Source organism: Argopecten irradians, chromosome 11, assembly GCF_041381155.1.
Source record: "Argopecten irradians isolate NY chromosome 11, Ai_NY, whole genome shotgun sequence".
NCBI lineage: Eukaryota > Metazoa > Mollusca > Bivalvia > Pectinida > Pectinidae > Argopecten > Argopecten irradians.
The window spans coordinates 31,565,633-31,816,335 of NC_091144.1; the positions used below are offsets into that span (position 1 = coordinate 31,565,633).

The 250,703-nt window shown below is 34.9% G+C and overlaps 10 protein-coding genes and 1 long non-coding RNA gene across 18 annotated transcripts; 4 read left to right on the forward strand and 7 right to left on the reverse strand.

Annotated features, from left to right (window-relative positions):
- Window positions 1–7,661: 7,661 nt before the first annotated feature.
- Window positions 7,662–15,121, reverse strand: LOC138335634 (monocarboxylate transporter 12-like). The gene is made up of 6 exons (XM_069284799.1): window positions 15,067–15,121; window positions 11,691–11,942; window positions 11,078–11,221; window positions 9,821–10,603; window positions 8,455–8,505; window positions 7,662–8,293 (listed from the first exon to the last, which is right to left on the reverse strand). The coding sequence occupies exons 1-6, from the start codon at window positions 15,119–15,121 to the stop codon at window positions 8,100–8,102; spliced, it is 1,479 nt and encodes a 492-aa protein (XP_069140900.1). The 3' UTR covers window positions 7,662–8,099.
- A 16,294-nt stretch (window positions 15,122–31,415) lies between these two features.
- LOC138335307 (uncharacterized) lies at window positions 31,416–47,853 on the forward strand. Of its 4 annotated transcripts, none has more exons than XM_069284330.1 (3): window positions 31,416–31,533; window positions 45,778–46,531; window positions 47,240–47,853. In XM_069284330.1, the coding sequence occupies exons 2-3, from the start codon at window positions 45,982–45,984 to the stop codon at window positions 47,554–47,556; spliced, it is 867 nt and encodes a 288-aa protein (XP_069140431.1). In that variant the 5' UTR covers window positions 31,416–31,533; window positions 45,778–45,981; the 3' UTR covers window positions 47,557–47,853. The 4 variants fall into 4 exon arrangements, with proteins under 4 accessions (XP_069140431.1, XP_069140433.1, XP_069140432.1 ...); XM_069284332.1 differs by having other exon boundaries at window positions 31,520–31,647; XM_069284331.1 differs by lacking the exon at window positions 31,416–31,533 and adding an exon at window positions 31,583–31,722.
- A 2,190-nt stretch (window positions 47,854–50,043) lies between these two features.
- Window positions 50,044–58,936, reverse strand: LOC138335308 (synaptobrevin homolog YKT6-like). The gene is made up of 8 exons (XM_069284333.1): window positions 58,715–58,936; window positions 58,136–58,218; window positions 57,133–57,233; window positions 56,217–56,278; window positions 55,238–55,280; window positions 54,857–54,922; window positions 53,780–53,881; window positions 50,044–53,537 (listed from the first exon to the last, which is right to left on the reverse strand). Exons 1-8 carry the CDS (start codon window positions 58,819–58,821, stop codon window positions 53,502–53,504), a joined length of 600 nt encoding a protein of 199 aa, XP_069140434.1. The 5' UTR covers window positions 58,822–58,936; the 3' UTR covers window positions 50,044–53,501.
- Window positions 58,937–60,109: 1,173 nt separating this feature from the next.
- Window positions 60,110–61,571, reverse strand: LOC138335309 (uncharacterized). Its single transcript, XR_011210258.1, has 3 exons — window positions 61,413–61,571; window positions 60,756–60,948; window positions 60,110–60,252 (listed from the first exon to the last, which is right to left on the reverse strand). It is a non-coding gene; the product is annotated as an uncharacterized lncRNA (long non-coding RNA).
- A 2,222-nt stretch (window positions 61,572–63,793) lies between these two features.
- LOC138334567 (B-cell linker protein-like) lies at window positions 63,794–124,243 on the forward strand. Its single transcript, XM_069283219.1, has 29 exons — window positions 63,794–63,952; window positions 67,699–67,761; window positions 68,043–68,095; window positions 68,445–68,492; window positions 75,017–75,111; window positions 78,197–78,249; window positions 79,172–79,196; window positions 82,667–82,761; window positions 89,260–89,446; window positions 90,911–90,976; window positions 92,357–92,430; window positions 93,776–93,805; window positions 96,868–96,924; window positions 97,945–98,013; window positions 102,829–102,960; window positions 105,055–105,111; window positions 106,109–106,259; window positions 110,037–110,077; window positions 110,342–110,444; window positions 110,789–110,814; window positions 111,248–111,284; window positions 111,964–111,993; window positions 114,047–114,085; window positions 115,377–115,511; window positions 116,246–116,286; window positions 116,706–116,735; window positions 119,494–119,574; window positions 120,205–120,369; window positions 121,019–124,243. Exons 1-29 carry the CDS (start codon window positions 63,878–63,880, stop codon window positions 121,115–121,117), a joined length of 2,157 nt encoding a protein of 718 aa, XP_069139320.1. The 5' UTR covers window positions 63,794–63,877; the 3' UTR covers window positions 121,118–124,243.
- Window positions 124,176–159,063, reverse strand: LOC138335313 (protein RRP5 homolog). 3 transcript variants are annotated; one of them, XM_069284339.1, is made up of 44 exons: window positions 158,992–159,025; window positions 157,862–157,929; window positions 157,490–157,616; window positions 156,811–156,948; window positions 156,214–156,393; window positions 155,579–155,737; window positions 155,019–155,130; window positions 154,343–154,473; window positions 153,348–153,419; window positions 151,738–151,839; window positions 151,174–151,386; window positions 150,913–150,980; window positions 150,440–150,496; window positions 149,982–150,039; window positions 149,436–149,582; window positions 148,705–148,884; window positions 147,225–147,359; window positions 146,917–146,991; window positions 146,374–146,565; window positions 145,864–145,932; window positions 145,029–145,124; window positions 144,337–144,556; window positions 143,831–143,965; window positions 142,291–142,424; window positions 141,681–141,794; window positions 141,165–141,232; window positions 139,863–140,000; window positions 138,599–138,692; window positions 137,960–138,042; window positions 137,497–137,559; window positions 136,298–136,385; window positions 135,666–135,749; window positions 133,818–133,917; window positions 132,754–133,000; window positions 132,005–132,124; window positions 131,245–131,358; window positions 130,607–130,904; window positions 129,711–129,860; window positions 128,987–129,055; window positions 128,285–128,469; window positions 127,021–127,189; window positions 126,159–126,312; window positions 125,282–125,447; window positions 124,176–124,911 (listed from the first exon to the last, which is right to left on the reverse strand). In XM_069284339.1, exons 3-44 carry the CDS (start codon window positions 157,571–157,573, stop codon window positions 124,743–124,745), a joined length of 5,430 nt encoding a protein of 1,809 aa, XP_069140440.1. In that variant the 5' UTR covers window positions 157,574–157,616; window positions 157,862–157,929; window positions 158,992–159,025; the 3' UTR covers window positions 124,176–124,742. The 3 variants fall into 3 exon arrangements, with proteins under 3 accessions (XP_069140440.1, XP_069140442.1, XP_069140439.1); XM_069284341.1 differs by lacking the exon at window positions 157,862–157,929 and having other exon boundaries at window positions 129,711–129,857; window positions 158,992–159,063; XM_069284338.1 differs by lacking the exon at window positions 157,862–157,929 and having other exon boundaries at window positions 158,992–159,063.
- Window positions 159,064–159,180: 117 nt separating this feature from the next.
- On the forward strand, window positions 159,181–169,454 carry LOC138335314 (short/branched chain specific acyl-CoA dehydrogenase, mitochondrial-like). Its single transcript, XM_069284342.1, has 11 exons — window positions 159,181–159,314; window positions 161,819–162,008; window positions 162,423–162,523; window positions 162,649–162,855; window positions 163,188–163,358; window positions 164,295–164,420; window positions 164,828–164,920; window positions 165,248–165,337; window positions 166,002–166,139; window positions 166,671–166,770; window positions 167,765–169,454. Exons 1-11 carry the CDS (start codon window positions 159,300–159,302, stop codon window positions 167,842–167,844), a joined length of 1,311 nt encoding a protein of 436 aa, XP_069140443.1. The 5' UTR covers window positions 159,181–159,299; the 3' UTR covers window positions 167,845–169,454.
- Window positions 169,455–169,607: 153 nt separating this feature from the next.
- LOC138335315 (small integral membrane protein 8-like) lies at window positions 169,608–170,969 on the reverse strand. The gene is made up of 2 exons (XM_069284343.1): window positions 170,681–170,969; window positions 169,608–170,141 (listed from the first exon to the last, which is right to left on the reverse strand). The coding sequence occupies exons 1-2, from the start codon at window positions 170,843–170,845 to the stop codon at window positions 169,980–169,982; spliced, it is 327 nt and encodes a 108-aa protein (XP_069140444.1). The 5' UTR covers window positions 170,846–170,969; the 3' UTR covers window positions 169,608–169,979.
- A 5,319-nt stretch (window positions 170,970–176,288) lies between these two features.
- On the forward strand, window positions 176,289–194,438 carry LOC138335310 (uncharacterized). Of its 3 annotated transcripts, XM_069284334.1 has the most exons (10): window positions 176,289–176,405; window positions 177,443–177,663; window positions 177,992–178,148; window positions 186,311–186,404; window positions 187,141–187,288; window positions 190,240–190,396; window positions 190,923–191,093; window positions 192,374–192,496; window positions 192,693–192,806; window positions 193,132–194,438. In XM_069284334.1, exons 2-10 carry the CDS (start codon window positions 177,517–177,519, stop codon window positions 193,434–193,436), a joined length of 1,416 nt encoding a protein of 471 aa, XP_069140435.1. In that variant the 5' UTR covers window positions 176,289–176,405; window positions 177,443–177,516; the 3' UTR covers window positions 193,437–194,438. The 3 variants fall into 3 exon arrangements, with proteins under 3 accessions (XP_069140435.1, XP_069140436.1, XP_069140437.1); XM_069284335.1 differs by lacking the exons at window positions 176,289–176,405; window positions 177,443–177,663; window positions 177,992–178,148 and adding an exon at window positions 182,735–182,895; XM_069284336.1 differs by lacking the exons at window positions 176,289–176,405; window positions 177,443–177,663; window positions 177,992–178,148 and adding an exon at window positions 184,574–185,151.
- An 887-nt stretch (window positions 194,439–195,325) lies between these two features.
- LOC138335312 (uncharacterized) lies at window positions 195,326–207,435 on the reverse strand. Its single transcript, XM_069284337.1, has 6 exons — window positions 207,310–207,435; window positions 203,856–203,956; window positions 202,814–202,919; window positions 201,762–201,935; window positions 196,293–196,453; window positions 195,326–195,598 (listed from the first exon to the last, which is right to left on the reverse strand). The coding sequence occupies exons 1-6, from the start codon at window positions 207,368–207,370 to the stop codon at window positions 195,503–195,505; spliced, it is 699 nt and encodes a 232-aa protein (XP_069140438.1). The 5' UTR covers window positions 207,371–207,435; the 3' UTR covers window positions 195,326–195,502.
- Window positions 207,436–230,448: 23,013 nt separating this feature from the next.
- On the reverse strand, window positions 230,449–238,458 carry LOC138335316 (uncharacterized). The gene is made up of 8 exons (XM_069284344.1): window positions 238,339–238,458; window positions 236,363–236,386; window positions 235,805–235,909; window positions 234,830–234,927; window positions 233,742–233,847; window positions 233,208–233,381; window positions 231,633–231,793; window positions 230,449–231,245 (listed from the first exon to the last, which is right to left on the reverse strand). The coding sequence occupies exons 1-8, from the start codon at window positions 238,403–238,405 to the stop codon at window positions 231,147–231,149; spliced, it is 834 nt and encodes a 277-aa protein (XP_069140445.1). The 5' UTR covers window positions 238,406–238,458; the 3' UTR covers window positions 230,449–231,146.
- Between the last annotated feature and the right edge of the window lie 12,245 nt (window positions 238,459–250,703).

Consider the following 250,703-nt stretch of genomic DNA (forward strand, 5'->3'; position numbering starts at 1 on the left):
CGATTATGCATATTTTCTAGCCCTAAACCGGAAGTGACGTTATGTTATAATAGTCCTTGGCTTACAACTGTACAATACCTGATGTGCTATCACTGATATCGACGGTCACGGGAAAAGATAATACATTGTATATTATTTTTCTATAATTACTTTTGAGGGAAGTTAATCTTACAATAACTTTGGCTCGAATGTAAATAACTAAAAGTGAGGAATACGATGTTTCAAATACCTTAATTTGGTCTCTCATTTGAGATGTTTTCGTGTAATACTGAACGAAAATCCATCAAAAGTTTAGGATTTTTGTCGAGGATATGCCAGACTTCAGTAACAAAAAAGATATTGATATTTTCCTGTGGCCTGTATCTGATATTTTTATTTTTGGAATTGTCAAGTTTGTGATTGTAAAATGAAATATAGCGTAACAATTAAATAAATCCTGGATTACAGTATCAAGGACGTATACATTGTATATTATGCTTGATGTACGTACACACCAAGGATTTATTGGTGATTTTATAAATCATTGATATACACCGATGATTGATCATCACAAACATTGTATTGTGTGTTGCTAACCGCGATATATTAATTACCGTTAAGCGTTTCAATATGTGGCGGAAAGAATTTATTTTTGATATTATAAAAGATCCTAATATTGAGAAAAGCAAAAAAAAAAAAAAAAAAACTAGAAACATGTCTGTTAGACATTAAGTGCTCGCTAACTACTTTCTAAAACCTTAATTACCAGTACAATATGCATCTATAAAGCATTGCCCGGAGATATTTTGCACTTACAAAAAATGTAACATATTTAATGATTAACCCGTACATATATACCAACAAGCCTATATGAAATATCCTCGGCAACAGGTGTACGTAGCACTATCGATCGCTCATGACCCTTGGGATTATTGCAAGGAGATGATTTACGTACCTAATGTATTGTAATAGATACTTCTATTTACTTCATCAGGGACGTAAATGTGAAATTACTTTGAACTTTGTTAATTGTTTTATTTGATACATAGAAGATTGTTTATAATTTTATTGATATTGATATATACGGTTTGACTGGTTGGACCAAGTTGTTCGTTTATGAATTAAAGACGGACCTGGTGATTTTATATTGTTTTCAGACGAGCCTTGACAAAGCCCTCACAGGCCTGTATCAAAAACTGCAGATCCATCAGGATTTATACATGAAATAATGACTTAACAAACGGTCGAACCGGTTGTTCCGAATAAACAAAAACGGCATTGTTTCGCTGTTCAAAATAGTCGTCCGCTACAGCACTGTTCAGTCTCTGTGCACGTGGTTACTAACCTGTGTCATGCTTGAATGCCTTTCTTGGTTCATCAGATCTAGAGCTCATGCATCCAGACTGATATTGTATAATGTGTTTTATTTTTGGTTTTTATACGCAAGGCTGGGTAATTGTATAAATAACTGCAGCAAATGCGGTCTATGATCACGGGTTAGTAAGCAATAGTGCAAAGTACACCAATGACCTAGGTTGATGTGAAATAAATTGAATCTGCTAAATAACGTTGTAAATGTCTTTGGCCGGTACTAAAAAGTTATCCGTTTCGTCACTTTTTATTAACTTTATAAACCTGATTTGCATTGTATTGTTCCGGAAGTTTTCAAAGTCGATCGGATGCTTAGAATATCGTGACAGATGCAATAGTTTGTATGATACGCCGCTTGAAGTTTACACAAAACGAATGTTGTTAATTTATTTACTAGAAATATATATGAGACGGTATAAGATATTGACTTCCGGTATCGCGTGCGCAGTTGGAATCTGCGCATAGCGGATGAACACAGACTCTACACCCGACAAGGAAAACAATAGTGCGAGAGTACGCTCGCAGTAAAAATTGTGCAAGAGTACGCTCACACTAAAAATACGAGTCATAGATATATAATTAGCCATGCCTTTGGTTTGATGGTTACGTAATACCTGGACCAGGATGTTATTTACCTGTACGCAAACTTATTCATCGAACTCACCTGTAATTACCTAGCCGGGGGCAATTTGCTATTTGGTTGACTATTCAGGTAATTGCTATTGTTTTACTGTCAAGCAAGTAAGCTAGGTTTTTTATTGACACCTCCATTTAAAATGTAGATGTGAAAGCAAAAGGAAATAAAATATCCCTATCATACATGTGTACCCCTAGGAATATGTATTATGTCGTACGCATGTAAAAACATTTAAACAAGTTTACTTATTCAGAAACAAAAAATGGTTCAAGAAATATTTCAACTAAAGCTTAAATCTTGAAAATTATTCCAGTTAAGTTCTGTAATTACGGATCTTGGCATGTATATGTAGCAATCTTTCGTAATTTCAAATGAATGTATTCACCGTGTAACACCGTGTATAATTTGAAGTAATACACGAAGAGTTATATTGCAGCATTATAAAAGTAAATATACTTATTTAAATATCACTGAGTATATTTTTAAATAAGTACAAAATATTATAGATTATTCACAATACCTGTATATGTGTAGTTTCATCCCAATTACAATGCTTCGATATATATAAGAAACTTTTCACCTCGGCTTTTGTATGAAGTACCACTTGATGTGGTTACCTTTTGCAATCATATGATAAATGGACATATATTATACCAAAAACATCTATAATAGTATATATATATATGTTTCTGATTATATTTGTTTGTTTGTTTGGTTGTTTGATTAATTAACGTTCTATTAACAGCTATGGTCCTGTAAGGACGGTCTCTCATGTGCATGTATGCTGTGTATAGCGTGTATGTTGTGCGAGGTGCGTGTTTTTGGAGACTGCGGTATATTCCTGTTGTGTCTTCTTGTATAGTGGAACTGTTGTCCTTTTTATAGTGCAATATCACTGAAGCAAGCCGCCGAAGACACCAGGCACCAAACCCCACCCGGTCACATTATACTGACAACGGGCGAACCAGTCGTCCCACTCCCTCTATGCTGAGCGCTAAGCAGGAGCAGAAACTACCACTTTTATGGACTTTGGTGTGTCTCGGCCAGGGGACAGAACCCAGAGCCTTCCTCTTGGGATTCTGATTGTACTATTTTAATTTCGGTATGATCTACAAAACGATCAACAATACAAAAAGATCGACAATGAAGCTATATATTTTCTGGATTTAGTATAAATTTAAAATAATGAATTTAAATCTGCACTTATACTGCAATTTAAAAACATATATCAGTAATATCATTGATGTATTTCTGCTTTAAATAATCCAGTTAAGGTTGTAGATGATAAAGTTTCAAAAGCAACATTATTGATATATTACTTTTCTATTCAGTTTGATACCGTTACCCCAATATAAACAGAACTGCCAACCGTCCACATTTCATCTTTTACTCAAAAACTGTCCCGTGTTTGCATCGTTATTGCAGAAGATTGAAATTACTATAGACTTTGCTTATTTTTTGTGATTTTATTTGTAACAAAATAATATTACATTTTACTGATTTCAAATACACAGAAATTTATATACTTGTGGTATCTAAAACTCTTAAATAAACAATGACTCATAGTCAGCTACGTCCTTTTCAGACTGATCAGAACATCATTTTGATATCGTCATTAAATTGGTCTAATTATTTAACTAAAAGTTGAATTTGCTTGTTTGAAATGCTCTTAAAGGACTGTTTTGAAACTGAAAATATCTATAGTATAAAGCTAGAATATACATTTATTCAAAAAACTCAAATTGAAGACCTAACGTATACATATAGTATATACTGTATACATGTATAATAGGCCCACCTTGTGAAGCCGCGGATTATTGTGAGCTCATTATCTCTCGACTGTAGTCGACACTACCCGTAAATTACGACCGAAACCAAACGATAGCGCTAAAAGCTAGGAGATTCGTTGTGTACGACTTGATTTTTCATTAATCTAAAGCAATATCCTGAATTATTATCAAAAAGAAAAAAATGACTGCACAAATCCTTTAAGCCTTCACAAGAAATAGTCATAGACAATTTGGCAGGCTTTTCACTGCATTTAGTTTACGATGTCACCATTGCCAGTTAAGTTAACAACTGAAAATATTGTATGGAATCAAGATTTCATTTTATAGGCAATTAATATTCGCCGAAAACGACAATTGTATTATGGATCCATGATCAACCGGCAGTTGGACATTTAAGAGGAAAGTATACCATTACAAACTTTCTCCATTTACTATTCTACATATTATAGAAAAATAAATTTGCTGCTTAGTGATTAACGAACTTTGACTCTAAAGATGAAACCAGAAGTGACTTCATAACGGCCAAATTTGAATTTTAATCGACGCCATATTAGCATGATTGTATAGTGGTTAAACTATATTTGACGAAATAGTCAAAAACTCCTTGGTTAAATATTAATTACGTCCAAAAAAATTTAGTGAGCCGATCTTAAATCTGAAGACAACAAAAATCACCAGGAGGACATACTACATCGAATGAATGCAAAACTCTGGAGAAAAATAAATAAAAAAAATAGCAACAATTGGTAAACGTTGACCTCAAGCAAGCTTTTTAATGAGACATGTGTTGTATAAGCATGTATAAAGAACATTAAATATGGAAATTCCCTAAAACAATATATCTTCAGATTTTAAATAAGTTTTCCACTTTTTGAGCTATAGCTATTTTCGTGTTTTTAACTTTTACGTCATGGTGGCCACATTGGATTTTGTTTTTATTCACTGGACATCGTTAGATTCATGGCATTTATATTCTGAAATAGTGTTTATCTTATGTCTTTCCATTTTACTTGTAGAGTGTAAACAAAAACACAATACTATGTTAAATATTTTGGCGGGAATTTAGCAAAGATCAATGTCTTTTTCAAAATGCCATAAAACCTGAATCGGAAGTGCAACAAAGACATCAAGTTCATCAGAATGACATTTTGTATTGATCTGTAAAAATATTTTGCAAAATTAAAAAAAAAATACAATTTGTGAACTTTGACCCCATAGCGAACTTTTTTATTTGACCTTTGACCTAATTACGATATTTTAGAAGAAAAAAAGTTAGTCTTAATTACGGTTTACATAAAACATCAAAAATATTTGCTGTATCTTAAATGGCTTTTGATTAACAGCTGTTTTAAACTTTTGAGGTATGACGTCATGGCGGCCATATTGGGTTTCCGACCATCATGAAAATGTTGCGGTCACCGCTTCAGCTCGCGCTATATAACAGGACTTTAAGTTCATTAGCATATCTCTTACCATTTTGTAGATTTTTTGCACACAATTTTAAATGCAGAATAATAATTACTTTACCTAATATATGCTAATAATAATAACAAAATACTGTTAGAGGTATCTTTATAATTCCAACTGTTCCGAAATCAGAATGTTCAGAGTGTTCCAGCAAAATTGATATATTGTAACTAACTTACTTTTGAAGAATATCAACTTTTTATGTCCCTGTTATTCCGATGCAAATATTCACTGTTGTCATCCTTGGAAGGTTTCTATCACTACGGTGTTTATACAAGCGTTCTGACGCCGTTCGAATTTGCGAATGTAAACTCATCAAAAGGAGCGGAACAATATCAAGAAAAAAATCAACACTATTATCGAGATAGTCGGGCATAGAACTCGATACCAGATAATAAAAAAATTCCTCTAACAGTTGCGATAGGAAAATGCTAACATGTGAGTAAATAAATAATTTATTTCTTTATTTTGATTCCCAATCCAAAATTTTAATGCTTTGATCCCGAGTATTCCAGTGACGTCACCTTTAGAAGGAGTGTCAATCCCGCCAAACAGTGACGTCCCAATCCCTGGAATGACGTCGCCTACATATGTCCCACGGTAGTAAAAAGGAGCACACACTCATTCCGTTAGTTGAATGCATATTTTCTTGATCACCAAAGAAGCGTCTCGCTTTGATAGAAATCATGTAAATAAACCGGCAGTTTGCTAACGTTGTGAATGACATCTACATATATAATGAATTGGTTGCAGGATAAACAGAATACACTGTCAGTATCTTACAATACAAGTTTTATTTTGGTTTCTACACAGAAAGACGAGATGACTCAGCAAAACCTCGTCATCCCATCTCATCGCACAAACGATACTAGCATCGAAATTGCTTACAGCAAAAAAATGTCTAACGTTAGAAATTTGGGTTTGTACATTCATTATTTACATAAACCAGTAATTAAAACAAATAATTTATTTCATCTAGACAAACAATAATTTGCAAATCCCAAACTCCGCATGCAGGGAGACGTCCTAGGCATATCGCTTCCCACTCTGCACTCCATCATGGTCTTATATTATCTAACTTTTATCGATTAGGCCTATTTGATCCAGATATATTTGTCTTCGGCAGCTATATTTCTTTGAATATGTGGAAGGAACATGTGTACAATGTACAAGATAAAAATAACCAATCTCAACTGTAACATACTAACTGTGTACATATTATCGACTAGTTCAGCCTGCTCAACTACATGTACAAAAAGCGTGAAATACATGTGTGTACCAGAGCCTCGCTCTGAGTTAGTGTAGAGCACATGGCGAATAAAGGATGCCGCTCACAGACAGCTCTTCGGTTGTTTCTTTAAAAACACGACATCAACTGCTATTCCGGTCCCGTAATATGTAATCTTGGTCAACTAAGCCCAAGCACAGGGGCACGCAAATTATTCATCATCTAAAAACGTTGCTATGTACGTCATGTCCACATTATCAAAAAATGAATAAAATATTATGTTAATATCGATAAGCTTGTGAAAATAATAATAATGACAAAACAAAAGATTTTTTCACCGAAAGCTGAAAAGCCCTATCACCTGGATATAGAAAATAACAGAAAAAACAAGGGATGAAAGGGGAGCACCCTGTGGAATAAACGCAGTCACACTATATAGAGTAATTCATTGTTTTAAAGGGACATGAACCTAAATAAAAGGCGTTTCGGGTACCTTACTACGGATAATATATCATTTATGGTGCAAACAAGTATAAGGGAGATTCCATCTTTCTGTATTTTGAACCGGCCCAGTTTGTTGACTGAAGGCGACACAAATTGTAGCATTGAACTTAGTGACCTCCCACAATGCACTGCACAAATGTAGTGATTGTAAACAACATATCAGATCGAAACGTGGGTGACATTCCGATAGAAAACGGATACGACAAGGGTCAGTAATGTTCGCGAATTGGTAGAAGGTATATAATATGAATTTAAGGCAAAGCCTCAGAAGAGCGCAGCTACAGTGCATTTAAGAAATGTTAATATAGCTATATATTAGGATTATAACCTCAGATCGAGATTAAAACTGTTTAAACTTGTAGTCCGATCATTGATTTTTTTTTAAATGCTATTCTTCAACACTATTGATGGATGTTTTGTGTCTAGAAATATATTGACACTCGTCACATACAGGTCAGAAAGAAATATTCAATTTGAATAGTTCAACCTTTCGATCTTGTTTCTCTCAAAGGCGGAAAACTTGGCAACATGCCATGTATCAAAAATGCGCGGGAATATGTGCCGTCATCTTTGGCACCAGAGACGTCCTGACGTCACGGCTGACGGTGCTGAGCGCTTGACACAGAGTATATCATTTTGACCAGTACATTTACTGTGCCGTTCTTGTCTTTGTGTAGTTATCTAAAACTACTTACAGTAATTACAAAGTGTATCCTGATGAAACGTTTTGTCTATAGAGAAAATTTCAAATCTCGTCGTGCTGATAACGAGAATTAAAACATGGCAGCCTGCATGGAGGCGCGAGACTTTTCCCGCGGGACACGATTTCAAAGTCCAAGGGGTACTGGAATGTATTGGATTCTAATATGCTCATACACGTGTTATCGTTAGTAGAGCTTCGCTCTACGCGGCCTTCGGCCGCGCAGAGAGCTGCGCTCTTATAAAAGGGTCGCTGCAATGACGGGAACAACTTCTCACTTTATACTTGCGTGATGTACATTTGCTATTAAATTAAGAGCATCCCTTTAAACTGTGTTCGATTATAATTGCTATAATAAACGCTAGATACCTAAACACTACTTGTAATATGTAGACCTACATTGTATGCTGATTTTATCTTATATCAGTATTGTCCATTTAGAATTGTTTTAGTTGAAGCAGTCGATTGTGTTGATACACGCCGTTTTTGTCCTTCCCTTGCAATAGATCTGGTTACACTAGGAATTTCTATATCTTCTGTGGTAAAAACTTGTTCCTTTGTTTTCTTGAAATAAACGATTGTTAGTCCTAAAACAGCTGCCATAGTGATACAAGCACCTGAAAAAGAGAGAATATATTAATAAACACTCATCATTTACTTCAGAAAAATCTAAATAGAAAATCAGAAACCAAAGTAGTGTGCAAGACATTATTTAAAGATACTAAAAGTTTTTTCTTCAGAAACAAGACCTATTTTATATGAGACAAATAATCCTTACCTGCAAGTAGGAAAGAATTTTCATAGGATCCAGTATGATCAATCACTGCACCTTAAGAAAGGAAGACGAAATAGTAAAAGATATTTATCAACAGCGTTTCAAAAATTAAGTCCCGACTTTAATCATTTATAACTTTTTTTGTAAACTCGCATTTCAGAGAAAATGGCTCACTAAACATTTTACTTTTTTGCGGTCACTCAAAAACAGTTCATGGCACGCATAACTGATATTTTAGTGTAAAAGCCATAACCGGTGGCGACACATTAGGATTACTTCAATGACAAAACCAAGATGGTTGATAAGAAATTAACATGAACGTTTCTTACCATTGGCATAAGTTATTCTATTTCATATGTCATATTCTATAAGTTTATAAAAGCGGTACGTATTGCTTCTCTTTTGCGTTCGGCGTATGAAGAGAGTTTTGTTAGTTTGATTCAATTTACGTACTATTTCCGAAAACATCAAGCAGCAAATCCAAACAGTATAAGCAGGAGTAGAAAATATCAATTGTATATACTTTGGTGTGTCTCGATCAGGGGACAGAACACACAGAGCCTATCCCACAGGAGCGAACGCTCAACAGAAGGCCAAAAGTGCGGCGAAATCAAGGGATACGTTAGGAAGAATAATGTCTGTTAGAAGAATAAAAACGATAAGATTCTAAATTTAGTCGCCTTTTACGGTCATGCTCCTACCTGCAGAGCAGATAAAGGGAGTGGGATGGCTGGTTCACCCGTTGTCGGTATAACAAGGGTGCCAATTTACATCATCATTCCATTAGTAGTACAAATGTATAATACAAATGACAGCCATTTTGATTCGCCAAATTATCGCCATTTTGATTCGCCAAATTATCTTGCTGTATTTAAAAAGACATTGTCAGTAAAAGATATACAATTTACCTGAAGATAACTTTAGTCAGTGTCACCTATTCATCAGTAATACGGGCTTACGTGTAACAGGTAAGGACGCAACCCAAAAATTTAGAGGAGTCTGGGATATTGAAGACTTTATCGAGGTTGTTTGTTTAAATTCGGCATAAAATTTGGCCAATTATAAAACTTAAACAATTTCTTGTATTCTCAAACAATGAAGCTCCTTTAGAATGCGGTTGGGATCGTCGAGTGCCGTTGACAGTATTAATCAGAGAGATAGCGAAACAGGTAAGATTTATCACACTTCAAGGCGAAACAACATTTACATACCACAGTCTGCCAAACTCAAATTCAAGGAACAAATGCAAACATTGCATTCATGGGGAGTTTTGCCATCATGCAGTTATTCAAACGTACCCTACAGAGCGCCATAATGTACTCTGAAGAAACTTCTATTTTACCAATACAAAAAGAACATAATGTGTTACCTGCGATTGGCGGTCCGATGAGTGAACCAACTCCACAGAAGAACAGGTATATCCCAACACCATTGGCCAGTTCAGACACACCGACAAGGTCTATAATGATTGTGTTCATTACGGAATAACAGCACCCGGAGTACATTCCAAACAAAACTGCATACACGAGTTGTCCTGTATATGTCGTAGCGTATAATGGGACAAGAAGAGTTGATAAACCGAGCAGGCCAAAAGTTCCAAAATATATCACAATTTCATCTATATCTTCATCCTGAGCTGCCATTCCGGTTAAAATTCGCGATACACAGTCACATACCCCACTAACTGAGATAAGGAAAGCTGCACTTAAAGAGGACGCTCCCATCTCTATGGCATATCTGGGTAAATGTACATAGACAAGATAAACCCCGGCACAAGCCAAAAACATACTCACACATAAACATAGATATGGAATATTCTTCAGGAGGCCGAATGAAGGTAATGCACTTTTTAAAATGTCACATTTTTGTTCTTGATTTGACTTGGTGTACTTCATCTGCTGGTGCTCAGATTCTAATTCCGAAGGGAAAAACAAACAACCAAAGACAACTCCTTGTAACGCGATTGCAGCTACTATAAAAAAGAATCCGTTGTTGCCGTATTCTTCCCGGGCGGCCTCTATAGCCGGAGCAAGGACGAATGTACCAACTCCACAACCGGATACTGCAATACCAGTCGCTATATTTCTTTTCCGATGAAAGTTGAATCCCAGGACCACCACAGAAGCTGAATAAACCAGCCCTGTCCCAACACCTGGAAGACGTGAAAAAATGTGACTGTTCGTTAGCTATCAACATCTCGAGGAAAGTGCATGATTTTTTTCTAATTGATTAAGAAACGGGTAATTAAAATTGCATGCCATTACGCCCTACTGGTTGGTTGATTATAACATCCTATTAACATCTGTGTGTGTATACGTCTACACACTGTTATGGTCAGTCAGGGAATCTAAAACCAACCAGTCTTGGTGAAAAGCAACTGGTTCTTACACTATAATCGTTTACTGACTTACAGCATAATTTCATACTGGACACAAAGCATTTAATTTAAGTATCACATACGAAACATCATGATATGACGTTACTAATAACGTCAATATTATAAATAATGCTGTATGAGAAAGCGAAATAACAATACTTTCTTCAGAAGCTTGTTAGTGGTTGTGAAACCCGTCTTCAGACAAGCGTTTGATTTATTAGAAGTAGACTTTTGATTTTATTATCTCACCTGCGAACACTCCATAAAAGACAATGACCAGATTTAGGGAGGGAAGGTAAGCACATGTGATGAATGAGGCTACCATCATTACTGCTCCGACAATCGTGGTCACACGACAACTGAACCTGTTGATCAGGACACTGGCTAGTACCCCTGTGTATATAGAAACAATTTTGACACTGTGAGTTATAATTTTGATAATTTGTAAACACATTTCTCACAATACTGCACGCAAACAATAACAGCTTGTGTAGGTAGAATTCGTTGAGTCTGAATGCCTACAAAGAAAGCATGTATGCGGTATGTTGCGTGTATGGAGACATGGTGCGTGTTTGGGAGACTCAAGTATATTCGTGTCGTGTCTTCTTGTATAGTGGAAGTATTGCCCTTTGTATAGTGCTATATCACTGAAGCATGCCGCCGAAGACACCAATCAACACACCCCAGCAGTTCACATTATACTGGCGAGTCAGTCGTCCAATGCCCCTTGTGATGAGCGTTAAGTAGTCTGTTTTTCAAGTTGTTCTTATTACGTATCTATAAAAGTCATTTTGACCATCTGGGGATTTCTGCTTCTTATCAAACCTCAAAATTTAATGTAGCTTTAATGCAAACACACTACCTGTTATTGACAGCATGCCTAGGTACAAACTTGAAGCCCACGACGTCTTCTCTACATCCTCATCAAACCGCTCCAACAGGGCGTTGTGGATGACACCGACAGCACACTGGAAACATCCTGTTATCATACTGGAACCAAACGACGCGGCCATCACAGCCCAGGACCATCCTTTATCTGCCACGCTTAGACGACTCAGACGACGGTCTGGCATTCTCCTGACTGTAAAAATGTGCTGTTTAAACTCAAATAACACTGAAATTAAAATTAACGATTTCAATTGTATGACAAGAAAACACTTGGTCAGGATGACCTATAGTCATCGTGATTCGTCCGTCATGGTCCGCCGTCCGCCATGCACGGTCCGTCGTGCGTAAACTTTTTCCTTTAAAACGCTACTCCTCCTTTATCCTTGGGTTGATTTCATCCATATGTGGTGTGAAACATCATTGGGGAAGGACAATCATATTTTATATAAATGAGCTTGGTCTGACCCCTAGGGGCTGAGGGATGGGGCCCCAAATGGGCAAATTTTCTTATTTTAAGCTTTAAAATCCTACTCCTCCTTCATCTTTAGATGGATTTCATCCATATTCGGTATGAAACATCATTGGGGAAAGACAATCATTTTTGTATTTAAATGAGTCTGGTCCGACCCCTAGGGGCAGAGGGATGGGGTCACAAAAGTAGAAAAGTTTCTAATTTTAGTTTAAAATTCCTACTCCTCCTTAACCCTTGAGTGGATTTCATACATATTTGGTGTATTTCATCCATATTTGGTGTAAAATATTATTGACAAAGGGCAATCATATTTTACATAAATGAGCTTGCTCCAACCCCTAGGGACTGAGGAGTTGGGTCCCAAAAGGGGAAATTTACTTAATGTTAGTCTTAAAATCCTACTGCTCCTCAACTCCTGAGTGGATTTCATCCATATTTAGTGTGAAACATCATTAGGGAAGGACAATCAGGTCCAGGTAACAACAGCAGCAAATACATGTGTGGCACATGTTATCCCTGCAGGTAGGGCGTTAGAATTGTACCTGCTGCCCCTATTGCATGATCGTAAAAGGCGACTTAATTTAGGATCTTATCTTTTCTATTCTTCCTAACTGACTTTATCTTTCCTAATGCCTCCCTTGGCACCGCCTCACTTTTGACCTTGATTGTTCGTCGCTGTGAGGAAGGCTCTGCTCCTGCTTAGCGCTCAGCATACAGGGAGTGGGACGACTGGTTCGCCCGTTGTCAGTATAATGTGACCGGATGGGGGGTGTTGCTCGGTGTCTTCGGCGGCATGCTTCAGTAATATAGCACTATAAAAAGGGCACTATACAAGAAGACACAACATGAATATACCGCAGCCTCCCAAAACACGCACCTCGCACAAAATACATGCAACACGCCGCATACATGGGAGGCCGTCCTAACATGACCATAGCTGTTAATAGGACGTTAAATAATCAAACAAACAAACAAAAAAGAGATAACACCGTAAACTGGGACCATAGGGGTATAATGTGTGGAACCTGTAACCAGTGGTACCACATCAACTGCCAAAATGTCCATACTGAAACATATGAGGAACTAAATGTTAGTGACATCAGCTGGCACTGTATTATATGTAATAATCCAAACTATAGCCACTTTCTGTTCGATCTTCATGGCATTAGTACTTCCAACCATTTTCATACACTGTCTAGTCTTGGTGACATGGGCCCATCTGTTGTCAACCTAAGCACTGGTGTTCTCGACCATAAACCACTTCATTCCTCTACACCAGTTCGAACTGAAAGAGAAACCCACAAAAAGCAAAAAAGAAAACCTCTACGGGTGCTAAACATCAACTATCAGTCAATACCTAACAAACAACACATGCTTTGCAACATCTTAGACAGCTCCATACCAGATATTGTAATTGGTACCGTGACTTGGTTGAAACCAATCATAAAAATGGTGAATATTTTCCAGCAGATTTCAAAATTTTTCGAAAAGATCGTACTCAGTGTGACTCCAACAAAGATGGCGGAGGTGTACTCATTGCTATAAAGGAAGATCACGCCAAGTGACTCATGTGAAATGGTATGGGCAAAGGTATCAATAGTAGGGAGTAAAACTTTATACATCAGCTCCTTCTATCACCCGAAAACCTCTGATGAAGAGAGCATGAAATCATTTACAAAATCAATACATGAGGTCTCTAAATTAAAAAACGCTACAATTGTCATAGGAGGAGACTTCAACCTTCCAGGTTGGGACTTGAAGAACAAAGTCCTTAAACCTAAGACAAGTTACACCAAAATTCATTATGACTTTGCAAACTTATTAGACGACACCGGCCTAACCCAAATTATCAAAGAGCCCACCCGAAATGAAAATGTCTTGGACTTGATTGTAACAAATAGCCCAAATCAAGTTACTCGCACAGAGATAATCCCAGGCATATCTGACCACAACATCGTATTTATAGAACTCAATATCACACCGTCAAAACTTGTGCAACAACCTAGAAAAGTACCCCTATATAATAAAGCTGAGTGGAACACCATTAAACACCAGCTAGGTAATATCTATAAACACATGCTAGACATGATCGATTGGGATGTAAACTCATTGTGGGAGTACTTTAAAACTGAACTCACCAAACTTATTAACGATCACATTCCTCAAAAAACAATAAAGCAAAAAACAAACCTACCATGGGTCACACCAGAAATTAAAAAAACTAATCAAGAAACGCGATAGACTTTACTTAAAGTCGAAAAAAAACTGGGGACTTAAAATTAAAATCAAAATTCAAAGATATAAAACATCTAGTACAGAAAAAACTACGAAATTCTTATTGGGAACACATTGAAGAAATAATAAACCCTAAAGCTCCTTGCCCAAATAATACATCATCTAGTACAAAAAGATTCTGGTCATACATCAAGGCTAAAAGGACTGGCCACTGTAGAATATCCCCATTAAAGCAAGATGGTAAACTTATACACAACCCTGCTGGCAAAGCACAAGTACTTAACACACAGTTCCAATCCGTATTTACAACACCTGAAACATTCACAGCCCAACAGTTTAATACTAGATGTGCTATGCCTCTTGACCACCCTTTTCCACCTATGCCTGATATAGTCATACATGAAAATGGCATTTTAAAACTACTAATAGGACTAGACCCCCAGAAAGCTGCAGGGCCCGATGACCTAAGACCTAGGGTATTGAAAGAACTGGCAGATGAAGTAGCCCCAATACTATCCTTGATTTTCAACAAATCCATTAAAACAGGCCTAGTCCCCAATGATTGGAAACTGGCTAACATATCATCAATCTACAAAAAAGGACAGAAATCCAACCCTGAAAATTATCGGCCCATATCACTTACCTGCATCTGTAGTAAAATAATGGAACACATTGTAGTCTCTAACATCATGACACATGCTGACACAAATAATATCCTTTACCCGCTTCAACATGGCTTTCGCAAATCTCGTTCATGCGAAAGTCAGTTGATAGAATTTATCAATGATGTATCAAGAAACCTTGATGAGGGAAGTCAGACTGATATCCTCATTATGGACTTCGCCAAGGCTTTTGACAAGGTCAGTCACTCCTCATCCATAAATTAAAACACTATGGGATAAGAGGAAACGTTGTCACCTGGTAGAGAATTTCCTTCTTGGTAGAAAGCAGCTGGTTATGGTTGAGGGGGAGGTGTCTGATTATGTCAAAGTCCACTCCGGTGTGCCCCAGGGATCGGTCCTCGGACCTAGTTTATTTCTTTACTACATAAACGACATCCCTGTCGGCCCAAACTCCACCATCCGTCTGTTTGCAGACGATACTATTGTCTACGTAGTTGTCAAGTCTGACAGTGATGCTGAAACTTTACAGCAAGACTTGGACAAACTCTCGCTTTGGGAAAAAACATGGAAGATGTCCTTTCACCCAAGCAAGTGCAACGTTTTGTCTGTACACAGAGGGAAAACTCCAATCAAACATAATTACATTCTCCATGGACACACATTAGAACACGTAGATCAAGCCACGTACCTGGGCATAACAATACAATCAAACCTTAAATGGGACTCACACATAAAAAACATTACTACAAAAGCCAATTCCCACACTGGGCTTCTTACGAAGAAACATCAAAATAGGTTCAGCATCAGTTAAGTCCCTGGCATACAAATCACTAGTCCGTCCATCCCTAGAATATGCCTGTACAGTATGGGACCCTTACACCCAGGAAAACACAAAAAAATTGAAATAGTACAACGTAGGGCTGCACGTTATGTATTAAACAAGAACATCTACACACATAGAACATCTAGTGTAACTGATATGCTGAAAGATCTTAAATGGCGTCCTCTTGCTGAAAGACGCAGAGAGTCCAGGCTCATCATGATGTACAAAATAGCTAATAATCAAATCGCCATCTGTAAACAAAATAGACTAATTCCAGCAAACAGGCAATCCAGGCAAGCTCACCAACAATCATTCCAACTTGCACACTGTCAAACCCAGGTCAGAAAACAACCATTCTTCCCTAGGACAATATCTGAATGGAATAAGATCCAAGCACATATGATATCGTCCTGCTCCACTCCTGAACAATTCAAGTCATTATCTACTGACTTTACCGGAATCAATTCAAATCCCATATCTATCTCTCTCATGACATTATCTTCAATTTGTTGAAGTTGGTCATTACCAATTAGAAGTAGAATCATACTTTATATAAAGATTGTAGTATTCCAAGATGGCCGCTGACCTACTTCCTGTCTTCAGTCTCTGATCTCAATGAAAATTGGTCTACATGGGTTTTAAGGGATGGCGAACAACATGCAAACATTTTCATAAAGATTTTGGTATTCCAAGATGGCCGCTGGCCCACTTCCTGTTTTCAGGTTTCGGTCCCCGATCTCAAATGAAAATTAGTCTAGAAAGTTTTAAGGGATGGCGAACAACATGCAAATATTTTCATAAAGATTTTAGTATTCCAAGATGGCTGCGAGCCCACGTCCTGTTTTCAGGTTTCGGTCTCTGATTTCAATGAAATTAAGTATAAAGGGGTGCTTATCAGTATGATAAAAAATTTGAAAGATTTTTGCTGGGCAAACCTCCTGTTTTCAAATTTTCGTCTGCAATTCATTGAATGTAAAAGTACCTCAAAATTTCTTTCAAAATGTTCATACACTGTGCAACTGCATTCTTAATTTGTTGCAGGTGGAGATGGGGAGGGAGAGGGTCATTTGGGGGATTATGAATTAGTGTCCATTAGAATGAGCACATGTACTTGTTTTAGCTTTAAAATCCTACTCCTCCTTAACCCTTGAGTGGATTTCATCCATATTTTGTCAAAAAGATCGTAGAGGAAGGACTGTCATATTTTATATAAACAAGTTAGGTCCGACCCCTGGGGACAGAGGGGCGGGCACAGAATGGGGAATTCTGATTAAATTTTGCTTTAAAAGCCTACTCCTTCTCAACCCTTGAGTGGATTAATGCATCCATATTTTGTGTGAAACATCACTGGGGAAGAACAATCATATTTAATATAAACAAGTTAGGTCAGACCCTAGGGGACAGAGGGGCGGGCTAAGAAGGAGGAACATATTTTATAAAGAACGAGGTAAGACCCATGGGGATAGAACGTCAGGGGTCCAAAATAGGAGCTTTGCTGAAATTTGGCTTTAAAATCTGACTCCTCCTTCATCCTTGAATGGGTTAAAACCATATATTGATGAAGGGCTACCAAGTTTGTTCAACAAATTACCTTTACCTATTTCAGAAACTTACATATTCAAAAAAGGAGTTCCTTGTATTGGTTATATGAATTGTTAACCACACCATTATACTGTGACTGTTGTTTTGTGCCATGAGTCAGATGACCATTAAGGCCCTTGGCCTCTTGTTCTTCTTTCCTGCCCAATTCTCCATTGTCTACACTTAATTTTTGGCCTTTATAGTAATCGATCATTGCTATGGCGGTATCGCTTAAGAGGTTGAGAAACGATGTAGGCTCTGCTGCAGTTTGGGAGTAAGACCTTGTATATAGATGCATGCATTTGCTCTTTTACCTAAATTGTGATCACCGTGGTTACCGTATAACTCCTCGTAACATATGGATATATACATTTTGACGCATCGTCTGCTTCGCTTAAACCACGGTTATCATGGAAACGGTGTGTTTGGTTGGCATGGTTTCAAATAAGGAGTATTGGAGTTTTGTTTAGCCATGAGCTTACATTTCTGCTTATTTTTTTTTGTATCGTAAACAAGAGCAGACGGTTTAGTAATTTTCTTCTTTTACAAAAGATACTTACTTTACACCATTACCACCACTGAAAAGTTTGCGCTTTTTATTTTAAAAATATTTAAAAATAATCAATTGCGTCCCGTAAAAATTCAGGGGACTATGCCCTATATGGAATAAGGTGCTGCTTGGGTATGCACCAAAAGCAAATGAATTATTTTATATGTGCTTTGGTATTAAGTAGACGCATAAATACACAATTAAATATCAATTGTTGTTCAAATTATGAGTATTGTTATGCTCTGTCGGAGGTGGAGCATCTTTAAAGAACAAATCTTAGCAGACGGATAGACGAGCTAAGCAGAAATGTGAAGCGATGCCAAATGATACTTACACTAGATGAAATTACTTTGCACCTTTTAAAGGCATACTACGTTTTCCGAGACGGCATTTAATTTTTTTAATGGGAATGTGAAACGAGGTTGATAATTTAATACTACACTTATCCTCACCTTCTGAGTAATTAAAGTAAAATAAATTAACTGTTTATATTCATAACGCAGGTTGTCGTCGTCCTAATTACCGCGCTCTAGTTGACTCATTGTACAAGATGGCCAAAAATTCACTGTTAACACAGATGACACTGGCATTTTCTGTATTTGTTTGGTAAGTAACATCATCTTAGGCCATCGATATTAATTTTCCTAACAGATAATAGGGCGTTAATCTAATCAACAGTCTGTAGGCTGTTGAATTTCATATCATTTTCTGATTATAAAAACCAAGAAATGCACAGCAAAATTGCATTTTATAATATCCAGCTTTCACCAAAAGTGTGAATTCATTCCGTCTGTCTGTCTGTCTGTCTGTCTGTAACGCTTGGTTACCGTAAAATAACTGCCAAAAATCTTAAGCGATTTTCTTGTAACCTGTAACTCAGATGAGTTCGCTCGGCACCTTTATCGGACACTATTTGGCGGAGTTATGGCCCTTTGATTAACAAAAACACCATTTTCGTCTGTTTCAGTTCAATAACTCGCAAATATTATTAAATTTTCTCGAAACTGTGTAACATGGTTAAATGTCTCGGAGCCTTGGCCAAGATTGATAGGCACCTTCATTGAACCCTATTTGGCTGAGTTATGGCCCTTTGATTAACGAAAAACGCTTTTTTCGTCTGTTTTTATTCGATAACCCTCGCAAACATCACCGGATTTTCTCGAAACTTGGTACCATGGCTAAATGTCTCGTAGCTTTAGCCAGAGTCGATCGGCACTTTCATTGATCCCAATTTGGCTGATTTATTGCCCTTTGTTTACGAAAAACGCTAATTTCGTCTGTTTTTTTCAATAACTCTTGCAAATATTACCGGATTTTCTCGAAACTTGGAACATGATTTAATGTCTCCGAGCCTTGGCCAAGTTCGACAGGCACCTTCAGTGGACCCTATTTAGCGAAGTTATGGGGCCATTGATGAACGAAAGCGGGGATATAAGTTCCATGAATTTGCTTGTTATTTTATGTTTTGTATGTGGTTGGCTGGGACGTCCCATTAACAGTTAAAACTCTCCTTTATGTAATGCGATCCGTGTATGAATACCTGTATGACTTTGGAGGTAGGTAAGTTCCAGTTTGTGCCTTGTTATGCATATAACATATTGTGACCATTCGGAAAACAAAATGGCCGACAGGTAGCCATATTGCAATTTGACAATTTAACTTTATTATCGCTATTTCTGACCTTGACTGTTAATAGAAGAACATTTTTTGAATCATACGAACAAACAATCTCAGAATATACTGCAGCTATCTTTCATATTTCAAGGTTCCCTTTGGTGCCTACAATTTGTTATGAATATTGGATTTTAATTCCGATTAGAGTACGAGATGGCCATCGTGGATTTTGACAGCTAATGATATGCTCTCGTGAAAAAAATTCTGATGACTTTTTTTCCTGATATAGATTTTTGGAAATGGGAATGCATACCAAAGTTCCAAATGTAATGAAAATAATTGTTTTCTTTTTATTAGTATAACGTCCTATTAACAGCCAGGGTCATGTAAGGACGTCCCAGGTTAGTTGGTAGAGAGTACCCGGTACCTGGCGAATTCCCCACATGGGATTCGAACCCGAATCCCAGAGGTGAAGGACTTCTGGTAATATGTCGGGACATCTTAACCACTTATTAACGTATTTGACGTAAATTGTGATTTTACAATTTCACTGTTTTGACCATACACACGACAAACTAAAGCAATTTTTTGCAAACTGGTCATATTTATTTTTCATAAAAAATTTCGTAATATTATGCAAATTAGTGGTTTGATAAGTATGAATATTCGCAAAATTAACAAAACCAGTGTTTTCTTTAAGACAATAATAATATCACACAGTCAGCCCATCGTTTTTGCTAATTCTGGTGACTAACCTTGTCCTTGAATTTGGCAGGGTTTTTTTATAGAAAAAGCAGTTAAAAGTTTGCAGTTCAAAAGAAGAAAAAAAAGGTGACTGTTTCTAAAACTATCGTAAAAATTGATTTTTCCCAGATACAAAATTAGTTAATTTTGAGCAAATTTTGCAAACAATTCAAATCATTTTATTTTCACTTAAATATAAACATTTATAAACCAATACGTCATGGTTCACCATTTTCATCTTAGTAAACCTATATGTATGATATAGCTAAAAATGTTGAAGCATCGGCGAGTTAAGCGAAAACGTTGATGTAAAAAGTGTGAAGTTTCACTTCTCTACAAAGTGTTAGTAATGCACCTTTTTAAAATTGCCGTCAAATAGGTTATTTCTTAAAATTTGGGTATAACAGATTCTACAAACAATAGAGGTACAATTTAGCGACATATTTCCATATGACAACTTGCTACAAATTGAAAAGATTAGTTTTCGAAAACCACAAATCTCTTTGATTAATGTTGAAACGAAACTGAAACCTCACTAGAGCAGCTCCTTAAGGGAGAGAAGGAAGCCCCACCCCCCTTTTCTTTATCCAACAAAGATTATTCAATCATGGGCGCCAACATCCTTCTGAGTGCTCACAAAAGTTAGGCGATGTTAAGGGAGAATGAAATTCGAAAAGAGCTTTAATTTAAACGGCCATCCGGGATTTCAAAATGGCGGTTATTTGAAACTAAAATAAGAATCAAAATATTCATGAAACAAGCACTACAAAAGTATAATTACTCTCATTATTTTTGTAGGTTTATTTGCTTAAAGTCCGCTTGGTAAATTATATGTATTATATACAGATATAGCTCGCAAAGTTGGCGGCCATCTTGAAATACAAAATGGCGGTCCTTCTACATGAAGTTTAACACTACCAAAATGTTCCTAAGTATCAATAATATGGGTCTAGCTGGTATAGAAAATTAGATATGACTCACAGAAGTGGTTTGTGGCAGCCATTTTTAAAACCAATATATCGGCCTCTAGAGGCCGTGATTTTTTTGGGTCCATTTTTTCCCCTGAAACCTTATGTCTTAAAGAAGCGATATGCAAAGTTTCATGCTTTCTTCAAACTTTGAATGATTGTTATGCTTAGCTGCTCCAATAGAAGAAAACATACAATTGGAGCCGCAGGACAAAGAAAAAAAAGTATTTATATATACGATCCGCGGGCTCCCGTGGAACAGATAGAGAGTTCGGCTGGAGAAGCCTAGACCAAGCCAATAAATTCCTACAACAGTTATTGTAAAATGTACACTGTATATCATCTGTCTGTAAATCGTATTTTCGACCTTTTGGTTAGCGCTCAGCGCAACGGGAGTGGGACGACTGGTTTGCCCGTTGTCAGTATAATGTGACCGGGTGGATTGTGTTGCTTGGTGTCTTCGGCAACATGCTTCAGTGATATAGCACTATAAAAAGGGCAACAGTTCCACTATACAAGAAGACACAACATGAATATACTGCAGTCTCCCAAAACATGCACCTCGCACAACATACACGCAACACACAGCATACATGGGAGGCCGTCCTTACATGACCATAGCTGTTAATAGGACGTTAATTAATCAAACAAACAAACAAATCGACCTTTTGGCTGCATATTGGAACGAAAACATTTACATTATCCCAATGAAAACAAAAAAGTACCGCATATCGATAATGATTATTAAATAATCTTAGATATGCATGAAATTGTATCTTTTGCTTGCGTCCATATTTTACTTATTACGTATTACATTTATAAAACTAACTGTCATACCGAACATGTTTCTAAGTATATAATTACCTGCCTTATCTTTGAAAATACGGACAAACAAGTGACCTGGATCCTTAATCGTCGAACACTATATTAGATGTTTGAAGACGTAAATTGTATCTTCTCAACGAATTCATCAGCGAAACGTTCCAAAACTAAAACCTTTAATTTCACCAATCAACGTGAACACACCGTTATATTTGCTATTTTTAAACTTTGCGTTAATTTATGCGTATTCTAAATAGGATTACAAACATATAATATACTGATTTTAAAGTGATGCTCCAAAAAATAGTCATTCTCGTCATGCATGAGTTTCCATATTAATCTATTCGGCAAAAACATGATAAACAAGTTGTCTGTGAAATTATTGCACAGTCGTAGAAGGATAATTAGGACCTATAGTCATCATGCTTCGTCCGTCGTCGTGCGCCGTGCGCCGTCCGTAAACTTTTCACATTTCAATCTTCTTCTCAAGTTTGACCAGTGGGATTGAGCTGAAACTTACATGAAATGATCCTGACATGGTCCCGACAAAGTGTTGTTATTTTTCGGGTCGATCCGAAATCCAAGATGGCCGCCACAGCCGCCATCTTGAAAACACATTTTGAACTTCTTCTCAAGTTCTACTAGTGCGATTTGGCTGAGACTTGCATGAAATGATCCTGACATGGTCCCGACAAAGTGTTGTTATTTTTTGGGTCGATCCGAAATCCAAGATGACCGCCACAGCCGCCATCTTGAAAACACATTTTGAACTTCTTCTCAAGTTCTACAAGTGCGATTTGGCTGAAACTTGCATAAAAATGATCCTGACATGGTCCCGACAAAGTGTTGTTATTTTTCGGGGCGATCCGAAATCCAAGATGGCCGCCACAGCCGCCATCTTGAAAACACATTTTGAACTTCTTCTCAAGTTCTACCGGTGCGATTTGGCTGAAACTTGCATGAAATGATCCTGACATAGTCCCGACAAAGTGTTGTTATTTTTCGGGTCGATCCGAAATCCAAGATGGCCGCCACAGCCGCCATCTTGAAAACACATTTTGAACTTCTTCTCAAGTTCTACTAGTGCGATTTGGCTGAAACTTGCATGAAATGATCCTGACATGGTTCCGACAAAGTGTTGTTATTTTTCGGGTCGATCCGAAATCCAAGATGGCCGCCACAGCCGCCATCTTGAAAACACATTTTGAACTTCTTCTCAAGTTCTACTAGTGCGATTTGGCTGAAACTTGCATGAAATGATCCTGACATGGTTCCGACAAAGTGTTGTTATTTTTCGGGTCGATCCGAAATCCAAGATGGCCGCCACAGCCGCCATCTTGAAAACACATTTTGAACTTCTTCTCAAGTTCTGCTAGTGCGATTTGGCTGAAACTTGCATGAAATGATCCTGATATGTTTCCGACAAAGTGTTGTTATTTTTCGGGTTGATCCGAAATCAAAGATGGCCGCCACAGCCGCCATCTTGAAAACACATTTTGAACTTCTTCTCAAGTTCTACCGGTGCGATTTGGCTGAGACTTGCATGAAATGATCCTGACATGGTCCCGACAAAGTGTTCTTATTTTTCGGGTCGATCCAAAATCCAAGATGGCCGCCACAGCCACCATCTTGTTTCCATAGTTCTCTTGAATAAAAAGTCAAATTTAAATTAAATACAAGGCCGCTTTCCTTTTTTATTATTTGCTTTATCCTTCAATTCAATATTCGTGGAATCTCTAGAGCACGACAATATCATCAAAGTAAAAAACAATTTGCGAGCAAAACATGAATGCATTTTGTTGTATGTTCACTTTTCATCGAAACAAGTGTTTTGTACACAGAAGGATTTTTCTTCGAGACCTTTCATCATCATCAAATACATGTCTTTGATCTTAGAGAAAATGTGTACTTTACAGCTCTTTCGTTATTTTTAGTGATTCAGCAAATTTTGCGAAATAATAACATTGCGAATAATAGCACCTGTATAGTACTAACAATTCTAAATACTGTCTTATTTGATCACTGTGATCTAAAAAAAAGTAGGTTAAGGTCATTCATTTTAACGAAAATGGATGTAATAGGAAGAAAGCGAATATGATTACCTTGACTATTATAAGACGATGAATATTCAAAAATTAAAAAAACGTATTGTTGAAGATTGATTAACATGTATAATCATTAACATGTATGTAGAGATTTTAATTTAACCGAATTTCAGGGGTTTTGTATTTATTAAAACCCTCGTTCAATCAAGGCAAATATTTGCTTTTGTTTTAGTTTTTTCTTTTTAGGTCACCTGAGACTAAGTCTCAAGTGACCTATTCTAATCGCCTTTTGTCCGTCGTCGTGCGTCGTCCGTCGTATGTCCGTAAACAATTTACAATTTCGACTTCTTCTCCAAAACTGCTGAAGCAATTCCGATGAAATTTTGCAAAAACCTTAAAAGGCAAATCAAAATTGTGAATTATATGGTCCCCATCCCCAGGGGGCTGTGGGAGGGGCCAAAAGGGTAAAATTGATTAAAATTTCAAAAATCTTCTTCTCCACTCACAGATTTGGTGGAATCAAATACTCTTCATAGATAGAAAGGTCTTAAGGCCTGTTATAATAATTGTGAATTATATGACCCTGGGGTCTCTCGTTTGCCCCTGGGGAGGTTTAAGTTTACTATTTTTTTAATAGGAAAAAACACATTTTTGAGCATTATTTGGTCATTTGAAATAGGAATAGAGTCAAATGTTGCCAGAATTATCAGTATGAGATAGCCATTACATTATATTAACAAATATTCTATGAATGACCCCCAGGGGCCTTAGAGGCGAGTTCAAAAGGGGTCAAATAGGCTTTCTGAAATTCTTGAAATGGTAGAATCAAATCCTTTTCATAGATAGAAAACTCCACCGCTGACAAACGGTATTATTTCTCTATCAAATACAGGAGCAGGCGATTTAGTATTTTTCTTCGGTTACACATGTTACTTACTTTCCACCATTATGACCATTGAAAAGTTTGGGCTTCTCATTTCACTTCAAGATATCTATCAAAAATATTTTTTTTGCGTTCCGAAAAAATTCCGTGGCACTATATCCTATATGGAATAAAATACTGATTGTGCATGCACCAAACGCAAAATAAATAATTTCGTATTTCGTATTATTTTTTGTGTTAATTAGACATACATATACACGATTAAACACCAATAATAGTTCAAATGATGAGTATCGTTTATGGTCCGTCGTCGGTGGAGCATCTTTAAGGTCCTTTAAAAAAGATGTGAATTATATGAGCCTGGAGTCTCACGCGTCCCCCTGGGGAGGGGGTAAAGTTTACTAGAGTTTATATAGAGAAAACAAATTTATGAGTATTTTTTTGCTCAATTTTCATAGGACATGAGTCAAACTTGGTTAGAATTATAATCCTGAGATAACATTTTAACATCATATCCATGTTGGTCCTGGTCGACCCCCTAGGGGTAGAGGGACGGTGCCAAAAAAGGTCAAATAGGCTAAAACTTCAAAAATCTTCTTCTAAAATGCTGGAAATGGTAGCACCAAATACCCTTTATACATGTAGATAAAAAGTCTTAAGGTACTGTTTTATAAAAATTGTGAATTAAATTACCCTGGGGTCTCATGTGCTATAGTTTATATAGGAAAAACACATTTATGAGCATGTTTTGCTCAATTTTCACATGAAATGAGTCAAACTTAGTTAGAATTATAAGCCTGAGATAGCATTTTAATATTGATATCATATCTATATTGGTCCTGGCCGACACCCTTTGGGCAGAGGGGCGGGGCTAAAAGGATCAAAAAGGCTAAAACTTCAAAAATCTTTTAAAATTTTTGAAATGGTAGAATCAAATAGATATAGATGGAAAGGTCATAAGGTGTTTTATAAAAAATTGTGAATTATATGACTCTGGGGTCTCCCGTTACCCCCTGGGGAGGGGGTCAAGTTTACTCTAGTTTATTTAGGAAAAACCATTTATGAACATTATTTGCTCAATTTGCATAGGAAATGAGTCAAGTTTAATTAGAACTATTAGCCTGAGATATAGCATTTTAACATCCATATCGGTCCTCGACGACCCCCTGGGGGACCAGAAGGGCGGGACCAAACACGGTCAAAATGGCTAAAATTTCAAAAACTTTTTCTAAGTTCACAGGTTTGATGGAAGCAAATACTATTCATAGACTAAAAAGTCAAATTTATAAATCCCTGACCATCCACAAGGCCTAGTATATAGTGTTTATTTGTCTGTTTCATTTTATCTGTTTCATTATATATTCAAACTCAGGTGACCGTTAAGACCCATGGCCCTCTTGGTTTATTTTTCTTTCAATGATCAAACAAATATGAAATTTTAAAAACACCGTTCAACGTGACATTTTTTAGATATTGTTACATCTTTTTGAAATTAAATTAACCGTATTTGTATATACCAGTAATAAAAAAGTATCCCCATGTCTATAGACGAGAAGAACAATACACCTTTTACATTAAACTATCGTTGTTTTTCGAGTTAATATTTTTACTGTGATTGTCTCTTTTTATTTAACGTCACGTTATTACTCATGGTCGGGCCTATCTTGTGTGCAATTTGTTATAGTGTGGATGTCTGTATCTTTTCGGAGATACTGCCGTATATTCATGTTGTCGCCTTGTTTGTTTGATTGCTTTATTAACGTTCTATTAACAGTCAGGAACGCCTCCAATGTACGCAGTGTGTAGCGTGTATGTATTGCATGATGCGTGTTTTGGGAGACTTCGGTATGTTCGTGTTTTGTCTTGTATAATGGAACTGTTGCCTTGTGATAAGAAGAACACCTTCCTAACTTACTGAAGCATGCAGCCGATGACATTTAACAAGCACATCCCACCCGGTCACATTATACTGAAAACAGACAAACAAATCATATTTAATGATCTTCAGCTTATATTTTTTGTCCCTATTGCATGATATATGTGAACGGCGAGTTTAGGGATCTGATCTTTTCTGTTCTTCTTGAGTAACCTTCTTCCTAACGACCTTCCTAACCACTCCCTTGACAACGCCTCAGTTTTGGCCTTCGGTTGAGCGCTCGCACCTGTGAGGAAGGCTTTCAGTTCGTAGTGTAGAATAGTTGTAGTGTCTGCTCCTGCTTAGCTCTCAGCACTAAGGGATTAGGACGATTGGTTCGCCCGTCGTTTGTATAATGTGACCAAGTGAAGTGTGTTTCTTGATGACTTCGGTGGCTTGTCTCGGTGTTATAGCATTATAAATAGGGCAAGAGTTCCAGTATGCCAGAAGACGCAACACAAATATACCTGTCCCCAATGCTGAGCACTAAGCAAGAGCAGAAACTACTACTATTATAGTAGTGTCACGGCCAGGGGACAGAACCTAGAGCCTACATCACAGGGGCGAACACTCAAATAAGGCGTCAGTATAATGTGACCGGGTGGGGTGTGTTGCTTGGTGTCTTCGGCGGCATGCTTCAGTGATATAGCACTATAAAAAGGGCAACAGTTCCACTATACAAGAAGACACAACATGAATATACCACAGTCTCCTACAACACGCACCTCGCACAACATACACGCAACACATCGCATACATGGGAGGCCGTCCTTACATGACCATAGCTGTTAATAGGACGTTAATTAATCAAACAAAAACCAAAAGTGAGGTGGCGTCAATGGAATCGTTGGGAAGAAGAAAGTTAATAAGGAAGAAGAGAAAAGATAATATCCTAAAATTAGTCGCCTTATACGATATTCCAGCGTTCTACGTATTCGGTAGCATTGCTTTGAAATAGATTTTATCACGAGACAAGAAAAAAAGTTCTTTTTTTTAGATTAAAATGGACTAAAAGTGGCTTAGAGAATGTCTGACGTCTTAGGATGCTGTGGGATATTATTATAGTCTTCTTCTAATAGAGGATCTCTTGTCCTTTTTATAGTGCTATCTCACTGAAGCATGCCGCCGAACAAGTACGCCCTACCCGGTCACGTTAAACTGATAATGGGCAATCCAGTCGTCTTACTCCCTTTATGCTCAGCGCTAAGCAGGAGCAGACATTACCATTTTTATAGAATATGGTGTGTCTAACGAGGGGACAGAACCCATAGCTTAGCCTACCTAAAAGGCATAAGCAGGACCCACCTCAAAGGGGCGAACGCTCCACCGACGGACAAAAGTGAGGTTATGTAAAAGGAGAAGGAAAAGTAAGGTAGGAAGAAAGAAAGAAAAGCTAAGACCATCAATCGCCTCATGCGACATGATCATGTAATTTGGGGGAGGAGGGCAGCAGTCACAATTCTAACGCCCTACTTGCGGAACATGTATACTAAAGCCATGCTTGGTGTTTATAGCTTGGAATATTGACATAACTTTTTTCCATCAGTTAGCGGTACTGTAACCCTATCTATTAATAACACATTAAAGTCTCGTCATTAAACCAGCGTTATATCGTCTATCTGTCGTGTCAGGGTTTCTACCTGTGTGGATAGGCTATAGTTTTATCATTCATCTGTTCCGCATAATGGGTATTTATGTCCCATTTTTCTTATAACAAGTGTAAAGTGAAAATGTAGAAGTAGCTGAAACCGCAATGAATACAAATAGATCATTGCCATGAGTTGGCTACAATTTACTCATCATGTCTGCCGTTGTCAGTGTCCATTTACTCGACGTATTCGGTAAGACGTTATTTAAAAATTTTTTTTGTTTTTACCATGTTTCTGGTAGCACCCTGTTATATAAATAGAGGTTACACAACGAGTGGCTGTTGGATATGGAATTAATTCCACACGAGCGAGTTATTTTTTAAAAGTTACAAAAGACATGAGCTTTAGCGAGTGTCTTTTGTAACTTTTAAAAATAACTTACGAGTCTAGAATAAATTCCATATCCAACAACCACGAGTCGTGTGACCTGTTTCTACCACAACTATATCCACTTTTAGCCGATAGAAATAAGACGAGGATAAGTACGCTATCCAACAGCAGTTTTAATTTGGCGTCAAGCGGCGATCACAGCATAGCATGACGTCACTCAATTATTGATGACGTTGACAAACGATGACACGACACTCAGAAAGACGTAGTTCGGTTTAAGTTCACCGTGTCAGCCAATCAGAATGCGTACAGAGTTTATACCACGTGTGGTATAAACAAATTGTTAATCAACAGCAGCATCGTTTATTTGATACCCTGAGAGTTGAATAACACTGACGACTATTGTGGTAGAAATGTATATAAAATGCACTTATTTTGTTGACACTGATGGCGAACGATCGACGCTCAGGAAATGTAATTAGGCTCAAGGTTCTCAATATCTAATGGGATCATTTGTGCTTAAGGCGTAAACAAGTCCAGGGGTCTCAATTTCACTGTGTTTTTCTGTGTGTTTTTAAAAAAAATCTTGATCGAACTTTTTCTTATTTACTAAGGAAAAGCTTTTAGAATTGACTGATACTTTGATTACGCTTTTGATGTTGTTAATGTCATCCGCGCCAACGAAAGTGATTTATATAGATGTTATACGACCTACGATACACGATATCGTAATCCATGTAATATCAATAAATTTAAAGTCAAAGTTCTTTCATGTGAATACAGTCGCAGACTGCCTTAATGAATTACTGATAAAATTAACGAAATATGCGGCATTCAGACGCTTCACCCGACGAAACCACCGGCAAACACATGGAAGTTACAGTTAAGTTGTTATCTTGTTGAAACACGCATGCAAGTTAGGAATAATAGTACATTTCATTCCTTCGAGGACAAGTCAGGGAACATTCAATAAAAAGTTGTAAGATGTTAAGTTGTTAAACATCTTACGATTCCTTCCCCGAGGGGTTCCCCTTCACTATCGAAGGGACGAGTGATTATTTGTTTCTCCTCTCATGTTCATTTTCTGATTATTTACTGCAGACAAATACATCGCATTGTTGACGTGTCGCATAAGAATGGTATTAGCATGGAATTTTGGTAGTGCTGTATGTTTATTATGACAGATCTATCAAAATATCAAAACGCGATGAAAAAAATGCCCTAGCACCGATCTTCAAATAGTCCTGTGTGTTCGCCAAGGTCAAGTTGTCCATAATGTTCAATCGCTATTTTCTACTGAAATTTAAAACTGAGTTAGACTAATGTCCTAAAGAAGGAATAACAAATAATTCACAATAGGCCCAGACGGCTCCACCCCTCTGGCCCTCAAAGACCAATTGGCTTTTCAGCTATTGCGATAGTCTTTTGTCCGTCGTCGTGCGCCGTCCGTTAGTATTTCCTTGTGAACGCGATAACTTAGATAAATATAAACCGAGCTTAATGAAACTTTATATGTAGACTAACATTGAAAAGATCTCGGGCGAGTTCGAAAATCAGCATGGTTCGACAATCATTTACGGAGTTATTGCCCTTTGCACTAATAATTATTATTGGACATTGTAAACGCGAGAACTTGAGTAAATATAAACTTATCTTAATGAAACTTTTTATGTAGGGTAACATTGGAAAGTCTCGAACGAATTTGAATCAAAGGTAATTTACGGAGTTATTGCCCTTTGCACTAATAACTATTATTGGACATTGTGAACGTGATAACTTGAGTAAATATAAACCGAGCTTGATGAAACTTTGTATATAGACTAACACTGGAATATCGCTGACAATTTCGAAAATCAACTTGATGCGATTGTAATTTACAGAGTTATTGCCCTTTGCACTGATTATTATTATTGGACACTGTGAACGTGACAACATGAGTAAATATAAACCGAGCTTAATGAGACTTTGGATATAGACTAACATTGGAAAGATCTCAGACAAGTGCGAAAATCAGCTTGATTCGATTGTAGCATACAGAGTTATTTCCCTTTGCAATAATAATTATTGGACCTTGTGAACACTATAACTTGAGTAAATATGAATCGAGCGTAATGAAACTTTTATGTAGACTAACATTGGAGATATCTCGGACAAGTTCGAAAATAAGCTTGATTCAACATTATTTTTCGTGAGTTATTGCCCTTTGCACTTATAATTTTAATTGAATACGATAACTTGTGTAAGTATGCACCTGTATGCACCTAGCTTAATTTAAATCTTGTATGTGGCGTCCTAATTTCCTATATTTAATCAAATAAGTTAATGCAATTATTTTCACTAGTACATTGTTCTAATGTGGCAGGAGGTGTGGAAATGTGTGTGCGTTATGAAATCAGCATGATGTATATTGTATTCTACAGTGACACTCAATGGACTTGTGCACAAACTAAATAAGCGGCATGTGTGTACACATGTTAGCGGTAGCTGAAATCATCCGCCTGTGAGAAGCTCTAGCTCAGCACTGCTTCCTGCTTTACTTATTTGCAGCGATCCACCGCCTCAGGTAATTATGTATTGATTGAAATCGGACTATGGCTGACTGTGTACGTATACGTGTATCTTCATATGCTGAACTATTATCGGGTGGATCATGATCACACCAGATCTATGTCACTGTGTACATTTGTTTACAAGAAGGATTTATAAATATTACCTATACAGCCTTAGTTTACACTATAACTACGTACAAAAGGTAAGGACGAGACAACATATACAGGTAGTTGATATGTACATGCATATTGCATTGTTTTGAGCTCCACATGTACATGTAAAATATGATATATAATTTTCCTACAATTTCTGGGCCTGAAGCCACTCGTAACACAGACCAGTCTCCTGTGCTACGACTGTTTTATGTTCAATATATGTTCTTTTATGTTTATATATCATGATGTTTACCCGTAATGGTCACGTGGGTATGTTTTAAGGTTAAAGGTCATAATGTTGTCCTTAAGACGTGTTGCTGTGTTGATAAACGTTCCTTTATTCATACAGGTATCTTTATTCCTCCGTAAACAAAGAGTTATACATGTATGAACAAATTAAAAAAATAAAATAGGTGAAAGGTACGACAAAAAGCGTGATAACATAATGATAAAAACAAAAAAGAGATAGACGAAAACGTTCCAGAAATACTGCCATTAATTTAATTATATATGAATGCAAAGGAAAGCATAAGCTTAACAACTGTTCACATATGTTGAATTGCATCTACTGTGTAAGGACTACGTAAGCATAAACTATATGTTAAGTATATGTTACTGTGAGTACAACAAAAGATATGTTACTCTAAGAAATCACCCATAGAATATTGGCAGCTAGATTCTAGTGGGGTTTCAACAAGAATTAATATGTTACACAACCCATTATGTATTTTTTGTCAGCAGAGGGAGGAAACCGTCTTACATATAGTCGATAGATTATGGAGCAGAATTGAAAAAAGGGTATTCTTAAAAACGTCTCTGTATATCAACTTTTCAGAACGTGAAATCTTATTTGGCAAACGCGGTAAACAATACCAAGCACAAAACACTGTAAAGCTGATCTTCAAGTACTATATTTATAAACAGCGTGTAAAAGGCAATATGTTGTATATTGAAAGTGTTAAAAAATATATTAAAAATTATTATAAATCTGAAAGGTTCTTTTCCTAATGCAATGGCAAAAATAAATGTGTTTAATGTTAAGTGGGGTTTATCATCAAATCTGGCTGAAGATTAATAATATGAAATAATTATATAAATTATCAATATTGAAACCAATGCATTCACAATATAGAAGATAATATTAGAGTGTAAGTAAGTGTTAAAGAGATGTTTCTTTTGTTTTGTGTTTGTATGCTGTGAAAAAAAAAGGTTTTTTTCATGTGATTTTGTCCGTCGTCGTGCCTCTTCCGTCGTCGTGCGTCTTCCGTCGTGCGACGTCCGTTAACATTTCTTGTGAACGCGATAACTTCAGTAAATATAAATCGAGTTTAATGAAACTTTGTATGCAGAGTAACATTGGAAAGATCTCGGACGAGATAGAAAATCAGCATGATTTGAGAGCTAACGGAGTTATTGCAATTTGCACTAATAATTATTATTGTACATTGTGAACTCGATAACTTTGATGTATAACCAAGCTTATTGAAACTATGCATGTAGACTAACATTGGGGGGATCTCGGACGAATTTGAAAATCAGCGTGATTCGACAGGAATTTACGTAGTCATTGCCCTTTGCACTTATAATTATTATTGGACCTTGTGAACGCGATAACTTTAGTAAATATGAACCTAGCTTAAGGAAATTTTGTATGTAGACTAAACATTAGAAATATCCCGAATGAGTTCGAAAATCAACTTGATCCGACGATAATTTACTGAGTTAATGCTCTTTGCACTAATTATCATTATTGTACCTCGTGAATACGATTAGATAACCTGAATAAATATGCACTCGGCTTCATGAAACTTTGTATTTAGACTAAAATTGGTAAGATCGAAGTTTGAAAATCGACCTGATTAGATCGTAACTTACAGAGTTATTGCCCTTTGCAATTATACTTATTGAATCTTGTGAACATGATAACTTGAGTAAATTTGCACCGAGCTTGATGAAACTTTCTATGTAGACTAACATTGGAAAAATCTCAAACAAGTTTGAAAATAAGATTGATTCACTCTAACTTATTTTCGGAGTCATTGCCCTTTGCAATAATAATAATTGAACCTTGTGAAAACAGTAATGTGAGTAAATATGCACAAAGCTTAATGAAACTTTGTGTATAGACCTATTGAATGCATGTTCCTGTTTCATGAACAAAGGCATCAGGAAATTACATAACTAATTTGTTTCAAATATCAGGTTGCCGTTAAGGCCCATGGGCCTCTTGTTTCTTCAACGGCTTTTAGTTTTCAAAATATGAAAATAAAACGATTTTAATAATTTTGTAGAGTCTTAAGAATTATTAGTTTATCGATAAGTTTACCTCAGTTCCTAAAAATATAAGTTAACTGTAAATTTACAAAACGTACGTATAGTTGACTACAGTAAAACCCCTTTAACTCGAACTGCAGCGGACCAGGTTCATAGTTCGAGGAATACGGGGTATTCGACTCATCCGAGGTTTGCCAAAATAGGCATAATTATGTACTGGCCACAGTCTGTGACGAACCTTGCATGTCAATAACGTTTGAAGTATTGTTTTCCAGCATTTAAAATATTTATATATATATATAAGGGCGATATTCAATCGTTCAACGTTGTGAATTGCTGAAAATTGCTATTCTGTGACAAACCTTGCATGTCGATAACGTAGTAAGTATTGTTTTCTCCCATCTAAATTATTCATAACGGTGATTTTCAATCGTAATGTTAATAAAATGTGAATTTTATAAAAATTCATGTTGTGAAATGCTGAAAATTGCCACAGTCTGTGACAAACCTTGCATGTCGATAACGTAGTAAGTATTGTTTTCCAGCATTTAAAATATTTATAACGGTGATTTTCGATCGTAATGTTAATAAGATGTGTATTTTATAAAAATGCACGTTGTGAAATGCTGAAGAGAATTTGAAGGTGAATTAGGCAGAGCAAATGTCTAGTTAGCTATCTACATGGAGGTCAAGAGGTACAGTGCAGTATATTGATTAAAATTCGCCCATTCGCAGATGATTTTAAATGATTTAAAAATAATGCATAAGCGCTGTAGAAATTGCTAATCAAAATATTACCGTATTTGAAAGGCACTAATGTAAGAGGAAACGCTGTTTACAGAAACCGGGAACGTTAAATGACCCAATTCGTAAAAAAAACAATATACGGAACGCATTGATTAAAAAAAAAACCATTGATTTGCTGCATATGGATGAGCTTTGTCCTTTCAGCCTTAACTTAAACTAAAACATTAAATAGACTTGCAACCGTAGGATGGAAATTGAATACCGATAACATAATGAAATACGGAGCCGTGACTCGTTAGGACAATCCTCATTTCTGTTAAATAATCCAATTGACAACTTCCGCATCCATACGATAGAAGCACTGTTCGACGAATAGATGGTTTCTTTACTATGCATTTGACGGGAACGGGATATATTTCTGTTCGAGGAATGAGGGGTATTCGACGAATAGCAGTTCGAGCTATCCGGGGTTTTATTACATAAATTATATAAGGGCACGGTCGGGACCATGCGATCAGTTCGAGGAATGGGGGTATTCGAGGAATGCGATTTCGAATTAGAGGGGTTATACTGTATATCATTGTGTTACGTAGCAAAACAGTAAAATGGTCCTTCTTTATAAGATTTACACTAACACTGCAACACTAACACTGCACTGTATTGATAGTTTAAATCTGTCCTCGGACATATAGTCTTAATTTTGTAGCAATTATTATGACGCCAGTTTCCTCGCATGTCAAAAAGTGTTTATACCCTCTTGAGGCAGTTGTCACTGTGATAGGCTTCAGTAGATATCTTCTATATCAAAGTAGAAAGCCCACGCTCCGAATTTAGGTACATAACTATACTTTATGTGTGTTTTTTTACCTATTGTGAATTTTTCAAAAAGGCATAAAGGGCCTAAAACGATGTTTTCTAACAAAACTTTGGGTATGCGCCAAGGGGATCCCTTGTGTCCATCTTTTGAACATATTATTTATTTTTTTTATTATTTTTGTTAATAAAAAATACGTCATTCTTTATTCTATACCCATTTATAATGATATGTATTAATCATTTTCATTACGAATTGATTTTCAAGCAAAAAAAATCAAATTTTGGATTTGGTCGAAATATTTGGCATGTTATCGACTTTGTCCACTCTTTTTAAACCGTTTTAAAAACATGCTATAGGTATAATCTTATAACAGATACCTTTTCAAAAAAAATCAAAATCCGGGAAAATAGCATTTCATAAGCTGAAATGTAGCCAGGAGATTTTTTTAAAAGATCAATATTTGCCCTAGATGACTGTAAATTCAAATTTGATCATAGACAACAGTTTGTTATAGAATTTTATAAACTAACATATATACTGTGCTTAATGCTCTTTATTTGCAAGCGTTCAAGTGATAGGCAATCTTCCAATATAATCAGCTGATCAAAAATGGAATATATGGAAAAAATAAACAGAAAATTCGGCTCCATTATTTCGATAAATTGAACTTTTTAACTGCATAATTAATGGTTACTGAAACATCTGACTGCGCCCTTTAAGGCATTGCCTTCAGTCATATTATGTGATGTATTTATATGCGTTTAGAGTACGTTGCATACCGTATTTATATTTTTCCGGAAAATGATATCGGCATGCGCAGGTCTTCAGAGTGTAGTGGACATAACGCACAATGTTCGGTCACTTTTACGTCAAGCCGGAATTTCATTGGAAAAAGCGTTGAACAGTAAAATAATATTAGCGCAATACTATTTTTTTTTTTAAATTGAAAAACAGAAAGGATATATTTATTCAATTACGGGAGGATTTTTATCAAAATGTCTGCAATATTGTTTCTTCTATTGATGCGTTTTTGTTGAGAAAATGACGTTTTTTGGCGCGACAGATGTAACACGCATCTGTATGCGGTTTCAGTTAAAGAGTCACTGTGGTCATACTGAACACCACATGGCGGTAAAATTTGACCCAGAGATTCCCCGAAAACGTACTATCATGACGTCATTTCGTTATAATGAATTGTGACGTCATACTTCAAAATGGTGGAGTTTGTTTGTAGACTTGCCGATCGAAAGATCCGAAGAGAAAAGACAAAAAAAGTGAAAAACCACAAATACACACAGTACACACAGTACAAAAAGGTACTAATTCATGACATAGAGACATGAATTGTTAAAATAAAAATACATTTTTCTTCTATTTTAAGAACATGTCAGAAAATATAGACTGCAACGTCGTTCTACTTTTTTATCGAACAAAACCTTTGTCTTGCAGAAATGACACAAAATGAAATTTTTAGATTGACTGTTCTGTCACGCAAATTCACGACGTTGAAAAATGACTTTATATTAGGAATTATGTTTTCTATTCAGAAGAAAATACGTTTTTGCTCAAATATACGTGTGCGAAATCTCTACTGAAAATTCAAAACAGTATTCGAAAAATTCCGTTGTTTCTTTGTCTTGCAGGTTTGCCGAATGTCGGAAATGACGTCAATTGCGCTCGTCATGTTATAAAATAATGGCGTCTTTTACATTCAATGACGTTACATGAAAGTGACCGAACATTGTGCGCGACGTCAGTGTTGATTGTTTACTTAATGTTACGGTTTTCGCTGTGTCTGGTGGTCGCTACTACATTGTTGTTGACCTATGTTTATGTCATTTAAATACTATCTTGTTCTCTATTTTCTTCTCTTGCCTTTCTACCTATTCACATTCTTTCAATATCACAGAGAAATAACTCGTCGCTGTCAGGTAAGCAGTTATCACTATACAAATAATGCATGGAAGAAGTTAAAATTCTGAGTGCTAACTGTCTGGGTGATGAAAATAAAAGAAAAGACGTGCTCCATTATTTAAGAAGTATGAATTTTAATATCTATTGCTTACAAGATACGCATTTTACTACAGTAATGGAAACTATGATAAGGTCGGAATGGGGACATACCTGTTATTTCAGCTCGTTTAGCTCAAACTCCAGAGGGGTGGCAGTTTTATTCAATAACAATTTTGAGGTCAAGATTTTAAAAGAGAAAAGGGACTTGCATGGAAATATGATTGTTTCAGATGTGTAGACAAATGAAAAACATTTTACACTAATAAGTTTGTATGGTCCAAATTCAGATACCCCATCATATTATAGTAAATTACTAGAGGTTGCACAAGATTTTGGAAATGATCCTTTTATAATTTGTGTGGATTTTAACTTAGTCTTAGATCCTAGTTTAGATTAATCCAATTATATGCATGTAAATAACCCTAGGGCAAGAGAAATGTTGTTTTTTTTTAATAATAAATGAGCTTGGTTTGATTGACATTTATAGAAATAAACATCAAGATTGTAAAAGGTTTGCTTGGAGAAGAACAAGGCCAGTAAAACAGGCTAGACTAGACTATTTTTTTAATTTCAGAGAATCTTATTTCTAGTTTAAGAAAATATCGATCCGATCATTCTATGTCATACATAACTTTAAGTTTTAATGAATTTAGATAAGGCATAGGATTATGGAAGTTTAATAACTCCCTATTACATGATTTAGAATATCTTAACTTAATAAATATTATTAACACATAACAGATATTAAAACTCAGTATGCTTTACCTATTTATAATCTGGAGAATTTGACTCAAATTTTAGATGATAATATTCAATTTTCAATAGATGATCAACTTTTTTTAGAAACCCTTTTATTTGAGATCAGAAGGAAAACTTTTTCATACTCATCGTTTAAGAAAAAGCAAAGAACAAACCAAGAATTGTCATAAAGGAAACTCATTAAAGAATTGGAAAATCAGGAAAATGTTAAGAAGAATTAGCAAAAGCACAGAAAAAACTAGAGTCCCTCAGAAAACATAATCTTAAAGGAAGTATACTAAGGTCAAAAGTGAAATGGGTCGAAGAGGGGGAAAAATCAAATTTTTTTTTAGTTTGAAAAACAGGAATTTTGTCACTAAAATTATACCAGTAATTGAAAAAGATGATGGAGAGATTAAAACAGATCAAGATGAAATTTTAACTGAAGTTAAGCAGTTCTATGAAAATCTATTTTCAGAAGAATTAGAATTACATGATACTAACTTAAATGAATATCTTGACATGATAGTATACCAAAACTGAATCCAACAGTTTAGAGGGTAATATAAAGGGGCAGGTGTTACTTTAAAAAAATATATGAAAAATAATGAAAGTCCTGGATCAGATGGCTTCACTGTAGAATTTTTAACATGTTTTTTGAAACAGCTTGGTCATTTTGTAGTCAGTTCGATTCAACATGGGTTTAATACTAACAAACTTTCAGTAACACAAAGGCATGGAATCATAACTTGTTTACCTCAGGGAGATAAGCCAAGACAGTATATTAAAACTTGGAGACCAATTTCACTCTTGAATACAATATATAAAATTACATCAGGCACTATTGCTAATAGAATTAGAAAAGTTTTAGACACTATTATAAACACAGATCAGTCTGGATTTATATCAGGAAGATATATTGGTGAGAACACAAGAATTATATATGATATTATGCATTATGTAGATGAAAATGATATTCCGGGTATGTTGTTAAATGTGGATTTTGAAAAAGCGTTTGATTCGGTCAGTTGGAATTTTATTGATAATGTACTTAACTTCTTTAACTTCGGAAATGACATACGAAAATGGGTGAATGTTTTTCAAAATGGTTCTAATTCAACTGTTAACCAGGGGGGAATTTGTCTCCATTTTTCTTATCAATAGAGGATGTCGACAAGGTGATCCTATCTCCCCATATTTGTTTATTCTCTGTGCTGAAGTTTTAGGAATTAGAATTAGCAATAATGTAAACATTAAGGGTATTAACATTGATGACACTCCTATATTACTATCCAAATATGCTGATGATACATCTGTTATATTAGATGGGTCAAGACAATCATTAAGGGAAACATTGAAAGAATTGAAAAAATATGCAGAAATATCTGGCTTAGAAGTAAACAAGGGTAAGACTGAAGTAATTTGGATAGGGAATAAGAAATATAGTGATGAACAATATTGTCCAGAAAGGAACTTGCATTGGGGAAAAAGGAGTTTTACAGTTTTGGGTATTGATTTTAATGTAGAATACATAGAATGGTAAAAATGAATTATGACAAGAAACTTATTTAACTTAAACCAATTCTGAATATATGGAATAAACGAATTCTTACACCTATCGGCAAAGTGCAAGTTATTAATTCGCTACTAATTTCACAGCTTAATCACCTCTTCATAGCACTGCCAAATTCTGATATATATTTCATAAAAGCTCTTAACTCAGAAATATTTAAATTCCTTTTGAACAGTAAAGAAGATAAGGTGAAGAGAGATATTATTATAAAGGAATACAGTGAAGGCGGTCTTAGAATGATAGAAATATACTCTTTTATCAGGGCTCTCAAGTTAACATGGATCAGAAGATTATACACAAGGTCAAGTAAATGGCGGTTCTGCCCTGCAGGTAGGGCGTTAGAATTGTACCTGCTGCCCCTATTGCATGATCGTAAAAGGCGACTAAATTTAGGATCTTATATTTTCTCTTCTTCCTAACTGACTTTATCTTTCCTAATGCCTGTCTTGGCACCGCCTCACTTTTGGCCTTGAGGTGAGCGTTCGCCCCTGTGAGGAAGGCTCTGGGTTCTGTCCCCTAGTCGAGACACACCAAAGTCTATAAAAGTGGTAGTTTCTGCTCCTGCTTAGCGCTCAGCATACAGGGAGTGGGACGACTGGTTCGCCCGTTGTCAGTATAATGTGACCGGGTGGGGTGTGTTGCTTGGTGTCTTCGGCGGCATGCTTCAGTGATATAGCACTATAAAAAGGGCAACAGTTCCACTATACAAGAAGACATAACATGAATATATCGCAGTCTCCCAAAACACGCACCTCGCACAACATACACGCAACACACCGCATACATGGGAGGCCGTCCTTACATGACCATAGCTGTTAATAGGACGTTAATTAATCAAACAAACAAACAAACAAAGTAAATGGCAAGTGATTCTAAAAACCAATATTAACACAAACATTATGGCTAATTGTGGAGAAGGATATATTGAAGAATGTGAATCTAAATGTAATAATCAATTTTGGAAAGATGTTTTTAATTCTTGGAATTGTCTTATTAAGAAACAAACAGTTAAATGATCATGATATATCAGGCATTTCGAAAACACCTATTTCGTACAATAGGGATATAATAATAAATAGGAATATGGTATTTTATAAAAACTGGTACAAGAACAATGTTATTTTTCTTAGTGACCTTTTGAAATGTCCATACTCGTTAAGTGGTTACAATTTTCATGAATTTACAAAAAAAAAAATGTTAATACTAATTTTTAACTTACCAGGGAATTATAAATTCATGTAGAGAGTACTTATCTCACAAACAGTTTGATAATTTCAATCTGTCATATCCATTTATACCCCATAATTTAGAAATTTTTATTAAACATAAAAAGGGATCAAAAGATTTCTACCACATACTTTGTCAAAATAACACTAGGTCTTCTGGTAAAGGAAAATGGAACAATTTATTTGAAATTAATGAGGAAACTTGGAAGAAATATACTTGACTCCTTTCTCTGTTACTTCAAGCTCAAAACCTTAATGGCTACAATACAGTATAAATCAACATATCCTCACAAAAAACTCATATGTATTTAAAATTGGCTTATCTGAAAATCCACATTGCTTTTTTCTGTAACACAGAAATAGAAACAATAACACAAATATTTTGGGAATGCAGAGAAGTACAATTATTTTTTGAAAATTTTTAATTGTTGCTAGATTTATTATTAGGGATTTCCATTTACGGATGGAAATCCCTATTGTTATTGTTATGTTTTTTCTTAATTTTTTTCTTTTTTTTCTTATTTCCACAAATCTTGTTAGCAGGATATCTCACTAACGGACTAATGTACGACGCTCAACTTTGGACACGTTATGAACGTACATAAGATCTTGAAATGTGCGTTCGATTTTTTTACAATAATGTTCAAGGTCAAGGTCACAGACGTAAAAAACAACTTTTTTCGACCAAACTTTAAACGTTCAAAGCTTCATAACCGTACGCTATTCAACGTGTGCATTTCGTTATTTATGTAGATCGCGATATCGAACGTTTTTTTCTTATTATTTGTTATCAGAGATTATGTCTAGGTCAAGAGTTCGCTAGAGGGTCAAATGAGGTCAAACAAAGATCAAAAATGAGCTTTACCATAGAAATGTTTTGAAAGGCGCATATGAAAGAATATGCTCTCAAGCACATAAAATGACCAATTTCAAGGTCATATGATTTAAAATGGCGGAGATATTGGACATTAAAAATCGAAATTTTTATTTTTACTTGGCGCAGACTTTGAAATTTCAAAGAGAAATGTTTTGAATTGGATGTTAAAAAACATGCTCTCAGACACATATAATGACTAATTCCATTGTTATATTATTCAAAATGGCGGAGATATAGGACATCAAAAATCGAAATTTCTATTTTTTTTTGTCCTTGCGACAGTTGTTTCAGCGGCTTTAAACCTGTATATACAGAGTTAATTTTTCGTACCTATGTTGCATGAACTTTTGTCTTCAAACATTATGAATTCCAATGGGTTATATAGAAAAATGGCGGAAATATAGCTCTCCAAATATGGCAATTTGTTCCATTTCCTCCTTTTATTCCGTAATCTCTGGCCTCGTAGCGCCTTTATTATTTAATGTAGGGTGTTGATTTTTTGTAAATTGAGACTCTGGCCTATTGTCTCTACAGGGTTATAATTTCGAAATCATGAATTCGAAAATGGCGGAAATATAGCCCTCCAAATATTGCAATTCAAATCCCATTAAAATTGGGAATTTTTTTTTCTCACCAGAGTCCCGCTGATTGGCTCAGCACTGTTCGTTCGTCCTTGTGTGCAAATTGAAATCGTATATCGTGCGTGTCTGCCTGTCCATCCCTCCATCCATCATTCAGTCCGTCTGTCTGTCCATTCGTTTGTTCGTGGGTTTGTTTTGTTTGTCTATCTGACTTAATGAAATATATCTCAAAGTATGTGTGTGCTGTACGCAGTGTGTGTCCTGTCATTTCGTACGAACATACAGATTAATAGACTGTCTATTGAGACAAAACAAAATACCAACCACTTAGATTTGTTATAGTGGAATCACGGTCGACATACACGACATGTTGTCAAGCATTTAAATTGAACACGGCGGCGGTACCGCATCTACATGTAGCTCACTACAGGCCTACACCATCCTCGATACTCCAGGGCTTCCGATCACTTACGATCTCTACACCCCTGGACTATCTCATAGTGAAATTGAAGGCAGCTCAGCTGAAAACATTTGACCAATCACAGGCTAGCAAATATTTCATTTGAAGACTACAGAGAGAGCAACGCCTAACATCAAAGCCACAGAGTTAACCGCAGTGTACAGTTATACGGCTCTTTTGATGTACATCAAGTGACTAAGTTACCTGTTCTATTCTGTTGCCTCCAGTTTTACTATGAGATAGTCCAGGGGTGTAGAGATCGTTAGTGATCGGAACCCCTGGAATATCGAGGATGGGCCTACACATGGCTGGCATTTTGTTTACCCCTCAACGACACGTGGCTTTTTAAATATAAAACCGGAAACGATGGTGATTTGCTGCCGTTTACTCAACTAAATGTGTAGTCGGCGGCCATAACAAATGTGTGAAATAGAAGGGTCTCAGAAGTATTTCATTGTGCAGAGTTGTTTAATTTCACAAATGAGATATACCATGGGGGCAGCGGGGTATGGACGATGCATTAGAAATATGCCGCTGACGTAGCGTAGGCCAAATCTTTCCTCCGATTTCACGTTTTAAGAGGTATCGCGAGCTAACTATATATTAGGCAAAAACACATTTTAAAAGCCTAATAATATAGGCAGGTTTAGCGAACTGACACCCGCGCAGTGTTGCGTGTTAATAATCACATAAAATTGGTTGTTAAAATATGGCGGCTTCCTTTCACATATATCACACAAAATTAGATTTCATTTAAAAATATAGTATAAATTTTAATATCCCATCATAGGCAGTGATTCGTTCAATACACATGTATGTTTCACACGACAGGCAGTGATCCATTCAGTTGATTTTATTGCGTGAGTCCCATAAAATTGTAATTTGAAAACAAAATTTCAGAACTTAAAAACTTTTTAAGACCTTAACATGAGCCCTGCAGGTAGGGCGTTAGAATTGTACCTGCTGCCCCTATTGCATGATCGTAAAAGGCGACTAAATTTAGGATCTTATCTTTTCTTTTCTTCCTAACAGACTTTATCTTTCCTAATGCCTTCCTTGGCACCGCCTCACTTTTGGCCTTGCGTTGAGCGTTCGCCCCTGTGAGGAAGGCTCTGGGTTCTGTCCCCTGGCCGAGACACACCAAAGTCTATAAAAGTGGTAGTTTCTGCTCCTGCTTAGCGCTCAGCAAACGGGGAGTGGGACGACTGGTTCGCCCGTTGTCAGTATAATGTGACCGGGTGGGGTGTGTTGCTTGGTGTCTTCGGCGGCATGCTTCAGTGATATAGCACTATAAAAAGGGCAATAGTTCCACTATACAAGAAGACATAACATGAATTTACCGCAGTCTCCCAAAACACGCACCTCGCACAACATACACGCAACACACCGCATACATGGGAGGCCGTCCTTACATGACCATAGCTGTTAATAGGACGTTAATTAATCAAACAAACAAACAAAGTGATAACATCAACTAACAACAACTTGGTGCATTGTCTAGACAGTTTATGCGTCGAAGTCTAGATGAAGAACTTTTTAAGGTAGTCCCTTCATCTTCGACTAATTGAGATTTTACTGTGTATCTTTACAGCAGGCAAAAAATATGCCACTTCATGTATGTGTTATTTATGTGTATATTTATTTCATCGTAATGCGTTCTAACTTTCAACTTTTTCAGCGCTGTTTGTTCGTCCATGTGTGCAAATTGTGATCACCGTATCGTGATTGTCCAATCTGTCTGTCCATTAATTCATGTGTTCGTGTGTTTGTTTGTCTGAGTTAATAAAATCAAATATGGAAGTATGTTCGTGGCATATGTCTGTAACCGGAAGTGTACACAGTCCGATTAAAAGACGGATGGAATGAAGGACACGTTGATACCCGTGTTCAACCAGATACATTGTGTATGTAATTATTATATTCGTTCTTTCTTTCTTTTTTTGTTCGTTTGTTATTTTCGTTCGATAGTTATTGTTTTCTTTCTTTCACTCGGGTGTGCGTTTGTTCGTTCTTTCGACCGTTTGTTCGCTCATTAAAGATAGTTCGATTTTATGCAAAGAGAAAATTATCAAAATGATCATCTGATCGATAACATGATTATTTGCTGGATGGAAATCCCGTGTTTTGATCGCGATCAAATCTAGTTTATTCCTTTTTCATTCAATAAAAAGACTATCATTTTTGGTATACCCAACAATAGAAACATATATTACAAAACTGATAACCTCATTTTACTCATTTTGAAACAATACGTTTACAGATCTAGATGTCTACAACAAAACCTATCAATAACATCATTAAAAACTATTATAAAGGAAAACTATGATATTCAGAAATACATTAGTATTGGCAAAGAAAATAAATGTAAAGAAGAATTCAATTAAGATTGGAAAAATGGATTAAGCTTATATAAATTACACCCAATCTCTGACAGCACGTCTTGAAATACAATGAAATTATATATCTGATTATTTTAAAGTAGTAACCTATAACTTTGTGGAACTGCAAACCTCCAGCGAATATATTCCATACTATACTCTCTCTCTCTTCTCTCTCTCTCTCTCTCTCTCTCTCTCTCTCTCTCTCTCTCTCTCTCTCTCTCTCTCTCTCTCTCTATTTCTCCCATCTCTTTCTTCCCCTATTGTACATGTAATAATGCAGATGATTATTTATAGCTATGAAAATTCATATTGAAATGTATTTGTTTACTAAGTAAGGATGAGGAAATGTATTACTGTTGTATGAAATATGAACACCACGAATTTAAAGCGTTTTACTTGTCTTTTTTCATTTCAGGAAGCGTCCCACTGGTGAAAATGCATCCCTAGACCGAAGAGTAACTGACAAACGACAACTGCTTTAGTTATCGTCAATGAGAATAAGAATCGGTTCATACAAAGGCCCATACCAACAACAGGTACGATGAGTACAACTAAGGACAACGTGCTGTGCGGAATCACATTTAAGTAGATGTGAACTGCAACATCACAAAATACCAATATGGAGGCTTGGTTACTGATGAACGTGTTTCATGTTGTCTTTGTTTCAGCCACACTGTGTGTTATTAATATATCAACGTATATATCTTGGAAACGCCCGTGCAAAAATGGGACGCTGGTGGCCCTCATACTATTTTCTGGTACATCTTTGATCCTCTATTCGGTTTGTGTTTTGTTTCTCAAAACAAGCGTCGCCACCAAAGATTGTATTGACTTCTACCCAGCAGTGCTGATCACCGTGAATGGCGCCCTTACAGCTGTACTTTGTTGTTTACTGAGGAATAACTTAAAACCAAGGCCCTCCAGCTGGATAATGAAAGCAGTGTTCTGTTACGCCGTTACCGCAGTGATATCCCTGATCTATCTGAACTCGGACACCGAGGGGATTGGACAGGAAATCCAACTGGAAAGTGTCCTAATTCTCACGTCATTCTGCTATTACGAGGCCAATAAAATCCTGGTGTGTCTCCTACTGGAAACTTTTAGCTTATATGTTCCTGTTTGTGGAGTATTTTATTACATCTTCTGGAAACAACAGAAAAGTGACCCCGGTAAGTTTAGGAATAATGTCTTATTTTGTTGATATGCTAACCCGGTAAAAATGTATCAAAACTCAAGATACAACTGTATGTTCTGGCATCCTTTTCAAATTAAAAACGTTTGATAATTAGATAATTTTAATCAATTTATATTCAATTTATATGTTAAAAACTAAATCTGCATAATTATACTGCATTGGGCTAATCCATTTGATGTAGATAATGTCAATAAAGTAGGTTACCCTGTTTATGCCAATTCTGAATTTCTGTTATTAACATAGTTTGATAAGATGTACATTGTCGTGCAAACCTTGTATGATCTAATGTTAAAGATGCTCCACCGCTGACAAATGGTATTTTTTCACTATCAAAAACAGGAGCAAACGATTTAGTATTTTTCTTCAGTTACAAAAGTTACTTACTTTACACCATTACCACCATTGAAAAGTTTAAGCTTCTAATTTTACTTCAAGTTAAAAATATGAAAAATAATTAATTGCATCCCGAAAAAATTCCGTGTCACTATATCCTATACGGAATAAAGTACTGATTGCGCATGCACCAAAGGCAAAATAAATTATTTCATATTATTGTTTGTGTTAATTAGACATATATATACACGAGTAAACACCAATTATTGTTCAAATGATGAATATCATTTATGCTATGTTGGCGGTGAAGGATCTTTAAAAGTTATTTTTAATTTCATTTTTTTTCCAGAAATTAAAGTTACAGACGTCAAAATCATCTCTTCATGTGCTATCTCCCATGAGAACGCAACTTATTGCGAGATGTGCGCCAAGATCAACAAGGAAGTTGTGCTGATGCTACACGTATACGGTGTTGTATTTTTGTTGCTCAGGCCTGCACTTTTTTTATATTCCTATGGTTTTGGTAGTCGGACTACGGACGGCTTGCCAATAATCCTACATATGGGTGGATGTATGTTTTTATCGGCCATAAATTTGTACATTTGTCTTAAGAATACTAGCGTCAACGGCAATAATGACAACAAAGGACCGAATTTGTATATTTGAGCAACCTCTTTGATGCCAAGAATCGACTCTGGAGGTCTAAACATTGCCAATTGTACATACTATTTAACTTGTTTTATCAGGAAAATAATCCTAATAGGGGGATATATTCCATGTGGCTCATTGCATTAAATGTAGCGTTACATATACGTGTTGTGTGTACTATAACATCTGTGATTGGGAAGGATGCTTGCAAAAAGACGTGGGGACCATATTGTTATGTTTTAAACACATCTTGTTGCAATTAAAAATTAAACACGTGTTTTAATCTTTCATATATTAAAGTAGATCTAAACCTTATATGTGTTCATGCTATTGTTTCTGTTCTGTTGTTTATATTGCCGTTGAATTACTGTAAAATGTTAAATAGCAATAAAGAATTGGATTGAAATAAAATATATCGAAAATTATTTTTTTTTTCGGTATGTATTTTACCTGAGCATAAAGGGATGGTAGACTCTATAAATACTTGGATTTGTAAAAAGACAAAAAACACGTGGTCTGACATGAACAGCCAATAACACGACAGGATAATTAGGACTAGAACGTAAAAGTTTCTTTTTTTTAAATTTATGTTCTAATTTTGTTGTTTTAACGGTTTATACCGTAGCTGAAATGGCTTTTATTTTTAATGTGAATCGGCTTCGATAATTTTGTAGAGTCGCAAAAGTTATGAGTATCATGAACATAAAATTTTATGTTAATTTCCATAACGCGGGTCATGATCATCTTATAATTATTCATATTTCTGGGCGTTGTCCAAATTACCGTGCAATAGTTGACTTTCACTGTGCAACGCACAAAAACAGCGAAAATAGCCTATATATAGCTGTAATAGTGTAGCTCAAAAGACTTTTTGACAGAAAATGGTGTCGTCTTTAGAGCTACAATTGGTGCCTATTACTGCTAATGGAGCAAAGTAATGATTATGCAAACCATTATAAAACGTCTGTTTGCATTTTTATCGTTCATGTACTTGTTTGATATCGCTTACCTTCTAGGCAATAAAACTAAACCACATAAAATATCAAATTCTCACCGAGGCATTATTTTTTTTACATAATACATATGAAGGTCTTTCTGAAGGGAATTTATACGGCAAGTCCACAAATTGTGAATTTGACGTCTTGTGAGCGGTACGGCAGATATTAAGAATGGTAGTTATGTTTGTTTTGGACAAAAATAATATGTAAACGCATGTATACGCATAAAATAATTGGAAACCTACAAAAAAGTAAAGAAAACTATGCCCGAGTGATTTTCGGAGGCAGTGCTCCACTACGACACATAGGGACCAATTCGTACATGGCCGTATATTCGTTCTAGCCTACATAGTGTTCACATAGATTTCCACAAAGGAAATTCTCATGTGACACATGAAATTCACATGTGACACTTGAAATTCACATGAATTTCATGTGAATTTTTAAGGTGAAATTCATAATTGAAATTCACATGAAGAAATATTGCCTGTTAATTATCTGTATAATCATCATGCCAAATATCTTGAAAGTTTTAAAATTTACTCAAGTTATTGTTTTCATATGGAAAAGTTGATGGATATTACACAAAAGATATATTGCATCATCACTAGGAGTCTTAATTAATTTACATTAAAGACAACAAATGTAATTTGTATTTTTGTATTTATTTTTACTTGCTGTTACAACACAACACGATAAATCTTCTCTTTCATTCACACAGCATCCACATGCTATTACTTAACATACGCACTATCATCGCACCACCATCGCCATGTCTCTACCTCTAATCTCATTGTAAAACACTTGCTTCATATAGAAAAATAAAGCTGTATTAATGAACTGATGCTTTCATTAAAGTTTTCCTGTCCCATTACATTGGTCAGTAAAGTTGAAACAAAATAAATTTCCATCTATCCTTCTGCTTATTTCTAAATAATTATTTTTTCTTTGTTTTCAAACTTAATTTTTCTTACCTCTATGGTAAAAATCTGAGAATGGCGTGAAAAACTATTTTTTTCATTATTTATAGAAAGCCATAAAGTATTATAAGCATTATAAAATACATGATCAGGACTGTTACCTCAATTATCAATAGAAGGATGGGTACATTACAACATAAAAATCAACATAACAAACAAAATTAAATCTTCTCAATATGTGCTGGATCTTATTATATATGAGGATTTAATATCTTTTGATAAATAAACAGTGCTACAAACTGTATATGGTGATCAAATGTTTATCAAAAACAACCATGAATGCAGACACAACTAAACCAATATTCAAGGTAATGATTATCGAAATATTGAATGTATCGAATATGAATGAAGTGAAGAACCAAAACTAAGTCTTTCCTAATTGACTCTGGTGTAGAAATCTAGAAACCAAGAGTAAAATGGGACTAATTAACATACCATGTGATACCATGTGATACCAAATAATGTTTGTACAGGACTATTATTTCTATCGTCGATGGAATAACAGTAAAAGATGCCCTAGCTTGCCCTAGCTCATATATATATCATTTCAGCTGATAGATTACAGTCAAGTTCCATCACCACTAGAGGTACTAGTCCCGCCCAAACGCTATTGGGTACCATGTTGTACATGGATTAGTCTCATTCTTCATCTCTTTTTCCATAGCTTAAATCCTCTCAACAAATGAGAACACCCATCAATTCATTTCTAATACCAACTAGAATACAGGAAGAGGCATAACTCTACCAATAAAAACGATCTCAAAATTTTATAAAACAAAAATGTATTCCTTCCGTACTTATCCGATATACATATTGTAATTGACACAATAATTCAAACAGCAGACAGTGAGATAGGTTATTTCAGAGTAAAGCGGTTTAAGCCCGCCTCTCACATTTCATAACAGAAGTACATGTATACATTTTACATGTAATAGCACATATACACGTATTTGTATTGATGAAATAAGACTTGAACCAACTCACCAGTTTAAAGAAATGTAAACATTTTAAAGCTAAAGAAACAGATGACGCATAAAAATAATTTAATTGTTAGCTTAATGGACTCAATTACAACAAAATAATTTTCTACGTACATGTAGCACCGTTCACAAAACTTGCATACTGAGTTATCCTAGCCAATCTATCAAAAATTCACATAATCCTAACCACTTCATCAATTCCTCGTACATAACAGTACACACTAATATCTACGCTGATGGCAACTGTTAGGAAATTACCTTCCAAGTGTTAGAACATGAAAATATCGGCATATACCGGTAACACACAGACGTTCACCACACCCAACATGCCATATACAAGGGAGATCACCCTTAAATGACCCTAGATGTCAATTATAATAGACATTGATTCAACAAATACTCTCTTCAGCTGAAAGAAAATTTATGTTATAATAGTTTTCAGAAACAAACAACAATCTTACTATATCCACTTTATAGATGATAGGATGATCAATATGTGTTACTGAAAACATCATTTATCTGGAGACAGATTTTCTAATAGATGAAATATACATGGAGCTCCCAATGGTAGTAATACTATCATCAGTATAGAAGTTAATACTGGGTAATAATATGTTTGTACACAGATTTATGGCATACAGGTTACTTTATAAGAATTGTAAATATCAATATTCCCTTTATTAGGGCTGGGTATTGGAACAGCCGAACCGATACATATTGGCAATGCACTGAAATGATACACGATATGTATTGTCGATACAATGAAAACATTTTTCAACTTAAATTGTTACTGATATTGTGAAATATTCTGAACAAAATAGTTGTTTGCGAGTCCTGCCAAATGCTGGCCATCATGTGCTCTGCTACATTGTATTCATGGTTACGCAAACACATTTCTGGTGTATCTAAGTGACTCGAATGCATCACCCTTCCTATCAATAGAATATGCTACAGAAACCCTTTGCATGAATGGTATATTAAAAGAGCTTTAACAGATATTTTCTGTCAAATGGAGAGAAAAACAGTAGTTTTTAATATCTGAACGATACAGCAATACAACATGCTGTCGTATCGGGAACCGATATGTTGTTGAATACCGGTAGAAACCAGTATATTGATATACCGATCCAGTCCTACCCTTTATACAGTATAGTGGGTTTTTTTTCATAAGGGATTAAGTTTTGCTACTTCTGTAGTTAAGTTCAGTTTCCGCAAATATTAAATATTTAGTAAGACGATCTCTACTGCTTATTAGTGTTAGAAAATGACCAATAAGTAAACACACAAAAATGTATATCCTCGAGAATTAGTATCAATTAAAAGGGGAGACCGCAAAATCTTCTCCATGAAATTAAACAACACTTTTATTCAACCATAATAACAAAACATCAAATATTATAATACATTAAATGTATTGTAAAAACAGGATGGATCAGATGTTTAAACATAATAAATTACTTTGAAGTTAAATAAAAATATTTTTCCATGCATATATAACATGTGATTGTCACCTTATGAACTACTATATATACCTATTAGGTATTAATATAACTAATTTACTAGACACTTGCAATTTTGGCTCTATTGAAAATCTGAACAGAAAAGACATACATATTACTTTCTTTTTATATTTCAACTGAACAAATCTTCAAAATTAATCAATGTTATTAAACATTTTTATTATTTCTTCATTAGACTTTGAACAACCAAAATACATTTGAAAGCTAATTAGAGATTATAAAAGCTCCTTAATATCATCTTAACAGTGTACTGAACTGTTGTTTTTACGGGTACCCTTACAAAATAGTATGAAAGCAAAAATATGCAAAAATATATACAGTACTTAATAATATTCAGAAAGCATAGAAATATATATCTGAAATAAAAATTCTAAAAACTCACTCAGTCATGTTTTATTGGCATTCACATCAAGAGCAATCACAAGCATGTCAGTCAATTGGTATATTTTGTGACAAAAATTCTGGGAAGAAATAACACAAGTGAAAACCAAATTTATGTACCAGTTAATCAATGTTTTTAAAAACATTTTTTATCCATAATAAAATGTTGTTCTGTATCAAGTGAAATTTCCTTTCTTTAGCATTTACAAGCTATAAAACCCTCTCTTCCAGTAATGTTTGAAAATACAGAAAGTGAAATGTACAATTGCATGCTCAAAGCATGCTGACACTGAACACATCATTTGTTACATTGCACTTAAGAAATAGAGGGACGGGAATCAAGGTCACAAAGTTCTGAAAATTTTTTGTCACATCAAAAGACTTCATCCTTCAAACTTTACAAAAACCACTCTTATTCTGCATACATGATAATTATTAGGAAAGCCATCACCTTGTATCTGTGTCTTTAATGAGTAGTATTGACAACAACTTGTGTTTAGATACGATATATCTAAAGATACAATACGATAGATCTGTAGATACGATTTATCTATAGATATTATAGGATATATCTAAAGATACAATATATCTATACATAGGATATATCTATAGATATTATATAGTATATCTATAGATATGAAATATTTATAGATATGATACAGTATATCAATAGATACGATACGATATATCTATAGATATGATGCAATATATCTATATCATTTAAGCGTTATTTGGAATCCTTAATGATTCCAGATGATTAATGAGGCAATTCAATGTACAATGTTTAGATATCATGGATCACAGACACAAAGAGAGAAACACAATGTAAACAGATACAGGTGAATGGGTATTATATATATATACTTAGGTAGTTCATGGGTGACTGACTTCATAGCTATCGCATACATAACATGTACATGTACCTTCATGGTGTTTTTCATTCACGGCCAAAAATCTCTATCTCCAGGTCTGTTTATCACAACATGGCATGTTGATGGCATCATGTGATCCACATGCCATATTAGGTAATGCACATATGATATCACACGCTCCAAACCAACCACATGTCTTGGTCCATCATAATAATTAGAAGGTAACTTCTCTTCATAATATCACACAACAAGAATTAGTTTTTCTAGCCTGAAAAATTAAAAGTACATTCTATTAATTGAATTACAGATAAATCAATGTAATGTGAATAAATCAATAACTTCAGTATAAAACAGTATTCTATAGATACAATATTGGTATTTTACATTGCTTTTTAATAACAAACATTAAAGATTGAAATTTTCAAATTAGTCATAATATAAAAATGTCAATTTTCTAGAAAAAATATTGGAGCTACAAATAAAGGGGAGATAACTAAAGACAAAACTTACAGTTTTATAAAAGGCTTTAGACTGGACGCTAAGATCTGCTGACCGGTCCACTAAAGCGTCCAACTTCTCATCACGCTCCAGCAGTGCTTCAATAGTATTATGCTGAAGAGAACAACAATAATATATTGATAGGTTTCTCAATCTTTTAAAACTAGTGAATAAAGTTTTTGTTGTGTTAACATATATGTGACATAGGATTACAGAACAACACAAAGAATATTATAGGACAGAAGGTGGTGGTAAAATATAAAATGAGACACAAAAATGAAGATAATATATAAAATTGTTTAATTAGACAGGAAGTGATTATAAAATATAAAATTATTTGATTAGACAGAAGGTGATGATAAAATATAAAATTATTTAATTAGACAGAAAGGGATGATAAAATATAAAATTATTTACTGAAACAGAAAGTGATGATAAAATGTGAAATTATATAATGAGATAGAAAGTGATGATAAAATATGAAATTATTTAATTAGACAGAAAGTGATGATAAAATATGAAATTATTTAATTAGACAAAAAGTGATGATAAAATATAAATTTATTTAATTAGACAGAACTTGATGATAAAATATAAAATTATTAACTGAAACAGAAAGTGATGATAAAATATAAAATTATATAATGAGACAGAAAGTGATGATAAAATATGAAATTATTTGATTAGACAGAAAGTGATGATAAAATATGAAATTATTTAATTAGACAAAAAGTGATGATAAAATATGAAATTATTTAATGAGACAGAAATTGATGATAAAATATAAAATTAGAAATTATTTACTGAGACAGAAAGTGATGATAAAATATGAAATTATATAATGAGACAGAAAGTGATGATAAAATATAATATAAAATTATTTTATTAGTTAGAAAGTGATGATAATATATGAAATAATTTACCGAGACAGAAAGTGATGATAAAATATATAATTATTTAAAACACTGGGTAATATAAACATAAAGACTTTTTTTCACTGGTAGTATTAATAGGCAGTTGAAGAAGTCTTTTCTCAAGGTAAGAAATTAATATATCACTAAAGACATGGATAGATCTTAAAGTACTTACCAGAATAATTTTTGTCTCGTCCAATTCACTCTGTATCTTTGTCATGGCATCGGCTTGTTTTGGATCCTTCAAAGTAAAATATTCAATTCATTATAAAAAGTTGTGTGAGAGCTCAAGGTTGAGATATACATCTCTCCTTGATTCTTTTATTGTTTAATTTGCTATGTATGTTCATATCTTGACATTTGTTATTCTTAAACAAATACATCAAACAATGCTGTATAACTGCACCTTTTTCATGATCGCAAAAACATCAACAAGTAGCAGGAACCTAGTGAATTTTCACTGAATTTTCAAGGATTAATGAGTCTCCCTATTTAGTTCCTCATCATCACAGCATCATTATTGTTTGCTAATTACATACACAAAAACAATACATACCTGATATTTAGCTAAATGTTCACTAAGGTAAGGAAGTTTTAACCTGAAAATACAAACAAATTAATATTAGTAATATTCTATTTCCTGGAAGGTGCTTATAAAGTTTGCTTGGCCATTAGATATGTATGCAGGGATTTCATTATCTTTCAGGGGAGGCAGTATCACTGTAATTCCAGGGGGTACTTTACTATACTAATTTGTATCCTATCAAATGTGATTTAGCCTGAATCAGGCAGTTCTACTGCCAGCTTTAACCGTCAAACAGTAGCGGGAACCATGGCAACTGCCTGATATTGAAACCCCGGTATATGAACAGAAAGCTTAAGATGAACTTCAGGAAACGATGCTATACAAAAATCAAAATCCGATCCTGTCAATCATTTTATTGTCACACCACTCACGAAATGGCAGAAGCACATCTTAAGACTTCTTTTTAGATACATCTACTATTTGAAAAAATGGCCTGTATAACTTCCTGACATATGTCGATATTAATCGATGTCTTTCTCAACATTGAAAATGTCTGAATTATTTAGATGTTTCAGTTATCAATGTTAAGAAAAATATTGATTAATATTGACACAGAATTAATATGTCTGACAGCTGATATGGCCTCCCCCCCAAGTTTCCAAGTTGGTCTCAATTGGAAATATATATAAAATTAAGAAAATTGGAGAACATCAAATTAAAACTGGAGAAATAATCAGACAGTATTCTCTGTCAGAGAAACTAAAGTAACAAACTAACAAACTTAATTTGTTGAAATCCAAGATGGCAACCTTGTAGTCATGTTGTTTTGTGACTTGTACAAACAGAACATGCACATATAACGACCAATTTAAAGTGACTCATATGAGATTTGAGAAAGGATTTCAGTACCGTATGAGAAAAAAGGGATAGCAAGATTCACTAACAACAGATCGACATGCATGGAAGAAAGGACAGACATCTGATGATGGTGGGCTGAAAATGTACTTACCCAGAATTTGGTTTACTCCATTCTGATTTATTAGGTACTTGAGTTTCAAATGTATCCAATATCTGTTTAAACATCCAGAATCCATATTTTAATCAAACACCTATTTTGAACAGTAAAATATCCTTAATTTCAAAGTCCAATGAGCAGAATGAGTTAATAACTTCTTAATTCTTTATGTACTTTCACATGAGCAAATACTAAATTTGCACAGTTTAGTGAATTGGAGATCATAACAGTTAAATACCAAGGAAAATAAAATTAATATGGACATATAGTATTACAGTACAACCACAACCTGATAAAAAAAAATCCACCAGTATATCATAATAATGCACACTTGTGAAAACAGAGAAGAAAGGCAAAACAACCAGACTCAATTGTTGTATTTATGTAAACCAACTTATATTTAAGCAAATGATCTGGAAATGTGAAAAGTAATCTCAGCAAAAATACACTCTTCATAGACACAATAGAAATATACGAGTTGAAAATCACGAAATTAAATCGTGAAAATAGGTTATATTGTACGGTACAGGATCTAGCAGATCGCTCTGAAAACTGGTCATTTATAGTCAGTCAACACTTTTGGTTTGGTTTGGTTTGTTTATTTTTACGTCCTATTAACAGCCAGGGTCATGTAAGGACGTGCCAGGTTTGTTGGTGGAGGAAAGCCGGAGTACCCGGAGAAAAACCACCGACCAGCGGTCAGTACCTGGCAACTGCCCCACATGGGATTCGAACCCGCATCCCAGAGGTGGAGGGCTTGTGGTAATATGTCGGGACATTTTAACCACTCGGCCACCGCGGCCCTATCAGTCAACACAAGTCTGCTACATGTATGTTACTTAATGGTGAATATTTTTTTTATTTTTTTTTTTTTTATTTTTTAAAACAGTTTAGGGTACATCCGCTTTACCTTATTAAGAAGGGTGTGAGCTACCCTCTTTGGATATTCATGGTCACCAATGACCACTCCGGACAGTCCATCTGACCGCACATAGACGTGACATATGTAATCTGAAAATGGAAATACATGTACTATGTCTGTATGAGGACTGATTCACAAGAGTGATTTGAACTTTTATCATGTTAATAAGAAAAGGATGAACAGCACATTAAAGGACCACTACCTTTCCAAAACGGCTTTTAATTTTTAAAATGGGAATGTTTAATAAGATTGATAATTTTATAGAGTCACAAAAGTTAATAACTTACAGTTAATACTATGTGTAACACTACAATTACTATCACATTCTGAACAATTCAATTTCAATAAATTAAATGATGATTTTCATAGCACAGGTCGTTTTATCTTTCCCGTTGCATTCCTAATTACTGCGTATTGGTTGATTATCACTGCGCCAGAAGGCAAAACAGCAATATGAATCTTCACTGTTCATAGTTTACGCAGGATATCCTGCATTTGATTTTTAATTTTGGTTTCACACACGTAGTGGGCCTTTAATCATAACATATTTGATCTGAACATAGAAGAAAGTGATGTCTGTGTTATTTTACTTAATTATCTATATAGCTAACAGATATGTAACTATAGCGATATCAATATATATTTTGATGTGATTTTCATGCTGTTTATCATTATGTGATATAGTATATTAAATGATGACTAGAATTGACTACAAACTATATATGGAAAGGACTAGCGTAGTTTGATCTAGATCTACGGTATTTGTTGTTGATTACCATTTTATACTGTGTAATGTTTATATTGAAAGTATATTATTTTAAAAGGAAATATTGACCATAAATTATCATTGAATATAGTATGAATTATTTAATGAAAACAAAATGAAAAGTTTGAAACTCTTAAATGTCATGCATCAATATTCAAAATTGATCAACTTGAAATGTTGAGTTGTGTATTGTATGTTAAGACAATTAAAATCCAATCGTCTCACCTTGTTCTTTAACTGAGGCCCGACTTGCAATCATCGTTCTCTCTGTGATGATTTTACTAGTAAAGTCCATGAATTCTTGAACACTATATATCGTGAAAGACAAGTCTGATTTATTAACATATATACAGCGGGACATCTGGTTGATAGACATAAAATTAAAAACAATATTTTCAAATGTAGGCAAACAGCACATAAGTTTAGTATCTCTGCATGCATGAACAATGTATTACATCATGACACCAAATTTGTTTGTTACGCTTGACAATTATTTTTGAAATTGTGGAAGAATATCACATGTTTTAATTAACTCATATGTGTAACATTAGTTAAATCACACAACCAAAATGTTCTATGAATTCAATAAAACCTAACTGTCTTTACGCAAAGCAACCGAAAAAACCATTTATACATGTTCTTAGAGACCAAAAAAAAGTAAAATTAAAACTTTTTGGATTAGACTACAAAGATTTGTACAGGTATACAATTTTTCTTTTTCCATTGAGTGGCAGGTCTACAGGTAGTTAGGTTTTTGACATTACAATTAAAATGAAAAGTATAAAGGACTGATATATATCATACCTTGATCGTTGGAAATAACCAAAAGACGAGAGCTCATGACTAGCACTGAGGGGATTAACTTTTCCATCTCCATTTTTATACAGGACTTGCAGGCAGTAGAGTTTCATATCTACAGTCTTTGTTTTTCACCTTGGTAAATATGTTTACTCTTAAGAGTAAATATAACCATTCAACTGAGATTGAGAAATATAAACTGTAACAAAATAATCAAATAGCAAGATCGTTAATGTATGATAGCACATGTAATTTGTAAACACACATCTATTGGTAAATGTCATAAATTTGTGTCATTTGCTACAATTTTATCTGATCCTGGTTTCCTGGATGTTTGTTGTTTTAATTTACAATAAATCTACAATACAGTGCGGTCACACTTAATAACGACAACAAACGACAACAAACGACAAGAAGCGACAACAAACGACAACACGTTAAATACAAGGAAAAGTTAGTGACAACACAGGATATGTTATTCAGTACATTAAAATGAATATTTCTACCAAGTTTTATGAAGATTGGAGCAAAAATGAAGGAATTATGAGCGATTTGAATATTCTGATTTGAAAATTAATAAGAAAAGGGAACCGCTGGTCAACTACCTTAGATCAAAACGGCTTTGAATTTTTAAAATGGGAATGTTTAATAAAATTGATAATTTTATAGAGTCGGTTAATAACTTACAGTTAATACTATGTGTAACACTACAATTACACCTTCTGAAAATCAATTTTGAAAACCTAAAACGACAACAGATGATATCGTTTTATCTTTCCCGTTGCCAGTCCTAATTACTGCGTATTGGTTGATTATCACTGCGCCAGAAGGCAAAACAGCAATATGAATCTTCACTGTTCATAGTTTATGCAGGATAATCTGCATTTGGTTGGTGTTATGACATCCTCTTAAGCCATTAATATATATTTTTGTATATGATGATTGTTTTCAAGAAACTTTTAATTTTCGTTTCGCAAAGGTAGTGGGCCTTTAATCATAACATATTTGATCTGAACATATAGAAGAAAGTGATGTCTGTGTTATTTTTTACTTAATTATCTATATAGCTAACAGATATGTAACTATAGCGATATCAATATATATTTTTGATGTGATTTTCATGCTGTTTATCATTATGATTATGTGATATAATATATTAAATGATGACTAGAATTGACTACAAACTATATATGGAAAGGACTAGTGTAGTCTGATCTAGATCTACGGTATTTGTTTTTGATTACCATTTTATACTGTGTAATGTTTATATTGAAAGTATATTATTTTAAAAGGAAATATTGACCATAAATTATCATTGAATATAGTATATGAATTATTTAATGAAAACAAAATGAAAAGTTTGAAACTCTTAAATGTCATGCATCAATATTCAAAATTGACCAACTTGAAATGTTGAGTTGTGTATTGTATGTTAAGACAATTAAAATCCAATCGTCTCACCTTGTTCTTTAACTGAGGCCCGACTTGCAATCATCGTTCTCTCTGTGATGATTTTACTAGTAAAGTCCATGAATTCTTGAACACTATATATCGTGAAAGACAAGAAGTCTGATTTATTAACATATATACAGCGGGACATCTGGTTTATAGGACATAGAATTAAAAAAAATATTTTCAAATGTAGGCAAACAGCACATAAGTTTAGTATCTCTGCATGCATGAACAATGTATTACATCATGACACCAAATTTGTTTGTTACGCTTGACAATTATTTTTGAAATTGTGGAAGAATATCACATGTTTTAATTAACTCATATGTGTAACATTAGTTAAATCACACAACCAAAATGTTCTATGAATTCAATAAAACCTAACTGTCTTTACGCAAAGCAACCGAAAAAAACCATTTATACATGTTCTTAGAGACCCAAAAAAAGTAAAATTAAAACTTTTTGGATTAGACTACAAAGATTTGTACAGGTATATACAATTTTTCTTTTTCCATTGAGTGGCAGGTCTACAGGTAGCTAGGTTTTTGACATTACAATTAAAATGAAAAGTATAAAGGACTGATATATATCATACCTTGATCGTTGGAAATAACCAAAAGACGAGAGCTCATGACTAGCACTGAGGGGATTAACTTTTCCATCTCCATTTTTATACAGGACTTGCAGGCAGTAGAGTTTCATATCTACAGTCTTTGTTTTTCACCTTGGTAAATATGTTTACTCTTAAGAGTAAATATAACCATTCAACTGAGATTGAGAAATATAAACTGTAACAAAATAATCAAATAGCAAGATCGTTAATGTATGATAGCACATGTAATTAGTACATGTAATTTGTAAACACACATCTATTGGTAAATGTCATAAATTTGTGTCATTTGCTACAATTTTATCTGATCCTGGTTTCCTGAATGTTTGTTGTTTTAATTTACAATAAATCTACAATACAGTGCAGCTGCAGTGTTGTACATACAAAATGTGACTTATTTCACAATGTTGAAATAATCTAACATTCACCTATTGGTTGAAGTTAAATTCAATATGAGAATTGTTAAGGACTGCTAACAACGATTTACACATAAACGAACGCTATTAAGAAAAATCACGGCCGTATAATGTGCGATAACGCAGGTCGAAAACGAAAATAGGGAGCCTGAAAGGCTTTCACGGTCAGACAATATGGCAATAGAAAGATGTATCATCTTCAATCAAACGATGCCTGTTTACTTACCTTAAACGTTTAAATAAAAGTCTGCTTTTCACAAATTAAATAGAAAAGAAAATTTATACTGATGAATTATCCCGTGGAAATCACCATAAAACAAACAAACCACACGTTATTTTAGAACTGATTCAACAGGAAGTGACAAGTTGCAAATGACAGAAACCGGAAAAAGAATTATATAGTTACCTCCCCTAAAACATTTAAGGTAGCACTACACTAAACTTCTAGACCCGCTAGAATTTACAAACATTTTGGTTATTCTGGAAACAGTAATGTTGAAATCACAAAAGCAAATGCTTTTGTTTGAAAAGTACATTTTAATCACAATAAAATCAGATATATTTTTTTCGCTGCCATATCTTGTTTTTATTCAAAACTACAAGCGGGTAATTTTTTCACAAACAATGGAAATACACTGTATGCCAACAACCAATATATTAAAAATAGCAACATTATATCCAACCTTTGAAATAACGGTTTTAAAAATCAAGTCCTTGCGTACTTGCGTTTTAGCCAAATTAAATATGCTCACAAAAGGTGTATGGCAGGATTTCTTTTTTTTTTTCAACAAAAACTATATAAAATATCTAGATCTATTTGATGTCGCCAAATTATTTTATCTTATCAAGGGTATAAACACCTTCAAATTTTAATAATTGATTTGCAGGAAAAAATATAACAAATAATAAATTTGCAGCTGCAAATGTCGAAATTTTAAGTTTCTGGTATCAGTGCACCATAATGGTTTTAGTTTGCTGACTTTTCAAACAAACAGTTGAATCCTCATACTGTGTACATGTAATTCCATCAAGGTGGAATCTCTCCATTCAGAGGGAGTAATTTAACTTAATTTGAACCATATGACCTGATCAAGGATGAGTTGAGTGTACAGCAAGTTGGAACTACCGGTAATATGCCAATCAGAGGGTGTTTACACATCCATCGGTTAAAGGTACATCATAGTGGAAGCCCAGCTAGACCATGAGGTCTAAAACTACCAAACACGAATCTAAGTGAAGAGATTCTGAGAGAATGTAAGACCCCTACTCCACAAGGCTAAAACCAAGTATTCCCGGCCTGAAAATGGCGTGGGTGAAATATGGCTGCAATATTGTAGATCAAAAGACTTTTTAAAAGGTAATGGTGTCGTCTTTAGATCTACAACTGATGCCTATTACTGCTAATGGAGCAAAGTAATTATTATGGAAATCATTACTAAAACGTTTGTATGCATTTTATCGTACTTGATTTGTATCAATTACCTACCAGACAACAAAACTGAACCATATAAAATTAACTTTTTTTTCTTCATATGTTTATCAATTTAAAGGTCTTTTCGAAAGAAAACTAAATACGGCAAGTCTACAAATTGTAAACTTGACGTCTTGTGACTCGTACGGTAGATATTGAATGATGGTCGTTACTGTTTGTTTTAGACAAAAATAGTACTAATATAAAAATGTATGTATACGCATAAAATTATTGAAAACCGACAAAAAAGTATAGAAAATTGTGCCCGAGTGATTTGCTGAGGCAGTGCTCCACTAAGACACATAGGCGTGCACCATTTCGTACACGGCCGACAGGTGTATAGATATAGGTGAAATATAAAGGAGAGCGATGCGAAGGAGAGAGCTGTACTAAGAACGAGCGAGGAGAAAAATTGGCCAGCGTTCAGGACACATAATTTGCTACTGGACTCTCGTAGATGAAATAAAGATCAACTTGAAAAACTGGACTGTATGACTGGATAGTTTATCATAGATTTGTGAATTAAATTAATCGGCTCACGTCGCGACTTTAAGTGATCTATAACACATACTTAGTTAATGTTCATGGATAAATAGTGAAAGAAACACCTTTACTGATCGCCATATTTCATTTCTAGACTCATATAGCTGCAGCACTAGACGGTTTTTAATGGCCCAAACAGCACTGAATTTTTCCCGCCAAAAACTAATAAAGCACGTGGTTTATGAAGAACGCCACAGCAAGGATTTATAAGTGATATAAAAAAAACTTGGGTGCATATATCTTATTCCATTTTATAGTATTATTTATTATGCAAACTGAATTATCAATTTATAAATATTTGTGTTTGAAAACTGAATTATCAATTTATAAATATTTGTGTTTGAAAATTGTTACTTTAATCAAAGTAATTTCTTACCCACGAGCATGCCTTATTGGACAGCGGACTTATTGGTTTAATTATAAACAATCATTTGTTTCTGGTTTATTTAACTGTAAAAGTCTTGCGTCAAAGCCAAAGAAAAAATCGGGTTAAATGTACTTGTACATACATACCCGGTCGACCCGATTTATAACGATAAAGGCAGAATCGTTCCGTATTAAGTATAGAGAAGTACCGGGGATTTAAACACGGAAGCTCAAACTAGGAAGTAATATACATACATCCTGTAAGACAGTTTGAATGGTGGAAAAGAAGCTCAGCTGACAACGATCTGGCCATGGCAGGGACCCTCCCAGAATATTCGGGCCTTGTCCGATGGACGATCAACGATGTCCAACAATGGCTCTCCTCGGTATTTATTTGTTCAATTATCGTCTGCTAACGTAGGCTTGTAAACCACCTGCCTGCAGTGCTATTCCTTGTTTGTTTATCATCTACGAACTATTGATATATGAGGTCAAGATCGGAGTTATTGTGACCCTAGCTTGTGTAGATTAAGAAATTTATCACCCTTTCCTTAGAAATGTTTATATATCACAATGTATTACGAAATGCGATAACTGACCCGTCCGCCGAGTCTGGTTTTAGACCTACAGGTAAACGGGGATACACTGCTGCATTGAGGCAACATACACAGGTAACTTCATTACAGTAGTGTTAGCATAACATTTAGAAATTTTTTGTGTGTTTATTGTTTTTTATTCATGTTTTCAGAGATGTTTGTCTCATATTTATAAAATAACCGCCTGTTAGTGTTTTAGACCACTATAACCTAAATATAGGTAACCACCCCCAAAACCCATTTACTTGTACATTTAATAAGTCAGATTTATCTGAATGGGTCATATGTAGATATTTGTATACAGGTACCTTGATTCTACCTGATTTTGAGTCTAGTATATTTAGTTTGACCTACATGTATAAAAGTGTATAGTCTGACTGTCTATGGTAGGTCTATATATAGATTGGAACTTTATGATATTTATTTATAACAAAAATCTGTAAGAAAAACCCAGACTTTATTGACAACCATTCCAATGTACTTAATTGCATCTATAATGGGTTTGGAAAAGGCAAACAACTTCATCGCTAGTATACACAAAATATGTATACAGGTATCCTAAGATACAATTGATAAGTCTGGTATTTTCATTTTCAAATATCTGATTTAACAAACTATATTATCCATGTACATGTATCAGGAATGGTGTTGAATGACTTTTCCATTCCTTTTGATATATCAACTTTGCATGCATCAATCACTGACTGGTGAACACCCAGCTAGTGTTAATCCTCTATATACTCAGGGGTTACTATCAGTAGTTCAGGAGAAAAACACTGACCAATCACAGACGTGCAGAGTCTTCTTTTGGAGATTACAGAGAGTGTGACACCCATCTTTAATTTCTCTATGCATTTATTATGAAAAAGAGCAATAAGATTTATTTGAAAAGCAACAAAGTCAACCACAGTGCACCGTTATTCAACTCTTTTGATGTACATGAAATGATCAAATTATCTAAATCTTCTTTTGCCTCCTGGATAAGTTTTACTATGAAATATTCTAGGGGTGGATTAAATATCAGTGATAGTAACCCAGCTGGTTACTGCCAGCTGGTAGGCTGGTTAAGTAAGCTCAATCAGTATATTGTCCAGCTGTTGTGCACAGGGATATGGTGTGAATTTCCAATCAACTGTTATATATATATAATAATAAATGTATTATAGATACAATAATACATATAGCATTAATTGGAAACTTGTGCCAGGCCCCTGTGCTACAGAAGGTTTGAATCCTGGTCTGTCAAGTTCTTAAATGTGTTAAAATCATAAAATCCATTCAACCTTGTGTTTTCCTAATGAACTGTTCCAGTACTTAGATGAGTACAAAGTGTTTTCAGGTGTTTTCAGGTGTGAATAAGTAAATTAATCTAAAAAGTCTTTCATAATATTATGGTCTGTCATGTCATCATCACACCTTAAAGAGTTCGACTTCATTGGTAACTGAGGATTATATTAGTGGACCGTATCCCAGAAGGGATTGTACCATTGATGAAGAGGAAGTATACAATTTATTATGTAGATGACATCTTTGTTCTTGACCTTAAATACATCAACAACTTCCTGGTCAAATATACTCATAGATACTTTTATGTCTAGAATATTCATGAGGGACATTAGGTTGAAGAATTAGAACAATTACTGGAATTAATGAATAACAAAAAATTGATTGATGATTCTAAGGTTGCCAATCTAGGTATGGAGATGCAAAGTAGGAGAAAACTCCCACCAGCATATATATATGGGAGAGGGACAAATCCATGCACCCACAGACATGGGGGAAGGGGCAAACTCCACCCACAGATATGGAGAGGGAGAACTCCCACCCACAGATAGTGGGAGAGGGAGAACCCCCACCCATATATATTGGGGAGAGGGAGAACTCCCACCCACAAATATGGAGAGGGAGAACCGCCACCCACAGATATGGGGCAGAAGGAGAATCCCCATCCACAGAGATGGGGGAGAGAAACAAGTGCCACCCACAGATATGGGGGGGTGGAAACACCCACCACAGATATGAGGGAGGGGATGAACTCCCACCACAGATATAGGGGAGGGTGAGAACTCCCACCACAGATATGGGGAGGGGGACAACACCCACCACAGATATAGGGGAGGGTGAGAACACCCACTACAAATATTGGGGAGGGTGACAACTCGCACCACAGATATGGGGGAGGGTGAGAACTCGCACCACAGATTTGAGGGAGGGGGTGAACTCCCACCACAGATATAGGGGAGGGGAACACCCACCACAGATATGAGGGAGGGTGAGAACTCCCACCACAGATATGAGGGAGGGGGTGAACTCCCACCACAGATATAGGGGAGGGTGAGAACTCCCACCACAGATATGGGGGAGGATGAGAACACCCACCACAGATATGGGGGAGGGTGAGAACACCCACCACAGATATGTGAGGGAGGGGGTGAACTCCCACCACAGATATAGGGGAGGGTGAGAACTCCCACCACAGATATGGGGGAGGATGAGAACACCCACCACAGATATGGGGGAGGATGAGAACACCCACCACAGATATGGGGGAGGGTGAGAACACCCACCACAGATATGGGGGAGGGTGAGAACACCCACCACAGATATGGGGGAGGGTGAGAACACCCACCACAGATATAGGGTGAGAACACCCACCACAGATATAGGGGAGGGTGAGAACACCCACCACAGATATGAGGGAGGGGGAGAACTCCCACCACAGATATAGGGGAGGGTGAGAACTCCCACCACAGATATGGGGGAGGGTGAGAACACCCACCACAGATATGGGGGAGGGTGAGAACACACACCACAGATATAGGGGAGGGTGAGAACTCCCACCACAGATATGGGGGAGGGTGAGAACTCCCACCAACATATATGGGGGAGGGGGAGAACTCCCACCACAGATATGGGGTAGGGGGAGAACACCCACCAGAAATATGGAGGAGGGGAAGATCTCCCACCAGAAATATGGGGGAGGGGGAGAGCTCCCACCCACAGATATGGGGAGGGTGAGAACACCCACCACAGATATGGGGGAGGGTGAGAACACCCACCACAGATATAGGGTGAGAACACCCACCACAGATATAGGGGAGGGTGAGAACACCCACCACAGATTTGAGGGAGGGGGAGAACTCCCACCACAGATATAGGGGAGGGGGAGGGTGAGAACACCCACCACAGATATGGGGGAGGGTGAGAACACACACCACAGATATAGGGGAGGGTGAGAACTCCCACCACAGATGGAGGGTGAGAACTCCCACCAACATATATGGGGGAGGGGGAGAACTCCCACCACAGATATGGGGTAGGGGGAGAACACCCACCAGAAATATGGAGGAGGGGAAGATCTCCCACCAGAAATATGGGGGAGGGGGAGAGCTCCCACCCACAGATATGGGGAGGGGAAGAACTACCACCCACAGATATGGGTAAGGGATGCACCCTGTTACATGTAAATTCTAATGAAAGGTATAAGAATTCAGAATATTAATATCTGTTTAAAACATTTTCTTTCTTTTATGCAGAACGCATTTTCCGAGTTTTGCCGAAGTTTCCGAGAGAATGGAATAGATGGAGTGAAGTTTGTGGTGTGTATTTTTATTAAATTACCAATAGGGAATCTCATATAATATAATAATGTAAAAGGACCTGGCTGATGTAGATTTTATATAGTGTTAAATACAGCTCTCTCACGTAACTCTCAGAGAAATGTTTCTTTAACTGGCTCAGTCGATAGACCTTTTGTTTTATCATGCTGGAGACCCAAGTTTGATTCCTGGTACGAGTACTCGACAGGAACGATTATTTTTCCCTGTTGTTTTTCTTTTGAACCCATGTTGTATAATCTTTATAATATTTCACATTTTAGGACTTGGATGAAATAGAGCTGAATCGAATGAGAACACCAATGAATAAAAGAAGGTGAGATGATATTTGAGTCTATTTCAGCTGTCGGGGCTTTACAGCCTGTAACACTGAAATTTATTATAAAACTAAAATAATGGTATGTGTTCATCTGTATGAGAGGGGGTGTCATGTACCATAACTAAGTCACTGTGACCTATATTTTTACCTTTAACCTCAATTAAAAACAATCTTCCACAAGTCCTCTCTCCATAATTATAAGGCACTAAAACTATAGGTGTTCATCTAGTAGAGGGGAATTCAAACTTATGGCTCATACAGTGGGTGAGAGGTTCAAATTTTGACTGGATGTAAGCTTTCCATGTTTCTGTATCATTTTAATCAGAAAATATTTTTCTCTCAACAGCAAATTGATGACCATTATAAAAAGTATAAAGAAACCAGACCTTTCTGGGTAAGTGTTTTTCTCTCAAACAAAACATTCAATAAAAGGTTCAGATTTATATTAGTTTGACCTAATAAACCTTAAGTATCAGTCCACCTTTTATAAAGGAAAATAAAAAGTGATTGCAGCATTCAAGGGAAAAAGTCCATGTCATGTGAAATGAGATTAGACACTTAGCTTACTAAATCTCATGACCCTTAGCATGGTATCTCATGAACAAATGTTGATAAAAAAAAATGCAAAAAAAACCCACTTAAATTAATGTAATTATGGCAGGCTTTCAAGCATATGAATACATAGAACGAATATACCTATTATACCTTTCGGCCGGGTACGAATTGGTCCCTATGTGTTGTAGTGGAGCACTGCCTCCGAAAATCACTCGGGCATAGTTATCTATACTTTTTTGTAGGTTTCCAATTATTTTATGGGTATACATGCATTTACATATTATTTTTGTCCAAAACTAATATAACTACCATTCCTAATATCTACCGTACCGCTCACAGGACGTCAAATTCACAATTTATGGACTTGCCGTATAAATTCCCTTCAGAAAGACCTTCATATATATTATGTAAAAATAATGTCTCGATGAGAATTTGATATTTCATGTGGTTCAATTTTATTGCCTAGTAGGTAAGCGATATCAAACAAGTACGATAAAAATGCAAACAAACGTTTTATAATGGTTTGCATAATCATTACTTTGCTCCATTTGCAGTAATAGGCACCAATTGTAGCTCTAAAGACGACACCATTTTCTGTCAAAAAGTCTTTTGAGCTACAATATTGCAGCTAATGAATACACTTTTGAATATGAAAATAACCAAACTGATTTTAACAATACTATTGTTATTTTATTGATATAGGCCTAGGTAAGTAGTCCAGAGCAATCATAATAAATAATACATGCTTTATATAGCATAACACATGTACATGTATACCCCAGTTTGTACAAAGGAGAGAAACAAGTTTATATACTTATATAAGTTCACATTATAACTTGAAGACAACTGCAGGTATTATTGATTATATGAAATGCAGAAAATGTTTGCACTATACTATCCGCTTTTGACGCAATATGGCTATGTCAGTACAACTACAAGCTTGAAGCTTCGTCATTCCCACATTTTAATGCCCCTCTCCCTTCCCACACCTTTCTTCAGCCCCTCCTCCTCCTGCCCCTCTTCTTCAGCCCCTCCTCCTCCTGCCCCTCTTCTTCAGTCCCTCCTCCTCCTGCCCCTCTTCTTCAGCCCCTCCTCCTCCTGCCCCTCTTCTTCAGCCCCTCCTCCTCCTGCCCCTCTTCTTCAGCCCCTCCTCCTCCTGCCCCTCTTCTTCAGCTCCTCCTCGTCCTGTTCCTCTTCTTCAGCCCCTCAACTCCCACCCCCTTCTTTACCTCTCCCCATCCAACCCACTCCTTTCCCACCACTTTCTTTACTCATCCCTATTTCCATCCCCTTCCCCCTCCCATCCCAACCCTGTTCTTTCTTGTCCCTTCTTGGTTCCTTCTCTTCACCCTCCGCCCACTTCCCTTCTTCACTACCACCTCCACCCAAACATCTACCTAATCCCTTCCTTCCCACTTCCCCTTCTAATCGGTTTACTTTACATGTTAGATGAGACCTAGCAGCCTGTGAAATCTATAAGATTTACAGTAATATTCAGCATGGCAAATTATATGGTGCATATATACAGTATTAACAATAATATCAAAAGTTAAAAATGTAATGTTTATATGATGTAATTACAATAAAGATAATTTTCATTGGTGCCAATTGCTTTATGTTTATAAATATTATACAGTAATGCAGCTTAATTTATTTATAAAGCACCTGTTACTCTGTCCATGGGTAGCAATACTAATTTTGATATATAACTGTTTATGTCGACATAAATGTGATTTTTTTCACAGAATCCAATTTATATGTACAATAGGAGTGATTTTCTTATGTATTTTTACTTTAAATTTATACACTATAGTTCTGTCCAAATCAAAATGCGAACATTCATATTATTTATCATTTCATAAAGGTCAAGGTCACTGTTTTAAATACAAAGCTAGAGAAGTTTTTCCTGTTGTTGATAACCTAAGTAATGTTTGTCTTGTTGCTATTTTAAGTATAACTTTCCTGATTAAGAAGGGATTAATTTTAGCAGTAAAGAGGAAGTCTCCAGTTATACACAAATTTAATTCAAATTCCCCACAAATTACAAATTGTGGTGTTTAAAAATGACTTAACCTTTAGGTCCTGTATTTTTCTGGCTATCAGCTTTGTCTAATTGACTTAAATTAACTAATTAAGTTTATAAAAGTCTACTACTGCTTAGTGCTCAATGTTTAAGGAGTGGGACGACTGGTTCACCTATTGTCAGTATAATGTGACCAGCTCTGGTATGTTGTGTGGTGTCTTCGGCGGCACGCTTCAGTGATATAGCACTACAAAAAGAACAACAGTTCCACTATAACAGAAAACACAACTCGAATATACTGCAGTCTCCTACAACACACACTCACACACAACCACATACATGGGAGGCTGTCCTTACATGACCCTGGTTGTTAATAGGACGTTAATTAATCAAACAAACAAACAAATATTGTGGTATTAGGGAATTATATTGAATAGAATGAAATAGACTTGATTGACCACTAAACACACCAGGTGGTATACAAATGTACTCCAGAACTACATCACACAGATATCACTATGTAATCAGAGCATAACACATTAAAGATGGAAGGGGTAGGAGTGGGGGTAAGTGTAACAGTTTGGGCTACAACTTCTTTTGCTCATTTTTGCAATTTCTATTGTCTGGGTTCTGATGTTGGATAATGGTCATAAGAAATGTTAATCATGAAATTGATATGGTATTCAGTCAAAAATTGTAGAAATATATACTTTTGAGTTATATCGTTTTATGAAATTGAACAATAATTTGATATAGTTTTGGACAAAAAAGGGAACCCTGGTGTACACCTTTGGAGGGTAACATTAAATCATCCCTAGCACAGGCCCCTGGGGCCTTTTGAATTTTTCAAAGGTATCTTACAAGTTCTCTGTTCATAGTACTACAAAATGCACATATAGGTGGCTATTGTAGTAGTAGCCACGAAAGAAAGTTGACTTACACTAGTAGTACATGTACAATACTTTGTGAAGTCTCTTGCATTCATACCTAATATACTTGACATATTATACAAAGTAAAGTTTAAGATTAGACTTCTATTGATCTGATCATCATACACCCTAAGCATGGCTGTACATATCATTATACTTACACATGTGATAATGATGCCTGGTTCCTTCCTCTGCTGATGACTTCTCCATATAGCTTTGTGTGATAATACAGATGATAATGCAGGTTTTTGATCCCCTGATTTCCTTAGGATTTTGTGTGTTTATAAATACCTATGTGCTATAATGGTGGTCTGCCATGGGTTGTCTGTAGGATGTAAACATGGGGACAGTATTGAACAGGTAGGTCATAGGATTCTGAGGAATAATATATTATTTAGCTGTCTTGTTAGCAGGTAGATTTTAGGAAAGATAGATGGTTAAGGTTTTAAGGTTTAAATAGAAAAAATGGCTATTAGAATAAGAGTTAATTTTCTTTTGAAAATTGTTGAAATGTTAATTATTATACCACTCCCCTCCCCCCACCTCGAAACAAAGTAACAGGGTAAATAGGGGGGGGGGGGGAGGTAACAGTCTATCTGCCTCATTTTTCAAAATGATAAAACAGCTGCTCCTTCTAAACTACAATTTACTATAATTATATATAGCATATGTGGCATTCTCTACTTTAGATCTGATAGGATGAAACGTCGCATCAGACATAAGTCAGTCAGAGTTGCAGATTTTGTTTCCCAAAAATCGTTAAAAATCTCTGGGTTTGTGTCGGAGTCTGTTACAAGGTAGTTTTAATATTTCATTTCCCTGTTATTCGATGGATTGGGTTTTTCGTTGTTTTTGGAGTTTAACATTTATTCATTGGAGGTTTCAGGTAAAGGTTTTGAGTTATGGAGTTATACGCTGTTGCATGGCATGCATTGTGATGGTTAGATTTTACTTCTTTATCAAGTTTGTTTAAGGTTTTTAGGTCATCTGACCCGAAGGGTCAGGATGACCTATAGTCATCATGTTTCGTCCGTCGTCGTGCGCCGTCCGCCGTGCGCCGTGCGCCGTCCGCCGTGCGCCGTCCGCCGTGCGTTAACTTTTCACATTTTGAACTTCTTCTCAAGTTTGACCAGTGGGATTGAGCTGAAACTTACCTGAAATGATCCTGAGATGGTCCCGACAAAGTGTTGTTATTTTTCGGGTCGATCCGAAATCCAAGATGGCCGCCACAGCCGCCATCTTGAAAACACATTTTAAACTTCTTCTCAAGTTCTACCGGTGCGATTTGGCTGAAACTTGCATGAAATGATCCTGACATGGTCCCGACAAAGTGTTGTTATTTTTCGGGTCGATCCGAAATCCAAGATGGCCGCCACAGGCGCCATCTTGAAAACACATTTTGAACTTCTTCTCAAGTTCTACCGGTGCGATTTGGCTGAAACTTGCATGAAATGATCCTGACATGGTCCCGACAAAGTGTTGTTATTTTTCGGGTCGATCCGAAATCCAAGATGGCCGCCACAGCCGCCATCTTGAAAACACATTTTAAACTTCTTCTCAAGTTCTACCGGTGCGATTTGGCTGAAACTTGCATGAAATGATCCTGACATGGTCCCGACAAAGTGTTGTTATTTTTCGGGTCGATCCGAAATCCAAGATGGCCGCCACAGGCGCCATCTTGAAAACACATTTTGAACTTCTTCTCAAGTTCTACCGGTGCGATTTGGCTGAAACTTGCATGAAATGATCCTGACATGGTCCCGACAAAGTGTTGTTATTTTTCGGGTCGATCCGAAATCCAAGATGGCCGCCACAGCCGCCATCTTGAAAACACATTTTAAACTTCTTCTCAAGTTCTACCGGTGCGATTTGGCTGAAACTTGCATGAAATGATCCTGACATGGTCCCGACAAAGTGTTGTTATTATTCGGGTCGATCCGAAATCCAAGATGGCCGCCACAGGCGCCATCTTGAAAACACATTTTGAACTTTCTCAAGTTCTACCAGTGCGATTTCGCTGAAACTTGCATGAAATGATCCTGACATGGTCCCGACAAAGTCTTGTTATTTTTCGGGTCGATCCGAAATTCAAGATGGCCGCCACAGCCGCCATCTTGAAAACACATTTTGAACTTCTTCTCAAGTTCTACCAGTGCGATTTGGCTGAAACTTGCATGAAATGATCCTGACATGGTCCCGACAAAGTGTTGTTATTTTTCGGGTCGATCTGAAATCCAAGATGGCCGCCACAGTCTCCATCTTGAAAACACATTTTGAACTTCTTCTCAAGTTCTACGGTGCAATTTCGCTGAAACTTGCATGAAATGATCCTGACATGGTCCAGACAAAGTGTTGTTATTTTTCGGGTCAATCCGAAATCCAAGATGGCCGTCACAGCCGCCATCTTGAAAACACATTTTGAACTTATTCTCAAGTTCTACCGAAGGGATTTGGCTGAAACTTGCATGAAATGATCCTGACATGGTCCAGACAAAGTATTGTTACATCTCTGGTTGATCCCAAATCGAAGATGACAACCATGACACTATGTATAGTTAAGTTCCTATATTTAAAGGCCCTTGGGCCTCTTGTTTGAAATAAAATTTGTTGAAAGAAATTGAAAATGATCCTGACATGATCCTGACAAAGTGACACCATATATAATTAATTTTACTATTGTCAAGGTAGTCAGATGACCGTTAAGGCCCTTTGGGCCTCTTGTTTTTTATAGAATCTTGGAAAAGTGTTCATTTCATATTAAATTGTATGAAATTAATATAAGTTTTTATTTTTGCATGCCTTGTAGACCAGTTTCATAAAATCTTTAAAAAAACCAAAACTTAAAAAATATCAAATGGGTCAAAAAAGTTTTAATTTTTGTATGCCTTGGAAACCAGTTTCATAAAATCTTATAAAAAAAATTAACGCAATTTTAAGAAAAAAATATCAAATGAATCAAAAAAGTTTTAATTTTTGCATGCCTTGATGACAAGGTTAATAAAATCTTATAAAAAATAAACTCAATTTTGTTACACTTTTTCTCGAATATCTACATTTACATTCTCTTTAAAGAATATCAGCGTCATAATGTAAGTTTGTGTATGTTTCAAAATATCAAGCATTTTCACATATGTCCTTAGATCCTGACGTCACGTAATTGTTCAATTAAGTCATTTGTTTTCTGCTTTCTCTGGCTGCTTCTTGTTACAAAATCAAGAATGAATGGCATTAACTATCAATTGTTATCAATTTTGTAATGTTGTTTGTTGTTCAGTGTACTAGCATATTAATTAAAAAAGATTGTCAGCAATATAATTACATGCCAACATTTAACATTTATGTTTTACACCTTACATGATTACTGATAGAAAGCAAAACTCTTGATAATAACTTTTTTGTATTCCTTTACAGGGTACAGAACCTCATCAGCAATAGAGCTGCAGCTAGTCCACATGTCCCTCAACGGGACTACAACCAGAAGGCCCCACCTCCTCCTATAGACAGCGGTATGGGTAATATATACATACACATGTCCCTCAGTGGGACTACAACCAGAAGGCCCCACCTCCTCCTATAGACAGTGGTATGGGTAATATATACATACACATGTCCCCCAGTGGGACTACAACCAGAAGGCCCCACCCCCTCCTATAGACAGTGGTATGGGTATATATACATACACATTACACATGTCCCTCAATGGGACTACAACCAGAAGGCCCCACCTCCTCCTATAGACAGTGGTATGGGTAATATATACATACACATGTCCCCCAGTGGGACTACAACCAGAAGGCCCCACCTCCTCCTATAGACAGTGGTATGGGTATATGTATATACATGTCCCCCAGTGGGACTACAACCAGAAGGCCCCACCCACTCCTATAGACAGTGGTATGGGTATATATACATACACATGTCCCTCAACGGGACTACAACCAGAAGGCCCTACCTCCTCCTATAGACAGTGGTATGGGTATATATACATACACATGTCCCTCAATGGGACTACAACCAGAAGGCCCCACCTCCTCCTATAGACAGTGGTATGGGTATTTATATATACATACACATGTCCCCCAGGAGGACTACAACCAGAAGGCCCCACTCCCTCCTATAGACAGTGGTATGGGTATATATACATACACATGTCCCCCAGTGGGACTACAACTAGAAGGCCCCACCCCCTCCTGTAGACAGTGGTATGGGTATATATACATACACATGTCCCCCAGTAGGACTACAACTAGAGGGCCCCACCCCCTCCTGTAGACAGTGGTATGGGTATATATACATACACATGTCCCCCAGTGGGACTACAACCAGAAGGCCCCACCTCCTCCTATAGACAGTGGTATGGGTATATATACATACACATGTCCCCCAGTGGGACTACAACCAGAAGGCCCCACCTCCTCCTATAGACAGTGGTATGGGTAATATATACATACACATGTCCCCCAGTGGGACTACAACCAGAAGGCCCCACCTCCTCCTATAGACAGTGGTATGGGTATATATACATACACATGTCCCTCAACGGGACTACAACCAGAAGGCCCCACCTCCTCCTATAGACAGCGGTATGGGTAATATATACATACACATGTCCCTCAACGGGACTACAACCAGAAGGCCCCACCTCCTCCTATAGACAGCGGTATGGGTATATATACATACACATGTCCCTCAACGGGACTACAACCAGAAGGCCCCACCCCCTCCTATAGATAGTGGTACGGGTTTATATACATACACATGTCCCCCAGTGGGACTACAACCAGAAGGCTCCAACCCTCCTATAGACAGTGGTATGGGTATTTATATATACATACACATGTCCCCCAGCGGGGCTACAACCAGAAGGCCCCACCTCCTCCTATAGACAGTGGTATGGGTATATATACATACACATATGCCCATGCGGGACTACAACCAGAAGGCCCCACCTCCTCCTATAGACAGTGGTATGGGTATATATACATACACATATGCCCATGCGGGACTACAACCAGAAGGCCCCCCCCCCTATAGATAGTGGTACGGGTTTATATACATACACATGTCCCCCAGTGGGACTACAACCAGAAGGCTCCAACCCTCCTATAGACAGTGGTATGGGTATTTATATATACATACACATGTCCCCCAGTAGGACTACAACCAGAAGGCCCCACTCCCTCCTATAGACAGTGGTATGGGTATATATACATACACATGTCCCCCAGTGGGACTACAACCAGAAGGCCCCACCCCCTCCTGTAGACAGTGGTATGGGTATATATACATACACATGTCCCCCAGTAGGACTACAACTAGAAGGCCCCACCCCCTCCTGTAGACAGTGGTATGGGTATATATACATACACATGTCCCCCAGTGGGACTACAACCAGAAGGCCCCACCCCCTCCTGTAGACAGTGGTATGGGTAATATATACATACACATGTCCCCCAGTGGGACTACAACCAGAAGGCCCCACCTCCTCCAATAGACAGCGGTATGGGTATATATATACATACACATGTCCCCCAGTGGGATTACAACCAGAAGGCCCCACCTCCTCCTATAGACAGTGGTATGGGTATATATACATACACATGTCCCCCAGTGGGACTACAACCAGAAGGCCCCACCCCCTCCTATAGACAGTGGTATGGGTATATATACATACACATGTCCCCCAGTGGGACTACAACCAGAAGGCCCCACCTCCTCCTATAGACAGTGGTATGGGTATATATACATACACATATCCCCCAGTGGGACTACAACTAGAAGGCCCCACCCCCTCCTGTAGACAGTGGTATGGGTATATATACATACACATGTCCCCTAGTGGGACTACAACCAGAAGGCCCCACCCCCTCCTGTAGACAGTGGTATGGGTATATATACATACACATATCCCCTAGTGGGACTACAACCGGAAGGCCCCACCCCCTCCTGTAGACAGTGGTATGGGTATATATACATACACATATCCCCCAGTGGGACTACAACCAGAAGGCCCCACCCCCTCCTATAGACAGTGGTATGGGTATATATACATACACATGTCCCCCAGTGGGACTACAACTAGAAGGCCCCACCCCCTCCTATAGACAGTGGTATGGGTATATATACATACACATGTCCCTCAACGGGACTACAACTAGAAGGCCCCACCCCCTCCTATAGACAGTGGTATGGGTATATATACATACACATGTCCCCCAGAGGGACTACAACTAGAAGGCCCCACCCCTCCTATAGACAGTGGTATGGGTATATATACATACACACTTCCCCCATTGGGACTTTAACTAGAAGGCCCCACCCCCTCCTGTAGACAGTGGTATGTATATAAACATGCATAATGTCCTCTCTCTCACATTGCCTCTAGAGTTATGGCCCTTTTATAATATTTACACAGTGGATACAGAGGTATGTTTTATTTGAATATTTTATATTCAATATTTAAGTTTGGTCTCATTTGAATATTCAAAAATTAAATTTTAATAATTCTAATTCTGATAAATGTATTCAGTGATTGAGATTAGTGTAATCTAAACTAATTAATGTTCTTCACGTAATCTCCCTATTCAACAGATTCTGGATCAGGAACAGATGATGACTATGAATGGGCAGACAGTGATTTTGAGGTAGGAAAGAAAGTTGTAATGTAAATACATGTTTGGTAGTTACATGATCTCCCCCATTGTCAGTACAAAGTACATTTTGTATCTTCATATAGATAATTTTCACAGATCAAAACTCTTTTGCATTTTTATCTAAAAACGAGAAATTCAAATGTTAGGGAATTCAGGTTTTGCGATATGGATTATAAAGGTGGATATCATTCAACCTTTTGTCAATATTTCATGGATCAAATTTTCTAATCATAGGAATGTGCTGCGAAATCGCGAAAATATCATTCCCTCGAAAATACCTGGCTATATGGTATATAATTGGTCATTAAGAATCAAATAGCACTATTAATAGGCTACAGTTTCTTTTAAAAGACCTAAAGATGAACTCACTACACTTTGAAAAGATTTTATTTCCTGAATTACATTTTAATAGGCTTTATCTATCTGATGCAGAAACAAACTTAAAACGGAAATTTTGATGAAATTTTTTTGTCATTGCATTAAATTAAATGTCCGACATTTATCTTTGTTAATCAGTTGTTTAAAATGTTACACATGTAATAACTTTTTACACGCAGATGTGCATTAATTAAGATAATGTTTACTGGGAAATTCAAGATGGCCACCAGATGAAATTAAATTACTACTCCTCCTTAACTTCTTGAGAGAATTCAATGAGACTTGATGGTAATAAAAGGGAAGGGGTCGATGGTATTTTAGTTGGCCTACTGATTGACAGCTGTACTTAGTTTCATAATGATTATGGAGCGATTGTTAAAAACAAATAAATTATTTGGTCTAGTACATGTTCTACAATGTACTAATGGTCAACTTGATGGGGTCAGTTTTAAATTTACAATACCCAATCTTAATGCAAATACAACACAATTGTGTGAATTCAATTTTTCCACTTATGTAAGTCTTTCTGTTATAGGATGACCATGATGCGGGAGGCCATGGTAAGTCAGAACTCACACCAATATTTAGCTATTGAATTTAGTATGTAGAACGACTGAGATCCCAGTCGTATCCGAAGGCATTGATTCCAATAGGATCAGATGTATGCAACTTGTTATCCAGTAGTATTCCCTGCCTCTTCGAATTTATGTGGAGGAGAGAGAGCCAAGATTTAATAACCTTGATGATCTGACATTGAAATTAACATATGTCTTTACCAGGCAGGTGTTTACCTCCTCCTTCCATAAACTTTCTGTAAGGTCTACACATTTCCTTATATGACCTGACAAGAGAAAAAAAGAAGGATATCCAAGCATTATACACAGGTACATACAATTCAAGCCTTTCGGTGTACTGATGCAGGCTATCAAAATAGGCCGCAGATGTCAATGTATTAGGGATTTTTAAAATCATATACTGTATTCAACCCAATAAGTGCCATTGTCCCTATAAGCGCCCCTCCCCCTTCTGGGGTCTAAATTTCTATTGCATAAATAAACACCAAACTGTATACGGTAGGTTTGCAATAATTTAGTCTTATTAAGCATGTTTTCATTTTTTTCAAATTTTAAATACCCAAGTTATTGGGTAGAATACGGTAATCCAACCACTCTTGACCACGGCACACAATTTTTTTTAAAGTTACAGTTTCATTAAGTATAATAAAACAGTTTTGCATGAATGCATGTATTTGGTGCTGGGAATTTAAGCTTTCGAGTGAATCAAAAATATATTCTGATATAACAAATAGTCTGCACTTTTCAGAATTATAGTTAATCAATACACTATAATGAACAATGTGGTATAGATGTAGTGATACAACTTTGATAAGATAGACTTAGAAAATATGGTATTTTTGAGCTGATATAATAGGTCATGTTTTAGGATAATATTTACTATTTATTTAAATAAAACCATTACTCATAAGAAAGGCCTTGAGACCCCATGCTGGACCTGTGCCATGCTGCAACAAAGGGCCACCAAGTTTGTTCGAATGAATGACCATGACCTTCACCCATTGTAACAAGTTAAGGGTTCAAGTAGGCTTTATAGTAGGCCATCTTCTCAATAAATAGGTTACAAATATAATTGATATTGGGCTTGTGGCTTGCTGGGAGGAAGGGCTGCAAAAGAAACTAGACAATTAAGTTCATTCAAGGTCCAGAGGGGTTAAATAGTCTAAAACCCTTAAGCTAATTCTTTCCTAAGTAAGGTCAAGATTTTAACTTGTTTCATGCTATCAAATTGGATACCAAGTTTGTTCACATGGATGATCTTTGCCTTCATTCAAGGTATTGGGTTCAATTTAATATGCAAAATCTGCAAATGGCTTCTTTTATTCTCTTTAAGTAAGAGTCCCAGAGGCCTGATATTAGATCAGTAACATGGATGACCTCAGCCTTTGATAAACTTACTGGGCTGTGGTTTCCTGATGCTAAGTCTGAACATGAGACACTTTGGTGTATACTGGCCACTTTGGTCGAACTTTGTTTACATGCACATATTGACAACAAGACAGTGACGGGTTGAAAGTTGGGATAAAAATACCCTGTTTATGCATTTTTTCTTTGATATTATAGAACACATGTGGCCATTAAGGCCTGTATAGACCTCTTGTTGGTAGTTCTATAATATGTCATCAGAAAATGATAAATGTTTTAAAACAGGTCACAGTTCACACACCAGAAATGGCCACCGTGGAGATAAGTATTTAATCAGTGGAATGATCTAGCATTAGTAGTAATTCTATGTGTACACTTTAGATATATCCCTGCAGCTTCTGTAATTCATCTATAAAACTAACAAACAATTTCTATATATTGTATATATACTCGAGTCAACCCAGCTGGCCTGCAAAGATTATAATGTTTGATGGTTTAGCAGTAAGCTGTAATAGCACAGGTCCCAGTTTCATGAACATTCCTCAACATAAAGAAATTTCTTAGCTTACTATCAATAAAATTCTCCATAATAAGAAAGCATTAAAGATGATTCCTCACCTTAAGAATTTTTCCTTAGCTTATGTAATGCTTTCCTATAGGGTATCTTAAGTGAATAAATTCCTTAAAGTTAAGAAATGTTCATGGAACTGGGTCCAGGTCTTGTAATAGGCTTTGTTGATTACCCCTGTATACAGTGCCTTATTGATAAAGCCTTTGTCTTGTAATAAGCTTTATTAAATAAGCCCTTTAATGCAAGATTTATTGATTCAACACATATAGCTGGTCATCAATTACCAATTAAATTGCATGATACTTTCCCACATTATTTACCTAGTATATCTTTTTAATTTTTTTTATTGCATGTACAGTGATTTTTTTCCTCCTGACCAAGACTCAATATCTAATGTCTTGATTCAATCAAAAAAGAAGGAAACTTTTATTTATGATATTGACAATATTTTCTAATTACTAATATCAAACAAATATCATATGAAATCATGAATGAGATTCCTGAAGGTAAAAACCATAATTGGAGCTGTATCTTTTGTTTAAGGTCAAGGTCACATACAAATTTTGGTATTGATTTACCATGGTTTCTGTTGCAATATGACAATATATAATGTGACTTTTCAACGCTTCTATTGGTAGTTTAAAGGAATTCTTCTTTATATCAAAGTCAATCACTGTGTATCACTATTCCATTATTTTGATGAACATCAAAGGACATAATCACCTGTGCTTTCTGTTGCCTCCTGTTTTACTATGAGAGAGTCTAGGGGTAGATATAATGTAAGTGATAGTAACCCTTTGAGTTTCGAGGATGGCATGACGTATAACCATTATCAAGTGTTTTGGATTAACAGAGTCTTTTGAATGATTTCCAGGTGCTTGCGTAGTTTCTCACTATTTTGGAGTTTTCTGGAAATAAACATAATTTTGATGTTTTATAGCTATAATGAATAGTTCAGTAGTTATTTCCCCTTATCGGAACATTATAGCTATAATTAATAATTCAGTAGTTATCTCACCTTATCAGACCTATAATTAATAGTTCAGTAGTTATCTCCCCTTATTTGAATATTGTAGCTATAATGAATAGTTCAGTAGTTATTTCCCCTTATCGGAACATTATAGCTATAATTAATAATTCAGTAGTTATCTCACCTTATCAGACCTATAATTAATAGTTCAGTAGTTATCTCCCCTTATTTGAATATTGTAGCTTTAACTAATAGTTCAGTAGTTATATCCCCTTATCAGAACTATAATTAATAGTTCAGTAGTTATCTCCCCTTATCAGAACTATAGCTTTTATTAATAGTTCAGTAGTTATATCCCCTTATCAGAACTATAGCTATAATTAATATGTGAGTAGTTATCTCCCCTTATCGAAACATTATAGCTATAATTAATAGTTCAGTAGTTATCTCCCCTTAACGGGGCCAAACATTACCTTTATTTACCTTGGTGGCTAGGGAGTCTTGGCTGTTGAGTAATGATGTCTAAAATAGCTCTGATGCTGTCTGCAGGACATGTAAATCAACATGAGGAAAGGTATTTGCAATTATCAAACAAGGCACAAAAAACAGTCAGTTATCAGTCACTGATAAGGCAGAGTAGGACGGTGAGTAACCTTCTTTTTTATCCACGCAAAACTAAAAGACATGATCAAAAGCCAAAATAGCAAAGTACAATTTTCTACCTCCTTTGTACAAAATTATCTATCCATGAGTGTCATTTTAGGGGTGACTGAATGATTAAAGCGTTTTGACACATTACTCTTTTAAGCCCTCCACCGTAGGATTTTGAATCCCGCAGAGGGCAATTGCCAGGTACTGATAGTAGGTCAGTGGTTTTCTCCAAGGACGTATATGAGAAGGATAAGTCACACTGGGTTTTGGGGGAGTACAACGTAGGAGCTTTTGTGTTTGTGCACTGACCGTGACGTTGGGCGACGACCGTTTTCCTTTGATATCTGCCGGCGCAGCCTTTGATGTAATTTGCGGGTGCGAGGGTTACCGTCTTACTTTCTAAAGCGGGACCGTCATTTCATGAGCTGTCGTACTTTTTAACGAAAATTTAAGACATATCTTCTAAATCTTCCGTCCTTTAAGCAAGTGATAAACGTTGTAAAATTTAATAAACTTTACATTGGTGTTTCGTTTGACTTGATAAGACAAGTATTTGTTGAGAAAAATGGTTTTTATTCCCGGTTCATAGGCGTCTCGTGTGGTGTTTAGTAGTGTAAAGAGACAGTCACGAATCCTTCTCACTTATAAATTCTTGTTTTCTCCAAGAACTCTGATTTTCCTTCACTTTCTAAATATACTGGCATGTCCTAAATTGGCACTAGTTATCACAATATAGAAGTTAAAAAAAAAAAAAAAAACACAATTTTTTTTAAGTATTATAATTATTTGTTGCATATTGTACAAAAAACATCAAACACACTTTTTTTACACAAATTAACTACCACTCACATGTATAACACAAAAGCAAACACTGCTCTATATGAATATTTCACCCTCTTTTTATCTCACATTGACACCAAATGTAAAAACAACATACCTGTACACTTCACATCCTCCCACACTCAATAAAAAAGCCTGCACATGATTTACAAATGGGATATGAAATGATGATATTCGCTATTCTGCAACAGATTTTAAAAATAATTATCATTTTTAAATGTTCAGGTATCAAGAAACTTTTTACTTTTTAGCAATGTGTCTTTTCTTTAAGAAATGTTGAAGAGGAGAAAGCAATTTCTGCTGTATTCTGATCATTATTTGATAATCTTGGTCAAATGTCAGACTCTTTTTACTTGAAATGCAGAAATTTGAATATGCTGACAATTTGAGCTTGTGTATATATATAGACTTTAATGCAATGACATGTAAAAAGGGATAGGGGAGACATATGACTGAATGTCTACTTCGAGAACCGCAGATTAAGTTGAGGTTTTAGAGCCATATATCACGCTGTACCTACAGAACTTTATGTATTTACCTATAGCACCTGAATGTTTCCATCCCTAAAATTAACCAGGATTACTGAACCCTCGTCATTGAATCCTTTTATCAGAGAAATCTGAACATGACTTTGTTAAGGCACTTCTGATATCATGGGATGTTGCTCAAGTTTTTATGTGAAATTATTGAGATTTCGTCATGTGAAATTCCATAGAAGGAGACAAAGTAGAAAGCTGCCAGCTCTGGGTAGGTAGTTATATAATACATGTATGTTCTTTTGCTCGAGTTACGATCTGTATTTACAGTATTTATCAAAATTTTAAAAAAATATATATATATAAAACTTGCAAAAATGTGTAATAAGTATAAGATCTTTAAGAACTATAAAGTCATATGAATGAAATTTGAAGAAGAAAAATAAAAAATATTATAAAAAGTGTATTAATGAATTATCTATTCTACTGCAAAGAATTAAGAATGATTGGCTCAAACTCATTCTTAAGATTGTTTTTTTTTTTCATTCAACAGCAAAGATGAGTTTTTTGTATTATCTAATTATCCATAGATTTTAATTTTTTTCATTGGGCCTTTTTCTACATTATGAAATTTTATAAGCTAATTTAAATTCGAAAACTATCATTTTTTTAGTTCCTGACCTCTGTTACTAATAATACAACATTAAAATTAATTATTAGGTTCGGTAGTTTATATGTGTTATGCATAGTTATCAAGCAAGCTTCACTTTATACACCAATTACATCGTGTGGATTTGAACCCTAGCTTGGGTATAGCTGAGGCCTTTAGCAAGTTTTGAGTTATAATACACAGTAATATTATTGAGAATTGAATCTCCTCTAAGCTGCCAGTTTTTAGTACTTAGAGCCAAAGTCCAGAGCTAGGTCTGCTTAGAGCCCACTAATACATGTAATTTGTGGTACATGGCCATATCAGTTGTTATATAACTACCAGGTACGTAAACATCACGATATTTATACATGGCAAGTGTCACATCAAGGATGGTATCCATCCAGGCAAGGATACGGCAATTAATATGTAAAATAATTTACGATAAAGATTCTTAATTAATTGTAATGTAACTTTTAATTAATTAATTGTAGTGTAATGTACATTACTCACAATCTTGTGCAATTACCTGTGTATAAAGACCACCCAGCTAGGGGACCAGGGAAAATGGTCTTTGTAGTCAAGTGGTCTTATATACACAGGTCAAATTGTGGTGAAATTGACCATTTAGGAGACACTGAGGAAGTGGTCTTATTCAGCTGATTGTCCTTATACAGACAGGTTTTACTGTGGTGAATGGTGAATTCTTACCCCAGAAAACATCTGTACTGCACAAAGCTATTGCTTTAGTTTTGGATTTCAGAATTGTCTTCTTTTCTCCCATTCTCTCATATGTCTTCGTATTGAAAAAAATTCAAGTATAGTAAATTAAGAGACATTTCTAAAACAATAGATTCAAATAATGTTTTTCTTTTTTTTCTCGAAAACTTATGTGTCATAAAAGATTTTCACTATACATTTAACCATAAAGTATTGTTTTACAGTCAGTATCTTGATGCCTATTTATATCTTGCCTCAGCATCATACAATACAAGGATTATCTCCCCTTAAACAATTATAATCCTACTTAATGATGTCACATTGGGCATTAGACTGGACAGGTCAGTGTACAGACTCTAGTGACTAACAAGGCATGACCTAAAACCATCCGTCATCACTCAATCATGAGATTTATATCCCTCGAGCCCCGAGTGTCTATAACACCCTGAGGTCATACACACAGTAGTCAGCCCAGGTAGTATGTAGTAGTAAGTCTATATACTGAGTCACTCATCATAAGTCTAATATGTAAAGCTACACGATTTTTAGTGTAAAAACATCTATCGTGGATATGTTGACATCCTGACCACAATGTGATACAGATTTCTATCAGTGATTTTGTCTTTGATGGATTATAATTCTCTGGTATAATTCTCTGGTTTAATTTGGAGCTTAATTATACAATCATCTTCAACGCTTTGTTTCCGAGGAATATGTGATCTCTGTGCTTTGATTTACAATATTGTGTTTGGATTAAATTTCATCTTAACGATATAAACTGCAAAAATGGCTGCTAGACAAAATCTATAAAGTACATCGGAGTGGTGATTGGTGTATTAATATCTTAAGTTGTATTCCGTTTATCTTTTATGTTGATCGACAATTGAGTTACAGAAATTGAAAAAGAACCATGCAGCATTCAATAAGTTTCTCATTATCTCAAGTGAAATAAAAACATGGCTGTAATTAACTGAAAATTGGACATGTTTTATGCAGTTCTACTGGATGATTAATTTAATAATTTTGAAAGTGATTGGATCTTCATCGTCAAATGTGGATAGGTGTTTGAAGAAATATTTTGAGAATCTTCAAATGATACAATTTTATTGATCTTTGCATGTTTTGCGGTGTAGGACTGATTTGTAATTTGTGACATCAAGTTGTTGTTGCGATATTTATATTGTGGATTTGATCAATTTAAAATCCGAAGTTGCATCCTGAATTTTTGACATCCCTGATTCTAAAAGACATCTTGATGACCTTGGGATGGATATAAAAAAATTTGAGGGTTCGTCCTCTCGACCTACTACTTCATCCTCTGATACAACAACCATGAGTGCTCTCGGGAAGTTTTTAGAGAAAAAAGGATTTGGAAAACGTATGAGAAAAAGAAGTTCTAGTCTTCCACCAGAAAATAGACTGAAAACACTGTTCAAGGAAGGTTCAGCAGTTATCGCATCTCGGCATATATTTCGAAATAATTCGTCAGGTCATGTGAATAATGTGGATCGAAAGCCAACACGAGTTTACAAAAAACCGGATAAGATTTCACGACAAGGTACAGTGGATATAAGTATTATTGTTTATGTACATGCAATAAGGAATAGATTCTCTTGCGGCTGTTAATATACAAAATCAAGGCCTATTCATCCAGCTTTCAAATATCTAAAGTATATGAAAAAGTCTAACCTGTCTTTAAAGACCAATCAAGGGACAAAATCAAACTTTTTTTATAGCCTAAAGGTCTTTACACTAGTGTTGAAATTAGCCATTTGGAATTCTTAGAAAATTAATTACTAGTTAGTATTTATGTGGGGTATGTGGTTGCTAATGTAGGTTTCATGGTCTGTGTGTCAATTAAGGCTTCCACAAAGTGGTGTTATAAAGCAGGTGGTCGTTATTCAGAGGTTGCTGCTAAGGCAGGTGTTACTGTACTGTGAAAATAGCTGCCATGAAAATATTGATTCATGCATACTCTTGCTCATCATATGTAAATGAGTCATGAGTCAGGATTGGCCTTGAATTAACACTGACTGGTCAAGCCTCCATCACATTTTCTTGACCACTGAAGACATAAGCATGAATTCTTCTATTTCATCAGGTATTTGTACATTTGTCCTTGTGATGGCTAGTGCCCTATTGTCATACACAGTAATTGTTTATCAAATTGTAATTTATTTCATGGCTCTTTTCTTTTTCAAATTAGTAAAACTTGATCGGCATTGCTTCCAAATTTGGAAATTTTCTTGCCATATGTTCACGTATTTGTAAATTTCATCAGGGAATTTAAATGAATGTCGTAATTTTGTTATCGGATAGGTTATTTACTTTCAACTCCAGAAACCGTGATTAAAAAAACTATGTTGTTATTGCATGTGCACAGTGCGATGATTTTGTTCGAGAAATATCAGCTGACTTTTAGTTATGGCTGTGAGATTCAAATTTATTCAACTCTAACAATATTGATTCTGTCTTTGATAATCTACTCTAAGACTGTCTGGTTTTGTCTTTTGATGTTTGTATTGAAGGTACCAGGTAGACTCATATATCTATGTCCTTGATTTTATACATATTTTTCCGTAAAATTGCATGTTTACATTATTTTATAGTACCCTGCTTTTATTAACACTACCCAACTGTATTACTATCCTTACCTGCATGACCTAATTATCTACACATTTTACCAGTATATACCGTAATTACTAACCTGCCTCATGCAAATGCTTAAACATGTTGCCAATTATATATTTACACTTTTGACCGCACTTTAACCTTCATATTTTTATGAGTGTTAAAATTGTCTTATAAAATTTCAAATTTGAACATTTTATGATTTTCTGTAAAAGATGGAAACAATTAACATTAATTTAATTATAATGGAATTTTCTAGTGAATTAATTATGCAACTATGACTAATTAAAATATTATTTTTTCCTGTTTTTCTGAATTTAAAATAATGGCAGAATAATTTTAGTCAATTTTTATCATAGATCCTTTATTGCCTATACCGTTATGTTTTAACATTGAAAATTTATGTGTGTTAAGAATAATTAGACATCAAATTAAGATCACAGATTAATTACTTTAAGACAAAAATATCTTACTGTTCAGTCAACCTTTGTTATCAAACATCATTATTTCAAGTACATGTACCAACCTATTGGTGTTGCTACTAAATTTTGCATTTCTTTGCCTTCAAATAATTGAAATTTCATTTTGTGACCTAGATTTTTTATTCATTTTTTCAACGTTTGATTTTCCTGTATTAATTCAAAATTTACTCGCACATGAAAATACGTTGGTTTATAGTGTTACATTTTGTAAAAAATTTGAAATATTGGTCTTAATTTCTATCATGAAATAAGATGGTTTCAAGATCTCAAAACGATGTGGAAAAAGTACTATTTACCATCAATTAGTCCCACTCTCTGGTGATTGTGACATCGTCATTTGAAGTGATTTTTGTGACGTCATAATCCCTGGAAAATGGGACTAAATCGATGGTAAATAGTACTTTACCTACATCGTTTTGGGATTTCAAAACCCCCGAATTCTAGATGACAAAGTTTGACCATAACAAATTCGGTCTTTGCATATTACAAAGTTTTCTTCCCTTGGAGTAAGGTATTGACTATGATGTCCTGTATCAACCAAAAGAGTGTAACATCATACTTTTTGAAGAAAATGATTTGAGTTTCGCTCGTAAAATAATGACATCATAATTGATACCTTCCCACAAAGAAGACTTTTCAATATGTAATAGCGAAGCAGGTTGATGATTGTCCAGTTTTATTCCCATACGTCAGACACAAGAACAAGATTCAGACATGAGTCCAGACGAAGATTACGAGAACACAAAACAAAAAATCCACCCACCTCGTGTTCCTGGACGTGATGCTCCCAAGAACAAATTTTCTGTTGATAGCTTGAAAACGGCACTGAGTGACTTTAAACAAAATTCTATGAGGCAGAAAGAACGGGAATTTATTGAAGGTACACACCTTGACCCAAACGTCTCTTAATTAGGACACACACATCTCTATATAGTAATCAGATTGTTTGTCTGTCTGTCTGTCACACTTTGTTTCTGTACAATAACTGTAACAAATGTAAACCGATTTTCTTCAAACTTGGTGACAAGATTAAATGCCTTTAGGGCTGGGCCGACTTCGATCGGGACTGTCGATGGACCTTATTTAGCGGAGTTATGGCCCTTTTAATTACTGAAAACGTAGTTTTTTGACATTTCCATGCTATAAGTGTAACAAATGTAAATGGTCACCTGTTCATATACATTTCTATTCTGTTTTTGCATATTACAGAGTTAGCTCCCTTGTGGGTAGGTATTTATTGTGACGTCATTATTTTGTGTGAAAAATTCATATCATTTTTCGAAATGTATGTTGTTATGTTCGTAAACACATGATGTCACAATCAATACCTGCAAGGGCAGATAACTCGGTAGTATACAGATTACCTTTTTAAGGTGTACATCCATTTTGTTTTTTGATGGTGAGATGGAAGAGAATTTTTTTCATTAACAATTGCATGTTCACTTCAAATTCTGTTTTGGTGATGGTGAAAATATCATGCCAGGTACGAGATAGATATGGTTACATTTCACAGTATTATGATAAAAATACAGTAAACCACGTTTATAACGAACGCACTTGAAACATATCCAAATGTAGTATAGTTCATTCTCAATCAAAATTTCTGTAATGTGTTTGCTATGTGTGTATAACAAACTAAGCTTATAACGAAGTGATTTTGTTGGTCCCCAGAGGTCGATTATATAATAACCATGTTTTACTGTGTATACTGTACTAATTAAATTTTAATTTGAAAGCCATCAACTCCATATGATTTACATTCTATTAACTAAAAATCAATCATGTGAAACATACATATGATGAAACTTGGAATTTCATAAAAGGATTGATATTAATGTTACCAGTAATTACTATTGCCAGAAGTGATTTCTGAGATTTAAACAAGCTTAAGAGACTGAGTGGTAAAGGTATCTGACATTAGTCTATTTGCCCTCCACCTCTAGACCTCATGTTTTAGGCACTTGATGAAATAGTCTGCCTATCAATTATTAGATATAAAAGCAGGGTTTTTTTCCCTTTTCCTGAGATCATTTCAAACTGCTTTCCTCCAAACACCTTACCACAAGGAATTGAGATCTTTAAAAGCCATAAATCCATTACCTGTAGCCTCAGAATGACCCAGTGTACATCTTATTAACAACCAGGGTCAATAAAGAATGTGCCAGGTATAGCAGCGGCAGCCTCCCCAAATGAGATTTGAACTTGTGACCCAGAGGTGGAGGGCTGATGGTAATTTGCCTGAACATCTTAACCACTCAAACACTGTGGCTTTATAATTTGGTTGTTGTAACATTTTGTTGAGAATCAGAATGACCATGGAATAATGCAATGATGTTGTTTGTAGATGGTCCAGAGGAGAATTACGATGAGCCAGCTCCACCTAGTCTTCCATCTAGAACCGCGCCTCAAGGTTTGTTAAGTTTAAGGTTTGAAATAAACTTACCAAAGCAGTGTAAACTAACTAAAAATTGTGATAAGTGTATGTTTCATATAAAAATTCATATTCAATCATATTTATGTTGGTTTTTAGGTCATCTGACCCAAATGGTCAGAATGACTTATAGTCATCATGTACTGTCCATTGCCGTCCGCCAGGCGTAAACTTTTAATTCAAACAACTTTTTCTCAATAGCAGAAAGGCCCAGGGTACTGATATTTTGCCTGCAGTACGCTGGGACAAATGGCTACTTATTTTGGTCAAATGAATGACCTTGACCTACATTCAAGGTCACAGGAGTCAAAAAGGCTAAAATCTCTAAACAACCTCTTTTTAATAACCAAGAGGCCTAGAGAAATGATATTGGGCCTGTGACATGCTGGGATGAAGAGCTAACAAGTTTGATTAAATGAATGACATTGACTGCCATTTTAGGTACCAGTTGTCAAATAGGCTAAAATCTTTCAACAACTTCTTGTGAATAACTAAGAGGCCTATAGACCTGATATTGGTCTTATGAAATGCTAGGATGAAGGTTACAAAGTTTGTTCAAATGAATGACCTTAACCTACATTCAAAGTCACAGGGGTGGTATAGGCTAAAACCATTGAACAATTTCTTGTGAATAACTAAAAGTCCTAGAGACCTGATATTGTGCATATGTAGCATGTATGAATGAAGGGCTACCATCTTTGTTAAAATGAATGACCTTGACCTTTATTCAAGGTCAAACTACCATCTTTGTTAAAATGAATGACCTTGACCTTCATTCAAGGTCAAACTCATCAAATATATCAGAAATATCTTCTATTAAAGACTTCCTTGTATTGATTTCTGTATACTTTTAAAGAGTTGTATTTATGCCAATGGTCAGATGACCGTTAAGGCCCATGGGCCTCTTGTTTATGGTTTAAGTGTTCACTATTGTTTTGATTTAAGCTCGAGCCATGAGAGTAAATCTTGGAGGCTGAAAAATCCACCAGCAAATAATTTATTATACCTATACTGCTGGAAATGTACTTATTTTAGCAATAACTTTATTTTAGCTTGTTGAGCTCTTCTTTGAAGCAGTTTTCCTAGTATTCATGTACAATTTTGTAAATTTTCTTGTATTGAACCATCAAATTACACTGATTTATATATGCACTATTAAATCATAATTTGCAGTTGTTAAAAAAAATGCAACTGGGCTAAAATAAGTACATATACAGTAACTTAAGAAAATGAAAAATCATACACTAACATAAATGTAATGGGTACTTATTAATATCATCAGTATACAGATAAATACCGTGCACTTTGTTATCAGCAGAAAAACTTAAAAGTGAGGAAGTTTATTTTTTCACCTTCTAGTGTCTTCTCAGCCATCCCTGCCTTCCCGTCCCGGACGACGAGGCCAGCCAGCCCCACCCCCGGAGATAGAACAGGTAGTTATCATAAACTTCATTATTTATCAACTCAAGGAAGTTATATCACCTGAGGCCTAAGACCAAGGGTTTAAACTTTCGAGGGTTGATAAATCACCGTATCCACCTAGGTTTATATGGCATTTACATGATGTAAATCCCTTAACTTTATGTACATATTTCCTTCTATTGATAATGCCCTGCAGTACTGAAGTTGAAGAATTCCGAAAAGGAAAAGATTGATAATATCATAATAAAAAAAGAACAAACACCATTATATAAGTGTTGTTTCAGTCTGAATCCAGAGTAAAACACACAGTCATACAGTAATACCTTTTATAATAATTTATATCTATGAAAACATACTAATTTTGTAGTTATATTTATTATTAAACATACTGTGGGCAACAGTATCAAGTTCCATGCATTATGGGGTGGAATGATGAAACACTTATAGAACACTATAGGTCATTAGACATAGGATATGAGGTATAGATATATATTGTAACCATATTTGCTGTAATTAGTGCTCAGGGGCCTTAAAAGTTCATAGCAAATGCTAGTGCTTTTGTGTTAGGTGACAAAAATAAAAGTTGTGGACAAAAATATCTCAGTCACAAAAAGTCAGCCATATTTTAGTTGTCCTTATGGCATAATAATCTGTTGCAGTAAATATGCCTTCTTTCCTTTGATAGTTGTCAATTAGTATATTGTGATTCACATGAAAAACTTGCAAGGTCATGTAGAATTATGGATATAATGCTGATGCTATAAGCATCACACAGTTATAAAACATGGTTAAACCCATAGGATGGGGGGAGGGTTCTTTATGTAACTTTAAGCCCTACAGAAGAGGGGAGGAGTGCTTATAGGGGGAGGGGCACTAATTATGGTGAATATTATACATATGTAATGTGTACTGTAACTAACATTAGTATCATTTGTACACTGTATTACTGACTTGTTAATTATGATACATCTTTGCTAACATACCGTATAGCCACGGTTATTTTCGCTGACAAATTTTTCGCGATTTAATCTAAAAACGATAAAATCATATGTTAACGATTTAAAATTTTTGCGATATGGATTTAAATGTAGATAGAATTCAACCATTTTTCATTATTTCGCAAATCAATTTTTCACGATCATAACAATGTGCCGTGAAATTGAGAAAATGTCATCCCTGGGAAAATATTCGACTATATGGTATCCTTATCTTCTAAAACTATAGCTATATAACCTCTCGTTTGTTTATACCAATAGGTCACATATGAAACTTTGATATAAACTTTCTTTATATCCTTAACGGCCATTTTGTATATATGTATATGTAATATTCTATTTGATGAATAATTCCATCCAGCCAACTTATGAGGAAACTGATGATCCTGAGGTAAGCTAGATGGCGCTGCAGTCACCCTGTCATGTGACCGGTATATCAGCTGATATTAATAAACTAGAAAAGTCTACTAACACCATGTATATCCGGCCTACATTTAGCAAGAACTTATACGGTCTTTGTCATCCAAAGAAATGCTTGTGTTTGCCTATAATGGTATTATTATAGGTGATATTTATGAGCCTAGTCCTTGCATCAAATCCCCTCTGTCTGAGTGTTGTTCAGGAATGGTAGAATCATTTACCCAACTTTGGGTTGAAACAGGAGAATCTCAATCCAAGGGGTAAGATTCTTAAATTGTCAAACACAAGGCTTTGCTGAGTATTGACACCTTAAGAATCTTATCCCAAGGGTTGAGATCTCCTGTTTTGCCCCAAAGAGGGTGAAAGATTCTTTTTCTCTGACCGTGTGCACCACTTTGTGTCTCTAATAAGGATGTGTTCAGATCAGCAATGCATAAAGGATGATGTGATGTAACTGAAATTGTCGTCGCTGTTGTGTTGTCATTCCAACTGTTATTGTAACATCATGGTACCATACGATTGTTGAGAAAGTGAACAAAGATCTAGACCTGTGTATAGCTTGTCTTTACCCTAGAGTGAAACAGGAAAATCTCACACTGGTAGAAGTGTGAATATCCCTGTTTGGGCGTCGGGAGAAAATGTATTCACAAAAAATATGTTATATATGTACCAGATTGGTTAATTTTGTTTACATTTTATAGTCATACCTCTTTAGTAGCCTCATTTATACAAAGAAAGTTGTATTTCCATATCCTTTTGCTTACACAGTAAACAGTGTTGAAAAAGAAAGAAAACTGGGCCCAGTTTCATGAACGTTCCTTTAAGGAATTCCCTAACTATTTAATTCTCCATAGGAAAACATTACATACATTTTGTATTTTAAGGAAGGTTCCTGGATTTAAAAGTTTTCCTTAAACTATAGCTGTAATGCTTTCAAATAGGGAATTTTAAGGTAAGTAATGTTCATAAAACTGGACCCAGGATGGATTATGAAAGAAAAACTTAGAATTTTGCCACGTCATCGGAGTACCTCATGACTCTCTAATATTAAGTCCTGAAATAGTCACACCACAAAAACCTTCGCCAACCATATTAGTTTTCTTTTGTTGTGTTGTTTAATTATATTTCTGTTAAAGCTCTCTTGTGCTTACATAAGGCTTGCAACTGTGAATCTAAAAATGTTGAAATGATGTTGAATTTATAAAGCTTATATTGTTACTCTTTTTTTTGGTATGGCTGCATAGTTTAGAAGCATGACTTCTTTGTATTGTCTGTTTCAGCAGCATGTAAATTATGCACTATACCATTCAATTTTACTGGAAATTGTGAATAGCTTTGTTAGATAAATTATTTTTCTTGTACCAAAGAAAAACATAGGACACCCAGCAAGCTGGTTCCTGATGAATAATTCAGATTCGGTTGTCAAAAATCTTCAAACTATGCCGCATGAAATAGTTATGTAGGGCGACTCATAAGGCTTTGATCATCCTCTTTACTCCAAGGGTTACTATCACTGCCATTTTATCCACCCCTAGACTATTTCATAATAAAACTGGGGGCAGCTCAGTAGAAAAAAACTGACCAATCACAGGCCTGCCACGACTTCCTCTGATGATTACAGACAGAGTGAGGCCCAACTTCGCAGCCACACAATCAACTACAGTGTACTGTATGCTATTTGATTTTTTATATGTACATCAAATGACCACATAACCTGTGTATAGTTTTCCTCAAGTGTGACTATGAAATAATCCAGGGATGGATATAATGTCAGTGATAGTAAACCCTGGATTATTGAGGATGGGCTTTGAAGAGAGCGAACACCTCTTAATTTGCTTTAACTTAAATGCTTCAAATTGTTGGAGCTATAATATGCCAAACATTATTTTTACCATTTTGTTTTTCATCCCAACTGTACATTTCATAGAGCTGAGGCTGGCTCACTATGTTCCAAATTTGCATATTACAGAGTAATCTGCACTTGCGGGTAGGTATTGATTGTGACGTCATGTGTTTGCGAGCGTAACGTCATACATTTGGGTGAAAATGACGTGAATTGCGCTCACAAAATAATGACATAACAATCGATACCTACCCGCAAGGGAGCTAACTCTGTAATATGCAAAAATGGAATAGGCTTATGTTGAGCATTTTCTTTTGTATTGGTATTTGTTTTGTCGGGTGCTTTATTGAACTTATCTGTTAGCATCAGCAATTTCTATGCTTTTTACTTTATTATTAAAAGAAGGTAAGCAAATCAAATTGAATGATATCAAATTGATTTTTCTTTTTTTAATTTCTTTAATTCTGTGGCATTTACATGATGCAAAAATGCTTATAAATTAAATACATTAACTACAGCTTAATGCATTGCAAAAAGCTTTTTTTTTCTTCTAAAAATGCAATGCCAATTAGTATGCATATATTTATTAAAGAGGATAGTAATTTGGCTTGGGCTTATTAGGGCAAAAGATGATTGAGGCTAAGAATGGTTAGGATTGAAAATTGCCAAAGATATCATTTTCAAACCACTCACTTGTACGACTGAGATTGTGATTTGTCTGAGATGTAGACTGGCTACCTGACCCTAATAAGTTGTCTATAGATTTTCTCAAAAGAATTTAAAATTCTAGATTATCTCCCCCTAGTTTGAAATTACAGAATTGCAGAGACAAAAACTTTTCAAGTCAATTTTGATGATTGTAATACTGTAGAAACTGGTGACAAGTCTATCTGGGATGTAGAATGTATCTGAATAAATTAGTGGTTTAAATTGTGAGCCAATCTATGAATTGAAAACTGATCTATGACTGTGTCATTAATGCTAATGCTGTACTGACTATTCGGTGCTGAAATTTTACGAGATGTCTTTTAATTTTTCATGTGGACTGTTTCACTGATGTTCTAGTGAGTATCACCTGAAGTCTTTTAACGGGTATTTCAGCAATTTCAGTGATGATGAATTTAGTGATTTGTTGTGTCTGTATATATTTTCAAAGCACTAATGTTAAGATATTTTCTCTGTCATTTTAGCCAGCACTACCGTCTCGTCCAGCTCGGAGAGCTAAGCCTACACCTCCAGTAGAACAGGTAAACCACAGTGTAATGTTTTCATGGAAATTAAATTTATTTACATTTCATGAACTTACATAAAAAGTATAAAGATAAGGAAATAATAATGGTTGTTCAAATATAAAATAAAGTTTTTAGTTAATTTACACTATCATAATGTATTCAATCAGCTATTTAAACATAATTTATTGTAAATACAAAAGACAAAAGAATCAAGCAATAGTTATTACAACTTATATAAGCCTTCTTCTAACATACAATGACAAGACAAGAGGCGATAGACCTAGACAATATTGATAACATTAAAAACAAAAAATACATTTTTATCAAATCAAAATCTTTTACTGGACTTTATAAATTAGCTATTTATCAAATGTATCCTATTGATACATACATTATTTTTTAATGTATCAATATTTGGGTGATAAATGTAGTCTTTAAGATAGAACTCTGCCATTAATTTTTCTGTACAAAATTATAATAGCGTTTTCGCCATAATTAGCATCCCCCCTCCCCCCCCCCCCATAAGCGTCCCTCCCCTCTTCTGGAGGAGAAGTTAAATTAGTTATGAAAAAGCCCCCTATTCCATGGACTTATGATGTTTTACAACTATGTGGTGCTTATAACATTAACATTGTACTCCATATTACATAAATTGTGAAGTCTTTTACATGTGAATCACAACATAATAATGCGTCTCAAAGAAGGCATAAAAGGCATATGCATGTTTACTGTAACAGATTAATGTGCTAGGAATACACAAAAAGAGTTAAGATATGGATGACTATTTTAGAGGTTTCTCGTCTACAACGTACATGTTGGTTCCTTCCCTAATACCGGGTAGGTACACCCCCCCCCTCCCCCCCCCCCCCCCCTTGTTACAATATTTTAAGTACCATAGGCACTAATTATGACAAATAGTGTAATTCATTAATGTGTTTCCTATATCCTCTTTTGATTTTCATGTACATATTATTGACCTTTTCACCTGTTGATCAGCTATTAATAGGATACTACTGATGTTTATTTCTACCTTAGGCTCCCCCTCCCCAGCCGTCCCGCCCTGGCCGACGGGCTCAGCCTGCCCCACCTCCACAAGACGAACAGGTATTGTACATGTATATATGTATATATTGTACTTGTATTGCTATTTTGATATCATATCTACATTATTTTGTATTATTATATTTCATTCTATAATTGTGTACATGCGGAAAACTTTTGGGATGGTATAAATAATTATTATGACTGTACTATTCGTTATTTAAGTTGAGTTACCTTTTATCCTCTAATATTAGTTAACTTGCTAACAAAAGCCATAATTATATGCAGTTATACCAAACCTTGTATTGATATGAATCCCAACATTACAGGTTTACTATATAATGATTGCTAATCCTAAATTGAATTTTGACTTATTTTATAACTTTTTTCTCAATAAAAGTCATATTTCATTGAATGGAAATATTGGGCCATGTACATGTACTTACAATAAATAAAATTGGAGTTTAGTTGTGGCCAACAAAACATTTTGAATGAAATAGTGGCTTGATCTGTACAAATTTGAGTAAATTGAGTTTCACCTGTAAGGTTTCTATATTTATATACAAGGCCTAGAAACATATACTGGGTATATTTTTCTCCATGATTTCATTTCTAGCTAAGTATTAAATAGAGGTTACACAATGAGTGGTTGTTGAATATTGAATTTATTCCACACGAGTGAGTTATTTTTTAAAAATTACAAAAGACACAAGCTTTAGCGAGTGTCATTTATAACTTTAAAAAAATAACTTACGAGTGTGGAATAAATTCCATATTCAACAACCACGATTAGTGTGACCTGTTTCTACCACAATCATATTCTTTTAAGCCGATAGAAATACGGCAGGGATTCGGTAACGTGTATTTACCGAAATATGCAATTAAGGTGAAGTAATATTTTCATCAGCAAAAAGACACTAATTAGTATTCGAAAGTCATCGTTTGATAAAGAATCCATCGATATCAAATATCTTCTACTTTGGAACATCTTTAGGATTAAATGATACTCATTTAAGGTGTTATTGAGTTCAAATCTTCATTGTTGGTTCCAGAAAATAAAACGCAATGTCGGACTACATGTAACACATGTAAAAGCATTTGCACGACACAGCATTGTCTATTTCCTGCCAGATAATCATCAAGCTATTACCATCAAGATCAAGTTCGTGTTAACACGTTAAATCTACGAAACTCATCAGTAAAATTCTTGTCCATCAATATGTAATATTAGTACTATAAAGGTCAATTTAACATGTATGAAAATGTCACATATTTTGACAAAACGACCATGACGCATACACTTTCCAACATAAACAAATTGTTAATCAACAGCTGCAGTGTTTATTCAATGCCCTAAGAGTTGAATAACACCGCCTATTGTGGTAGAAAAAGCAATATAGACATGTAGTTCTATTACCTAGCATGACTGAGTATTTATTCCAGATACCCAAAGTATGATTAGATGTAAATGTACGCTAGGTTTCAAATTGTATCTTCCACAATTTCCCATACATATGTGGCCCATAGACACGGATGAGTTTATTAAATGGGTATTGACTCATTACTTCACTGTGATACTATGATCATGTTGCCTTTGATAATCTTTAATCAGCCTACCTATGAGGAGACCGATGTAAATGATTTAGCCCCTGAGGTGAGATTCTGAGATATTTGCTTTAATCTGCTTTCAAATTGATATAGATGCATTTTAGAAGGTCAGCTGCATGACCTTCCGTTTTTTCTTTATCCTAGCTCACCTTTATAGAAGGGCTGTTAAATCTATACCAGAGTGCAGTTTCCGTCGTCTTTCCTGCCATGTCTATTTATCCATTCATCAACACTTATGATGAATTATACCAATCAGTGTTGGTCTGTTTTTGAAGAAAATGTTTTAGTAACATTCTACAAACAATATGCTTAGTTTTTATCGCATTACTAAAAGTAAATGCACCTTTTAAAATCAACATGCATATTTTTAGCCCATCATCCCATGATGTTGGCTTATTAAAATCGCCTTTTGTCTGTGGTCGAAGGCCTCTGTCTGTCATTCTTGTTATCGCTTGAGCATCTAGTTATGCATACTGATTTTTGGGACTTATACGAAAACAAATATTTTTGGTAAAACAATTATTATGTACGTATGGTTTTGGTTATGTTTGGTTAGAACAACAAGTTGGAAACGAAAAGGTATTTTTAGAATTATTCCAAACTAGAGTTAAAGATATTTTTATACCAAACTGGCATAGTGAGCTTGTAGATTCGCCAAGGGCAAGATGTTATTTATTGTTTACAAATGAATTTGGATATAAGAGTTATCTCGATACTGTAAATATTGAAAAATATAGAAAAGCTCTAATGAAGATTAGAACATCATCACATAGATTGTACATAGAAACAGGTCGGTGGCATAAGCCTAATCCAATTCCAGTCGATTTGAGATATTGTTTTAATTGTGCAAAAATTGAAGATGAATATCATTTTATCTTGGAATGTCCTATTTATGTAGATATTAGATCAAAACTGTTAAAAAAGAAATTTTGGTTTAGGCCTAATATGACTAAATTTATAGATATCTTGACTTCAGAAAATAGTAGCATTATTAAAAATTTAGCTATCTTTGTTCACAGAGCTAATGAAGTTAGAAATTCAATATTATTTGATAATTGATATATTTGATGTGTGCATCCTTTCGCTGATTTCTTTTTTTTATTTATATATATATATATATATATATATATAAAGTGTACATCCTTTTTCCAGAAAAGTCTGTTTGCCATTGTTATGTCTGTATTTGTTTTGCACAAAGGCTTTTTAGCCTATTTGCTAAATGAAATAAAGATATTATGTATATACGAAAACAAGATGGCCGACAGCAGCCATCTTGGATTTTGACCATTGAAGTTATCACTATCTACTGAAGAGATCTTTTGAAATTTCATAATTTTTATTATTTATGTATATGTTCCTCTTTGTGCTTATGTTATAAATATTGCATTTTAGTTCTGATTGGAAAAATTAGAAAGGAAAACATTGAGAAATGATCGCTCTTTCCTTTGACCTACAAAGATAATGCAACGGGCGACGCCGAGATGCCTCTGGGATCTGTTTGTTATTTAACCACTAGACCACACAGTTTTTGTAGGTTATAAATAGATAGTTAATAGATAAAGCAGTCACATATTTGCATTTTATATACAATTATAGCATTTTGATGAGGTTGATGCATGTTTTTATTAACCAAAGACAAATTATATATTACCATTATTTCATTATTTTACTTGGTTTTTCTTTAAATGTAGTAAATAAAGAAGCATACAACAATCTAGTTTGAACATCTACATTTGTATTTCCAGATATATTACCAGCAATTGAATATTAATTATACAGAATGTATAAAAATCATCAAACCATATGATCTGGGGATTTAGATAACATTTTTCTTATCAATTCCTCATTTTGAGAATGAAGTTGGTGACAAGAGTTTTCATAGTTTTCTATTCAATGTCTAACTTTTAGAGTAAAGATACTGTTTAAATAAAAACACCGGTTGTACCCACAGGGACCTGGCACGAAAAATTTTAACCAACAGTATACATATATATATGTTATAGATACTATAATATATATATATGTATACTATTGGTTAAAAATTTTCGTGCCATGCCCCTGTGGTTGTACCACTCTTATTGTTAGTCTTTGTATGGGTAGCGTAAATGTTATATAAAATGTTTCTTTTCTGCTCTCAGGATAGAGAAGAATACCGGTATTAATAAACAGATTGGTCAATCAACCTTTATCAGTTGATCATTGTACTATAGGGAGGGGGTCATATGGGGTAGTGAGATCCAATGAAATTGACAGAAAAACCAAGAAAAATAATTTTTTACAATTATCGCTACATCTTCTATGCATACATTAATCACTATTAACATCTGCTGGACAAGATATATCTTACATGCATAGACTATAATATGTATTGTCCAATATAATGAGCTGTACTTTACATCTGTAAACAACATTCATTTTGTATACCTATTCAGTTTTCATTGATGAAAGGGCTAAACTAAACCCATTTTAAAATATCAGATATTTAAGCTTCAAATTGCATTGTTACTGACTAGTATGTTTGTATCAATATTTACTAAACAAGCATGATAACAATATCACAACAGATGTATATGGAGAAATGAATATTCATTTGTATTTTTAAGGGACCATTGACCAATCGTCAGGCAGTATGTAGCTGTGCTGCGATCATGGTTGCAAACACACATGTACCTATTCAATGTCGTAGCATACACACTACAAAGTCACATGTGGTACCTGGAAAGTTTGATTGGAATAAAAATCATGACATGAACGCATTCATTTCTTATGAAATTTGTAATCATTTTATGAACAATTATAGCTATAGGCCCAGGTCTCAACCCGAAGTGGTGTGAAATTCTGACTTTAGGTAGTACGTACATGCTTGGAATCTTTAAGTATCCTTAAGACTGAAGATTCTACTGCCTGACCCCCATTTGTCTCACCCAAAAGCAAGGGAAGCTAGATTCTACAGCTTATAGTCTAAGAGACTGCTGATTTAAATCATAATAAATAGAAAGGGGGGGGGGGAGAAATCTTGCCAATTCATCCAATATGTAAAAGTAAATATTTAATTCTCCTTGATTAATTTTCAGATGCCTTTTATTTTCAGAAGTTTCACCAATTTTGTTAACTTACAATCCATATCCATGTGTGGCCTCAGATTGACCAACATGTTAAAATTTTCTTTAAAAGATTATTGCATTGAGAGCATTAATGCTCATTTCACATACCTGCATTAATGGACATCATGATTACATAGATGACAACTACTTCTAATCTGTTCTATAGGATGTGTATGAGGACCCCGACAATCCAACAGCACAGCCCCCGCCCCCTGGACCACGCGGCGGAAAACGTGTCGTACCAACCCCATCATCACAAAATACTCGCCGACCTCCTCCACCTATTAACGAACCAGAGGTAGGTCACATTAATCTAATACAGTCTTATTGAAAAACAATATGTGTTGTACTCTGGAACTGATTTTATAACTGTATAGACCTGGAACATTATAATGATTACTGGAATGGAAACATAGCTATATGGATATTCAGAGCATCCTCATTAATATATGGTAATTTTTGCAAGATATATTTTCATTCCATGTTTAAATTTTGACTGTATATCATATTAAAAATTAATTATATTTAATTTGGTGTTAAGAAAAAAATGAAAAAGAGTTTTGTATAATTAATTATTCAGTAGACATCTACACATTATGAATGTCACTAATTAGTTCAAACATGAAAATCAAGAATAATGTGTGGTGATTTGCTAATATCTTAACGTTTCAAAATTTACACTCTTGCAAATATTGCCATGTATTGTATCAAGAGTGTTAGTACAATATGGTATAATTATATTACAATAATATTATTGTTATTATAATAAAAAAGCATATAGTATACAGATGATATCTACACAGAATGATTATCCACTCATTCACCCTGAAATTCCAAAGTGGACTCTTCCAGCCTTTGAACTATAAGGGTCTTAGGCATCTTCAGAGGTAAATGAGATAAGTCTGATGAGACTTTTTGATATGCTGAGTTATCTCCTCTTGTGAGTAGGATTGAACTGTAACGTCACTTGAATATATATCAATCACAAGGGTAGATAACTCTAAATAGCAAAAAGGAATCAATCGCTACATCCTGTTGTCAAGTCATGTGCACTCTGTATACAGCTGCTGAAGTAGGATGTGACACAATTAAAAATTATAACCATATATGGTAGAAGAGGTCATGCATGTCGGTTGCACTTATTGACCTAACTGACCTAATGTCACTGTTTAATGGTGCATGTTGGTATCACATGATCAGGGTATAATGTTATTTATAGCAACATAATTGACCTCTACCTTAAAAACACTGAATTAACCAAATAATTAAATTGCCTATGTACTGTCAATTTGGTGACTTTCCACCAATAAAATCCATGCAATTATTTTTCAATAAAAATCAACCTATAACATGCAGTCATTAAAAGAAATATTAATAGATATATGTTTATTCCCAAGATCATTTATGAAAAAGAGGGAAATTAATTCATAAAATACCAAAGGTAAAAGGTTAAAGGTCAGTTTTAGTGTTGAATGTACTCAGTACATGAACTTTAATTTGTTGTTGGCAGTTTATGAAAAAAAAAATCAATATTCCAAATATCCAATTTCCTTGATATATTTTGAAATTTCAGTGATGGAATTCTTTTTGTTATTTCTTCAAGTCTAGAAGAACATTTTGAAGTAAATCAAAGAAATCAAGAAATTAAAAATAATTAAAATTAAGAATCAAAGTATGTCAAAATAAACATTTTTGCAGAGCAAAATGATATTCATCATTTGAACAATAATTGGTGTTTAATCGTATATATATATATGCCTAATTAACATAAAAATAATAATATAAAATAAGTTTTTTCGCCTTTGGTGCATGCGCAATCAGTACTTCATTCCATATAGAATATAGTGTCATGGATTTTTTTTCGGGATGCAATTAATTATTCTTCATATTTTTAACTTGAAGTAAAATTAAAAGCTCTATTATTTCGATGGTGGTAATGGTGTAAAGTAAGTAACTTTTGTAACTGAAGAAATATACTAAATCGTCTGCTCCTGTTTTTGATAGTGAAATAATACCATTTGAGAATTAAGAATCAAAGTATGTCTAAATTAAACATTTTGAAAGGCAAAAAGTGATTTACAATTCTACGCTGAAACTCCCAACAATGAAGCTCGTCTACTCTGATAAACAAAATTGTTACTATTATTGAGTCTTTCTGGTTATAACATTTTTTATTTGGAAAAATTAATGAAGTAATTAAAATATAATATAATTAAGAAGCATTTTAACATTACCTGTATGATAATACAAAAAAAATGATAATGCAAAATTGGGCAGAGACTCGGTAACAGTCCTGATTTTGTACACAAGTGTTAATTATACCTGTACATGTACACTCATAATGTACTACAATGTATCTGGAGCATGTGACAAGATGGCACATTTTTTGTAGGAACATTACGAGGATCCAAACCTACCACAGGCTCCCAAACCTCCAACAGATGAACAGGTATAATGTTAATTGTTATAGAAATATGATTTAGATTTAAATCAGTATTGACTATGTTGTAAAGTGGTTTGAAACAAAGATCACAGGGACATGCTCGATAATTTCTCTTTTCTGCATAATTATAGATAATGTGGGTTGGTTTATTTTTTTAAAACAGATGATATCTGGCCAATGAAATTTAACATGATAATGGGTTTGCTGTGCATGATAGATTGAACACTATACTTATAACTAGGAAAACAAATTGATGCAATTTTTCTCAAATTGATATTCGAGAGGTGTTGAAGTGTAATATGGATTGTAATTAACATGTTCTTTACAACTGTTGAAATACCCCAAAACACAATTGTTGAAGAAAAAAAAAATTAGATTTAAAATTTTCTAATGTGTATGTGTCATACATTGATCAATCTCCCACAAAGTCCTTTAAGGTGGCAACTGACTATAAGAATGTAGGTCTATAGAAGTCTATAAATACTGATAGCGACAATGAAAAAGAGTTAATGACATGTAACAGGAGAGAATAAATTTAGCAACCAGATGAGTCAAACTAGTCAGGACCTAGCTCCAAACACTATTGCCATAGAGCTCTACTGATTGAGCTACATCAATGATCAATTCAGTCTTGTGTTTTATCTTCCTTTCTCAAATTCTTTCCCTCAAAGACACCTTTCACAACCCAAGCTTGGGATACCCTGCTAAGTGTTCTCCCAATACTTGAACCAGGGGATAAGTGGCAAGCTTGCCAATCTTGTAACATGAAAAGCCCAACCAACTCGAGGTTCAAACTTACTCCCAGTTCACAGATGTTCTATTTATTGAGCTATCTCATTGTCACTGATGGCAACACCACTGAATATGTCAATACAAGTGCAATTTGATATAGCTTTGATATCATTAAAGTCAGCATAGAAAATGTTTTCTTGACACATACAAATACATACCTGTATTCATCCAAATCGGAATGAAAATAAATGTTATTCCTTGATGTGGTTAGCCAACTTATGAAGAATTACCAGTGGAAGAGGAAAAGAAAAACAAAACTAACCACAAACAAAAAGGGGTGTCTGTCCTGCCTACAGGGAAGACAAAAGAAAGCAAGGTACATCATATAGAGGCTATAGTGATCATATATCAGACCACCTCTAGCTAGCGCTTTGCTGATTAATCCGCTGTCCGTCCACTGCTAAACTGAATAACTTGAATAACTCACTAACAAGCCACCTGTAAACATGTTTCACCCACTACCAAGCCGTAACTATATAGACTACCGTATACCCATGCACAGTTCTACTATATATGTTGACATGACAAATCAGATTTTAACCTCCAATGTAACCTTAAATCCTGCCACCGCCAATGTGATTATCCCAAATTTCTGTGAGCTGTTAACCTAGTTATAATTCCACTATTACTGCTAACCTAGTTATAATTCCACTATCACCACTAACTTAGTTAATTCCACTATTACCGCTAACCTAGTTATAATTCCACTATCACTGCTAACCTACATATGTAGTTCTAATTCCACTATTACCGCTAACCTAGTTATAATTCCACTATCACTGCTAACCTACATATGTAGTTCTAATTCCACTATTACAGCTAACCTAGTTATAACTCCACTATCAATGCTAACCTACATATGTAGTTTATAATTCCACTATACTGCCACCTCCAATGTAGTTAGGTATCCCACATTTCTGTCAGCCGCTAACCTAGTTATAATTCCACTATACTGCCCACCTCCAATGTAGTTACGTATCCCACATTTCTGTCAGCCGCTAACCTAGTTATAATTCCACTATACTGCCACCTCCAATGTAGTTTACGTATCCCACATTTCTGTCAGCCCGCTAACCTAGTTATAATTCCACTATACTGCCACCTCTAATGTAGTTACGTATCCCACATTTCTGTCAGCCGCTAACCTAGTTATTATTCCACTATACTGCCACCTCCAATGTAGTTACGTATCCTACATTTCTGTCAGCCGCTAACCTAGTTATTATTCCTTTATGCACCTCCAATGTAGTTATACTACATGTCCACTTAACTCTATTAATTTTTTTAATTGTGTAATGTAATAAAAACACATAGTCCATTCATGTATTTTCACTATCCCTCCCCCTTCTGCGGATCGATCCTTGGTTAACAATTTATACTAGGACAATTATGTACTCCATAATTGTACAGATTATTCCACCCTCCCCCCTCCCCCTAACAATTTATACTGGACACAGTAAGTACAGATTATTCCACCCTCCCCCCCTCCCCCTAACAATTTATACTGGCCACAGTAAGTACAGATTATTCCACCCTCCCCCCTCCCCCTAACAATTTATACTGGACACAATAAGTACAGATTATTCCACCCTCCCCCCTCCCCCTAACAATTTATACTGGACACAATAAGTACAGATTATTCCACCCTCCCCCCTCCCCCTAACAATTTATACTGGACACAGTAAGTACAGATTATTCCACCCTCCCCCCTCCCCCTAACAATTTATACTGGACACAATAAGTACAGATTATTCCACCCTTCCCCCTCCCCCTAACAATTTATACTGGCCACAGTAAGTACAGATTATTCCACCCTCCCCCCTCCCCCTAACAATTTATACTGGACACAGTAAGTACAGATTATTCCACCCTCCCCCCCCCCCTAACAATTTATACTGGACACAGTAAGTACAGATTATTCCACTCACCCTCCCCCCTCCCCCTAACAATTTATACTGGACACAATAAGTACAGATTATTCCACCCTTCCCCCTCCCCCTAACAATTTATACTGGACACAGTAAGTACAGATTATTCCACCCTCCCCCCTCCCCCTAACAATTTATACTGGACACAGTAAGTACAGATTATTCCACCCTTCCCCCCTCCCCCTAACAATTTATACTGGACACAGTAAGTACAGATTATTCCACCCTCCCCCCCTCCCCCTAACAATTTTATACTGGACACATAAGTACAGATTATTCCACCCTCCCCCCTCCCCCTAACAATTTATACTGGACACAGTAAGTACAGATTATTCCACCCTCCCCCCCCCCCCCCTAACAATTTATACTGGACACATAAGTACAGATTATTCCACCCTCCCCCTCCCCCTAACAATTTATACTGGACACAGTAAGTACAGATTATTCCACCCTTCCCCCTCCCCCTAACAATTTATACTGGACACAGTAAGTACAGATTATTCCACCCTCCCCCCTCCCCCCCCTAACAATTTATACTGGACACAGTAAGTACAGATTATTCCACCCCCTCCCCCCTCCCCCTAACAATTTATACTGGACACAGTAAGTACAGATTATTCCACCCTCCCCCCTCCCCCTAACAATTTATACTGGACACAGTAAGTACAGATTATTCCACCCTTCCCCCTCCCCCTAACAATTTATACTGGACACAGTAAGTACAGATTATTCCACCCTTCCCCCCTCCCCCTAACAATTTATACTGGACACAGTAAGTACAGATTATTCACCCTCCCCCCTCCCCCTAACAATTTATACTGGACACAGTAAGTACAGATTATTCCACCCCTCCCCCTCCCCCTAACAATTTATACTGGACACAGTAAGTACAGATTTTTTCCACCCTCCCCCCCTCCCCCTAACAATTTATACTGGACACAGTAAGTACAGATTATTCCACCCTCCCCCCTCCCCCTAACAATTTATACTGGACACAGTAAGTACAGATTATTCCACCCTTCCCCTCCCTCCCCCTAACAATTTATACTGGACACAGTAAGTACAGATTATTCCCCTCCCCCTCCCCCTAACAATTTATACTGGACACAGTAAGTACAGATTATTCCATTCCACCCTCCCCCTAACAATTTATACTGGACACAGTAAGTACAGATTATTCCACCCTTCCCCCTCCCCCTAACAATTTATACTGGACACAGTAAGTACAGATTATTCCACCCCAATTATACGGACACAGTAAGTACAGATTTTTCCCCCTCCCCCTAACAATTTATACTGGACACAATAAGTACAGATTATTCCACCCTCCCCCCTCCCCCTAACAATTTATACTGGACACATAAGTACAGATTATTCCACCATTCCCCCTCCCCCTTACAATTTATACTGGACACAGTAAGTACAGATTATTTTCACCCTCCCCCCTCCCCCTAACAATTTATACTGGACACAGTAAGTACAGATTATTCCACCCTTCCCCCTCCCCCTAACAATTTATACTGGACACAGTAAGTACAGATTATTCCACCCTTCCCCCTCCCCCTAACAATTTATACTGGACACAGTAAGTACAGATTATTCCACCCTCCCCCCTCCCCCTAACAATTTATACTGGACACAGTAAGTACAGATTATTCCACCCTTCCCCCTCCCCCTAACAATTTATACTGGACACAGTAAGTACAGATTATTCCACCCATTACACCCTCCCCCTCCCCCTAACAATTTATACTGGACACAGTAAGTACAGATTATTTCACCCTTCCCCCTCCCCCTAACAATTTATACTGGACACAGTAAGTACAGATTATTCCACCCTCCCCCTCCCCCTAACAATTTATACTGGACACAGTAAGTACAGATTATTCCACCCTTCCCCCTCCCCCTAACAATTTATACTGGACACAGTAAGTACAGATTATTCCACCCTTCCCCCTCCCCCTAACAATTTATACTGGACACAGTAAGTACAGATTATTCCACCCTTCCCCCTCCCCCTAACAATTTATAACTGGACACATTTATTCACCCTGGATTTACTGGATTTGTCTGTTTGTATAGACACAATGATCTACCAACTACTCATCCTTAATTACTAAAGATATTTTAATGAAACTTTGTGAAATAATACTTATTCATGATAGATGTGTGTAATCTATATCGGACCAAGATACCTCCATCTTTTTTCAGACTTATGCCCCTGTGTTACAAAATGGGTGAATGAGATTATTGTATGTTATGTAAAGTAGTAATTGACATGTGACAATGATGTGTATCCCCTTCGTAATATATATAAATCGTATTTATCCCGTTCGTAATATATATCAATTGTAATTATCCCGTTTGTAATATATACATTTGTATATCATTGTAATATACACGAATATACCGCGGTCTCCCAAAACACGCACATGCACTTCGTGATATATATGACCCTGGCTATTAATAGGACGTTAATTTAATCAAACAAAGTAATATTCCATTATGTATTTTAGGAAGACTATGAAAAACCTAATGATCCCACAACTCCAACCCCAACTCGATTTCCATCCCGACAAAAAGGAGGCCGAGTGCCCTCACCTGTTGATGACCAACCAGGTAAGTCTATCACCATATCCAGAAAAACTAATCAAACACAAGTATTTAAGTAGGGATTTGCTTGGCAACTCATACATGTAATTTGTTAGGTTATAGTTGCTGTCAAACTCTCAGTGGTTATATATTATTATAAGGGTTTTAGTGGTTTTCTTATTGTTGTAATAATTCCTCAGGAAGAAGTTTACTTCAAATTAAGATAGTGCAACTACAATGGTATTAATCTATTGCTATTTGTAGAATTATGACCGCGAAAATACATTGTACTATCGATTATACAAAATTAGTACATTGATTAACTACACCACCATAATATTCTAATTACTGAACTTTATTTATTTCTCCAGGATATATGGAAATGCAGAACAATGAGGTAACTACTGTCTTTATTCTATATTTTACAAAGTCAAATTTAACAATAAATTACATCTTAAGCTTTAAAAAATCCCCTGCAAAGCTTCTATATACATGTATTATAATCTTATGTAATAATATCCTTTATTTGAATTGATTTAAAAAAAAAGATTTCTAAACTTGAAAGCCAGATCACAAAAATTTTAAACTGCTAAAATTTTATTTGATCCTTTTTAGGTAAAATTGCAAAAATTTCGATCCGCCTGGGTATAAGTTTTATTAGTTTATTAGTCCTATTAACAGGCAGGGTCACGTAAGGACGTGCCAGGTTTATTGGTGGAGGAAATCCGGAGTAACCATAGAAAAGCCACTGACCCGTGTAAACAACTAGCTATATAGTATCGGTGACTCTGTGATAACCTTGATGATGAGAGATGGGTTTTTTATTACAGGGTCCCACTGAGGATGATATTTATGTTGTACCAGAGGGTGAGCTCATCAAGTTTATGGAAACCATTCCTGTAACTGTACATGCTAATCAAAAAGGAATTTCATTTGAACATTTACATTTGTATATCAAGAAAACAAGCATTTCTATCCCCACTCACTCAACATCTATATCTAATACTTTATATTTCAGGGCTTTTTTCAACATGATTTGGGGCTAAAAATCGGGCCCATTTCCCATGGCAAAACCTCTAAAATTTTCCCAATTCAAGCCTTAAATTTTCCAAAATCAAAATTTCTTGAAAACTATCCAAAAAAATTACATGAGCTTAGTTGGTTAAGACTTTAAATATTTGTGAATTGGCTTCAGAAAAGTACATAAACTACATTGGAAATAAAAAAATCTTATTCGTTATGCTTTATTTCATATTTCATAATTTTTTCCCAAATCCTGGTTTTATCGTGCATTTTCCAAATTGAAAGTCATGGGCCCCCTTCCTAAAGAAGTGAGAAAAAGCCCTGTATTTCAAATTTTGTTAGCAGTTTTGATGACATTTTTTTCATTGCTCAATTATATTATATTGTATGTGTCTGATAAAAGAGATATTAGTGTCAGGTAATATATTATTGAGATATTACTAGTACATCGTTGTGAGATCTTTGATCAAATATATTTGATACACCATATATATAATGATGGACATTACTTTATATTTTACAGAGGAAGAGGAAAAAAAGAAACCCAAAAAAGGTACAAGTCAGGATTTACATTGTTTAAAAAATGGAAAATATACTTGAGAATTTTGTAGCATTCTGTTTATCTGACATATCAAATTATAAGCTCTATTTCTGGTTTTAGTTTTGTTTTTGTATTTTCATTTTTAACAAAGTTGTTAATCAATGACTTTTACAGTATTGAAGATCTGTTGTTTTGTTGTTTAACCTGACAAATTAAATCATAAGCTCCAGTTCTGGTTTCAGTTTTATTTTCGTATTTATATTTGAACCGAGTTATTAATCAATGACTATTACAATATTAAAGATCTGTTGTTTTGTTGTGTTTAATGCCCCTGTCAAAGACATTTTATCTTTTGTTTTGTTGTTTTAAATGCTCTTCTCTAGGACATTTTATCTGTTGTTTTGTTGTTTTAAATTCCCCTCTCAAAGACATTTTATCTATTGTTTTGTTGTTTTAAATGCTCTTCTCTAGGACATTTTATCTGTTGTTTTGTTGTTTTAAATTCCCCTCTTGAAGGCATTTTATCTTTTGTTTTGTTGTTTTAAATGCCCTTCTCTAAGACATTTTATCTGTTGTTTTGTTGTTTTAATTGCCCCTCTCGAAGACATTTTATCTATTGTTTTGTTGTTTTAAATGCTCTTCTCTAAGATATTTTATCTGTTGTTTTGTCGTTTTAAATGCCCTTCTCTAAGACATTTTATCTGTTGTTTTGTTGATTTAAATGCCCATATCTAAGACATTTCATCTTCTGTTTTGTTATTTTAAATGCCCTTCTCTAAGACATTTTATCTTTTGTTTTGTTGTTTTAAATGCCCATATATAAGATATTTTATCTGTTGTTTTAAATGCCCTTCTCTAAGACATTTTATCTGTTGTTTTGATGATTTAAATGCCCATATCTAAGACATTTCATCTTTTGTTTTGTTATTTTAAATGGCCTTCTCTAAGACATTTTATCTTTTGTTTTGTGGTTTTAAATACCCTTCTCTAAGACATTTTATCTTTTGTTTTGTTGTTTTAAATGCCCATATCTAAGACATTTTATCTTTTGTTTTGTTATTTTAAATGCCCTTCTCTAAGACATTTTATCTTTTGTTTTGTTGTTTTAAATGCCCATATCTAAGATATTTTATCTGTTGTTTTGTTGTTTTAAATGCCCTTCTCTAAGACATTTTATCTGTTGTTTTGTTGATTTAAATGCCCATATCTAAGACATTTCATCTTTTGTTTTGTTATTTTAAATGGCCTTCTCTAAGACATTTTATCTTTTGTTTTGTTGTTTTAAATGCCCATATCTAAGACATTTTATCTTTTGTTTTGTTGTTTTAAATGCCCATATTTAAGACATTTTATCTGTTGTTTTGTTGTTTTAAATACCCATATCCAAGACATTTTATCTTTTGTTTTGTTGTTTTAAATGCCCATATCTAAGACATTTTATCTGTTGTTTTGTTGTTTTAAATGCCCTTCTCTAAGACATTTTATCTGTTGTTTTGTTGTTTTAAATGCCCTTCTCTAAGACATTTTATCTGTTGTTTTGTTGTTTTAAATGCCCTTATCTAAGACATTTTATCTGTTGTTTTGTTGTTTTAAATGCCCTTCTCTAAGACATTTTATCTGTTGTTTTGTTGTTTTAAATGCCCTTAAGACATTTTATCTGTTGTTTTGTTGATTAAAATGCCCTTCTCTAAGACATTTTATCTGTTGTTTTGTTGTTTTAAATGCCCATATCTAAGACATTTTATCTGTTGTTTTGTTGTTTTAAATGCCCATATCTAAGACATTTTATCTGTTGTTTTGTTGTTTTAAATGCCCATATCTAAGACATTTTATCTGTTGTTTTGTTGTTTTAAATGCCCATATCTAAGACATTTTATCTGTTGTTTTGTTGTTTTAAATGCCCATATCTAAGACATTTTATCTGTTGTTTTGTCGTTTTAAATGCCCTTCTTTAAGACATTTTATCTGTTGTTTTGTTGTTTTAAATGTCCATATCTAAGACATTTTATCTGTTGTTTTGTTGTTTTAAATGCCCTTCTATAAGACATTTTATCTGTATTTTCAGCTCCTCCACCTGGGAATCGTGGCCTTCCAAAAACACCAGGTATGAAGGAGGACCAATTTAGAGCAAATAGACTTGTTCACTCAACCATTTTGGGAACACTCAGACCTAATATTGTTGCACCGACTCAATATGGTTGCAACGACTCAATATGGTTACACTGACTCAATATGATATTTCTTACTTGCTGTATGGTCAAACTGACCCACTACGATGACAGTAATATAATTGAAAGATTATGGTTAAACTAACCCAATATGGTAAAACCAATATGGTTACACTGACTCAATATGGTTACACTCTATTTTGTACTGACCCAATATGGTTACACTGTCCACTCATTACATTGACCCAATATGGTTACAATGTATTTTGGTTACACTGACCAATTATGATTTAACTGACCCAATATGGTTACACAGACTCGGTATGGTTACACTGACTCAATATGGTTTTAGTGACCTGCTGTATGGTCAAACAGACCCACTATGGTGACTCACAGTAAGATGACAGATTATGGTTAAACTGACCCAATATGGTTACACTGACTCTATTAGTTACACAGTTTGTTAGTGACCTAATACAGAAATTTTTTTTCGTATAATGTCACTAACAAACTGTGTAACGAATTTATCCCGTCGAAGACCCTTTCAATGAAGTAACTGCAAAATGCATTATGTACTGAGTATGGAAACCAAAAAGACTCAAAACTTACAACAATTTTCACCTCGTTGAAGACTCGAATGCATTGTCATGGTCCATTTCTGTTGAATAATCCTAAACAAGTGTTGCCGATTTCAGTTTGCTTTGAAAGTGGTCATCAGCGCTATCATTCAAATATCTTATCTCCATCTCGTTGAGTGTCGTCGTCGCAAAGCTTTACTTGACCGCTATCTTGTTGCTAATGACGTTAGGGGCAAAGAACGATAACTCTATCGTCCAAACCTGATACGATTTCTACTAACCTGATACGACTATATCTTGGATAATACATGACATCATTTTAACCAATAGGAATACAAGATTCTTGTCTGAGGCAGGATAAAATATGGTTACACTGACCAAATATGGTTACACTGACCCAATATGGTTACATTGACCCAATATGGTTACACTGACCCAATATGGTTACATTGACCCAATATGGTTACATTGATCCAATATGGTTACACTGACCCAATATGGTTATACTGTCTGTTGGTTACACTGACACATTATGGTTAAACTGACCCAATATGGTAACACTGTCTTGATCATGGTTACACCAACCCGATAATGGTTACCCCGACCTGATCATGATTACACTGACCTAATTATTATGACATTGTTTCAGCTGACTTACCACAATCCAGAATAGCAGCCCGACAACAGGAACCACCACCTGTATCAAAGCCCCATAAAAGAGAGCCCAGAAAGGAGCCTGCTGCAGACAAGCCCACATCTAGGGGCCTTCCCCCTCACCCTAAAGGTAATGGTAGTTATATCATTCAGGTGCCCTGTCACTCCCTAAAAAAGAAAGGTTTACCTTCCCCATTTACTATACATGTAAAGGTAAAGGAAATATAAACATTTCCCAAACTCTCCTAAGGACGTATTAACCTGACCTTCCTGCAAGGTCTCAAGGTCACAGGGATAATAAAGAATATGATATTTACCGGTAAGTGATTCCTCTGAATTTAATCTGTAAAGAATCTTTAATTTCATAGCATTCCATTTAAATCAATATTCTCTTTGGAAAAAAAAGTAATAGTGGGCCTTAAAGACCGGCCACTACCTATCCTGAGCAAAAATAAAGGTTTCTTAGAAACATTAATAACATAGGAAAATATATGGCAATGGCCTAAGATAAGGTTACAACACCAAACATATGTAAGATTTCCTGCGTAATTTATGATAAGAGTGGAGAGTCATTTCGCTGTTTTGCCGTCTGGCGCAGAGAAAGTCGACTACCGTGCAGTATTTAGGATGACGGCTGGAAACATAAGACGGGTTATGAAAATTAAAAAAAAAATTATTTTAATAAAATTGTTCAGAAGGTGATGATACGTATGGTGTTAATGGCAAGTTGATAACTTTAGCAACTCTACGATCTGTTTTACATTCCCATTTTAAAAATTAAAAGCCATTTCGGAAAGGTAGTGGACCTTTTAAAGGTTATCATGATGTGAACTTGATAATAAATTTATTGAATATCACTTTCAGGATCTCGCCCTCTTCCCACAGTTCCTCCTACAAATGACCAGGTAAGAAGATTTAAAGTACAGTTGTTACCAGATTCCCTGTAGGCAGGTGTCTGTTAAATGTCGACATTTATTCCAATTATAACTCAAAATGCTGACCAAACAGGTGTCTGTAAAATGTCGACATAACGCAAAATGCTGACCAAACAGGTGTCTGTTAAATGTCCACATTTATTCTAATTATAAAGCAAAATGCTGACCAAATAGGCATCACCTTAATTTTGTTTTTGTTTATTTATTTAGTAATTAATTAGTTGAAGTAATTTGTATGTATTTAAAGTTAATACATTGTATCATCTTAAAAAGATGGTGTTTGTTTTCTTTTTTGTGTTTCATTTTTCTGTAAAGATTTTACCTTCAAGTTGGTAAAATAATCATGTACCCAGATGTAAAACAAGTGTTCTTTTTTAATGCACAAATAGTATGAGGATGAAGATGATGATGATTTAGAGGTAAACACAAGTTATATACAAATTCTGTTGTATGAGCTGCATTGTATTTGAGTTGCATTGCATAGTTGACTCTAGCATGTTATCCAACATTCTAGTATCACAACTTCTGATTCTAGACTGTTTTCCAACAATTAAGTATCACAACTTGTAATTCTAGCATGTTTTCCAACAATCAAGTATCACAACTTGTGATTCTAGCATGTTTTCCAACAATCTAGCATCACAACTTCTGATTCTAGAATGTTTTCCAACAATCTAGTATCACAACTTGTGATTCTAGCATGTTTTCCAACAATCTAGTATCACAACTTGTGATTCTAGAATGTTTTCCAACAATCTAGTATCACAACTTGTGATTCTAGCATGTTTTCCAAAAATCTAGCATCACAACTTCTGATTCTAGAATATTTTCCAACAATCTAGCATCACAACTTCTGATTCTAGCATGTTTTCCGACAATTTAGTATCATAACTTCTGATTCTAGAATGTTTTCTGACAATCAAGTATCACAACTTGTGATTCTAGCATGTTTTCAAACAATCTAGCATCACAACTTCTGATTCTAGAATGTTTTCCAACAATTAAGTATCACAACTTCCGATTGTAGCATGTTTTCCGATAATTAATTATCAAACTTCTGGATTCTAGCATGTTTTCCAACAATCTAGTATCATAACTTCTGATTCTAGAATGTTTTCCAACAATCAAGTATCATAACTTCTGATTCTAGCATGTTTTACAACAATCTAGTATCACAACTTGTGATTCTAGCATGTTTTCCAACAATTTAGCATCACAACTTCTGATTCTAGACTGTTTTCCAACAATTAAGTATCACAACTTCTGATTCTAGCATGTTTTCAAACAATCTAGCATCATAACTTCTGATTCTAGAATGTTTTCCGACATTTAAGTATCACAACTTGTGATTCTAGCATGTTTTCAAACAATCTAGCATCACAACTTCTGATTCTAGAATGTTTTCCGACATTTAAGTATCACAATTTCTGATTCTAGCGTGTTTTCTGACAATGAAGTATCACAACTTCTGATTGTAGCATGTTTTCCAACAATTAAGTATCACAACTTCTGATTGTAGCATGTTTTCCGATAATTAATTATCAAACTTCTGGATTCTAGCATGTTTTCCGACAATTTAGTATCATAACTTCTGATTCTAGAATGTTTTCCAACAATCAAGTATCACAACTTCTGATTCTAGCATGTTTTACAACAATCTAGTATCACAACTTCTGATTCTAGAATGTTTTCTGACAATCAAGTATCACAACTTCTGATTCTAGAATGTTTTCTGACAATCAAGTATCACAACTTCTGATTCTAGAATGTTTTCTGACAATCAAGTATCACAACTTCTGATTCTAGAATGTTTTCTGACAATTAAGTATCACAACTTCTGATTCTAGCATGTTTTCCAACAATCTAGTATCACATACTTCTGATTCTAGCATGTTTTCCAACAATCTAGTATCACAACTTCTGATTCTAGAATGTTTTCCGACAATTAAGTATCACAACTTCTGATTCTAGCATGTTTTCTGACAATCAAGTATCACAACTTCTGATTTAAGCATGTTTTTAGTGGTCATGTTTCGACAGCAGCGAGCTTATATATAGTGGAATATATTTGTCCTTATCCTACTGTTAAAATAAAAATCATGGTTTATGTATGGAAGGAAATACGTCTTTCTTGAAATCTGTTTTTTTAGTGTTGAATACTTGTCTTTATACCTGTAGTCATTATAAAAGTGTATTTATATATATATAAATGTAGGCATGTGTATATGTCTGTCTTACACATAAGTAAACAGTTGATTCATAGGTATCAGTGGCTTGTACAAATTATTTGTGGTATTTCTTTTGTATTTTGTTAGTATGTAATATTTGCCTAATCAATGATTCCTATATCCGTTTATATATATCTGGTTGTGTTAGCATGATTCTGTTTTGTTTTTGTTCATACTCTTTTTCTACAATCTCCTATATCTGTGTGTATGAATGAGATATGGCATACAATTTCAAAAATGAAGAAAAGTCTTAAAAAAAAGAGTATGAATTGACTGACAATTGAGTTGACTTGACTGTGGATGAGTACATTGATATTTCACCATTCATATAGCCTTGTACATTGTAGAGCAGTTATCGCAAGGTTAGTTAATGTAGGTTTGTGTTTTTTCTTTGGGAACTCCAGCTGTTCTTCAATTCCTAGTCCTTAGATTACCACGGATATTGAAAAAATATCATAACAGAAATCTACCTTAATCCCACTCAAAGTGAATCTCCACTTTGATGTAAAGTACAGTGAACCATATATTCATTTGGTTGAACTAAAGATATAACAGTCTAGATATAACAGCCTGATTACTGTACTGTAATGTTTATGGAGACTGATCAGAATACGGTATACAATATAGCTGGATTATTTTCTGGGGATGATATATTCGCTATTTTGTGGAACATTGATATTATGGCATATTAAATTTGATCTGCGAAATATTAAGAAATGATTTAATGATATATACTCTTAAAGCCAGATTGCCAAAATCTAAAATTGCTGAAATTTGATAGTCTTCTTTTTGACCTTCGAAAATAACCGGCTATAGAGCATCTTTTTGAGTTTTAGATTGTCTGATGTCTATGTAATAGGTGATATATTATTTTGTATACTGAAATTTTCGTAATATATATGACTGCATGGATTTCTTGTTATGTATCTGTGTTTTTATTGATATACAGGAGGACCTGAACTCCTATAATTGGTACAGAGGGAACATGACTCGACAGGAAGGGGATGCAAAACTCAAACAAAGTGCACAAGTAGGTCACTGAAATAGAGATTAAGATCAGACTCAATTACATTACTTGAAGATAGATTAAAATTAATCAATTAATTCACCTTAAGATAGATTTAAATCAGTCAAATATGTCACTTAAACAAAGATTCAAAGCAATCAATGAAGTCACTTCAATATAGATTTTAAATCAAACTATTTTAAAAGTCACGGAAAGATAGATTGATATCAGTCAATTAAGTTACTGAAATATAGATTAAATTAACATAATTTAGTTACTTAAAGATAGATTCAACAATCATTCCAATAAGTCACTTGAAATAGTTCCTGTTTCTTATAAATCTTTAATAACTGTAGAACTTACTTAGATGTAATAACTGAAGGTTAAACTGTATTGGGTTGCTTTAAAAAAAAGTGTATAGAACACTGACAGCTTAAATCTTGAAAGCATCACCACAGAGAGCAGCCAAGCTTATCTCACACATTATTATGATAAAACCCACAATCCATTGTTTTATCATTTGTGCTTGATCTGAACATAAACAAAATTAGACTAGTGGCTTGTGGGTTTCCAATGTTTATGTTTGAAAATCTGATTTGATGTACGTATCAGAATATCAATTTGTGCTAAATAAGTCTTATTTCTTCCTGCCAGAATGGTATGTTTGCTATAAGAGACTCAAGTAAGAAGAAAGAAGATGGAGACCCACGCCCCTATACACTAATGATATTCAATGATAACAAAGTCTACAACCTTCCCATACGGAAACGACTAAAGGATGGACATTACGCCATGGGGAATCCGAAACCTAAGGAAGAGGTAGGCCCAAGTGACTTTAATGAATGAATGAATGAAGAGTTTTACGTACCGTGACGCTAAATGATTATTTGCAATCAATACTACCACGATTAATGCAACAGCACATGATGACTTCTCATGAAAAGAAGTCATAATTGGCATTTTGTCTTTCCATTTATAATTGATCAGCAACTATTTTAGGGGATCAACACACATTTTTCACAAAAAATTAATTTATCACATACATGTATATGTAACTGACCTGCATTTCAGTCATGCCATATGTCCATATCATAAATATCATAAGACACATGTGATAATGTTATTGTGACATCACTGCTAATTATGATGTTATAATCCAAATATGATGTCACATGATTGTCTCGTTAATGTAAACGTAAAATCTGAGCCTGATTTCACAACTCTTATATTCTAGAAATTAAAAGGTTTTGCTATATTCCCATAACTGTACTGGTTATGTGATAAAAAAATCTTGCATTCATGACAATGTACATGTAATATGATATGTTGAGTCACAAGTGATTGATTTGCTTAAAGAATTTCAAATTACAATTGTATATAGCCATTCAGGTAAGATCCTTTATATCTTAACGGTATTATACATGTAAAAGTTTAAAGCTTACCATCATTTATTGTTTAAATGTTTCAGACTTTTCCTAAACTGGCAGACCTGGTGGCTTTCTTCTCCAAAAGGATGATTGTACTAGCAGGCAGTGGCCAAACACATCTTAAAATGCCGATTCCTTAGATAGCCTATTCTTCCTGTGCCATTCACTATTCAGTTCGACACTTCATGGTTCAACAGATAAACTACAGTTCACTGGTCTGTGAATCATGATCTTACACTTTAAGTTCAATGGATTGTATTCATTATAATGAAGGGAAATTTGTACCATTCATTGGAATTTAATATGTACAATATTAATAGATTAATTAAGTTCATTGGAATTTAAACCATATGGATTCGGTGTACATCAGTGGTTCTGTAAAACCATATTTTCAATAGACCATGATGCTGTGTTTTAGTGAAAATTGAACAAGTAATGATGTGAAAAAAACTTGTGACTTACTGAAAGGGGAAACGATGATTCATGTTCCATTCATCAAATGGTGAAATTCTATAACAAGCACCTCGAGTACTCTCACACCTAGAGCACAGTGTACTGAAGACAATTTGTGATATTATCGATTTATGGTATCTATTTTGTTGTTGAATCTAAGATTTGGCATCAAGGGTAGTTGAGGTTCACATCAAAATTGTTCAGGTCAATATACACGATTATTTATTTAAGGACTAATTTGTAGTTCACATCGATATTATAGCTAGTATTAAGAATTATATTCCTAAGTAAAACGTATTGACAAGGATCTCTTACCATTAGTTTGTTACAAAAAAAAATTAATAAATTATCACCATCATTTTTTGCTATGACATTCAAGGGGTGGATGACAGTGATAGTTATCCCTGGATTATTGAGAATGATATAATATGTGCACATAGAATAGTAATGTAGCACCATTAATTGCTGTATCATCATTCTTCTCTCAGCCTAGTGCCTACACATTTGATATGAATGTACATATTTGTGACTGTGATAGTGTGTGCATCAGAATTGTCAGGTATCATCAGTGCCTTAATTATATATATATTTATATATAATCATAGAAATATTGCTACACAACTTTATAAATATGTTTATGCTCTGGTTCTGTTAAGAACAGATTATAAATAAGCTTATTTTGTTATTATTTACTTCAGAGATATTAAAACGGTTACCTTAACCAAGCTTGTATAATAGAACAAAGCTTAACTTGTTTTTATTTACTTTGGAGATAATTTAACCTTGTATACTGTAAACCTAGTTATTTTTGTGTGCAATTAATTTTCACTTTTTTTTTTTGTTAGTTTTGTTTTGGAAAGCATGATTTCATGAAAATTAGTCACCACAGTAGAAAATGTTTCAAACATTGGTACAGTAGAAACATATATATAATATTTGAGTGTAAATAGCCAAATGAACTCATTCAAACTGATAACACATTTGAACTCTTCTAAATCAATGTCTAGAAGAATCCATTATGAATTTCTAGGTGTCAAGTAGTAAATCACTTCTTACATATAAGCATGAAAACATGAAATTATGTCGCCACAAAAATAAACTGGTTTACTGTAACATGATAACTGAACTTTTTAACGTTAAATCTGGAATCACACTGTCAGCATTCGTCAAATGATCATTTAATATATGATTATAGTATGAAAGTATATGTCAATTATCCATGTAAAAAATAAATTGAATACTATACAGCATAGCCATACTCATATTTTGTTAAATATAATTTATTATTCAGATAAAAAATTGGGTAGTTTATACCCTGTACTATTTTTGATGCTTAGTATCTTAAACATCTACCGGTCTAAAATATTTTATTGAGAGAAAAACCAACTTTGTTTTTTTGAAGAATTTAGCAAAATAGAATAAAGATATACTTAAAACAAAATACAGTTCCAAGAGACTGAAAAAAATGTCTTTATAGCTAGCCAAGTGGTCTATATACACAGGAAAAATTGACGGATCTCCATCTGTGGTCTATATGGTCTATATACACAGGAAAAATTGACGGATCTCCATCTGTCAATCAAACCTTCCGGGTACTGCACATGACTTAACCTTTTGTTTGATACAACTATGCTACAACATTTGTATAGATACATGTGTGTTTGCAAGCATAAGGCGTGGCTTCACACTGCTTGGTGATCGGTCTATTGTGTTGGTTATTTTAGATCCTGAGAAAGTGGTCTTATTAAGCAGGTGGTCTTTATACCAGAGGTGGTTGCTAATGCAGATTTGACTGTATATTTACCTAATAATTCTACTCTTTATGACCTGATCAATAGTATACCCTGCTATTACAAGTAATAAATCATATTCTAATGATTTTCATAAAATACATTCCTACGTAACTGATAATTCCTGATCAATTCATCAATATAATGGGACCCTATCTCCCTGATACATACTGTTTACGTATGCATGTTAATTATCTGTTACCTATTAATGTATGCATGGTAATTATCTGTTACCCTATTGTTTTAATGAGGATATTCCCTATTGTTATCTGTTGCATGTTAAGACTCTTATCAATCCATTTTCAATGGAAACATTCCCACTTAATGAATTCCTTTTGTGTTATGCAAATTAAACTATGGTGAACTATGCAAAATATTTTTGCTATCCAAATTTTTATACCTTGTATAAATTTTTATCCATTTTATAATTGTTGTATTCAAATCAGGAAGTATTTTGGAAATATTTTGGTATTGATAGCCTGCCAATACTGTCATAATCATATAGTCTTTGATATATAAACTTATTATTTCTTTAAATGCCAATTTCTTATTTATTTATTTTTCCTGGAACATGTCTAAAGAATTTAATGTCCTTTCTTTTCTATATTCGAATCCAAAACTGAATAATTCAAAAGAGACTCGATGTTTCAAAATAAATGATCCAATGATTAGAGATAAAAGTTTTGTCTCTCTGGGCTTTCATATAACTGGATAGCTAATTGTATGGTGTGTATGACTAAATAATACAACCTGTATCTCGTACTAATATTTATAGATAATAACCTGGTAAAATACCTATGGGAGGCAATCCATCTTGTATAAATGCCAGAAAAGATCTGGACAATTCAAGACAATTTGTGCTACTGTTATAACAATTATACTGTAGTATAAGAAAAATGCTAAACGCATGTTACATTGCTTTGTTGTACAGCATGCACAAAAATAAATGAAAGTATTTTTACGTGGCTGTAGATTGTTTATTTATGAACGATTTTGAATAAATCATTGATAAAATAATGAAAATGTATTTCTGTTTTATGTAAAACATTTGTAACGCATACTATTACCCAACTTTCTTTTGTAGCTACTATATTTTACGATTTCCGTTTCAAAGTGGTTTTGCAAAGACTAAGTTCGCAGATTTAAAATTGAATGAAATTAAAATAACTTTGAATTAAGATTTGTAAAACTGTGAATTTCGTAGCGATAGACTTCAGCGAATTTATTTTGATCACAAAATTCACGAAAAAAATTGATGGCAAAAGAAAGTTGGTGAACAGTAAACTGGAAAAAGAAAATATATTCACCCATCTCCATTCAAGTGATTTTGCAAGTTTTAAGTACCATTATGGCATTGTTTCCCAGTCGATATATATATAATGACTAGGTCACGTTAACAGAAAATGGTTCTTCTTCGTTATACAGGATTCACAATCATGAGCTGCACTTCAGAAACACTGTTGTTGAACATCATTCAATGTTGTTGAATATCATTCAATCAATTCATGATACAGAATATTGTTCACTCATCCGTGTATCCCTGAGATTCCACATATTCCAACGCTTTCTTTTTCACGTTTTCCACTGTTTCAGAATCTCCATACTCTTTCTCAAAGTCCAAATACTTTTTATAGAAAAATTTCATTTTCTTTGCTGATTGCTTTAAATTAATGACTCTTTCGAACAGTTGTCTGTAAAAGAAAACAAAAGTAGAAATGTATTTAACACAAAATTATTCTGTAAAATTGGGATACAGTGATGAAAGATGGATATAATTTACACTGTCATGCAATAAGATACATGTAGCTATTTTCTATATCATTTAATACTTGGCTTTGAGAGTCATCTTGAGGTGTAATAATATTTCACAGCCAGCACAAAAATAAACTGAAGATGACATGTATGTTCATGAAAAGAGCAGGTTATGAAAAAGAAAATCAAATGAAAGTAATAGTTCCTTTCTAACTTAATTGTTTACTGATGCTGGTTTGTCTTTGAAATAAGAAAGGAAAATATCTAATGGGAAAGTGAAATGTAGTAGATGTTGAATTTTAAACTAACCTTGCTTCTTGGCATTCTCCAGACTTGACCACCATGTCCAGGTAAACTGACCACAGGTCAGTCCTTTTAGGGTAGTTACCCAGGACGCTCTCAAACATGGTCCGGCCTCGTTCTGCATCACCGAACTTAAATTCCAACTGAGCACTCTTTGCTATCATCTCAACATCTGGAACAAGATATATTAGCATATCAATGAAATACTATTATATTAGTCCTAGCATCCAGTTAACTCATCCATCCCTGAAATCTAAAAATGGACTGGTCTAGACTTTGATTTAGAAGAGTCTAAATGTGTCTTCAGGGGTGAATGAGTTGACACTTACAACCATCTCAATTTGCCCACTTCTACTTCTAAAATATAACTTCTGGTCTCTTGATTTGTAGATCCTCTGTTTCTGGAAAGTACTACTACCTTAAAATTCTGTCTAGCTGCTGTAAAAATTCTCCAGGAAGATGCCCCTTCTGAGAAGTAAGAAGATCAAGGTGACCTCTGGACTGGGTATGGTTGAATGATACTGTGTTTCATTAAAGTATTTGCAGTGAAGTTTACTGTTGAGGCAATAATAGTGTGAATGGTTTCGATTGATCACTACATCGGCATTCTGTTGCTATTGCTTGGCAGGCTGGCGGTACACTCTCGATTCCTTGGTCACAGTGTTGGTTATGTTATCTCGACGGTGCTGGCAGGTGTTTCGTCATACACACATGTGTAAGCCTACACAGGTATTTATAGCTGCAGCGACAAGCGACAACGATTACATGTGTTTTTAACGAAACGTACCATACACTATTATTGCGTAGACAGTAACAACATACATTACAAGTAGGTAGTATAGATGTCAGCTGCATTATCTACATCTCCCTATCAACTACTTACGATGTTTGAGGTTGAGACTTTTCAGACATCGCTGAAGCAGCTTGCGTGCATCATCTACACGTTCATGTTTGTAGTAAAACATTAAGAAGCTGATCCAGATATCTTTATCCTGGCTGTAACGACGCACCAACTTGTTGTGAAGACTTTCAGCTTCCTGTTAAACAAACCAATCAAACAATATTTCAGTCAGATGGGATTATAATTGAAGATGCTATATCTTTGATAAATTGTATCAAAACCAAGAGCAGACAAATAAGTATTTTTCTTCAGTTAAAAAAGTTATCTTCTTTACACCATTACCACAATTGAAAAATTTAAGCATTTCATTTTACTTCAAGATAAAAATATTCAAAATAACAATGAATTATTTTATGCCTTTTTGTGTTAATTAAATACATACACGTATATACAGGATTTTAACATCAGTTATGCTCTGTTGGGGGGGTTGTGGGGGTCTTTATTACTCAGTGACCAGGCTATTCAATTAATATTAGTTCAGCATGCCACAAAAATAAGCGGTTCTAGGTCTGAATCATGACCCCAGTATTAACAAACAATCTAAATATATCTTAAGTTTTGGCATAGCAGCAAATCTTTCAAATTGGAGATTTTCTGCAGTGTAATTTGTTTCTCAAAAACTACACAAAAAGAAAGTCTGAAAAGTTTCCTGAATGGGGCCCCCAATTTTGTGCTGTGACTGCTGTTACCATGTATAAATGTATTCTGTTCTATTACAACAATTGTGCCTGGCTTTGAGGACATCACAAACAGCCACACTACTAGAGTAATATTCTTAAATCATAATCTTATCTTCCAGATAGCTCCATCAGACAGTTAGAGGACAATTCTACATGGTACTTACATCTACTTTTCCAGATTTGACGTAAATGTTGATCATCTGAGTGTAGATCTTGGACGGCTCGTTCTGAGCTATGGCCCGCTCCAGTACTTTGTGGAGCGAGTCGGAGGTACCGTACATGTTCTCCAGGTTCAGATAGGCTACCCATACATTCTGTTTCTCCTGCTCCTCCCTGTGTGAAGTACAATCATGTAGTAAGGACTCAACTACTTTCTATTCTAAATTACTTTCTATTCAATATATATGGGTGTAATACTAGCTGGTCTAGGGCAATAAACTCATGCCGCCTAAGGCTGAATTGAATGGCTACCATTGCAATAAAGCCTTGTGACGTCACAGCGTCAACAAAATTTCTAATTCCTCAATAAAATTTTAACATTTTTTTCACAAACTTGACTAGTTTTACTATAAAAGATGCAAACAACGAAATTTTTGTTGAAAATATCACGTTATTTTTCATGTATGAAAAATTGACCTCTAGCCATGGTTTTCTTCGAATTTGTTTCAAAATGGCGTGATATTATATATATAGTTGTAAAATTGCAATAAAACGCCGAGGTATGAAAGAAAAATACTCTTTCATTAGTGGATATGAAGGATAGGGATATTCTACCCTCGGGATCACAAAATGTTGCAAAACCCTCGACAAGCCTCAAGTTTTACTACATTTTCTGACCCTCAGGTAGAATATCCCTATCCTTCATATCCCCATATGAAAGAGTCTTATAGGATTTCTTTATATGTCTAAAACCTATAAATAACCATTTTGAAATACCAATTATGAATTAGAGCAAAATATTGTTGGATTCTTGTAATAAATAGCTCTGTCAATGTATGGTAAATCTCAATCTAAATGACATCCATATCCTAATTCTAACATCATTTCATACTGATCTGACTACATCCCATATGAGGTCACATTCAGGTGACCTTTGTGCCTCCTGTACTTCATTTTAATTTTGTATTCCTTATTTGGCTATATCAGATAAAAAAGACAAGGCATCATCACAGCATGTAAATATATATAAATGTGTTGATTTCTATATAGGTGAAATGGCTAGATATGCAAAAATTCTAAAGGTTTTGCAATTTTTTTCCATCCCTTAAAATACACTTTTGAGTTTCTGGAGTACGAAATTTGATTGGTCAACCCAAATTTTCATCAGAACATGGCCCAAAGTGGGAAGAGGTCAGATCCTCTATGAACTACATGTGAGAATAATGATTTCTTATCAGATCTAAAATGAGATCCAAATTAGAAACTAACCTAAATGAGATGGTTTTGAGCGCCCGCTCTGCCACAGCACGCGCCTTGTCAATCTCAGCTGTCTGGAGGTGAAAGGCCATGTACTGTAGCCACACAAGAGAACTGTCGGGGGAGGTCAGAACGAGGCGGTCAAACTCATCTACAGACTCAGGCTGATTGTCTCCCCCTAACTGACGTCTCTCAAACTGCAATACAAGTTTAGAATTTATTTAACTGTCAATGAGAACATGAAAGGTAACGTTTTTATTTAAATTCTTAAGCTGAATTAAAATCTTTTCATGTATTTGGTGATAAAAAGAAGAATCTTAAATAAATAAATGTAGTTTCTTGAGTATTTTTTATGAAACAGAAATATTTAAAAGATTAATTAGGTCAAGCAATAAAACATCTCACTCAATGGGACAAATTCACATACCATGTGATAATGATTGTGCTGGAATATGATTTCTAATGGTGATGGAATGACGCTAAAAGATGATAACCCACACTAACATCATTTCAGCATGAAAATTGCAAAGAGATACGTTCCATCACCACTGGAAATACTAGTACCACACACACGCTATCAGGTAATACGTGGTACATGAATTATTCTCATTGTCTTCCTGATCTCAGAAAAAAAAAACCTCAGAAAAAAAAAACCCATAATATAATCATATCTCAATATCCCCATTCCACACATTGATATAATAGTTCATTTACTTCATCTAGTTTCTTTTCTTCCTCTTTTCTCTCTGCCTGTATTTCAGCCTTCGTTTTCTTTTTGGTCCTCTGAAACAACAAGATATGTTTTCAACAATCAAAAACAACTGGAACACTATTTTTCTATCATTTTAACAATTACACAATCATATGTATTACAAACTACAAAGTACAATGTAATCTAACATCAGATTTTTGGAAAAAATTTTCAATAAGAATCTTCTATAAGAAGGAGAGAGTTATAAACTCATTAAGGTAATCTTGTACTGCAAATAGTGTAAAACCAAGGAAGCTAGCTACTTTTAAATTACAATGTACTGTTAACTGATTTGCAAAAATTGGCAATATACACTTGAAGTGTGCCAAAAATAGGTCATAAGCTTCAAAGATTGTGTTATAAAAAGATCAAATCACCAAAGATCAATAGTTAGTACCAATGGCTTTGAAATACTTAGCTACATGTATATGTCAATAGCTATATAGGCCTACCGTATTCGACCCAATAAGCGCCCAGTGCCATTAAAAAATTGAAAAAATGAAAAGGTGCTAAGAAGACGCTATTACTGCAAATCTATACTGTTTTGTGTAGTTTTGGTCTTTATTTATGCTTGGGCAATTGAAATTGAGGCCTCAAAAAGGGGAAGGGGCGCTTATAGGGACATGGGCGCTTATAGGGTAGAATACGGTATTTGGATTAGGACAGACACCTCAACATTGGACCTACCTGGTCTTCCTCGTCACTGTCATCTTCGTCGCTGTCTGACTGTGTTGTGACAGCGTCCCTGGCTAGGTCAGCGTCCCAGGAGAGTCCAGTTGTTATGGAAAGTCGTGGCATCTTATCAACTTCACAGGCAGGCAGAGTAGCAAGCACCTGCTAATTACAGACATGTTAGGTTACTAATAATGGCCACAAATTAAAACTCTTGATAGTTTTGATTTATTCTTTTATTGATGTCACAACTACATGTATTGCTTTTTTTTCAGAATTATTCATAATTTTTTTTTTTAATTAAAGACTGTTCATATAAGTCTATCTTCTGTCTTATCTGTAGGAGATTAGGATAAATACTGTAAAGTCAGTTATTTTTTGTATGGTTGTATTTTCAGTTTCACAGGATGTTGCTATGGTCACGAAAATATGATCCACAAACAAATTGAGAAATGGATGGAATTATATATACTAGGTTACAATATGATTATAGTCAAATCATGATATTTCAAAACAGCTAAAAAACATTTTTTTTTAATCCAAATCATAAAAACATTTTGACATGTGAAAATATATGGTAATCATTTTTAAATGCATACAGTATAAAATCATAATTAAATTTTTAATTCAATGATATTACAACTGCTGTATGTTTTGTTCCTAAGATTTTTTATCATAAATAATTGTCTTGACATAATGGTCTAGCTTTCATTTCATCACTTATAGAAAGGGGAATAAAGTTAACGGTCTGGCTTTCATTTCATCACTTATAGAAAGGGGAATAAAGTTAACGGTCTGGCTTTCATTTCATCACTTATAGAAAGGGGAATAAAGTTAATATATCATTCAAGCCCTAAAATTAGAACAGTCCAAGTGTTTGCTCAGAGATAAATTAATTAAATATGTAATACATTCTCTTCATTATCTGCCTGATCGTCTACAGGTTTGGTCTCCTTTATCACTGATTTTATCTTGTCTTTCTTTTTCTTCACTTTCTTCACTTCTGTTTCCCCGTCTGACTCCTGGGAGAAGTTCCCTCCGTTTGTATTCTTCGTGTCTGTCTCCGAGTTTTTTCGTTTTCGAGCCTTGACCTCTGTATTGTCGGACTCTGTGTCGTAGGTGTTTGATCCTGTCCTCATGTCCGTTGGGACGAGGTCCGTTACACCAGTCCGACTTTCTCTCAAGGATAGCATCACTGAATCCTCCACACTGAATGTACACAAGAATATATTGTGGTAATCTACATCATACAAATAAATTATGTTTTTAATTTGTATTTGTCTCCATCAATTTATAGTTATCATTTGATCTACCATAAACATCATCAGCGATGACAATATTTGTGATAAAAGTGATAAAAATGATATGAAGATGACAATGATGATGACAATAGATGATCATGATAGAGATTATGCCCTTTCTAACCTCATGTGATCCTATGAGAAATATGATATCTCAGTACAGTAATTTGATCATAACATTACAGGTAAGATTATTTTTAAGCCATGTTTCTTCTCAATATAATTGTTTTCCTTTTAGAAATGCTTACCTGAGTACGCGTGCGGTGACCACCCGTCCCTTGTAGAACACTGCCCCACGTGACTTCACTTGGTAGTCTGACAATTCTCCGCGACTCACTGTCCCATGGACTCCATTCCCTATGCTGTACAAATCAAATAGGGATGTAAACGACTACAGCTAGCTCATATGGTAGAAATTTACTAGAACAGCTACTGTAAGCCAATGTCTAACTAATACCCCTACTCCCCATTTTTTTGACCATTATGCCTAAATTTCACCCATTATGTCTCCATGGTAACCGTTATTGAAGCATGTGATGTGTCAAAATATCATTTTAAACATTCATACGAATTTATAAACATATGTTACAACAATTGACCAAGTTTGAATAAAATCGATCCAAAAGCTTATAATGAGTTATTTGTCATTACCCATAACTTGTATAATGACATATTTAACCATGGCAACAACATTTTTGACAAAAGAAAACCTGTATGGACAATGTACCCGTGTTCCCAAACATTGCTGCAAATTTTCATTGAAATTGATCTAGTAGTTTCGGAGGAGTTGTCATGACTACAACATTTTCTAGAAGCAGGCAGACAAGCTGATACCAGTATATCCCATTGTTATCCCCTAAACTTTGATATTAAACATGGTTAACAAAAAGCTCAAACTTCATCAAAACTTAGTAACTTCAATTCCTCAATATTTAACTTTATATCAATTTTTTTAACTGAAGTCCCCTTTTGACTTTTGTATTGGGGCTTTGTCCATACACTACTCACCATACTGTCAGTACATCCTTGTTGAAGCCGATGATGTAACCACGCAGAATCTGATCCTTGGTGACAGCATCAACACCGTCTATTTCTGGGTCCTTGATCTTATTTGACTTCTTCATTTTCCTACAGTAAGATCAATTATAATTAGGTCCTATTTGTATTTAAACAATTATAAAAGCTATTTAATAGCAAATCAAAGTGATTTCATTTTTAAAGCTTATATCAATATGCAGTATAGTTATATTATATACATGTAGTTAAAGTTTATGAAGTAGACTAAGTGTTCTCTATTTTTCGTATGTTGATCAATGTTGTCGTCCATATACAGTGAAATAAATTTAGTACAGTCGTGTAATAGTAACAATATGTTTTTTATAGCTGCATGGAATTTTCAAATAATGGCAAATTAAATCAATTTCAATTTATGTATGAGCATTTCTTACATAAGGCTACTAAATACAGTATCTAGCTAAAATAGTGCAGATAGAATGTTTGAGTAAGCTGTCAAACAGGGAATATGTGTAGTAAATAAATGCTCTCCAGAAGAAATCAGACATAAAAACTTTTTTCTTTTCTTCAAAAATTTCATAATTGTGCAACATTCCAAGATCACCAGGGTCGTTCAACAGGGACCCGTCAGGTCAATCAATAGAGTATCTGGCTAGTGTTCCGAAGACCCCAGTTTGAACCTGTCTGACCGTAATTTATGACCCTATTGCAATAGAAACCAACTAAGCCCGAGTTTGACTTACTTGAGTCTTGACTGTCGTAGTGACACTGCACACATCTTAGCCTGTTTGTCCACAGACAGGATACAACATTCCACAATCTGGCCACGTTTGTAACTGCGGAGCGGGTTATCTGTGAAGGTATCAGATAAATCCGTACAGGAAGCAACACCTTTGTATCCCATGGACATGGAAAGCTGAAGTTCAAGGCCAAATGTGGTAGTCAGCACACATGCTCGTACTTTTTTCCCTACATCTATCACGCCTTGGTCTGTGAAGTAAAACAAACATCTTTATTAATGGAACATATTGTCTCTCAAATGATATTCATTGCAGTGTATACATTAACACAAAATATGTCAGATAATCTTTCTGAGGTCATGTCACCGATACAAAGGCAATTTTATTTTAAAATATAAAGCCTCAGAATTAGGGTTAGGTTTATTTTGTGTTACATTCTATGAACAGCTAGAGTCATATTAAAGAATGTGTCAGGTTTAGGAGGTATATGAAAGTCAGAGTACCCTGGGAAAATCATCGACCTACAGTCAGTACCTAGAAATTGCCCCATGGTGGTTTCAAACTCACAACCCAAAGTTAAACGGCAAGTGGTATTAAGTTGGAACACTTGAACCACTCAGTCACCAGTTCCTATTTAGAGATAACTATAATACAGGCAAATGACTAGTTATCAATGGCATTCTAAATAGATGTTTTCAAATAAAATCACACATTTTAAACTTGAATATATGAAGTTTTTTAACTGTCATGAATTCAGCTTCTTCTCAGAGAAAAGTTTCTGTCATGATGTTAAATTGGGCATGTATATATTTAATAACATGTAACCCTGATGAATACAAGCCACAATAAATTTCTTGGTTTGAGTGAACATCTATTTAGTGTTGGGACTAGTAATTAAGTAGTACCAAGATGGATCCCTGCCATAGGCAGAGATTAGAGTTTATACCAATTCTGTGCTCGCTGTAACATAAATCTTGACTATAAACAACCAACAAGCTACATTTGTATATATTTTCCACAAATGAATCCAATATTTATATTTTCATCTTAATCATCGTACACATTACCTGTGAAGGAAAGGTCCAACTTTTTACAGTTGTCTGCCCCTATCACAGTGGCAGTGTATGCCTGGCCTCGAACAAAGTGTGTCTCCGGGTCCTCTAGTACCTGTAGAAAACGCTTCATCTGTATAGTCAAAATTGTCTATATAGACCAATCAATTCAGGTATGTGGTCATTATACAGAGAGGGTTTGTATAGAAGGTTCTGCCTTACAAAGGTAACGGATTGGGCAATATTTAGCTGTGATGGAACATCTTAATATTAGTTCCTTCATACAATAATTCTAAAATACAGATAAATAAAGATAAAATATCACAGATTTGCATGTTGATATGATTTTTTTACCCCGCTTCAATTCTTTTTAACCAGTTATAATTACACAGGTAAAATTTGTCACAATTTTAACTTAAAAAGAAGAGTTTTGTTAGATTTAAATGTTAAAATTTTGTGAATCAAATTTTCATGATCATAGCAATAAGCCCCAAAAATAGCATCCCCAATTTTAAATTTCATCACTGTTAACAAAGCATTCAATCTGATTAAAACACAGATCCTTATAATCACTCCGTTCAATAGAAGATCTGACAATAGCCCATAAGGGGTCACGTCCATATGACCTTTATACCACGTGTTCTTCAGAGCAAATGCAGTTTCTACACCTTACAACATAAATTGAAATCGTCTTTTCGCCCCAGTATACATATGCAATTAGCTTTGTTGTGCACTTCGGGCGAGATGACTACATACACGGAAATAATTTGGACAGCTTTTTCAAACCATTTCGTCCCCAGTCAAGATTCTGACAGTGCCAATTTCATTGGCCATTTTGAAAGGTCATCTTGAACTGACGCCTAATGGGATGTTCTTAGATCCTCTTATCCAACGTAGTGATAATAAGAATCTGTATTTTAGTCAGATTGCAAAGCAGGCAATCTAATTAAAATTAGACTTCTAATTCCACTCCACTACGATACTCTACATTACGCTCCAATACAAGATCTAACGATGCCCCGTTCGGGGTCATCTCAGCATGACCCCTATGGTTAGCCAATCAGCGTGTCGCCTACCGAATCTTCGGTGTGGTTGATTCATTCGGAAGTGTAAATGGATAATAGTACGTCACGAGATGTTCCGATTCTAGGCCAGAGGTCATGCTGAGGTGAACTCGAACGAGGCATCGTTTAATCTTGTATTGGAGCATAACGTAGAGTATCGCAGTGGGGTGGAATTACAAGTCTAATTTTAATTAGATTGCAAAGCATTCAATCTTAAATTAGTCAAACTTCTATGATTTAAATTTTTTTTGCTGGATTTTATCACTGAATGAAACTTTTTGCTAGATCCAGAATTCCTAGACTTTGTTATATTTTTGACAAAGTCATTTATGATTAATAAAAAAAATTTACATATCAAAGCATACTTTATAATTACTCACTACTTTACTTCAAATCTTTAGACTTTATGATTATTCCCTACATTCAAGTTTTAGACTTTGTATTTACTTACGGTGAGGTCGTTCGACAGGTTTGCTAGGCTGACTTGACCTTGGACTGTTTTAGACTTTTATTTACTTACCGTGAGGTCGTCTGACAGGTTTGATAGGCTGACCTGACCTTGGACTGTTGTGCTCACACTAACATTGAGGTTTTAGACCTTGTATTTACTTACAGTGAGGTCGTCCGACAGGTTTGCTAGGCTGACCTGACCTTGGACTGTTGTGCTCACACTAACATTGAGGTTTTAGACTTTGTATTTACTTACTGTGAGGTCGTCCGACAGGTTTGCTAGGCTGACCTGACCTTGGACTGTTGTGCTCACACTAACATTGAGGTTTTAGACCTTTTATTTACTTACCGTGAGGTCGTCCGACAGGTTTGCTAGGCTGACCTGACCTTGGACTGTTGTGCTCACACTAACATGAAGAATACCTTTGTGGAACTGAAACAATAAAACACATAAATAATGAGTAAACATTCAATCACTAATACAAAGTTTGTATTGTAAAAACAAATATTTCTTCTTAAAAATATTTTAAACTCGGGGACAAATTACATGTCTTCAAATGTTTAAAACTATCATACCATTTTAACTTAGACTAATAGCCAAAATATAAATTGATTCAGTAGTAAATGAATTACACTGCACTTGATCTCTGAGTCCTTTTGAAGGTGCTTCAATTTTCATTAAATCATCCGTTATGATAAAACATAGCTTTAAAAAGTGAATCATGTCAGCAAGTTAAAACAAGAACATGAGTTACAGATTGTACATTTCTTTGTGAAACAATGATTATTCTGAATAAAAACCAATAATCAGTTTGCTATAAGTAAAAATGCATACACTGAAGTGATCAAGCAGAGATGTCTACTACAGCAACTATTTTTACAATATCAAACATATCTCTAATAATATCAAAAGTTGCCATCTATCAATCAAAATTATTATTTCTAGAAGCAAGTCAGTTCCCTAATTCAACAAGTACTTACATTTTGAACGAAGGCGTGTACACGATCTCCTATGTTGTATGTAAGTTCTGTTTCATCCACGGAATCTAGACCCTCTTTCTTCAGTTTACTGTAGTTCAATTAGAATCACATTTCAGATATTTTTTATAAGTATCAAAGTACGTCATATGATTTCAAATACTAAAGAATGAAGATGATTGTGCTTTATCAGAGAAACCAAACAATATGCATTCTTCTTAAGAAATGTATATATATTCTTTTGAAAGTTGTAAATGCTATTTACTGAAAAAAAAACTTTCTTTCTGAGCTACTAAATTTCAAAATTTCCATTTGAAAGATATTTATGGTTATAAAGTTTTGTGGATCTAAAATTTAAGGGATATACATGTCGGTAACTCTTATTATAATTGTGGAAGATATCAATTTGCACAGATAATTTGCGCAAACCTTGAGAATAAAATTAGCAAAAAACCAGGGGGAAACATGAGACCCCAGGGTCATATAATTCACAATTTTTGTAAAGGACCTTAAGACCTTTCCATCTATGAAGAGTATTTGATTCTACCAGTTCCAGAATTTCAGAAGAAGATTTTTGAAGTTTTAGCCTATTTGACCCCTTTTGGCCACACCCGGAAGGTCCCTGGGGGTCAGTCATGGAAAATTTGTTAATAGGATTCAATGGCCATCTCATAGGGATAATTCTGACAACATTTGACTAATTTCCTATTACAAATGACCAAATAATGCTCAAAAATGTGTTTTCCCTATATAAACTATAGTAAACTTAACCCCCTCCCCAGGGGGAAACCTGAGACCCCAGGGTCATATAATTCACAATTTTTGTAAAGAGCCTCGAGACCTTTCTATCTATGAAGAGTATTTGATTCTACCACATCTGTGAGTGGAGAAGAAGATTTTTTGAAATTTTAGCCAATTTTCCCCATTTTGACCCCTCCCGCAGCCCCCTGGTGGGTGGGGGTCATATATTTCACAGTTTTGATTGGCCTTATGCCTTAGAAGGTTAGTGCAAAATTTCTTTGTAATTGCTTTAGCGGTTTTTGAGAAGAAGTTGAAAATGTAAATTGTTTACAGACACACAACACACGACAACGGATAAAAGGGCGATTAGAACAGATTACTTAAGACTTCGTCTCAGGTGACCTAAAAAATTAATCGCACATGAATTAAAGTGGAATCATTATAATTCCTTCAGTACTGACCTTGGTTTGATGGAGCACTCCAATAAGGCATATTTACGGTTTGGGTGGCTAATGGGCAGGTAACTGTATATACACATAAACATAGAATTAGCTTTAATCCATGATCGGTTGTAAAAAAAGAACATAAAACTGAACCAACCGAATACAAATAATTTAGTCTGAGTAGCATATAATAGCTGTCCTGTGTGGATTTTAATTTAAATTTGTCATTTAACTGTAAGTTTATCCCTCTGTAAATCAATTGACCCCGACCTTCAACAATTTAACAGCCTGTCCGTTTTCCCTACACTAAATTTGCTGATCTTGACCTTGATTGATTCAATTACAGTCAGTTATTTGTATTTTTTCTTACTTTTAATTATGAACATGATCTTGATGAATGTAACAAAAGTTGGCTATATTTTATTTACTTTCCTTGAATCAATCAACCTTGACCTTGATTAATTAATCTACAAACAATTACCTGTATGTTTTTCCTTCTCTGAATCCAATGACCTTGACCTTGATATCTTCTCCTTCCTGAAGGTCAGTTAGTGGCATCTCACCCTGATCCAAATTAATCCATTTATGTCACTTTACATGATTTTTAAATCTGACAGAGTTATGCCAGAAGGTGTGTGTTCAGGATGGAATAGAGCCCATGCGCTCTCTCATGCATGAATGAAAAAATGTATGCTGGCAAACACATGATGTCACAATCAACACCTACCCAAAAGAGCAGATAACTCCTTAATATGCACAGACAGTATATATAGAGTTAGATTAGTCACAATTATTGACCCTGATGTAAAATGTACATCCTTTTTTGAAGGAATTGAACTTTTCGAAATTCCCAAGGGGCTTATTTCACATGTTTTAACTTTTAACCTCAAGAAAGTCTTACTTAATAACCCCCTTTGAAGAATTTTAAGCTTTATTTTTGCATATATTGACCTGTTTTTTCAGATGGTATAGTCAGATTTTTGAGGAGGAAAATGTAGCGGTCATACAAGGATTTAAACCTGGGACCTTCAAACACTAGCCATATGAGCTACCACGCCCCGATGTTCGACCTAGTCCAGTCCAATTCCACCTCTTTACATACCAAGTACATTATACTTACATTATCAATAGTGTCTGTGATTTCTGAGATGTGAACTCGACCATACGTGTTTCCCACAACAATGTTTATCTGCATCGGGAATACTGCCTTTATTCTGAAATACAACCAGACAACATCAGGTACAATGTCTTTACTCTCAAATACAATCATGCAACATTTACATACAAATTAATTCTAACCCTCGTTATGGAGTCTTCGGAAATTTAAGCTGTACATATATGTACTTTTAGTCCAAACTGAACTTTTGTACAACATTCCAACAAGAACATGAACAAGATGGGCCTTAACGGTCATGTGACTATCAATTTAACAAAAAACATGTTGTTTTAAAATTGTAGCCTATTTGACCCCTGTGACCTTGGATGAAGTTCAGGTCATTCCCATAACAAACTTTGCAGAATGCTACAGACCCAATATCAGGTTGTTAGCCCTCCTACTTATTCACAAGTATTTGTTTAAATATTTAAGCCTATTTGACTCCTGTGATCTTGAATCTTGGCCAATGTCATTCAATGGAGTACATTTGGAATCCCTTCCTCCAAGCAGGTCACAGGCCCAATATCAGGTCCCTAGGGCTTTTAGTTATTAACAAGAAGACATCTAAACATTTTAGTTCTTTTGACCTGTGACATTGATTGAAGGTCATGGTAATTCAATTAAACAAAATTGGTAGCCCTTCATCCCATCGTGCAAAAGGCCCATTATCTGTATCCTTCAAGCTATTGAGAAGTCATTTGAATGAAAAAATGTATGCACAGTGGACGATGACAGATGGAACATGATGACTATAGGTCATCCTGACCTTTTGGTCAGATGTCCTAAAAATTCCATATATAACAATTCTCATAGTTTGTTTGTGCTTGAAAGCAAATTGTCCAAGGAAATAATTAAGTTAATTTAATGGCACAAAAATGTAACGTAACAATGTAAACAATGACATTGCATAGCGATTTTGAGAAAGTAGGAACTAAAACTATAAATCAATAGCTATCTAATACTCCCAAACCCATCGTCTATTTTTGAAGTAATTCTGTTGATTACTAGTTCATAATTTATGTAAATTTTAAAATTTTAAAATACTGACCATGAAAACAGAATTTTATAAACAAATAATGCTTTCATTGTATTCGGCATCCTGGAAAATCAATGATCATCCACTTTCATTGGATGGAGATAAAGTAAGACTTCTAACCAATCAGAGGCCTTTATTTGGTTACCATCATGATGGCGATTGGGGAATTTGATGGTATTTTCTTTGACCTACCTGGCAGTGATGATATCGCCGGCCTTGTAATCATGAGGAGTTTTTACGTTCCTCAACATCTCACTATCTACTCCCTGTATCTCTAACTTCCTCTTCTCGTGTAGCTCAAGTGAACACAGGACATGTGACTTCTCTACCCTACAGAGATAAGAAAAATGTGTTCATGTATCAATTAAAATCAAAATAAATTAGAAGAGTCAATTTTAAGGTATGAAAATCAAATAAAATCAGACTTATCATTGCTGTTAATCATTGATTTAGATGTGTACATTAAAACTGATACATTGTACTTACTTTTTAACTATAACAGGATGGACCTGCCCTGGGTAAAACTGATACAGTGTACTTACTTTTTAACTAAAACAGGATGGACCTGTCCTGGGAAAAACTGATATATTGTACTTACTTTTTAACTAAAACAGGATGGACCTGCCCTGGGTAAAACTGATACATTGTACTTACTTTTTAACTATAACAGGATGGACCTGCCCTGGGTAAAACTGATACATTGTACTTACTTTTTAACTATAACAGGATGGACCTGCCCTGGGTAAAACTGGTACATTGTACTTACTTTTTAACTATAACAGGATGGACCTGCCCTCGGTAAAACTGATATATTGTACTTACTTTTTAACTTTAACAGGATGGACCTGCCCTCGGTAAAACTGATATATTGTACTTACTTTTTAACTATAACAGGATGGACCTGCCTTGGGTAAAACTGATACATTGTACTTACTTTTTAAATATAACAGGATGGACCTGCCCAGGGTAAAACTGGTACATTGTACTTACTTTTTAACTATAACAGGATGGACCTGTCCTGGGTAAAACTGATATTTTGTACTTACTTTTTAACTATAACAGGATGGACCTGCCCTGGGTAAAACTGATACATTGTACTTACTTTTTAACTATAACAGGATGGACCTGCCCTGGGTAAAACTGGTACATTGTACTTACTTTTTAACTATAACAGGATGGACCTGCCCTGGGTAAAACTGGTATATTGTACTTACTTTTTAACTATAACAGGATGGACCTGTCCTGGGTAAAACTGATATTTTGTACTTACTTTTTAACTATAACAGGATGGACCTGCCCTGGGTAAAACTGGTACATTGTACTTACTTTTTAACTATAACAGGATGGACCTGCCCTGGGTAAAACTGGTACATTGTACTTACTTTTTAACTATAACAGGATGGACCTGCCCTGGGTAAAACTGATATATTGTACTTACTTTTTAACTATAACAGGATGGACCTGTCCTGGGTAAAACTGACATATTGTACTTACTTTTTAACTATAACAGGATGGACCTGTCCTGGGTAAAACTGGTATACCTCCAGTACATCGTTCAGGTGCTATAATACAAACAATATATATTCACAGGAATCACACAGAGAGGCATTTTCTATTTAATAACATTTATCTCAAATTATTGTAATGGGGCACAGTTAATGTCTTATTAGATTAAATGCTATCATCTACCATACCATTTCTAACATTTAACATTTATTGGTTATTTAAACAAGAACATTTAATTTGTCAATCCCTTATTTTGTTGTAATGTGAATGGGTATTAAAGTGCCACCTTGGCATACACCTTTGAATGTTTAAACCAGACTTTATTGACCTCTGATCTTTTGACCAAAGCCATAATTGATTACCTAAAAAAATGATTATGATTTTATCAGAAGTTCCTGATAAAAGCTCCAATGTATAAAATCATGATAACTGACACAGGCTATGGTCAATATCCTGCTTTTTACCTTTTTGTCATGCTGGGAGAATAATAAAGAAGAATTTTACCCTTTTGACAGGAATGTAAGCTAAAATCCCTGCCCCTGGTCCTTTGAGAGCACCTAATGCAAAATTCTTCTTCACCAACACAATTCTGCAGTTGAGTTTCTGGTCAATTGTGACCTGTCAGAGGAGAAAAGAAAAGTAACAATTACAGTCGTTGGGTGGTGTAGTAGATAAGCTATTCGACTTTCACATAGTCAGCTTGGCTCAACTCCAAGTACATTTGTGTTATGCAAAACCATGTGGGGTATTTCTGGACACTTCAGTTCCTCCCACAATTAGGCCCATTTCATTGCCTGCCTTCATCTGGCCCCGATTTCTTGAAACAGACTTAAGTCAAAAAGGGACTTAAGTCATAAATTTTCATATAAGTTACATAAGGAGAAAAACTTAAGTTTTGACTTGAGTCTCAACTTTTGTTTCGAGAAATTGGGGCCTGGTCCATCTATAGTGATTTGTATACTGGTAAGTTGTATTTAACTTCACAATTGATGTAAAACAATTAAGTCTATATTCCGTATCTTAAACAAAACATCCATAAGTAGTTATTATTACCTACTAGTGTTAGAATAGCTTACTCAATTTCAGGTATAAAGTTCTAGTGAAAAGGTCTCACCTTGTCAGCGGGTGTCACGTCCTTGTTGAATCCTCTGACAACTTTCCACAGTATACAAAGTTCCACACACTGCTCCTCTAAGTCTACATATGTGACCAGGCCCCTCACCTCATCTCCTTTATCTATATCTGTACCTGTATCAGTATAACAAGGTCATCTCTAACAAAATTGAAAATATATAATGTACACCACTGTCATTGTATACCATAATTTATCAATTCCAATGATAACTAATAAAAGGTCTCCTTTAAGCAATTTTATCATCAAAATTACATTGACCAATTTGTCATGTCAGCATTACGGCCACTTTCTTACACATACAACACTCATACTTCTGCTACCTCTCTATTTTGATGTCATGACTTACCTTGACCTTTGAACTATAATTTGACTTATAATACTTAAGGTTCATGATGATATATACCAGATATATTTCAGTGACCACTGTGACCTTGACATATTAAAGCTTGACCTTTGCCACACTTTAATCTATATTGTGGTTAATGCTGGTAGCCTTACTACCACTATCTAATACAAACATCAAGCCCTATTTCTGTGACCTTGATCTATATTTTACCTTGTACCTTGACCTTACCTTGATCTATTTTATGGTTGGTGATAACCGCCTTACATCCCCTGTCTAACACACACAGCAGCCCTATTTTTGTGACCTTGACCTATATTTTACCTTGGCCTTTGACCTTACCTTGATCTATGTTATAGTTGGTGATGACTGCCTTACATCCACTGTTTAACACAGACATCAGGCCTACGTCTGTGACCTTGACCTATATTTCAGGGCTTGAATTTTACATTTTTTGTAACTTGCTAAAAATAGCAAGTGCCCTAAATTTTTACTTGCTAAAATATATATTTTTACTTACAATTTAATATCCGTATTCAAATTACAGTTATGTTATATATAAAATCCTTTATCTTTGCATGATGATGTGAGGTGTATAAGTACATAATGTATATCAACAACATTATTGTAAGAACTGGGTCCCCATATTTTCCATTTAAACAATTTTTCACAATCATTATGCCATTTTTACAGTTGTCCCTGATAAAAACCACTTGCTAAAATAAGCAAGTGCATATTTTTTCCACTTGCTATTCTGGTATATCTACTTGCAAAAAGCAAGTAAAACAGCCTGAAATTCAAGCCCTGTATTTAACCTCGAACCTTGATCTTTCCTTGATCTATGTTATGATTGATGATGATAGCCTTACATCCACTGTCTAACACACACAGAAGGCCTATTTCTGTGACCTTGACCTATATTTTACATTGTACCTTGACCTTACCTTGATCTATGTTTTGGTTGGTGATGACAGCCTTACATCCACTGTCTAACACACAGCAGACCGATTTCTGATCTCTGTGACCTTGACCTATATTTTACCTTGACCTTTGACCTTACCTTGATCTATGTTATGGTTGGTGATGACGGCCTTACATCCACTGTCTAACACACAGCAGACCGGTTTCTGATCTCTGTGACCTTGACCTATATTTTACCTTGACCTTTGACCTTACCTTGATCTATGTTATGGTTGGTGATGACGGCCTTACATCCACTGTCTAACACACACAGCAGCCCTATTTCTGTGACCTCTGTGACCTTGCCAGAACACACCTCCCCAACATGGTGTTTCCACAATTTTTTCTTTCCTGTCAACAAAATATTTTTCAATTCAAAATCCATCGTAAATCAGAGTTGTAACTGTTACCTATAAAGGAATATATTCAATCTACAATATTGAAAGTTCTATGACTGGCAAACATAAAGAAAATCAACCAACAACTATTAAGGAAATAGAGCTACCATATGATAATTCAACATTTTCTTCATTTTCTTCAAGTTTATTTTTACATATTATACTGTTAAGTGATGCATTTTTTAGTCATACATTTTATTTCATCTAATGTGATAATCACAATTTCTATCCACACCGAGTTCCACTGTACAATACGTTGTATAAAAGTCTATCAAATAACATGCCAGTATACTTTCAGATTAAACATTATCATTTCATAGATACCATTAGCTTCTTTTGATAATTTTAAGACCATATCCATCTCCTTCATCATATCCTTCAGGAGATTAATTCCGATATCTGTATCACCATGGTAACAGTCATTCATCCTGAGAGAGGCTAAGAGACGAGACTTCTCCTTGTCTACCTGAAGGATTTTGGCACACACAGCCTGACCAACGGCAAACAGGGCTGATGTATTACGCACTAATGTGTCGGTGGCATACTGAAAATAATACACAATGAATTCTTAAGTCTTATGCAAAAAGCTATATCTATACTGGTAAATCAAACTTTTTGAAGACATTGAAATGCTCTATTATGCAGAATTATTATAATAGCAAAAATTGTTATCCTTTTCAGAGAAATTATTGAAGGTGCATTCAGACAAGATGATAATTTTGAAAAATAATAACTCATTTAACATTGTCAAGAAATACCTAATAATCATTTTCTTTAACAAGTCTTGAACAATAAGTCAAATATCTCTACAGAAACCACAGATCATGAATCTGGTTATATAAAGATACATATTTAACAATTCACAGTTATGATACTGTAAAAGTCAAAAATTTTATATGAATTTTCGTTGATATTGCTTACATTAAAATCTCTGCACATATATCCATGGATATATTAACAAATACAAATCTTTACAGAAAATATCCGCATGTACAGTGACTGTGAGTGTTGTTTACCTTATTTGGAACCAAAGCCGTCATTCCACCAGGGAACTCCACAAATATCCCATAATCCATCATTCGTGTAATCGTGCCGGGGACCATCATGCCAGGCTGTAACACAAATCAATACAACTGTATGTCTGTCTCTGATTTTGTAATAAGATAGGAAAAGAACGGATTTGAATCCGAACCCTCTGAACATGCACTAGACGGAGTGATCTACCAATGGGACTAATACATATACCATGTGATACCTGATAGCGTTTGTGCAGAACTATTGTCTCTATTGGTGATGAAATGACGCTAAAAGACGATATCCCGCACTTAAGTCATGTCAGCGGGAAGATTACAAAGAGTTATACCCCATCACCACTGGAGATACCACATATTACTCCTGCACAAACGTTATCAGGTATCACATGGTACATTTTTAAAATTAGTTTGCTGCTGATCAACCAAATCAAGAACCATTACATTTTCACATCCCTGAACGATGTGGCAAGATCATAATGGATAGTGCTGAGTTTCATCCACACATGTAATACCTGTCACATGATGTATTGGTCAGGATAGTATTTTTTACTGACACAACTGTTGTCATCACAATTTGTGTTAGACACATAATTCAATATTATTATCTATCACAACTTGGGGAAAAAAAGAATTCAAGTACATTGAGCAAATAAAATTTAAATCCTTAGCATAGTTAATCCAGAAGGGGAAGTTCTTATATAAAAATATTCAAACAACAGGGTTTAGAAATATTTTTGACAATTCATTTATAAAATTTCAGTCATTTTGAAGAAATATGAAAATTGTGTATAGTGATATTAATATGAGAATTACTTACTTGTAACTTGTCAAACTCAGATACGACCTGGTCTGTGTTGTCACACATGGACTTACGATGAGTGACTGTCTGTAGACTAGATAAGGAATACAACTACCCCAATACAGATGAAAAGATACAATTTGGCAGATCTAGTTGCCATGCTGACCATCCGAAATACATATTAATTAAAACCGATCTAAAAATTTCGTCACTTGGCCTATTTCTTGATAGTTTTTGTCTAGAAGAATCTATTAGAGCACAAAGTTAATATTTATGGAAAATAATTGTGTAGGCACTAAGATACACTTTTAGAAAAAAAAAATATGGATATTTAGGATGGTTACCATAGCAACGCCAGCTGCAATGATACAAAACTACCATATCAATTTATATCAGGATGTACTCCATATTTGAAATTAAAAAATTAAATCTTATCAAATTTCAGGTTTGAAATTTTGAGGGATTTGGGGGCCAAAAAGGGCAAACCATGCATAGTCTTTTAACTACACAGGACCCAGACAAGGATACGAGAACACTATCTTTGCTGAGGTACATGAGGCCCTCTAGGGCGGTCCCTTCCCTGTAGTGTGCCATCAGCTGGTCACAGCAGTCCAGACTGTCGGACAGGTGGTTACGGGGCAGGAAAGCTTCCACACCGGTCGGCTCTAGGGTAACATTGATACCAGTCTTCTTCACTGTCTGTACCTTCCCATCCACCAACTATTAAAACAACAAGAGGAATTACTCCCTAGAGATGAAAATGGAGGTGGAAATGTGGAAGTTAAGTACTTTTTATTCTTTCTACAGGAACTGTATGTTGAATTGCCTTGACAAGTATTTGCACACGCAAAAACGGCTGAAATCAATTATTTTCTGTTACAATCTGTTTTATCGGTAAAATGGTCAATTTAGAAAAAAAAAGAAATTTTGCAAAATCATAATATTAGTCTTCAAATTATTTTTAAGATTTTTGATGCATTTTTTTGGTCGATTCTCCTGATTTCAATGAACAAGTGAATCAATGAAAACACTAAGTAACTAACAATTAAGACTTAAATCTCCATAACTTACCATTCCTATCTCAAAACCTTCTGGGACATCCACCACCTTGTTCTTACCAAATGGTGTCAGTTTAATCTGTGTACCCTGTAGAAACATGTTACATGATTAATGCAGCAAAAATTTGATCCGCGAAATATTGAGAAATAGATGAATCATGTATACCCTTGACAGCCGTGTCAAGGACATTTAAAACAGCTAAATTTTCATGTCATCATATTTCGCTAAAATTGCGAAAGTTTTGACCGGCATAAATAACTGACTATACAGCAATAAATAAGATATATTCTATTTTGAAAATGCATTGTTTGTGGCCTGACCTTGAAGGATAGAGTAAGTCTATTAGCCTGCTCGTCCCAGTTCATCACTCGACATTTCACTACCTGGCCGAGGATAAACACTTTCTCAGGGTACGGTATGTTCTCTTCACTGAGTTCTCGTTTTGGAACCCATCCCTGTCAACAAAGAAACACCTCATTATAGTACAAATCATCATCTGTTCACCTATTAAAGACTATAGTGTACAATACGGGAGTTTCGAGATCCCAAAACGACGTTGGTAAAGTACAATTTACCGTCGATTAGTCCCACCGTCCGGTGATTATGACATCAAGAAACTCACGTCAAATGATGAAGTCATAATCACCGGATGGTGGGACTAATCGACGGTAAATTGTACTTTACCCACGTCATTTTACGATCTCAAAACTCCTGTATTAAACACGTTTTTTTAGGTAAACATAGCGCTTCTAAAGCTGAGAGTTTCCTTACATGATTTGAAGCCGATTTAAAGTTCATGAATCCATTTTGCATTTCAATTATGCATCATTCATGGTTTCTTATTGTTGAAAGTTAAAAGGACAGCTTTAAGAGAGTAAAATGTTGCTGGAATACAATTAAACACTCAGTTCCACTATAAACATGACAGACATGAAGACCTCTGGTGACCAAAATTAGGTCAAATATAAAACTCCAATGCGATAGCATAGCAAGCGCACACAGACATATAAATATTATGTCAAAATGTCACATTCAACACAAGGTGGGAATATTTGAACCAAAATCACATCATTTTACTATCTTGATATCCGAACATTTATTTAACTTTAATTTTTCATGTCCTTAACCTCATCAATGTATATGTCGAGAAGTTCCTACCTTGAAGTTGTTATAGAATGCGACCAGCACCCCCTTGTCTGTTACTTTTGATGTTATTTTGACAGTGATCTAACCGCGTCACTATGTATATGTCGAGAAGTCCCTACCTTGAAGTTGTTATAGAATGCGACCAGCACCCCCTTGTCTGTTACTTTTGATGTTATTTTGACAGTGATCTAACCGCGTCACTATGTATATGTCGAGAAGTCCCTACCTTGAAGTTGTTATAGAATGAGACCAGCACCCCCTTGTCTGTTACTTTTGGCGTTATTTTGACAGTGATGTAACCGCGTCACTATGTATATGTCGAGAAGTTCCTACCTTGAAGCTGTTACAGAATGCGACCAGCACCCCCTTGTCTGTTACTTTTGATGTTATTTTGACAGTGATCTAACCGCGTCACTATGTATATGTCGAGAAGTCCCTACCTTGAAGTTGTTATAGAATGCGACCAGCACCCCCTTGTCTGTTACTTTTGATGTTATTTTGACAGTGATCTAACCGCGTCACTATGTATATGTCGAGAAGTTTCTAACTTGAAGTTGTTATAGAATGCGACCAGCACCCCCTTGTCTGTTACTTTTGATGTTATTTTGACAGTGTTTTAACCGTGTCACAATACATATGGTGAGCAGGTCCTACCTTGAAATTGTTATAGAATGCGACCAGCACCCCCTTGTCTGTTACACTACAGATAAAACCATCTAACACAAGATTAGGCTCCAGCTGGCTCCAACTCGTCAGAACGGGAAGTTTAGAATTCACCAGAGATTTCTTCCTGGTTAGCAGTACTTGCTTCTTTTTAACATCCACCATTAAAACCTGTATAAAGTTGAATTTATTGGATCAGGGTCCAGTGTCATCAATGTTCCTAGTAACCTAACGAAACTCCAAAACTAAACGAAAGTTAAATTATTCTTAGGAAAGCATTGCATATTAATAATCAAAATAATATTCTTCATCTGAATCTATTGTCCTTAATCTCTGTTATAGTAATACTACTCACAGGAGAATTTTAGATTTCGTATATAATTACGTTCTGACTTGTTTGACCGAGCAATTGGTTTCGTAACTAATCTGGACATTTTATATTGTTTTCCAACGAGCCTTGACAAAGCCCTAAAAGGCCTGTATCAAAATTTGAAGATTCAGTAGGATTTATACAGTACACGAAATAATTACTTTTACAGGATTTATACAGTACACGAAAAAATTACTTTTACAAACGATCCAACCAGTCCAACCAGATATTAAAACAAAATTAGACGGGTTTTTTTTTTAATTTTTACTGCATTCTAAAATAATCTTTGCATGTGAACCTTATTTAACAAAGTTGACTATGTCCAAGGACTCATCAACTTTATAGAACTTACCCTGCATTTTATTTTGATGCCTTGTGTGAACTTTTTACCAGGATATTTTAATGGGAAGTCAGCCAGATGTAGATTTGGGATGAAGCCCGACAGATGGTTTGTAATCTTAACAGAAACGCCTTTCTCGTGGATCTGATCGACTGTGCACTGGAGCAAGAAGGGATACAGTTATACAATGGCAAAATCAGCAATAAATGAAAAGTCACACTACAAGTTAGCACATCTATATTATAAGATCATACATTTTATTTATCAAAGAACACAAAAGCTATGTTGGAAAACATAAAAAAAATATATATTTTCTCAATTTCTTAATATGCAAGAGTAAACATTTTCATCAGTGTTATTTTTCATGAGTCAAAAGGCCTTCATGTAATTAGTGGAAACTTCCCCCTCACATAAATTTCAACATTTAGTTTACATGAAAAAAAAATTTAACAAGTAAATTGAAAAGCTAGCAAAGTTATCTATTACAATAGCAACAAACTTCTGACATTTGTTGTTTAAAATTTGTATTACCGTACATTACTCCAAATTCACACTTACCTCCAGAGTTGTCCCTGGAATTATATCTTGGAACTGTAGAAAATTTGTAAGGATGGACCTGCAAGAGGTTAATGACTTACACATAAATGGATACAGATATTACACAGTCGTCATGTATTTTAGAAATGCTTACATACACAAAGAGTTCATCTAGAGTTGGTAAATATTCAAAAGGTTCAACAAATTGTGTAGTATGCATTTTTAAAATTGAATTTTTGCTTAATACGCATTGCACAAAATACTCAGTAGTTTATAATTAAAGATTGAATTTCAATCATGGGTAAATCATATCTAAGAGATTTAAATACCAAGAAGTAATTGCAACATGAGTACCCCGTACCCAAAACACATGCATACCCAAAAGAGAAATTTATATATATCAAACTTAAAATTGAAATTGATGTAAAGAAACAACAGAATATAACCTTATACACTGTGTAATGTAACGTTCTACTTACTCCTTCAGACTGATGATTACCAAGTTATCCACAGGGTTAAAATCCATAATACGGCACCTACAATGATAATCGTGATTGGTTTTATAAACATCTATAATTATAATCATGATTGGTTTTATAATCATCTGCAATGATAATCATGATTGGTTTTACAAACACCTACAATGATAACCATGATTGGTTTTCTAATCACCAACAATGATAATCATGATTGGTTTTACAAACAACTACAATGATAACCATAATTGGTTTTATAATCACCTACAATGATAATCATGATTGGTTTTACAAACAACTACAATGATAAACATGATTGGTTTTACAAACACCTACAATGTTTATAAAACCGCAATGTTTCTTGTCTGATAATTCACTGACTTTTGGCCTTGAAGACCAAGAATTTATCCAGAAAACAAGTTATCTGGATTATAAAATGAACTTGATTTCCATCAAATACATAAAATGGTTATTACCTGTGTATATCATCAACCTTGAAGTTGTCTTTGACATTTTCAATCAAACTGTCACGGAGATTAGGGATCTAAATAATTAAAGGAAAACAAAAAGAAATTACATAATACATACTCTCAAGTACTGATTGTTCTCTGAAAATCAGCTAAAATATTATTTAAAAATAGTTTGAAAACGTTTTACTTATGACAAAGTATAACCACTGAATACAGTTTAATTTACTTATTCCATGAATTTTTTAAGAAACAACATTCATAACTTACATCACAGAAAGCTTTCATGCCCTTCTCTAGAGAAAAGTATACTCCAACATGACTGTCGACCTTCCTCACTTTAGCCTCTTCAAGGATATCCCCTCGCTGGAGGGAGCCAAACTGACTCTCTGAGGCAACACCAGAGTAGCCCACTAAGTGGGGGAGAGCAGAAAGGGAGACAATCTTTGTGCTCCCATTAACATACAAAACAACAGCGTCAATCTGAAAACGGATGAATAAGTTTTCTGCATTTTGATTCCATCATTGTACAGAAAAATGTTTTTGTTCAAAATAAATGAAATATCATCCTTTTCTTTCATACATGGGATAAAAATAATTATGTTTCGGTAAATTGAAGAAATTATATATAAAATCTCAACCCTTATCAAAGGTTTGACTGGTCATCGCACAGCAAGCCTCATGCTGAGTAGCCAAAGTTTTCACTTCTCAATTATCTACTAACGAGATTGGTTGGTGTTCCCGGGAGATTTCCTATTATGTGTTATCTTAAACAAGTTTTTAATTCTGTCTGATTTTCCTCGAATCTTTTAACTTTGTTTTGATCCTACATACCTCAGGCCGACCTTTGTAAGTCATGGCTGGTTTGGGTAGATGTGAACCATGAATGTGTCCACGAAACTGTAGAAACTTTACCAGCAGTCTGTTTTCATCTACCTTCAATTCAACACAAAAGTACATAAATTGAATATATTTCGTCCAACACTTCACCATTACAAAAATATTAAGATATTCCAGTATTCTAATTTTAATACTATTGGATAATGTTATAGATAATTTTGATGTTAACGCCTTCTCATGAACAAATTTGTAACAAAGATAGTGAGACACTGTAATAAAGTGGTAACTATTACCTGAATTCAAACCTAAATCAAATTTAGCCAAAAATTGCCTTTGTTTGCAGGTTTTTTAAGGAATAACTTGGTTTTATACCAGCATACCCACTAACAAAGATTAACATACGTTTACAGTAAAATATGGTTATAACGAACCTCTTGGGGCCAACAAAATCTCTATGTTATAAACAAAGTCATTTACACACATATAACAGATATCTGATAAGAACCTTGATAGGGAATGAAAATTACTACGTTTTAAAGTTGTATTGCTGCTAATTTCACTGTAACGATATGTAACTTAAACATTTGACATTTAAACATTGACACTTGATGATTTAGCTTCCCAAAAGCATATGTCGGCCTATAAGAGAGCCGAAATCTAGGAATCATATATTCCTGATTTTGAATAAAGCGCCTTCAATCACCGCCATGTTCAGTGACTTCGGGTTTTGTCGGATTCCTAATCATATCACGTGACTGACGTTCCACTCGACCTGCACGTGGTCAGCCAGGTAACTAGCGTAAGCACACATGTGTTTGTTTACGTTTTCCTTCTGGCCTATATGAGCAAATCATGCTAGTATATGTCCACAGATTGAGTATTTGAAACATCCAATTTACACATTACCGTAAAATGTTGTGTGTATCAAATATTGTAATGTGCGAGCATTATTTTCTTTGTAGATAGAGTCTGATGAGGTCGACCACTTATTTTGTTTATGAAAAATTGTTGATATTTTCTCTTGGTTTCACAACTCTCGTTTTACTTCGAGATTGTCGCGACGATGTTCGTAAGAGTTCTGAATGATTCGGCATCTTTCGAGCCTATTTGTCACGTGTACACGTTAAAAAGATTTTTTACTTTTATAATTAAAGATACTTCCAGTGCTGCAACTTTATAAAAAGTGGTAAAATTAGAAAGTTTAAACCTCGGACAGACGGAGAAAAATATGTATAACACTTAAACAGTTTTCACTATGACAAAAAGAGCAAAAGTTATAGACCATACAACTTTAACCATGAATTCACTGTAAGTGTAATCTTAATATGTTTTATCCTACTTCTTTGTTTCATTGTCAGAGGCACAATAATTAACTTTAATAAAGATGGAGTATGTTATATTCTTTGCATACATTATATTCTGTATTTGCATATTACAAAGTTATCTGCCCTTGCAGGTTGGTATTTATTATGATGTCATGTGTTTGTGAGAATAACGTCAAACTTTTCAGAGAAAAATAATGACGTCCCAATGAGATACCTACTGACAAGGGAGGTAACTCTGTAATATGCAAAGATGGAATATCTGAACCTCACACTTCTTACCCTTATGATTTTGGCCTTGACCTTCATTCCTGGTATCATACATGTTAACGGCAATCTCACAGAGTTCCCAAGCTGTAACAAAAGTCGCCTCTTAACAACACATACCACAGTCAGTTGGAGTCTTCACAATCATGATACATTTGACTTTTGATGGCCATTTTAATGTTTTTTCTGTGGTCTAATAATAGTACCCTCAATATCCAGGGGTTACTATCAGTATCATTATGCCCATCCCTGCGCCATGTCATAGCCAAACTGAATGTGCAACAACTTGTGTCTAAGATGAGATAGGGTACTTTGGCTCTTTGATGTACACCAAAAGAAATCGCTAGATTGATTAACATCACACTGTATTATCTTTGAAACTGGGTGTCTCTTCTTTGTTATCTTCAAAATAAGTCATTCTAAGCCTGTAATTTTGCCTTCAATTTTACTGTCATACAGTTTATGATAACAGGGGTTTTCCTCACTGCTTTGGGAATTGGGCCTATGGCTTTGAATTTGGGAAAATGTGCGACAAAACCAGGATTTGGGGAAAATTATGAAATATGAAATAAAGCATAAAAAATAAGATTTTTTATTTCCAATGTTGTTTATGTACTTTTCTGAAGCCAATTCACAAATATTTAAAGTCTTAACCAACTAAGTTCATGCAATATTTTGGATAGTTTTCAAGAAATTTTGATTTGGAGAAATTTAAGGCTTGAATTGGGAAAAATTTAGAAGTTTTGCCATGGGGAAAATTGAAAAAAGCCCTGGATATGGTTCAGGGGTGGACATAACAAAAGTAATAGTAACCCCTGGAGTATCTAGGATGATTCATAGAGATCTTTCAACTAATATTTAATCCTTCTGACAGTTAGCCACCACCATTTGTGGTCTTTTTATATGCCTATCTATAATGGTGGATGCTTTTCCCACCTGTAAATGATGCAATATTCAGCTACCTTTTTGTTGTCTATTTTAAGAGACCTATCAGCTAAAACTGAACTTACCTGAGCTTTAGCCACTTTTTTGGGATCAATGGAAACCTTGATCACCCGTAGACTTCCCCTTCCAACATCTGACCCGTCACCATCAGTTGTTACTAAACAGCAGACGGCTTCTCCAACATGGAGGGATTCTCCTGGGAACGTCAAAAATCATTATGAAAGCAAATTTTCAGACACAGATTAGTATTTTAGGCTTTCAACATCCAGTCTACTACACCCTGAAAATACTAAAAAACAAAATGAAAGGGGTTGAGTGGTTAAGATGTCTTGACAATATTACATCATGCCCTCCAACTCTGGGTTGCAAGTTCAGATTCCACATAAGGCAGACACCGACTGTTGGTCAGTTTTTTTTCCCAGGCACTCTGACTTTCTTCTACATGTCCTTAAATGACCTTAGATGTTGATAGGGCATTACATCAAAGAAACCAAACCAAGAACAAAATGGAATATACATGTATCTCATAATTCTTTGCTATGTTGCTACGGTTGTAAAGGATACGTAGCTTTTACATAACTAATATGAGATTTAATTCTCTGGTGAAAAGGTATCTTCTTATGAACTTCTTTGATACAATTTTGATTACATAAAGTTAGCATGACAGCTAAATAATAAATTAGGGAAAATCAAAGAAAGCGTTTCTGTCCAATATCTACCAATGATTGTTTATTGTTTTACCATTGTTGTACTGTTCAGCATCTGTGTTGTTAAGAAAGGCTCTTGTTCCACTGATACCAACATCCACCACGTAACCATGATCCTCCACACTCTGGATACATCCATGTAGTACCTGAACCAGATAAATCTCCCTAAATAGCTATTCCAAATAAAACAGTAACTTCTTCCTGATGACCTATGAAGACTCAAGTGTTGATATCATTAATTATGTTGACAGTGCATACCACTCTTAGCAATAATAAAGCAAAAGAAGGAAAAACATTATAAAACATTAAGATTTTTCTTTGCAAAAAGTGAAGTCCATTACTATTAGTGAGAAAATTTGCCATTTTAAAAACTTTACCTACAGATCTACAGTACTTAATTTCTTGAGATTGTCTGGTTGTTTGCAGACAAATCTTGATAATTACTGTTTTCTAAATAAAACCTTAAGTCTTACTTGAAGGCTTATAATAGTTATGATTCTCAGTCTTTGATGTTTGAGATTATGTTTACAAAACCTTATGATATCTGACTGAGCATTAAAACATCTCATTAGGCTGACAGATGTTTACGCTTACCATGTCCTTGGTGATGTGACTGGCTACCATGCCCTCATTTATCTCCCTTGGATTAATGGTCAGTTTGAAGTTATGTTTTTTCTTTGACGTGGATGAATCCATGACCTTACATGGCAGTAACTGACCAACACGGAACATTTCATGAAGGCTTGGCACATCCTAAAAGAAAAGAAAGATGACCATCACATCTTATATCCTATACAAATAGTTGACCATAATTTTGCAAGTTACATCCTAGAGTCTAGGAAACAGGCAATTTTTATCCAATAAGAAGATATTGATTCATTTGATTGAGTAGATAAAAGAGATTGCTATTATGGTCTAAAAGGAAACCATGTAAGTAGTCAATGTATTTCAAGTTTATGAAGACTAAATTAGAAAACAGCTAATATTGGTAAGAACATTAATATAACTTCATGACTTTCTATAGTACAGCATACTAAATATTTCAGATATTTGTTCATCAACAAATCTTACCCATACCTTAATTCATTAGAATTACATCTTGATGAGTTATACCCATAAATTCAGTTTGTGACCACAGCATGGATTGTAGCATAAATAAATGAAATATGGCTGAAGCATAACTGCAAATACGACTGTAACACATTTTGATTAAAGTCTCAGAAAGTTACCAGTGCATTAGCAGAATCACTGGAGGCAGCCTCTGTCAGCCTTTGGAGAAGCTGAGTGTAAGCATCTGAGATGTTGGTGATTTGTACAGAGCCAGATAGTCCGTTCGGAAGTCCTACACACAAGGCGTAGTCTTCTACTCTCGTAATACTGCCTGTTAACAGCATGGCATCACTCACCATCTACAAACATAAGATTAACTCAATATTAAATAGTGGAACAAACTTGAGAGTAAGCATTACACAATCAACAGTTATATAATATGATGATTCAATAAGGTTACATCAGCTTTCAACAAAAGGCTCTGAAGCCTGAGTGAATTAACTACCAAGCCAAATATTAATTATAAAGTACATGAATAATCAATAAATGCTGAATTCAAGAAGGTCCAAATATTCAGATCAGGTAATTAAGCAGAAAATCATATTCCTTGCATGTTTTTAAACTATTAAACAGTACAATTTGAATTTAAATTTCAAATTTATAAAATATGCCATGATTGTGGCATCATGATATCAATCAAATCTTGAAGTTGGTATTATTTCATATGTTGCCAAGCTTAAGATTTCAAACTACTGTGCAAAAGTGCACACACTTACGTTTTTCTTCAAGGCACATGTTCTCTCAACAATTTTCTCTGAAGAATTATTCTTAGAGGTCACTTTCACTTTTTTAGCAACTTTTTCCTTTACAAATTCTTTCTTTCTTTTCTTTTTAGGTACTTCAGGTTCTTCAGACTAAAAGTAAACCAAAATGTAAACTTCTGTAAAGTAAAACAAATCTGAACACAAATTCATCATATCATAGAAATAAATTGAAGGACAAATTTATCTAAATATTAAAGTAAATGAATAATTTTCACTTAAATATGGCTTCAATAATTAAGATACAAGACTAAAATTCAACGAATTATTTGTAGCTATTAATTTCAATTTGGTGATTCAAATCTTCATTTAATAGTAAATCTTTAAAAGTCATAAATAAAATCAAAGTTGTTACCAGATTACATAATGAATAGACGTTGGCAAGTATTGAAGACATCTTTTCAATAGAGCTTAAAATAAATCTTACTTAAATAGTGTACTGATCCTTGATTATCAATAAAGTTCCCTTTCTTTCAAAGAAAGTAGACCTCGTTACTCGTTAATTGATAAAATAAAAAAAAAAATTTAAAAAAAGTATTCATAGACAATAAGGAATATGAAATTTGAAGTTGATTTTCTAACAGTATTTAGCCCTACACACATATCTGTTTTCACTATTGCAGTCTTTACTTACATGGAAGAGGTCCTCATCTTCTATTGGTGCGGAGTCCTTCTTCCTCCTTTTGGTATTACCTCCCCTTGGAAAGTTTTCTTCCATTTTCTTTTCTTTTTTTTTTTATTAACCTTGTACATGTATATCACTGAAAAAAATACATACCCAGTATTCATTATTAGAATAATAGAGACCTAGGGCGCAGCTGGAACCGGGCTTTGTATCAAACTCTTGTGATAGAGATGTCTCAGTAACATTAATCTATGTAAATCATCCATATATGTAGGATTGGAAAACTTTCTGGTAAACAGGAAACAGAAATCATAACTAGATCCAGCGTTGCGCAAGACAGATTACACTCTTGCAAAATTCTTAATCTCAGTTAACATTTACCTTTGGTTCTGAATCTAACTTAAAAGCCGTTTTAAGTGACCATAGGCATTTGCTTCTTATTTTTCCACCTGGCAACGGAGAATGACATCGAGATATATTTTGTAGCTGTAGTCACATATTTTTGCATAAAGTGAAAGCAGAATTATTCTATGCTAAATAGTGTTTTTCTTGTTATAAGCTCACTTAGCTAGTAATTCAGCAACTCAAAGCTATGATTCTGATGTAAAAATGGTTTCTAGCAGTGCAGTAATTATTAAGTCAATGCACGCAATAAGCAATAAGAAAATTAAAATATGAAATTAAGAAATCCCAAACCAGACTAAACTTATAAGAGCAAACTCCTTCAAGATAAGAGTGATCAATGAATGGAATAACTTATCAGAGGATGTGGTGGACAGTGAAACCATCAGCCAATTCAAAAGTAGACTAAATAATCACTGGAAGCACCTGGATATTAAATTTCAACCGACTAGTATGAAAATGAACAAATGTGTCTTGAATACAAATAGTAGGAAATCCATGCTTTATTACGATGTCAGACTGACTTGATAGTATGCCAGGTAAGAACAAGACACATAACATCCATAAAATTGAATCACATGATGGGTACCTGGCATCTAAACTGCATTCATAACCATTATAAATTTCTATTAGGTAGCAATTTGGAAAAAAAGAACAGATTAACTGCTGCGCTCTCAGATAGGCTTTGCCTACTAAAATTATATTAATTCCACTGTTTTTTTCTTCAAAATTCTCTCTAATTTACATTTACAGTACCCCCCCCCCCCTCTTCTTTTTTTTTGCTTGATTATGCATTGTCCTTAAAACATTTAAATTGTAACTTAAACACGGACAAAAAAATGATGATGGGAATTCCTCTCATGAAAATTAAATAAATTCCATTGCTTTGATCTATGTTACCAATTTAACACTTTTGCACAGGGCCGAGTCGACCACGTGTTTTTGTTTACATCGGTCAAGTGTGTACATTCTCAGGCTTATTCCATTTAATCACAGAATCAACAATGCTAATTTTGACCTGATAAGTAGCCAACATGTCTTCAAAATACCCTATTATAAATCTATGTATCTATATAATTGAATAATCTGATAAAACTGTTTTTACTTACACCACAGGAAAACATTTTTACTGCCATTTTAAAGCATTCTAAAGACGTTGATTTACTGCTGATCAACAAGACGTTTGCCAAAAAACAGGTAACACTTTAACCGATTAACGTATACATATATTACGGAATGTATTGATCAACACGAATAATTTTATCTAAATTAACTTTAATATTTAATCGTCAAACGATTTTTTCGGATCCTATAATTTCTGATTTTGTTTGCGTGACGACGTGCCGTCTTAGCTGCAAAATCGTCTGTTCAATATTTCCGGAAACAGCTCGTATCAATTTTTAGAAAACATTCCAAGATGTCTGCGACCATGGTAAGATTGTAAACAACCTTGTTTTCCAGCTCCATTTATAAACTTTAGAGCCTTATTTAAGTTATTTATTTGTAAAGAATAACTTAAGTTAACTTATTGTGATACGTTAGAGTTACATGAGATGGATGACATTTTACATAGCCGTACTTTGCTGATTGTCCTTTCTAAAGTTTGACTGCATGCAAAGTTTCATAACAAGTTCATCAGTTCATATGCATATTACTTCATCTCTTTCTTCTGACACTAACATGTTTTTATATATATCAATTATTTATAATGACCGAATGAAAATTCTTAATATCAAATGCCTTAATGGTCAGACTCACCGTTTTAAAATCAGAAATATTTGAAGGTTTTGTTTTTATCAAACTCGGTTTAATAGCATAAGTTATATAAATCGGTTAATATCATGCTTAAAAATTACTATGTAACTAAAGGTCTGTGTCTGAATGATAATGATCTGTTTCAGGTGTATTTCATTTCTTTTTGTCAAACTAACTAATTATCAATCATTAAGTTTGCCTGTATTATGTGTCCGTCAATCAATCTACCTACCTGGTTACTACCATTGCATGAGAGTCGACTAGTCAGCCATTTTTTTTATCGGATATTACTTTGCTGACTGTCGACTCTCATTTCCGAAGGCTTGTTTCTTTGTTGCAGCTACCGATGTCGGATGAAGTCGGAAGGAAAAATTCAATAATATCAATAGTTTTAGCTCTAACATAGATAACATCGATGTGTACTTACAGATTAGGTATTAATTCAGTGATTTTTCAGGGTATTTTAGGAAAAAAGTTTTTGACACAAATTGGGAATTTTTAATCGCGAAAAGAGCGGTTTTAGGGAAAAGTTACCCATTACTGATCATGGCTGTTATTAGAACGAATATACATACCTGGCCTACTATTTTTCTGTCTAAAAGTCTTTTGAGCTACAATATTGCAACTAGGCTGTTATAGGTAATTAAATATTGTGTAACTGATTTATTTGATGTTACATGTTGTTTTTACATGGACCTGAATTGCATAAACAAAACAAACTTTCATCAAGACAGCTTTTTATTTTCTCAGCAATTCGATTTGGGAATTCTTCATTGCTGTTGGGAAAAATATAGGAGGGGGGGGGGTTTGGCATTGGGAATGGGGTCGTTTACTTACCCCAGTTATATAAGGAGAAAAATCCCTGTAATTATCTCATTTATCAAGTAAAATCATAACTTGAGGCCTCATGAAATAGTATTTTGGCGGATTAGATATGATGAATACTTTCCGTAACATTTTAACCTAGTTTTAAACATGGCGGCTGTTTACTACAAAAAACGGAATGTGAATTCAAGCGGGCAGAATACAAGTAAAAGTAAAGGCAGATCAAGCGTTTTGGGGACTTTGCAATTCGTTTGTTCTATTTACCAGCCGGATTGCAAGTTTTATCTGGGTCATGAAAGTTTACGTTAGAAGATGTAAATATTTGTTTTAGATGGATTTTACGGCTTATTTTGTCAAAATACTTGTTAATCTATGAAAAAGAGGTAGGTGTTTGACATTTATGATTATTTAAATATAGTTTGAACGTTTTATATTGTCACAATCCAAACTTTGAAAATGTTACCCTCAGCATCGGGCAAATGGCCTATCGGAAGATAGAGGTTAGACACGACGTAATGTTCCAAAAGTGTCTCGTCGTGCTATACCTCTAGGAGTACCTACCTGGTCTACCTGGCTTCGGTCTGTTAGTTAGACGATTTCATCCCTTGACCACCTTGAATAGTTCGTAATCATTGATGCTTAGTTGCGCCTTTTCCTTAATGTTAATCCTCATATTTTTGGTTGTGGTTTGGCGGGATCCTCTTTTCTATTTACACAAATCCCCGCATGTCTATTTACAGTTAAAATCATCCAATTCTGTCTGTATATAATTTCCAATATTACTCTAGAAATTGTTTTTGATCCCAGTTTTTAATTGATGAAGAGACAAATGTATTACCAGGTATATAAGAAACAATCTTACTACCATACTTGCCAGTTGTCAGTGTAATGTAAATGGATAGCTAGGGGTTGCTGTTTGGCTTCAAATGGCACCTGCATTCTTCCATTAGATATTACTATTCTGTAGTTGTATGTTACAGAGTTATCTGCCCTTACGGGTAGGTACTGATTAATGAATCATATTGAGTATATGATAATTTGAGAAAATACAGCAGCAGTTTTACTCACAAAGTAATGACATCTTAAATGACACCACAAGGGAGATAACTCTGACATACAAAGACAGATTAGAATGATAAAATTAGAACAAAACACCGCAAGATGATACCTAAGCCTCCCAAAACACATGTATTTCACACACAAAACACAGTGGTATTCAGAGGAGGTTGTCTATAAATGTATAAATGACCTTACAGATAATAGTTATTAATAGAACATTATAACCATCATGCTACATGTATCCAGCTACCAACCAACCAAATGCTCTTATAATATAGCTTATTTGCATATGTACAGATCCTTGGGAGGAGTCTTTATCGTACCCTGCAAAGGGCACCCCAGGTTCTGTCTGCCTCAAGAGTCCGAAGATGTCTGCATGCTCGAGGACTTGCTACCTCATTAGCATCAGATCGTGTCCAGGATATTGTAGAAATACGTCCACCGGTGGATCTGCTGTCTTCTGAGGAAATGATGATGAAAGAATCAGGTAGAATAACAAGATTAAAAAAATTACAATGATGATATGGCTAAGTTGGCAATAACTTCATTCTTGGTCTAATTTCTAACTACCAGGGTTATAATCAAAGTACCCATGCATACATACAAGTCCATTATAAAAATCATACTACAAAAAATAACTGTTATTAAGATATTGAAATATGATATTGTCTCAGTTCTTAAGTTCTAAAACGAATATAATCATCGTATAGGTTTGAAATACACTTCTGTTGTTTAATTCATTAATGGATATTTCAAGTAAACTTCATATTATGTATATAACATATTCATAAATCACATATTTTATTCATCCAGTTCATTCTTTTAATTAAAAATTGTCAGATGATAACAGCTGTTACCTATATATGCATACAATTATTTTTTTTTTTTTTTTTTTTTCCAGTGGCCAAAGTAGCAAAAGAAGTTATCCAACCTTTGGTAAGGAAAATGGATGCAGAAAGCAAGATGGACAAAACTGTAATGGATGCTTTATTTCAAAATGGGGTAAATAATCTTTTATGCCTTTATTTTAGACATTTGTCAGTATTACCAGAATTGTATTTGAGTTAATTGTATTAAATTGGTTACTGATTTGTTTTCTCAAATGATTCAACATTTCCAATTGTCAGTTAATGGGTGTTGAAATTCCTGCTGAGTATGGTGGTACCAATGGGTCCTTCTTCATGGCAAATCTGGTGATTGAGGAGCTGGCTAAAGTGGACGCATCGGTCAGTGTTATGTGTGATGTGCATAACACGCTCATCAACAATCTGCTTATGAAGCTTGGTACGAAGGACCAGAAGGACAGGTACCTACCGCGACTTGCCACAGATACGGTAAGTAATACTGGTACACAGCATTTGCTGTTTTATTGAGAGTTAACCGCCAGTTTTCTAATTTCAACTGCATCAATTCGAAATGCTGCATTTCATTATTCTGTATATTATTAGATTCAATATAAAATGCCTTTTCCTGAAATGATCTCCCCTTATCCTAGATTCCAAAATTTTGGGTACGGTAGATAATTTTAGCAAATTCATTCAATTAAAAAACTATAGCATGCAAAAAGTATAGAAAAAGCATTGAAAATGATTGATGGATCTATATGAATTGTGGAATGTTTTGATATCACAGAAAGTGATTTTTATGATTTAAATTTTCCTACTAGATTGGTAGTTTCTGCCTGTCCGAGACTGAATCTGGATCTGATGCTTTTGCTTTGAGAATGTCTGCTGTGAAACAAGGAGATTCATATCTCCTGAACGGAACCAAAATCTGGATCACTAATGCTGAACATGCTGGGCTCTTTATGGTCATGGCAAACGCCAACCCTACAGCTGTAAGTTAGCTTCAGACTATTGGTAAAACAGCCAATAATCATACATTAGTTACTCTATCTAGAATATACAGAGGATTCTATTTATCTCTATAGAGTATTTCCCAGAAAAAAATATGCGAATAACCAAAGTATTCATATAAGCGGAAATGCTATTTTGAACCTCCATTTGACCCCTACATCCATGTGAATAGGCAAATAAACCTGCCTTAAAAACTACCTCTGTATTAAGACCAACTGCTTAATGAGTTCTTTCTCAAAAGTCCCAAATGGTCAATTTCAGCACAATTTGACCTGTGTATTAAGACCACTTGGCTGTAAAGACCATTTTTTCTTGGTCTCTTGAGTGGTCGTTATTGACAGGTTTAATTGATACCACATTAGTTAAATTATTGATTAATGGGTTAATCTATTATAGGACCCTCAGATAAGTCCCTTAGTGAAAGTAATTAGATGTACCCATATTTGCTTATGTTTGATTTTATCCCCATAATCTTTTCAAAAAGTTCATATTTCTTCAAAAACTCAAGATGGTAATTCAACTTTGCTTGTAATTAATGACATACATGTAACATGGCTATCCTTGTGGATATAGCTAAAGGTAAGTCATAAATCATATTTTTGGATAAAAACATATTACGTGTACATGTATCGACATAAGTTATCTTTAAAAAAAGAGAAAAACAAATTGTCACGATAATGTTACGTAAATCAAGAGGGTTCAATCCAATTCCTTACTTTATATCTTGACGTGTAATACATGTATGCATTATGGCATTAATACTTCAGGATAAAAGACATATACTCTTCTAAATAAAAGGAAAACATTTTGGCATCCAAAAAAAATTTGTTGTGAATGTGTACATGTATCGAGGATTAAAACTTCAACAACTGACTCATGGATATCTCAATTTGTTCACTGATGAGTAAATGTTTCAGGGTTACAAAGGAATCACCACATTCCTTGTAGACAGAGATACAGAAGGACTAAGTATCGGAAAGAAAGAAGACAAGCTAGGAATACGGGCCTCTAGTACATGTCCTGTACATTTTGAAAATGTTAAGGTAACCATAGTATTACAGCATAATTTCAAATTACAGGTATACTGTTTGCATGAACAATCATCACCAAAACACTGCCTAGTACATGTACAATGTACTTTAAAATCTCTTGTACTGTTAATTTTAAAGGATTTACTGAATTATGTGTTGGAGCTGTCATTTGTCCAACTATGCTGAGTTTCATTCAAAATATACTGAATGACTTTATTGTTGTATTTAGTATTTTAAAGCTACTTTTCATTTAGTCTTTTGGGGCACTGACAAAAGTTTTGAAATTAGTCTCAGCCTCTGTTACTAACTTTGAATAATGATTTTAATAAAAGCTTTAGTTTTAAGTTATGAAAAGTGGGTGGTGTATGTAAGAATTTTATTATTGTCCTTTTCTACAAATTTTTTTTTTCTAATTCTAGGTGCCCGCCACCAATGTGTTGGGAGAAGTTGGACATGGTTATAAATATGCTATAGAGATACTCAATGAAGGGCGTATAGGAATTGGATCACAGGTTTGTCCTGAAATTTATTACCAAAAACTCCCCGAAATGGTACATAAAGTCCTGTTTCATTGTCTGTTATGAGTTTCTTTTTCAAAGACCATATTGATTGGCCCTCTTCTTTATTTAGAATATAACTTTTGATATCATTCTATTTATAGCTCCTCCAATTCTAGAAGCCTATTCCCTTTTAAGGAGCTGGAAGATCTTTCAAAGCTTCGATTCTAAGAAGAGCGCAAATCAATTTGGTCTCAGGCCACATACGTTTAAAATTATTAGGTTGGAAATAAGACATGAATACTTTATAGATCCTAATTTCAGTTCTGTTGAAATTTTCAGATGTTGGGTTTGGCTGAAGGCTGTTTCAACGCAACGGTACCATATACACAAGAGAGGAAGCAGTTTGGTAAACGAGTCTGGGATTTTCAGGTACATGAAGAATCATGGTTTATTTACGTATGACAAAAAAAAGTTTTTGATACTGGATTTGGACCTGGTTTGATCAAATTTTATCAAGAATTCCATAGAAGAATTATTGTTCAAATGATGAATATTATTGACGCTCTGTCGGCGGTGGAGCATCTTTAAGCGAAATACCTAATATAATGAAAATTTTAAAGATGCTCCACCGCCGACAGACCAAAAATGATATTCATCATTTGAACAATAATTGGTGTTTAATCGTGTATATAGTAGTCTAATTAACACAAAAAATAATATAAAAATAATTTATTTTGCCTTTGGTACATGCTCATGCAGTAGTTCATTTCATATAGGATATAGTGGTACGGATTTTTTTCGGGATGCAATTAATTATTTTTCATATTTTTAACTTGAAGTAAAATTAGAAGCTCAAACTTTTCAATGGTGGTAATGGTATAAAGTAAGTAACTTTTGTTACTGAAGAAAAATACTAAATCGTCTGCTCCTGTTTTTAATAGTGAAAAAATACCATTTGTCAGCGGTGGAGCATCTTTAAGAGAAGTTTATACAGTATAAATATATACATCATTTTATTTAAAGAATTTTGAAATATATCGCCTTTATCATCAGTGAAGAAACTATGTTTACTAACCTTTCCGCCTCCTTACAGGCCATGCAGCATCAGATTGCTCATGTTGCCACCCAGATTGAGGCTTGCCGTCTGCTTATTTACAATGCGGCCCGTAAAAAAGAGGCTGGTGAGTCATTCATCAAGGAGGCAGCTATGGCTAAGTACTATGCCTCAGAGGTAAGATTCAATTCATTTACTAGTAACTTCATTTTAACCATTTCAAATAAAAGTCAAACTTTCATTCTACTCCAATAACATGAGAGTCCACTGGTCAGCCATTTTCTTATCGGACATTATTTTGCTGACTGTCATTTCAAAAGTGTCACAAAGTGCTATACCTCTAACATAGTTGGAGTACTCTCATGTTAGAAATTGCCACTATGATGTAATTTGGGATGTAGTATTTGACATTAAAGTGTCACATTTTGTTAAAAATCACTAAATATTTCAATAGTTTTAATCATATCAACTGTGTTCTTATTGTATCAATTGATATCTTTAATACCAGGTCCTTTTTGTAGGTGATTATAATTGTACATTGGGCTGAGGTGAAGTAGGTGTAATATCTTTCCATCATGACCTGTAGCCTTACACACATATTGATGAACAAACTTTTCTTGTTATCAAACTATGAAGTTATTGACAAGCATGAATACTACGGAGAACATAAAGTATGTCAGACTTTTGAATTTTCATCGCACTGAACAGGTTGCAGCACTGACAACAACGAAATGTCTGGAGTGGATGGGAGGAGTAGGTTATACCAAAGATTACCCGATAGAGAAGTACTACAGAGACTGTAAAATTGGTGAGTATATAACCAAAGAGAATACTACAGGACTGTAAAATTGGTGAGTTTATAACCAATAGAAAAATACTACAGGGACTGTAAAATTGGTGAGTTTATAACCAATAGAGAAATACTACAAGGACTGTAAAATTGGTGAGTCTGTAACCAATAGAGAAATACTACAGGGACTGTAAAATTGGTGAGTTTATAACCAATAGAGAAATACTACAGGGACTGTAAAATTGGTGAGTTTATAACCAATAGAGAAATACTACAGGGACTGTAAAATTGGTGAGTATATAACCAATAGAGAAATACTACAGGGACTGTAAAATTGGTGAGTTTGTAACCAATAGAGAAATACTACAGGGACTGTAAAATTGGTGAGTTTGTAACCAATAGAGAAATACTACAGGGACTGTAAAATTGGTGAGTTTATAACCAATAGAGAAATACTACAGGGACTGTAAAATTGGTGAGTTTAACCAATAGAGAAATCTACAGGGACTGTAAATTGGCGAGTTTGTAACCAATAGAGAAATACTACAGGGACTGTAAAATTGGTGAGTTTATAACTGACAGATAAGTACTACAGAGACTGTAAAATTGGTGAGTTTATAACCCATATACCTATACATTACCTGGGGTAATACATTGGGGGCAAATAAAGACAGGGATTTATAATTTTGAAACACAAGGCTTTCTAAGTATTTGGCCGCATTTTGACTGTAAAATCTCTTAATTAATCTTTCAGTTCACAAAAAAAATCAGAGAGGCAAGATAAAAGTATAAAATAATAATACAATGGGGGAGGGGGGGATGGGAGTGAGGCAGGGATTCAAAGCCACGGAGTGAAGATTCTGTAACAGAAATGTCTGTTCTGTATTTCGGAGCAACAGATTATTTCACAACGAAATATCTATATTATTAAACCGTACATTCTACAGCTATGCAGTAATATGGAAATAACATAGACATTATAATCTAAATGTGTTTTTATTTTCCATTGTAGGAGCCATTTATGAAGGAACTTCCAATATTCAACTAAACACTATTGCTAAGTGTATAGAGTCTGAAGGGATCAAATCATGAATATGACATTTGTACAGTTTAAAATCTCTCTCTCTAATCATCCAGGAACGTGACTATTTTCTGTAATAGATTTAAGGACAGTCTAGTGCTAAATTGTTGGAAAACTTTGGAATACTTTTAGAACACAAATTGCATCAACACCAAGCTGTGAAGTGTGTTTTACAATTTACTGTGATATATCTGACTCTTGGTCTGTTATGAAAGACTGAATTCTTTGAGTTCATATCTACAGCTATGTCTCCTTGTTCTTTTCTATTAGAAGAGTATAACTATAAAGAATGAAGTTGTATAGCCAGATTTATCTAAACAAACACCAAACAAGGTATTTCTTTTAGTGACCTGTTCCTGTTAAAGGAAAACCTAAAAGGCTTTTGGAGACGGTAGTATTTCAGATGTCATAGTGGCCAACTGGCCATCCTAACAAAGGTCAATGGTAAATTTATTGGTATTGAACACCAATAATGTCAGTTTTGGTCTGCAGGTAGAGCCAGACTGTCTTCAGGGAACAGATTTAAAATATATAAATGTAAATATTATGTATTTATTGATAAAATTAAGTGCTAAGAAAAAGTTTTGTATGTACATGTATAAGATTATGTAAAGTGAGAAAAATAATCTCAAACAACTGAACAACTAGCGTGCTTCTCTAGTGTATTACTGTAAAAGTTTGACAGTAGTTCATTCCGTCTTTGTGTATTGCAGAGTTATCTCCCTTGTGGGAAGATATCTATTTGGACATCGTTATTTTGTGAGCAAAACTCACATTGTTAGAAAAGACATGATATCACATGAAATACCTACTCACAAGGTTATATAACTCTAATATGCATCTGCTACAAGAGTGGTGGATACTTATATTTAATAGTAAGGGACATTTAGATATATGTATACATGAATATTTCATATTTCTCTATTAAGTTAATAGAATTTTAAACTTTTAAAATAGATACAGATAGTGAACAAAATAATGTTTTTCTCTGTTTGTACTACTGCTTTCTACTTGGATCAAGTGAATACAGTATAACTTGTCTTATCCGGATCACTATATTCTGGCTAATTTGTATGGTACAATGTGTGGTGGGTTTTATTAGTTTAATGTCCTAGTAACAGCCAAGGTCATGTAAGGACATGCCAGGTTTATTGGTGGAGGAAAGTAGAAGTACCCGGAAAAAACCCACCAACCAGCGGTCAGTATGTACCAGACAACTGCCCCGCATGGAATTCGAACTCGCGACCCAGAGGTGGAGGGCTTGTGGTAATAAGTCGAGAGATGTTAACCACTCTGCCACCGCGGCCCCTAATGTACAATGTACTTCTCTTCTTATAACCTGTATAATCTGGTAACCTGACTATACCGACCAAATATGCTGATCCCAGTGACATCCGGTGCAGACAAGCTACACTGCACCTTATTGAATTTTTTGTTTGAAGAATTCAATTTTTTGTTTGTTTGGGTTTTTTTTCCATATACCTAGGTAAAACAATTTTGATTTTATTTTTGTCTTACATAGATTGTATAGATATCAATACTCATGTCTCTCCTAAATGCATTTGTTTGTTTTATAATACATGTTATATTGATCTTAAATAAACAAGATGGATATTATGAATTCAAGTATTCAAGTTTTTATTTTACCATTTCTAATCAAACATACATCCAATCCATACAATAATATGGAATATCTGAAGTTGAGTTTTATTATCTATTAGCTCATAATAGTTATGTAAAAGGGAAAAAAAATCCACAGAAGAACAAATGACAATTTTTGCTTATAAACATCAAACATTTATTAAAAAGATGATATTAACAATGAAACATTTTACTGAAAAAAATAAACATTACAAACAAACTTAGTTTGTATTCGAGTACAATTGCAAAAAAACTCATTTTCTTCTCATTCTGTAGCATTTGTTTTTAATAAACCAAATTAATGTACATAAAGAACCAGGAAATTTTTTCTTATGGTTGTGAATAACTTACAATTCCTTATTGAACATGTACATTTTATTAATATTATATGTACAGTTTATACTAGTCTGATAAAACCTTGCTGAAAACCTTCTTCACACAGTCAATTATTATAACACATAAAAAAGTTCATACACAATCATTTATACAAAAATTATTTTCAATATTAATCCCACTTTGACACTCGTTCCCGTCGAACCAAACGACCATCTTCGTCCATAGCGTTGTATAGTCTATCATTGTCTTTAGTGTCTCTGGTTCTCATGTATATAATGTATCCAACAGCACTCAGGAATAGTGTGGCACCCACGGCCATGGTAACCGTGTTCTGTTGAAGAAAGGTGACAGACAAATGGGAAGATGATCGCTTGAAACACTTCGTTATCTAACAGATTGCAGAAAATAAATATGACTTTTACTCTGACCACATCATGAAGCTGTACAGTAGAGCACAGGGCCATGTATAGTTTCTATATGAAAAAATAGCCAGAAATACATATAAAATAACACGTTATTTTATATGTATTTCTGGCTACTTTTTCTGAGTTTTTCATATAGAAACTAAAAATGGCCCTGTGAGTAGAGCACAAGAAATCACGGGTGCTTGAAGTAGTGACTAAACTAAATTAAAAAATAACAATCTGATTAAAACACAGATCCTTATAACCACTCCGGCCATACGTAGTGATAATAAGGATCTGTATTATATAATTAATCAGATTGAAAAACTAATGAACAAACGTCAAACTTCTGTGTAATTATATATAATTATTTGACCGTGTCATTCAGGCATGACGATGGATATAAACAAAACTATCATTTTTGTAATTTTCTTTCTACGCAAAGTCTGACTTAAGAAAATCTTACCGGTCTTGCATATAATTCGAAGTTAACCACTCGGAAAGCCGTTGTGGTTTGTGTAGAGCGAATCCCTGATCCGGGTTCATGAGTTCCCTTTGAGGTTGTTTGTTTACTTGACGATTGGTCGTTTCTCATGCTGTTTTGGGATGCCTGTTCCTTTAAATCCGGCATAGTGACTATCTAGAAGTTGGCCTATATTATTTATGTGTTCACGTTTCACGCCATTACATACTTGGTTGACATGAAATGCACAATTTTCAAGGGCGCAGACATATTGGATATTATAAAAAGGATAACGTAAAGTTCCGGAAGTGATTTCCGGAGTAGACCCAGTCCTAATTTGTTTTAATGTTTTTAAACATATTAAAGGCAAATACAAATGATTAAAACGAAAATGAGAAAAAAAATCAATTAAATGCATAAATTAATGCATTATTTTTTTTATTAAAAAAGAGATTTCTTAATATTATACAGTACTGGGAGCTACTGTAGGCCTACTGCAGTAGTGAGTCCACAGGGTTGACTTTTGCACGAAAAAATGGTCCAGTTCAGTTGGTACATACAATGTATACAACCGTTGGTATCATACATAATTTAGTTGGGACCTTAGAAAATGTGCAACAAAGACATACAATCTCAATTAATTAACCCCACAAGAGTTACATTCAGTTGACCATTGGCAGCATAGCAACGTATATTTTGTATGTGAACGTACAGTACCCACTTTCAAATTTATTTTAGAAAATAAAAATTCCCGGAGCACGCCATCCACAAGCATTTTTTGTTTAAATAATTGTCACTTAACAGCGCCTTACCATCCGAGATTGCATGGGTTTTATCATTTTAGCTCTATTTAAATAGACATATATAGTAATGCGATTCTTCTTCAAGTTACTACACGAAAATTATACTCAGAGAGGAATCATAAGTTGTTTTTTTTATAACAACTTACCCGAGTTGAATTGTCGTCCATCGACACTGCTTTTTAGTTTGAGGTTGCAAAAAGCAAGCGACATTTTTTTCTTCTAATTTTAGCTATACAGCTGTATTTGAAAGGAAATACAGTAATGTAACCATTATTTCGAAAAGTTTCCATAGGAAAATGATACACAAAGAGAGGTTATAAGCTTTTGGGAATAAAGGGGTATTTTTTTCTGCTGTTGGACCGTTTTTCACGTAACATCTACTTAGGGAGGTTGAAAATACAGCGATACGTTAAATCTATTCGCAATTTTCCAAGATGGTGGACGTAAACAAGGGGGGCATCTCGGTAAATATAATTGGAATTATAAAGCAATAATTCAATTTTGTTTGTAACGAACATTTTTATTGGCTTAAAAATTTACTTTATCAGCCCATAAAGGAAAAAAATGACAATGTTGTTTGTAACATCGCTTCTGATTGGCTGTGATAACGGCGCAATTATTTCATGAAAGAAAGAAGATTCCCAAAATTGATTTGTAAATTTGAAGAGAATATCTGGAGTAAATTCAATTAAAAAGGATTAACTTGAAAAGATTTTTATGTTATGGAGATATAACACAAAAATCTGAGTGTAGTCTCATCATAAACCACTTCGAGGTTTATTTAGAGTACACTCAGTGTTTTGTGTTATATATTCATGACATAAAAATTCTATCCAAGTTAATCCTTTAATAAGACGTCAGCATACTTATATTATATTTGATGATGTGACCTTTAGACTTGTAACTGCCAACAGACGTCGGCATGAAAGCGCATCATTGCAGAACCTAGATTTTCCAACTAAGATTTAGACAATAATGGGTAAAAGCTCTAATACAAATGGTTCCACAAAGTTCCTCACTTAGTACACGGCCAAGATGCCCGCTATTTTCGTGATTCATATTTTCACCAATGCAGAAAAACAACTTACTTCGGCTACTCAATAGTTACCCCAAAAGAGATTTTCTTTACCGATGTACAGATGTCCACATGAACTTAAAACGTTTTGGTAAGCAAATATAATAATCAAAAGAAGCTTTTTTCATAAAACATTGAATGTAAATGTTTGATACAAGTATGAAAATAATGCGCAAGTCCGAGCATTTATACTTTCATAATGTTCTTGGCAAATTTGCGCCTGCAGGTCGATACAACAAGTGATACATAGGACCTTATTGTCCACTAGTTTATCCGGCAGTATTTATCCGTCAGACTGTGCGGTAAATGCAGGATAAAGGACATTATTACCCACCTGGATTGGACCATGCATATTGTATATAGATTGAGTGTTATCATTAGACACAGTCATTTTATTAGTGTTATCATTAGACACAGTCGTTTTATTAGGGTATCTGTGGGCAGGAATCTAAACCAAGAAGGTACTAAGTCGAAACCCAATTACGTATTGTATATCATATAGATAATGATGGTTTAAAGAATTGGTGAATTTCCCCTTTTTGGCTTCACCCATTATGTTCCTTACTAGACATTGCAGACCAAGCATGAGCAGCGAAATAAATCATTTCAATCCTACAAGAACGATTTTAAAGAATTTAATAATTTTCCTTATTGACCCGCCATTCCATCTAAAATATTCCACATGGTGACAGCTCTTACAAATCTGATTCCATTTTCCCATTTTACCCAAGGATGCAGCAGACCAAATAAGTCGAAGAAAAATTTTTGAAGAATTTGTGAAAAAAGAAACTCTAACGAGCGCCACTCCTTCCACTCCAGAGGAACAATGGCAACAGTTTATATGCTATTTGTTCTTCTATACCCAATGCAACCTATAAAGAAGAATAAAATTCGTTTGTTCCTTCAATAGAAGAATGACAGCAGAATGACCTTAAAACTTCTTAAAGTACTTCCTGATGCTAGCCGCTCCGACCCCTGGACCCAAGTAACTGTTACAATGTTGTATATAAATTGACGTCCTTTCACCGAATGATATTAAATTTCAAATAAGAACTAAACTTTTCTTTTCTAGAGTAGAATTAGAATTTTTAAGAATCTGTTAAAGTCCTTTTGGACTCCCCCTTTCCAGCCTCTGGTGGCTCCGGATCACACTTTAATTACAAATTCGATTTCACATCATCCAAAGATACTGTTGACCCTAAAGCAAAGGAGATGGAGGATTTTATAGAGAAAAACTTCTTATTCGTCGATCATGCATTTTAGTTGATGGACGACAGATGCTGCGACTTGGTATTTATAAACTAACCGGCACTGCGGTATCATCATGATTAATTGGAAACGTTTACATATGAAGTAATATAAATAACTTTTCATAAATATACAGATACAATTGTGTATTATTGACTTTTTGAATGAGTCATATAGCATTAAGAAAGCAAGTCAGTATATTGTTGTCCATTGTGTAATTCGATAAGAGTTTGTTGATATCTCTATCACTTACAATTCAGCTGGCGTTTTATATCTTATGATCTTAGCATGAATGATACCACGATCGATACTTAGTACTGTAGGGTTATTGTTTCTGTCGCTCAATCTGATTAAAATACAGATCCTTATTATCACTACGTTGGATAAGAGGATCTGAGAACATCCCATTAGGGGTCACGTCAAGATGACCCTTTAAAATGGCCAATCAAAGTGTCACTGCCAGAATCTTGACTGGGGACGAAATAGTTTGAAAAAGCTGTCGAAATTATTTTCGTGTATGTAACCATCTCGCCCGAAGTGCACAACAAAGCTAATTGTATAAACATACCGGAGCGAAAAGACGTTTTCAAATTATGTTGTTAGGTGTTGAAACTGCATTTGCACTGATGTACACGTGGTGTAAAGGTCATTTCGACGTGACCCCTTATGGGATATTGTCAGATCCTCTATTGAACGGAGTGGTTATAAGGATCTGTGTTTTAATCAGATTGTCTGTCGCTATGCTGTGGATGTAACGTGTGGGATGTTTTAAAGCTTGGATTATCGAAAATGAAATGACATTATATTTGCATATGATTTATGCATGCATTTCAATATCAAACACTTAATCTTATGGCGTGAATTCGCAAACACTTTTGTGTACACACATGTAAAAGGTTTGGATAGTTAACGGAATATCAAGTCAAATCCTTGAAATAACATTGTATAATGCATTTACTTAATTTAGTGTAAATATTATAACATCGAATTAATTTTACTCTGGACATGTATGATATCATCTCTTTATCACTTCAAATTTTCTATAAGATAAATAGATAAAGATAATAAATATATTTATCTTATAGAAAGTTATCACTTCATTTTTTTCAATATCTTTATCTATTGATCTTATAGAAAATTTGGGGTAACGAAAAAAATAATCTCGTACTTGTCCAGAGTAAAAATAATTCTATATTAGAATATTTATACTAAAATAAGTGCATTATGAAATGTTAGGTCCACTATTATAAGTAGACACAACATGAATATGCCGCAGCCTCATAAACATAAAATATTGACCACATGGGAGGTCGTCCTTAAATGACCCTGGTTGATAATAGGACATTGGATCCATTAAATCAAACCACATAATGAGACTTTAAGGTGTGTCAAGTTTCCACTCATTCAATTACAAAGATTCAGTTTTTGTTTGTTTCAATATTCATTAAAACCTAATTTCAGAATCGCGAAATGATCGTAACATCCTGACAGGTCTACCACCCATGTTAGGACTATCAATCCACGACAAGGGTCACAATCAAAAGTAGTTAATAGCAGAACATAGAAATGTAAAGAACGTCTTTATTTATATTTCGCATAGTTTTGTTATAAGCTAGAAAATGTACAAAATGGGTATCAAACGTGAAACAATATTTTAAAACACGGGTTTCACTATAGATTTGAAGAAAGGTACTAAGAGGAAAATATTATAATGGAATAAATGTGTACCTAATCTTATTATTAAGTTCAGGTAGGGTTGGTTTAATTCTCGATATTTACTTGAAAAGCTACAGAGTCACTTTTTCAGCTTATTAAGTGACACATGTAAGAATAAGTTGAATCTTAATCTTATATCTCAGAGTAAGCTTTTGTAAGAAGAGGCTGTTCAAAATCAAACAATCAACTGATTATTAAAACGTAACAGAGAATAATCCATTTTGATACCTTTTGTAATTTTATTTCTTATCTTTAACGTTCAGACTTTTATCAGAATGATCTTTAAGTGTCAAATTCCATGTAATTTGAGGTGTCTTTTTTACATTCCTGAAAGAGAGGAAATATGTTTAATCTGCAAGTAGTAAGTAAGTGTTCTTATTAAACAATCGACTAAACATTTTAAATCAGACACGGTTTTGTATGACAAACTATATGTTTGGTCGATAATTCACATTAATTAAAGTTTCTCAAGTGTTGTATAGTTTTCCTATAGGCGTTCAACTAAAGCCTTGAATTAATGATGATGTTTCAAATCCCACATTTCTATTGAATTGTTCTTGTTGAATATTACTTCTACTATTCTTATAAATACCTGTTTATGTACATACGTTGTATTACTTGATTCGTGTTATATTGCAAAATTTGAATATTTTATATGTATAACATTTACATACCTGATGATATCATATTTTATTGCCTTTATCATGCTTTAATTGGAAACATGCATCATTTAGATGATAAAACAAAACTGAGTCACATTTATCTCCCTTGCTCCTTATTATGTACTAGGCATCTTACAGCGTGATTGCAAGGTCAAGTTCACAATTGTTTATCGGAGCAGGACGCCGTTTGAGCCTTCTCTTTTGTGTCCAAAGTAACGGCACAGGTAAGAATCACACACTATCATTATGTATTCCAAAGCATTAATAAAGCCTGTGTATATTAAAATACATGATGCTATCGTCAACCACGTGTGCTGCCTAGAATTAATGGCGTTAGTGTAATCGTTGAGAAAGTTGTGGCCTAAAGTGTACTGGCTACTGCCGACAAATACACCTATATCACGGGCTATCTTAATATAACAGGTAAACATTCATACCATTGCCTAGCTACGTGTATGTTGTATCATGAACGCATAGAAACAATATCCCTAATAATTACATATATGTATCTTCTTTTAGTCTTTTAGATTGAGCTGCATATACATTGCATTAATATTGATATCAGCTTACAACAACTTATAACTGCTTACATGTTAACATGTTATGCAAGCATTGATAGCTTGATTCGTAAGCTTAATGCCATTGCTTATCATTTAATTTCTATTATGAAAGTGGACTGTAATCATAAGAACCGTTCAATACAAAGAATATATGTTATAGATATTGTACGTTTTTGTAATTACTGACTGGTAATTTATCTTAGAAATCAATTAAAATTATTTCTTTATTATTATACTGTTATAATTAATAAGTTCAGAGAGAACATGGAGGTATTGTCCAGCTTTCAGTTAATTGCCTCGAAGCATAAAAGATATAGCATATGGAATTGGACGGATATCACCAGATGAAGTATTAGATTAAACAATAAATTGTTTGCTTTAAAGATGCTCCACCTCCGACGGAGCATAAATGATATTCATCATTTGAACAATAATTTGTGTTTAATCGTGCATATATATGCCTTATTAACACAAAAATAACATAAAATAATTTATTTTGCCTTTGGTGCATGCGCAATCATTACTTTATTCCATATAGAATATAGTGCCACGGAATTTTTACGGGATGCAATTGATTATTTTTTTAATTTAATTTTGAAGTAAAATTAGAAGCTCAAACTTTTCAATAGTGGTAATGGTGTAAAGTAAGTAACTTTTATAACTGAAGAAAAAACTAAATCGTCTGTTCCTGTTTTTAATAGTGAAAAAATACCATTTGTCAGTTGTGGAGCATCTTTAAAGGTATATATCCAGTTGAATATGCGATAGCGAGAAGATGTCGAAGTTTAAGGATGACAGCGTTATAAAAGTGCGTGACCAGGAGGAGAAAGTCCCTCTTCGCAGGCGGATGTCGTCTGGGGATCTCCCGCTAATGGCGTTACCTGGATGGGCTAAGAATGAGGAGCCTTCGAAAATTTTAATCGTAAGGAGAAATGTAATATGTTAAATCACAATGATGCGAGGAATGTTCATCAAAATCACATAGAATGCAATCCCAACCACCTCATTAAATTAGGGAAAATAAAAATATTGGGAAATATCCCACAAATGATATTATCCTGTTGGCGCCATTATTCATTGTCTTTTAAAGTCATGAGGTATTGTTAACAATTGTCATAAATGCCAAAAAATACAAAAAAAAAAAAATTTCAAGTGTTTTTACATGGGCTGGGTCAAAAGAAAAATTAAACATATTAATAAGAAAAACTGAAATCGATAATTCAATGGTGTGTAAAATATTTCTTTTCCAGACTACCCCGGATGATGTACTGACCCAAGAAGAGGGGTTCTACATCGGGAGGGTTAGTTGTTCCGCGCATTCGTCTGTCTGCAAGGACGACGGGACAGAAAGCCGACATCTCATCAGATTAACGGAAGTGGCGCCCTCTAACAGCAGCATTATTGGAGGTGAATGTTTTAAGGTCATATTATAGGTACTGCAAACCGAGTTATGTCACGGTGACTAAATTTTGCGTGTTCATGTTTAACGACATTTTCACGTTGATTTAATTTCGTGACATAGAAATACATGTGTATATCACTTTCCTCTCCTGTGCTTACAACATTTTCATGGCGACTAATTTTCGCAAAATTTGCGAAATTTAATTGCACGTTAAAAATAAGTTAGTTTACAGTTATACGGCGTGGAAAACTGGAGAAGAGATTTACATAAAACACGTAAATGTCACTGTACCGCCAAAGTCCGCCTTGTGTTATGTTTTTACATTTATGTGACACAGAAGCAACATAAATAATCGCGATAATAAAGATTACGCAATTTATCGCGATTTTTTACCGTTGTTAAGAAAAACACGCGTTTACATTAATAGTAGTTTTGGTTATATCATTATTAATAATCGAGTATGAGGCTTGATAATAAAGACAGGTATAGGAACTAAATCTTGTGGAACCCATAGAAATGTTTATGAGGTAGTCGATGAGTCAGTCTTGTTTCTTCTTTATCTGTGTGTTGGTTTAATAGCAAGGGCATACAATCCTATCATGATTGTCGTCATAGAAACAAATATCATTTAATCCTCCTTAACACTAGGTCCTGTATTCCCTTGCATTCATAAAGTGGTCTTCATTTGAATATTTTGGAAATCGTTCGTTTATGATGGTGTATTTTGATCGAGTCCGTAGCTTTCTTCTATTTCTTTATTGATTCCCATTCCTATATGTCTGTGTCAATATATGCGGGATTCTTAAAACCACATAACCCTTTTAGGGATTTTTTGACGATTCCCCATATTTCATAAATGGGTACATATGGACAATATGTCGTTACGAGCAGCTTCTAGTTAAAAAACTCCAACTAGAAGCTGCTCGTGTAATTACTGGATTACCATCTTACACTAGCAGAGAATCTTTATACTCTGAAACTGGACTTGAACCGCTCTCAAATAGAAGATCCAGAAGAAAATTACAATTACTTTACAAGATAAAAAATAACTTACCACCTGATAACCTAACAGCTCTTCTTCCGCCTCTAGTCTCAGAATATTCTCGATATAACCTTCGTAATGCTAATAATTACTCTTTACCAAACTATCGTCTACAGCTAACAAACTCCTCCTTTTTCCCTTCTACAATTCAACTATGGAATCAATTGGACCTTGAAATTAGACAAAGTGTATCAAAATTTTCAAAATTACCTTCTCAGTTTTAGAGATACACAAATACCCCCTTATTATCTTATAGGTGATTGAAAATACAATATATTGCATGCCAGAATAAGAAATAAATCCAGCACTCTAAATAACGATTTATATCATGCTAATTTGATAAATTATAAACACCGTCAATGTGGTTATAGTATCGAGAATGCACATCATTTCTTTTTCGTATGTATAAATTATGCAGAACAACGTGTATAATTATTTCTTGAGCTTAATAACTTTATCCCGCTAAACCTAAATCTACTTCTATTTGGAAATTCTATGTTGTCAAATCAAGAAAACAGAACTTTTTGCCAATCCACTCAGCAGCTTAAACATTTAAATCAGGTCCTTCCCAGCTCGGGTGACAAATGAATCGTGACATGTTATTCAAGAAGGATCAGCGAGTGACAAGGAGAGAGACACCATGGGCACGGCATGTGATAGACATTAGATCAGTTTGTATGGCATGACATGAGGATTAGTATTACAGATGTGATTGTCACCTGAGCTGGAAAAGACCCATTACTCTAGTATTATAATCATTATCATTATATTATATGTTTGTATATTTTATATCAAAATACTGATAATCTCTCTCCCCTTCTCTCTCTCTCTCTCCCTCCCTCCCTCTCTTCCCTCTCTCTCTCTCTCTCTCTCTCTCTCTCTCTCTAATAAAGTTTATCTGCATATAACTTTGGTCATCCATTTGCTTGTATACGTTACAAAATAACTGGAATGGGCTTAATACAAGTTTTTTTAACTTGTGCCCAATCCTTTTTGTACTATAACATTGCAAATAAAATGTGTTTAAATCAAAATCAATATGTCGTTGGAAAAAGACTTTAAATATTATATGGTACTTTCTGGTACATATATATGAAGTAGAACAATATGTTTATGATAAAGTTATTATTCTTAAATATACCTATGAAACAGTCGGTATTTGCACAAGCTGTTACAGTGTACATAGATATTTATATATAGATACTGATCTGACATTCTGTTACTTGTATTCATACACATGTTGTCGGGATTAAGGACTAGAGATAACACACACTCTTTTATTGCTTAGAAAGTAAGTTATTTAAGCAATGAACTGTATTCAGTAAGCAATTATGGGAGTGGAAACTGGAGAGCGGCAAATGCAATGAAGCGTGCATTGAACTGTCTTCCCAGTGAATTCCGTTCAATGCTATACTTATATTTGATAACAGTTTTATATTAATATTCAAGATATTTCGCATCGATAATGAATAAACAATTCATTATCTTAAGGATAGAACAGCCATTTGAACAGCCAATTTTCGTGATCACTCAGCACAATCGTGACGTTACAAAGGGTAATGGCATCAACATAATCTATGGCAGTTAACGCCCTGGTGAATGCCAACTGTGTTTGATTAGATTACGCAGTGGAATTTCAGTGAAAATGTAAAAATATATAACAATGAGAAAATCAGGAAACCAAAGATAACAAATAAAAATACAATAATACTTGATTTGATCCATATTATCAATTAGCAATTAAAATAACGATTCACAACATTTCTTACCAAATGCTGAATTCAGAATAATTACAAATCTAACTTACATCAGTACAGGGAGTCCATAACTCATGTTACATTTTCAAAATGGTATAACTTTTGACACAGCTGAGCAATAAAAAGATATTTTGTAAAACGAAGAAATACGAGATGTGTTGACTAGAAAAGGATATTAGGATCCTGCTAGAAAACATAATGATGTCTTTACTTAAAGATATTGTCAAGTCGAAAGGACGTCATTTACAGTAGGTATTGTGAAAACAAACCGTTAAAGAAAATATAGAACGCATGCAGGTGTCTAGTGGAAACGTTCAATGTATTATCGACGGTACACCATGGAAACCCTTTGTATTTTTTAAGTATCGTAGATCAGAGATCGATTTGAATGGTTTATTATTAAGTCTGAAGTCTGGTGTGTTTATAGTTCAATGTGGTTTTTAGGTCATCTGACCCAAAGGGTCAGGATGACCTATAGTCATCATGTTTCGTCCGTCGTCGTGCGCCGTCCGCCGTGCGCCGTCCGCCGTCCGCCGTGCGTTAACTTTTCACATTCTGAACTTCTTCTCAAGTTTGACCAGTGGGATTGAGCTGAAACTTACCTGAAATGATCCTGAGATGGTCCCGACAAAGAGATGTTATTTTTCGGGTTGATCCGAAATCCAAGATGGCCGCCACAGCTGCCATCTTGAAAACACATTTTGAACTTCTTCTCAAGTTCTACCGGTGCGATTTGGCTGAAACTTACCTGAAATGATCCTGAGATGGTCCTGACAAAGTGTTGTTATTTTTCGGGTTGATCCGAAATCCAAGATGGGCACCACAGCCGCCATCTTGAAAACACATTTTGAACTTCTTCTCAAGTTCTACCGGTGCGATTTGGCTGAAACTTGCATGAAATGATCCTGACATGGTCCCGACAAAGTGTTGTTATTTTTCGGGTCGATCTGAAATCCAAGATGGCAGCCACAGCCGCCATCTTGAAAACACATTTTGAACTTCTTCTCAAGTTCTACCGAAGGGATTTGGCTGAAACTTGCATGAAATGATCCTGACATGGTCCCGACAAAGTGTTGTTATTTTTCGGGTCAATCCGAAATCCAAGATGGCGGTCACAGCCGCCATCTTGAAAACACATTTTGAACTTCTCCTCAAGTTCTACCGGTGCGATTTGGCTGAAACTTGCATGAAATGATCCTGACATGGTCCCGACAAAGTATTGTTACATCTCTGGTTGATCCCAAATCGAAGATGACTACCATGACACTATATATCTAATTAATTTCCTATATTTAAAGGCCCTTGGGCCTCTTGTTTGAAATAAAATTTGTTAAAAGAAATTGAAAATGATCCTGACATGATCCTGACAAAGTGACACCATATATATTTAATTTTACTATTGTCAAGGTAGTCAGATGACCGTTAAGGCCCTTTGGGCCTCTTGTTCTATAAACCAACTGACTTTCGCGTAATATTAATTTTCGCGTATTTCGCAACAACGGAAATAAATCACTATATGTACAGTAACATCGTTTGACTCTAAATCGCTGAATAAAGCGTGGATACGCGAAATAACGTCACCACGAAAAGAAGTTAACTTACAGTATCAAAGGTTAGTAGTTTACCTATCTAAAAGTGTTACTTGAACACAGAAATATACAATATTTAGGCACTAATATGTATGGCATGTCACGGAGGAAAACTATAAAAAAAATCTGGTTCATCTCGAGACGTGATAGAGAATAATAATGATTTACACTCATTAAAACTTCAAAACTAAGGTATATGTTACCATTGTACCAGTGTCCATAGTCATTCAGTTGTGTTCTTTTGATGTAAGTATGAGTCAAATCGATTTGTCTCATCAAGGACATTTTCACAGGAATCTGGGACATGATAATCCGGCATTTGAAACGACTTCTCTACATGGTAACACCAACGTTCACGCACAGGGTAAATGATTGGTTTCATTTCAAAACCAAACACTTGTCAGTGTGACGTAAATTAATGGGGCAAACATTTCTCCCATACTTGACAGGGTTATCCCGCGGTTACTAGGGAAAAGATGACTCACACGCGCTATAAAGTGACGTCATCTTGACATGCGGCGATAATTTTTACGCACATCGACGTTCATATCAACTGAATTTTTACCATTTCTTGTTAAAGTATGTGAGAAAAAGAATCAAACATGGGCCTGTCAGGTGGATAGGGATATCTCAACCCTCTTGAAAGATTTTGACCATCACCCCTCGGCACAGCCTCGGGTTGACCAGCCAAAATCTTTCACTCGGGTTGAAATATTCCTGTCCACCTGACAGGCCCATGTAAGATTCTATTAGTCTTAAACCTTGTATTGTCAGAAAACTAAATCACAGCAATAACAAACCCTTTGGGACCAACGATATTACTTCGTTATAAACATAGTTCGTTATACACTCGTTAGAGACTTCTTATATGAACCTTGACGGAGAATGAAAATAACTACGTTATAACCATGATTTTATTATAAACGTGTTCGTTATAAGTCTGTTTTACTATAGATGTACTTTCAAAATACATGTATTTGTTGTTATAGGAGAGAATTTTTCTGTTATATCCTATTTTATGGATCAAAGAAGTAAAATCAAAAGCTGTATCCATATAACAATGGATCCTTACTAACGTAGTATACGAATTACTTATATAAAGGAAAAATGTGACAAAGAAGTCAAGACACAAAAAGGACAAACAGATTTACATCTTAGGGACGGTCACACATGTCCATGTTTTGTAGACATTTGTGACCGTCCCTAAGATTTAATTTTGTTTGCCCTTTTTGTTTCTTGATACAGGGATAGGTCGCTTTAATATTTTAATTAAAATGTGAGTAAACCTTGCAATAACTGGACAAACATTTTTTTCTTCCGTAATCTATTCCGTATTTGCATGTTACAGAGTTAGCTCCCTTGCGGGTAGGTATCGATTGTTACGTCATTATTTTGTGAACGCAATTCACGTCGTTTTTTCCGAAACGTATGACGTTAAACACCCAACAAGGGCAGATAACTCTGTAATATGCAAATACAGAATTGAAAATCACAAGGTTTGATGAATTAAGCTGTGGAAATTACTCAAAGGCACACACAAACTTGTGTGATGTTTTATAAGCATTTGTAACCATCCAGAATTTATACCCTGTAATACTTATTGTTTGATGCTTTAATGTTTAAATGAAAACATATAGATAAAAGTCATTTTGTTATTACTCATACCAGTGTTAACATGTTTCATAAAGAGTAGACCATAACTTCGTTTCTTGGTTATACCGTGTGTACTCTTAACTTTTAACTGGTAGTCGTAAACATTATGATTTTTGGTAGTACTGCTAAAATTCATTTTAAGCTCCAATTTGACTTTGAAGCCATCAAATTTGATGAATTAAAAACTAAACTATTCTTAAGCACAGAAATTAAAAACATCTATATTAGATGTACATAATATGTATTGCATTGGAAAACTATAAGACGACCACTTATAGTATTTAAAGACCCACTGCCTTTCCCAAACGGGTTTTAAGTTTTAAAATAAAAATAAAACGTCTCTTGTTTCCCGCCGCTGTCGTCCTAAATACTAAGCGATAGTCGACTATCACTGTGCCAGGCGGCAAAAAAGCGAAATGAATCTTCATTGTTAACATTGATCACGGGGGGTGGGGGTCTTGCATTTATTTGGTGTTGTAACCTCCTCTTAGGCCATCAATGATATTTCCTTTGTTTCGGAGAAAAAGTGGGCATTTAAAAGAAGTGTTTCAATAAAATGTTTAGAATAATGATAATAAACAATGTAGGTATATTATTCTTCCAAACTTTTGAGTTTCAGACGTATCATATGCAATGTCAGGATGAACAGGCAAAAAAAAAAGAAAAAAAGAAGAAAAATGATGAAATGTATTACAAGTCACGGCGAAACAATAATAACGAACACATTTTTACGATGAAATCTTATTTAGTTTATCTCTCGACGTGCGGAATAACATAGTGATGAGTTGAGGTCTGTAAAACTTAAAAAATCAAGTACATATTGTCATTGTGCCTCATTCAGTATTGTAGTATAACTCTGTGATTATGAGTCGTATTAATTTCGGAAGTTATGACAGGAATAAGGGACAGGAAAATCCAGCATTTGAATCCACACCTTTACTTGGTAGCGGTAACGTTAACGCATACGGTAAATGGTTTCAAAATCAGAGTTTTTAGAAATTATTTGTTGAGCGTCAATATGACATAATCTAGAAGGACATGTATATATACTGATATACTTGTATTGTCATGTGTTGTTTTAGGAGAGATTATTTGAGCACAGTAAATAGGAAATATTCATGTGTGAAATCATTATTATGTATATATGCAAGGGATATACAGGGTATGTTTGATATTAATTAACATTAGTCTATTCTGTGGTTTTTTATGCGTAATTGAATCAAACAAAAACTTGACTGAAATATTACAATATGATAATGTTTATTTCAGTCAAAAAAGGGGCCACATATAAGATTAGTTCTGTATTAAATATGTAACCCTCGTGAAATAAATTTATTATTAATATTATATTATTGTTATGTACGTATTGTCGTGCTTTAAAGATTTCCAATTACATGCATTTCGTGTTTAGAAATATTCGTTGCTGGTCTTTGTAACAGTTACTCCAACAATGTATGAAACTAATTTTGCATTTTTTATATCCATGGTTATTCTACTAACAGCACTAATTAAAACGAATATTTAGTGTTATATAGTGTATGTTTCACTCTAGCCCCAGATACTATGGTCCTGAGAACTGATTTGGACATTATGACTGACATACAAATATATGTTTGGTGTATCTTTATCTGTCACAATGTCTGGTGTCTGGGCCAGAGTATCTCAGACTAGTTTTACTCCTAAACGAGAACAACAACTTAAAACATCAATATAAAGTAAATCGTGAGGTACACAATTAACTCATTTTGAATAGATATAAGAATATTATTTGGTAAAATCTACTGTTTTATTGACCTTCAGCTACACCATACAGATTGAACTTGTTTCCTAAGCAACGTGATTTGCTGTCTATGATGATCTTATTTTGTACGCTTGGTACATAGACATATTCGTAGGATATAGAGGGGATTGTAAGACAAATATGTGACCAGGTACAAATACATATATATGTTTATGGAAATAATATTACCGTATATTGTTTACGAATCGGTATTGTTGGACATATACAGGTCCAAGCTACCAGCGATCGTATTTCACGAATGCAATTAATTTCTAGTAAAATTCGATTTCACAGTATACGACAAATAGTACTATATTGAAACCTTCAAATGTTGCTTTTGTTGCAGGAAACAACCATGAATCATGGAAACCCTCCCTTGGCCTCTTCACCTCAAAAAAACAAAGCCACAATCTTGATAAGTCATGCTCCAAGCGTATAAGGTACGTCGTCGGTATCATATGAATGTTTGAATTATGTATGAGTGTATATATGATTTGTGAATTTATTGTATAGTTGCATTTCTTATTCAGTGGTGATTATGTCCGCTGACACTCCTCGCGTTGTATACAGCTTTCACCCCCGCTAGGGTGTAATGTTATGATTAATATTAATGATAACGGATGTTGTCATCATACATTCCTACACACTGCATTCCAAAAAGTGTTTTGTTTCCAGGACTCTGTTAAAGTGTTAGTTAGACCTGTTACCAGTTTCACGAACATTCCACACCTTAAATATGCTCTTGGACTTAAAAAAACAATTTCATAAGAAAACATTAAAACATTCAAGTTAAACAACATTCCCCTTAATTTCTGCAATGCGTTCTGATGTGAAATTTTAGTTAAAATGTCCTTAAGTTATGAAATGTTTATGAAACTTGGTCCTGCTTAACACTTAATATGTAAAAGAAATGGGGACAATATTTTCATCTAGGCCTGTTTATGTATCTGTTTTTGGATATTGCAATGTCATACATTGAAACAGTATGCAAGAGTTCCGCTATCAAACGAGGACACAGATGTACGCATTCTACAAAACAAAAGTGTGCTCAACACAAATATGCATGTTTATAGGGAGGGTGTCCTTAAAGTATTTAACAAAATCTAGGGCGCAGAAAATGGAGAACTAAGGAAAGTCATCACTGTCCGATATTTTTTCTTATGTTGACCTATTCAGGTCTTACTACAAAGCACAAGATGAGCTAATTGAGGCGTATGAGGAGATACAGTTGGAAATAGGCGATGATATGGATAATGCTGAAGCAGCTACGGTGCTTCGCCGTAAGGCAGAGTTCTACGCTAAGCTCAGTCTGTTTACCAATGTTGTAAGTAATCTATCCACAAGGAAGACAGCGTAACCAGACAGATTCAATTATGTTTTTATGACACTTCGTATTTACAGCAATTTCTAAGTTAATTTTATAGATTGAAAACAAATCGGTTTTCAAAGGTGAAATTCAGGATAGATACTCATGAATTAGAACAAAGCGAAATCCGTGTTTGCATATTACAAAGTTGTTTATCTTGTGGATATGTGTCAATTGTGACGTCTATATATCATGAAAAAACTTCACGTACGTCGTTTCCTCGTAAACATATGACGTTGCACTCATAACAACATGACGTTACAATCAATACCTATCCCCAATGGCAGATAAATCTGTATGATGCAAATACGCGAAAAAACAGATGCTTTATATACATAAATTAGCAGAATATATGTTCTCTGCTTCATCTCTGACGCCCTACATTTGAATATATATTCAAAGGCCCACTACCTTTCCGGAGCAAAATTTAAAGGTTTCTCAAAAATATTAACAATATAAGAAAATACATACCGATAGCCTAAGATGTGGTAACAACACCAAACATATATCTGCAAGATTTTCTGCGTAATATCTGATAACTGTGGAGATTCAATACGTGGGTTTCGAGATCTCAAAACGACGTGAGTAAAGTACTATTTACCGTCGATTAGTCCCACCTTCCGGTGATTATGACGTCGTCATTTGACATAAGTTTCGTGACGCCATAATCACCGGAAGGTGGAACTAATCGACGGTAAATTGTACTTTACCCACGTCGTTTTGGGATCTCGAAACCCCCGTATTAGCTGATTTGCCGTTTAGCGCAGTATTTAGCGCGGTATTTAGGACGACAGAGGGAAATGTAAGACGACCCGCGTTATGAAAATTAACATTTTATTTATTTCAATTAAATTGTTCAGAAGATGATGATAAGTTTAGTATTAAAACAGTAAGTAAATAACTTTTACGAATCAACAAAATTATCGATCTCGTTTTACATTCCCATTTTAAAAATTAAAAACCATTTTAGAAAGGTAGTGGGTCTCTAATAAAGAACTGAACTAATGGAAACATTCATTTAAAATATCTGACTTTCGTCCTGTCACCAGCTTTTATTCCAAAATTGTCTAACATATAACATACGGTGTCTGAAGCAATATGGAACACCCTTTGTAATCTGATAAAATTGATTAAGAAGTTATCCACACAAGCCAGGAAGGCAGTAGGATAACATAAATGCCTCGGTGTGCATTGCGGCAGGTTTTGTCGTAAGTACATAATACATTTTTAGGTCACCTGAGACGACGTCTCAAATGACCTTTTCTAATCACTTTTGTTCGTCGTCGTGCGTCGTCCGTCGTCCGTCGTGCGTCGTGCGTCATGCGTCATGTGTCCGTAAACAATTTACATTATCGTCTTCTTGTCCAAAGCCGCTAAAGCAATTTTAATGAAATTTTAAGTTTACTATAGTTCATATAGGGAAAACACATTTATGAACATTATTTGCTAATGTTTCATAGGAAATGAGTCAACCTGGGTTAGAATTATTAGTCTGGCTGACCCCCAGGAACCAGAGGGGCGGGGTCATAAGGGGTCAAAATGGTTAAAATTTCAAAAATCTTCTTCTGAATTCACAGATTTGATGGAACCATAAACTCTTCATAGATTGGAAGGTCGTAAGGCCCTCTACAAAAATTGCGAATTATATGACCCTGGGGTCTCAGGTATCCCCCTGGGGAGGGGGTTAAGTTTACTATAGTTTATATAGGGAAAACACATTTTTGAGCATTATTTTGTCATTAATGATAGGAATTAAGTCAAATGTTGTCAGAATTATTCCTATGAGATGGCCATTGAATCATATTAACAAATTTTCCATGACTAACCAACAGGGACCTTAGGGGATGGGCCAAAGGGGTCAAATAGGCTAATACTTCAAAAATCTTCTTCTGAAATTCCCGAACTGGTAAAATCAAATCCTCTTCATAGATTGAGAGGTCTTAAGGCCCTTTACAAAAATTGTGAATTTCATGGCCCTCGGATTATAGATTTGTCCCCTTGAGAGGGAGTCAAATTTACTATAGTTTATGTAGGAAAAACACATTTTTGAACATAATTTGCTTAGTTTTTATAGGAAATTAGCTAATCTGGGTTAGAATTATTAGACTGAGATAGCATTTTAACGTCATATCCATATTGGTCCTGGCCGACCCCCAGGGGCCAGAGGGCCGGGGCCAAAAGAGGTCAAATTGGCAAGATTTTCAAAAATCTTTCTTCTGAATTCACAGATTCGATGAAACCAAATAATCTTCATAGATTGAAAGGTCTTAGGGGCCCTTTACATAATGTGTGAATTTCATGGCCCTGGGATCACAAATTTTCCCCTGGGGAGGGAGTCAGATTTACTATAGTTTATATAGGAAAAACACGATTATAAACATTATTTGCTTAATTTTAATAGGAAATAAGTCAAACTGGGTTAGAATTATTAGCCTGAAATATCATTTTAACACCATATCCATATTGGTCCTGGCTGACCCCCAGAGACCAGAGGGGTGGGACCAAAATTGTTCAAAATCTTCTGAATTCACAGGTTTGATGGAACCAAGTAATCTTCATAGATTCAAAAGTGAAATTTATAAAATCACTGACACTGATTGACTTCCAGTTTGGTTTTGATGTTTAACATTTGCAAAGCAAATTGGAATTTTAAGCAAAAGGTTTGGTAACATAATACACTAACTATCAAAATGAAAAACAAAAAATAAAATTCTAATACGAAGGTTCAACTTAAAAGTTTATTCTAATTCGTAAATACTTTTTACCGATTTGAACCAACTTTGCAACGCTCTTTCTGTATCAGCACTCAGATGACCGTCAAGGCCTCTCAGGCCTCTTGTTTCTATTGCTTTGATAATAATAAATGCATCATTTAAAATGATTAACGCCTTTCGCTCGTTTTCTATCAGCTCCTGTTTGCGGCGAAGGCGGTAGCGTCAGTATTATCAGGCTCGATCTCCATCATTTCTAGTTTAGTGGACAGCAGTGTTGACTTAGCTGCAGGCATTGTAATCTGGATAACTGCTAGAATGGTTCAACGTAGGGACCCCTACGTGTACCCCCAAGGTGAATTCCTTTTTATGTTGTAGCAAATAAAAGGTTGCATACATCCATTACCATAAATTATAGAACTTGTAGATTACCAAGATTCTTTTCATAACGTAATGCCGTGACGATCAGGTCAGTTATGGAATTAATTTACGTCTTACAGACGTATATTTATGACATTTTGCTCTAACTGAACTTTTTATGAAAGCATCATCTTATGAATGTGAAATAAAAAACGTATTTGTGAAACATAAGAAAAAATATTCATACGAAATGTACTACTTTTGCATATGTTTTAGAAGCATTTATAATTTTATTTAGGTTCCAACAATGTTTGGAATTACATTTATGTAATGGAGATAAGAAAAAAACCTTGCAAAAATTCGATAAGTACTTGGCGAACTTTGTTTCATTGAATTACTTCATTGTTTTATTCGGACAAAAGACGTATTGTTATGATGTGGCGAGAAGACATGATACAAACAAGAGGAAGTTTCCATGAACATGTATTATTTATGTTTTGTTGTTTTCCTAATCAATTCAGGCAGAACAAAACTCGAGCCTATTGCCATCATTATTCTGTCCGTGATCATGAGCTTCGCTTCTGTTCAGTTAATCCGAGAATCTGTGGAGAAAATGTTCGGTCTCCATGACTATAGCACTGTCCCTCCGACAGTGGATATAGCCACAATCGTCATAACAATCTCAGCTGTAGGTAAGTGGAACGATTGTCGTAAAACAGCAAAACAAATCGATATTATACAGTTACGTAACTCAATTACGAAATAGATAAAATTCATAAATTATAGATAAAATTGAAGATAATTTCTTTAAAAATATACGAGAGATATACTATTACTTTCGCTTTATTACATTGAAGTTAGTATTACAAGTAATACAATTTTTGTTTTCTGATTTTGGTATTTATAAATGTCATTAATAGTACATAATAAGGGCGCAGCCCTTCGTGCCCTTCGGTGCGAAGCACTTCTAAGATAACACATACATGAAAATAAAAGAAAAAACACAATCTTCAAAATACACTCCTACACACTGACAGCTTCAGTTTGCGGCCACCATTTTTTTATCGCACTGTAAAAAATCAGCGTGAATGCGATGATTTCAAGTCAGCTCATTAAAACGGTTCTAAGAGGTTCAAACGCTTTTCGGCGGCATGCTTCAGTGATATAGCACTATAAAAAGGGCAACAGTTGCACTATACAAGAAGACACAAAATGAACATACGCAGTCTCCCGAAACACGCACCTCGCACAACATACACGCAACACACCACATACATGGGAGACCGTCCTTACATGACCATAGCTGCTAATAGGACGTTAATTAATCAAACAAACAAACAAGCTTTTATAATCTGACGAACGTAATCTTCATCCGGCAGAAGCTCAGTGCTATTGCTCTTTATTTGCAAGCGTTTAAGTGATAGAACACCTTCCAATATAATCGGCTGACCAAACACGGAATATCAAATTCTGTTACGGAAATAAAAATTCCTTCTTTCTTTTATGTGGATTTCCTTCTAAAATGGGGGTTTAGGGACAAGGATTGTATATATGAATAAAAAATAAACAAAAAATTCGGCATTGTTATTTACATAAATTGAACATTTAACATTGCATAATTAATGTTACTGAAACATCTGGCAGCGCGCTTTAAGGCCTTGCCTTCAGTCATATTATTACATAAGTATGGACTAAGTAAAAATAAATTAATATGATACCGAGCTGTACGATCTTACATATAAAACAAACATCAGTTGTATCATGGGGTATATGTAATTCAATTTGAAACTAGCTGTTCCTGCTTTGTCGTAAATATTCAGTGTTTAATATTAATGTAACTGATTGTCTTCAGTAACTTTTAGCTTGTTGCTGTATCTGGATGTTTTCAGTATCAAATAACAAATATTGTTCGTTTTTGTTGCCAAGTTATCGAAATAATACTTTTACTTGTTGTATCTGTATCAATTTTCAGTATCGAAGCTGGTATTGTTCCTACTTTGTCGCCGTATCCAAAGCCCAAGTGTCCAGGCTTTAGCACAGGATCATCGTAATGATGTCGTCTCTAACAGCTTTGCTATAATCTTCGGCTACCTAGGTAAGGAATTATGACGTCTCTATAACACCTTTGTTACAGTTTTGGTCTATCCATATTTTCTGATTCATTATTCGCATCCTTTATAGATCCATTAATACATAGACATTAGACATGATAAATGACTTTATGGAATGTTGAATTCTTTCTGTTGTTTGTTATTACAAATATTTCCGGGACGATTTCATTTCCATTTAAGGTTCGACCCAGTTATTGAACAAGACAGGGGAATATGGCTTGGTGTACATGGATCCTATCGGGGCTATGATCATTTCGATATACATCATATTTAGCTGGTGTGTAACGGGATACAGTAAGTAAAACATTTCACAAAAACAAAACCAAAATACCTGTTAGACTCCACTTCTAATTAGCATTTAATAGTCGAGTCGGTTCCGGTTTCTCGACATAAAAATGCAAACTTAATTTAATCGAAACCCATTTTTTTTCTTCTTATGTAACACATGTCAAGAGAAATAACGTTATCATCTTATGATGCCATTGTTACAAAACTTACAAAACTAATAACTGCATATCAAAATAGAGTAAAACTGTTCTAAATTACAAACTACAACAGTTGAATAATTTTGTAACTATGAAATACACAAAAAGGTATTGACATTTTGTTTGTTTTTCAGCTCAGATAAAACACCTAACAGGTCATACAGCCAAGCCGGATTTCCTAAAGAAATTGACTTGGATTTGCGTGAATCATCATCACAAAGTACGCTTTGTCGACACTGTCAGGGCTTTTCATTTCGGAAGCAACTTTTTAGTTGAAGTGGACATTGTGCTTCCGGAAGAAATGAAACTGGTTGAAGCACATGATATCGGGGAAGCGCTCCAGAAGAAGTTAGAGCGTTTGTCGGACGTGGAGCGAGCTTTTGTTCATTTGGACTATGAGTATGAACACAAACCATCAAGTGAACACAAAACGGTTTAGGTTTAAGGGAGGTGAGGGAGGGGGGAGTTATACTGTAAACAAACTGATTTTAGCTTTTAGCGGGCGATTAAATCTCGCGTTTTCCACAGGCGATTGGAATTCGCGAAAGTAAATAGTCGCGAAGACGTTTGAAGTACCTGTAAGAACAATATAGATTTTAAACGCATTTTGATTGAAATCGACGTTTATATTATTTTTAAAAAAATTGTAAAACAAACATTTTTATCATTTTTACATATGCATTTAAGGGTATGGCATTTTTATAATTTTACAAAATATTTTCAGTGTGCGACGGTTGCCATTTATTCTGATTTACATGAAATATTATTTTTTTAATAATAATTTACATCAATAATGATGATTATGCATATCATTAAATGAATTAGATCATTTTCACAATGCATTTGACTGTTTAAACAGTTAGTGGTAATTTTATAGTACCTTAAACTTGATCTATACTTCCTTAATGCACCCTTACATCATAAAATTCCAAAATTTGAATTAACTTCTTTATAGTATGAAGGTCTTATAACAAAAAATGTTTTTTTGTTTTTGTTCTTGATGAATTGCAACAATGTAAACATTACATAATGTCAAATTTTCTACTAATATTCATAATGTGTCAGAGTCTAATTTTAATTACTGAACATTCATTTTGATTTCTGCAAACTTAAATATTAGTACGTGCTTGACTTATATCAACTGTTTTAGCAAAATTGTAATTTCTTGTAAAATGTTACAGAGAATACAAGGAATTCGAAAAGATCTAAATGCAAAACTATTTTGCACTACGCATGTTAAAAACATTGTACGTTTTTGAAAGGAAATTTACACGTGCTTTTGCTGACACGTCCCGTGTGCATCATTGATACATACATCTCCACAATTTGCTCTATTTGTGAAATTTTCTCACTTTCTATTGAAGTTTTCGTTAAAATAGAAACCCTGTGTTAGATGTTATTGTTTACTTTTGTTGAAATACAATGTATGGATCTGTTCTTATGATATGTGTCATTTTATTGGACGCTCCAAATCCCATCATAACATGAATAATGAACGAGGGCGTAGCCCAATGTCACTTTCTATATTCTACCAGGGCGTTACGTTATAACACCATATGGACCAAATCAAAGAGTCTTCATTTCTATATATGTAGTTCCCTTGACAAATGTTAAAAGAATTTTCCGACGATATGCTATATATTGAACGCCACGTGACAATGTGTTAGCCAATGAGAATAGTGGCAAATCAGAGCACATCTGATATAAATGAGTATAGAATTCATCGTATACAAAGTGGGTGCGTTATATTTATGGGTTATCATACTAAGAAAGAAAATACACATGCGTCGTATAAATCGCAGTACTAATACATTGTCTAACCTTCGAATGTGGTAAATGATATCAAAGCATATTTAATAAAATGTTTCGTTTCATTCAATGTTTTCATTTCACAAGTTTTAAAAAGGAAATGCTGTTGTCATTGATATCTAGCCGTCATATGTTCTAAATTGCAGTTTATAATATATAATAACATATCAAGTAAATACTACCTTATCAATCGTCTGAGGTCAGTCACACAGATCATAAACAATCCTAATCATTTTTCTTTTGTGTAAAATCCTATATAATGTTTTATTTAGGCCCCCGCCCTTTTGTTTACCATCTAACGACTCATAGACTTAATGTAGTTCATTTGGTTTACTTTAACATATATCAATCCTTTCGTCTTTCTATATCATGCTAAGCGCTAATCAGCCCCACCCCCAATTAATTTGCAATTTCCCAAATTCAAATCCGTGGTAACCAAAAACGAATCATCAAAAGATTTGTCCATGATTCATCATGGAAAATATTTAACGAATGAAAATACCTGAAGCCATAAAAACGTATTTCAACTTTTAATAATGTACATGTATGGATACATATCAGTGAAGGAAACTCTAAGTCTCTTGAATAGTTACTATGTTAGATATTACAAGACATATGAGTTAATTCTATAGCATAAACGAAAATGTAAGTTCATCAATTGCCCTATCGAGAAAGTTCCCTTCTTAAGATATATTCTCAGCAGAAGTTTTTTAATGGGTTTGTAAGGTAGATGTGCATCATGGACAGTCTTGGGATCTCCCGCACGCACTTTGGTACTGTGTACATGTAGGACTGAAACACAAACAAATATCTTCCCTATTGATAATTATATATCTACATAAGATAGAAATAAAAGATTCATACTGCGTAGTATGTGTTATGGACAGGTTTATATTTCAACCAGGACATTTCACGGAAATATTCGCTAAAATGTGTGATTTATGTCATTAAGACATTTGAATAATGAAACATGTACAATCATTCTGTCAAAATCAAATTGAATTTTGAAAATGCTGCAAAATCTGTTTCACTGAAGAGGGACAACTTATACTAGACTATTGCAGTAATTTCCTCTCACGTAGAGTTCTTTTACATGATTCACGTATTACTTTGAAACGGTAAATTCTTTCGAATATTCGTCAATAATCACACACAGTAAACGATAAGATGTATGTAAACTGAGATAAGAAAAATCTCACCAGAAGAAAATTAATGGGTTCTTCCTACTTCATTATTAACCCATTCTCGATATTTCAGGGGTTACCATCACTGTCGTAATATCTACCCCTAAACTATGTCAGTTATTTCAGAAGAAAAAAAGAGCCTTTAGTTTTACAATAAAATAGTCCACGGATGCATATAGCAAAAGTGATAGTAACCATTGGAATATCGAGGATGATATTGACTGAAAGCAGATTTGAGTTACCAAAATAGCAACACATGTTTAGCATACGTCTTCAATCTGAATCCAGAGTGTCTAATTTACCTGGATGTCACTGTGCGCGGGATGTTCCATTCGCTTAGATTTCACGTCCGTAGCTACAGCCCAGCCGAAGGCATTCAGTCGGCCGCTGTTATAAAGCAGGAAGACAGGGAAGAAATCATCACAGGACATATCTTCTTTAATGTCGTACCAGTAATGAACGCCTGTAGATAAAGCAATCATCATTGTTCACCAGGAATTATTACACCTACATAAGCCTATCAGCATGCCACTGGAACTATAAAACATTAATTTCCTGACATAATTTTACTACAAGCAATCTACCTCTGGGAAGCGAATTTTAAACCTATAATTAATTTTAAACCTATAATTAAAAACCTGCATGAGGCAGTTGCCAGGTTTTACACCTACATAAACCTATTATCATACCACTGGTACTATAAATGCATTAATTTCCTGTCATAATTTTACCACAAGCCAGCCAACTCTGGGAAACGAAAATAAAACCCATAAGAGGCAGTTACCAGCTTATGACAACAGGTTGATGTTTTTTCTTCTGAAATTTCAGCATTCTTCAACCTCCTAAATCTAAAGATGCTCCACCGCCGACAGAGCATGAACGATAATTCACTTGTTTAATCAATTTACTGCCGTTCTATCATAAGATTGCACGATTGTGTTACAGTACTAGTGTATCGACTCACTGTAGTAGATTACATCGCTACATGGTACAGGTGAAGTGTCTATGTAACACGCATTGTGATTGGCTGAAGTGTGTATATATAAATAAACGTTACACAATGCAACCTATTTGTGCAATCGGGACGTTGTAAGTACGTCGAAACAATTACAAATGTTCATAGATAAACATCTGAAAAATTAATATTTGTAAAATAGAAGTATTACGCTGTAAAAATAAATAACGCTGATATATAGAATTCGCGCTGTAATATACATGACTGTTGGGTGGTTTTTTCCGTAGTACACCTAGCACATGTGACGAACTTGACTGACAGAGTTTCCTGAAATAGCTGTTGTAAATATATAAATAAGATGATTGAAAAAAATCAAACATGGAAAGAGATAACACACAATCAGGTTATACTAGCTGTAGAAGAATACATAATATTGATTTAAACATGATAATACTGGTACCGTTAATGAATAAATATGAAGGTCAAGAAGAAAGTACATGTATCTGCTAAAACAACTGTTCAGTTTCATAATTATGGTAAGGTATATTTAAAATGTCAATTTAACTCTGAATTTGAACTTTATACTGAATAAAAAAGTGTGGAAGTACTAAAAATCGTCGATCGCCAAGCTGCCAACGCGTGCATATTATAAGTTACCGGTAAGATACATGTGTGTTTGCACATGTGTAACGTTACGTTACTATTTTAATCTCTCGCTAAAATTGCGCCAAAATTAGAAGCGGTTCAACCGATCACAGCCAAAATTAGAAGCAGTCCTCAACCGATCATATGTCGACATGTCAAAGCCACGAACCGATCTAAAAGTACGCGAAAGGGTAGTGAAAATGTACAATGATGGCATGGGGTGTCCTATGGAAATATCCACCTGTCGGAAACATCGCAAAGTTGTGCGAGACACAACATGGTTCTCTGCTTCCACGTGTTCGGTCTATCATGACACCAACAAAGGTCAGTGAAGAAGTTGTTAAATTCGTCGAATATCGGAAGAAAATGAGACCAAGCATGGCAGGCTAAAAAAAACAGCTTTACTGTGCACACACGTTTTTCTCTTCTATTTTTAGATCAACTCAGCCAATCACAATGCGTGTTACATAGGCACTTCACCTGTAACATGTAGCGATGTAATCTACTACAGTGAGTCGATACACTAGTACTGTAACACAATCGTGCAATCTTATGATAGAACGGCAGTAATCGCTGATTTATGTATATGTCAAATTAACACAAAAATGTTATAAAATATTTTTTTCATTTATTTTTTTGCATGCGCAATCAGAACTTCAATCAATATAGGACATAGTGTGATGGATATTTTTTTCGGAATGCAATTAATTCTTTTTAAGATTTTATATCTTGATATAAAATTTGAAGCTTAAACTTTTTGATTGTGGTAATAGTGTAAAGTAAGTAACTTTTGTAACAAGAAAAAAATATAAATCGTCTGGTCCTGTTTTTGACAGAAAAAAAATACCATTTGTCAGCGGCGGAGCATCTTTAAATTACCGTGCGTTTTAAAATGTCGTTAAACCAATTAAACTAAACTAACCATGACAATACTCTAACGATTTTCATCAAACTTTTACTGAATTGCTAAGTATCAACGTATTTTTAAAGGTTCGTAATTTAGTGTTCAGTCGTCAATCGTTAATTCACCTCATCAGTAGCTATTTTCTTTTATTCTTTTTCAAATTTAATATGTAGGTTACCCTAGGGCCCTAGTTGTGCATATTGCATTTTGGGACGATCGGTTGACAAGATGGCCGCAAGGCAATCATTTTGGGTTTTGATAGTTAAAGTTTGTTACAGCTATTTCTCAGAAAGTATTAAAGGGATCTTTCTCAAATTTCATATGTAGGTTTCTCTAGGACCCTTGTTGTGCATATTGCATTTTCGGGACTTATTGACTTATTCAAGATGGCCGACCGACGGATATCTTGAATTTTGATGGTCAAAGATCGTCACGCTATTTCTCAGAAAGTACTGAAGTGATCTTTCTCAAATTCCATTGGTATGTTCCCCAATGACCCTTGTTGTGCATAATCCATTTTGGCACCGATCAGTTAACAAGATGGCCGACTGGTCACCTCCTTGAATTTTGATAGTTACTTCAAAAGTGCTGAAGGAATCCGTCTCAAATTCCATAGGTAGGTTCCCCTAGGACCCTAGTTGTGCATATCGGTTAACAAGATGTTACCGCTAGATCTCAGAAAGTACTGCAGGAATCCGTCTCAAATTTCATAGGTATGTTCCCTACAGCTTGCTGTGCATATTGCATTTTGAGACCGATTGGTTAAAAAGATGGCCGACCTACCGCAATATTGAATTTTGATAGTTAAATTTTGTTACCGCTATTTCTCAGAAAGTACTGATCCCAATTTGTTACCGCTATTTGTCAGAAAATACTGAAGGGATCTTTCTCGAATTCATAGGTAGATTCCCCTAGGACCCTTGTTGTGCATATTGCAATTTGGGACTGATCGGTTGATAAGATGGTCGACTGGTCGCCATCTTGGATTTTTTTTTTTTTTTTTTTTTTTTTTTGAAATTTGTTGACGCTATTTCCCAGAAAGGACAATATGGATCTGTCTCCAAATTTCATCTATAGATTCACCTAGGGCCCTAGTTGTGCATATTGCATTTTGGGACGATCGGTTGACAAGATGGCCGCAAGGCAATCATTTTGGGTTTTGATAGTTAAAGTTTGTTACAGCTATTTCTCAGAAAGTATTAAAGGGATCTTTCTCAAATTTCATATGTAGGTTTCTCTAGGACCCTTGTTGTGCATATTGCATTTTCGGGACTTATTGACTTATTCAAGATGGCCGACCGACGGATATCTTGAATTTTGATGGTCAAAGATCGTCACGCTATTTCTCAGAAAGTACTGAAGTGATCTTTCTCAAATTCCATTGGTATGTTCCCCAATGACCCTTGTTGTGCATAATCCATTTTGGCACCGATCAGTTAACAAGATGGCCGACTGGCCACCTCCTTGAATTTTGATAGTTACTTCAAAAGTACTGAAGGAATCCGTCTCAAATTCCATAGGTAGGTTCCCCTAGGACCCTAGTTGTGCATATTGCACTTTGGGACCGATCGGTTAACAAGATGTTACCGCTATATCTCAGAAAGTACTGCAGAAATCCGTCTAAAATTTCATAGGTATGTTCCCTACGGCTTGCTGTGCATATTGCATTTTGAGACCGATCGGTTAAAAAGATGGCCGACCTACCGCAATATTGAATTTTGATAGTTAAAGTTCGTTACCACTATTTCTCAGAAAGTACTGATCCCAAATTGTTACCGCTATTTGTCAGAAAATACTGAAGGGATCTTTCATAGGTAGATTCCCCTAGGACCCTTGTTGTGCATATTGCAATTTTGGACTGATCGGTTGATAAGATGGTCGACTGGTCGCCATCTTGGATTTTTTTGAAAAAATTTGTTGACGCTATTTCCCAGAAAGGACAATATGGATCTGTCTCCAAATTTCATCTATAGATTCACCTAGGATCCTAGTTGTGCAAATTGTATTTTGGGACTAATTGGTCAACCAGATTGCCGACCGGCCGCCATAATGGATTTTGATAAATGAAGTTTGTTTCCGCTATTTCTTAGAAAGTACTTAAGGGATTTTTTCCAAAATTCATAAGTAGGTTCCCCTAACACCATAGTTGTGCATGTTGCACTTTTGGGACTGATCGGTCAACAGGATGGCCGACCGGCCACCATCTTCGATCTGTCGTACATTTCATCTGTATGTTCCCCTAGGGCTTTAGATGTGCATATTGCATTTTTTCGGACTGATCGGTCAACAAGATGGCCGACCGACCACTATCTTGGATTTTTGTGCTTGAAGTTAGAAAAGCAGAGGAAAGATCCATCAGTCATATGTCAGACATAGATGATTCTTCGGTGGGCGTCAAGATCCCTCTGGGATCTCTCATTAACATAGATATGATATCGTCCGTATCTCTCTGCATTCCACATGCTTCATTATGAAAAATAATTCTCATAGTTGCCCCTCGTTCTTTCTTTAATGTCCTGTACGTGACCCTATTATACGATAGAGTCCTGTTTAGTTATTTCAGGTAGTTACATATAATACGTCAGTGTGGATGATGTCTCCGACATGCCCTACACATAACACATAAATTATATAAACAAGTTTTAAATGTTTCAGCAGAAATTTTATTTGGGAATAAGTATAATTTTCGTATTGTATTTGATGCGACAGTACTAACATATTAGGAGGCGGTTATAGAGAGCAGCCAACTAAGTGAAAAATAAAGCTTAGAAATGGCCTCTGAAGATTGGATAAAATTTTGAACCGGCCATTGGTTGGCTCGTTAGTTATGAATTTCAGAAGTAAAAACGTTTTCTGATATGCAATTATCCTTTGGTAACAACGGTATGAACTTGGAAATCCAGATTGTAATTAAGGTATAATGTATTAATGTTGATAATAAACAAGTAAAAACATCGGATTTGTTTTACTGAAAAACTGAGTTTGAGCTGATGGAACCGATATTTCTTTTATCTACTATTATATGAGAACCTGAATGTTTGTAATAACTAAATGATTCAGCTGTTTTTAGAATACATTACAAAACTTTAACACTGTGGTTTACAATGTTGGGTGCACTACATCATTTCATGTTCTGAATTACAGCTTTGAGGCCATTGTTATTTCAAACTTGCTTTAGCAAACCAGCCAACTGGTCTTAAATCTGTTTTGATTTAAATTACATAGCTTTCTACAAATATCTATGACACAAATTAAAGAGAGACCTACCCATACTAAACAGACAATATCCCTTTGTCCATTTAGTAACATATGTGCCAGTCTCTGCCATTGGAGCCACTAGAAAGTTCGTGGCAGGATCAGGACCGTTTTGGATGTAAATTCTTGTACCGATCCCCTCAATCATAAATTGTCGTCTGCTCCTGCCAAGGGTACAGATGGTGGCTAAAACACAAATGTATCTTAATGTACAGGTAGCTATTCTGCATTTGCATATATGTATTAGTGTATGTAGTTATATGCCCTATCAATAAGTGTTGATTGTAACGTCATGCGAGCGTAACATCACACTTTTTTTTAGAGAAAACGACATGAATTTCGCCCTAAAAATAATGATATCACAAATACCTTTCTGCAAGGGAGCTCACTCTGTAATATGCATTTACTTTTATTGTTGATTTAGAAATCAATAAATTTCCCACTTCCGACAGTTATACGTTATACAATGAAATTGCGTTATCACGAGCTTGTAAAAATCGAAAATCCTGTATGAAACGAAGTATCATTAGTTGGTCTCTGACATGGTATACACATAACTCGAACACTCGAATAGCTAAAAATGCTTAATAGCCTAACCGACTTAAGGAATGTCAGTGTTGAAACAATCCATCTCGACCGTTACAGCTTCTTACAGGATATCTACGTCGCTTCTTTCACTTGATCGCTTTCATTTCATCTCATCTCATTCAATTTACTCCATTCGTTCTCCAAACTCAATCACTCAAATACATACATTTCATTTTAGGAAAGAGTACATTAATTATAGCTATACTATATTTGTCTATAAATGGGAATCATTCACGTACTACGTTATGCCTGATAACGTTGTGCGGGACTATTGTTTCATTTGGTGATGGAATGACGTCAAAAGATGATATCCCACACTAACGTCGCTGGAAGATTACAAATAGTTACGCTCCATCACCACTGGAGATACTAGTCCCGAACAAACGTTATCGGGTATCACGTGGTAGATGATTTGTTCCTTTTTACATTATTTTGCACCATTTTGATAATGAAAAATTGATTGTCAATGTTTTTACCTGGATTTGAGAAATACGCTGTCAGAAAATACTTGTCATCAACACGTAGAAATGTCTGGTTTATTTGATTGTGTGGTGGAAACCCAGAACTGTCATTATGTTGTACCTGTGGTCAACAAGGGATGACAAACAGATTTACAAAACATTGTGCAAAACATTGTTCAATCAGACATTAATTGCTAAGCAATTTCCTTTGGGAAATGAATACATAGACTAAGATAAAACCGTAAAATTTCAAAAAGAAAGGAAGTCCCAATATCCGAAGCGGTCTGATTGTTTTCATGATTTAAAAGAGTTTTGAAAAAAAATGTTTTACGGTGAACATAATAGCGATGTAATTTACTCAAGTGAAATTATCAATTTTGATATTTTCACTCGCTTTTAGACAATCGGAATGCAGCATTGACAGTAAAAAATATCATTTTTAATTGTTACGTCATTAGTTTGTGTGAGAAAATGACGTCATATCATAACAAGTGTAGAAATATGCTCACAAAAATACGACGTAATAATCGCAAGGGCAAATTACTCTGTAAAATACAAAGGCGGAATAACCTTTGGCAGAAATAGTATTGATGTTCTTCCGTAAATTGAAGCTTAAGATGAAATAAATAGAATATTCCTTGTTTCTTGATGAATACCGTTAATATTTCATCTCGTGGGGTGGAAACTTTGATGTTTGTCACTCGTGCTACGCAGTTTCGAAGCTTGCACCTCTCTCGAATATTCTCTGTATATTTTGATGGGAATATTGGGGAAAACCTGAAGGGATGTGTTGTTCTTAATGGCATATATAATTTTTTTCTTCTCCGTTGAAGTGTCAGAACTCTAAAGATAGAGTGCAAATGATATCATTTATGGATGTAAAACTAGTCAGAATTGTCGAGTATTGGTTACTCTGAAATAACACGTTAAACGCAACTTGAAAAGTATTTGATTTAAAACAGATTTATCTATATAAAATGTTAAAAGGATTAGTACCATTTATTTATGTCAATTGATATTTTACTACAATATAAGGATTTAAAACTATTTAACTTACGCCTATCTGTATCCCGGCTATGTACCCATTCAATCCGTACAGTAGGACTACAGCATAGTCACCTTCCTTCACAAACCTCTTCCCGTTCATACCGGGTATTTCTGGAAGAAACTAAAACACTTCATTAAAGTTAATTAAGTGTCATTAAGTGTCATTAAAATTTATAATAGAGTTAAACGTTAATAAACTACGACCAAGACTCTTTGTGAATACTTACTGCTTTCATAAACAATGTTCAGATAATTTCCCCCTTTTAAAGTAACGATAATTAGTATGGCTATCCACTAAAATTCCTATATCTATTACGAATTCCAAGATATGACTTAACAATTTAATTTCCGATAGAAATAGTTCGTTATATAAATTTAATATATCTCTACTTTATTTACACTAAATAAAAGTTACTTGGTTAAAACTAGCTCCCTAGTTTTAATAATAAAAAAAAACTCGCTCCGTTGTGTGTTAGACTTTCGAACTAACACATCCCGGGAAGCTAGCACACACCGGCCCTCGGGTTTTTCCGTCGAACCAATCAGATTCGAGTTGAGCGAGACTTGTTTCCGATCACGCCATTTCCGCTGACGTAACCAAACGACGTTAGTCTCGGTCGGAAACTGTAACCGAACACGTCGTCATGTTTATCTTGTAAGTGAGAGGCTTGTGAAAAATGTAACGGGGTCAGAGGATGATACCTTTTATGTATTTTAACATGTTCGTACAGTTACAATGAAGGCTCCCTGTAAGTGGTAAACGTCTCGGAATTCAACAATGCATTTTATATAATTTCAGGATAATGTCTAGAGGTAGAACATTTTAAAATTTGTATTAAGAAATCCGAACGGAATCAAATTTTAACCAAAGGTTTGAATAGAAGTAAAACAAAACGGACATGGAATCACAATTGTCATCTTGGAATAAATCGAAATTTCAAATCTAAGATTCTGTAATTGCAATTACTATTTTATTCAATCTTTATTTGACCATGGAGAATTAGCAGGTCGCACGCGACACAGATATAGCGTATGAGACAAAATATTTTTTAATCTAATTATAGCCTTTTTATGTATAGGTATATTGAAACTGATAAAGTATGGGGTTGAGGGATATACCAAGTTTCTAGTTTCCCTCAGGAAATAGAGAAGTCTCGGGAAACAAGAAAACTGGTTATATTTCTCCACTCCATACTGTACAATAACAAATGAACATACTTATTTATTATTTTCGTCCTACATTGTTTTGTTTCTAAACAAAGACTGTGATAGAAATACAGTAAACAAGAAAGAAACATATATATTCAAGTTTCGATGAAAAAGATACTTGCATATGTGTAACAAATGGCATTCTTCCACGACTTCCCCCGCAATATCAAAGCTATTACTAAAAGCGAGTTTCTTGCAAAATTGGCATTTAAGAAATACTTATTGTGTCTAGAGTGTAAAAGGTGGGGGAAAGCTTTACCATTGCATCACTTCGATTTTATGATAAAACGTTAAAATTAAAAGACGGGACAAGCATATTTTTCTTGTCTGTTAATTACCATTAGCGTGCAATAATAAAGTGATATCTATATTCTAGGAAGAACACAATTGTCATTCCTCTTGTCTACATTTCTCTCACTCTGTGCATTTTACCGCCTAGTGAGGATTAGGACATGACAAAGACAGATCTAATTCATAATCTATCTGTCATCTTTATTAGACTGTACGCTATACCAAGCTACTTCGTAATATGACCACCATAGAAAAGATTGAGATTCACTTTTTTTCTCACTTTATTTAAAATGATAATATGCAATTTTAAAGTGAACTTCATAATAAGGCAGCTGTCATTTTGTCATTTGTGGTGCGTTAATTAGCCATTATTCTAAGCAATGGCTATCATTTAATGTGACAATTTGACAATAATTGTGTGCAGTGTCGGCGTCAGTTAATCTGAAATTCTTTTGAAAATAACATTTAAAATAGTAAAAGTTTACGGAATTTCAACATGATACCAGTTATTCTTAATAACTGGCTCCAACTTATATATATATATTAAATATATTTATATTTAACATTAATGATGTTTTTTAAAGAAACGCGAAGGGTGGTATATTTCTATATATTTAAGGATTAACTTGAATATATTTTTATGTTATTGAAATATAACACAAAAATCTGAGTGTAATCTAAATAAAACAGCTTATGATGAGAGTGCACTCAGATTTTTGTGTTATATCTTCATAACATAAAAATATATTCAAATTAATCGTAATAATTCAATTTATTAAAGATAATCTATTCATATTTCCTTTATTTTCTTTTTTTTTCTATGAAATTATAACGCCGTTATATCAATATCAGCTAATCAAAAACTACATTACACACGGCGACGCCATTTTTTCCCTTTATGGACTAATAAAGTAGATTTTTTAGCCAATAAAATGCCTACAAGCAAATTGAATTATACCAAAAGAAAAGAAATATAAAAATAATTCCTAACACAATCTTCAGTAGAAACTTAATAAAACTACTCAAGGGACCAAGGAATATCTTTATAGCCAGGTGTTTTTTCTACACAGGTCACATCGTGTTAAAATGAACAATTTCCGATTTTCGGACTGGACCCTGAGAAAGTAGTCATAATAAGCCTGCGGTCTTTATACCAAGATTTACTTTCAATTCCGTTGCGTCAGCCATCCAAATGATCTAATGATATTTAAATATTATGAATAGCAATATTAGCAAAATTAAAACAAATTATAGAATAAAAATAATATCAAAAAGTTAAAATAAGAATATTTAAGGAATGATTTTTATTGTTTGTTGTTTACTTGTGTACTTGTTGAAATATCTGTATAAAAATGCAATTTACACACCAGTAAACAACAGACAATAAAAATCATTTATTATATTTACATTTCGACCGGCCATTTCATTTAAATTAAGTGTTCTAATAAAATTAAACTTTTTTTTTCAATGTTATACGTTTGTACGTTAAGTTTTTTTTTTTTTTTATCCCGTTTACACAATATTTGTTAATCTTCTTATTTGCTGATATATAATCTAAAATTGACATTACATTCATAAATGCAATATATTGAAGATTTTTCATACAGATAGGCCTCATCGGATGCGCATTCGCTCTACTTGCGGAAGTCAGTGTTCCGGTGTGTGTATTCTTACATGGCAACCACTGCGTTTACGCAAATGTAAACGATTTCGCAGTTGGTAAGGTTATATTGTAAAGAGAAAACGGAAATGTAAATATAACATAATAAACAATATTGTCGTAGCATATACAGTAAAACCTGTCTTAGCGACCACCTGAATTTAAAGACAACGTGCTTTCTAGTGCCGAAATAACCAATTTTAACAAAATTCAACTTTTGTATAAAGTTCTCCTGGTTATAACGACAATTTCCCTGTTTCTGTGGTGGTCGCTATAGACAGATTTGAGTGTATTACTGCCTTACCTCCGCAGTCTGACACCATTGTAAAACCCTGGTCGACAGCTTGAGCCATCGTCCTTGGCATTGCAGTGTATACGTACGGACCGATCGGAAATTCAGACCAAGTCACTGTCAAAATGAAGATAAATGTCAGGCAATTAGTAACAAGATATATTACGGGAAATGTATTACAAAACACGCCAGAAGCATCTTATATAAGTTACCATAGTTGTCAGGAGGTAGGTTTGGCGGCATTAACATTAATTAATCCCTACGGTGGAGAACTTTCATACATTACCAAATGTAAACATACGGTGAGGAAATTTTGTATATACAAATATAAACATTATTTTTCTAATGAAATAATAATTCCGGTTATGGGATGAACTTTCCAAAGTAATGACGACATTTCGTCTGACGATATTTCGGTAGAAAGATGAAAATTAATAAATAATTACTTTCTTTGGAATTTTATGGTATTTTAAGAGTAAAATGGTCCATTAATTATTCAAGTCAACATGCGACGTATAACTACATTGTAACTTGTTCCGTATCTCACAAATAGGATTGTTTTGCAAAATCACGGTTAAATACACGATGTTAGCTTCTCCTACCAAACCAGACAAAACGGAGAAACAGGGGTCATTTTGTAACGGGGAATGTTTTATTCACAGTTTTGATTTCTGACATAAGTTTTGCCTTTTTTTGTTAATATTATTCATTTTATTGTTGAATCTCTTTTGGAAAAAAATAATCTTTCTTTTGTCACAGATTTCATGGATTTCAGCAAATGTTCCATATTCCTGGAAGCATATAAGATATTTAAAATGTCATAAAATATGACGTTTTGCTCTTTTTAAATATGTTTAATAGACCAGAATATACGTTTCATATACATAGACTGTTGACACTTAACTCTCTAATTATTTTAGGCTACATGCTAAAAGAAAAAATTTGAATTATAAATGTTTCGTAATCAAGCCAAATGAATATAAAGGGGACCTCTGACAGGTTCTTCTTTTATATTCGGGTTTTAGCTAAGTTGACAGAGAGAACATGGTATATTTAGGTAGATTATATAAAACAGACGTCTTATTTATCAGTAAATATGAAAACCATATGGTCATGAAATCATCCATATTCAGCCGAAGAATAAAGCCTAAAATAAAAATAGATTTCCATTTTGCAAAACAAATTTTAAAGATACTAATTAAATATACAAACGATAAGAAAGCTTAATTAATAATAGAGGTGGCATTTTCACGCATCTAACCTGCTGGTAACCTCTGCATTGACAAGGTGAAGTGACTGTGTCCAAATCATGAGTACAGTCTATAAATAACGACACAATCAACATACAGAGCTGGCATCCATTTCATATGAAATATACAAGATTCCTACATATTTTAACACAAAACAATGGGCCGCGTAGACAACAGAATATTTAACTTTATTTATTTTATTTTATTTATTTCAGTAGGATTTATAAACAACAGCAACGACAACAGCAATATGAACAACAATGCATACCTCTGAGATTCGTCCATCCATCATCTGAAAAATATACCAGTAGATGATTTTTTATCAAGAAATTTGTTTTCACACGATAATAATTAATATAAAGATCAAAATATTCAAAAACTATAAAGAAGAAGAAGAAAGGAGAAGAAGAAGAAGAAGAAGAAAGAAGAAGAAGATGAAGAAAATAAGAAGAAGAAGAAGAGGAAGAAGAAGAAGAAAGAAGAAGAAGTAGAAAGAAGAAAAACATGAAGAAGAAGAATAATAGGAAGAAGAAGAAGAAGAGGAAGAAGAGGAAGAAGAAGAAGAAATAAGAAAAGAAGAAGAAGAAGAACAAGAAGATGAAGAAGAAACAAACTGAAATTTTCCATATAAACCGTATAAACCACTCAGATATCGAACATGTATTTTCTAGATGACATTTACTAGATACTTACATATATGGTTCCAGAAGTAATACCCGTGTGTATTGGAAACAGCACATAAAGTAATAAATAAATGTATCCACATCTTTGTCAATCAGCAGTGTTACCAATATATTAATCACGAATAGCTCTATTAGGACACACGTAACGAACGTTTCCGCTGGTCGTAGTTACTCACGTATGGTATGTACTTCCGGTTTTGGCGTAAGTTCCTGCCAAATGCAATTTTTTCTCTCGAAAATATTGTTGATAACCAATTACGACACTTGTCACGAGTGCAATAAGGTTAAAGTCTTAATAATATCCAAATGTTTCCGCGTCTGTTCTCTCGGTTTTAAAATACCTTACCTGAACTGGAAAATATATGTAAATGAACGCCAATTTGACGTGTAGTTGCCAGTATCACAATCACATGAGTAATGATGAGTTGTGTTGTAATTAAATGATACCATATTCAGACATCCATTATCTGAAAAGCATTTCCGTAACAATAAAATTTATCAAATAATTACTAATTAACAGTTATTCAACATAAAACTGCGAGCATTCTTACAGTCCCATCTTCGCATTTATGTATATCTTATGATCCTAATATATATCTGGATGGAAATTATATAGCGCTCACTGCAATAAACTTGGTTATTAGACGGCGAAGCGCATTAATTATATCTATTATTACGTTAGACGTGACGGGACAACACAATCATTGTCCTTTCTTTTTAGAACTGTTGTAGATAAACTATACAATAAGCGACTGTATGTGTTCAGTCTAAGACAGAACGACAAACAGATTGTTTAAGATAAGGACAAGTGCAAGGCTTCATCTATATATAATGATAATAAATTTGAAATGCTCCTAACAGACGGGATAACAAATATGTAAAATAAAGAAAACTTGACACATTCTTTTAACGCTTTCACCGTGTCAAGACGGCTCTTCAGAATATACATTTAACAACACTACAATGGACAAAATTCTGAATAAAACCAACTCATTGAAGTATGAATAAAGTATACACTTGCTATAAACCTCGATCTTCTTTTGAATTTTAGGTAGAAAGTTAGAATGGCACCGTCTGTTCTTACATTACAGTTACTACCCAGGTAGAGATATAAAGAGGTTAGGCATTCATACTACTACACGGAGACGCAACAAAAAAATACTGCTGTTTTATAAATGTGCAATATCCATCAACAGATATAATTGGAATTGTCGTTCAGAAGTTCAATTAATACCCACCGTTTTGTGGATGATTGCCACTAAAGAAGAGTAGTCCGTCAATCGTTGTGACTACAGATGTTTTAAGGGTGATCACCCGATGTTGCTTATCAGAGATTGGCAATACTGGGGTTATAGAACACAATAATTTTATTTCGCTTCTTACGAGCATTTTCAGTGGCTTAACATTTTTGTTTATAAGCACATAACGAAAAAGATGACGTAGCAGTTTGTAACGTCATTTCTGATTGGGCTATATAACGGCATAACGTCACCGTCTGTAACGTCATTTCTGATTGGGTTATGTAACGGCATCAAGTCGCCGTCTGTAACGTCATTTCTGATTGGGTTATATAACGGCATAACGTCGCCGTCTGTAACGTCATTTCTGATTGGGCTATATAACGGCATAACGTCACCGTCTGTAACGTCATTTCTGATTGGGTTATATAACGGCATATTGATTTCATAGCAAAATAGTGTCCCCAAAGGAAGTTTAAAGAGATATAAATATTATATTTAGTTATAAGGATTAATTTAAACATGTTTTGGTATGGAAATATAACACAAAAATCTGTGTATTCTTACCATAACCCGCACGATTTATTTAGACTAACGCATATTTTTAATTATATCGCTATAACATAAAAACATACAGTTATTTCAGTTGATCCTTAGATAGACGACATTCTTAAATGACCTTTGTTGTGCGTTCAGCAAGCTGCTACAATAAAGATATGGTCACGTCAGCTCGTCATAATTCCATTATATAGGCAAAATTGTCAATTGTAATAGTTCGGCGGAGACGTAATTTGATTACTTTTGGTAATGTTTTGAAGTACGGTGATTCGAGATAGAATCTTATCAATGCTAGTATGAATAAGAGAAAAAAAGTGTCCCTATGCAGTTCTGTATCTGCATCTCATTGTGATGTCTAGTGCTTATTCTAGATTCAAGGTTTGATTATGCATACGAGCCTATGTATTTATGTACCGACGTAAATTCCTTTCGTTTATTTTTCGGAGCACCCGCCTATATGACGGTACAACGAAGTCAGATACACAGATTACTGGGTTTAGTGTCTATGGCATCCAACAACCAACTCTACCAACACAAACTAACTACAATTTATATACAAACATGCACATGCAACCATACACAGAGAACACTGAATTTAACTATCAACTATCCTGGATAGTCTGGAAAACTCACAATCCGGACGTAAAAATGGGGAAAATATTTGATTATTGGCTACGTAAACTGGCAGTCCAGAAAACTAGCATTTCGGATGGTTTTGACCAGGAACGCAAGTGTTTGGGTTATCGAGGGTCCATTGTAGTTTTCCTGGAAAAAAATCATGTTGTAACGTTGAGGGTGCTGTTTATCATCTCATTAATTAATCATTAGCTTTATTTAAGGAGTATGCTTTTATTTTTTTGAGGTTATGAGGGTATAATGATAATGGAGCACGTGTAAATTATGTAACCCCGGCGAAGCAAAATAAAAATATATTCCTTATATTTACAGTTTTTCACGTAAATGAATATTATTTATTCTCGCGGCAGTCGCATATCTTTTATTAAAATACCCATATTTTTCCTCTCCCATCATCGTCAGCGAATTCGATTGAACAGTTGATTGGAATCGAATCATTCATATGTTCCCACCAAAAGTGGGGTGATGACCCCATGTTGCTACGCCATCGACTATGCTCGTAACAATAGAATCGTCGCGCGTGTTGTGCTATCATTATACACTGATAATGATAATACTAGAAAGCATGGTTATTGAGTCCATGTTAGTGCAAACTGTAAATATACACGTATAGTCGAAACGTCATTGATGATGATGGCATATTAATGACGTATTAGAAATTAATCGTGACGTCATTATAATGTTCTCGCTTCTCTGAAAAATTTCACGTTACACTTAAAAATAGATATCGTAGTACCCATTCCCTATCCATTAGGGGCAGATAACTCTGTAATTTGTAAATAAATAAAAGAATACTAGCATACACTTTGTTCGACGAAATTGCGCTGTCGTGTATTTATCAAGCGTTGATTTGTAAATATAACAAAAAAAAATAATAAAAAAAGAAAGAAAATCATATTATCATTTTATTAATTCGGGATGCGTATACTATACAAACAACCTGCATTTACCATATTGTACATTTTGGTTGGTATATTCCATCTAATAAAGAATCATAGTCAGGAGCAAACCAGCTGTTCTATGTTGGTTGATCTTAATTCCTCTTAAACTGCTAAGATTTTGGATTAACAATGTAGATGTTGAATGATACACGTATACTAGCAATCAACGATGAATTTACATGTTTTTTGTTTCATCAAGCTTATTTTTTTTTAAATGTCATCGTCAATTAATTTTGTTGTGTAAAAGAACCGTATTAAATCCATACCAATTTTCTTATTTACTTATTTGACGCGATTTGGAAAATCTGATGGTAGCAACATTAACAAAGTAATGTTGAGAAGCGGCTGGGTCATGAAGATATGTTGAGTAGTGAGCTGCATAGTTTCATTGAAGCAATCAGGAACTTCATCCATGGATAACTAAAATTAAAAAATAAATCTCTTAAATTATAGATATTTGAGTTATTTTAAGAGAAAATGTGTTCTTCGGAAATTTGAATTATTTTAAATTATTAACTTGTATAACATACTTATTTCGCAATGGGCAAGCCGCCCGAGGTTTATTTAGAGAAAACTCTGAATTTTGTCAATAAAAATTCTCTCAATAGCATATTATACAAATATTGAAATATAAAATTTGTTATGATACGGGTTAAATATTATGAACTAGTGCACAGTAACCTATGAAGTATTTGTTTTATTACAAAATAAATTCATTGTCATTTTTTTTTAATTGACGTACGTTACGGAAAAAAGCTACAAATCATGTTGAAGTCTAGCCCTTGTCATGTTGAAACTCTGCTTTGAATGTCGTTTTGTTTTTTTACATCTACCTACATTCTTTGTGTTCTTGTGTTTGTGGAAACTTCAATGTTTCTCACGAGGGCGAAGTACGCCTGAAAAACATCAAAGTTTCCACCTCAGGACATGAAATATTACCGGTATTCATCAAGAATCAAGGAATATTCTATTTGTTACATTTTTCTCGCTTCTATTTACAGAAGACCATCACTATTAGTTCTATTAAAGGTTATTCATCCATTGTATTTTACAGAGTTATTTGCCCTTGCGGTTATTTCGTCGTATTTTTGTAAACATAACATGATTTTTCTACACAAAAATATTACGTTATTTTCTCGGACTAACTAATGCCGTAACAATCAAATGATAATATCCACTGTCAATGCTGCATTCCGATTGGTCAAACTAGATTTTCACTGGAGTAAATATATATTATAGTATATTTACGTTAACGCTTGGTCAGTGTTAAAACCAATTAAGAATGTGGTGTCATACTATATATATATATATATATATATATATATTATCTTATGGAACTACAACACAAAGATCTGAGTGTACATCAATTTACGTTTTATGTAAAAAGCACCATGACATAAACATAATTCATCATAACTTCACGAGAACGCGAGTTTGTTGAGTTATCCATTTCCGATATCGGTAGAGGACATTTCGGGGATCATTCCTGGACTACCGATCATATACTAACTTTCATCTTTGTGGGGTTTTTTTTTGGTTTTTTTTATTTTTTTTTTATTTTTAATAATGTGAAATCTTTTCATTTTTAAGTGCGTACGTGAAAGTGTTTTTTTCGATGTTTGGAATCTAAAATTATTCCATAGTGTAAGGTGAGTAAAATACCCCAGGTTTTTTTTAACTCGTTTTTCTAATGGGGTTCTTTACCTCCAAATACTTTTTATTCTATTAACTCTTATAATTAACTGTATTGCTTTTGTTACATATATAAAGATATTACAGAAATAACAATTCACCACATTTATTACTGGTTGATCATTTCCATTAGCGATTGTATGTTATTTTTCCGGAGAAAACCAACAGGCATTATAGTCTACATTTAGTATAGTACTTCCGGTTTATGTCAATTTCCGGTGTCGGTTTTATTTCATAGCAAGTACTGAAGTGGTATTAGAAATCTATATGCAACTGTTCCTAGACTGGGCGTGTAAGTTGAATGATTGTCTTTTGATTGATTTGACCTAAATGAAAACTTTTTACAAGTTTCTTTATTTCCTAAATGATACTGCAGACAACAGCCCAAATAAAACAATGATTTTCATATTTTCCAGGATGTTTCGAAGTATTCAAGTACAGCTTGAATACATTCTTTTATTGAGGATAATGGTCTCCGTAGCGCATGCGCACTCACGTCTCAGTACTGATATTGATATATATGCAGCTATATATTTCTTTTTCAAACGTTCGTCTTATTGAAAAACCCATTGTTGTCCAGAGACATTAGGAATTATATTATCAATAACAGCTTGCGGGAAAACAATCTATTTAAAATTAGAACTTCTATGTCGCTCTCCGTACCGTCCGCTTCTACGAGCGGACGGTACTGAGAGCGACATAGAAGTTCTAATTTTAATTAGATTGGCGGGAAAATAGTTTGATTTGTCCGCTAATCAGACCGGAAATATATCCATTATCATTGAAATGGACACAATTATTTAGGTCGCGTGTCTAAAACACAAACATATCATTAAATATTTATATTTTCATATCCTTTTTTTGTATTTATATCTACGTTTCCCAATGTAAAGGTTTCCCTAGAATCCTTGTGGTGTATATTGCATTTTGTGACCAATCGACAGGCACGCAGTAATTATAGATTTTGCAACGCGAATTATTTTACCGTTTTCCCCGTACAGTGCTGAAAGGATCCTCTCAAATTGCATATGCATAAGGTATTTTGAGACCGATCGTTAAAGTTTGCCGACAAGCAGTGATCTTGGATTTTGATTCATGAAGTTTTTTATCGTTATTGTTACAGATGAGATCTATTTTAATTTTCATATGTAGACGATTCTCGTTAGAGGAATATTGTAGCCAATAAGATCATTTTGAAAATTGTAATCATTACTTCTGAAAAAAGAACTAAATACACTGCCCTCCAAAAGTTACATAAGGTTAAAATTTGTGCTGACAATCTATTTCTAAGAAATCTATCGAAAATACAGTTAGTGAGTTAGGAAAGGTAAATAATTTGTTAAATAATATATAACATACTTTACGTAAATTTGTAAAAATATATACGTAACAAAAATTTTGGAAGGCAGTGTATATCCGTCTGAAATTTCATGTACAGAGACCGGACAGAAGTATTCGGACAAACGCGTCGTGATATATAAACCACTAAATTTCGTGCGGGTCGTAAAAATCGGAATAAATCCAGTTTAGAGGCTTGGTTCGCGTAATCGTAAACGTAATCTGAAAGCGTAATGTTGTGGCGGTAAAAATAGATTACGTCGTCTGCTGACGGAATCGCAGGAATTCACGGAAATAACATGGGTCGTCGTGGTAAAGAAGTGACATCAGGCTTAGGAAAAGCGGTCGTATCGATGATAGAAGATGGGATAAAACAAACAATTGTTGCAGATAGGTTAGGCATACCAAAATCTACAATTTCTGATATTTGGATACGATATGTTAGACGAGGAAACATTGAAAATACACATCGATGTGGAAGGACGCCATGTTTGACAGATTGCGGTCAGAGAAGGCTCTTAAAAGCGGAAATAGGAGAAAAACATTGGATGAAGTAACAACCAAATTAAATGACTACAGAAACACTGTAAAGGATAAACTGGTTAGTAGTAAAACGATTGACCAGAATTTAAAAAATCGTGGATACTGTGGTAGAAGAGTTCATGAAGAAAACCATGGTTGTGCTTGAAGTCAATTTGAGGAAACGTGTGACATTTTGTTTTGATAAAAGAAATATGACTGTAGAAAACTATTGGAAAGATGTTATTTTTTCTGAAGAAAGTCAAATCGTGATCGGTAATGACATCAGAATTTTTATATGGAGACGAAAAGACGAGGCATACCGGCCAGCCTGCATCTGTCCGCAGTCACACCGGAAACTTTACGTGATGATTTGGGGGTGTATAACCCATCATGGAGTAGGTACTGTTTGCAGTGTAAATGGAACCATCAATGCACTAAAATAAATTCAAATTTTGGAAGAGAATATGTGGCCAGTTTTAGCGAGACACTGCGCAAACCAAAACTACATTTTCAATAGGACAATGCTCCAGTTCATAAGGCTCATATTGTGTCTGAATATTTTACAAACCATGGTATTCCCGTTTAAGAATGGTCCCCACAAAGTCCTGATATAAATATCATCGAAAATGTGTGGTTAAATCTTAATATTTACATTTCCGTTTTCTCTATGCTATACAACCTTACCAACTGCGAAATCGTTAACACTTGCGGACACGCAGTGGTTGCTGCGCAAGAATACACACACCGGAACACTGACTTCCGCACGTAGTGTGAATGCGCATCCGATTAGGCCTATTGGATCAGTATGAAAAATCTTATATATATTGCATGTATGAATGTAATGTAAGTCTTAAATTATATATCAGCAAATATTTTTTTACAAATATTGTGTAAATGGGATGAAAAAAGATAAAGTTAATGTGGAACTATATTTTGTATACTCTCTGAATTTGACAACATTTCCCGCCATATTGAAGCCATCTGTTCCGGGATTCCATCAATTGACAGGCTGTTCCAACAATCGTATAACATTGAAAAAAAAACCAGAGATTTATTCTATTTGAACACTTAATTTAAATGAAATGGTCGTTCGAAATGTAGATATAAGGAATGATTTTATTGTTTGCTGTTTACTGGTGTGTAAACTGCATTTTTTACCAGATTTTTCAAGATGACGCGTTAGCGCCCGTCATTTAAAATATCTGTACAAAAATGCAGTTCACACACCAGTAAACAACAAACAATAAAAATCATTCCTTAAAAATACGACTAAAAACAGTGGTCAACAACATCACTAATGTAACCCTATAGAGGTAGGCAGGCTGGTAGCCTTGCTTAAGCCCGAATGATATTATTGGTGATAGACGATTGTAACCCTATAGAGGTAGGCAGGCTGGTAGCCTTGCTTAAGCCCCAATGATATTATTGGTGATAGATAATTGTAACCCTATAGAGATAGACAGGCTAGTAGCCCTGCTTAAGTCCCCATGAATATCATTTATAGATATGATATCTGAATATTCCCGCTAGGTAAAAAGGAAGTGGGGTACCTGTTGAACCTTGACAGAAGTTGTCATGTTAGTCGTGTATAATTGTGGATCGCGGGGCTGAGTTAAATTATAGTGTATTTTATAAGAGTACAAGTATTAGTTGTTTAATAACAACCATGTATATATTTATTAGGCTGTGTTTAATTTCATAGTGCATTATTGTGGTGTATATAATGTTGCTTAGATCTAGCACCGATGTGTAGTATATTTAAAGGTCAGTAACGCGGGATTGTTTACTCATGTTTGCAGCCAGAGTTAGGTTGTTGTTTTAAGGCATGGCCAAACTAGGTGACCGAAATATCAGTAAATTGTTACGGTACCTACTTAGTAGCGACTACGTGGGATGTTCTGGAAAGCATGACAGGACATCGCACGGTCTATGCACGTGTTAAACTAGGTGACCAACTTATTAGTTAATTGTTACCGAATAGGTATGGGTATGGTAGGGACTACGTGGAATGTTCTGGAAGGAATGACAGAACATCGCGTAGTCCACACACCTGTTTAACTGCGCAGTATAGTTTGTGCAAAATGTGCATATTACTGGCGGTTCTGTCCAGCCTCAACCAAGTCCAGTCAGAAAATCAAAACATTTCTATTTTGTTAAGCCTGCATCAGGCGCCGGTAAGGCTGTATTCTGAATCAAAATTAGTAAATTTTGACAGTTTATGATGAGCTGGGTAACCTATGGGACAAGCATTGTCCCAACGGCACGTGTACCAGTCACGTACCCAATCATTATAAATAGAGGGCCGCAATAGGCCCCTGTCAGACTGAAACCAGACGGAAACAAGACGGAAACCAGACTGAAATTAGACGGACATCAGACAGGAATAAGACTGAGACTGGGTACTTCCGCCTCACATACACCTACGTCACCGCCTCCTCTAGGGCCACCTATGAGAGAAAGTGAGAACTCTTGTCTACACTTTGAATAAAAGCCGTCAACAAGCTTCTACCCTACTCCTTGTCGTCATTTCGACCAACACAGTCATCCATAGGACGACAAGGTGGGGTAAGGGCTATGTTATTTGGTGCTGCATGACCAGGCTCTTCAATATAAAGAAGAAAAGAAAGAACCTGAAGACGAAGAAACAGACGGCTAAAGGTAAGCGAAATTTTTCTACTTTGATTAGTACCTCTAGTAGCTGACCATTTTTAATGTTGTGTAGGTATTTAGTGGTTTAATTTGGTTAGTTAGAAACCAGGTTCTGTCAGTATACATATTTTTGGCAATATCGTAGAAAGAAATATGTCTCTCAATTCAGATGTAGACATGGCCCAATTAACTGAGCGTATGGCAGGTCTACCACAGACAGAACAAAATCAAAGTATGCCCACAGATCAGAATATTTCTCAGGACAATAGTGAGGTAGTGTTCAGAAACATGGCACAACATTTTAAGAACTTCTCTGCAGCTATGACAGTGCAGGGAGTTTTCCAGGTCGTTAGGTCATTTGAGGGTGACCCCACTAAATTCAAGACCTGGATAAAAGAAATAGAAAAATACGCGAAATTAGTAGAGCTAGATGACAAGGCAATCCCTAATATAGCGTATCAAACAAGTGGAGGTTCAGTAGGAGATTTTATCAAACGATATCTAGACGATTTAGAGGGAGATCTGTCTTGGGAGGACCTTAAGAAACTCCTCAAACAAAGATTCGCTGACATAACAGATTCGCATCAAGCTATGGCCTTATTACGTAAAACGATACAGAAACAGGACGAAAGCGTCCAGATATACGTTGAACGACTCCTGCAAGTAGCAGAAGACGCGTATCCTGATGCCCAGGAATGTGAAAAGGGCATTGTTCAAAGACAATTAGTTAACGCCTTTTGTGATGGGTTGCATTTCGACTATGTTAAGATGAAGGTTATGCGCGAGGACCCAGACACATTAGAGAGGGCGGTACATATAGCTATGCGCGAACAGAACCTTAGGAAAAGGTTCAATCTAAGACAAGACATGAATAAAGACAATGACATGGTCTTAAGGCCAAGACAGGAACATGTATATGACCCTCAGGTAGCCCCTACGCGAGACACATACTTTAACCTTAGACATAACGAAACTAACACGAGGCGAGAAGTACCAATGGACATTGACCACACCAGACAGAGACAGTGTTATAAATGTAAACAAAACAATATCATAAGACATAGACCACGACCAGTACAAGACAGAAATAGTTTTAGGGAAACACAGAGACAGACACCCCTTAATAGAGCCCCTAGAAATAGGTATTCAGACAATAGCAGATATAATAACCAAACTCAAAATAGGTCGTATAGTACAGGTAACAGAGTGGAAACTCAGAACCCCCCCCCCCCCCCCACAAGTGCAGTCATTAGGTCGAAATAAACAAAGATCACAATTCAGAAGTTTTCAATGTAATGAAGAAGGTCACATAAGAAAGAACTGTCCCCAATTAAATAGAAAAGGTAGGCCGTTAAACTAAAGACCTCGCTTCATAAGGAAACCGATGGGGCGAGGTTGAAAAGAAATAAGAAGCATGTGTCTAAGAAAATAGAAATATCGGGTAACCCAAGTACAACTGTGATAAAAATAGGTAAACAAAAATTAAGAGCTCTCTTAGACACAGGTGCTGAGGTTTCCATAATCAGCAATAGGATTTTTTAAGATGTTACCGAATAAACCACGACTAAGAAAAGAAAGCATGACTCTCCAATCCGTCAGCAGTACACCGCTCAAGGTAATAGGTTCAGCAGATATTTCATTTCAAATAAGACATTTGACCTTAAGACATAAATTTTATGTTGTTGATGGCATGAACAGAAAATGCATCCTTGGTTTAGATTTTCTTAAACAAAATGGCGTTAGAATGTATTTTGACCTTGCATGTATGCGTATAGGTAAGACCTATGTTCAATTAGAGGAAGACATACATATTGCCTCAATAATAAGGACCACCCACAAGACATTGTTAAGACCGCAAACGGCAACGGTATGTCAGGTAAGACTCCCAAGAACTTTTAAGATACCAGGATCAAAGCTCTTAGAGATATCAGCAAATGACACTTGTATATATGATGAATCTGGTTTGACCTTACAAAACGGTGTAACAAAGGTCACGAACCCTCGCAAGATACCTATCTTGATACTTAACCAAACAAACAGGACGATTAACCTAAAACGAGAAAGTGTAGTAGGCAAAGCACAGGCCTTAGAAGACAAAGACATTTCAAGTATAACTGCGACAAAAGACGATGACAAAGACGAAGAAAACTTTAAGGAGGTAGATGTACCAGACTAGTACAGTGTTGAGACACTAAAGATATTAAGAAGAAACAAGGATCTATTCGCCAAAAAGGGTTCTCAGCTTGGACATACAAAAACAGTTAAGATGTATATAGAAACAGGAGATCACAAACTAAGAAACAAATTAAGAACCGACCTTACAGGACACCCCTGAAGAAACGTCAAGTAGTGGACGAGGCTATAGACGAGATGTTAAAGGCAAAGGTCATAGATAGGTCTAGAAGTCCCTGCAGTTTTGGCTTAGTGGTAGTTGATAAAAAAGATGGAAGTAAGAGAATGTGTGTAGATTTTAGGAGTTTAAATAAGATTGTTACCCCGATGTCAGTACCTCTTCCTTTGATAGATGACATTTTGACCCTCCTAGGACACTCAAGACATTTCACTACATTAGATTTGAAAAGTGGATATTGGCAAGTAGAACTCGACGAGGAAAGTAAACAAAAGACAGCTTTTGCCCGTCACAAAGGACTATTCCAGTTCAACAGAATGCCTTTCGGACTAAGTAACGCCCCTGCTGTCTTCCAAGAACTGATGAATATTGTCTTACAAGGTTGCGAACAATTCACCACGGCTTACCTTGATGATGTCATAATTTACAGTAGGACAGCCGAAGAACACCTGAAACACTTACAGATAGTCTTCAACAAGTTAAGACAACATGGACTTAAACTAAAGCTTAAGAAATGCACTTTCTTCAAGAAAGAGATGGAATATCTTGGCTTTATGATTACGGACAAAGGTGTAAAGCCGGACCAAAAGAAAGTTGAAGCTATTCGGGCCTTACCAACCCCTACTTGCGTAAGAGATGTAAGAGCATTAATTGGAATGTGCGGTTACTACAGGAAGCACATCCCCAACTTCTCAAAAATAGCGGAATGTCTTACAGAACTAACCAAGAAGTATGCTAGGTTCAAATGGACTGAGGAATGTCAGAAGTCATTTGACTATCTTAAAGAAAGTCTTACAGTAGTCCCTCTACTAGCATACCCAGACCCAAACCAACCATATGTGCTTTATACAGATGTATCAGACACATGCATAGGAGCTTGTCTTACACAGAAGACAAAGGAAGGTGAAGAAATGCCACTTTATTACTTGTCACATAAGCTTAGCCCAACACAGCGTAGGTGGTCTGTGATAGAGAAGGAAGCATTTGCTGTGGTATATATGCTCTTCAGAAGCTTGATAACTACTTACACAACAGTTCCTTTGTAATAAGAACGGACCATCGCCCACTTTCTTACATATGCTCAGACAAGAAGACATTGAATAAGAAACTCTCCGTATGGTCCCTTACTGTAGCGTCTTATAATTGTAAGGTAGAATATATTGAAGGTAGATTTAATTGTTGCGCGGACTTACTATCGAGACTACCAATAGATACAGCAGAAGAAGCTAAGGATAAGCAAGGAGAAACCCAGGAAACTAAAGACATTCATGATGTCTTGGACGTAGATGGCAGAGCCTTAGAGATTGGAGCTCTCAACTCTAACAAGTTTAAGCCAAGAGACTTTGTCAGTAGTACAGTTGATACTCCAGACGATATTGTTAAACCTCATATGGATCTCCCTAAAGACATAGACATAAGAAAAACTCAAGACAATGACGAAGACATATCAAAGCTGAGACTTAGACTTTGTAATGGACAGGCAACCAAGAGTGAGGAGGAGCGCTTCTTGGTTGTAGATAACTTAGTGTATTATTTGTCAAACGCGGAATCAGATGACCCGGTCTTGAGACTTTACATTCCGAAGGAACTTGAAGGAATGGTGATAAGACAGTATCATGATTTCCTAGGTCATATGGCAGTTGACAAAACATATGACGTAATAAGAAAGAAGTATTATTTTCCTTTGTTATACAAGAAGGTTCACCAACACATTGAAAAGTGTGTGACTTGTCAGACAAGAAGTCACAGTAACCTTTATCCTTCTCTTCAAGACAGCCAGATACCCCCCTACCCTTTTGCTAAGGTAGCAATGGATTTGTTAGGCCCTTACCCCCAGACATTATCAGGAAACAAATACATCGTGTCGTTCATAGATGTTTACTCTGGCTTTCCGGAAGCATTTCCAGTCCCTGACAAACCAGCAGCAAACATTGTACATCTTATCTTGGAAGAACTATTCCCAAGATATGGTAGCGTATTAGAACTGGTTACAGATAACGGTTCAGAGAATATCGCTAGATCAGTAAAGGAGACACTAGAAGCATTGAATATCCACCATGTTACCACTTCTTATTATTGCCCCCAGTCAAATGAAAAGGTGGAGAGATTTCATAGAACGATGGTAGACATTTTGGCCAAGAAGATCAAAGAAAACGTTAACACGCGGGATCTTTTCTTGAACCAGGTATTGGCCACAGTAAGATTTCACACCAGTGAGGTAACAAAAGCATCGCCTTTCTTCCTGCTTTATAACCGCGATGTAGTACTCCCCTTGGACACAATCTTAAAGCCAAGACGGCGGTATGCCGGTGAAGAGTTACACAAGATCGCCTTAGAGCAGCAACTTAAGTCCTTTGTTTTAGTGCATAGACACATGAATAAAGCGAAGAGGAAACAGAAGAAACTCGCTGATAGAAACTGTAAAGACGAGGATCTTAAGACAGGAGATCCGGTTTACATAAGAAACCATAAGCGTACCTCAAAACTGGACAATAAATGGACACCTTACTATAGGATTATAGAGCAAACTGGACCAGTAAGTTTTAAGGTAAGAAACCAGCTTACAGGTGAAGTCACGAAGACACACGCGAGGCATTTACGATTAGCAAATGTTGATGAATGGGAGTTGCCCAAAGATAATATAGGTCGACCTTTAAGGAAATCGACATATGTAGTTCCCCCTGAGAGTAGTTCAGAGGAGTCAGAGGAGGAAACATCCTTAAAAAGAGTCATAAGATATAGAAGACAAGAAAGGTCAGATTCGGACTCTGAGGATGATATTCCGTTAATGGAGCTAAGACAAAGGCTCCGGACCCGAGAATTGGACAAAGCTAGTCCTATTGATTCAGATGATGAACTTATACCTTTATCACAATTGAAAGGTAAGTTAAATGAAAACAATAACGCTGACACTCAGACAGATGATGTTGACGATGTTGATGATGCGTCTGAGACAGGTTGTACTGCTGATGACATGGAGATTTATGCGGTAAATAAATTAGCAAATAAAGTTACGCCCCAAATCTCCACCGCAGTAGATAAAACATATCAAGATAACGGGCTCTACAATAGAAAAAATGAAGATTCTAAGAAAGTTAAGAGAGATATATCAAGAGACTATGAGGACAATTCAGAGCTATTTAAAAAATGTCTGAAATATTTTCTTCGTGATCAATAACGAGATTCATTAGTGAATCGTTTGTTATTGTTTCAGAAAACGAAATATAAGCTTTTGTTCTTAATCTAAATCCTTACGAGATAGTTCTTAGAAAGTTAGATAATAGTCTGTCAGAAATAACCAAAAGCTATCTAGCAGAGTCAATAAAACACCATGAAACATCTAGATAGATAGATAGATAGATAGATATTCTTTATTTCCTCATTTTTATGAGATTACAACAGCAAGGAACATAGAAAAATGCAGTGTAGAATCAGTTCATGTGAAATACTTGAACGTTAATATTTACAAGTTCGAGCAACGTTGCTTCGCTATGTCTGGTTTACTTATTGTTCATATACTAGTTGTTTCTTAGATTCGTCACTGTCTTTTATAAATATTCATCAATTTTTGCATACATTTTAGGTATCAATTTTGAGATGTATTTCATCATTTCTGTCCAGTTTTCGTCTGACAAATCGATATCTTGTGATCGCCTGCAAAGGATAAATTTTGTTTGATCAGTTTCACTCATGTTCGTAAATGTAACATAGTCATAAACATGAAGAAAATTAACAATGATTTCCAGGATTAGATCCCTCTCAGCAAACAGAATATGGCATTCTATCAGAAAATGTACTACTATATCAGTTACCGTTTTACCACATAATTTGCAAATAACAGGAACAACTTCCCAGACAAAGGATAAGTGTATAAGGTCACTCATCTGCCACGTATCCTTCACACTTAATTTAGAGATCTTCCACAGTGGATGTGTATCCAGCGTAGTACAGGGCCCTTAGTGAAGCAAAGGAATTAGTTGGATTAGCTAGAGATTATCTTAATCATTTGAAACTTCAGATCAATATGCTATCTCTAAGACATTTAAGCCCTTCAGTCATTTCACCCCCAGACTTGTACGAACTCCTTATAGAAGTAGAAAGCAAACTTGACCCAGGTGTTAGAGTACCTTTTGACCCGGAAACTGACCTTTGGGAATTTTATAAGACAGTGACCTGTACGACACTTATTAGTACTGATAGCCTTATTGTAGTTATTTCCATTCCATTAATAGACATAATTGGCAAGTTTGCTGTGTACCGAGCACATAACCTTCCTCTTCCGTACCTTGGATCGAATCAAACAAATATTTTGGCGACTTATAAATTTGAAGCAGAAGCTCTTGCAATCAATGAAGCGAAAACACAATTGGTTACAATGACAATTGAGGAGATGAATCAATGTGTAAATAGCGTTAAAACTACTGCAGGTTTCGTAGTCCAACGTATACTATAATGGGAAATAAGAAATGTATTGTTAATCTTTTTATGAATTGGACCAATACTTTAGTTAAATATTGTACTACAGTAGTACAAAATACAAACACTTCCCCTATGGCCCAGTATTTGACCAATGGCCTATGGATAGTTGTCCAAGATAGATCTTTGACCTTTACACTGAAAAGCCCCTATAGAACCCAATCTGGTACTGTGGTGACCAGATAACCTATTGACACCTTATCCCTTACGGAAGGTTGTTCTGCATCAAATGAATATATGACCTTGCCCTCATATTATCATTCAGAGAGCAAATATAACCTAACAGATCATTTTCAACAGGTGATTTCAAATTATTATGTAGGCTCCATTGAACTCTGGAAACCAATGACACAAAGACTACCAAATGTAAAAAAAAACATTAAGATACCCCATAAACTTAAGCCTATAAAGGAAATCCCCATTGATGAGTTGATAAATGAACTTGACAATTCATTTGATCTTGAACCCATGGAATCTGATTTGCCCCTCTCGACCTACTTGTCGATAGTAGGTGTGGTAGTAGTTGTTGTTATAGTGATATATTTATGTCGTAAGAGAATTAGGGATAAATGTCAGAAATGTAGGTTAGGTAAATGGTCAGTGAAAAGGAGAAAGTCAGAGACGAGTGTCTCGCAAGCCTCAAGACCCATGCAAAGACACAAAAGTAACCAATCCACAGAAGACATGACAGAAGAATTGATCACCAGGAACAAGAAAACAAAGAAAAACCTACACTGATGTCAGGAAGTTACCCTGAGGGCGTTGACCTCGCCGAGGCAAATGTAACTGCCCCATCAGGAAGTGGAGGAATTGAATCGGGTAAACAAGACTGCCTTACAACCCGAGTACGAAGTGTAATATACCCAGACTTGAGAAAAGAGCTCAGTCTTCCATAGACAGATATAAAGTAACGTCTTGGTCGTAACAAGACAATGTCTAAATGTGAAGAAGGAAATGATAATGAACTAGTGAAACATTATGCCTTGATATTTAACGTCTATATGATTAAAATTGCTTACGAGACAAAGATATACATATAATGTCTCGGTTATTACAAGACAATAGGGAAACGTCTTGGTGTTAACAAGACCATCTCTTGTCTGGATATTAACGTTAATTAATTAAAAAAAATCACAATGTCTTAATGCGGATAAGACAAAATGTGACCTCTTCAAGAACCGTGGTGGATGACGGACCTAAGAACATAAAGAAGCTCTGGATATAACTAAATAAGCAGCAACTGTGAAGATAAACTGTGGATTTTTATATAGGAGCAGCCATATTATTACGAATGATTTTTAACGATGAAGTTACCATGGAACTCTGTGACTGTTAAATAGGTTCAAACTAAAATGGACGTGACTGTGAAATAATATTACTGATTTTCAACGACGTAGTTACCATGGAACTGTGTGACTGTTAAATATGTTCGAACTACAATGGAAGTGACTGTGAAATATGTTCGAACTACAATGGAAGTGACTGTGAAATATGTTTGAACTACAATGGACGAACTGTGAAATATGTTTGAACTACAATGGACGAACTGTGAAATATAATTACTGGCCAACTTCATGATGTTGTGACCATAGAACTGTGACTGTAAATAAGACTTTATATTGCATGAATATATTAAAGAGATGTTTAGAGTAATTACAATATGTGTATGTACATATTGTGCATTAAGGTAAAGAGTTGTAACGTTTAATAGGATAACTTCGCGATAATTAAAAATATACTGCATGACGCATGCGAATGAAAGAATGTTGAAAGGAGAAATGAATGAAATGGCCACTAGTTACTATTTAGGATGTTTTTTTAAAGGAGGCGGTGGTAAATTGAAATGTTAATAATACTTGATACTTTGCGTTAAGAAATATGTAAGCCATTCTGAGAAATGCCTAACATATTGTCTTGTTTGAAGAAAGGGGCGATTGTAACCCTATAGAGGTAGGCAGGCTGGTAGCCTTGCTTAAGCCCCAATGATATTATTGGTGATAGACGATTGTAACCCTATAGAGGTAGGAAGGCTGGTATCCTTGCTTAAGCCCCAATGATATTATTGGTGATAGATAATTGTAACCCTATAGAGATAGACAGGCTAGTAGCCCTACTTAAGTCCCCATGAATATCATTTATAGATATGATATTTGAATATTCCCGCTAGGTAAACAGGAAGTGGGGTACCTGTTGAACCTTGACAGAAGTTGTCATATTAGTCGTGTATAATTGTGGATCGCGGGGCTGAGTTAAATTATAGTGTATTTTATAAGAGTACAAGTATTAGTTGTTTAATAACAACCATGTATATATGTATTAGGCTTTGTTTAATTTCATAGTGCATTATTGTGGTGTATATAATGTTGCTCAGGTCTAGCACCGATGTGTAGTATATTTAAAGGTCAGTAACGCGGGATTGTTTACTCATGTTTGCAGCCAGAGTTAGGTTGTTGTTTTAAGGCATGGCCAAACTAGGTGACCGAAATATCAGTAAATTGTTACGGTACCTACTTAGTAGCGACTACGTGGGATGTTCTGGAAAGCATGACAGGACATCGCACGGTCTATGCACGTGTTAAACTAGGTGACCAACTTATTAGTTAATTGTTACCGAATAGGTATGGGTATGGTAGGGACTACGTGGAATGTTCTGGAAGGAATGACAGAACATCGCGTAGTCCACACACCTGTTTAACTGCGCAGTATAGTTTGTGCAAATTACAGGCGGTTCTGTCCAGCCTCAACCAAGTCCAGTCAGAAAATCAAAACATTTCTATTTTGTTAAGCCTGCATCAGGCGCCGGTAAGGCTGTATTCTGAATTCAAATTAGTAAATTTTGACAGTTTATGATGAGCTGGGTAACCTTTGGGGCAAGCATTGTCCCAACGGCACGTGTACCAGTCACGTACCCAATCATTATAAATAGAGGGCCGCAATAGGTCCCAGTCAGACTGAAACCAGACGGAAACCAGACGGAAACAAGACGGAAACCAGACTGAAATTAGACGGACATCAGACGGGAATAAGACTGAGACTGGGTACTTCCGCCTCACATACACCTACGTCACCGCCTCCTCTAGGGCCACCTATGAGAGAGAGAGAGAAAGTGAGAACTCTTGTCTACACTTTGAATAAAAGCCGTCAACAAGCTTCTACCCTACTCCTTGTCGTCATTTCGACCAACACAGTCATCCATAGGACGACACTAATCAAACAGAACTTTTTGACGCAATAAAAACCATCTGGCAACGCATTGATGTAGAATACATTCAAGGTTTTTACAGATCGATTCCCGATTGAAGTACGAAAGTCCAAGGGTCAGATCACCAAATATTTGGTCAGTATCACAACACATATATTTTTATAAAGAGTTTTATTTTCCTAGCGAGATGTTCACATGACGTTACGGCGGTCATTTTATCCGAATACTTCTGTCCGGTCTCTGTAGGTTTCCCTTGCTCACTTGAGTTAAACCAATTTCATTTTGTGAAAACAAGATAGTTGATAAGCAGTCATTTTGGATTTTGACATTTTCACAGGAAGTAGTAAAGATATCTCCCTCACATTAAACTTGTATTCTAGCTTTTTTAAATTTTACACATCCATTTAGAACAATTAAGTCCAAACAACATGGCTGACACTGGCTATATCAAATTTGGCAATTGAATAGATCTTTTGCTATGCATACTACATGCAAAATTATCCTATGAGTATTCAATATTTTCAATGGAGAGGCAGAATAAGGGAAACGCAGAGAAAATAGTATCTTCCATCTGTAGATCACTCCTGATTTTTAATAGGTTTATCGTCCTAACTGTATCTTCTACGTGATGTGTATGGAATTATTCACCCAGAAGATACATTAACCGTTGTTTACTTTGACAGAATTTATCATTTATCCTAAGACCACAATTTCGGATAAGAGGTAATTGGCGGTTCAAATGTTAATGTTTTTGAATAAACACTTATTTCACAAAACTGAAGCAAAGAACAATTATGAAAATGCTGTCATAGAAAGTAGTTGTTAATGTGTTTTTATATGTATGCAAAAGTAAACAAATCATGACTAATTTAAACAAGACCAAGTGCATAGTATATATAACTTACTGTCTGTAAGGTTCCTTTGTCATGTTATATGTAGCCCCTGATGACTTATTTTATACAGATATAACATATATGTAGTTTTTTTTTTCATTTCATGGGCCTGGATTTTTGCGACATTAACTGTCGAAGCCATATTGCGTGAAGTGTTTTTCACGTTTTATGAATTGATATTTTATGAATTGATAAAATTATCTTTATTGTTCCCGAACGAAATATAATCTTCCAATGTGATGACATCAATTACGAAGAGCTGTTTTGGGGTTAGTGTGGTTTAGTGTTAGTTTATGTACCGTTAACCATTTGGTTTCACAAAAACAGGGTATTCAAATAAATATGTCAGATATAAGCAACGGCATATAGATTAGCGTGGCATTTAGATTAACGGCAGAATTAAGCGTGCGAATAACGGGTTGAGTCAAACGTGACACGACAATTGCCATTTATTTACGAAGCAATGAATGTTGATCCGAAATCATACCATAAAATATTCATTTTCATTATATTTGTTTGATTATTTTAGCATCCTATTAACAGCCAGGGCCATGTAAGGACGGTCACCTATGTTAGCAGCGTGTTGGGTATATGAAGTGCAGGTGCGTGTTTTGGGAGACTGCGGTATATTCGTGTCGTGTCTTCTTGTATAGTGGAACTCTTGCCCTTTTCACAGTGCTATATCATTGAAGCATGCATGCCGCTGAAGACACTAAGCAACACTTTTGATAAGATGATCTTTAAAATTTTAATGAAAAGATTTTAGAAGAAAGATACCTCATCTGAAGATTCACATCAAAGGAACAATCTACCTGTGTCATCTGAAATGCCTTCAGCTGGAGTGGCATAGTAGTCAAGGATTTAATCAACATACAATTAATCCTACTTTCCACATTAAAGAGTTGTCAGTTCTTTCGGTATTGATTGTGATGTCATTAGTTTGCAAACGTAACGTAACATTTTTCATAATCTCTCCAAAGGTGCATTGCGGTTTCCACATTTCAAGTGAAATGGGGGTGCCGCAATGCATTCTGGGAGAGAAAGAAAGTTTTCAAAGAAAATTATTAGTGTTTACTCACAAAACAATTACGTCACAATGATATCTTGTCACAAGGAAGATAAGATTTTAGCACACAAAGACGAAAAATCATAGAAGAATATAGTCATATTTTGTTTTTGGATTTCATTTCAGCAAGAGGTACATGCTCATTTGCTCCCTCTACATACTTTACACATTTGTCGTTATGACTTCGATCATAACATCTATAAAATATATATATGTAATAATTTACAGCAGAACTTATGCATTGTTGAACACGAGAAACCAACGAATCATTATTACTGAAATGTACTTAAAAGTCTTTAGATTTCATACACTAGCTGCCCTGTGGCTACCAGATGTTAAAAGTGCCTCCCGTCAATTAACACGTATCCGCTAATGGCAAGTTTGTCATGTAAATGTGCATGGTAGACAAGTGTGGTTTCTGAACCAAACACGTGGGTACTGGTTGGACGAATTGCTGAAAAAGAACATAATTGGAATAATGTAGAACTTCGTCACAAAATCCATTTTTCAACGAAGAAAATAACTACTATGATAACTAGATGACAAACTACATTTTAATTTCATTTTCAACGTTATCTAGCTAGTAGATGAAAGAAATTTCCGCTCAATGTCGATTAAATAGGATATACATTTTTAATACATTAACATAGTACACTTTATTTCGACATGCTTTTATGATTGATATACATTGCTGTTTATTTTTTTATGATCTTATTGGAGAACCCGAGTTAAGAATGAAAAATAGTGATCAATTTATTCAGGAGGAAAAAAAAAATACTTAAAAATCGCCTTGGAGTAATATGGATTCGATTTAATGAGGTTCGACTTATCAAATACTTACCTTAATGACATCACTGGTAGGATGTTCCATATGAGGAGAAGACATGGCCGTGCCTATAGCCCACCCAAAGGCGTTCAGCTTACCATGATTATACAGAAGGAAGACGGGGAAGAAGTCGTCACATGACATATCGGTCGATACGTCATACCAATAATGCAAACCTACAACAGAGTTAGAGTTATCTCCCTTATTCTTTACGATGTAGAGTTTTTACTGTGAGCAAGCTATGGTTATTGTATACATTGCGGTAAGGCCAAAAAATATGTCTTTTTATGATTACTCGACCCATCCTAATATTTCACCCTAACCCTAATATTTTTCCACTTTTCTACGAACAAAAAAATAAAATAAAAGTACAGATTTCGATTTCAGACTCCAGTTCCGGCTATTACAATAGAGTGAAAGACACTAAAATAAAGAAATAATTACCTACTGACCCTATTTTTTGCCAATGTAACCCTAAACAGACATTGATTTTTTGGCCTAATGAAAATTTGAATATGGACGAAGAGAGGGCAGGTATAGGTTACCTTAACGCTTTTTCCAATAGCAAAATCAGCTGACCAAATTATGAAAGTGATAGTATTTACACTATGTAAGAGAGCCAATATCGTCATTGACTGACCAAACGACTCCTATTTGACTGAGAAATCCATAGTATGATAATCAGGACCATGACCCAAATGGTGAGGGTAATAACTTTGTAACGTGTAATTTTAAGTGCAGACAATCAGGGATACAAATCTACGTCATCAAAATGGGCTTTGTTGGTAAGGTGACCATTTTACAACATTCACATCTCACATACTAGTGTCCATAATGATAGCCATGTAACAGACAAATCACAAATCCGGTTTTGACACAATACACACGTACCAGAGAGGCAATAAAAAATTACCGACTTTCCTCCCAAAATACAGCCAGTTGATGACATAGATTGCAATCTCTTTTATAAAGACATGAGTTGATATGATTACAACCTCTTTTATAAAGACATGAGTTGATATGAAAAAAAGAATAGTTTTTTCCCAAAGTATTTCTTATAAAATGACGTAATTAATAACTTACATGATGTTGGAAAAGTTGTTGAAAGTATATGGTTTATACGAACATACGATAGACTAACTATCGAAGAACAGATAAATATAAACTAAGCAAAAAATTATATAAAAAGTTAAATATATAAAATTAACGCTCGGAATAATGGCTTGATCAGTGGTAATAATTTAGTTTTCTGAAATATATTTGTGATTTGTATACATGGAATTCCTTCAAACGCACATCAATGTATTCAGTATTCTCATATTACAAAATAATATGCCCTTGTGAAGAGGTATTGATAGTGGCGTCGTGTGTTTAGGAGGAAAATTTCATTCTTTTAGAACAAACAAATGTGAGATTTCTTTAATAGGGCATATCCAGGCGTTTCCTGCCAGCACGGAAAACATTCTTTTAGGAATTCACAAGGGATTAAAAGTGTCATCAAGAAATGATAATGTTCAAAATCGATACCAATCCGTCAGGGCAGATAACTGTAAATTTTGTACACGTTATATAATACAAATATATACTAACCCATGGTTACAAAACAGTAGCCCCTGGTCCATCTGGTTTTGTCCGCGTCAGTCGGTGTCATAGGCATTTTCAGTGAGTCGGCCACGGGATCAGTACCATTCTGGATGTAGAGAGAATTACCAGTTCCCTCAGCGGTAAACTGTTGAGATGTTCTTCCATGGCTGCAGATGGTGGCTTTGAAATGGAGAAAATATAATGTCTCTATGTAAATTGTTTGAATCATTTCATGATGAGGAAGAGGGGGTGTACAGGCATGTTACCTATTGTCTTATTTTAATTCTCTTTAACATCTGGAATGAAATGAAAGGACTATGTATTGCTTCGGCCTCAAATCCATCAAATTTCTATCTTTGTTATTTAGTGATTATTTTGATGTATTTTAGGTATCTAGTACGCCCATTATTTAATTGTATATATACTGTATATTTTGTAATTAAAAAAACTGAATCAAAATGTCAATTTTGTTCTGTCATTTTTCAGGTAAAGATTAAAAACAATATAAACATGTAAACTCTGGATATTTAGTTAACTTACCTGGGTCGGTGAAGTAAGCGGTGAGAAAGTACATGTTACCAATAGGAACGAACGGGTGGTTTACCTGCTTGGTGGGAGGGAACCCAGCGCTTTCGTTTTTGGGAACCTGTCAACCGTAATTATCATCACTATATTGGATCGTGTTATAAGCAAATCCGATATTACTCTGCAAGGATTTTTATTGTTATTCCAATGGAGATGAATAAAATAATTTTATGGTTATTCACATTTACAAGTAGTAACTCAACAGGAGTATAGGTTAATATAAGCCCACTCTCACAGAACATTTATTATTAAAACACTCAATGATACTCAAATATCATATATGAAAAAAAACTTGCATATTAACTACTTGTTTCGTTCATTTTGAAACTAAAAAGCCAATGTTGGGTTAACAAAGTATTTTTGATCAATAGCTAGGTTTTTTTTAGCTTACCATAGGTCTTCATTTTGGAAAACGAATGAGGCTTTATCGGGTCAAGCAAATAACAGAAATGCTTTTATATGATATTTATTTTATATATTAAATATATTTTTATGCACAAAAAGCAGTGAATAAAACTGCCAATATTTGTTCGCTAAAATATGTCCGTATTGGCTTAAGTTTAAGGAAACTTAACTTAAAATTATGAAAAAGGTTTAAGAAGAAATCTTAATTTAAGGATTATCATTAACCAATTTTATGTCTTAATCTCTGGAGTATTCTAAGTTAAGGAATTTCTATAAGTGATGAACCGTGATACTTGCCCTTACACAACAAGTGACTGTTCATTTGTGACGTTTCGATGACTAATACGATGTGTATTCTGTCACCTTCATCAGACAAAAACACTTTCTTAGCATGATTGTATGTGACTCAGGTTTTGCCTGTTTGTTGAAGTTTTGTATTTACTAATAAGGTCGCCCAATTTGTTTGAAATTTCAAAGCACGTGTAAAATGTCATAAATATTTTAATATAACTTAAATGGACAATTTTGGATGTAGTTATCACTTTAACGATATCAATTACACATTGCAGTTGGCATCAACAGTAATACAGTGAAAATATAATTCAACGATGCATACCACAATTATATAATGTAATTACCCCTATTTGAATTCCAGCGATGTATCCATTTCTATCATACAACAACACTAAAGCATAGTCACGTCCTTTCACGTATCGCTGTCCTGCTATACCATGAGCTATATATAATGGAGACAAAAATGATGGTTTAGTAAATAAACTAACTAAGATTAAGACCGGAAAGAAACGAATCAGGTGTTTCAAAATATAAAGCGTCTTCGAGATGATTAACTGAATTAAATTATAAAGCAAAGATTATTTTTTCCATTACACATGAAGATTAATTTATATATAATTATCAAACATTAGAATTGTATAACATAAAATTATATTCAATTAATTGCAAATTAATGAATTTGGAATTTCGAAACATGGAATTTCTTTTAAATGATTAGATAAGGAAAATATTGTTTTAAAATCATTTGCTGAAATTATATTCTCAACGTTGTAACCATCAGTGAATTTCAAAAGATCCTAAATATTATATTGTCTGCTGATATTTTGTAAAATTACGGTATTTAAGTTGATTATAATAATGGATGAATTTAAGATGCTACACCGCTGATGAATTGTATTTTCTCTATCACAAAGTAACAAACGAATTAGTATTTTTCTTCGGTTCAAAAGAAACTTACTTTTCACCATTACCATCATTGAAAAGTTTGAACTAATTTTACTTCAAGATCAAATTATTAAAAATGATTTATGCTCCAAAAAATAACTCCATAACACTCCTCCCTATATTGAATGAATTACTGATTGCGCATCCTCCATAATCAAAATGAGTTATTTTGTATATTTTTATGTTAATTTCACATACATTTAATTGAATAAATACCAATTATTGTTCAAATGATTAGTATCGTTTATGCTGTGTCGGCGGTGGAGCATCTTCAGCAGAAATCTCTGGGATTATTTCATAAAATTTCTGAAACAATGAGCACATATTAACATAATTGTATATGTACTGTAAGGTATATATGTGAGAATTCTTACCGCCACAACCCGTCTCCAACACGAATCCTTGAGCCTTCGCATCGTCGACAGTTCGCGGCATGGCATTGAATCCATATGTACCAAATGGGTTGGGTGACCAAGTCACTATTAAGAATGGGAGAAACCGAAATTGATCACACATTAATTTAATAATGATAACGACCACAATGTTATTGACAATAAGACATATTTTTATTCTGTAGCTAATCATTTACTCATTAGTATTACGTTGACTAACAATCATAATTATGTTGATTAATGTCTATCACTTACCTGAACCAACAACTTTCGCAATAAATTAACAGACCATCACTTGCTTTAAAAAATCATAACACGTTTGATTTAGGGGTGTTCCTTATAAACTTCAGATAACCAACGTTACAGCTTTAACTATAAAATTAGTCCACTATTGTGTAAACTAACGCTATGCATAACCCATTACGATAAAACAACTAGCAACAGTGAGGTCGATAGCCGAACATAATTAAACGAAACCATTAAAAGTTAATCATACCTGTAATCACTTTATTTGATAAGCATAGCCTTGACTTTACTTACCTCTTAAATTGTTCCAGTCTGGATCTGAAATATGTAAATGAAAATGATATGTGTATTAGTCGGAGAAACTTTGTTAAATTAAACAAATATAAACAAAAAGAGGGGAAACGACAGTTTTGTTTGCCATTTTCAATATCAGGAATTTAATCTCTTCAATGCAGTCCTTATGACTCTTAGAATACCTTGGTATCAGGAGAAATATGAAGAGCATTTTTTTAGGTTTACGTATGCGATACAGAAGCAAATTATTCAGTTTTTGCATATTAAGTTACATGTATCTGTCCACGCAGGTTGTTATTGATTGTGACGTCATCTGCTTACTGACGCAAAGTCATATATTTCAGGGAAGCCGACGTGAGTTTCGCTCACATGAAATGACGTCACAATCGGTACCTTCCCACAAGGGAGAAAAATCTGTATTGTGCAAAGACGGAATATGTATTTCGTGCATATACTGTTAACCAATATGATCGCAACGATTTTATGGCGAGAGTTATATTGAAAAAAACATATTCGCGGTCAATTCGCGGTAACAAATTTTCGCGATTCAACCCCAGCCACTAAATTAGTGATACTAAATCGCAGGCGAAAATTAAGTTGGTTTCCAGTACCATTAAACGACTATGTTTCTCATCAACGAGTCAAAGTACATTGTTTCATAAACAGATAAGATCAACAACATTGCTTTGCTACTCTGTACATTATATATGTGTCTCTCCAAGCATTAAACGGATACCTCCAATGTGAGGCAAGTTTAGACGATTCTTTATCTTTAAATCTGATAATTCAAGTTAATGTCTGGCGTAACACTAAGTGGTAAGCTCGGGTAAGCATTATCATTGCCTTGCGCAAGCAGTAAATAAATTCGACTAAACCTTCAAAAATATATATATATATATATGCCCGTAAATATCATTTAATTTCTGGACCCATAACTGCGTTGTAATTTTCTGTGGAAGTATCAACACATTATTTTACTTTGCAACAAAACTTAAAATACTTCATTTTAACTTGGAATATGAGCTTGTAAAATATAATCGATAATCCATCAGGAAAATCCCTACATGTCATAATCAGTCCACTGCGTCATTAAGACCTTAAAATTACGTCCACAAATTCATCATCTTCTACAATTTGTCTCCATTTATTCTAAGTAGTGACCATAATTTTATGATTGTATTATGCAATTTTGTCATAGAAAATACAATATGCATTTTTTTGTCATTGAAGATACCATGCTGAAACATAAATGTACGTCGATTTTTCCTCTAGAAAAATATAATCTAACCCATATACTTAATATAGATCAAAGACCTTTACAAGCCTTCGATATGTCTATAAATATATATATAAACATATTTGAAAGTGCATATGCTTTAATCAGATGTTTGAGTCAGTGATTATACTTAAGTTATGATCAACCGCTGCTGATGTATATCGTAACAGCTTCGAATACTTTTGCAGATTCATGCATAAAATAACTAGCCATACGATAACGGTAATCTATCACCATGATGATTTCTAGTAAAAGCGAAGTATCTTGAAACATGTATCGGCGAATTTCGCTAAAAATATATTGCAAAATTGAAAAATATTCGATTTTATTTTTAGAATTTCACAAATATTTTATTCGAATAACCGGAGGTCATGTAAAAGTCTATTCAAAATAGAAAATTGAAAAACAAAGATAAAGAAGGAAAAAATCGGGACCGCAGAATTAAAAAAAAATAACCGAAATATTCAAATAACCGTTATTCGATTATCTGCCATGGAGTCCTCTGTATATAAAACTGAAATCCAACCCATATACTTAATGTAGATCTATTATGAAAGTTCAGCCCACGATATTTTGATAATTGGAAAAAAAACCACATAAATACAAACATATGTCTACAATAGAACCAATCTGTCTACCAATCTTTTTAAAAATTTCTAAACAGGACATTCTCTATTCCTTAACAATTCGAACAACTTACCGCCAAACAGAAACGCATTGCCAGCTGCTACCAGACTCACCAGCACGAACGCTTCAAGGGATATCATCGTCGTGGAGTGGTGACAGTGGTGGGCTACAATCGGTCTGGCTGGCAGTGGAGTTTTATAGGTTAACAATGGGAGGGTAATCACGTAACCAGGGTGAGCATTTAGAACGAGCACATGATATATTGGATTCGCTGAACTTTAGACTTGAAAAATGTTAGTGTCATGCTACTGGTTCTCGACACATTTTCGGACATTATATTCATACAATCAAGGTCAATATTTAACTCAAGATTCATTCAAGACCCATTTTCTGTTTAATATAGACGGTAATGGCATGCCAAAGGTTCTAAATTCAATCTTGAACCTAATAAGGTTGATAATCAACAATCAAGACCAATTCTCTGAAAAGTTTTAATAACGACAAGCATATCGATGGGTGTGTTTTGTCACAAAATTCTTACATATTTCGCTATACGTCAAGACGTTTTGATTCCTTAATTAGTATGTCATGTCAAAATGCGTTAGAAAATACTACAATCCTCAATGACACCGGGGTTAGTATCACTGTCATGATATCCAAGACATTAATATCACGTTTCATGTTTAAATGTTAGATATAACTGTTTCATGAACGCTGATTTGCCTTTTTTTAGGTCATCAGATGACCTATAGCCATCGTGTTTCGTCCGTCGTCGTCCGCCGTGCGCCGTGCGTAAACCTTTCACTTCTTCTCAAGTTCTGCCTGAGGGACTGAGCTGAAATTTGCCTGAAATGATCCTCAGATGGTTCCGACCAAGTGTTGTTATTTTTCAGGTCGATCAGAAATCCAAGATAGCCGCCACAGCCGTCATCTTGAAAACACATTTTGAACTTCTTCTCTCATTCTATCATTGCGATTTAGCTGAAACTTGCCTGAAATGATCCTGGGAAGGTCCCGACCCAGTGTTGTTATTTTTTGGGTCAATCCGAAAATCCAAGATGGCCGCCACAGCCGCCATCTTGAAAACACATTTTGAACTTCTTCTCAAGTTCTACCTGTATGATTTAGCTGAAACTTGCCTGAAATAATCATGAGAAGGTCCGACAAAGTGTGCTTATTTTTCGGGTCGATCCGAAAATCCAAGATGGCCGCCACAGCCTCCATCTTGAAAACACATTTTGAACTTCTTCTCAAGTTCTACCGGTGCGATTTGGCTGAAACTTGCATGAAATGATCCTGACATGGTCCCGACAAAGTGTTGTTATTTTTCGGGACGATTCGAAATCCTAGATGGCCGCCACAGCCGACATCTTGAAAACACATTTTGAACTTCTTCTCAAGTTCTACCGGTGCGATTTGGCTGAAACTTGCATGAACTGATTCTGACATGGTCCCGACAAAGCTTTGTTACATCTCTGGTTGATCCGAAATCGAAGATCGCTATTATGACACTATATCTAATTAATTTCTAATATGATTATTGCCAAGGTAGTCTGATGACCGTTAAGGCCCTTGGTCCTCATGTTTAATATTCAATTAATATTGATATGTCACGTGTACCACTTGTTCAATGATAACATACATAAAGAGAGATACTATTCCGTGTGTCAAACATTTCGCGACGTTGAAAACTAATTTGAAACAAATAAAAATATCGCGATCGAGTATAGCTTTAGCAGTACTTCATGTAAATATGTTACTCTTTTTTTGCGGAGGTAATGTGCATGTCTCGCGAAATCACGAAAATAACCCGCGAAAATTTTCTGTTTTACTTTTTGTGAAATGTTATCGAGCTGAAATGAGAATTTTACTCCAGGGCCAATCATTGCGAACAAACTGGACAAATTGACACGATATATATATGGTGAATTTTTCCAAGTTTGTGTTTTGATTTTATTAATAACCGACATGTTTTTTTGCTAACAACGATGAGAACCTTTTGTAAAACTACGGCCAAATGGAAATTCCTGGAGAGAAAAAGTGGGTCAAATAAAACAACAGCTACAAAAGAAAGCCGATACGTCAAACAAGCCAATGATTGAATGCCATCTTGCATCGTTCAAATATACTATATGAATGTAAGTTTATCAATATTGTTTCATTTGATTTGACTAATTCACCATTTGGTTCTACCATTTGATTTTCATTTGTCATGCTATTATATTCTTTGTATTTCTTACAGTTAATGCTACTCTGATACTTGAGATCCTGGGTCGGCTGTCATCCGGAGTTAAAAATAGACACAATCAAAGTTAGCACTTCTTCGTATATATCAGCGTTCCGCTGTATTTGCTCTAAACCAAAATAAAATGACAATACAAATAACACGATTTAGAATTTCATTTCACCTTCAATATGGTTTAATCATTCACTCCTATTGGAAACAATTATTTGGTGTTATTGCTACCATCCTGGGATTGATTGCTACCATCACAGGATGGTAGCTATTATAATCGGTCGCTTTGCCTGCCATGTTGTTGGAATTTCACATGGTTATAAGTAGTCTGTTAACTTTGATTCGCTAGCCAAAACAATTTACGTGTGTTGATTGGTTACTTTTGTTGAAGATTTCATGTGTGTAAGGGGTACCAGTGGGGAAATGATTGCAAACAAATTATCATTTGACAAACCCAGAGAAGTCCGAATGTTATTTCTGGTTGTCGGACATTATTCTCAGAAATCATACAGGGCTGCTCTACACGTATTGAATAGAATATAAGTTCTCAATCGGATTCCCTCGGAGAAATTGACGAAAATAACTCCGAGATGTCGCGATTGTATAAGTTCGGTGATTTGCCGAGTTTTGTTTACATTGTCGGGAGCGCTTGGAGCATCTATATATAGCCTAACTAGTACTGGCTAGATGATCATGACCGACTTGTAAAATTAAAAACGTTCATTTTCATAACGCAGGTCGCATTATCTTTCCCGGCGTCGTCATAATTACATTAATTACCATCTGAAAATCTTCAAAACAATCACGATGAATTTTTTTCAGAAGATTATTTTTTTACGAAATGATAGCACTGACAAAATGGACATACCACGTGGTTTTTCGACCAGGTCTAATTTATAAACACCGTCAGAAATTCTGCAGTACTCCAAATTTCATGGTGATTCGGACGATTCTAGCAGGTTTTTAGATGAATTCCTGGCATACTGACCTGGCATACTGACCTACTTGAGATCAATGATGATAAACGTGTTTCAGCCGTCAGCCTCCTATTTAAAAGTATTAAAATCTGTACACAGCACAGGGGGCCAACTCAATGAAAATTGATACTGTCATACATTTTTTTTGGTGGATGGGCTGATGAGTATATATGACAGTCATGTGATTTTTTTTTCAAAAATACCAGATTTGAAAATTTTTAAAAAATCGGGATATTTACTATAAAACAGAGAAAGGGACGACAGTCGCCATATTGGATATTTTACCCCCACCTCGATTAAAGTTAATTTTTTCATAATAGTATACCTTTTTTCCTAGAATCATAGTCACGCATCAGTCCTCCGATAATCCATAATTACACACATACCATGCAAAAGCATATAAACGATGTCTATATAGTCAAACGCAATATTTAATCCAAAATTACCGGCGCTTTCTGACTTGTGACATCGAAAGCAACGTTCTAGTGAAGAGCGATTAGAGTGACTTCCCCTGCAATGTCATTCAATGGGTTTAATCAGAGGTATTCCGATACGTTTTAATATTCAAATTTTCCGCGAAAACAAACGTATCGGAATATCTCTGATTAAACCCATTGCATTACAAAAAATCCAATATGGCGACTGTCGTCCCTTTCTCTGTTTTATAGTAAATATCCCGATTTTTTAATAATTTTTCAAATCTGGTATTTTTGGAAAAAAAATCACATGACTGTCATATATACTCATCAGTCCACCCACCAAATACAAAAATGAATGACAACATTCATTTTCATTGAGTTGGCCCCCTGTGGTACACATATGTCCGTGTCGTGCACGAGATAGTTTCACCACACCTTGTTCGACTTAAAGATCCGACTACATCCAAAGTCTCACCTGTTCCAATTCATGTTGATCTGCTGAAAATGGTTTACATTCGTCAACCTTCCCCAGACTCCTTTTTTCGCGTTGTAACATCTCATAGAGCAGCCATGACAGAGGCTGTTGGAGTACAAGTGGATCTCCGTATTCCAAACCAGGATAGTAATGATGATAGTCATCAGACTTCAGAAGAGTCTCCCTCTTCCGTAACAGACATTACACCTGAAATACCAACTCCGACTCGTCCCGTGAGACGCAGACAAAAGCCTCTTCGTTTTCGCGACCAGGATCATGTCAATCCATTCACAGACTCTCATCTTTCCATCTCCTCAGTTTCAGAGGGATTGCATAAGATAAAGCGTGTGATTGCTCAGAGAAACTCTCTATTCGGTCCCGAATACCTCATTCAGATTGTGGGCGAGCCACCTCAAAACGCTATATAGGTGAAAGAAACTGCCTTAAATGTGAAAGCGCGTAAAGCTATTGAAAGGAGACCACCTCCAGTTGCCTAACTACAGAGGCATACCAATAAATGAACATTTAAACTGTAAATAAGTTTGGTTACAGTATCTTACTAGGTTAATTGATATGCCTGAAGACTTATTAATGTGTTCCTATAACATGCTCAGTTTCATGTACCTACCTTTTTTCATATTGTTTACATTGTCCCGATTTTTTCTGGGTCTTGCTTATCCATTCGGTACATGTATGTCCACTGGAACAAGATTGTGGTATGATGTATCTTGCTGATCATGGTTACCTAAGTACCAGTATATCTCAATTTTCAATGGTGATTGTGATTTGTATCATTTTATATTTTAAAATGATTATGATATGTATCTGTCAATATCATATTATTATTTAGCAAGGTAATATAAAATTCTAATTCTGATTGTATGGATGGAACAATGATGTTTACTACTTTAACATAGAGTATTAAGTATAACATCCTTCAATAATTATCAAATATCTGATTTTCTAGTTCAATTCCAATGAGAAGTTCATTTGTGTTGATATTTCCTATGATTTACTATCAACTGCTTGCATACACTGTATTTAGAATGACATTTATTTATGGACTATTTGGTTCCATGTATTTTACATTTGTGGAAACATTGCTATTGGTGTTGTTCAGTATTTTGCCCGTTAATTTCTGTTCACGATTCCTCTTAGTAGAGGTATATTTTTTAACAAGTTTGTAAGCTTCACACTTTATGCAGGAGGATGGGAATGTATACCTAATGGCTTATACAATGTCCAAATTGATGGCTATTGCAAGAATGTTATATGTATTAAACTGTAAAATTAATTCCCAATTTACTGAAACGATGCTATCTAAGATGTCAGTTTGAATTGTACAATTTTGACATTTTAAGTTGTGTCCAGAAATTACCATGTTGTTGAATGGTGTGATAGATACATAATGCTGGGTATGTTGGTAAGGGGAAGTAACTCTGTGAGATTCAGTGGTAATGAGCGTGGTTGTGACTTGATTGTATACCTTTCTGGTATTTATCATCTACTCTGTTGTTATCTAGAGTCAATGGTCTCTACTCGATGCATTCCTTATCTTAGTATATTGTTAGTACATACGTTTAAAATGCAGATTGCTGACTATGTATCTTATGTAATGAAGGGAATTCAACATATACTAGATAGCATATGCTCTTTTTGAATTTGCCGGTACATTAATATTTGGTAACCATAGGTTGTACACGAACTGTTTATTTCATCTTCATCCGTCTAGCAGTAACACAGGTCTTGGTAGCCTGTTATTTAGGGTGTGTGTGTGTGTGTGTGTTAAGGTTATGGTATGGCTAGGCAAATGATTATGTAATAAGGTCGTACGAGTTATCTCCCTTCAGTGGTATATTATGTAATCCGTCATTTGGATGAACTGGAAGTCTTGTTTTTGTAAGTTAGTTGAAGAAGAGAATAAAAAGATGGAAGGCGGCAACGTGTCATATCCTCTCAGCCTATAGAGTAAAACTGAACACACATTCCCTTCTCCCCGTTGCCCGCTACAATATTATGTTATAATTGTTTTAAAGAAACTTTTTTTTTTTTTTTTTCGGAAAGGTAGCCTAGTGGCCCTTTCATGAATATGATGAAGTTGATTATCTTTTACATTGAATGCGAAAGCATTTGAATTATCATTCTTCAAAAATGAATTGTCATAAGAACTATGGCAGCTAACTGTGAACAGAACAATTCGTCAAGCTTTCCTATGATTGCTTCCTAGTAAATAATGTTGTATGGTAGCCTTCTTAGCGTCTTGGGAAGCTAATACTTGTTTACAGTTACACATCATATACACTTCAATATGACCTTCAATACGAATTGACTTCATCAACAGCCGATATAGAACTAGGTTAGGAAGTTATACATTGTATAGTGGTGACTTAATGTTTAAAAGCTTGATAGGCAATTCCATAATTTCAATTTTGTCGCGTTTGAATTGCAATTTTTACAACAGTAAAGTTGTAATTGACATTATAATTCTTGTTTCACTTTTCTTAAACGACTTTTACAAAATATCGTTCAATATTTGTTGCTCTGGTTAAATTTCCCCTGGTCATTTGACTCTAGACTTACAGAAAGGCTTACAGATTAAATTATTAAATAAACACACTTCATGCACGTGCATGCCAATTGTGGCTGCCTATCATCTAAACTGTCCATTACAGTGAGACATGGGATAGCAGACAAAGAAAATAGCTGTAATGCGCCGGTTGATGTTTAAATGTGTTCATACCTTGATGTAAAAATATAAATTCAGTACGTAGAGGGCTACATACGAAACATGTATACATCAACGGTTATCAGTCTGTATGTAAATTGTCGAATTTTCTTATCCTCTGAAATGTCCATTACAGTGATACATTGGATAAAAAACAAAGAACGTGTAAGCATCAGGGGGGATTCTTTCTATGCAAATATCCTGTCTGGTAAAAGTAACAAAATCACAGAAAGGGGCTCCTGTGACCATAAGTTGCCCTTGTACTTGGTACCAGTGTGGATGATTCCTTTTTAAATGATAAGAATCACCACTTTTCATCAGAAAGAAATCATTTCTAGCTTCAGCTTATGTCATGTCTCTTACGGAATATGGACATTTCACTTCAAGAATGCCGGTCACACCTTACTCGCACACAACAGCATCCGGTGTAGCTCCCAAAAAGGGTTCATATGGTTAATGATAATGATAGTTAATCATGGATGTGGCTACTGGTTTGTTTGACATACATTTGCTTTGGAACAGTTTCATTTGCTAGCCCATAGGAGGTAGATGAAGATGTAAATTTCTCCTTATCAAACATGTTTTTAACAAAGATATCATTGATTTTTTTTTCTATTCATGATTGCCCCAAATTTAGATGCTGTAATTCTATACTGTCTTACTTCAAACCACCTGCTTGAGTTGACCTGGCCTCTGGTGGTTTTTTCAACAATCATGGAGTTAACCTAACTAACATTTAAATTTTGCCACTCATGCTCATTTCCATGAAGTATTTCTAAATTTGAATTGTTGACTGATTATGGGAATGAAATGTCTCCATAGTTGTCTGTATTTTCCAGTCTTGGTTGATCCAAAGGCTTCATTAAGGAAGCCTAAAGAAAAATGGCAATAAATATGAATCAATAACTAAAGAATGCCTAACAATTTTGTGTGTGTTTTTCACTTTTCCTGTTTTAACTTTATCTAAATTGTATATATTTTGCTCTACATTATAATAATTTATAAAAATCATAATTGAATAGACTCCTATAGATATTTGTTTTATTTGCAGAAACACAAAATCTGGAAATGCTAGCAATGAATGCCTAAAACAGAAAAATGAAGGAAGAAATTACATCATTAAAACTAGAAAAAAAAATCTAGACTAACGGAGGAGACAACTAAGCTCGTATTTGAGAATGAAGACCTTGTAAGATCACATGAAGACCAGCAAGTCAAGGACTGTGATTTACATGTATTAAGATATAACACTATAAGTCATCAGGACTTTCGATATTACACAGGTTTTTCCTATGAGAGATATATAGATGTGGCTAAATTTTTATTGCCAAATGATACCACGTTTCAATATTCATAGATTATGAGTTATTTAAGGAAATTGAGTCTCAATGATCAATTACTTCTTGTATTTATAAAACTTCGTCAGAGTTTTGACTTTCATCATATATCAATTTCATTTGGTATATCATCCCAAGGTTGAACTACACTTTTCTTCTCTGATTGGATAAACTTCATGTTTCACAGACTTGGTTCTGTGCCAATTTGGCCTCGTAGAGATGTTATCATTGAGAACATGCCTGCTGGGTTCAATAGATTTTCCAAATACTATGGTGATCATTGATGGCACAGAAATCAAAGTTCAAAAACCTAGTTCTCTACATACACAGTCAAAATTTTATTCAGACTACAAATCAAGCACTACTCTAAAGGGCATTGTTGGTGTTGACCCTAGATGTTCCATAACCTTTGTCCCAATGCTGTTTTCAGGATCAATTTCTGATAATGAACTAACTGATAAATGTGTATTTTATGAGCTGATAAAAACACTTGTGAGTAGTAATATGTTGAAGGAAGGTAATAGCATTATGGCAGACAAAGGGTTTACTATTGCAGAAAAAATCAAAGATCTTGGTTTGAAGCTAATTCCCTCCTTTTGCTTCAGCTGCTGGACAAATGTCTGTTGCAGATGTTAAAGAGACCATAACTATTGCTAAACACAGAGTTCATGTGGAAAGGGCCATAGCCAGAGTGAAACAGTTCAAGATTTTATCAAACAGAATCAATTCGGGGTTGTTCAAATGCATCAATCAAATTTGGCTTGTTTACTGGTTTCTAACAAATTTATGCCTTTTTTGATAAGCAAAGATGATGTACAAAGTGTGGTCTTTGTGTGAGACATTATTTGTGAAGGCAACATAAAGGGATGCTGTATTAACCATACACTTCCAGACTTGGAATTTAATTAAATCAGAAATTCAGTTTTTTTTTTTTTTTTTTTTTTTTTTTTGCCATTGCATACAAATGCTATAGTCAGTGGTTAACACATTTGTATATATAGCATGTACCTTCCTCAGTGTATACTTTGACAAATACCAAATTCACTAACAAAATATAATGGAGACCAGTATTATGATAACTTTATGATAATGTTTCCTCATGTCATGTTGTGTTATCTACATAAGAGATATGTTCTTAGTATTGGAATAATTAGAATAATGTTTCCATATTTTTGTCATTGGCAATAACCTACATGTTAACTCATGATCAGTGGTGAGCCAACAATTTGTGGTCCAATAAGAGTATCTACAGTGCCCTGACTGCTAGCACTTGCTACAAGACAGCTAATTGGACTGTTTCAGAGCTTTCAGACGGAGCATGGCCAACTCATCAACCTGGACTTTCATGTGAATAAAAATAAGAGCGATGTTTTTGGAGCTCAGATTTAGAACTCCTGGACTTCTATATTTCTTTCTGAACTCATCAAAATTTTTGAGAACTTTCCATTTCTCATAGTCAATATTAGTTCTTGTGATACATTTTGTAATACTTCACAAAAGTTTCTATTTTATTTGTACGATAATGACTTAAAGTATAATTATTGTACTTTAAAGGTCCACTACCTTTAAAAAGATAAAAGTTTCTTAAAAACATAATAACATCAGAAAAGATTTCCTGCATAATATATGATAACTGTGGAGATTCGTTTTGCTGTCTGGCGCAGTGATATTAAACTACCGCATGGTATTTAGGACGACGGCGGGAAACATTAGACGACAGCGTTATGAAAATTAACATTTTATTTATTTTAAATAATTTTTTTCAGAAGATGATGATGAGTGCAGTACTAACGGTAAATTAATAACTTTTGCGACTCTACAAAATTATCGATCTCGTTTTACATTCCCATTTTTAAAATTAAAAGCCGTTTCAGAAAGTCAGTGGGCCTATAACTGAATAATTTCACTAGATTTTTTACCTATTGTCATTAAATACCGGCATCGCTGGTTTACGTTTTCTATTTATGTTGCCCGGTCGAACAATCACAATTTGCGACACTGGCTCTGAAAGGATCCTATCTCCCCTCGGTTTATCCCACTGCTGTGGCAAACTTGTGCAAGATGGCATAGCTGGAATATCTTTAAATCCAGCAATTTTCCACTGTTAGAGCATCATGATCAGTGCTAGTACATGGGAGCATTGTCCACCCATGCTGTAAATTAAAAAAATATGATTTAGGCGTATTCAACGTGATTTTTGTATGTACATTATTGTACAGTGTACATGTATATGGATTTTTGAAAGAAAAAAAAACTTCATTCGTTTGTATTTCTATTGTTGTTATGATTTTGACAAAGAATGCAGTACATGTCTTGTATACTTCTATTAGTTCTTTATTAATATTACATAATACAGTACTAGATTTGTTCATTAAATCATTAAAGTTATTTACTAGTTATGAGTTTTAATTGATGTAGAAGAAAAATCCTGTCATTATAAAATCTAAATCTACTTGATAAAATCGGCCTTTTTTACAGAAGATTGCAAACAATCATTTGTAGATAGTAGGCCTACTGGATATTCTCTTGTAAAATAGAGTTGTAGAAAGTGAAATTTCAATATTTACAGAATGAGGCTCCTATGACTTCCTTTGACTGCGATATATTTTTGAACAAACATGTATGAATGTTTGCAAAACATCAATGGACAAGCTACCGCTGACAAATGCTGTTGCCCTTTGTTTTTGTCGAAGAGTTGGCTTATATGGTAAATAAGGCGGTGAAAAGTCATCTGGTATATCCGAAAGTTTGGCGGTTGTCATCTTGTTTACCTTAGCGATGGCTGAGCGCGTTGAGGGCGTGGCTTAACATCGGATATTGAATTCATTTCACCAGAAGATAAAGAAAAATGTAAACGTCAACATTACTTAAGCAATAAACTGTTACCAGATTGGACATACAGTTGATATGAAGCCCATCCGGAAGGAAGATAAATAGAATGGCGCCCGTTAGGGCGCCATGAATATTTATCATTCGGACGGATGGGCTTCATATCAACTGTATGTCCAATCTGGTAACAGTTTATTACTTATATTTCCATTACGATTATTAAAATCCAACACTATACATGTATATCCTTTGAATTTTCCCGCTTGCGGTAGTGTTGACGTCACCAAGTTTAATAAACGGAACAGCCATATCATCAGCTTCTGAATATAGTTCAACACAAAACGGTTTGAAACAAGCGAACAAATGAAAATTATGCGATGATATTTTTAAATACATGCTTTTTTGTAAACATAATAATACTATTAGATTTCATAGACCACACAACTTTGAAATCACTTTTTAAATTATTTGACCGTTATGTATAGGCGTAAGTATATATTGTATACACTATCCGTGACGCGGCGGAAACGTTAAATATTCATACGCTTGACCAGATTGGAGTTCATAGCGTGATATTGCCCATCTGGTTTAACATAGATCAAACGGGAAACTGAAAGTAGAATGGAAATATAAGACTATATGTAAATTGTCTACTCTGTATCGACTTCTAACGTCATAGACAATTATTCCATGGAAATGGAAGTGTCATGTGCAAATCATGGGGAACATTATGGTTAGGCTTTGGTACTACAATCCTCAATACTCAAGTGGTTACTATCACTGTCGTTATATCCAAGACATTGATAGTTGCCCCTAGGATATCGAGGAGGGGGTACCATATTGAATATTTCTAGTTGTATTGGCCTTGACCTTTGACTCCCGTAACTTTTAAAGCAAATTGAAGCAAGCCCTTATGGTACGTGACAGGATTAAAAAATTCGTTGAAATTTCAATTTGTTCGACTAAAATATTACAAATTATCTCTTTGCAGACGAATACATCGACGCCTCCGTCAACGATGAGATCCATAACTTTGACTATTGTCGTCTTTCCGCCCTTAACGCATTCACTCTCGAAGATTCATTTGAACTCTACTGCTTCAAAAGCTAGAGCAGTTCATTATGAATTTTCAGGGGTGAATGAGTTCATGGTAAAAGCTGAAAAGACTTGGTGCGTGTCAGTCTCTTAGCAAGGTGGCGATTTGTTTTTATCTTTAAAGATGCTATACCGCTGGCGAATGTTTTTTTTTTTCATCAAAATCATGAATAGACGAATTAGTAGTTTTTCTTCAATTATGTACAAAAGTTATTTACTTTACATCATTACCGCCACTGAAAAGTTTGAGCTTCTCAATTTACTTAAAGATGAAAATAATAAAAATAATTACTTGCGTCCCGAAAGAGTCCATGGCACTGTGGAATTATATACTATACACGTAAT

What these genes read in the sequence shown, in the direction of transcription:
- LOC138335634 (XM_069284799.1), bottom strand. Translation starts at nt 15,121, where the DNA reads ATGTGTCATGATGTTAGAGACTACAATGTGTTCCATTATTTTACTACA. An exon ending in TTATTTTACTACAGATGCAG is followed by an intron (nt 11,943 to 15,066) that starts GTAAGTGATATG and finishes TTTTAATTTCAG; the next exon opens with TGTTATTTGAGTTTAAACAG. An exon ending in CTTTTATGGAGTGTTCGCAG is followed by an intron (nt 10,604 to 11,077) that starts GTGAGATAATAA and finishes CACGTCTTCCAG; the next exon opens with GTGTTGGGACAGGGCTGGTT.
- LOC138335307 (XM_069284330.1), top strand. Translation starts at nt 45,982, where the DNA reads ATGGAGGCTTGGTTACTGATGAACGTGTTTCATGTTGTCTTTGTTTCA. An exon ending in ACAACAGAAAAGTGACCCCG is followed by an intron (nt 46,532 to 47,239) that starts GTAAGTTTAGGA and finishes TTTTTTTTCCAG; the next exon opens with AAATTAAAGTTACAGACGTC.
- LOC138335308 (XM_069284333.1), bottom strand. Translation starts at nt 58,821, where the DNA reads ATGAAACTCTACTGCCTGCAAGTCCTGTATAAAAATGGAGATGGAAAA. An exon ending in GGCCTCAGTTAAAGAACAAG is followed by an intron (nt 57,234 to 58,135) that starts GTGAGACGATTG and finishes TTCCATTTTCAG; the next exon opens with ATTACATATGTCACGTCTAT. An exon ending in AACATTTAGCTAAATATCAG is followed by an intron (nt 54,923 to 55,237) that starts GTATGTATTGTT and finishes TTTACTTTGAAG; the next exon opens with GATCCAAAACAAGCCGATGC.
- LOC138334567 (XM_069283219.1), top strand. Translation starts at nt 63,878, where the DNA reads ATGGCAGGGACCCTCCCAGAATATTCGGGCCTTGTCCGATGGACGATC. An exon ending in CACCTATTAACGAACCAGAG is followed by an intron (nt 102,961 to 105,054) that starts GTAGGTCACATT and finishes CATTTTTTGTAG; the next exon opens with GAACATTACGAGGATCCAAA. An exon ending in AATGGGTGAATGAGATTATT is followed by an intron (nt 110,078 to 110,341) that starts GTATGTTATGTA and finishes TATGTATTTTAG; the next exon opens with GAAGACTATGAAAAACCTAA.
- LOC138335313 (XM_069284338.1), bottom strand. Translation starts at nt 157,573, where the DNA reads ATGGAAGAAAACTTTCCAAGGGGAGGTAATACCAAAAGGAGGAAGAAG. An exon ending in TCAGCAAAGATAGTGTTCTC is followed by an intron (nt 145,933 to 146,373) that starts GTATCCTTGTCT and finishes TCTAGTCTACAG; the next exon opens with ACAGTCACTCATCGTAAGTC. An exon ending in AAGTCTCAACCTCAAACATC is followed by an intron (nt 125,448 to 126,158) that starts GTAAGTAGTTGA and finishes ATCTTGTTCCAG; the next exon opens with ATGTTGAGATGATAGCAAAG.
- LOC138335314 (XM_069284342.1), top strand. An exon ending in TACATTTTGAAAATGTTAAG is followed by an intron (nt 164,421 to 164,827) that starts GTAACCATAGTA and finishes TTCTAATTCTAG; the next exon opens with GTGCCCGCCACCAATGTGTT. An exon ending in CTAAGTACTATGCCTCAGAG is followed by an intron (nt 166,140 to 166,670) that starts GTAAGATTCAAT and finishes CGCACTGAACAG; the next exon opens with GTTGCAGCACTGACAACAAC.
- LOC138335315 (XM_069284343.1), bottom strand. Translation starts at nt 170,845, where the DNA reads ATGCCGGATTTAAAGGAACAGGCATCCCAAAACAGCATGAGAAACGAC. An exon ending in TCGAATTATATGCAAGACCG is followed by an intron (nt 170,142 to 170,680) that starts GTAAGATTTTCT and finishes TTTCTTCAACAG; the next exon opens with AACACGGTTACCATGGCCGT.
- LOC138335310 (XM_069284334.1), top strand. Translation starts at nt 177,517, where the DNA reads ATGTCGAAGTTTAAGGATGACAGCGTTATAAAAGTGCGTGACCAGGAG. An exon ending in AGCCTTCGAAAATTTTAATC is followed by an intron (nt 177,664 to 177,991) that starts GTAAGGAGAAAT and finishes TTTCTTTTCCAG; the next exon opens with ACTACCCCGGATGATGTACT. An exon ending in TAACAGCAGCATTATTGGAG is followed by an intron (nt 178,149 to 186,310) that starts GTGAATGTTTTA and finishes CTTTTGTTGCAG; the next exon opens with GAAACAACCATGAATCATGG.
- LOC138335312 (XM_069284337.1), bottom strand. Translation starts at nt 207,370, where the DNA reads ATGCCAAGGACGATGGCTCAAGCTGTCGACCAGGGTTTTACAATGGTG. An exon ending in AATGGTGTCAGACTGCGGAG is followed by an intron (nt 203,957 to 207,309) that starts GTAAGGCAGTAA and finishes AGTTTCTTCCAG; the next exon opens with AAATACCCGGTATGAACGGG. An exon ending in ATATTGTCTGTTTAGTATGG is followed by an intron (nt 196,454 to 201,761) that starts GTAGGTCTCTCT and finishes CTTTATCTACAG; the next exon opens with GCGTTCATTACTGGTACGAC.
- LOC138335316 (XM_069284344.1), bottom strand. Translation starts at nt 238,405, where the DNA reads ATGATATCCCTTGAAGCGTTCGTGCTGGTGAGTCTGGTAGCAGCTGGC. An exon ending in AGACTGGAACAATTTAAGAG is followed by an intron (nt 235,910 to 236,362) that starts GTAAGTAAAGTC and finishes CATTCTTAATAG; the next exon opens with TGACTTGGTCACCCAACCCA. An exon ending in CTACTGTTTTGTAACCATGG is followed by an intron (nt 231,794 to 233,207) that starts GTTAGTATATAT and finishes ACTCTGTTGTAG; the next exon opens with GTTTGCATTATTGGTATGAC.